The 288,358-nt window shown below is 42.3% G+C and overlaps 4 protein-coding genes across 10 annotated transcripts; 3 read left to right on the top strand and 1 right to left on the bottom strand.

Annotated features, from left to right (window-relative positions):
* Positions 1–64,805: 64,805 nt before the first annotated feature.
* Positions 64,806–130,041, top strand: RAB3GAP2 (RAB3 GTPase activating non-catalytic protein subunit 2). Its single transcript, XM_075925217.1, has 35 exons — positions 64,806–65,020; positions 77,469–77,533; positions 78,350–78,473; positions 80,753–80,834; positions 82,499–82,546; positions 82,691–82,766; positions 82,909–83,010; positions 88,540–88,639; positions 92,715–92,813; positions 94,596–94,744; positions 95,947–96,026; positions 96,139–96,228; positions 96,777–96,916; positions 98,180–98,396; positions 100,129–100,272; positions 100,685–100,767; positions 102,377–102,441; positions 102,804–102,894; positions 107,579–107,706; positions 109,276–109,489; positions 110,889–110,986; positions 112,416–112,521; positions 114,677–114,837; positions 116,538–116,754; positions 117,100–117,273; positions 117,411–117,517; positions 118,850–118,916; positions 120,598–120,668; positions 121,602–121,637; positions 122,278–122,352; positions 122,657–122,875; positions 125,124–125,213; positions 125,318–125,536; positions 126,620–126,778; positions 127,839–130,041. The coding sequence occupies exons 1-35, from the start codon at positions 64,924–64,926 to the stop codon at positions 127,983–127,985; spliced, it is 4,140 nt and encodes a 1,379-aa protein (XP_075781332.1). The 5' UTR covers positions 64,806–64,923; the 3' UTR covers positions 127,986–130,041.
* Positions 130,042–130,191: 150 nt separating this feature from the next.
* Positions 130,192–191,558, bottom strand: IARS2 (isoleucyl-tRNA synthetase 2, mitochondrial). Its single transcript, XM_075925218.1, has 23 exons — positions 191,256–191,558; positions 188,835–188,957; positions 187,201–187,357; positions 180,794–180,942; positions 180,659–180,708; positions 180,461–180,570; positions 180,282–180,372; positions 179,772–179,887; positions 174,836–175,005; positions 172,769–172,859; positions 172,062–172,213; positions 171,256–171,416; positions 164,085–164,175; positions 163,269–163,362; positions 154,337–154,445; positions 152,272–152,374; positions 145,410–145,535; positions 144,528–144,659; positions 142,924–143,030; positions 133,232–133,377; positions 132,794–132,984; positions 131,016–131,160; positions 130,192–130,739 (listed from the first exon to the last, which is right to left on the bottom strand). Exons 1-23 carry the CDS (start codon positions 191,556–191,558, stop codon positions 130,588–130,590), a joined length of 3,069 nt encoding a protein of 1,022 aa, XP_075781333.1. The 3' UTR covers positions 130,192–130,587.
* On the top strand, positions 191,220–212,887 carry BPNT1 (3'(2'), 5'-bisphosphate nucleotidase 1). Of its 4 annotated transcripts, none has more exons than XM_075925219.1 (9): positions 191,220–191,342; positions 201,324–201,451; positions 204,536–204,640; positions 204,964–205,071; positions 205,902–205,950; positions 207,898–207,989; positions 209,911–210,108; positions 210,875–210,980; positions 212,229–212,887. In XM_075925219.1, exons 2-9 carry the CDS (start codon positions 201,332–201,334, stop codon positions 212,375–212,377), a joined length of 927 nt encoding a protein of 308 aa, XP_075781334.1. In that variant the 5' UTR covers positions 191,220–191,342; positions 201,324–201,331; the 3' UTR covers positions 212,378–212,887. The 4 variants fall into 4 exon arrangements, with proteins under 4 accessions (XP_075781334.1, XP_006115635.1, XP_006115636.1 ...); XM_006115573.4 differs by lacking the exon at positions 191,220–191,342 and adding an exon at positions 194,278–194,434; XM_006115574.4 differs by lacking the exon at positions 191,220–191,342 and adding an exon at positions 194,281–194,430.
* A 4,751-nt stretch (positions 212,888–217,638) lies between these two features.
* On the top strand, positions 217,639–282,562 carry EPRS1 (glutamyl-prolyl-tRNA synthetase 1). 4 transcript variants are annotated; one of them, XM_075925213.1, is made up of 34 exons: positions 217,639–217,827; positions 221,910–221,994; positions 226,989–227,088; positions 232,186–232,342; positions 234,410–234,549; positions 235,415–235,509; positions 236,979–237,105; positions 238,005–238,197; positions 239,234–239,405; positions 240,263–240,496; positions 242,733–242,817; positions 243,214–243,273; positions 245,665–245,775; positions 247,419–247,555; positions 251,207–251,414; positions 253,060–253,172; positions 254,935–255,052; positions 255,150–255,530; positions 257,215–257,427; positions 258,152–258,406; positions 259,607–259,840; positions 260,710–260,975; positions 262,153–262,204; positions 263,263–263,472; positions 264,804–264,876; positions 265,785–265,864; positions 266,257–266,358; positions 269,479–269,634; positions 269,748–269,945; positions 275,195–275,368; positions 276,094–276,254; positions 277,916–277,994; positions 280,810–280,874; positions 282,184–282,562. In XM_075925213.1, exons 1-34 carry the CDS (start codon positions 217,785–217,787, stop codon positions 282,332–282,334), a joined length of 5,028 nt encoding a protein of 1,675 aa, XP_075781328.1. In that variant the 5' UTR covers positions 217,639–217,784; the 3' UTR covers positions 282,335–282,562. The 4 variants fall into 4 exon arrangements, with proteins under 4 accessions (XP_075781328.1, XP_075781329.1, XP_075781330.1 ...); XM_075925214.1 differs by lacking the exon at positions 257,215–257,427 and having other exon boundaries at positions 217,640–217,827; XM_075925215.1 differs by lacking the exon at positions 258,152–258,406 and having other exon boundaries at positions 217,640–217,827.
* Positions 282,563–288,358: the final 5,796 nt, after the last annotated feature.

Raw genomic sequence — 288,358 nt, 5'->3', positions numbered from 1 at the left:
TTTACATTGCTGGATTTGTGAGCCCAAGAGGCAAAGAACACTGCCCAACCAACTTGAGTGGGGATGTTTACTCCTGGTTTTGTTATGAACTTTGTGGTGCTTTCCCAAAGCAATGCCATGTTACTTCTCTCTCTTTCATTAAAAGTTTATTTTCTACACTTGGACTCTGTGCTTGTGAGTGGGGAAGCATTGCCTCCCAGAGGCATCCAGGGATGTGTGTGAATTTCCCAGTTTACTGGGTGGGAGCTCAATCCAGTTCTGTGTTGGATGGATGAAAAGGAAACCCTAGATATTGAACCCAGCCCTGGCTGCTGCCGGTGCTACCTGGCAGAAGGGTTACAATGGGAAGACCTAAGGTTTGTTTGATGATGACCAAGGAGTTTTCTTACAAGCCACTCTTTACAAGTACTCCATTTGTAGCATTATATATACTGAAATCCAAATATTGAGCAAAAGAATTCCTGGCAAAATATCAGGAAAACTTTCCAGCATCTGACTAGTCTCCTAACAGAAGAGAAAGAAGTCCAATCTGCTGGAACATTTAAAACTAGATTGAATGTAGCATTAGAAAATACATTCCTGTGGAGAGATGAATAGGGTGACATTATAGGTATGCTTAAACGAATAGCAAGACATTTATCGAGAATGAGAATGCTTTACCAAAAGCAGACTTCCTCGCCCATTCCACGTCAGCTATGCCATTAAATAAAAAGTCAATCTAAGTCTCTATCAAAATGAGTTCACAAGTGGAAAATTGTAATGGAGCAGATTACTGAACAGAGCAGGTCTATAGTATATGAATAGAAATTAATGCTTTAGTTTAAAGGGTAAGAATTAACAAAATGCGCACTTCATACTGTTTGAAGGCCACTTGTAGCTTGTTCAACATACGGCAGCTCATTTTTTGGGCAGGATAGACCAAGGACAGCAGATTCCACAACAATGTTCCACGCTGGCTACCACTTACATTCATGATGCAATTCAGGGTCCTGGTCCTTATCTTTAAAACCCTAACTGGCCTCGAACTGAGCTACCTCTTTGCTTGTTCCAATGCAACTTCTGTAATTGGCAAGGATGTTTCAGCTGACAGTCCCCCGGGATCAGATTTACAGGACAAGGATCAGTGGAGGGACTAGGGTATGATATTTGCTCCCACTGGGGATCAGGACTAACTCTAGACTCTAGGCTCTAGCCTGGAAGTGTTACTGCCTGAGGCTATATCTACACAGCAACATTATTTTAAAATAACTTAGTCCACATCTACACAGCAGATACATGTTGAAATATTCTCAAGCAGGAGGACTTCTTACTCCAACTCCTGTAACTCTCAGAGGCTGCGTCTAGACTGGCATGATTTTCTGCAAATGCTTTTAACGGAAAAGTTTTTCTGTTAAAAGCATTTGTGGAAAAGAGCGTCTAGATTGGCACGGATGCTTTTGCACAAAAGCACTTTTTGCGGAAAAGCGTCCGTGCCATTCTAGACGTAGTTTTGTACAAGAAAGCCCTGATCGCCATTTTCGCCATCGGGGCTTTTTTGCACAAAATGGTTCTCAGCTGTCTACACTGGCCCTCTTGTGCAAAATCATTTGCGCAAGAGGGCTTTTTCCCGAACGGGAGAGTCATTGTATTTGCAGAAGAACACTGACAATCTTACATTAGATCGTCAGTGTTCTTGCGCAAATTCAAAGCAGCCAGTGTAGACAGCTGGCAAGTTTTTCCGCAAAAGCAGTTGCTTTTGCGGAAAAACTTGCCAGTCTAGATGCAGCCTCATTGTATGAGGAGTAAGGGAAGTCAGGGGAAGAGTGCTCTATGTCAAAATAAGTGCTGTGTAGATGCTCCCAATTTCAAAATAAGCTATGCAATTAGCTCAATTTGCATGGCTTATTTCAAGTTAAGCTCTGCTGTGCAGACACACCCTAAGAGTTTTGGAGACTCCAGGAAATGCAGACTCCTGAGGGCTAACACCTGGATGTATTCTCCTGAAGAAAGGGTCTCTAATTATGAAAGTAAAGCGAAACTTTGTTCCCTTTGTAGAACTCTGGAATTTACAATACAACCATAAGACACAGCAAAATAAAGAAAGACTGATGGGGGAGTACAGGGAAACAATGAGATCATATTGATCAGCATTATACACGTGGTATCAGCACAATAGCAGCCTGTTGTACAGTTTCTTGTTTGTTTGTTTGTTTTTTTCTTTTTGTAGGCATCAAGGCAAAGGAAAATTCTGAGGAGGATTTTGTAAACAGATATTGAGGATGATTTGTGGATGTTTATAGGGAATTTCTTTCACCTGTGAGGGACAGCATGAGACCAAGCACAAAGATTTTTGTTTGAAAATTTCATAATTGGGAAATAGATGCAGGCATTTGGGGCTGATTAGAGGCAAGCATCGATTAAACAGTGAAAGAGAGATGTTCTATATTGTAGGAGTACACTGAGAAAGGCCTTGAAAAAAAACACAAGTAGCTTATGCTTGAGTTGATAGAAAAGGGGGAGCCAGTGAAGGGATGCAAAGAGAAGGGTGAGATAGTCAGAATGATGGATTAGCAGAATGAACTTTGCAGCAGCACTAAATGGATACAAGTGAGACAGGACTGAATTTATTAGGGCTAGAGAAGAGGATGTTACAGAAATCAAGATATGAAATGATGAGACATAGGACATGAATGTCAGCTGTGTGGGGGATAGGAAATGTCATATCTTAGAGATGTTCTATGGAATCAGTAAGCAGAGGTATATGAGCCTCGTGTACACTGTGAAATCTCTGCTTTGTGATGTCTGATTCTAGAAATATGGAGGAGGGATTTGGAGACCGATCAGTGAGTGACCATCAATAGGTCAGTGGGTCCACAGCTGTGTGCAGATCCGTTAGCCAAAAACTGTTGCAGAGGTAAGTAGCAGTGACAGTGGCAACTATGTCGGACCTTTAAGTGTAGCCACAGATGCAGAGAAATACAGGGGTACAATATTACCCCTATTTATTGCAGATTCTTCAAGAATCACTAAGATTTTGCTTCTTTAGGTAATTATTTGACAGGCTCTTTCATTTACTTATCAGCAAAATTTGCAAGATTCTTACAAAACACACAATGCACAATACCTTTCCTGAGCCATGCTAATTTCCATGTATCCTCTAAAGATTGATTGCAGTTCGAAGTAATCACAGAGCCATTGAACTTTATTCCTTATATCTAAAAAACTATAGCCTGTTTCATACTTCCACTTGTGCGAGTCACCAACCATACACTTGAATTTTATAGTCAATGCGTCGGTTAAAATAGCATCTACTCCAGCCTCCTTAAGACTGGATATTTACTGCCTTAGAGCTGGCTGTTCCTTGACTCCCCATGGGAAGATAAATATCACAGGGGTAGCCATTTTAGTCTGAATCTGCATAAACAATGAGAAGTCCTGTGGCATCTTATAGACTAACAGATTTATTGGAGCATAAGCTTTCGTGGGCAAAGACCCACTTCATCAGATGCATATAGTGGAAATTCCAGAGGCAGGTATAAATATAGAGGCATATGAAAAGAGTGCTAATCAAGAGTAAGGCTAGAGATAATGAGGTCAATTCAGTCAGGGAGGATGAGGCCTACTTCAAGCAGCTGATGTAGAGGTGTGAACACTATTTCTATTTTTCATTGTGCATATACAGTATTTCAACTACATTACAGGTTAAATAGGCTTCTGTAGGCTAGCCTAGGAAACTAACTACCATTTATAACATTATTTTTTTTTATGGAAAAATGCATTCTGAGTTCTAAACAACCAATTTACAAATGAACTTTTGGAATACAACCCGTTTGTAACTTGGGGTCTTCCTGTATCCTAATAGCGAATACAGAGACTCATCGGGGTTCGTCACACACAGGATGATGTTAAATTTCTGCTTCATGGCTCACTTCTACAGCACTCATGGCCTCAAGGCTGCAGTAATGGATTTGGTTCCATCAGCAAAGAGCAAACATCATCATGGGCATTGTCTGGCATGCCTAGCTTGAAAGTAGGTGCACAACATTATCTACAGCATTAGCTGTGACCAGTGGCCTGAGGGAACTAGAAATCCATTGGATTGATTTTAAAATAAGACCTATCATGGCACATTTCATCAACACTTCAAACAAACACCCTCACTCTACCGTGACAAATGCCTTCTGAGCATCTGAGGACACATCTGAGCATCTGTATGTTTTCCTTTTGGGTGTATGAAATAGTTAACAAAGAACCCATAGATAGAAAGAGTGTCTTTTTTAAACAAAATCCATTTAAGCAGGTACTGGGGAAGGAATATTTAATCTTTTTCACCATTGCTGTATTTATTTACAAAGTCACGGTGTCATATTGACAGTTGCTAGAAAAACAGTCTTTCAGTCTGCTTTAATATGCTTGATAATGTGAGTGTAATACAAGTTAGTATTTTATTTTACAGAACTCTGTGTTAAGGAAGACCACCATATTTCTTTATAATATATTGAGACTGAAATGTACTCTCTTCCCTATCTCCTCCTAACCCTCAAAAAGGCATTTTATGGCTTGGTTTTTACATTAGAGATCCAATCTTGTCTTCCTTAGACGACTGTATGATGACTAGAGAATTAGAGAAATAAGGAAATGATAGGAACATAGCCAATAGACTGAAAGCTGAACTGGGAGAGTAGTGAATTTATACTCAAACTATTAAAACTATTTGTAGGATTGTTTTTATTTGTTTCTTTATTTTGTTACTACTTATATGACTTCAATGACCGAGTAACATTTGAGAAAGGAAGTCCTTGTTGAAATGTTTTCTCTCTCTCTTTCATACACACATGTATGCATGCACACACTTGTCCTTCCTCACACCTTCAATTAAAGTGTGAAAAGTAACAATATGCATTCTCTCAGACCACCACCAAGTCCTCTAGCTAAATCAAGGAAGATCAGAGCTGACATCCCTGACAGTCTGAGGTTGCAAGTAAGCAAGTAAGCAAGCAAGCAAGCAGCATTTTCAGTAAAATCCTTCTAGATCTCCTTTTAATATCATAAAGAGTTTTAAAAAAAAGGAAAGAAGGGACATTTATTCAATTTATAAAAGGCTTTGCATCAGGAAACACTCTGACTCCAAGGCGTGTGTAGTCTTCTACTCCTTGACTGGTTGCTGCATTTTGTTTGCTGCTCATTTAGGAAAGGTAGATCAATAGCATCCTGGAAATGTCTAATTTGATGCCCGTGTTACTCAGATGAACAAGAAATGATGACTCTCTCAAATGGAAACCCATTTGGTTTTATTCTGTATCTTTAAGTGCCAAGATATAATGGTTTACACTTTGACCTTCAATCATTCACATTAGATTTTTTAAATTTATTGATTTATTTTTGTTTGGTGGAAGATCTTTTAAAAGGGACATGGTCAAGCAGTTTAGCCTTGGAATTTAAGGGTTTTCTTTTTGTTTTATTTGTTCATTAGATTTTGGCATGATTATTTTTTTAAGAAGGGCTTGATCCAGCTTAAAATGAATGTTGTCATTATTTTTAATGTAAAGGGACATGACCAACTTAAAACTCATTTCTGTCTGAACATTTTTACCTACTATTGTTACAGGTAACACCCAAGATTAATATAGTTGGAAGAGACTGAAGGACAAAAAGTTCTCAACTTTTTTGGGGACATGTCACATGACTTTTTGTCTAGTCAATTTCACCATATTTCCTGCTGCATAATTAGGCCTTAATTCTGTATCTTGCTCCACTAATACACACCCAAATCCTGCTCTTGTGTGGTGTTCTGCTGACTGAATCCTGTTCCCCTCCTATTCTCAGTGCAGTCACATGAGACAAGGCAGAATTTTCTCTTAACATTTAACTTTTTTTAAGCATCAATTTCCTAATTAGAAGCTGATACTTCAGACTGTGCAATTGGCCTAATTAATGTCCTGATTAACAATCACTTAAGATACACCAGAGATGCAAAATGAATGCATAGGATGTGTGCATTAAGTAACCCTGTTGCATGTTTTATGATGTGCTATTGCTTAAAGACTCCTATGAAATATCTTTCAGTTTAGAAAAGAGAGAGTAGGTCTGAGACCATGATGTTAAATACACAAAGAGAAACTTGAGGTGGCATATTTTAAAAAAGGAGGAAAAGTAAAAGATAAAAATCAATGCTAAAAATTCACTGAGTAAAATCCAAAATAATCAATACAACTTGAACTTTTCAGGAAGCAGGTAGGGCAACCATAAGAACATCTTAAAAGAAAATCAATAACAACAGATTAAGAAACTAACACACTTATTTATAACACTATCATCACAAGCAGGCTACTACTCAGTGATAGATTTGTGGGGGGAAGCCACACAGATTTCCTTCCTCCCGTATAAACTCTGTTCCTTGGCATTAAATGATCAATAATTTCCCAGTTAGGGAATGCAATCTCTCCCACCAAATATGACATTTTTTGACATTTGCATTATTATTTGCTAAACATGTAAGGCATTTCACCTTGACATTTACCTTTGAGATCTTTGAGTAACTTCTCCTTTAGAAAGGATGGTCTTATGTTTAAAACTCTGAATTGGGACTCAAGAAGTTTGGGTTCTATTCCTGACTACCACAGTCTGAGTGTGTAACTGTAATATGGTGTGACTCACCATCCCGGCCCCTCCTTCTGGTCATGCAGGAATTAGCTCAGCCCTAGAGCACCCCCTTCTGGCTGGCGTCTCACCTGCTGTTACCGGCTTGTCTGTTAATGGCTCTGCCATCTTATGTTAGGACCTGAATCCCTGCCAGACCATGATGCTCTTCCCTCAGGGTACTGCCCTGCCACAGTGCCCCCACACTGGGGAAGGGGTGGACAATAATTTTTGATGGGGGGCCACTCCCAAGATTTTGGAAAGTGGTCGAGGGCTTTACTCTTCCATGATATTAATGGAGGAGGTGAAGTGTCTGGGATGGAGGTTGGGTGAAGAAGGGAGTGTGGGGTAAGGGATTGGGGTGCAGGAGGGAGAATAGAGTCTGGGAGGGAGTTGGGATGAAGGAGGTGGTTGTGACCTGGGGCAGAGAACTGGGGTACAGGGTTTTGGTATGTGACCTAGGGTAGGAGGGGATTGTGATCTTAGGAAGAAGACTGGGGTGCCAGATCTAGGAGGGGGTATGGATGCATGTGGAGTGGGGGGTAGAAATGGGGCGGAGCAGAAGGTTGAGGAACGGAAGGGCTAAGGTGCCAGAGGCAGGTTCTCACTAGGGGTATGTCTATACTACCACCCTAGTTCGAACTAGGGTGGTAATGTAGGCAACCGGAGTTGCAAATGAAGCCCGGGATTTGAATTTCCCGGGCTTCATTTGCATAAAGCCGGGCGCCGCCATTTTTAAATGTCCGCTAGTGCGGACTCCATGCCGCGCGGCTACACGCGGCATGGACTAGGTAGTTCGGACTAGGCTTCCTCGTTTCATGAGGAGTAACGGTAGTTCAGACTAGGAAGCCTAGTCCGAACTACCTAGTCCATGCCACGTGTGGACATTTAAAAATGGCGGCGCCCGGCTTTATGCAAATGAAGCCCGGGAAATTCAAATCCCGGGCTTCATTTGCAACTCCGGTTGCCTACATTAACCACCCTAGTTCGAACTAGGGTGGTAGTGTAGACATACCCCAGGAGACTTACCAGCTTGCCTGCCAAGCTAAAGGCAGAGCTTAAAATGTTTCTGCCTGCTCAGCCATGTGCTTGAGTGAGTGAGCAGGAAGGTTGTGCTTTGTGGCTGCCTGATCTTCAAACTGGCAGCTCCCATTGGCCAGTGTCTGTCCAGAAACTGGACAATGGGATTGTGCTGGGGTGGAAGCAGCATCTGAATCTTTCCCCTTCCTCTCCGGACTCAAACCTCCCCACAGCCAGGTTTCTGAGTGGCATGCGGGGCAAGCAAGGGAACCTGGCTGGGGCTCCCCACTGCCTCCGCGGGCCAGATCCGGTGGCTTGGCAGGCCAGATCCAACCCGCAGGCCATATTTTACCCAGACCTGTTCTGGGGTCTTCCCCCTTAAGGATCCTCCTAATTCCCTACACTCACCTTGCCTCAGTGACCCTATTTCCAGTCATGATCTTGCGTCCTACCTCGGGACAAACTTCAATCTGAAATGGCCACTCATCATAGGCAAGGGGGTGTGGACCTGCTGCCTTCTCCAGCCCTGGCTGCCTCCCTGCAGTCCTAGTTTCCCCTCAGGATCCTGTCGCTGGGCTTTAGCCTGGGAATGCTCAAGCCAGGGCTACTCTGGCTCACCCTGCCTTTCCCCAGCACTGCTCTTTCCACGGTTCTTATGCTAACAGGCAGCTATGTCCTTCTCCCTCCAGACAGGGCCAGGCTGAGCCATTTTGGCGCCCTGGGCCCCAGGCATGCGGCGCCGCCCCCGGGGCACACAGCCCTACCTCCGGGTGCACGGCGCATGCGCGGGCTCACCCCCGGGCGCATGGGCGGATGCACGGGGCATGTGCTGCCCAGTCAGCCTGGCCACCGCTGATGGTGCACAGCCCAGGGCTGCCCAGGGTGGGCTGTGCCTGGCCATGCAGGGCCCTGCGGCTGCGGGGGGACGGTGCTGCTGGCCAGTGCTGCAAGGGTTAACACGGCCCCCGCTCTGGGCGGCCACTGCAGCCCCCCGGGAGCCAGGTGCCCCCCGTAGGTTGAGGCCCTGGGCAGCTGCCTGGCTAGCCCACCCCTTAGTCTGGCCCTGCCTCCAGAACTAGAGTGAATGTCTGCTACTCACCTCCTATTTGCTCTTTTCTAGGGCTGTTTTTAACCTTTTCCCCTCCTGGAGCGAGGTGACCACCTTGCTACAGTAATAATGAGCAAAGTACCAAGAGCTGAGTTTTCAAAAGTTGCCTCTATTTTAGGTGTGTCAATTTTTGATTGCCCAACTTGACTCATATTGGGCCAACACCCATAACTCTAACTTCAAGTCAATGAGAGCTTTTTCACCTGTGCAGATTGAGACACAGAAGTCCCACGGTGGGCAACTAGAAATTGAGTCACCCAGAATCAGAGGCCACTTTTGAAAAACTGGCACTGAGTGGCTTCTTATGTCAGTGTTGTCAATTGTAAACTGAGGATGTTAATATTTTCTGAGCACCTGGGGCTGTGAAGAGTCTGAATTCATTGGCCATTTTAAGATGCTCAGATACTGCAATGAGCATTATAAGGAAAAATATAAAATAAATTAAAGCTTAGGTGTTTAAAATTAAATCAGTAGTACCAATGACAATAGTTATGGCAATGGTACTCCATATCCAGAAACGTACTGTGGCACCATACAACCAGAAATGAACTTGGGGGGAAAGGTCCCACATTTAACTGGGATTGAGTCAGCATCCTGCCCAGAAAAAACACACCAAATATAGTATCCTCATGGGGTGAGTGATGATTCCAGCCAAGCAGAAGAACTAAATATTAATATTAGGGGTTTGATTCCAAATTTGTTTATATTAGTTTAAAACTAGTGTATCAGTTTTGAAGTTTGATGAAGTTACTAGGGATGTGAATGGTTAACCAGTTAACTGGTAAGCCTCACACTTATTGGATGAGGCTTACTGGTTATGGTTAGCCAGTGGGAGCTAGAGTAGTCCCCACCCACTGTGGGCAAGGATCTGCTCCAGCCTCGCGGGGCCTGCTGTGGGCAGGGCGCTCCAGTTCATCCAGAGTAGCCCTGTCCATGGCAAGGGGCCACTCCAGCCTCTCTGCGGCTGGAACACGCCCCCTCCCCCTTGTCTCGTCCCCATTTAATTCGTTAACTGGTTAAACTTAACATTTAATCAGTTAATGAATTAAGCAGGATCTTACATGCCTAGGAATTACTAGATTTACAGCACTGTAAATGAAACGAGCCTAGGGAGAACAATCTTCTCCATTTCAGATGCAAGAATGTAGGCGAGAGGTAGTGACTTCTAGGAAAGAGCTTAAATTAGGTTTAATCATCTTAGTGACTTATTATGTGTTTTAGTGAGCCTGATGTCATTCTGGGATATCGTCCAAGACTATTAATAATTATAATGCTACCTTTTGTACATAGGCTAAAACCCTGTCTCCCCTCTGTCCCACCATGCACACAGGGCAGCAGGAAAGAGGGAAGTGTGGAGGTAGAAAATGCACTCTGTACAGGATCCATCACACACTAGGCACTGTGAATGGATATTCATTGAATCTTCACTTGCTTTAATACAAAGGAAGTTTTGAAGATGAGTTAGTGGAGGAGTAGAGGCATGGCTAGTGGTTCCATGTGGACAAATCAATTTGCCAAATTCCCTCTAACTACAGCATCCAGAGAGGCTACTGTCAGTAATGGGCTACAGAGGAACACGGCTCCGTCTTTATAGCCTGCAGTCAGGCAAAAATACACACACACACACACAAACTATAGATTAGATGATTGATAGATAGATACTATATTATATATTTATTTAGAATGAATCATGCAGCTATTTCTGGGAAGGAAGAGTAGCAGCTGGATTGACAGTAGGCCAAAACACACTGCACAATAATGAGTGAAGAAAACTGGACTCTGGGCACACAAGGACAAATATTTGTTTCCATAAATGTATCATGGAATATTTAACATCCATGAAAAGTCAACAGGAAATTGGTTTTAAAGTCTCAACTGAAATTCCCACACATACTAAACTGTACGGACCCTGCCAAAATGTGGAATCTTTTGTTCCAAGAAGTGTGTGCTCTACACTAAACATTTCTTTGAAAAGTTTTAGCTTCAATTTTCATTACATTCCAATTAATTTCTCAAAATCAGGCTTCTCAAGAGCTTCTTCGCAAGCCGAATGCCCCAATAGTGAAACAGCCCAAATCATTAATCACTTCTTAAAATGTAGGTTTAAGTGTTTCAGATTATCAGAGGTTACACGAGTGTAACAAAAGGCAGAATTCAGCCCTAGTGCTTCGGTCAGTAAATCATCCTATCCAATAAGAGCAGTGGTGATCATTCAAGTTGGAAAGAACATTTTTATTCTTCTTTTATCTTTTTCTTCATTCATTTCATTGAATTCAGAGGTTTCTGGACCATCATGGCAGATAAACCTTTGCTTCTGACATTTTTTGTTGTTGCAGTTTGAAAACTTTGCTTACTAGACAGCCAAAGTTTTTGTGGTTTGTAAATGGTAATAGAATATTCAACTGTATAAGTCTGGTCAGCCACTCTATGGCACTGTGTGAAATACCTTATTTAAACTAACCTCAACCCTAACTGGCAAAAAGCACTACAGGTTCTTATGATGAACACATCTGTTATGTTTCTTGTTCAGATGGAAAGTATGTGACCAATCCCTATCTAGTCTGGAAGTATGTGACATGGTGTCAGGAATAAACTCTGAATAGAGATAAAAGGAATAGCAACAAAGGTTGCAAACAGAAGGAACAAAGCAACCAAGGTTGCAGGATCTCAGCAACTTGCAACTCTTCAATGCCCCCAGAGAACTTCAGCTTTGTCAAACGTTCAGAATAGTCAGACTGGAAACGATATTTTGCAAGATTTCTCATTGCTGCCAACCTCAGTAAGAAACTGGACATATTTGGATATCTTCTGTAATTATGCTATGGGGAAGAAGGCAGAGCTTCTCTTTAAATCCTTTGATTTTACTAAAAATAGTTACAGAGATGGCTAGGAAAGGATCCTAGGTGTTTGATGCATACTCTATACTCTATGCATAGAGAAGTGTGGTTTATGAAACATCCTGTTTCCATCAGAATTCAAGAACCATGTGAAAATACTGAATGATTTATACACATTGTGCATACATTGGCTGAAGAAGTGTGATATGGGGAATGAAAAACATGACAATATCAGAGACAGGCTTGTTGTTAGGTCAACAAATAAAAACCTTTAACAGCAGGTACAGCTTGAAGAGAAATTAAACCTTTGCCACAGCTACTCAAATAGCAAAACAGTCTGAAGTGGTGAAACAGCAAAGCCTAGTGAAAACGGAAACACCTCACACTAGCTTAGAAAATCTCACCAGGTACGGAAGTGTTAAAAATCTTTATCATAAAATCTCAGTGGCAAAAAGAGAGAGAGCTCCCAGGCCAAGAGGGTCAATTTGAAGCCTACACACAAGGTATGGAAACAGTCATATTTCAAGAAGCAATGCATGTTCAGCCAGACGCACAAGGTATAATAAATGCATGAAATATGGACATTTTGTAGCTGTTTGATGCCACAGCAGTCAGGGGGTGGACTCAAGATTACAGACTATCAAAAGCCATTGTTTCTGGAATCTATCTCTCATGACAATATAAAGCCTGCATGGAGAATGAAACTCAACATTCTTAGCAAGACTATTGACTTTAAAAACAGGCCACATCATTTAGGTGCTGATGTCACTGTCATCTCAGAAGGGATTTACAATCACCTGCAGCTCCTCCCAGAGCTGAAATCACCTGACACAGCAGTGAATAGCCCTGCAGGTCCTCTGAACCTGTTGCCACAGAAACAACTTACAAAGACAATTGCTTTGCATTTACAGCACATGATCAAAGCCCAACAACATTCTCAGCTGCAATGTAACAGCCATGATGGACCTAGTAAGAAAAGTCGAAGAGCTCAATGGAGGATTTAACGATATTGGAGTTTTGAAAGGAGACCCAGTACTAATCAACTTAAGAGACAATGCTGAACCACACAGTGTACAAACACCTTTGCCAGGGAGACCTTGGAAGATCAACAGATATATGCAAATTCAGAGGACACCAATACCCCCAGTGGATGTGGACTGTTTTTCACAGGTATATAGAAATAATGTTTTAGAAAGACATAACAGATTGCAGGGTTATTGAGAAACTGAAGTGCACTTTAGCTCACTTTACTATTCCAAAACGAGTGATGGACAGACCAGAATTCATTAAAGAGGAATGTAAGTCGTTCTGAATGAAATATGATTTTGATCATATTAGTAGCTGCCCACAGTACCCATTAGCAAATGGAGAGGTTGAGAAGGTTACAAAAATCCTACTTCAGGACGATTCATTCCTTGTTCTTCTGAGTTCCACATCAACACCAAAAGCAGCCACTGAATGTAGTCCAGCACAACTCAGAACTACTGTTCCTACCTGGGAAAATAATGTATTTCCAAAGTGGCAGGAGAAGAAGAGAGTAGATGAACTCGATAAAAAGGGGAGGAGCTTAAAATACTTTACATCAGATGATATTCATAGAGCTGCTGGCTCCAGAACCTGATGACAGTATCCATATCAAATTGGACAGAGAAAAGGATAAAGAACTCCAGCTGTCATAAAGAAAAAGAATTCAGAGCCCAGATCACGTGTGACTGAGACCAACAAAGAAGAATGAAAGGTACTGCTGACACCTACAATTTGTTCCTCTGCCATTTCTAGCAGAGCATTAAAAGATTTGATGATAAACACATCCTGGCTAGGTCTACACTACTGATGCTTTTTGGAAAATGCAATGCAAAATGTGCTCCGCATTTTGCATAGCTTTTTCCAATTTTTTTTTTCAGAAGAGGCTTTTCCGAAATTTGGCTCGCTACACTGGGCCAAATTTTAGAAAATCCCCCTCTTCCACAGAAAAAAGCGCAAGAGCAAACGTGTTCCCTGGATGCAGTGGAGTTTTTCCGGGATGCCTCTGGTATCCCCAAAAAATCCCACAGTGTAGATGTACCCCCTGTGTGTTTCTTGCTCAAAAGGCAGCACTGTACCCAGTCCATATCTGATACAGAAGTACATGACAGAGACAAAATTGTGAGTAGGGCCTGGTCATGGAAGCTAACTTTCTTAGGTATCACCAGGTAACAAGCTGTGGGACAGTCATTCTGTTTTAACTATTGCCTTTTTTAATGCTGAGATAATATTTTCTGTAGCCTTTCTTCACTTTTCCTTTTATTCTTTACATTAGGTCAGGAAATATTTATTCAGAGTATTGAATGTTGGGAAAGAGTTGCAATAAATCTCAGCCTCTAAAGAAACATTCCCTCTGAATACAGATTGAAATCCCAACAGTGGCCATCTACCACTATGAGTCTTTATTCAATGCCACACCTATGAGCATAAATTCTTGACATCAGCAGGAATTTCACATATGGAGTAAAGCCAGGATATGGACTTGTGTGTGCATTTAAATCACTCTTTTCTCTTAATCCAGTATTTGCGTATGGAAACCAACCCTCAATCCATTACTCATTTTTAGACTTATCCCTTGATCAGTCAAGTAAGGTATGTTCTTACAAGGTACTGAGCTACCTCAACTGCTGTGGGCTTCAGTGGGAGCTCAGAGCCCATAGCATCTCACAGCCTCAAAGACAAACCAAAGGAGGGGGAAGTCCTCTTCTGACCAGGGCTAAAACAGCAATATAAATAAGAGTGACTTGCCTTCACTTCGGTTCTTTGGTGATTATTACAATTTATCCCCTTGTTAATCAAGAACAGGTCATTCGGCTCAACTGCAGCACTGCTCAGAATAAGATGCACGTGTTGTCACAAAACTTTTACAAATGTCCTTTTTTTCCTTAAAGATCATGTTTATTTAGAAGGGACTTAGCACTGTGGAATTCAGCCTGAGACAAGTCATTCACCTCCTTTTGGAATCACTTCTGGAGCCGAACCCACAGTTTCAAGACTGCACTTGCACAGAATATGCCTGTAGCATTCTGCAGGTAATGTGGACTCAATAAATGGGAGCTGATTTAAATAAATCCTTTCATCCATGAAGCAAGAGTTAATAATTATATGGAACAAGATAATTACTTACAACAAGATGATGAGCGCTAAAGTTCCTGGGTGGTATGTCATGGGGTAGCCACTGTATTAAAAGAAGAGTGAAATACTTTGCAATTTATTGTATAAAAACACAAACATTAATACTGTTGTTGCTGGTTCAGAAACACACCTTGTTTAATTCAGTGGTTCGCAGCCTTTCCAAACTACTTCCAAAAGTCTGGTTTGTCTCTCAGACCCTCAAGTTTCACCTCACTAAAAAATGACTTGCTCAGACATAAAAATACAAAAGTATCATAGTATATTATTCCTGCAAAATTGCTTACTTTCTCATTTTTACCTTATAATTACAAATCAATTGGAATATAAATATTATACTTGCATTTCAGTGAACAGAGTAGTATAAACAAGTCATCGTCTGTATGAAATTTTGATTTGTACAGACTTTGCTGAGGCTTTTTATGTAGTGTGTTGTAAATTAGATAAATAATTGATGAGTTAAGGTATCTTCTTGAAAACTTCTGCATACCCCCAAGGTACTCCGTGGCTGAGAGCCACTGGTTTGGCCTGTTCAAAACAACACACTTCAGACTTTTAAGTAGGATCCTATACAGATCTCTGAGCCATGTTCTGAACCATCTGCATGAGTAGCTGAGCCAAGGAAGCAGAGCTGGTGTGTTTCCACTGCAGAGGATAGGAGGACTGGAGGCAGGGAGTCCACTCAGGAGGCTCAGCATTGTTGTGAATGCCCTAGAGGTGTGCTCCATCAGTGCAGAGATTAATTTTGATGACAAGGCAAGCAGAAGACATTGGCTGTGTGAAGTCATTAGGCAAACTTCTTTACAGAAAAAAGGTAGCTGGAGACTGCTGCAGCAGTTGCAGACTGGTGCTTTTGATGTCCCTTGATTTGGAAGGGCAGGATACAGTCTGCTTGGTGCAGAACAGATGATGTGGCAATCTGTCTCTAAATTTTGGGCTCCAATTTCAGGGGCGGGGGGAGGCGGTGCTGCTATTTCAAGTTTTGCCCACAGAATCAGCTGTGTCCATCCATATGAATCATCAACATGAGGTGCTTCTTCTCAGAAGAGATTGTGCTAATGTTCAAATCACTGTTGCCTACTCCAAGCTTTTCTGGGTTCACCTTTAGTAAGATTTGAATATGTCCATATGTCAAGAAGAACCCAAGTCTGAAATACCTAGTACAGGTTAAACCTTTCTAGTCTGGCACTCTCTGGTTCGGCAATATCTTTGGTCCAGCATGATCTTAGTTAGCCAGATGTCCACTTTATCATGGGTGTGGCAAAGTTTCCCGTGGTTCCATAAAGTTTGCTTATGACCACCAGTCCTGGTTCTCAGTGTTCTGTGCTGTTATATAGCTCTAATGTATCCCTACATGTCTTCTAAGAGCCTAGCAAGCAGTGAAAGTGTTAGGAATGCTGCTAGACAATATTGAGTCCCATGGCTCAGAAAATTCTCTTGTTAGGCACTGATCAGGTTCCAGGGGTGCTGGACTAGAGAGATTCCACCTGTACTAAGTATTTTAGAGTGGAGTCCCTCTAGACTAGAGTGGGGTGGGGGAAAGGGAGTGACAATATCTCCTACATGCCACCCACTTGTGGCACCAGAATGAGACATCACTTACAGTAAATTGTGCAGATCTATGACTCTCGCTCTCGTTCCTTACATAAGAAATGAAATACCTGAAGTGTCAATATTTTATTTATCGTCTCGTGCACTCTCAAAACTATCGCTCAGATTCTCTGCAGGTCAGTTAGATGTCTCTCCCACAGTTAAACTCAGTCCATATTTTGGAGGGGTTTCTGTGCAACATCTTGAGACTCATTGTTTTCTTTTTAAAATGAAACCTGAGATTGTTTAGAGCAAAACAACAGTTTAAGAGAAGTGCTAGTAATGCTAAAGTAGTAGTAGTAGTAGTGCTAAAGTAGTGTCGTAATGCTGCAAACAAGCTAAATCCGAGTCCTGACTAGATTAAACCACAACACTCTGTTTACTGATGATCTCTCCACAGAACATTAAATTACTGGTTGTTTCAAAACAACCTCTTTCTCCCTCTCCAGAGTCTTCCAAGAAGCCTTTCATAATGACCTTGGCAAGACTTTGTGTAGTGCCTAAGGCACATACCAGCACCTAAACGGGCCTGATCCTGTAGTCCAAACTCAAACAAGGCTGTAGGACCGGGATCAAAAACTCTATTGTTCTGGTTCAGCGATGCACTTGCACATTTCCATTGACTTCAATGGGGCTCTTATTCAGAATTAAGAATGATTAAATGCTTTGCTAGAACAGAGTTTAGGGATTTTACTGGGAAGATTTCAGGATTGGGTCCTGCTGTGCTTCTAAACTGTTTTCTGTATTTGAACTTTTTTCCTGTCACTTTTTCATCTGTCACCCTTGGCAGATTTTAAACTCTCCTCTTGTATTGCCAACCCTGAAATACCCCTAAAACAAACAGTTTCCTATTGTGTATGCCATTTCTTGCAATGAATATCAGATGACTGGTTTATTTAATCTATATTGTTCTTAAGACTCAGCAGTTGGTCTGTTTCAGAACATACTACATTTTATTTGTTTTCCACTCTTTGAGAAACAAGCAAAGTGACAAACTATAAATGACTAATGGGGAAAAAAATGAACAAAAATGTGAATGTTTCTCAAATCCCAGTTGTCCCTAAAGAACAGCTTTATAATGAAGGGTTCCATTTTTCAGGCTTTGCTCAGATACTTGCTAGGAACAGACTGCCAATGGGTTAGCACCTTTCAAGTAAATATTGGGGTCCCAGGAGATGGTGGGAATGAAAACCATGATTGTGAAGCTTGGTCTTTCCTCTTCTCTGTCAGCCAGCCAGCCAGCCTCACAATAGCCTGCTTTTCCCCTACATAATCCCTTTTTGAAATACACCCCCATTCCCGCAAAGGGAGTGATGGGCAGAAGAGCCTATCTCTTCATTATTTAGCTCTCCACTAAGGCCTAATTTCTGACCCACCAGTTTCAGTTCACTGGTTTCCTGTCCCTCCCTTCTCTTACCAGCCATTATCTTAACATTGCTTGTCCTTGAATTCCCAGTAGGCCTTTCCATTTGTGTTAGTACTCACTCTGTCTTCTTTGCACCTCTTCCCATCAGCTTTTATTGTTATAGACTGTGACATTTTATGGACTTTCACTCAAATTTCACAGTCCCAGTCACAATTAGGGCAAAGCTGTAGCCCCAGTTATCACTCCACTACCTTTCTGGCACAGAAAGAGTGACAGGCTAGTAGCTACTGTCTGAGAAAAGAATATTCTGCTAGGAAAGGTTTTCAACTTGCATAACTAGTACAGTATTTCCTGTCATTAAACTACAGGTTAGCTATTGGGACCTATTGCTATTAGGCTAACTGGGCCAAATTTTGCTGTCAGCTATTGTAGAGGTAGTTGGGAGTAACCCTTGTTAAATTGCCCAATATCTTACATTAGAAAAGATTCTTACTACCTCTTTTCACAGACTCTGTGATCCTTATTGTTTGCATCAAGTCTTGGATAACTGACATGGGGAAAGCCACCAGGCTAGAAAAATGCCTTTCCTTGTCCCATACAATTCCATTCAGGTTTTGCTGAGATAGCAACTTTCAATGGTTTCTATTAACTTTCTGTTGTTTGAGTTGTTCAAGGAAATGTTGGTTGCATGCCAAAACAATAATGGAACACAATTATTCTGAAGAGAAGGCTCCTGCTACCATCAAAGCACCCACAGTAGACAACAATGGACTGGGAATTCCAGAGCGCTTCTGGATCAGCAAGTGTGTGGAGAAAGTGGCAGACCAAGTTTCTCCAACCACCCCGTGAACCCAGCACATGGCCCCAGTTGCCCATTGGGGCAGCACGTGGGTCAAGAGTTTCTCCAGCTCTCAGGAAGAAGAACAAGGCCCCAGCAGCCCACCTTCCTAGGATAACAGCCTCCTAGTCAACACAGAGCAGCTTAGAGCTCAATTAGTATAAAACTGTGGTACAATGCAGTACATCCAGGGTTCAAATGCTGTTACTGTGTGATGGGGGTGGGAGATGTTGTTACAGTTGCTTTCCTAACGTGTTTTTTTTTTACTTTGTTTTAAAAAAATAGGACATCCGTTAAAAAAATATGAAAAGAATGATATTCAGATTGCAAAGTCAAGTACTGAAAAGACAGAAAATGCTGGAATTAACATCACCTGTGCAACCTTAATTTAGGCCCCTTGTGCGTTGTTACTGACATGACCAAACAGTACTTTTCCATGGGACCCTGGCCTCATCCAGTTTGCAGGATGACTGCAAAAGAAGTCGAATTAAGGTCGCAAATGCAGCCATAAATCTACCCTTTCCTAACTTTTCAAGTGTTTGACTTTGCAGCCAAAGTAATGTTCTTAGTGTGAAATAAAATAACGAATTCTAGCCCAAATCCTGATTCCAGTGTTATAAATTTCTGCTGAAAGAAATGTCTGATTAAAGGCCTCCACTCCTGGCTTTTGAAGTTTTATAGGGCTAGATTATAGGATTACAATCTAGTTCAAATACAGTGGGACAGTGCATAGCGGCATTGCCTCAGGAGGAGGGCATGAATCAGATAATAACTCTGCCTCACCATGTGATTCCAGCTTCCCTTGTGTTCAGTAGTGGGTGGGAAGGTACACCTAGGCCATTTGCTGGTCCAGATTATTTCCCCTTCTGTGCCAGCTCTGATGTGCACTGGTTCTGGGAAATGTGTGTGTATGGGGGTGGGGAGTGGTGTTGTGTCAAGGTCCCTGGTCTCTTCCTGTTACCTGGGAAGGAAGAGGAGTAATAGTAGTTTACTGTGCTATTCACCATTCCAAATATAAGCTAGTTTGAGACATCTCTCACGTGGTATGTTTCTGCCTCTGAAGATGAGTAAACTTTTAGTATTCGTTTAGTAAATACTCATGATTGTAAACTAAGGCCAGGTCTACACTGGCAGAGAAAAGTCAATGCAAGATATGCAACTGCAGCTATGTGAATTGTGAAGCTGGACTTGACATACCTTGTACCAATTTTCTGGGGTTTGCACCACAGCATGAGGTCAATGGAAGAATCACTTCCATTGACTTCCCTTACTCCTTGCAATAGCAAGGAGTACCAGCACCGATGGGGGCTCTCTCAGTGTTCAATTTAGCAGATCTTTACTAGACCCACTAAATCAAACATCAGAGGATTGATCACCAGTGTTGATCCTCCAGCAAGTGGAGATGTGGCCTAACTCCTCCCCCCCCCCCCCCCCGCAAAAAAACAAACAAACAAACAAAAAAAACCCATCTTTCAGGGAATATTCTGCAATGTTTGCTTGCAATGTACTGTTTCCATATACAGTTGTCAATAGATTCATTTTCTAGGTTATTTATGGAAGGAAACCACATAAGCATACCACAGTCAAAGCAAATTCATTTTAAAATTCAAACCAACAAATACTCATGGAAAGATTTTTAGAATATTCAGTTAGCTCTAGGGGAGAAAATTAGGATCAATTTCCCATGTCTAGTGCAAGTAATCACTTTAGTAGCTAGTTAATACTGCAGATTTCATTAGAAAAGCAGAGCAGGGTAGCAAAGAAAAAAACCCTAAAAAGAATGAAAACACAGACTCTGGCCATTTCCACCATTATGTGATAGACTTCCTGGTGACCATGGCTGAAGTGTTCTTTAAGAGCTCATTTTTCAATGACATAAAACCATGAGTTTACAAATAGTGTCATTCAAGTCATATCCAGTACCTTTTAAAAAGAATGTTTGTATAGTTTTTGAGTTCAGTGAGCCAGATTTCCTTTCCTATTTCTGTTAGAGTTTTAAAGAATTAACAAACACTAGATGTTTAACTTCAGGAGCAAAGGACCAGGAAATCGTACCCACTGTGGACTAACTGCTGATACTGTGCCTACCACGCCCACTGATGTCAGGTGCTTAACAGCCCTTCAGCATTCGGTTCTTCATGTGTAACAGCTTTCATAAGTTTTAAGATGTGTTCTGCTCGGGGGCTACGTCTACACTGGCCCCTCTTCCGGAAGGGGCATGTAAATTTCAGCAGTCGTCGTAGGGAAATCCGCGGGGGATTTAAATATCCCCCGCGGCATTTAAATAAAAATGTCCGCCGCTTTTTTCCGGCTTTTAAAAAAGCCGGAAAAGAGCGTCTAGACTGGCCCCGATCCTCCGGAAAAAGTGCCCTTTTCCGGAGGCTCTTATTCTTACTTTGAAGTACTTTGAAGTAAGAATAAGAGCCTCCGGAAAAGGGCACTTTTTCCGGAGGATCGGGGCCAGTCTAGACGCTCTTTTCCGGCTTTTTTAAAAGCCGGAAAAAAGCGGCGGACATTTTTATTTAAATGCCGCGGGGGATATTTAAATCCCCCGCGGATTTCCCTACGACGACTGCTGAAATTTACATGCCCCTTCCGGAAGAGGGGCCAGTGTAGACGTAGCCAAGGAATATTGGAAACATGTTCAAGGTTATGTGATCATGAGGCTGTGCCCTCCTTTGTCATTCTTTGCATTAGTGATGGGTTTGAGCCACAGAGTTAACATCTGAATCCACATCCAAACATCCTCAGAGTGTAACCAAGTGTGGAGCCTAGATTTTCATATGCCCATCATTTGGCATACATTATGACAATGCACGTATCAAGCCTCACTTTCTACAAACACTGGGAAGAAAATGTACTTTAGGTTTAAGCAACTCTTTAATTATAGATTCCTTCTTCCTGAAGTATTTCATCCCAAGTAGGGGGCAGAAAAAGATAGAGGGAGAATTCACCAATGAAGTTGTCATTCATACCATAAATAAGCTAGGGAAACAGAATCCCTGTGACCCTATAGAATTCTCAGTTAGTCAGACAGCTGTCTGAACTCACCATCTTTTCACACTTCCATATTTTTAACATAAATGAAAAAGAAAGTATTAGATGGCATATGTGGAGCCACTAACTATACATGGGAAGATGCACAGCAAGAAGGATGATACACATACAGAAATACAATGATCTGAATAGAATCCTCATGTGTTAATATATCACGCTCTTCAGATTCAGTGGTGCCTTCAGGAAAGCAGAACATAAGAATTCTGTGTTATGCTGAAGAGTCAGACTCCAGGGATAATGCAGGTAAACCAAAATTATCCAAACATTGGATCAATGGGAAACATTCTGGGCTTATTTTGAACTGAAGGCTGAACTTGCCTAGCTTCAGAAAGTGAAATAAGATAAAGTATATTGTATTTCCTAGTCATACTGTATGTAAGTTGGTGTAACACTGGCAGACCCTGGTCATCTGCGGACAGAACAGAACCTGGAACCTGCAGAGCTTAGTGTATGAGCCTCTACTGCATGAGCTAAAAGCCACCAGCCTATTAGCTAAGTCTATAAAGCAGACTCATGATTCTCTCTGTAAGTGGTCTCACTACACCATACCTAGGTAGTGTGTTCATTACACCGGCAATGCCCTTTGGAGTCTGCAGCTGCCACTGAAGATTTAGTATTTGTTACAGTGTAATCGGTGGCTCTACTGGTCAATGTGATGTCTGATTAAGTAATGGCTAGGAATTCTCCCTGGACTAAAGATACACAGTGACGATAGGAGATAACAGTGCATAACTAGATATCTACATGTAGGTATTTGGTACACATAGAAACAATTTTGTGCCATCTGTAAAATGGGCATAATAATCCTTACCTGCTTCGCGGTACCGGAAGAGATTTAATTAATCTTTGTAAAGTGCTTCAATATCCTTAAAGGAAAGGAGCTAGAGAGATATATAAGTGCTTTGGTTGGACCTACTTCCATTGATGAAAGAGAGAAGTTTTCAAGTTTCACAGACTTGTCGGACATAGCCCTCCCACTCTATTGCACACACTGACATGGCATGGCAAAACAGTTGAATCTTTACATTCTGTGGCACCTTTACACCACATAGGCCTACAGTCTCCTGCTCTTCCAGTAACACAAAGAGCTATACCTACAGCCGACAACCTACTACCAACATAGACACAGATACATCTCCAGGACAGAGGCCTTTTGGAAATACAGAAAATATTCCAACAATGCAGAGTCCTCATTCACAGTGATATACCAACAATCAGGCAGAGAGAGGAAGATACTTATGTCTTCCATTACAATGACAAACATCTATTCTTATTTTTCTTCTTAAGATTACTTGTTCCCAAAGAGTGGACAAACGTAAGTTCTAAAATACGTGTACATGTCAACATTCTCAACACCTGTGTGTGATTACTCCATTGCTAATAAAAATATAAAATCTGCTGACCTGTACAAACCACAAGAGCTCTTTGCTCCCATGCTTTTTATATTTCGTCTAGGAACCTGTAATAATGAATTTACAGACCTAGTAATCACTGTTGGGATTTTCGGCTGAGATACATTTCTTTTCCTGTGGGAGAACATATAAGTAAGCAAACGCATGATATATATAAATGGGGTGGTAGGTGGAAGGCAACTACATTTTGTGTTCCTCCTTAGGATGTATCTACATGGCACCCTAAATTCAAAATAAGATATACAATTTGTGCTATGCAAATTGCGTATCCTATTTAAATTAAATTTTGAAATAGAGTATTTCGAAATTTGGTGCATCTACGCAGTGCCAAATTTCGAAATAATATGATATTTCAAGACATCCCTTAGCCCTCATGAAAGCAAGGTTTCAGGGATGCTAAAATCACGTGTCCACTATTTCAAGACCTCTCTCAAAATAGTGGGTGCATTCAAAAGATGTGGGTTTGGTATTTTGAGATACTTCCGGTATCCCGAAATAGCTCCGCTGTGTAGATGGATCATTAGGGAGCTACAGCTTCTCCTTGTGAACAATTCATCTTGGAGTGCAGCATGTTAGCAGGAGTGAAGCTGGAAAGCAGAGCTTCTGCTTGCCCGATTCTCTTGGGAACATGGTTAAAACTGCATAGGAAATTGCCATAGGTTACCATGTTGGTCTATACGTTAAGAACTGACAACTGAGTTGTTTGGCTCATGTAGGAAGGGCAATTTATTATGGCCCTGCATGAAGAGATAAGTGGACGAGACATTTGGGGAAGACTCCTTTCTCCCTCCCCTCTTGTGCATTCATATGAGGATCTTGCACATTTTGGCCTTCCCTTTGTGGTGTTGTAATGATTGGCAATGCAGACAGCATTTATCATGTGCTAGTTAAGCTGGCCAACTGCATTGCTCTGTTGTGTGGTATGTGCTTGTCAAATATGTTTATAAACATTATTCATATCTTTATGGAAAAAGTGTAAAGTAATACATTTTGATACCAGGGAAGAAAATTGTATATAGAAAGAGTAGAGCTTAAAACCAGGGACTATCTTAGACAGGAAATTGAAAATGAAGTATCTCCATTTGACTGTTGGAGAAAGATGCCTCACTAGGTTATGTCAGTCTCCATTCCCACTGCAAGATTTACTTTGATCTTCCTTTGTTTACATTAGCCTTTGCTACAGTACTCACAAAGAGCCTTCAGTGAATTCTCAAAGTCATGTAGTACACTGTGCTATGCCAAATTTCAAATCAGTACAGTGACAGTATACATTATCTGGAATAACTCTAATACCACCAGAAATAAGTGGTACTATAATTATTCCATTAAAGCACACTCATGAGAGTTAATCCACTCCCAATGTTTATTCAAGCTATCATGGATGGCTTTTTATCTAAACCTCAGAGAGGGTGTAAATTTCATTCTGATTCGAACTACACAGCGTAATAAGGTGTGTACAATAAAAGTGTTTGAACACATGATGGTGGCAAATACATTGACTACAATCAATGTTATAGTTATTCAGGCCTGTTTACATAGTCACATTGTTCTAGGAAACCAAAGAAGTTAGGTGCTGATTCAATATTCTTACAAAATTGTGTATTGAAATGAGATAGCAAAGGAAACTAAATAAATATAATCCTGGTCACCTGTGCAAAATGGTTGAAAATGCTGCTGTTTTGATAGGGTAGGGGTTTAGAACCATTTTGCACAGGTGGAAATGACTCGCTGAGGTGCAAAGTAATGAAAAAATCAGGCCCTAAAAAGCAAATTATCTACCACCTCTCTTTCTGTGCCTCTGTCCCTATGGAGCTCTGATACAGAAAGTCACTAATTCTGCTCCAATGATCTACAAACTTGATCAATTTGACCACAACCAATACAACAACATTCTAAACAAGAAACTAACTGAATAATGTAATAAAGTCTAAAAGTTCTAAGGCTTCCTTACTTAAAAAACACATTGGACCTAGGAATATATCTAGGAAGCATTGTATATAATAATCATGCTTTCAAAATAAATTAAGTGCAATTTGTAATGACAAGTCTTTGACCCTCACCCCTTCCCCCAATGTTTCAAAGGAATATAAGGCTAACTGGGACCCTGAAAGATCATTTAGAACAGTGGTTCTCAACCTTTCCAGACTACTGTACTCCTTTTTTAGAGTCTGATTTGTCTTGTCTACCCCAAGTTCCACCTTCCTTAAAAATGACTTGCTTACAAATAGCGTTGTATTTTTGTATCTGATATTATAGCACACTATTTACTGAAACATTGCTTACTTTCTCATTTTAACTACATAAAATAAATCACTTAATATAAATACTTACATTTCAGTGTATATAGAGCAGTATAAACAAGTCACTATGTGTATGAAATTTCAGTCTGTACTGACCTTGCTAATGCTTATATGTAGCCTGTTATAAAACCAGGCAAATTTCTAGATGAGTTGATGTTTCCCCTGGAAGACTTTTGTGTACCCCCAGGGGTACACCTACTCCAAGTTGAGAACCTCTGATCTAGTCCATACCTTCAGGTTGGGGCAGAACCAAGAATACCTAGCACAACCCTGTTTGTCTAATCTGTTCTTAAAAACTTCAACTTACAGAGCTTCCACAATCTCTCTTGGTAAACTGTTCCAGCCCTTAGCTATCCTTATAGTTAGAGAGTCTTTCCTAATATCTAACCTAAAATTTGCTTGCTATCAATTATACTTAATACTTCTTGTCCTATTTTCAGTGCATATGGAGAATAATTGATCATATTTTTATATCAGCTCTTAATATATTTGAAATCAGCCCTTCCACTCCGTCTTCTTTTCTCAAGACTAAACACTCCAATTTTTAACCTTTTCCCATAGATCAGATTTTCTAAAGACTTTCTCATTTTTCTCACTCTCCTCTGGATTCTTTCTCTTCTATCTATCCAAATCCTTCTTTAAAGTATAGTGCTCAAACTGAACACAGTACTCCAGCTGAAGCTTCACGGTACCCAGTACAGCAGGACAGTTATTTCCAGTATTTTACATACAACACTCCAGTAAATACATCCCAGAATCCTTTTTTAAAACTATGGACACTGTGGCCTCATCTTCAAATTATGATCCAGATGATCCTTTTTAACAGTATCACTGCATAGGCAGTTATTTCTCATTTTGCAGTTGTGCATTTGACTTTTTCCTTTCTATCACTTTGCACTTATCTTTAACTTGTCTTTCTTGAAGTTCATCATATTGATTTCAGACCAATTTGCCAATATAGCAAGGTCCTTTTCAATGCTAATTCTGTCCTCCAAAATAGCTACAACCCCTCTCAGGTTGGTGTCATCTGCAAATTTTATAAGTACTCTCTCAACTTCATTATCCAAGTTATGAATGAAAATACTGAATAGTATGTGACCCAAGCCAGATCTCTTAAGGACACCAAAAGATATTTCCTCCCAGTTTGACAGCACACTACTAATAATTACTCTCAGTACAGTTTTTCAACCAGCTGGGTACTTACCTTATAAAAATTTCCTCTAGACTCTTTTCTTAGTTTGCTAATGAAAATATCATGTGGGACTGAGTCAGAATCTTCCTAAAATAAACATATAACACATCTAGGCTACGTCTAGACTGGCCCCAAATTCCAGAAAAGGGATGCAAAGCAGGTAAGTCAGCATAGGGAAATCCGCGGGGGATTTAAATATCCCCCATGGATTTAAATAAACATGTCCGCCGCTTTTTTTCCGGCTTAGGTAGGAATAAGAGATCCTCCGGAAAAGGGCTTTATTCTGGAGGATCGCGCCAGTCTAGACGCTTTTTTTCTGGCTTTTCCCCAAGCCGGAAAAAAAGCGGCGAACATGTTTATTTAAATCAGCGGGGGATATTTAAATCTCCCGTGGATTTCCCTATGTTGACTTACCTGCTTTGCATCCCTTTTCCGGAATTTGGGGCCAGTCTATACGTAGCCCTACTGTTTCCCTGCTATCCATTAGATCAGTGACCAATAAGTTTGTTTTCTCAGGGCCTGTTCCTCCTCTCATTAAATTTAATTCAAAGAGATTTTTAACAAAGGCTTCAATGGGAGCAGTATCAACTTTTTAGGGCTGGTTCTAAAAATCCTATGGTATGTTTAAACTTCAAGCTTCAAGTTCTGATCAAATTAGTGCACAAAAATAGCAGTAGGGCTGCAGAGACACAAATAATGATAGGGCTAGCTATCCCAAGTATAAGCCTGTGTAAAACACTAGATTACACCTATAGGCAGCTAGCCCCTTCTCTATCACTTGCACCACTACAGGTCTTTTCAGCGTACTTGCTCAGAGCTAGCACATATGTGTCAACTTAAGCTAGAAATTACATCTTCAGTTCAAAGAGCATATCCTTAATATTGGGGAAGTGTCAAAGAAGTTCCAGAAAAGGGGAAAGGGACCAAGAGCCATTGAGAATTCAGGCCTTACTTTAATCTATAGCTTCCTGGGGTAGCCCAGTTAGTCTGTACAGGATAAACTTAAAAAACAACAAATGGTCTGGTAGCACTTTATAGACTAACAAAACTCCGGTCATCTGAAGAAGTGGGCTGTGCCCACAAAAACTCATGACACCATCTATATGTTTTGTTAGTCTATAAATTGCTACCAGACCATTTGCTGTTTTTTAAGTTTTTTCTAATCTATGTAAAACAGTAGCCTGCAGTGGGTCTCCCAGCTCACAAGTGCAAATTAGCAATAGTCTATTACATTTTTGGGAAGCAAATCAACTACTACAGAGAAAGCAAGCAAACCCTAGACACTGTTTATCACCTGTGGAAAAACTCTTTTAGCACAGTACTACAAATGGCAAAGGACTAACCTTTTTAGAAACTGAAGCTGCAAACAAAAGACTGAATGACCCCCGCAAGCTGTGGTCTAAATGGACTAAGTCAGCAAATTCACCAGAAGTGTTCTCTCTAAGCTGCCCTGCAGCACAGCTACACAGGTGATTAATCAGCCACACCCTGTCAGAAACTAAAGGCTCCCTGCAGGGAGTAGACTGTCTGGGCAGACCCAGTCACTTGGGAAGCTGTGCTGCCACTCAGCTTAGAGGGAACATTGTTCACTAGTACTGCTAGGAACTGGATGGACTTATTGTATGTATGTTATTGTATGTATGGGACTGTTTGACCATTTAACATAGGGGTGGGCAAAACTTTTAGAAGGGAGGCCACTTCACCAATTTTTGAAGTGGCCCCGGATCACCCCAAAAGGAGTAGGGTCTTGGGTGTAAAGGGCAGGCCCAGAACATTTCCCATACTCCTCCACTCACAGACCCTGATTGGTCTGGTGGTGGAGGAGCATATGAAGTCTTTACCCCCTACCCCAGGCAACTAGAGGGAACCACCAGCTGTTCTGAACAGTTGGTGATTCCCTCTAGGTGACACACACCCCTGGCAGTGGGAGGAGACTACATGCACTCCCCTTGCCCCCAGGTCAGTCAGGGTCTGGGAGCGTGGGAGTGCATGGAGTCTCTTGCCCCCATCCTGCCAGGGGTGCGTAGTGGCTAGAGCGAACAGCCAGCTGTTTTGAACAGCTGGTGGTTCATTCTAAGTGCCGTATGCCCCTAGCAGAGGGAGGAGACTTTGTGTATTCACCCATCCCAGATCTCAATTGACCTGGGAGTGGGGTAGCAACAGGGTGGCTGCGGGCCAAATCAACTGGCTTGGTGGGCAGGATCTGACCCATGGAAGCTCTCTTCCGCACCCGATTTAACATCTCTCTTCTTGTTCTTTCTTTTTTCTTTAAAATATACCTTTAGGACCTATGTGCTGACTGGGAGCCAGAGAACTGGAGTGCAATAAAGGTGTGGGGGTTTCTTTTTTGGCTTCTTTGTAACAAGTGTGGGAGATCAGAAGCACAGTTAGTAACTGGCAGGCTTCTCAGAGAATGACAGAGTCCTGGGCCACTTTGAGTTTAGAGATCTCAGCCCAGTCCCAGCCCCGGCCCCCAACATATCTAACTTCTCAGAAACAGAATCATAGTAAAACCAAAAGAATATATGAAAATAAACACTTAAGACATTTATTAATAATTAAATCATTATACTGATAGCACGTATATTAAAAATGTAATTTTAATTGTGAGTTTCTACTGCAAGCAAAGCTTTTCATTTTAGCAATGCTTTTCTGGCTTTGTTGTGTGTAAACTTGTTTATGACTGAAGAAAAATCTAATTTACATGCAACATCACTGTTAGTGTTAAGCATTGCAAGCCCATTCAAATGCGTCCATCCCATTGTAGAGTGATGATAGCTCTTAACTTGTTTTAACACATTGAATGTGCATTCACCTGAAGCCACTGAGGTAGGGAGACTGACAGAAATATGTAATGCAATTGTGATATTAGAAAATACAGTCAACAGGCCGAGATTGAATATTTCTTGAAGCAGTTCTTTTGGCTTGCAGTCTGATTTAAAGTTGGTAGAATGTATACATTTCAGGAAGGCAATCTTGTCACAGAGATCTCTTGAAATTTTGTTGTTGTACCTTTGTTGAAACTGTTCAGCCGCTGAATATAGATCTTCATCACTTAGTTCTCTGAACCCCAAAGGAATCCAAAAAGGGTATAAATTTGTCTCAGTGACTCAAATCGACGTTTAAGACCAGACTTGATTAAGTCAATGATAACAAAACAAAAAATAAATTGACTCAATAGTGCCTTTATGCATCATATTGAAATGTTAGGCTGTGATTAGTGGAAGATTCAGATGAAATATCAATACCCTGTGCTAGTGATTTGGACTCAAAGGATTGCATCCTATTGATCATAAATCTTTTGAATATCTTTAAGAAGTCATTCAATGTTATCTCTCTCAACATCTAATGTTGCATTGCATGCTTCAATTACAAGATTAGTTTCTTGGATCATTTTTAGCAGCTTCATCCACATGGACAACATTAAAATGCATTTGGATTTGGATGTATACTTCTGAATTGACTTAAGCTCAGTGTGAACCTGTGCTGTGAGAGCAAGAGATTCAAGCTCACTTAAAGCCTTTTTCACTGAATCCAAATGTTGTGCAACTGGTTTAACACCATCAATTCGTGCTGACCATTCCATTGTCAACATGCCGTGAAGGGAAAAAGGCAGATGCTGCTTCAGAATTTCCCACTTTCAAGGGCTGCTACTGAAGAGGTTGTACAGTTGCTGGATTGTTCCAAAGTATGTGATTGCTTCCTTACATGATGCAGCACCATCAACACTGACAAGATTTAGTGTGTGGTTGCCACAACTGGAGAAAAAACAGTTTGGATTTTGCTGAAGAAGGACTACTTGTACTCCGTTTTGCTTCCCAGCCACATTGGATCCATTGTCATAGGCTTCGCCAATGCAGACTTGTAAATTTTATTTGAAGCCTTCCAGAATTCCTAATACACAACTGGCAATTTTTTTCCAGTTTTTTTCGTGAAATTATTGAACAAATGAATTGTTCTTCAATTGAAACTTTCCAACTTCCTGCAATTTTAACATATCGAACAACCAAGGTAATCTGTTCTTTATGAGAACAGTCTGGAGTTGCATCAATAATAATTGAAAAGTACTTCATGTGTCGTATCTCTTCAAGAATTGTTGTTTGCACAAATGTTCCACACAGCTCAATAAACTTGTTTGTATTTCTAGTATAGATAATGGACTTGCATGCATTTCCTACTCTCTCATGATTCACAAAGACACTTCACGTGGCCTAATAAAAGTGGGTCATGCTTGCTAAGAAGCTCAAGTATACCAAGAAAGTTTCCATTTGTAGGGTCACCAATATGTTGACTGGAACCAAACAAAGCCAATCCCTGTTCAGAAAGAAAAAGAATGACATTCAATATGTGCTCAAGGAGGTTTTTTTCAGTTATCAGCTTCTGAGTTTATTTCACTCAGGAGTAAATTGTCAATTAAACTGTCAGCTAGTGCTGATCTAGTAGTTGATTTCCATTTAACAGTTATCTTTATGCGATACTGAAGTTTCATGTGCGGGTATTTGGTCTTCAACTTCCTCCAACCACTACTGATGCTCCAACTAGATGGATTAGACAGTGCTTACTGATGCATTTGAAGTATTACTGTTAAAAATGAAATGGTACACAGCATAGAGCCTGCTTTTCCATGTTCCAGCAGAGCTTTTCTCTTGTGTAGATTTCTCCATTTGGAAGAGTTTTGTCAGCAGACAAGTAGAAAAAGCATGATTTTCAGCATCTTTCGATTTATTACTTGGAATCTGAAAACAACTAACTTTGAGAAACGACTGCATTTGAGCAACATTGTTCTTATCAAGAAGTCCAATATCAGGTTCTGATGCCACTGTTGTTACACTGTGTCCTGTGCTAGTCATAAGTTCTTGCTCTTGCTGTGCTGCATCTCTGAGGTCCTTATTTTCTGCCTGCAAAGTCTCTAAATTAACTGTAGATTCTGCATATATTGCTACTGTTGGAATTTCTGTGCCTTCATTAATGACCTCCACATTTTGAGGCAGTGGCATTGAGATGTCATTTGTGGGAAGATGTCACTGTCAGTATGTCACTGTCTAATGGCTGAGGCATCTTTTCTATGAGAAATTATGTTACTGGCTTTAAACTCTTAACTGCTGCTTCACTTAACTGCTGCTTTTGCCATCTCTTAGGGTACGTCTAGACTACCGCGTTTTGTCGACGGAAGTTTTGTCGACAGATACTGTCGACAAAACTTCTGTCGACAATTTGCGTCCAGACACATGGAGTTCTGTCGACAAAGCAAGTCGCTTTGTCGACAGAACTCCGTAGTCTGGACGCAACGTTACAGGCAATAACACCTTCTGTCGACAGAAGTCTGTCGACAGAAGGTGTTTTGCCTCGTAAAATGAGGTATACCAGCGTCGACAAAACTGCGGAGTTCTGTCGACGTTATGTCGACAGAACTCCGCGGTAGTGTAGACGCTGGTATTGTTTTGTCGACAAAAGTCCACTTTTTCGACAAAACTAGGTAGTCTAGACACACCCTTACTTGCACCGCTTTCAAATCTTCACTTCATTTCTATAAAGGGATTCTTTTAAAACACAGTAACACACAACAAATTAATTCACTAAAGGCTATTGGTTATACAAATTTTTAATTGTATATATTTTGCAATGAATATTATATAATAACAATTTGGGGGTTATTTACTACAACCCTGATAGCCTTATTTCAAAGTTTTGAAATTTCATCTGCTAACATGTTCCCATTATTAAATTCCTCTAATAACTGGTGCATTATTATGAATATGAACACAAGGCAATTGCCATATTAAAGTTATTAAACAACTAGAATTAAAAGTTTATTATCACAAAAAAGTATTTAAAGGCGAATTTAAAACTGGACGAAGAGGTAGCTTACAGTTGAGCCTGATATGGTTATTGTATATGAAGACACACAAGAAAAAACAGGAATACAAAAGTCCCCTATGCAGAGATAAGCATCTGATTTAAAGGTTAAACTCACCCTCAGACCAAGCAAAATCACTTTACAGTAACAGAATTAATTATGACTTTCAAAACCCCTAAACAATGCAAAGATTAAACAGCGTTTCATAACGTAGAATCACTAATCACAGAAGCTACTCCCGTCTCTAGTCATGCAGATAAAAAAGATGTGACCAAAAATTGGCGAAGGTCCAAGGTCCTATAATGATTTAAATCAATTTTTGCAGGTATATAGAGCTTCTTTTGTTATCTCTGTTATAACTGCAAGGTGTATAGTAAATAGAAATGACTTGGTAGAAAAATGTCAAAATTTGAGGACCATTTATCTCCTGTAGCCTGGGCCAAATTGTCCTCCTGGGCCCCGCTCTGACAGGGCCTGGTAACTGGTTAGGGAGTCTAACTTCAGTGTTACCCACCAGTGTTGGGATTATCATCTCTCCATTTTGCAGCCTGCCCTGCTGTAGGCATTTCCAGTGAGGGCTACCACAGGCACCCCACTCCTTAATCACACAGGCAGCACTCGCAAGACCTTCCATCTAGCCTTTTAGCATATCAATAGGGATCTGATGACGGATGCCCATCTGCCCTGATAGGAAGAAAGCCATCTTTAAAGACTAAAGATAGTGTATGAAAGAAGGCCCATAAAAATATAATCCTTAACGTGACTGTGCCAGCTCTTAAAAGCTATTGTATTTTCACTAGTATCAGCATTTACTATGAATATAACGTTGCAAAAAGCAGATTTGCAGATTAGCAGATAAAACTTCACATATTTTATCCTAACAGCCATTGCATTTAATAACAGATTTGTTCAAACAGAAATGCCACATCTGTTAGTATGAAGAGACACATTAAATATGAACCATCCACATTAGTGCCATGTAAATTTTCATTCGTTCCAGCTGTATAACATTCTGACTACATGTTGATTCAGAAATACTAACTATTTCATGGGGTTTAATGCTTGTTTCTTAAAAGTTGATGTGGTGTTTAACAAATCCCTGTGAATCTGTAAGAGTGCAGCATGTTCTAGTGGTTAGAGGAAAGGCCTTGAAGTCAGGAGACATGGGCTTCATTTCTGCCACTGGACCTGCTTTGATTTAGGACAATTGATGTAACCTTTTTGTGTTCCAATTTCCCATCTGTGAAATGAGATAATAGTGTATTATTGCCTTAGGAAAACATTCTAAGTTCATCAAGCAAATGTTTCTACAGAAATGCAAACTACTATTTTGTAAACAGAAATATTTTTCAGTCTTTTTTAAATTCAGTGAAAACAAATGGGCTAAGTCTACACTGCAGCCTTCTTGCGCAAGAACTGTTTTGCACAAGAGTTCTTGCACAAAAAGGCTTGCGCAAGAACACGTCTACACTGCCATGTGCTTTTGCGCAAGAGTGCCCATGGCAGTATAGACGCTCTCTTGCACAAGAAACCACTGTTGCCTGTCCACACTGCCTTCTTGCGCAAGAGCTCTTATGCAAGAGGGCTTAGTCCTTGTGGGGAGAGGAATAACTCTTGCGCAAGAAGCCCTCTGTTCCAACGCCTTACTGTAAATTTACTTGCACAAGAACATGCGTGCAGTGTAGACGCTCTGCAAGCTTTTGCACAAGAACAGCTGTTCTTGCGCAAAAAGCCTGCAGTATAGACGTAGCCATGTGGTTTTAAAATGTAAACTTTTCTCTTTCACAACACTATGCAAGTGTATAAGAACCTCAAAGACACAAAAAGTCAAACTCGCAAAGCCTGTTTTCATTGTATGGCTAAAAGCACAGGAAAACATAACCATGAAAAGAATGTATCCAGTTTAAAAATAAAAAATCAATTATATTAATAATAGAGGTACAGAACTGAGCTAAGATTAAAAAAACCTCAAGATTTACATTGACTCTGTAATGTATGCTGGTCTGAAGGTAGAAAAGGAGCTGAAGACATTACTGTGGTTGCCACAGAAATCACTCATGTCTATCAGCAAGAAAGAAAAAAGAAACAAGTTGAGAAATGCAGCTGATTTTGCGTGGTTAAAAGATTGTACTCATACTGCATTGTTCTAGGCATAGTCATCAATTCTGGTTATAGAATCAGAATAGTGGCTGAGATAAAGATGCAATACATAAGAAAGGGCCTGTATCAGTGGCAGTCATGGGAAACCACAAAATTAAGATGGGTCCCTAATCCTAAAATTTTAGATCTGGGTGTGAATACCTTGAAAGTTCAGGGTTTGCAGCTTCAGGGGTTTGGCTTTGTTCATTATATAATACAAGCCAGCCACATTCAGATCAAAATCCAAACTCCATTAACATTTACAGTGTCTTGAATTCAGGCTCTTGTTCACCTAAATATCCTTGACCAGTGTGAATCAGCATAGCTGCACTGACTTCCCTGAGAAGCTGACTTAAAATTTTCAAGCAGTATGGTATTATTTTCTCTTTTTATAGATGCAGCTTTTTATTTAGGGCAATTTAATAGGTTTCCAAAATGATTGCCATGTAAACATCAAAAATAAAAAAGTTAGTCCCTACAATACTGAGCTTATCATTTTGTTTAAGAGAAACATTGTGCAGTAATGTACAGTAGTCATCAAATCTCTCAGTTTAACAAGATGTTACTGTATTATTGAGTGAACTAGTTTACATATACCCTTCCCCTCCCCCTCTTCCCGCCACCCAGAATACGTTGTTTCTAGTGATTTCATGAAACTGAGGGCAGGTCTACATTACAAATTTAGAACTTCTGATGAAGATGATCTAAGCCAATGGGAAAGAGCTTCTTCCCCCACCCTCGACATAGCTCTGTCTACACTGATGCTTAGGTCAGCATAACTACATCACTCAGGGTTGAGGATTATTCATACCTCTGAGCAATATAGTTATATTAAAATAATTTTGTAGTATAGACAGGGGTCAGTGCAATTACATAGCACTTACGTCTAAGAACTCCAAAAATGAAGGGATTTACCACAGCCAGCCGAATAACTTGGGCATTGCACAGTTGTGTTACAATCAAAGAAGAAAGGTGGTAGACTCTCCATCAGGCTAGAAAATATGTCCATTATTGAACATCTTCACAATAAAGCCAAATATCACAGCCAAATATTTACATCCCACTGAATGTACCGGGGATGCTATATCAGTCTAGGAAAAGTTTAAAGGACACTATCAAAATACAACTGAGCCCTCTAAATAGGGTGAAATTTAACCTCATGCAGCCAGTCAGCACAAGTTTGACATACCATCCGAGGAGTCACAATTAAGCTTTAATTTCAGAGCCACATGTTCCCTGCATAGATTTTCCCTAATCGTAAATAGGAAGCTAACATTTATAAGCAACAGACTGTAAAGTTATAAGGACTGTATCAGCTCAATGTCCAGCACCATCTGGTGGCAATGTCATTAAGGAAACTGTTCTCTTTGATTACACTGTTTTACTTCATAAAGATGGGTATTTTGAATTTGTATTTCTCTCTCTTGGGGATTGCTGAGCAGAGGTTTCTTGTCATTCTAATTCAGGTGACACTTCACCAAAAGGGCTTGTTCTCCAAAGCTTAACATGTTACTCGGAGGCAAGTATTTACAAAAAAATAGTACCAGGTAACGCTGGGTCCCAAACAGAAAGAGATCAACTGCTCAGCTGGCATCACACCAACCAAAGACATTCTGGGTCACAGGAAAAAAACCACACCCATATATTCAGTGCAGGCATTGCAGTCTTTTCTGACTATCTGTGGTCAGCCTCTAGAAGGAAATTAAAGACTCTCCGGCTCCTTTTGCAATAGTATAGGGAATAATTCTTCCCTTAGGGTACGTCTAAACTACATGCCTCTGTCAGCAGAGGCATGTAGATTTGTTTGTTCAGCAAAGGCAAATGAAGCCGCGATTTAAATGATCGCGGCTTCATTTACGTTTACATGGCTGCCACGCTGAGCCGACAAACAGCTGATCAGCTGTTTGTCGGCTCGCGCGCTAGTCTGGACGTTCCCCCTGTTGACATCAAAGCCCTTTGTCGGCAGCCCCGGTAAACCTCATTCCACGAGGAATAACAGGGCTGCCGACAAAGGGCTTTGATGTCGACAGGGGGAACGTCCAGACTAGCGCACGAGCCGACAAACAGCTGATCAGCTGTTTGTTGGCTCAGCGCGGCAACCATGTAAATGTAAATGAAGCCGCGGTCATTTAAATCGTGGCTTCATTTGCCTTTGCTGATCTGTCTAATCTACATGCCTCTGCCGACAGAGGCATGTAGTCTAGACACAGCCTTAGTGACCTAGCAAACATTCCCCTTCTCAGTGAACGTAGATCTAATTCCTGTTTCTGTGTGTTGGCTCTGACTGCATGTAGAGCGGCTGCTGCATTTTACCCACTTAATGCTATACCTGCATGTATCTCATTGCTTGTAAATCACTTTGAGAAATACACTATTATATCTGAAACCACATTATGGTCTAGTTTAAGTTTATAGAGGACTTTCCACAGCATCACAAATTCAGCACAGAATCTAACTGGGCCAAAAAATGGAAAGACTCAGTTACTGGAAGTTTTGACTCTGGTCTAGTGCTCCGAAGCCCAGTTATTGTAACCCACAAAATCGGTCCAGCGAAAATGCCTTGACTATTTATTTCACATTTATTTGTGTGAATTAAATGCTTGAGAGGTTCTTGATTGACAACCCCCAAGACTAAACTCTTTTTGAGCCAAAAAACAGGCACAGCATGAAAAGCAGCTTCTGCTAATGCTTCTCAATCCTCATTTTAAGGAACCACTTCTTAGAGAAAAACAATATTTTATTTAGTCCTTGAACTCTGCTGAAACGGACAAAGTTTTCAGTTAGTGGCAACTTGTGGTAGCTCCTAGGCGGGGGGAGGAGGGAAGGGGAGATGGGAATGGCTATTTATTCTTAACGTGGTGTCAGATTAGTGCTATAGAAAAAGGATTGATATCAATCACCGAACTCATTTCATACACGCTATTGGATATGGTGATTGAGTTTACATGTGCTGAGGATGTGGCTCATAATTTTTCAGTGATCTTTGTAATTAGTATTTGTAATTTTTGATGTTAATTTGAGTTTTTAAAAAAGTTTTTCTTTAAAAAAAATTGCAACTTACTGAAGTAAGTTTTTAAAAAGTTGTTTCTGGACCTTTCATGTTAAAAACAAACAAACTCAAACTAGTAAGATTTATCTATTAGCTTCCATTCTGCTGTTGTTAATGGTTTATATTTTCTTATGTTCCATAGTCATCAACTAATCAGCAAAGCCTCATCATCACAATATGATCCGATTGATAGAGGTGATGTGCTTCTAACGTGAATTCCCAATCAGTTCTAGCCCACAGAAGCAAGTGGTATTCCTGTAGCAATGCCACTCTAGGCTGGACTCTTGTCATATCCAGAAGTTAAGAAATTCCTACTCAGTATTTAAATTAGGGATATGAATTGGTAGCCAGTTAATTGGTTACCCAGTATCACCCTTACCAGGTGCTGCTTACCGGGTAATAGTTAACTAGTTACCCGGGAGCAGTTTTCTGTCTACAGCCTGCCACGGGCAGAGGTTGCTCCAGCCGCGCCAGGCCTCCCAGGATACTGTTTAGTCGGTTAACTGGTTAAACATTAGGGGTGCGTCTACAAAGCACCCAAAACTCAAAATAAGATACACAATTTGCACTATGCAATTTGCGTAGCTTATTTTGAGCCTATTTTGAAATAGGCTATTTTGAAATAATTTTAAAATAACACACTATTTCGAGCCATTCCTTAGCTTTCATGCAATGAGGTTTACAGGGATAGCGAAATAGCGCACCATATTTTGAAATATTTCAAAATAACAGGCGTGTTTCTAGATGTGGGGTAGCTATTTCGGGATACTGAGATATCCCGAAATATCTCTGCTGTGTAGACGTACCCTAGGTTAACCTAACGTTTAAATGGTTAACTGATTAATCAGTATTTTACATCCCCAATCTGTATGGGCTATTTCCAAGGGAACAAAACCAAAGTCTTGCAGAAAGTAGTGTTGTTATACTTCAGAAAGTATTGTTTTCTGGGTCTGTACTGAACTAGTGGCACAGACAGTGCTATTCTACAAAAGAGTCCCTTTTTTCCTAGGGAAGACAAGGCCTTAGGCCCTCATTAAGAACCATCCTCAATACAGATTCATAGTTGCTTAATCGAAGGGTCCAATTCAAAAACTGAAAGGAAGAGAGGTGAAAGTGGGGTAAGGTGATTTATTGGGCAAGGTGGGGGGAAAGATGATTCTATGGGGAAAAAAACCAAAAATGAAAGAAAAATGTTTTGAAGCAATTCTTAAATGTGGAGAGAAAATGGACTGGGGTGGATGTCAAGGAAGAAGCAGGTACCATACTTGGAAGCCCACTGCAGCAAAAGCAACATCTGCCATTTGGTCACAGTGGCATCTCAAAAGGCAGGATCTGCTGGTTGGTTATGTGTGGGGACATCTCAAAAGGCAGGTGGTATCATGTGACGGGGCGGACAGGTCCCACACTGAAGGGCAGGGGGTAGCCCAGGCCAAGCTGGCTGAGAGGGCCCCGCCCCTCCAGCCCTACGGGGCATGCTCCCAGCAGAGCCTGGGTATAAAAGCAGAGGGAGCTCTGCAGCCAGGGAGGCCACAGGATGAGGGAGTAGCTCAGGCTGGGCGGGTGTTTCTGCAGCAGCTGAGACAAGAGTCGCGGAGGCAGAGCCAGCAGCCGCCAACCCCAGGGACGCAGGAGCGCGCCTGCAACCTCGACTCAGCCCCGGCAAGTACTGACTGGGAGGCGAACGGGCCCCAGGGGAACCAGGGCGTGGCAGGAAGCAGCCCAGGGCAAAGGACTAACAGTGCAGCTCAGCTTGTATTGGCCGATTCCCCGCCGAGTGGACAGGAGCCACAGTCCCTGCCTAAAGAGCCCATGGGCTGTACAGTAATTCCTCATTTAACACTATAGAGATGTTTCAGAAAATGATTGTTAAGTGAAAACGTGTTATGTGGGGTCAATTTTCCCATTGAAAATACTGGAAAAGGTGGGGGTTGTGTTTCAAGCAGTGGTGTCGGTTGGGACCAGGACATAAGGTTGGGGGAGAAAGGGGACTGGGTTACAGCAGGGAGGGGAGGTATTTGGCTCTGGGGAAGTGAAGGAGAGGGGAGGGGGATTGGGTTGGGAGTATGCCCCTGTGACGGGTCTGCTGGGACCCGCATTGTGTCCGGAGGGGGGGGGGGTCACCGGGGAACAGCGCAGCGAGCGGAGAACCTTCCGCCGCTTTGCAGGGAGGCGGGGGAAGCCCCGTGCAGCTGTCGGCAACGGGCCAGCTGGGGAAATCGTGTTATTCCGGGGATGGTCATGTAATTCAAAAAACGTTCCCTAAAAAAAAAAGTGCTATCACAAAAACATGTTAAGCGGGTACGTGTTAAATGAGGAATTACTGTACCTTGTCTGCCCCCGATTTAGACTAATATGGTTCAGAGCTGATGTTTGCTGGCCTAGGATTTGGGATTTGCAATGGTGGTTTAGTGCCATGTTTGTCCCCATCTCAACCAGACTTCCACTGACTGCAGCTGTTTTCAAATATCTGGGTCTATATACATAATTAATAAACAGAACATAGCAGTGAAGTTCTAGCTAAACTCTTTTTTGGGGGTTTAAATGGCTTATTCACATAATTATAACCTTATTTTTCACAGTCAATAAAATCACAGAACAAGTTAAACTCATATTACCATTTAAACTAGAACCTGACAAGCTTCAGGAACAGTAGTCTACTCTGATTACATAAATATCTGCAAATAAAAGAAACTGGTATGATTTAAATGTACGCAGACATCTTTTGTGCAAAGCAAGGTATTTATCATGTCTCCAATTTACAGTTCACTGGATGTTTAAATTAGACAAGCCTGCCAATTGCTAGTAAATGTCACTATGCAGTTATAACTATTCCACTGTATTTTTCAATAAACCAGAATTAAATTTTAAATAAAAAATGGTACATCAGACATGACAGCACAAGATCATTTGAAAAACAGCAATTGTACAATGTTAGTTATCTGCAAATAACAAATATAGCTGGAAATATTTATTAACCAGAAAGATGCCAACAAGTTTTTCTGGGGATTTTATAAAATTGCTTCAATAACAGATGTCTGATTTCTATCAGAAGGGATTAAAGAATAAATAGCAGGTTTGTTCCTCAAACTGTAGCTTAGTGAATCATCGGTAACATGTCAACCTTGACGCAGTGCAATAAACTGACTTATAATGTGAGTTGTTTTTGCCAAATGTGTTTCCCAGATGTCAGAATAAAGGCAATTACAATTGCCTGCAATTACAGTTGTGTCAAGAGTATTGAAAGGTGTATAGTGTGTGAACTAGCTGGGGTTAATTTTTAGCATGTTCATCTAGTGAAGGGGAATAATATGAAGTGGCCTAGGAAAGGAATGTTGTGTTAACCAAGTACCATGGTTTACATAGGGCAGCTGTAACAACTGATACACTGGACATACAGATAAAACTATAAATTAACATATATCCTGCTTGTAATCTCACACAACAGAAAGGAAAACAATTAGGTTAATACCAATCTATTAGCCAAAATGTAGGAATTTTTAAAAATATGGCAATATTTTTACAAAGTACCGTTAAATATTTTCATGTTTTAAAAATCTCTTTCCTACTTGGATATCTGAGAAGTTAAATGTGTTGTTCTCCTAGTTTGTTATTGTAGAACTGCTGAGAATTTTTTTATATAAACAGCTATGAAGTGGTTGGAGATCTCTTTACTTAAAAGAAAATATAAATGATATTGACTTTGCAAACAAATGTCTGTAATGCCACCCACCATCTTTTTTCAGCCCAGATACTATTCAGGACAAAAAAAGTAGATCAATTCTGGGGCCCAGCAACAAATCCAGCTCTTTTGCAACAAACTATGAATGCACAGTTTCACTGGACAATGAGTTTCCTCTGGTGTAAGTCGGAACAATATTTGACTCATAATATTTAATATTAATTATAACCACAATTAACCAATTGCATTTGTGTCATTATATGTGAAACTTATGTGACACTGAAGGATTTAGAACTGAAAATCAATTTTTTTTATAGATACAAAACAAAAAAAGCTGAGTTTAATATTTTACCTCCTCTTCAGATATCGCCAGCAATGACCTACAGGAGACATAATAAAGAGCACAGAGGGTAGCAACATCGGGTATGTCTACAATATAGATACTACAGCAACACAGCTAGAATAGCACAACTGTGACACTACAGCAACACAGCTACAGTAGCACAACTCCTCCATCAACGGAAAGGGTTTTCTGACCATGTAGTTAATCCACCTCTCCTACAAGCCAGAGCTATGTTAACAGAAGGACTCTTCCATTGACTTAGCCACGTCTACGCTGGTGTTAAGTTAACCTAACCAAAGCTCAAAAGGAGCAACATTTTTCACAGCCCTGAGTAACATATATTTTTGTTTTAAGTACAGACCTGGCTTTTGTTTCAAATGGTTGCCAAATGGAGATAACTGAACTGCATCATATTCTAAATAAAGATACTGATGACCAAAACCCACCCACTGAGTTTAAAATACTTGAACTGGAAGAATTAATGGCATTGATCACTGAAAAAAAAATTAAAAAACAAGTGGTCCTATAGCACCAGAGGGCACGTCTACACTAGGAAATTATTTTGAAATAACTATTTTGAAACAGCGTGTCCACACTATGGAGAAGCCTTGAAATTAGTCTGAGGCAGGCTCCGTTAATCTGGACGCACTACCTCAACTCAGAGCCCCAGGAAGCATTGGGGAGTAATTACCTTGAATTACTCTGGGGGGCAGTTACTTCAAAATAGCAGCAGTGGAGCACCCACACTACCACTATTTTGAAATAACTATTTTGAAATAAGCGTTATTCCCCATAGAAACCAGGAGTTATTATTTTGAAATAACCAGACCACTACTTCAAAATAATGGGCTTGGTACTGTGGACACTCCGCTTGATATTTTGAAATAACTCCCTAGTCCAGTGCAGAGAGACTAACAAATATATGTATATAGTATCCTGAGCTTTTGGGGGTACAACCCACTTGAGATGGGGGGTTGACTCATCTGAAGAAATGCGTTGTGCCCACAAAAGCTCAGGATACTATATCTATTGTTACTTTCTAAGGCAGTGGTCCCCAACCTTTTGGGGCTGCCTGGGGACAGGGCTGCGCCCGGGCATGGGGCAGGCGCCGCTCCTGTGCCACATGCCCAGGGGTGGGGCTGGCGCTGCACTCCCGGGGCTGGCGCTGCTTCTGTGCTACACACCCTGGAGCGGGGGCTGCCCATACGCCGTGCGCCCAGGGCCAGAACACCCCATGCGCCGCATGCCCGGGGCCGGCGCCACTCCTGTGCCGCATGCCATGGGGCAGGGATGCCCAAGTGCTGCGCGCCCAGAGCCGGCACAGCCCATGCGCCGCGCGCCTGGGGCTGGTGCCGCCCCTGTGCCATGTGCCCGGGGGCGGGGCCAGCCCAGATCACTCGGCAGGTGCACAGAAATGGCCCAGCGGGTGCCATGGCGCCTGCAGGCACTGTGTTGGGGACGTCTGCTCTAAGGTGCTACAGGACCACTCACTGTTTAAGTTTTTTTAAGTTACACTAACACGGCTACCCCTCCAAGACTGGTCACTGAAGTGAGCGATCAGTGCTAAAGCCACAAAGGTCATGTCTGCACTAGGAAATTATTTCAAAATAATTATTTTTGAAATATTAACTCCAGAAATAATAATTTTGAAATAGCATGGCCACACTGATTGGAGCCTGCCTCAGACTTAGAGCCCCCGGAAGCACTCCAGGGAGGGCACTAAGAGGGCACACACTTCCTGTGACTGCTTCCTCAGGCTAGCTGAGACACATGCTTTCAGGGGTTCCTCTCTATGGTCACGACTCACACACTGCCCCTCCGCTTGCGGGACACCACACAGACACAATATACACTGGTTGCCTTGACAGATGCCATAGCACTAACAACATGGAGCTGGAGCTGCTGCAAAGCATTGCCAGGCTCACAGGGCTCATGCTGCGTCTCATGGAGAAGTTTTTCCAAACTGTCTATGTGCTGCTCCAGCAGAACAACGACCAGTCCGAACTGGAGGACCTCTTTACCCAGGTCTGGCACTCATGCTGCTGCAAATGCCCCTTCATCTCCTGGGCATCATCAAACGCCACTTCTAGCAGAGGGAGACCAGTTCGGACTGGTGAGACTGAATTGTCCTGCAATGGTCGGACAACCAGCAGTGGCTCCAGAACTTCCACAGACCCCCTTCCTGGAGCTCTGTGAGTGGATCGCCCCTTCTCTCAGGTGACAGGACACCAAACTGCAACCCGCCATCCCCTGTGCAGAAGGTCGTCACCATTGCCTTGTGGAAGCTTGCTACGGTGGACATCTATCCATTGGGAACTAGTTCAGCGTGAGGGAAACCTACAGTTCGGGCTGCACTTAGGCAGGTAGCCAAGGCCATCAACAACATGCTGCTATGGAGCAACGTTGACAGCACTGTGGATGGCTTTGCCACTATGGGCTTCCACAACTGCGGTGGCATGGGGTGGGGACCATAGAGAGCATGCACATCCCCATCCTGGCCTCAGCCACATAAACAGGAAGTGGTACTTCTCCATGGTGCTGCAGACCCTCATGGACCACAAGGAACGCTTCACTGGCATCAGTGTTGGCTGGTCAGGGAAGGTGCACGATGCCTGCACCTTCTGGAACTCCTGTCTCTTTCAGAAGACGTCGGCTCTTTTTTCCCGACCGCACCATCAGGGTTGGGGCAGTCAACATGCCCATATGCATCACTGGCGATAGAGCCTACCCCTTGCTCCCCTGGCTCAGGAAGCCCTGCACAGGCAGCCTGGCCCCCACCAAAGAGAACTTCATTGCCAAGCTGAAAAGGTGTGCATTTGGCCATTTAAAGGGGAGGTTCCAGAGTCTCCTCACCTGCCTGGACCTAAGCAACTGCAACAACCCCTTCATGGTGGCAGCTGTGGTGTACTCCACAACATTTGTGAGGGCAAGGGTGGGACCTTCCTGCCAAAGTGGGGGTTGGGAGCGGAGGTTGAACAGCTGGGCAGGGCATACAGCCAGACACCAGTGCCATTCAATGAGCACATCAAGGGGCTGTGCTCATCAGGGAGGCCTTGAGGGGGAGTTTCAGCCAAAGCCACCAGTGAGACTCTCCCCTGTGCCTCTCCACAAGGGCCCCTGCATTTCCTGTCTTCCTATCCTTCCCCACCCTTCCCTTCCAATCTTACCCCACAGAGCAAATAAAGAAAGATTTTTTTTAACCAACAATGTGTTTATTTGGGGGATATAAACCAGGGGAAGGACTGGGGAAATAACCTGGAATGAGGTAAAGGGGGAATAGGGGGACTAAAGGGACACCTCTGAAGTTCTTTTCTAGGCCAAGCTCTGAACTTTCCCAAAGTTTGGCTCTGAGGTTTTGAGTCAAGCTCCTTTCTCATAAAGGCCTAATTCTTTGTCTCTCTTCCTCAGGGTATGTCTAGACTGCATCCCTCTGTTGGCAGAGGGATGCAGATTAGGCAGGTCAATATCCCATGCCTAATTTGAATTAAAATGGCTGCCATGTTTTGCCGACTCAGCACTTTGTCGGCAAAAAGCGGCAGTCTGGAGGGGGCTCTGTTGAGAAAGAAAGCCTTTTTCGACAGCTCCTGTAAACCACCTGCCGCTTTTTGATAAAGGGATATAAATTAGACATATTGAAATTGTAAATGAAGCTGGGATTTGAATTTCCCATGCTTCATTTACATAATGGCGGCTGCGGCTTTTTTTCGAAAAGCCACTGTTTGGAAAAAAAACTCCGCGGTCAAGATGGGGATCTTTCAAAAGAAATAGCCCTTTTCGAAAGATCCTGTAATCGTCATTTTTTGAGGGTTACAGGATCTTTTGAAATTGGCCATTTCTGTAAAAAGATCCCCGTCTTGACCGCATTTTTTTTTTTTTTTTTGAAAAGCGGCTTTTCGGAAGAAAAAAAAAGCCACGGCTGCTATTAAATTTAAATCCTGGCTTCATTTAATTTTGATACGTCTAATTTACATCCCTTTTTCGATAAAGGGATGTAGTTTAGAAGTACCCTTGCAGACTAACTCAGCTACCTCCTGAAGCTTCCTCAGTGAGATCAGCGATAGACTCTTCCTAACCACTTGTATGTTTAGAGGCTAGGTGCAGGAAAGGCCTCTTTTCTAGTCTAGAATTTCCTTTTGTCCAAAGAACTAGTGTGTTGGCCTTCAATATAGTGTATGAGATACACCTTTCTCTACAACTTTCATCCAAAATGGTGATTGGTGGTGTAGTAATTTATGGCGTAGGAGTATACTTCCATATACACTGATAAAGTATGTTATCAATGTTCGGTAGAACATTAAAATTCTGGTGTCAAGATACTACACCAAGGGGAGCATCAGAGATAGGCAGACAGATACTAGAAGTTACTCCTCCAGTTTCCAGAACTTAAGGTCAGAAGGGACCATCAGATCACCTAGTCTGGCCTCCTGTATAACACAGGCCCTTACCTTTGTATTGGCCTCAGTAATTTGCGATTGACTAAAGCATAATTTCTATTTGGTTAAAGTATCTCTTCCAGCAAGGCATCCAGTCTTGATCTGAAGACACCAAGAGATGAAGGGCTAATCAGCCTCACTGTTAAAAAAAAATGGTGCCTTATTCTAACTTGAATTTGTCTGGCTTCAGCTTCTAGTCATATCTTGGTCTGCCTTTCCTCATTATGTTATAGATCCCATTAGTATCAGGTGTTTCCTACCCCTCAAGGCACTTACACACTGTACTCAAGTTTACCTCTCAAACTTATTTTTGATAAACAAAATGAGCTGTTTAAGTCTTTCATTGAAAATCCTTTTCTCCGGTCCTCAGATCATTCTGGAGGCTCTTGACAGCATCCTCTGCAATTTTTCAGCATCTTTTAAAAATACTGAATTTAAAACTGTGCTGATATTGCATGTATCTAATGGTGATTTAATATGCCTTGTAAATAGCTGTGCTAAAATTTAGGATGATCTTTGCTAGTCTCACACATCTTGACATCCGGGTCTCTTGGTTTTAGAAACACAGGAGAAATCTGTGGTCACTATACATGTAGCAGGGATTTTTTTTTAAACAAATTCTTTACACAAAAAGAAGATGAGGCCTTTTGACTTTGATCAACCTCACATGTTTTAGTAATGGATTTCCAGGAGAAAAATTCTGAAACTAGACAAGGGTTGAAGTTTCCTCTGTGACACAACCCACTAATTGGCTGTGCAGACTAAGCCTTTTAAATGTCTTCTCCAAAACAACAGCCATCTCTGAAGTGCAAAATCTCAGCTCTATTTAGTATGGAGGAGACATTTATATATTTTAAATGCTTTCCTTGAAACACTCCCCTACATATCAATTATGCACATTTGCACTCAAAAAACTTACAATAAAGCACAGCTTGTATAATGTAAAAGATTCAGTTTTGCTCAGAAAAAAAGATACAGACTCAGATTCTGATCTCACATGCATAGGTGTAAATCTGGAGTAACTCGCATGAAATTGATGACTCTGGTCCCTTAGTCCAGCAGTTTTGTACTGCTTGCTTCTGTCTCCCACTCAGGTGGTTTGTGGATAGTTCCCTGTAAGGTGAGCATGTGGCAGCTGCACAAAAGCATTAGTGTAGGCTCAACGAATGTATCAATTTTTATAAGCCTCCATGGGCACCAGGTTTGTATAATTGTTGATGGTGCTCAGAGTGGGTACAAGCAGAGCAGGACCCATCCATAGGATGAGTGGAGGCAACTGTCCCAGGCCCCATGCTTCAGAGGAATGGAGGGGGGAGGGGGGGTCCAGGGCAGCCTGGGGGAATTACTGAGGGGCCTGGTTCTGGCAGCAGCAAGTGACCCACCCCCCAGTCCTTCCCACTCCACTGGGTTCTGGTGTTGCTCAGTGTAGGAGGCAGAAAACGGAAAGGGGCAGGGTGGGTACAGAGATAGGGAGGGTGTAGAGCAGGGTGGGAAGTAGTGGGGGTAGGCCGGGGCTTGAAAGTATAAGCTCAAATATTGGTGGAGCCGGGCCCACATTCCTGGATATGGGCACCATGGGCCCATATAATTCTCCGCCTACGTTAGTGTGGAAGCTAAGGGATTTGTATGTAGCCATTTTGAACTTTTGGTTAGCCTAACTCATGCTAACTCTGAGACCTAACTATGCAAGAGCTGTGAGAGATGCTGTTTTCACGTCTCCTCTCTCTTGTGCTTGAGATAAGGATAGAATGCTGACTCTAGTGAAGACCTTGAGATGAGGTGGTGTCTGAAGGGAATTGTTATGGGAAGGAGAATAATTGTTTATTGTTATTATATATAAACAGACAGTATATCTATTGGCTTCTAATTGTTTTGTATTTGACGGATCTGCTTAGCAGCAGCTTCTTCCCTTGCAATATTGCTCGAATAAACTGTCTCTGACTACTTGTTGCTCACAAAGGCAGAGTAAGGCCTGTTTTCTTCTATAGTTAGCTTCATTCCTGAAATGGCTGAATTATTATTGTTGAACCTTTCAGAAAAACTTGAACTGAAGAAGAGATAAAGCATAGAAAAATTCAGTCTGCCCAATTAAAATTTAGCTAAGTTATAAGTAACTGAAAAAGAGGGGGGTGAAGTAGGTATTAGGCAATACATGCTTCACCCGAATTTCCCCCGGAATACTGAAACAGTAGCATGGTGGAACACAGTTCATGCAAGCTCCCAAGTTCTTGCCATGATATCTGCTGCCCCCTAACAGCTATAAGTGAGAATAACATATGCTTGCTCACTAGAATAAACTAGGAAAGACACAAGGGATAAATCCTGTTCTTAGTCAAACAGCTACATATATAACTAGCATTTTTCTTTGCATTTATACAAATATAAATCCAGACTATCTGGCAATAGTATCTTTTATTAAGTGTAGATTACTATTACTGACACTAAAAAAGACAATATGACAGAACAGCAGCTTGTAATTTTTGGTGGTATCAATTTAATTGGTTTAAATGATTAGTAATCCAAAAGAACATTAATTCTGGTTCAATTTTCAATCTCCTACATATGGCCTTCACTAAAAAAAAAAAATCACTTCAGGCAACAGAACTTTTTATTTGATTTTATTCCATCCATCACTTAGCCATGGATTTCTTGGTGGTTAACATACAAAGTTTGTTTGAATTACAGCTGAAGTTGCACTAGTTAAAAAACATAATCAAAACGGCTTACCCTCTCCAGAATCAGTAAAATATTTTAAAGGAAAAATTATGTGTCTTTCATGCTGCAGAACCAATGCTATGCTTCCTTCTAGTCTAGAACTATTCATATTCATTAGAATTCATAAAAGGATAATTAAATTTTCTGAAATTAGTTTGTGAATAACTTTTTGCACTAGTCACCTACTTTGCTGCTACTTCACATGGATGTACAGTATTGTTATGCTAGATTCCTAAAAGGATCATATGATAAACAAAGGTATGTCTGCAAAGCAATACTGGCAGTACCATGTTTACATGCTGCACTGGAAAATAAGCTACATCCACACTCCAATGTACAGAGACACACACGAGTGAAAGGCTCTAGCAGGGGGAGGCAGTGGGACACTATGCTACTAAAAATAGCTGCATGGGTGGAGCGGAGACATTGCCTGGGCCTGCAGAAAGCAGTGTGGGGTATAAAACCTAGGATTCACGCATGTCTTATACACATAAGTAATGCCTCAGTATCTACACTACTATTTATACTCATGCTATTTGAACTCTCCAGGCTGCCTTAAGGAGTGTGGAGTGTAGACATACCCAAAGAATGCAAAAAACCAACTCCTTCTCCATCCCCCACTAAACATATCACATGAAACATGGATTACATATTTCAAAGAATGAAAGAGATCAGGGACATACTAATACCTATAGTAATTCCATCACCCATCAACTCTCAAAGCAAAGATGTTAGTGATCTTGAGCCATTTTTAAGAGTACTATAATCTTATCCACTACATACACTCAACTCTTTGTGGTTGTGGATGCACACACACATTGATCTGAAAGTGAACAGACAACAATTGCCTCCACAGTCTAATTTATTCAGAAATGTTATTTCCCATAGTAAAGCTCATGTTATTTAGGACTTGGAGCCTGTGGGAGAACACTAGTTAAAAAAATGAAGCTGAATGTGACATGTCATCCAACATTCAGTTTAGTTTTAGAAATGGAAGAGCTAACACTAAGGCTGCGTCTAGACTGGCATGATTTTGCAAAAATACTTTTAACGGAAAAGTTTTTCCATTAAAAGTATTTCCGCAAAAGCGTGTCTAGATTGGCACGGATGCTTTTGTGCAAAAAGTGCTTTTGCACAAAAGCATCCGTGGCCAGTCTAGACGCGATTTTGCGCAAGAAAGCCCCGATTGCCATTTTAGCCATCGGGGCTATTTTGCGCTAAACAGTTCTTCCCTGTTTACACTGGCCTTCCTGTGCAAGAGGGCTTTTTCCAGAGCAAGAGCATGAAAGTATTTGTGCAAGAAGCACTTTTGTACATTACAAAGTCAATGCTCTTGCGCAAATTCAAGCGGCCAGTGTAGACAGCTGGCAAGTTTTTGTGCAAAAGCGGCCACTTTTGCGCAAAATCTTGCCAGTCTAGATGCACCCTAATTGAATTAGATACTAGCTAACAGGAACACTTCAAGTCTCTGACAGATCACAGATCAATCTAGCCAATGGGTGGCACTTCAAACTTAAATAAATACCAAAGCTTAAATTTGACAGCAGGTTTGCCTCTTTACTATGAAGATGTAGCTTTTTCCTCCCAGTAGGCACACATCATGCAATTTCTATTGTGCTATATCTGGTACCTAATCTTTAAACCTATAATCCAGATCACCAATATATAGCTACTCCCATGGGGTAGTCCTGGTAACATCAATAGACTCTCCTTTTCTTTGGCTCACTTTGGTCTTCAAAACCTACTCTCTACTCCTCCAAAGTTATATTTAGGCATAAGAAAATCTGATGAAACTCTACTGAATTTATACCAAGTATGAATTCCATCCCTTATCTTAATAGAAATGTGTTCTTCGTGTATGTATAAAGAGACTCATCCATTATCCAAGGTTGAAGGGCTGTGACCACCCACCCTGCCACCTTAGGTGGTGTACATTTTTTGCTGCTGTAGTTCCTAACTTGGGATACTCACAAACAGCATGCAGATCCTAAATTTTCCCAAAATTTGGGTCCTGCATGTGTAGTCCTTTCCAGGACAGTTCATGTAGTTATAAGAGATCATTTCTCAGTAGTTTGCTACTTAAACTGGAGTTACCCTAAGGGTACATCTAAACTACATGGCTCCGTCAACGGAGCCATGTAGATTTGTTTGTTTGGCAAAGGGAAATGAAGCCGCGATTTAAATAATCACGGCTTCATTTAAATTTAAATGGCAGCCGCGCTGAGCCGACAAACAGCTGATCATCCTACGAGGCATAACGGGGAGGTCGATAAAGGGCTTTCAGGTCGGCGTGTGAGCGTCCAGACTAGCGCACTGAGCTCACAAACAGATGATCAGCTGTTTGTCGGCTCAGCGCAGCAGCCATTTAAATTTTCATTTTCATTTCCCTTTGCCGATCAGCCTAATCTACATGGCTCCATCCAGGGAGCCTTGTAGTTTAGACATATCCTACCAGTTCAGTTTAAACACAAGACTGGATTAGTTTGATTAAAAAAGAGTTTTGAGTACAAATATAAAGGTATTGAAGTCAGAAATGGTTACAAGAGAGAAAAAGATAAAATGAATTGACTCCAGTTTTGTAGAAAGTTCAGATACACATTTAGCCTAGATTGGCGTTCTCAGAATTAAGGGGCTCCACTGTTTAAAAACAGCAATTATCATGGATTTTCAGCAGGCACGAAACATCACCCCTGAGACCAGAAGCCAAACACTTTTTCTTGTAAGTTGCACATGAAAAAAATGCTAGTCTCTGAAATTTCAATTTGTTCTGGTGCTGTGAGATACTTGTGTGGAGGAAAGCTGTCCTATGGGAGATAGCTTCTCATTGGAGAAGGTCCAGAGAAGAGCAACAAAAATGGTTAAAGGTTTAGAAAATATAACCTATGAGGAAGATTCAAAGAACTGGGTTTGTTTAATCCGGAAAAGAGAAGAGCGACAGGGGACCTTATAACAGCTTTCAAGTAGCTAAAAGGCTGTTACAAGGAGGAGAAGATAGGACAAGAAGCAATGGTCTTACATTGCAGAAAAGTTTGGACACTAAGAAAAACGTCCTGTCAGCGTGGTAAAACACTGGAATAAATTTCTAGGGAAATTGTGGAATCTCTGTTGTTGGGAGATTTTTAAGAGTAGTTAGACAAACATCTGTCAGGGATTGTCTAGCTGATACTTGGTCCTGCCATGAGTGCAGGGGGCTGAACTTATTGACCTTTGGAGGTTCCTTCCAGTTCTATTATTTTATGTGGATGGACAAAAGCTTATACCTATGGCCCACCCAAATTCATTGTCCATTTTGGTTAATTTCATGATCATAGCATATTAAAAAAGTAATACATTTAATGATTTCCACTATTTATATCTGAAGTGCCACAGTGTTGTAACTGTAGTGGTCTTGACTGAAAAAAAGGAGTTGGGGGGTTGTCACAAGGTTATTGTAGACTGGGAGGTTGTGGTTCTTCTACCCTTACTTCTGTGCTGCTGCCTGCAGAGCTGAGATCTCTGTCAGCAGCACCACTCTCTAGACCTCCAGGTCTGAAGGCAGCAGTGCAGAAGGGTGGCAAAGTATGAAATTACTACCTGTACTTCTGTGTTGCAGCTGGTGGGGTACTGCTTTCAAAGCTGGGTAGCTGGCTAAAAGCTACCCTCGGCAGCTAGCTCTGAAGGCAATGCAGAAATAAAGATGGCAATGCTGCAACATCCCTAAAATAGTCTTGCAACTCTGTTTTGGTCAGGACCCCCACTTTGAGAAACACTAGTCTCCCCCATTAAATATGTTTAGTATAGGGTAGAAGCACACAAAAAATTAGATTTCACAGGGGGAGACCAGATTTCATGGTGCATGATGTGTTTTTCATGGTTGTTAATTTGGCTCTTCTTACATCAGAAGACCTAGACCCTCTGGTCTATATTTTCTTGTTGTGGATGGTTTTCTATCCATGAGCCCAGCCAACACAGCTCTATAAAAAGGGTGAGAAAAATCTTGTGATCATCCCAGACACTACTCCTCCTGTGAGAAATGCGGATAACATTATCCAACATCCAATGGAAGATGACTCCAACAAAATCTTTTTTTATCATTAAGGAATTTCATAGTGTCATCTGCTAACTTGATGGACAAGACCGGGGAACCCAGACTTTTTATTAGAAAAAGGGGACTTTTGTTTGAAATGCAGTAATAAAAGAATAAGTATTTGCATGCAGAGATGTCAAAACATTTTTAAAAAGTGGTAAACATTCTTATTCCTCTTTAACAATAGGGAAATTGAGGCACACATGTTGCATGACTTGCCTAAGGTAATACAGGTTGTACCTCCAAAATCCAGCACACTTTACCACGGATGCTCCCGGACCAGAGAGCCTGGGAGCCTAAGGGTAGGAGGGTCAGCGGTGTGGGGCATCAGAGTCGACAGCCCAGCTGGAGGCAGCATGAGGTTGGGGCCAGAGTTCTGCGGCCGCTCCTGACTGCACGAGGCTGGAGTCCCAGCCTCCCGGCTGTGCGGGGCTGGAGCCCCGCAGCAGGAGCCATAGTCTGCGCTGCCCAGGGAGCCAACAGTACTTAGGCAAGCAGCCCAGCCAGGTGGGGGACGACAAGGCAGGGTTGCCTGCTGGGGCAGCCTACCAGCAGCAGCAGGTGATGAGGTTGGAGGCTGGTGGCAAGAGACCTCTCCTGGTCCAGAAAATTCTCTCTTTTGCGACTGGTCAGCTTCCAAAGATGCCGGATCAGGGAGGTCCAACCAGTATGATACTTAAATTGCAGACTCAGGAATAGAACCTGCCATGTATGCTATCTCCTAGAAAATTCTAAATCCTTACTAGACCATAGAGGCCAAAACTCAGAGCAGGGCAAACAATATTTGAAATTTAAACACAAAAAGCCATCACCCCATTTTTCTGTATAAATATATCCCAAGAGAGATGCTCTAAAGTACGTCCTCACTAATACCCTTGGGTATGTCTACACTACAACGTTAGTTCGAACTAACTTAGTTTGAATTAGTTAATTCGAACTAAGCTAATTCGAACTAACGCGTCTAGAACTAAAAACTAGTTCGAATTAGCGTTTTGCTAATTCGAACTAGCATGTCCACATTGAGTGGACCCTGAACAGGGCTTAAGGATGGCCGGAAGCAGTGCCGGCAGGGCACCAGAGGAGGACTTAGAGCGTGGAGATGCTGTCTCAGGCTAGCCGAGGGCTGCGCTTAAAGGGTCCCGACCCCCACCCCGGACAGACAGTTCTAAGGGGTGCCCTGCTTGCAAAGCAGTCCTGGCTTGGATTGCCCGGAGTACCCACACTGGGCACATCACAGCACTCAGCCATCAGCCCGGCTGCACTTGCCGCAGGCTGCCATCTGGGGAGAGGGGGCAATCGGGGGGCTGCAGGAGAGCTTCCACCCCCAGAAGCCCACAGAGCCAGCCCAGTCCTCCCCATCGGGGGCTCGTACCCCATTCCTCCCTCACCTCCTTCCACTTACCCTTCCCTAGCCCCCCTTCTTATTGATGTACAAATTAAAGATAACGTTTCTTCCAACATTGACTCTGTCTTTATTGAACAAAACTGGGGGAGACTGGGAAAAGGAGGTGGGAGAGGGGAAGAGAAAGGCTGGGAGAGGGGAGGGCAACTAACATGATCAGGGGTTGGGAACAGGTCCCAGATGAAGAGAGGCTACAGAGACTGGGACTGTTCAGCTTAGAAAAGAGGAGATGGAGCGGGGACAGGATAGAGGTCTCTAAAAGCAGGAGTTGGGTGGAGAGGGTGCACACAGAAAAGTTCTTCATTAGTTTCCATAAAGAAGGACTAGAGGACACCAAAGGAAAGGAATGGGTAGCAGGCTTCAAACTAGTAAGAGAAAGTTATTCTTCTTCACAAAGCAAATAGTTAACCTGTGGAACTCCTTGCTGCAGGAGGCTGTGAAGGCTACAACTAGAACAGAGTTTAAAGGGAAGTGAGATCAAGTCATGGAGGTTGGGTCCATGGAGTAGTCTTAGCCAGGGGGTAGGAGTGGTGTCCCTGCCCAAAGTTTGTGGAAGGCTGGAGAGGGATGGCACGAGACAAATGGCTTGGTCACTGTCTTCGGTCCATCCCCTCCAGGGTCCCTAGGGTTGGCCGCTGTCGGCAGACAGGCTACTGGGCTAGATGGACCTTTGGTCTGACCCAGGACGGCCATTGTAAGCTCAGGGCTCAGGGTCGGGGGTCTCAGTGGACCCCCTTGATTTTCATGCACACCTGCTCCTGGGTGGCCAGGCTGGCAGCTCTCCTGCCCTAGACGGCCACTTTCCTGTGCCTAGTGCGGAGATCGTGGACGAGGTCCACGATGTCCGCACTAGCCCAGGAAGGTGCCCGCCTCTTGTGGTCCAGGGCAAGCTCCCGGGAGCCGCCAGCCTGGTCCCGGGAAGAGGGGGTGGGCTGGGGGACATCGGGTGGGTGGCTCTGTGCCGTGCCAGGTGCAGGGTCTGCTGGCTGGGTGCTGGCAGGCTTGCACCTGGCACGGGCACCGTAGCCAGCCCATGCCCCTTTAAGGGGTCCGGGGCTGGGAGGGGGGCATAGAGTTTCCCTGGTGTTGGCCAGAGTAGCCACCAGGGAAACCTGGGGAGGGCTAGCCTCCCACTAGTTCGAATTAAGGAGCTACACACCCCTTAATTCGAACTAGTAAGTTCAAACTAGGCTTAATCCTCGTAATATGAGGTTTTCCTAGTTCGAACTAAGCGCTCCGCTAGTTCGATTCAAATTCGAACTAGCGGAGTGCTAGTGTAGCGGCTATGAATGTTAGTTCGAACTAACGTCCGTTAGTTCGAACTAACATTGTAGTGTAGACATACCCCTTTAGAGCAGCGGTTCCCAACCTTTTCCAGATGGGGATCCATTTTGACAATTCAGGAAGACTTGGTGACTCAAGGCAATTCAAAAATGGGGGGAGAAAGGCGGGCAGAGCCACCTGAGGAGACACTTGGCGATCCTTTTGAAATGTAATGGTGACCCATATTTGGGTCCTGACCGATAGTTTGGGAAACCCTGCTTTAGAGAGATATATAGTATGTTAACAAAACACCTGATGACTAAACAGAACCAGCTACTGGATGAAATAAATTCTCTTCCTCTCCAGGAAATTACCATTATAAATATAACCCTCACGGTTAGATGGATCTTGCTCAAGCCTTCAAAAACAGTCCTGTAACAATAGCCACTGGCTACTGACCCATGCCATATGACAGAGTATAACAGTTTGTAACTCAGATCCATGTCAGATGCCTGAGATCAGAAAAGTACAGACTTATCTTTTCATAACCCTCCTGTGTTTTATTAAATTTACTTGTGAACAGTTGTTCAAACTCAGAATGGCTTCTTAATTTGAAAATCTTTGTGTACATAAACATTTGCATGACCAAGTTTTTGTACACAAAAATGTTTAGGATATAATTTTCCAAATGCTGGAAAAGTAAGCTCCCCGTTCAGAAAAATGAAACTTGTTGTGCCCCATTCTTCCTTCTGGAAGCCTGCCACATAGTGTTACTCATCTCAATATCTTTTCATGCCTCTCTCCGACTAGTGCTTCGCACTCCACCTTCCATGCACACTTCACAGTTTAGGAAATGTTTACTTAGGGAATGATTATTCTGCATCCTTTGACCATATTTGCAAATAAACATGGGGATTGTGTGTGATTAAGATTTACTGTCACTCGCTAGTCATCATTTATTTTCTTCCTTTAAAAAAGTTTTAGTCATCCAACCAGAAAGCAGAAGTGATATTGCATGAATGAAGTGACCAATCACACATTTGAGTTCTTTCAGAACTCTTGGGTGAATACCATCTGGTCCCAGTGACTTGTTACTGTTGAGTTTATCATTATGTTCCAAAACCTCCTCTAATAACAACTCAATCTGGGACAATTCTTCAATACTGACTTTCCCAGAAGGCAGTCTGAACTCATCCTGAGAGAGAGTTAAATTTGCTTCATTGGCATTCAGACTTTCTCTCTTTACAGATCATGAAGGTAGGCAATCTTTTCCCCCATGATGTTTGTATCTCCTGATCATATCCCTGATAGTTCTCTTAGATCTGTGACATCAAAGTCTGACTCTCAGGAATACAGACATTGAAAATGTGCACTTCAAAAACAGCAAGTGATTATTTTGTACATGCTTGATGGCACCTTAGCAAGCTAGTAACAGCACAGCATCTACAGATGTGTCAAGGCTGCTCTTAATGAGGGAATAGCAGACAGAAAAGCTAAGCAAAACTTTTAAACATCTTTTAGTGGGATTCTAAGACAGATGTGCTGAAAACCTACCTACTACTACTGAGATAAATCTTAAATTATTAAACAAATTTGTTTCCAGGTCTTATATTTTGGACACGGCTAATAAGTTATGGGGAAAAGGTGTCCCCACTCCAAACCATGAATGGATCAGTCAGCGGATCCTGGACATCACAGAAAAAAGGATGTTGCTCACTTACATGGGAACAATCAAAAATACCAGTTATCAACTCACAGGGCCAGGGCCCAAAAGGGTTGTGGATCTGCTTCAAGACAAAGTCGATTAGGGATAGTTGCTTAGTGCTTTTTTTCTTAAAAAAAAGGTGCCGGTACTCTTTAAGACCCAACCGACTGTCAGCCATTTTCATTACAGAGGTACCAGTACTCTCTGTTCTTTCCCGGTGAGCTCTGACTGGAGGTGCCGGTACTGTGTACTGGACAGTACCATCACAAAAAAAGCACTTATTACTCTCACTATGTCACTACTATTACAGGCTTAATACTGCCAGATGGTTTCACAGCTACTGCAAAGTAATACGCTAATAAGCATAGCAGAGCAATGTACAAAAAAGTAACAGGTACTTGGAAATGCTTATGCCCCTTCAGTCTGCGGGGAGTCCCTTTCTGGTCACCTTACACCCAGCTGTAGTGGATGTAGCTCCAGCTAGGAGCACCCTTCGAGGTTTAGGTCCCTAGTGAGACACAGTGGGCACAGGACTCCCTACATTAGTTATACTACAGTTGTTTACTAGGTGTGCAAGTATCTGGCTCAATACCATTCTTACCACTCTTATGAGCTGAGACTGAGGTCAGACTTATTTACTGCTTAGTAGTTTCCCAGATCAAGGCATGGGTTAAAGCTGATAAAGCCCAGTTGCTGTTTGGGCTTGCAGGGTCCCAGGCCATGCTAAGCTGGGTACAGCAGGGATGGAAACTTCCATCCCAGGCCTGCTAAGCTGCAGGACCCACATATGACTTATGTGACACCAGTGCTTCATTGTTTTGAGTAACATAGCTTTAAAGCAGAATCGTGAAATATTTTGGGGAAAATAAGGCTCAAATGTTCAAGTTTTGCTTTATCACTAGATGTCCAGAAAAAGATTTTTAAGATAAAATCCTAGCCTCATTGAAGTCAGTTGGAAAAGTCACACTGACTTCAATAGGGCCAGGATTTCTCTGCAGATTTTAAGGCCTGAAGGGGCCATTATGACTATCTAGTCTGACTTATCGCAGAAAATGTACCACTGAGTTTCACCAATTCCTGGCATCAAGACCATAACTTCTGGTTTAGAAAAAAACACCCAATATTGATTTAAATAATTTAAATGATGGAGAATCAATCACATCCCTATGTAAAAAAGAATAGGGGTTTTGTAGCATGTATGAAAAGTTGATATTGAGTCCTCACTCCTCCTTGATCTATAAGAAAGTGTACTGAAGAGTCAAGGGAGCTCCACAAAGAACCTGTTACTATTTATTGCCCTCTCAATCTTTCCAAATACAGTAAAACTCTGGTGGTCAGGCATCCAGTGGTCCGGTACACCTGATGGTCCGGCACCAACTGCAACCCGGAAGTGCTCCGGCAGCTGCTTCAAGTTGTTAGAGTAATTGATTAACTGCGGCTGGATCCACAGCCGACACGCAGTTAATGTAACTTTCCTCTCTACTGCCGGGAGGAGGGGGGCAGGGGAAGGTAGGGGTCGGTGGGAGAGGGGGAGGGGAAGGAGGAGGGGGCGAGGGTGTGCCAAAGCAGCCGCATTCAGGACGTTCTGGTCAGTTACAGTCACTCGGCTGGATCCACAGCCAACACGCAGTTAATGTAATTTTCCTCTCTACTGCCGGGGGGGGGGGCAGGGGAAGGTAGGGGTCGGTGGGAGAAGGGGAGGGGGAGGAGAAGGGGCCGAGGGTGTGCCAAAGCAGCCGCATTCAGGACATTCTGGTCAGTTACAGTCACTCCGGCTGGATTCACAGCCGACACGCGGTTAATGTAACTTTCCTCTCTACTGCGGGGGGCGGGGGGGCGGTGGGAACAGGTAGATCCACAGGTGACAGGCTGCTGCTGAAACTCACAAGAGATCATCTCCCCTCCCTGTCCCTGCTGCTTTTACCAGTAGACCGATAGTCCAGGATCAAAAGATCAAGTGAGTGAGCTTGCGCAAAAAACCAGAGGCAGCAGTTGGACCCAGTGAACTCGAAGGCATTGAGTCAGTCTGCCATTAGCATTGTGACCCACTGGAGAGTGCTGTTTTGACTTTTGAATATTTTTGCCCATCAGAGTGTACATAGTGATGGAGTCAAAAGTGAATGAAGGTGCTAGTAGTAGTGGTAAGAAAACTTTAAAAAAGAAGCATATAACCCTGACACTGAACCAGAAATTAGAAATTATAAAGATGCTAGAAAGAGGCATAAATCGGAACATTATCATGAGTAAATTTAACGTTGGCTCTTCGACAATCTATGACATAAAGAAACAGAAGGATAAATTGCGAGCATTTGTTGCTGAAAGTGAAGCACCTACTAAACGTACTGAGCTACGGCAAACTCTGAAAATGCCTAAGATGGCACAGTTGGATGTAGCTTTGTTTAAGTGGTTTAGTGCAAAGCGTTCTGAAGGTAAGCCCATTACTGGGCCAGTGCTCATAGAAAAAGCAAAACAGTTTCACAGTCAAATGAACATTAGCGAATCATGTGTGTTTTCAGAAGGTTGGTTGCGTAATTTTAAGGATCGGCATGGGATCCGTAAATTAGATATCAGTGGTGAGCAAAAGTCTGCCAATCATGTAGCCGCTGAGGAGTATAGTGCTATTTTTGAGCAGTTGGTGGAGGAACACAGGTTGTCACCTTGTCAAATGTACAATGCTGATGAAACTGGGCTCTTATGGCGTTGTTTGCCAAACTCTACTCTAGTTGGCGGTGGTGAAAAGGCTGCTCATGGCTTCAAAATGAACAAAGACCGCATTACAGTTCTGGTATGCGCAAATGCCTCTGGCACGCATAAACTTAAGCTTCTTGTCATAGGGAAGTACAAAAAACCAAGGGCATTTAAAACTCTTACGAGTTTGCCAGTGATTTATGAGGCACAGGGGAATGCTTGGATGACGTCAGAAATCTTTAAGGACTAGTTTTTTAATCATTTTGTGCTCGCAGTTAAGGAGAATTTTAGAAAGGAGGGTCTACCGGAGAATAGTAAAGCTGTTCTTTTGCTCGATAACTGTCGAGCACATCTGCCCGCTTCAGAGCTTGTAAGTGGAAATATCTTCGCTACATATTTGCCACCAAACATGACGTCTTTGATCCAACCGATGGATCAAGGTTTGTGATACAGAACTTTAAGTGTTTCTACAGGGGGACTTTTGTCCAAAAGTTGATAAACTCAGACTGCAGTGTTTCCGAATTTCAATCTGATTTCAACCTTAAGGACGCTGTGTATGTGGCTGCATTGGCTTGGAAAGACGTAAAGAAGGTTACTATACGAAAATGTTGGAGGAAACTTTGGCCTAGCATCATGTTTTGTGATGATTCTTCTGATGAAGAGGAATTTTGTGGATTTAATGTTAGGCCTAAGCACATTAGTAACATACAAGAAATAATTGAAAACGTCTCTGAGAAGAATGCTGTTGCAAAGCTCTCAGAAAATGACATTGAACAATGGCTTGCCATGGACAAAGATGAACCAGTTGTAGAAATTTTGAGTGATGCTACGATCATTGAAAGTGTTTTGAATCCACAAAAACCTCAAGAAGAAGAAGAGGAAGTGATGGAGAGAGCAAAATATACCTGGCGAGAGGCAACTGAATTTATTTCCAAATTTGTAGCCAATATAATGCAGCTGAAGTGATGAACCTTCATGTTATTCTGAATAACTTTTATGCTAAGAAATCACAGTCCTCTAAGCAAGCTGATCTCAGGGATATGTTTGCAAGGGCACAGAAGACAGTTCAGCCTTTTTCTTCACCACCACCACCAGAGCCTACTGTTGTTGACACTCCCATAGAAGCAGAGGAGGATATTGAAGAGGGGGATGATAACAGGGATGAAGCAGCACTGGTTTCATCGGATGATGAGTAATTGTGCAGCATGGCAAAATAAAGTTACAGATTTAAGTTTCAGGGGTTTGTTAAAGTTTGCATTTTTTAGTGTTTAAGTGAATAATTAACAGACTGTATATATATCAGCAGTGTATATATCCGCACACCCCCACCCCACCGACCCCTACTTTCCCCTGCCCCCCCTCCTCCCGGCAGTAGAGAGAAAAGTTACATTAACTGCGTGTCGGCTGTGGATCCAGCCGGAGTGACTGTAACTGACCAGAACGTCCTGAATGCGGCTGCTTTGGCACACCCTCGCCCCCTCCTCCTCCTCCTCTCTCACCAACCCCTACCTTCCCCTGCCCCCCCCTCCTCCCGGCAGTAGAGAGGAAAGTTACATTAACTGCGTGTCGGCTGTGGATCCAGCCGAGTGACTGTAACTGACCAGAACGTCCTGAATACGGCTGCTTTGGCACACCCTCGCCCCCTCCTCCTTCCCCTCTCCCACCGACCCCTACCTTCCCCTGCCCCCCCCCCTCCCCGGCAGTAGAGAGGAAAGTTACATTAACTGCGTGTCGGCTGTGGATCCAGCCGAGTGACTGTAACTGACCAGAACGTCCTGAATGCGGCTGCTTTGGCACACCCTCGCCCCCTCCTTCTCCCCCACCGACCCCTACCTTCCCCCCCCCCCCCCCCCCCGGCAGTAGAGAGGAAAGTTACATTAACTGCGTGTGGGCTGTGGATCCAGCCGGAGTGACTGTAACTGACCAGAACGTCCTGAATGTGGCTGCCTGCCTGTCACCGCCTCTCCTCTTCCACTGCTCGCAGGCTCTGCCTCCCTGCAGCAGGAGGGAGGGTTTGGCATACCCCTACACCCTCCCCCGCTTCCCCTCCGACGAGACCCGCCCCTGCCAGAGTACCTCCTGATAGTCCGGCATTTCTGATAATCCGGCACCACCTGGGTCCCAAAGGTGCCGGATTATCGGAAGTCTACTGTAATATGAAAGAGGGAATATCACTCTAAGATATTCTAATAGTATTTTAAGATACCATCTATCCCCGTGAACAGAACTAGAGACCACTAGAAAAGACAGCAAGATGATTTGGTGCAGCTGTCAACAATATACTGATGATCCATAAATATAACTGCTATCACTAAGATGTTAGAAACTTTACAGAGTAAGAGCTGCTGGCTCAAGCTCAACCCAGACAAGATGAAAGCGATCACGACTAAAGAGGAAATTCTTTCAAGAACTAGGTGCCACTGTCTCCACATTCTACTGAATGCATACAGGTCCCATTTGTCAGTGATGTGAAACCTCCACGTACTTTCTGATGCCCCGCTAAACTTAGCTGACTAAGTAGCATCCGCATTAAAAATACACTCGACTCCAGATTGCTAGGAAACTTTGCTTCTTCTTCCCAGAGAAGTGCTTAGGCATATTGAGCCATGCATGTCACCCCAGTCTGCATTACAGGCTGCCCCCAACTTGTGACGCGATTGGCTCTGGGGATAGTGTCACAAGTAGGGAGCATTGTAACTCAAGCCTGCATTTATGACAGGCGTCATAAGCCATCGTAAATGCGGGGCCGAGGACATAAGTCGGGCAATTTCGGCCCCTTCCGCACTTACAGAAAAAGTCGTAAGTGTGGGGGATCGTAAATTGGGCCATCGTAAAGCAGGGATCTCTTGTACTGTAATTCTCTGTATCTGAAATTGAACATGAGAACAATTTACAGGTTTCAGTTAATGCAACATTTCAGGTGTACTAGCCTGTTTCCCTCTGGAGCCTGCCAGGAATAGTCCCACCAGTCCTTCTTAGTACATATGGTCCTCGTAGGATTAATTTATTATAGAAGTCCCATGTACACACCCAGGCCCAACACAATAATCCAAAGCTATTCAACACATGGCCCATTTGTTTGCGGCCCACGGTGCAGTTTGGGATCATGCGGGGCTCAACATGCAGCCCATGGGTAGGAGCCAAAACAAAAAAGTAATCAATATACAGGCAGTCCCCGGGTTACATGGATCCGACTTACATCGGATCCCTACTTACAAACGGGGTGAGGCAACCCCACACTAGCTGCTTCCCCCCAGCAGACCAGGGAGACGCGAAGCTAGCGCCCCTCCCCCCACCCCAGCAGACCAGGGAGACGCGGAGCGGCTTTCCTCAGCAGACACCTCAGCTTGAGAATAAAGGACTGAGGGAAGTGAGGTGTGGGAGAATAAAACTGAGCTCCGGAGAAATGTTTGGCTAGAGTTTCCCCTACAATATGTACCAGTTTCGACTTACATACAAATTCAACTTAAGAACAAACCTACAGTCCCTATCTTGTACGTAACCCGGGGACTGCCTGTAATGTTCGTCTATTGATATGCGTTTTAGTAAGTAAATTCGTGAACTGTCATTGCTCATTAAACATGCTGTCATATGGATGGAAATCGGGTAAATATTTCATTTTATTAATATCAGCAGAACTGACTTAAATGAAGCCTGTGTGTTGTGCAGTCTTGCCTTTATCTTTGTATTCATGCCAATCAGTGTGAAAGAAGCTATCTGCATATTTTTGCATGTATACGCAACCACACTTAAGTTGCGGCCCTCGGCATGTGCTGAGAGTATCATTGTGGTTCCTGGGGCTTCCAAAGTTGAGTAGCCCTGCCATAATCCATGAAAGTGCAATTCCAGCATCTCTCAACACATGCTAGCTTTCTACCAGAGCTCTAGCTCTTTGCTTTCAGTTCTCCAGCTCCAAGAGACTGCAGACATCTCCTGTAGCTCTCTTCCTTCAGCTTTCTCTAGACTTGGATTTTGTTAGCTCAGGAAAATCAGCAATTGGCCCCATCCACTGGCTTACACTTAATTCTCCACTTTCAAGGGAGTAGAAAAAGCCCTCTTAAGTTTTCCCCAGAGCCAACCCTCCATTCTCCAGTCCGAACTTTTCTCAACTGACTCTCACCAAGGCTCTTAGTCCTTTCTTTGTATTTTATAGCATCCGGTGTTGCCCTAAAATTGGCTAATCCAGGGTGCTTGTTATGACACTGGGGAATGGGACCTGCTTTATTTACCGAGGCCACCCAGCCATCCTGTGCCACTGTGCTGCTCCTCCATTAGGCCTCTCTCTAGTTCATCTACTTCTTTCCAAGCAGCTTCAAGTGCAAGTTTAAGGCCTTGTTCCTACTTTTCAAAGCAATTACTGGGTCAAGCCCCAGCTTTGCTAAAGGAATGGCAGAAGCAGTTATGTTACCCTGAGGCAACACAGATTATGAAAGCCCAGAGCGAAGAACATGAATGCGGAGGACAAAATGTTCTCAGCTAATGAGCTAACTACCAGGGCAGATTATGGTGGCCAGGGCCCGAATGGCTGTAAGAAATGCTGGAAAACCTTCCTCCTCTAAAAGTCTTTGCAGCACAGGGAGACACGCCTCTCATTGCCCCTCCCTTCATCACCAGTGCCCCATCCTCTCGCCCCCCGCATCACCAGTGCCCCCCCACCCACCACATCACCAGTGCCCCATCCCCCCTCAATGCGCACAAGCAAGCGCCCCTCCCCCCACAGGGTGCGCTTTCAGCGAGCGGCTGGCTCCCGATGGGTGACAGGCGCACAGCGCGGCTGCTGCAGCGCTTTACGGCGTCACCCGGCGACTGCAGAGCCCGGCCCGCACTGCGCGGCGGCGGAACAGCGGTCACTGCGGGCAACGCAGGGAACGAACCCACTCTACGGGAACCCGCACGCGTCCTGCCTCTGCTGTCACTCGGGCCGCCTAGCCCAGAAGGCGGGGCAACCGCCGAAGAGAGCGGCGATCACGTGACGTGCTCCGCGCCGCCCCCTTCTCACCCATGCGCACAGCTCGGCGGCACTCCGGCCGGTGGGCAAGGCGCCGAACACTTCCGGGCTGGGCTGGGCGGTGGGCTCTGCGGAAGGCACCATGTCCTGCGTGCTGCTCCCCTTCTGCCACTTCCAGGACCTGGAGGCGGCCCGGGACTTCCTGTGCCCGCATCTCCGCCAGGGCGGCAAGGAGAGCGGTGAGTGGTCCCGGCCCCTGCCCAGCTCTGTGCCGCCCGGGCCGCTTCCCCCCCCCCCCCGCCACCCCCGCGAGGATGCCCCGGCCCGCGAGCGGCGTGTTCACCTGTGCTGGGGGCGGTCCTTCGCGCGAGGCGGGGCACCGGGCAGCCCCTGGCTGTGGGGACTGTGCCGCCCTCCCTGAGGGGTGACCCCCCTATCACTCGAGTGCGGGTGGTGGGTTTTATTAAAGCCGGGGGGAGCTAGGGAGGGTTGGAAAGCTGAAGGCAAAGGCGCTCCGCGATGAGTGTAGTGAAGGAGCTGAATTGTACACGTCTACAGTGCGGCAGCAGTACTTGGCTTAGCTTCACTTCAGTTACATAGCACAGAGATACCGACCCTCCTCTTAAAACCCCTTCATAATTAAAGTAGTGTTAAACATACAAGCGAAAAGCAGAAACTGATGTTTGGAGAGGTGCTATGCTTCAAATAAAGACTTGAATTTTGCCCTTATGGCAATGTTGTTTGCTATCCTGGTAAATACTTTTTCTGCTTGAACCACTGTTTTTTAAAAAAAAGGTCAGTTGTTTTTCACATATCTGTTTATTCATAAAGTTTTCAAAAATGTTTTAAAATAGCATCCCATATGTTTGCCAGTTTATACTGAAAGAAATAAACATAACCATATGTCAGAAGTTATTGTTTGTGAACTACTGTAATTTCTGGGTTAACAACATCATAGTGCAAATTACAAATCTTAGATTTTTCTCTGCTTCTCTCAAATTTCTAAAACTTTATTTCCAGAGAGCTGTAATTTCACACTTATCTAATTTCTACTTTAAACCCTGGTCTTGCAATTCTTTATGCGTGGATGGAGTGCTATGTCCACACACAACTTTCATTACGGTTCAGAGTGATCACAATAGTGTCTACATGCAACAAATTTTAGGCTCAGAGTCTTAATACTTTGATTCTAATGGGAGCTCTTCCTCAAGAGACAATCTGGTTTTCTCCCATTCAGTGCTTGGAGGATTTTATCTAGTTTGGAGAAAATGCATTTCAAGTAAGGTGATATTTTAAGTTAGTTGGTTTAAACTAAAAAATGTAACTTTATTACCTCACTGTACTGGGTGCTATACAAACAACTAAAAGATGGTCTCTACCCTAAAAAGCATACAGTCAAAGTAGAAGGCAAGAGGCAACAAATGGCTACCGACAGACATGAAATATATGGAAACGACGGGGCGGTATTGGTCAGCATAGCAGACAGTGGTTTTAGTGCAGCAGTGGCTTAACTGTTAAGTTTTTTGTAATCATCTTGGCAAAGGCCACTTTAAAGAAAGAGAGTGAGGTAGCTTCTACAAGAATACAGGTATGAGGACAGTATGGGAGAGGACACAACTGCTTGTTTAAAGAATGAACAAGGTTGATGGAGGCTTGACTGTTGGCAGTAGGAGTTAGTATCTCACCAGTGAATCAGAAAAAGGAGGATAGGGCCTTGAGAGTAAAGACAAGTAACTTACATCTGATGTGCTAAGGAGGGGGCCAGTGAAGGGATGCAAAGAAAGGGGCAGCATTATCAAACAAAAGGTTAGTGAAAAGATCTTTGTAGCTGGATATGTATGAGGCAAGATTGCATTCGTTAGGGCTAGCAAAAAGCATATTGCAGAAATTGAAGTGGTGAAATCCTGGATGAGAGTTTGTGCTATGTGGATGACGAGAAAAGGTCTTGTCTTAGAAATGTATTTCAGAAAAAACCTGAGAGAATAAAAATAGGCTGCATGTGAGAACTTAGAGATCTGAGTCAGAGATGGTGCCCAGGATATGGACTTGAGTGATGGGCTGGCAGGATGTTGGTGTGCTCCATAGTGAGAGAGGAAGTGAGGGAGAAAGTGTATGTGGGGAAGATTCAGAACCATGGATTTTATCCATGTTGAATCTGAGTTCATAGCTAGATATCTCCAAGTAGATGTTAGTGAGTAAGAGATTGAGCCTTTAGTTTGGCCAGGTAAAAGGTCTTCAGTGGAGAAGTGCATCTGTGAATTGTCAGTGTAGAATGATATTTGAGCTTGTATTTGCAGATGAGTTTACTCAGAGGTAAGGTGTAGATCAGTGGTCCCCAACCTTTCTAGGCCCAATATCACTTTCTGAATTTAAGGCCTACCCAAGATCTACCCTACCACTTCCCCAAGGTCTCTCCCTCTCTCCTCCCTCCCCCCCCCCCCAACACTTGCGCTTCCCCACCTTCACTCACTTTTATTGGGCTGGGGCAGAGGGATGCAGGAGGGAGCATGGATGCTGGTTGGAGGGGGGTTTGGGGTGGAGTGGGGCTTTTGAAGAACTGGCTCAGGGAGGAAGGTTAGGATGGGGGTGCAGGGTGCTTGCTTTGGGAGGGGCTCAGGGCTGGAGCAGGGGTACAGGAGGCTCTGCAAAGGGACTAGGAGTTGCAGAGCAGGCTCCCCCAAGGCAACACTGCCAGCAGCTCAAGGTCAGCAGCTCAGCGAGGCCAAGGCAGAGTCCCTGCCTGCTCCAGCACGGTGCTAGAGTGCTGCATGGATTCAGATGTCTGCCAGCAGATAGACATTGGTTATCCACTGATTCATAGGGCTCTACTCCAATGTCCCATGTACAGAATTTTTCCATCCAAATGTGGAATAAACTTTTTATGTGCACCAAGCCAAATGTGAATGTGCACAATGAGTAGAAACAAAAAAATCTAGCTGTGGGCCCTCTGCTAATCAGGTGGGCAGCATTACAGTCTCTCCGGAGTGACTGCACAAGCATATAGCTACAGAGAGCACTGCTCTGCTTCCCGGAAGCTCTGCAGACAAAGGAAAGGAATCTGATGCCACCATTCCCAGGAGTTCTCGCCCTGTGCCAGCAGCTTCTCCTGTCCATGTGGCTGTACTGCCTCCAGCCCTGTGGCCAATGGGGCTGTACTGCCCTGGACAGGAGACATGGCTGGTGGCTGTACGGCCGCACAGACAGGAGGAGCTGCCAGCTTGGGGTCCTGGCTGCTGGGATCAGTGGCATTACGTTCCTCTCCTTTTGCTGCAGTGTCTTTTGGGAGCAGAGCTCTGTGGATCCACAGATATTGATCTCTATCCACGGGAAGATACTTATAGCTGGGTGGGGCTTTACAGAAGGGGCCAGCAAGCGCTGGGAGTGGGGGCTGAGGCAAGTGGCTCTACACGTGGCTCTGTGTGCTGCTCCTCTCTACTAGTACTGCCCCTATCAGCTCCAGTTGGCTACAGTTTCCAGCTCATGGAATCCAACAAAGGACAAGATTTCAAGAATAGGAACGCAGTTGACTGTGAAGTTGACAGGTCTAAGAAGATGAGGCTGGAGCACTTGTTCTGAACTTTCACTTTGAAGGGAGTAATTAGAGACTAGTGAGAGCAGTTCATCAGAGTAGAAGGGGTTAGAAACTGGATTCAAGACGTTCTGAAATTGAAGAGGGACTGGAGGAGAAGACTTAGAAACTGTGATAGTAAACAATCAGTTTAGAGATGAAAGGATGAAAAAGGCTGGGCAATAATTGGAAAGAGAATCTGTTCAAAACTTTGGCTTGTCTAGTAGTTTCTAATTTTATAAAGCTTTTGCTGAAAGCAGTTAAGGTGAAAGAGATTAAAGATGAGATTGGGAGAAAAGTCTGGAAGCTTATATTTGTAACCGGAAAAACAATACTAAAATACAGAAATTGTGTAAAGGAGGCAAAGTATGTTTTGTGCTAGCATCACCAATCAATGAGCTTTGTGCCACTACAATAATACTTTATTGAACTGTCTTATGAGAATTATTACAGTAGGTTGACTTCTCTGGTCGCTCAGATATCCTTTTACATATAATAGATTTGATTACAAAAAATAGCTGTGGACTCAAGCTATCAGGAAGATGAATTTCAAAGAGCTTTATACAGCCAAGCTTCATGATACCATACCTCAGCTTCTCCAGAACATGGTCTCAAAACTCTTATGCACTTCTCTTACTCATGCAACTTGTTTTTACTTCTTGGGTGAAAAATGTAGACAAATTCCATGTCAAGGGACAGAACCATATCATCCAAATCTGAAAGCAGGATTTCAGAAGCTGACAGATGATATGGTGGAATCTCCGGCTTGTCAAAGATAGGCAACATATACCTCTTCATATTTTTATCTTTGAAAAATTACGATCTAAAAAAGAGCAGAGATAGTATTTCTCACTTTTAAAGTTTTTGTTGTGCACTTGAGAGCACTTCATATATAATCCATTTCTATTGGATAATTGATTAATTTATTTTTGTATGGGTTTCTTAGTGTAAGCAGCGGGGGGGGGGGGGACTATATACATTTGCTTGTAAAATCACAAAAACCTGACGATGGCAACAGCTTAAAGTTGATGTCCCTCTTCATTATAGTTGCTATCTGGTCTGTTAGTCTTCCTCTTGCTGTGGCTAACAGGCAATTTCTCCAACCATTGCCTTCAGCCTTCAAAATCTAGTTATGGAGTAGGGCTACTTATATTGGAGCAGTTGGGCAAAATCTTTGTATTTGGTCATGATGAACAGTTGAATAGCAGTTGAGCTCCTGACCATTAAGTTGTTTTCTTGGGACAAGAGTGTATTCTTTAGACTTGATTGTCCACAGTTTTATATCTTATGTGATTATTTATACTTGTGCAAAAAGAGTGTAATTCCTCATTCACAATGGCTAACATAAGACTGGCTATATGGGCTCAAGCCAGTAGTTGATCTAGTCAGTTTCTTATCTTTTGACAGTGGCCAGTTCCAGTTGCTTCAAAGGAAGTAAACAAAATAGGGCACTTTGAATGATCCATCCACCTGTCATCCAGTCCTAACTTCTAGCAGGCAAAAGTTTAGGGATATCCAGTTCATAGTTATGTCCCTTTCCATCTTGGTTATTAGCCAGCTAAACATAAAAACAGCCATACTGGGCCATCTAGCCCAGTATCCTGGGCACACCAAAAGTCTATATAAACCACTATCCTGTCTTCTGACAGTGGCAGGTGCCCCAGAGGGAATGAACAGAAAGCATAACCATCAAGTTATCTATTTCCTGTTGTTCAGTCCCAGCTTTCTGACAAATAGAGGCTACAGACTCCATTCCTGCCCATTCTGGTATGTCTGCAGATTTATGTATAAAAATGCTTACTGCACTGTTGAGGTGGTGTTTTCATACAGCCAAAGAAATATAACTCATAAGATGTCTGGGTGGTCCATCTAATGTTTCTTGTATTAGTACATGCATTTGTTGACTCTGCAGGCCAAGGTAGGATGGCATAGGGGTAGATGGATAAAAGTTCTTAGGTACATAATTTGGGGGTGAATTTCACATAGAAATATAAAGTGGGCCTAATGGAAAAGCTGTGCTTAGCTTCTGTATCTTTGGTAATGGGGAGATGTTATTACAAATGCCTCATGAAGATGGTTTATCTTTTAATGTTTTTTTAAAAAGCCTTTATTGACAGCACAAACTGTGACTTTCCATGTAGAATAGTAATAGAGATGTAGCCTTGTTAGTCTGATCTTGCTGAAACAAAAGAAAGGACTATGCAGCACTTTAAAGACTAACAAGATGAGCTTTCGTGGGCCAGACCTGCTTCCTCAGATCAAGAAGTGGGTCTGGGCCATGAAAGCTCATCACCTAATAAACCATCTTGTTAGTCTTTAAAGTGCTGCATAATCCTGTCTTTTGTGACTTTCCACCTACTCTTGCTTCTCCAGGACTCTGCATTCCCTCTAAATTTCTGCCTAATGAACTGAAAGGTTAGGCTGTGGGTTTCTTGGAGCAATTATTTTGAATCTGAGCCCATAGGTACTGTAGTCATTACTTCTCTCTCTTGATGCTATGGCTTGGAGAAAAATTGAATTGATATAAATCATTCAGAAAATGCTTTTCTCTGTTTCCAAAACTTTCTTGGTGTGGGGGAAGGTGGTAAAAAGCTGGCAGTTGATGGCCTGTTAATTAAGAAGGGCACTGCTCCAGGAGGCATTTATAAAATACAGCTTTTCATTCTTTTCTTCATTTTCCCTCCTCTCCCCCCATCATCCTTTTTTGTTTCTTTTACTGGTAAATAAATGTTTGTCACATAATCTAATAATTACTCATTTTTATCTTTGATTGAGTGATAGTTTGCCTGTAAGCTTTGATCTGTACAAATCTCAATGGAAAAACACCTAGATAGAAAGATTACTGTTGTGTGTTTTGTTTTGTTTTTGCGCGCAATTGTAACTTTTCAAAAAGGGCACGAGTAAAGGTGGATAAAAAATTCTTTGCAGCGTCTTAGATTCAAGAAAGTGCTGAAGCATGTGCTTAAGTAAAATTCTTAAAATTAAACATGTACGTAATTGCTTTTAAGTCAGTGTCTCCACACAGGAAGTGATGACTTTATCTCTGTTGCTGAACCTTAAGGACACATCAGGACTTCACTCAAATGTGCACGCTAGATGTGTACAAAAGAAAACAAAGGCAAAATGTCCCAAGAGAAGGAAGGGAATGATCCAGTGACAGACGTATAATGGTCTTTGTGGAGGCCTGACAAAACTGCCAGTGGGGGAAGAAGTAAAAGAAAAAAAGACAGAAATAAGAGACCCAGAAACTAAAATTCTAACATTTAACCTCAGAGTCCAGAGCTTATTAGCATTAATTTATACATAGAGTACAGTGTATTTTAAAATAAACAGACAACCTGTTAAGCTTCTCAAACTTACTTTTATTTTATAAAAGTGAAGCCTATGCAGGATCCTAGGAATATACTATGTAATTTGTACATTCACAAATTTTAACAGTGCATTGCAAATTAAATAATTTCAGTTGTAAACTCAAATGATGTATGTAACTATTAAGGGCTCAGGAAGCTATGTAGTGTGAATTTTTGGGCCTATGCAAATTAATGGTATTACTTATGTAAGTATTCGGGTGGCCTGATATTAAAAAAGAAAAAAAAGTACACATCTGCAATGTAAAGTTGCTTGAACTTTTCTCTGTAATCTGCTTGCTGACTAGTAGGCAGACTATTGATATTCTTAATGATTGGAGCTGGGTGGCATAAATCTTTATTGTGACTGCCAAGTTCAGGTATCTTTCATATTTCTGAAACCATTTCTTTTCGCTTTCATCGCAGACCTTGGTAACGAGTAGAAAAAATTATTCGCTCTTATAGCATTTAACATATGAATACATCTGGCCACTTCATAACATTTGAAATTTATTTAATACTGCTTCATGCAGCAATCACCATCTTGCAGTCCTTTTTTCTTAAAACTTAACCTGTCTGCCAAGAAAGTACTGTACTATAAAATGCAGGAACGTTCCTGCTTACTAACTTAAAATTGTGGGGTTCCTGACTTTCTTTTTCTTTTGTTTGGTCTCTCTTCTCTCTGTAGATGTATTTTTCTTTTCCCTTTGTTTGCACCCTTTTGTTCTAATTCTCTTTATTTGAAATCATGCTATTTCTTGGCTCCATCCCCCTTGACACTTGAACTGGAGTAGTTATGCCTAGTTTTTTTTGTTTAATTTCTTCCTAATTTTTTCCTCATCCATTATGGTGCAGATTGGGAAAGCTGTGAATAGCAACAGCAAATGCATTAGAATGGTCTGCATTTGTGCGTGGGAAGACCTTATGAATGTGAATCAGTACTGTGTTGTTTTTGCAATATAAAGGAATAGAAATGTAAAGCTTACATTCTGCAGTGTTGGCTTTTAAACACAAGGCTGTCCGGCTAAAGTGAACACTAATAATGAAATACAAATCTTCTCTAGGCCCTAAGCATAGTGGTATTTATTTGGTTTTGAAAACTGTTGTGTATCATTTATCAAGTGTATCTATATTGGGAGTTATAGCTGTTTTGCATCATATTTAATCTGACGACTAGCCATGGTGATGTGGGATTACTGACACGATTAAAAAAAAAAAAAGCTACAACCATCTCCTTTATCCAGCACTGTATGAATCTAATACATTGTTCATTAAAGCACAATTGTATATTATAAACTATAATATTTTAAAAATAGCCCAATATGGGTCACTGGAATAAAAGAATCTGTTAGAAATGCCATATAATCAGTAGTAGAATTGAAGGAGTAGAATATGCAGCAGAATAAATGGAAGCGAAATGTATGTGTATGCATAAATATACATACATTTTTTCTCCCTTGAATATTTTCTACAAAGATTGGAAATACCTAACTATCCTTTATTGTAAAGGAATCTTCTGGCCCTGGCTCTGTGCGGCGCTGGCTCTTTGAAGCATTCTTTTCTCTGCCTCCTTCCCCAGCTGCCTCTTTCTGATAGAGGCAGCAAGGGGACAGGAGGGAAGTGACTAGTGTATTGACTGTTCAATAAGCATTTGCTTATTGGATAGTTGACTGGTTGTTCACATCTGTAATCCATTTATTGCACAATGTTATAATTAATCAGTGTTATCATATATTCATTGTATGTTAATCAGAGTTGATTTGTAGGATAGAAAAGTGATCAGTATTTACAGAAATCAGATAGTAGATATGAGTATGATAAGCTGAAATACAAAAAACTCTTGCTGAAGTGTGCAAGACTTTAGTTTACCTCTTTTAGGAGTAGGAGACAAGAAATGGCGGCATAAATTTCCATCTCTCCTTTCTTTCTGAACTTCTAAACAAAGCTAGTTGTATTTTGTAGATACCTTGTTTATCCAATGTGAGAATTGTTCCTTTAGATCTTTTTGAATTAATATTAAGTAAATAGTTCACATTCTGAAATATAACTAATTCCATCGACATGACAGTAGGCATAATTTCTATGAGGTTAATGATGATGTTGCACTAAAATATTATCAAGATAGGAATTGGCTCTTCATATGTTCTTCTAAAATATGTGCTTAGAATGCATCCTTAAATTCTAAATTGCATCCCAAAGGAAATATTCCCTGTCAAGTTATAAACCCCTTTAAAGTAGAGATATAAGATTGTAGTGATGACAAATCTAATGTTTTTTAATTAAAAATTTACATGGCCCCTAAAGGTGACTTTTCTGCAGTGTGTTACAGGAGAATCCCTGCTTGAGAGAGCACCAAGATTGTCCAGTAAAAATGCAAATATAAATTTCATTTTATTGAGATCTCATCAAAATTAGAAATTAAAATCTAGTGTGGTTTTTTTTTTTCTTCCCAGTCTCTCTCTTTCCCATGGCAAAATGGTGATCACAATGTCAGCTGGAAATTTTTTACTCCTTCTTTCTAATTAATTTAATTTATCTATAAACTGGAAAATTCTCAAACTTGATTAAAAACCAAGATGAGAATCTGACCATTGGAAAACTGTCACGAAGGAGTGCCTAAAATAACTATATATTAATCAAAATTGTGCTGCTGCACTAAAGCAAGCTGAGTCATTCTCTTTTGTAGATGGCAGAGACTTTTTGAATTCTAATAAAGGTGGTTCATCTCTAGGTGCTTTTTATAGTTTAGGCCTGTCCTGGTATAACCGGGTAAAATGGCTTTTCAACAACACTGTTGGGAGGTTTTTTCCTTTTAAAAATATTTATAATGTAATAACAGAATTTAAAAACTGTGCATATGCAAGCATGCTTTTCTTTTTGCTCTTGACATAGTGGGATCTAAGACGGTTTGATTGGCCAGTGTGGAAAAAGGGTCAAACGGAGCTCCAGCAACTGGATGCAGAACATTGTCTATTCCCCAATGGCTAGTCAAACTGTTGAGCTATGTCTACACTAGTGGGTTCTTGCGCAAGTACGGCCGTTCTTGCGCAAGAACCCGCAGAGCATCCACACTGCCCACCCGCTCTTGCACAGGAAATTTACAGTATGGCATGGTAAGAGAGGGCATCTTGTGCAAGAGCTATGCTCTTTCCTAACAGGTGTAAGCTCTTTTGCGCAGGCATTCTTGCCAGGGTAGACATAGCCTCAGAGCCCTGCTTGAATATAGCCAAACTTAAATTCTATTTTGGCATAGTTTTCAAACTTCATGTTAAAAACTATGCCAAAATAGGCGTGTTCTTTTTATTAACGAAAAATAATGGTAAAAGGTAAAATAATGGAGAAAGAAGATCTTTTAATCACAGGACAGAAGCAGCACAAGCGTCATCAATGTAGTTTGCTGCTCTCTTGTAATATGCATCTTTCCTGACCTAAAGAACTTTTAGGGAGAGTTGAGTAAGTTTGATTTTTTTTTTTTTGAGGTCATGTCAGTGGCTACTGATTTGGTGATGCTCATGATGTGAATGTCTGTGAACTAAGAATTCAGGTTTATGTAGGCCAGATGGGCAGTTTTGGTCTTTACTTCTGTTTATTGTTTACCTTGTCAATATTGGAACTAGTGACCTAAAGGTGAGAGTGTTCATATTCCTCCTTTACCAGTCATAGGAGAGATTGCCTCTAATTTTTGTTTGCACATGTGTTTATCTGAAAACAGAGGTTTTATTTCTGTTAAATTTTGATACTTCAGTACAGCCCAGGGTTACAGAGAATTTTATAACTACAAATTAACTTAACACATCATGAGATAGGAGAGTCAGTCATATCCCCATTTTTCAGATGGGCAAGTGGAGGCAGAGAGTGACTTTACAAGATCACACAGTCAGTGACAGAGCTTATGATTGAATTCAGGAATTGTAACTTCCAGGTCCCTGCTCTAACTGCTAAATGGCCCCCTTACGAACACTTTCCCATGAGAAACTTTAAAATTGTAGGTAAGAGCTAGTTTTCTATCAGGGTTCAAATATATAGGAATGATACTGTAAGTCGTACTGGTGGGGAATGGCACTATATGTGAAAGAAATCCTAGTGTCAAATACTGTAAAAAAGAAAAAAACCCACAAAACCTCAAATGAATTATCAGTGGTCCCCGCTATGGTGCCCGCCGGGACATTTATATGCGCCTGCCGAAACATCTGGACTGCCCCCCACTCCCCCGCCCCGGGCGTGCGGCGCATGGGCGGTGCCCCCCCCCCGCCCCGGGCGTGCGGCAGCCATGAAAGGTTGGGGACCGCTGAATTAAACTGTACCATTGAGTCTCTATGGACGGAATTTCCATGCTTGAATAATAAGATTAAAGTAATAGGAACATACTGACCAGCATGGTAATAGTGACTATGAAATGCTCAGAGAGATTAGAGAAATAGAAAAATCAATAATAATAATAATGGATTTCAGCTGTCCCCCTGTTGACTAAATACAAGTCACATAAGGGTGGGATGAAGAAATAAAGTTCGTTGACACTATAAATGACTGCTAGTTTGGAACCTACATGGGGAGAGGCAATTCCTGTATACCACATAGGACTAAATCAAGATCTGGTCCAAGAGGTGAATATAGCTAAAGCATATGCAAAAGTAATCTCATGATGTAATTAAATTGAAGATGTTGGGGGAGGCACCAGTGAAGCCTACCACATCAGCATTTAACTTCAGGAAGGAGAACTGCACAAAAATGAGGAAGCCAGTTACAGGGATTTTAAAAGGAACAGTCACAACTGAAATTTCTGCAAGATGGAAAATATTTAAAACCAGCATAGTACAGGCTTAAATTAAACGTATGACCCAAAATAAAAAAAAGATGATAAAAATGTGCTGCTATGGCTAACTAGTAAAAAAGGCAGAGGCAAAAGGCATCCTTTAAAGTAAAAATGGGAAGTTTAAACCCTGCTAAGGAAAATAGAAAGGCACAAACTCTGGCAAGACAGTAAAAATATAACAAGACAGGTAAAAAAAGAATTTGGAAAGCAACTAGTCAAAAACTAACAGCAAAAAATATTTTAAGAGCATCAGAAGCAGGAAATGTGACAATCACTGCATCTGCTCGATATGCAGGGGCAATTAAAAAAATAACAGAATGCTAGGAGTCATTGTGAAAGAACTAGATTGTAGGACAGAAAATATCATAATATCACTATCTAAATCCATGGTACTCCCACACCTGTGTGAAGTTCTGGCCACCCTGTCTCAGAAGAGGTAAATACAAATTGGAAAAGATATAGGGAGAAGCAAAAAATGATTAGGGGTATAGGACTGCTTTTGTATCAGGAGAGAGAAAAAAAAATGGGGACTTTTCAGCTTGCAGTGGGTCATATCACCAAAGAGGTCTCCTTGCTGTACGTATTGGTTTCCCCATTGTGCTAGAAATTATACTAGGTTGAGTTACTCAAAATTACAGGTGGATTGAGTCTCAACTGGGATTTAGATTCTGATGTTCTCTGCTCCCAGTCCTGCCTTTAGACCACATTTATATCTTGTGTATTTAGAAATACTACTCATGAAATATTAAAAGTAAATATAAATACTACTGTCGTGAAAAATACATCATGTTGCACCTTATATTTCAGGATGCAGGTGTTGGTTGACTTTATTCTTAGCTGCACCAACCGAGCTAGAGGTTTGATAAAATCTGAGATGCTTAGGGGGAAAAACTTTCATCATTATATTTTCCTTGTCTGTGCTGTAAGCTCAAGATTTTTAATCTTTTTATTTAAAATAGATAAATCACCAAACTGGGAAGATGATGGCTGGGGAGCCTGGGATGAAGCAGAAACACAAGAACCCGTAAGTCTATATGTATTCCCTTTATTATTAAGACTTGGCTTTTCTCAATTAAACTTTTTGGAGCTTTTGGTTTTTCAGTTTTAAAAACAAAATTTTTCCTCGGAAAGCACACACGTCGTGGAAAACTTTTGACTAAGCAGAGTTCCTAATTCTTATTTCCATTCCTGGAGAAGTAAGAGCCCTGGTTGTGTTGTGTGTGAAGCAGTACTGTGTAACTGCTTCTCCTACTTTTTGCAGGGTTGTCGTTTGGGCATTGTTTTTTAACTGTAATATTTTTGGGTACACTTGGGACACCTTTTGGTGTTTCTCATATTTGAGTTTGGTTTCTGAAGCCTCATAGTCTATAGAGGGACAGGGAGAGTAGAAGGGAAGGAATTGTTGAGGTGCAATAACCTAAAGGCTAGCAGAATTAATTTTTTTGTGAGGAGATTTGTTTTTCAAATTGTGATGTTGCCTTGGAGAACCATCTTAAAGAGACTGTGTTCATGTTGAAAACTGACCACTCTGTCCTCTCTCTCTTTCTTTCTGTGTCTCAATTGTTTTCTAGTCCATGGTAGTACTTGAACTGGCAAGAGACATGTCTGCAAATAGCCAACTAGTCCTCCTTTCTGTGATGTTTTGTTAATATGCTAAAAGAATTATTGTAAAGTAGATAAACCTGACTTGTGCTGTTCTGCAATTTATATAGTAGATGAACTGGTGCTTGGGCACGGAGCACTAGATCAGTTCTTCGAGCAAGCAAGGCATCTGTGTGGCTTGAAAAACCAACCAACCACCTTGAAAATCACTGCCTACTAATTAACGCTTTGCACACAGGAAGAAGAAGAATCCACTTACAAGACACAGACAAATTACTGGCTTCAAGACTGTGTGTTATCCTTGTCACCAGCAAATGATCTCATGGTAATTGCTCGGGAACAGAAAGCGGTTTTTTTAGTGCGTAAGTATGTAATGTAATTTTATTACATATAGCCCAGTACTTCAGTTAGTGGACAATTGCAGTTCTTATAAATCCCTACTTTCAGGGATTTTTAGTATGCTGGAGTAATTTATGAAATATATGTGATGCATTAACTAAGCACAAGCAGATATGACAGATCTGAAGTTTCAGCCTTCTTGGTTCCTGTTTTTTGCAGGTCTGAGATTTATATAAACACACTATATAAATAGCTTGTTATCTCTAGTTTTGCTTGTAGATATTACCATTATTTGTGCTTTCTGTACAAAATCTGTGCTGTATTAATGTTTTTTAAGACTTTTTGCTTTGACTTAAAAACTATACCTATGTAGCAGAATGCATGCCATTGTCAAAAGTAAAAATATCAGGCGGGTAGCTGTGTTAGTTTGTATATGCAAAAACAGTGATGAGTCTTGTGTCACCTTAAAGTTGAACAGATTTATTTGGCCATAAGCTTTCATGGGCCAAGACCCACTTTGTCATCCACATTGGAGTAGAAACTAGAGGGGCAGGCATAAATATATTAGCATATAAGAAGGGAGCTCCCTTAACAAGGGGAGGACAGTGCTAATGATGCCAATTCAGTTAGGATGGATGTGGCTCACCAATAATAACTTGTAACAAAATCCTGCAGAAACTGCTGCACTCCCCCTGCCCCCCAGCAGACCAGGGAGACGGAGAGCAAAGCGGAGGAGCACGCCCGCAGCGGGACAGCCCAAGCGCGCCCGGTGTGGATGCTCTCTTTCGAAAGAAGCTTACAGTCTAGATGTACCCTAGGTGGCATACAGATGGCATGTGATGTACTATATTGTATCAAGTGCTGTGACTTTTTACTCTTAGGTAATTCTATTTGGAAAATGTGTCTACTTATAGCAGTGGTTCCCAAGCTTTTTAAGCATGAGATCACTTTTTGAATTTAAGTACAATCCAAGATCTAGCTCAAACCCAAATACCCTTGCCCCGCCTCCTTCCCATCCCTTCTCTGAGGCCCTGCCCCTGCTCACTCCATCCTCCCTCCCCATCTTCACTCGCTTTTATCAGGCCGGGTGCAGCGGTTTGGGGTACAGGAGGGGTTCAGGACTGGGGCCAGGGTTTGGAATGTGAGCTCCGGCTGGGCGCAGCTTACCACAGGTGGCTTCTGGGTGGTGGTGCAGGGGGCTAAGACAAGCTCACCCCTACCCTGACCCTGCACCACCCCCAAAGCAGCCAGCAAACTCTCTCCATCCCTGTCCCCCTCTGCTCCGTGGAGAAGGGGTACAGGGTGGAGGGAGGGACACCCTGACATCAGCACTCCCTCTTCTTCTTCCTGTGCCCTGCACAGCAAGCAGGAGGCTCCCAGGGGTGAGGGATACCTCCAAGGCAGAAGCAGCATGGCAGTGCTGAGAGGGGAAGTTGAAGTGCCAGCACTTGATAGCCTCCTGACCAAACCTCTCAGGATCACCTAACAAAGGTTCCAAGATCTACCAGTAGATCCCAATCTACTGACTGGTGACCACTGACTTATAGAAACAATCTGATGTTAGAGAACAATGAAGTCTGTTGTGATTTCCACTGTTACTATTAAGTGGCTAAAGCAATTATGAAAACAAAATGTTTAGAGCTACTCCATTTTCCACTGTTAACTCAGGGCAGGTATAGGTAGGGGGCAATGTCAGCCTAAGGTATGCAACTCCAGCAGTGTGAATAGCACAGGTGAAGTCAACGTACCTTGGATTGAGTTGCTGTGGGGTCTCCGTGGTGTGTGTGTGTGTGTGTGTGTGGGGGGGGGGGTCAATAATAAAGCAATCAATGGTGATTTAGCAATTCATTGGTAGACCCATTGAATTGACTCTGAGGAATCGATCGCCACAGCCCTGATCTCCTGGTAAGCGTAGGCCTGCCCTTAGACTTTGGGTTTTAATTTGTGGGTAACCATCCCAGATAATAGTATTTTGTACTAGCACTGCACTTTTCTTCTGTAGAGCTCACTGTTTGAAGTAAATTTCATTGCTCCAGTGAAGTAGCTTGTCAGTTTTTATTGACTTTTATATAGCCAATTGAGGAGTGTGGTGAGGGTGCATGATGTGCATGAGGTCGCACAGAATTCATGATTTCTGTTTCTCAGATAAGTAGAACATACTGCCTTCTTACGGTGAGAGTTTTTTACACTGGTGAGTGACCTAAATGTACTATATTGAGGAATATTAGATACAGACTAGGCTGTTTTTTGCAAAATAACGTTTTAACATATTATTTATGGATAATGCCTTTTTTAATATCAGCAAAATGGAAATACAGTGACAAAGGGAAGGAGGAAATGCAATATGCTGTTGGTTGGAGTGGCTCTCTGAATGTTGAAGAAGGGTAGGTATTGAGTTATAAGTTTTTGATTATAAATGTCACTTTTTAAACTATTACTAATTAATACTTTGCTCTTTTTTATCTTAAATACACGTTTAAGCCAGTTCACTCCAGCACCGTCTCCTGCTTTTCCCCCTCTCCCCGTTGCTGCCTCTCTCTGATAGAAGCAGCAAGGTTGGGGTGAAGCGACTAGTCAAATGACTATCCGACTAGTTGTTAACATCCCTAGTTCCCAACCTTTTTTTATATCATGGACCAGCAAACCCATTCAGAAACTTTTGGTGGACTGGTAACATTTTATTTACATATTAATATATTCATTATACAAATAATGAATTTGCAAATATGCAGATAAAATGTTATCAGTCTGTCAAAATATGTACCCCAGCCACAGCCCCTAGAGCCACCGCGAACAGCTAGCTTCAGCTCTATGTTCACTACCAGTGATTCACGGCCCGGCACCAGTGTGTGGACCAGCAGTTGGGAATTACTGCTATGGATGATCAAGGTGAAAATTAGCAAGTTTCTCCTTTATTTACCTTCCATGTAACCCAGGGTGGGCAATAATTTTTTTCCAGGGGCCACTTCAAAAATTTGAAGGAAGGGGCAGGGCCAGGATGCTTCTGGACTTCCCCACCAACAGACCATGATTGGTTTGGGGGTGGAGGAACCCCTTTGCCTCTCCTTCCCACTAAGCACCCATGCCTCTGGTGGTGGGAGGAGACGTCCTGTGCTCCCCCGCCCCCAGGCCAATCAGGGCCTGGGAGCAGGGGAGCATGCAAAGCCTCCTCCCACCCTGCCAGGAGCACATGGCATTTCTAAGTGCTGTGCACTCCTGGCAGGCCAGGGGTAGGGTGGAGGGAACTTCGCACGCTCCTCCTGCTCCCAGGCCAGTCAGGGCTTGAGGGCGGTGGAGCATGCTCCTCCTGCCCTGCCAGGACTGTGTGGCACTTCAAAGCATCTCATGCTCCTGGCAGGCTGGAGGAAACTGTGTGCTTTCCCCCGCCCCCAAGCCTTAATTGGCCTGAGGGCAGAGGAGTGGCAGGGCCTCTGCAGGCCAGATCAACCGGCTTGGCCCACGGAGGCACTTTTTCCCACCCCTGATGTAACCCCTACCAACTTTAGCAGCAGTGATCCTATGTGTTTCTGTAAATGTATATTTCTCTTGGACATTTTCTTACTTATTACTTCTAGAACTGATTGATATTTCTGTTCCTGTGGAATTTTTCATTTCTAATATGTTTTACATCCATTGTTCCCTCCACACCATTGGTTAATCTTAAAGATCTTTCTGTGAACTACTATACAGCATAAATAATATGTATTTAAAAAAACACACAGACAGAAATTAGGATTTTTTTTCTTCAGGATCTTGGAATAGAAAATATGTAATTAATAGAAAGACCCAGCAACTTACACTCTCTTTCTCCCTCATTTTTAACCTACAACATAAACTGTGTTTAATTTTACAAATATGATGGAATTAGTATTTTGCATAATATTTTACCTCATTACATCATCAATTTTGAGTTTTAATAAATGTTTTAAAATATTAAATAAAATATATTAATAAATACTGGCAAGATTTGCTGGTAGCATGGAACTAGAGCAGTATGTAATTTTAAATTGCTCAGTATGAAATGCTTAATTTTTTTTTCTGTTTCTAGTGAATGTGTAAGTAGTGCTTTGTGCATTCCACTGGCAAGCCAAAAAAGGTAAGAATAAATTAACTTTTTAGCAATTAAAGCTTCTGCCCTCACATACGTGCATGTTAATCCTTTTAAAGTGAATGGAGTTTGTATATGTATATTTGAGAGAAAAATCTGTTTTTTTCACTTTAATTTGTTTTTATTGGACAGGAGCTCCACAGGTCGTCCTGACTGGACCTGCATCGTGGTTGGTTTTACCTCTGGCTACGTCCGTTTCTACACTGAGGTGACTCTTCTTTCAGCACTGTTCAGCTGCAAAGCACTGATGTATTGATGTGACTTGTAAACCTTTATTTTTGTAGGTTGTACTTCAATTTTTTTTAAGTAAAGGTGAATTAATGAATACTCATTTGTTAATTTTTTCTTAGAATGGAGTCCTACTTCTTGCGCAGCTATTAAATGAAGATCCCGTCCTACAGCTTAAATGCAGAACCTATGAGGTTCCAAGGCATCCTGGAGTCACAGAACAGGTGGAGTAGTAGACTATTTCAAAAGTGAAATAGTACAGTTATAGGATGTGGCATTTTTCTTTACTACATGAATCCACTAATGTGTATTTAGCAGTTTTTGATGCATGAAAGATTTACCTGAGCAGGAGATTAAGGATATGTTATTCTAAAATAAAACATAGTCAGAAAAGCTGCATTTATTTCCACTTACTTTTGAGGTGTATATTTAGCCCAAAAGCTGTGAGTGTCATTGATTACTGAATCATTTGTATGAAAGAGGGCTGCATTTGTTGCCCGTGTTTTCCTTTTATGTACGTAAAATATAATGGTAGTACAAGGGGAAATATGCAGCATGAGAGGCTCCAAGAATTGCACAGTGCTTTCGCACATGACTGAATATTCTTTTATCTCTTAGTAAGATTACTGTGGTAACAGCTAAAAAGTAAAAAATACCTCTAAGGAAAGGAGTTAAGACTATTCTGAAGATAGTCACAGGAATCTAATCATGATGCTGATTCCTGTACAGGGATCTTTGTAGAAATTTGTTCAACTTTGTGGAAAAGCCTGCCATTCTGCACTCTTTGCTAAAATAGAATTTGTCATGCAAAAAACCAGGAAGTATTAGAAAGTTTTTTATCTTTATACTAGTGCTCATCTTTGACAATTCACCATGACATTGTGGGCCCCATTTTTAAATATGAAGGTTTTAACCGAGGTGGCAGGTGCTGACCTATTCACGCTGTGATCAGGGGGCGGAGAAGAGAGTGAGAGCATGGGGGAGGGTGGACTGAGGACACAGGCTTCAGCAGTGTTACTGAGCATGCTTAGTACAAGCCAAGCACCAACTTGGGGAAGGGAAACCAACCCCATCTGCCATTCCCCGCCCCCATATCACCGATTGGTGCAGAGATGCATGTAAATCGGATGGAGACTTCTCTTAGAGGAGAATCCATTGATAGAGATTCTCTAAGCTGAAGTCAGAAAGGGAGGAGGGGAGAGGACAAACCACCGCATATAAAGGAATCCAATGCATCAGGGAAGGGCAGACAGAAAAGCAGCGGCAAATTTCTAAAGTGCTTCTACACAAATGCTAGGAGTCTGACTACTAAGATGGGCGAACTAGAGTACCTCAAATTAAAGGAGGAGATTGACGTAATAGGCATCATTGAAACCTGGTAAAATGAGGAAAATCTGTGGGGGACAATCATACTGGGATATAAAATATATCGAAAGGCTAGAGCAGGCCGGCTGGGTGGCAGAGTGGCACTGTATGTGAAAGATAATGTAGAATCGAATGAAATGAAAATATTAAATGAATCAGCATGTTCAATAGAATTGCTATGGATTGCAATTCCATGCTCCAATAATAAGAAATTAGCAGTAGGGAAATATTACCGACCACCTGACCAGGACAGCGATACTGACATAGAAATGCTGAGGGAGATTAGAGAGGCTACCAAAATAAAGAACTCTATAATAATGGGGGATTTTAATTACCCCCATATTGACTGGATACACGTCACCTCAGGAAGAGAAGCAGAGATAAAATTTCTCAATGGCTTAAATGACTGCTTCTTGGAGCAGCTGGTACAGAAACCCACAAGGGGAGAGGCAATTCTCGATTTAGTCCTGAGTGGAGTGCAGGATCAGGTCCAGGAGATAACGATTGCAGGACCGCTTGGGAATAGTGACCATAATATAATAACATTTAATATTCCTGTGGTGGGAAGAACACCTCAGCAGTCCAGCACTCTGGCATTTAATTTCAAAAAGGGGAATTACGCAAAATTGAGGAGGCTAGTTAAACAGAAATTAAAAGGCACAATGACTAGAGCCAAATCCCTGCAAGCTGCGTGGAAACTTTTTAAAGACGCCATAATAGAGGCCCAACTTAAATGTATACCCCAAATTAAAAAACATAGCAAGAGACCTAAAAAAGAGTCACCGTGGCTTAACCACCATGTAAAAGAAGCAGTGAGGGACAAAAAGGCATCTTTGAAGAAGTGGAAGTCCAGTCCTAGTGAGATAAATAGAAAGGAACATAAACACTGTCAAATCAAGTGTAAAAATGTAATAAGAAAAGCAAAAAAAGATTTTGAAGAACAGCTAGCCAAAAACTCTCAAATAACAAAATGTTTAAGTACATTAGAAGCAGGAAGCCTGCTAAAAAACCTGTGGGTCCCCTAGATGATCGAGCTATAAAAGGAGCAATCAAGGACGATAATGCCATTGCGGATAAACTAAATGATTTCTTTGCTTCAGTCTTCACGGCTGAGGACGTTAGAGATATTCCCAAATCTGCAACGTTCTTTGTGGGTGTTGAATCTGAGGAACTGTCCCAGATTGAAGTGTCATTAGAGGAGGTTTTGGAACAAATAGAAAAACTTAACGTTAACAAATCACCGGGACCGTATGGCATTCGTCCAAGGGTTCTAAAAGAACTCAAATGGGAAATTGCTAAACTATTATCTGTGGTTTGTAACCTATCCTTTAAATTGGCTTTCGTACCTAATTGGAAGGTAGCCAATGTGACACCAATATTTAAAAAGGGCTCTCGAGGCGATCCTGGCAATTACAGACCGGTAAGTTTAACTTCAGTACCAGGCAAATTAGTCGAAACAATAGTAAAGAATAAAATGGTGAGGCACATAGAAGAACATAATTTGTTGGACAAAAGTCAACATGGTTTCTGTAAAGGGAAATCATGTCTTACTAATCTATTAGAGTTCTTTGAAGGGGTTAACAAACATGCAAACAAGGGGGATCTAGTAGATATACTTGGTATATTTATATTTTCAGAAAGCCTTGACAAGGTCCCTCACCAAAGGCTCTTGTGTAAATTACATGGCCATAGGATAAGAGGGAAGGTCCTTTCTTGGATTGAGAACTGGTTAAAAGACAGGAAACGAAGGTTAGGAATAAATGGTAAATTTTCAGAATGGAGAGGGGTAACTGGTGTCCCCCAAGGGTCAGTCCTGGGACCAGTCCTTTTCAACTTATTCATAAATGATCTGGAGAAAGGGGTAAGCAGTGAGGTGGTAAAGTTTGCGGATGATACCAAACTGTTTAGGATAGTCAAGACAGAAGCAGACTGTGAGGGACTCCAAGAAGATCTCACCAAACTGAGTGATTGGGCAACAAAATGGCAAATGAAATTTATTGTGGATAAGTGTAAAGTAATGCACATCGGGGAAAAATAACCCCAACTACACTTACAGTGTGATGAGGGTTAATTTGGCTATCACAAATCAGGAAAGAGATCTTGGAGTTATTGTGGATAGTTCTCTGAAAACTTCCACACAGTGTGCAGCGACGGTCAAAAAGGCAAATAGGATGCTAGGAATGATTAAGAAGGGATAGAAAATAAGACACAGAATATCTTACTGCCCCTGTATAAAACTATGTTATGCCCACATCTTGAATACTGTGTACAGGTGGTCTCCTCACCTCAAAAAAGATATTTTGGCCTTGGAAAGGGTTCAGAAAAGGGCAACTAAAATGATTAGGGGTTTGGAATGGGTCCCATATAAAGAGAGGCTAAAGCGACTGGGACTTTTCAGTTTCGAAAAGAGGAGACTGAGAGGGGATATGATAGAGGTATATAAAATCATGAGTGGTATGGAGAGGGTGAATAAAGGAAAGTTATTTATTAGTTCCCATAATAGAAGAACTAGAGGACACCAAATGAAGTTAATGAGTAGCAGGTTTAAAACTAATAAAAGTTCTTCTTCACATAGCGTGTAGTCAACCTGTGGAACTCCTTGCCAGAGGAGGCTGTGAAGGCTAGGACTATAACAGAGTTTAAAGAGAAGCTAGATAATTTCATGGAGGTTAGGTCCATAAAAGGCTATTAGCCAGGGGATTGAACTGGTGTCTCTGGCCTCTGTTTGTCAGAGGCTGGAGAAGGATGGCAGGAGACAAACTGCTTGATCATTGTCTTTGGTCCACCCTCTCTGGGGCAGCTGGTGCTGGCCACTGTTGGCAGACAGGCTACTGGGCTAGATGGACCTTTGGTCTGACCCAGGACGGCCATTCTTATGTTCTACTGATTCCCAATATTCTGTTAGCTTTTTAGTTTTTAGACTGCCACTGCACATTGAACAGAATTTTTCAGGGATTTCTCCTCAAGGATTCCAAGATCTCCTTCTTGAGTGCTAACAGCTGTTTCAGATCCCATCATTTTTGTATGTATAGTTAGGATTATATTTTTCCATGTCCATTACTTCTCACTTAACACTGAATTCCATCTGCCCTTGTGTTGCTTAGTCACCCAGTTTTGTGAGATCCCTTTGTAACTCTTTGCAGTCAGCTTTGGATTGGTCACTGTTTACCCCATTTTTGAGAACATTTGTAAGTTTAAGAGCAGTTTCTTGTTATCTCTAAGGGTATGTCTTTCATTTCATTCATCTCAAGGCAAAACTTGAATTAAGATATTCAGCTTCAGCTACATCAATTGCATAGCTGAAGTCAAAATAGCTTTTGGTACTGTCTACACAGCAGAAAGTCTTCCTTTGACTTCTCTTACTCCTCATGAAATGAGGGGTACAGGAGTTGAAGTAAAGAAGTCCTCCAGTGTGACAATATTTTGAAATAGTGGCTTGCTGTGTAGATGTGCACTTTGTTATTTTGAAATGATGTCACTTGTTCCGAAATAACACTGCTGTGTAGATGTACCCTAAGATGCTACTGTATTGCTTGTTATTTTTAAGGGTTTGTTTTTTTTTAAGTTTAACAGCAGTGATTCAAAGGCAAATCCCAGCAGAACAACACTCATTCCTATTCTTTCTTTACCCTATCTTTTAAGTGGAGTACCCAGCAATGATTTCATCATGATCTAATGATTCTTCAGTGACTTCGGTGCTCAGCCTCTTGTTAGTCTTAATCACCCTGCCTCCCTTTTTTTTTTTAATAACAGGTTCCCTGCCCCAAAGGCAAAGTTGCAAGTAGCTCAGCTACTGCAGTTGAGACCTGCCTCCTGGAGTCAGGGCATGCAGCTTTAAGCAGATCTCATGTATGAAATCTAGGGGTTCAAAGTGTGTGGGTGTGGGTTACTGTCCCTCCTAGCCCCCTGTAAATGGCAGCCTTGGTTTTAACAAAACATTTAAATCATTGCAGATGGACAGTTAGGTGTATAAAACAGGCTTGAGTGCAAATTTAAACCCTAATCCAGATATAGGATTTGGGCCATAAATCCTTTGATCTTTGCACTCTAAATAAACCCATGATAAGGTGACCATTACAAGCAGCAGCAGCTTGTATGTTCTCTCCTTAAACCCTTAAATTCAGTGAAAGCAGACGTGTAGATAGTACATACAAAATTCAGTTTGTATTTGAATAATTATTAATTGTATGTTGAAATATTGGTTAGTTCTTTAAACAATGTTTTTCTTGCTACATAATATTCCATTATGCAGGGTAGTTAGAAATTTACTATGGAAACACTTGTTGCCATGCACTGTTGTACGAAAGCTTTCATTCAGAAAGAAGAGCAAAATTGGCATGAAGATGGTGAAAGTTATTGTCTCTCTTACCTCATTGTTTTTAATAAAGAATGAAGAACTGAGTATCCTGTATCCAGCAGCAGTTGTGACTATTGATGGTTTCAGCCTTTTTCAGTCCCTTCGTGCTTGTCGTAATCAGGTAGCAAGAGGTACGTCTCAGAGAGAAACTGTCTATTGCTGTGACTTACCACAGTACTTACAGAGGTCTATTACACTGTATGGTAATAGAAAATATATCGTTTTTCAGTTTTTTGGGGCTTACAGTTGTGTGGAAAAATATTTTTGAGAAATGCATTTCCTCAGTTGAGAATACAGGCAGTCCCCGGGTTACATGGGGCTTATAAACGGGGCTTTTCCCGTGTCTTCTGTGGTGAGAAAAGCCTGGTCTGCTGGGGGCGAGGGGGGGCGCACTAGCTGCGCCCCCCCCCCCCCTCTCCCCCCAGCATACCAGGAAGATGCGGGCGGCGGGACCGCCGAGATGCGCCGTGGTCCCGCGTCCTCCGCAGTGAGAAAAGCTTCTCCGCGTCTCCCTGGTCTGCTGGGGGGGCGGGGGGGGGGCGCAGCTAGTGCGCGCCCCCCCCCGCCCCAGCAGACCAGGCTTTTCTCGCCGACGCCTGGGGCAGAGCAGCTGGGGTGCTGCCGGGTTGGTCCAGTAGCGCCGAGGAGCGGCGCTGCGGGACCAACCCGGCAGCGCCCCAGCTGCTCTGCCCCAGGCATTCCCAAGTCAGCCGCTGCTGAAACTGACCAGCGGTTGACTACAGGAAGCCCGAGGCAGAGCTGCTCTGCCTCGGGCTTCCTGTAGTCAGCCGCTGGTCAGTTTCAGCAGCGGCTGACTTGGGAACGCCTGGGGTAGAGCAGCTGGGGTGCTGCCGGGTTGGTCCCCGCAGCACCGAGGTGCGGCACTGCGGGGACCTACCTGGCAGCGCCCCAGCTGCTCTGTCCCAGGTGTCCAGATTCAGCCGCTGTTGAAACTCATCAGCGGCTGATTCCAGGAAGCCCGGGGCAGAGAAACTCTGCCTCGGGCTTCCTGTAGTCAGCCGCTGTTGAGTTTCAACAGCGGCTGAATCTGGACGCCAGTTCCAACTTACATACAAATTCAACTTAGGGACTGTAGATTTGTTCTTATCTTGTACGTAACCTGGGGACTTCCTGTATTGACAGAGAAGATTTGACTTGCTAGGACACAGCCATTGAAGGTGCATCTTACTACCAGTGTCTGCAGGAGTCAACACAATGATCAGTTAGTGATTTTTGGTGTTAGTTGAGTGTTTTCCTTTTGGGAAATGTTTTGAGAAGTGCTGCTGTCATAACAGTGATTCTGCTGTGGGCAGATACTCTTCATGTTGATAATGGTTGATATCCTTACACTTTAAGATAAGAAAAATCCTGAAGGCCTTTTTAGATCTTCCTGAGATGGAAAAATGCTTACTCCTTTCTAAGAGTCCTGCACTTGGGACAGAAGAATCCCAAGCATTGTTACAGGCTTGGGACAAACCAGCTAAGTAGTAGTTCTGCAGACAAGTACCTGGGGGTTACAGTGGATGAGAAGCTGGATATGAGTCAACATTGTGCCCTTGTAGCCAAGAAGGCTAATGGCATATTAGGTTGCATTAAGAGGAGCATTGCCAGCAGATCCAGAGATGTGATTATTCCTCTTTATTTGGCTCTGGTGAGGCCACATCTGGAGTATTGTGTCTAGTTCTGGGCCCCCCACTACAAAAAGGATGTGGACGCATTGGAGAGGGTCCAGCGGAGGGCAACCAAAATGATTAGGGGGCTGGAGCACTTGACCTATGAGGAGAGGCTGAGGGAGTTGGGTCTGTTTAGTCTTCAGAAGCGAAGAGTGAGGGGGGGATTTGATAGCAGCCTTCAACTTCCTGAAGGGAGGTTCCAAAGCGGACAGAGAAAGGCTGTTCTCAGTAGTGACAGAGCTCAGAACAAGGTGCAATGGTCTCAAGTTGTGGTGGGAGAGATCCAGGTTGGATATTAGGAAAAACTATTTCACTAGGAGAGTGGTGAAGCACTGGAATGGGTTACCTAGGGAAGTAGTGGAGTCTCCATCCCTAGAGGTGTTTAAGTCCCAGCTTGAAAAAGCCCTGGCTGGGTTGATATAGTTGGGATTGGTCCTGCCTAGAGCACGGGGCTGGACTTGATGACCTTCTGAGGTCTCTTCTAGCTCTATGGTTCTATGATTCTATCTTTTTGACAACCTGCCCAGGGGATGCTGGCTAATCCATGTGTGCTGCACCTTGGGAAGTGCTCAGTTTCCTGGGGTTAAGGAAGAACCATCAAGTAATGATGTGCAGGTGGAGGAGGGTTTCTCAATGCTTGGGAATGGGCTTAATCAAAAGCTTGCTCAGAGTCCTGATTTTGCTTCTTACTGTGCTCCAACTCTGTTGCCACTTCTCAATCTCTGTTTAGTACCAGGAACCAGTGACAGGGAATGGGCACTTGGCTAGGCCAGGAATAGAGAGGATCCATAATGCAGATATCAGCATGAGAGCATCAGGGATTGTGGGTACAACAGCTCTGTTATGAGCTTAAGGCCAGCACTGAGCTGGGGGGGGAGGGGTTCCTCTGAGGTCTAGCAGAGGAAAGCATTTCCATGCAGGACAAGGAAGACTGAAGGCTCCCATCCCCTCAGGTAAGAACCAAGAGTCAGAACCTGAACAAAATCAGGTGCCAATTCAGGCAGTTGCTTTAATGGCTCCACAGATGCACCTTAAGATCTTTGTGTAGAACTAAACTGAGGACTAGTACTCCTTTTTATATTGTCCAACAGGCCAAAGCATAGGCTCTAATGTTATCTTTAGCTGCTTCCTATCACCAAAGCATGGCCTTTCCATTACAGTCTGAAAAATCATCACTGAGCGTGCTTTAATGCTTGCAATAAAAGCACACCGGTATCTTTCGCATGCTAATCCCTTGTATATGTGTTGTCTTAAATTTGCAAAGAGGTTGAGATGAGAGCATTGCTAGGAACTGAAGTATGACTAAAGCATATTGTCACATTCTGTGAATGTGGATCTTTGTGGGACCTGCTTACTTATGTTTGGCACAGGACTGTCTCCCATAATAACACTCTCTATAAGGAAAGGAGTCAGTATTGTTCTGGAACTGGTACAGAAACTGTTTAATAAAATAATTAATAACTAATTAGACAAATTTGCTCCATGAATTTATTTTGCACTTTACAAATATAGCTGGATGTTGTGAACAAAATTTTGCCTAGCTACGTTTTATAAAGTGTCTTAATTTCAGTAAAATGGGTAAAATGTAGGGATGTCAACATATAGAAGACTACGTGATTAACCGATAAGCCTAGGCTTATTGGTTAATCCTGTCGACTACATGCATTCACCACCCTCCCCTCACCGGGGGAGAATGTAACTGAGGCGGCATCGGGGGATAAGATGGAGCTGGTGCCCATGGGGAGCTGGCTTTTAAGCCTTCTCCCTCCCCCTGAATACTGCGCTGCTGCCTCAAATAGAGAGGCAGTAATGTGGAGATGGAGGGAGGTAGGTGGGAGCTGATATTTGTGAGGAGCTGGTGCTGGAGGGGGAGCCAGCTTAAAGCCATTTTAGCACCGGTTCCACAGAGCCGCCTGCCTCCCCTGCGGCAGTGTGCGGTGGGAGGCAGCAGTCCCTGTCCGTGGGTGCCTGTTGCTGCGGATGGAGCAGCCTCTGTCTGCAGAGTGCCTAGGCTCCCCATGGAGGGACTGCTGCCACCCCATGCAGGCAGCACCAGGGAGCTAGTCTGTACAGGGAGCTGGTTTTTAAACTGGCTCCCCTCGCAGATCTGATAGAGAGTCAGCAGCACGAGGTGGCAAGGGGCTCCCCGGGGTTAAGGCTGGAGTGCACTTACTGGCCTTGCCTTTGGGAATAATTGAATAGTCGTGTAACCACTAAAATCTGATGTGGTTACATGACTATTCAATTACATGCTATCAAACATCCCTAATAAAATGTTGATATTCTAGCTTTGCACAGCATGTCCTTTAATTTATAGAAAAAATCTGACTGGACTTTTATGAAAACCTGAAGGTAAAGTTATTGTATGTAACAACTTATTAATTGCAATATTAAATGATTTTTCTTCAGTGTTCACTGTGTTATAACTGATCATATAAAACATGATAGCATGAGATGATGACACATTTACATATAAGTAATCTAATGATGTAATAGTTTTTTACTTGTCTCAATTTTTATAATAAATTCACAGCCACAGCATCAGGCAATGAGAACATACAACCCCCACCATTAGCCTATAAGAAGTGGGGCTTGCAGGATGTGGACAACATAGTTGACCATGCAAGTGTGGGTAAGCATTACCATTTATCTTCAAACATTCAACAGGATGAGACCTCTTTTGTTAGGGTTGTAAAACTAATGGATTACCATTCATGTTGGATTATTGATCTGTAGTAAGATGTGGATGGAAAAGAATAGAGCTAAGCTGAAGAAGGTTAAAAAATGAGCTTTAGCATCAATAGGTTTTGGTTCTCCCAATAGAAGGGATAAGAAAGAAGAGTGGCTATGTATGGTCTGTCTTCCTCTCCTTTTTGGAAAGGGGAAATCTTAATATTCTATTTAGTTTGTGAGACTTGGGGCAGATACAGTCTCCTTCTCTGTGGTGGATGAAAGGACTGTCTGGCAGGAAGGATGAAGGTCAGTGCAGACCTTGCCTGCAGCATAGGGAACTAAAAGTTCAGATTACTTATTTCCAGAAATGATATAGCAGGCCTCTGTTCTTTTTCACATCTGTGGGTTTCTGGGAATATGGGGATGTTTGCTGGGCCCCAGGCCTCCATCACAGATAGTTGAGGGAGACAGATCAGGCTCTCTACCTGTTTTTGGAGAAAGGAAGGAGAGAGGTGGGCTGTAAGTACCTGAGGGGAAGTAGGGCATCTGAGTATCTAGTGACTGACATGCCTCTAGCCCTCTTTCTATTGCTATGTTTGGAGCGTGGAGGTACAGGTAGGACCTTGCTGGTCTGGCACCCTCGGGACATGACTGGTCCTGAACAAAGGGATTTGCCAGACCAGGGGAGGTCCCTCCTCTCCTGGCGTGCTGCCTCTGGGTTAGGTCTCCAGCCTTCCCATGCTGCTGCCCCAACCCCCTGGGGCTTGATAGATGCTGCTGGTTCTGCTGCTGTTGGTACTGGAGCACCGTAGCCGGAGCTGTGCAGCCAGGGAAGATCTCCACACTTGCCTGGCTTTGGCCAGAGGGCCGAAGCTGGAGCTCTGTGCCCAGGGCCAGAGCTCCCTGGCTGCTGCTGAGGTGGGGGCTGAAGCCAGAACAGGACTGGAGCGGAGCTCCACAGCTGCCATTGGGGCTGGAGCTCTCTGCCATGGTGCTTGTTCATTCCTCCCCGCCCCACACATATACTCTGGGCTCTCAGCTGAGTTGCCGATGCCCCCTGTGATGCTCATGCCCTGCTGCCAGACTTCCCTGTTCTGGGCTTTGTGGTCCAGGAACATCTGTGGTCTGTGCCAGGAAATCCCGGTTAAGGGAGGTACAACTTATATCTGATACCACACTTCATCCCCCACTGCGTGCTGTCTCTGTGGGGAATATTATGATGATCTGGTTAGCCAAGTAGCTTGTCAAGTGCTGCCCTCTTTGATATTTGAACTTCCTTCTCCTGCTGCTGCTGCCATGGGTCTCACTTTTCTGATCAGGAAGAGGAAATGGTCCCCACCATCCCACTCTTCTTTGAAAACAAAAGATAAAAACAGAAATCTTACAAATTAAAACAAATTGCACGCAGATTTTTTTTGATGCATCCGGTGGGTTTGTTTGAAGTAGAAATGGTTGGTTTATTCCAAATCTCAGTATGTGACTTCCTTACTAAAACATGTAATCAGTTTTAGATATCCAATAATACAGTTTTATATATATATATATATATATATATATATATATATATATATATATATATATATATATAGTAAACAAGAACCAGAAGTGAATGAAGTAGGGCCTTGTATTTTGCTAGAATTATGACTGGGTCGGCCAAAGATACGTGAATAGACTTAGAATTCAGGAACCTGAAATGCCCATTTGAATTACATTTACAGGCATTTTTCTTTCTCTCTGTTAGGTATCATGACTCTATCTCCTTTTGATCAAATGAAGACTGCCTCCAATATAGGTGGTTATAATGCTGCTATAAAGAATAGTCCACCTACTATGTCTCAGTACATTACTGTAGGCTCCAATCCTTTCACTGGTTTCTTTTATGCCCTGGAGGTATGTATGTATTATGAAATGGGCAAGATAAAAGAATTTGTTTGTCCCAGGTGGCAGATGAGAGAATTAATATCCTTTTCCATATTAAAAATAAGGCTATTTTTTGGAGGATATTTCATTTACCCCAGTTTTGTGCAGGGTTCCCTCCCCAACCTCCCAAGTTTTCAGAATCGGCTAATATCCTTTTGGGTTGTAATAGCTTCTTCATAAAATGTGCTACAGGTTTCTGCCATCTAGTACTTTTAACTTTTAAAATCTTAAATTTTTTAAAAAAAGAAACTTTTCTTAAAAGATTAATTTTGTTAGTTGAGACTTTCTTCCATTATCTACTCACTCATGGCTTAAGGAAGTTTTAGATCACACATCAGAATCCAATTTTCAAATAATTTTGGTTTCTGGAGGCACTTGGATTTTTTGCCCTGTTGTACTGAAACACTGGGAGTATTTTGTAATCTAATGTCCTCTTACCCTAGTTTGTGCTTTGCTATCTTTGTAACCACAGTGTTAAAATGATATTGCTTGGCCTGGCCCTTTCACAAAATTTTGATGTGTTCTTTATGTACTGATAAAAAAGCATGGCTATATTTATGTTCCTATTTACCTTTTGTATATTTGAACCAAACAGGACAGAGTGCAATCTCATTGTTTAGGTCAACAAGGTGACAAAAAGAGGGCAATATCAGAACATTGTGCAGCTCAGTTTTTGCAAAAAGTTTTTGGAAAATGTAATTATTTTGGTGTCAATAAGGAACTTGGCACCCTAGAATCTGCTAGTGCTCCATGAAGCCTAGTGCTCCTAGGCTGCTGTAGCATAGGACTAGGGTACCAGAGAGTCTCGGAAGGCCTCTGAAAGAGAAAGTGGGGACTTGGAGATATAGAATGACATCTTTTTAGGGACATTGAATTGTGATCTTGCTAAACATCTAGCTCTTTTCCTAGTCCCAGGTCTGTGATGTCTACATAGCTGAGATCTCCTGTAGTTTTCCTATCTCACTGAAAAACCATCACTTGCATGTATTGAGAATAAATGTGGATGATGTCAAAGTTGACATCTTTTTCACATTTGACTGTAATGCATTTTTTTTTTCATTTCTGGAGTTAATGGTTTGTGTTATGTATTTCAACACTTGAGTTCTCATATAGCGATAAGATAAATTAACTATTTTGTTGCTTTCTAACAGCGCTTTTACTTTTTCTTTCAGGGTAGCACGCAGCCATTGTTGTCTCACGTTGCATTAGCAGTTGCTAGTAAACTGACTTCAGCATTCTTTAATGCTGCCAGGTAATGAAATTCAAAATAAAATGTAGCTTTAATTTAGTTTTAACTTGTGTGTCCGAAGTTTTGCATTTCTTGGCATTCTGCTGATCTTTTTTTTTTTTTTTTCTATTGCAAGTGGCTGGCTTGGTTGGAAGAGTAAACATGAAGAAGAAACTGTCCAAAAGCAGAAACCCAAAGTTGAACCTGCTACTCCTTTACCTGTGAGGCAAGTTTAACATCTACACCTCAATTGCTTTGAAGCTCTGTTCCTTCATTGCCTTGAATAGTTTTGAAAGTGGTAATTTTGTGCTAGGTCTATTTGAGTTTGGTTTCAGTTGATATAGCTTAATAAATTAAAAGGATTTAATGAACTCTGTGTAGCTCTCAGCAAACATTTGTTCACCACCTCCCTCCAAAACAAGAGAACAAAAACCTGCTTCATTTGGCAGCATGAGAATCACTGTTAAATAGGTTAAATACTGGAACAGCTGACCTAAAGTTTACAATTTGGGTCATTCAACAGACTTGCATGAGCAATCTTGTAAATACTTTCACTGTACAAAATGCTTTGCATGTAAGGATGTAAAAGTTCCTTACAACGACTCATGGGAAGTATCCTCATTTTACTTCTGTTTTTATTAACAAAAACAAAACACCTACCTTTTTGGCTTCATAGAAAAAAATTTCTCTAATAATGTAAAAGATACTCTTCATAATTCTAAAATAATGTATGTAGTATTTTTAAATATTCATTAATTGAATGTTTGATTTCAGGTTTGGACTTCCAGATTCCCGACGCCATGGTGAAAGCATACGTCTGTCTCCATGTAACACGTTGGCAGCAGTAACTGATGACTTTGGAAGAGTTCTCTTACTGGATGTTACACGGGGACTTGCCGTTCGCATGTGGAAAGGTACGTGTTGGTGTATATTAACAGAGCAATTAGTTTGCTTGGAAATGGTGTCTGTGTTCAGTTTGGCTTAAAATTCTTAGTACAGGTTGAAACCCTCTTAACTGGGATTCTCTGGTTCAGCAACATCCATGGACTGGCACTGAGGTTGCAGGACCAGAGTGTTCCGGTGGAGGGCCCGTGGCACGGATCCCTGTGGGGCGGCAGGGCAGTGGACTGCAGCAGGTCTGCAAGCAAACATTCTCATATTCTTGTTGATGAATTGAGCACAAGTATGTCAGCTGTTTTCAGGGGTCTCCCTGTTGGAGGATGAGGGAACCGTTACTTCCACATCCCTCGAGGCTGCTTAGTTTCCCTGTTTCAGCTACAATAGATAGCATAATGATGTATCCCTGGTGCATTCCTTTCTCCTGGAGTTGGGTTTTATCAGATGCTTCTCTATTAATTCAGATAAACATCTTCACTATTTTGCTTATCTGAGTTACTGACCTTTTCATGTGTAATCTTTAACACCCTTCCATGATCATATATTTGGGGGAGGGGTGGATTTTTTTTGTCTTTACTTTTTTAGTTAACAAACATTTACTAAGTTTTGTTTGCCAAATTTCCCAGCATTTACAGCAAGTTGCTTAAATCTGTTTATAATAAAGGTCGGTGTGAACCACGTTTGCTTGCTCTTAAAGGCCTAGGAGAAAAATGGTAACGTGTTTAATGGCTGAATGTTTTGCATGTGTTTCCTATTGAGGTAAGCACCTCTTAAGGAGATGGTGCAAAGTAAAGTAGGATTTTTGGTTGACTTATTCCACCAACACGTTAGAAACCTCACAATTAAATTATACATGAGTTTTAAAACTTGGTTTGTGTGTTAATTGTAATGTGGCTTTGGAGGTTTTGTTGGTATCACTTGTGTGTGCTCAATACTACATACTACCCTGGTGACATGATAATTTTCATGCTCTGTTCTGGAAGGCATTTGTTTTAAGAGCTTGGTTGTGGGAGGGTAGGGTAGAGGGGGGGAGGAGGAAGGGGAAAAGGGGAAAAATAAGCCCAATTCGAGTAAATGTGAATAAAGTATTTAGGTTGGGAAAAGATGCTTGTATTACTGTAATATAGCATTTAGGTGGTCACAATAAATCTTTTTGGGTGGGCACAATAGCCTTCCAGCCAATACTCAGATAATACAAACTCTGTTCCAGGAGCAGCAGTTTCGTCGTGTTTTTTGTTTGTGTAAACTAATTTACTTACTGTCTATAATTTCTTACAAAGGATATCGTGATGCACAAATTGGTTGGGTTCAGACTGTAGAAGACCTTCATGAAAGAGAAGCTGAAAAGGTGGATTTTTCTCCTTTTGGGAGTACTCGAGGACCAAGCAGGGTGGCTCAATTTCTTGTGATCTATGCTCCAAGAAGAGGAATCCTGGAAGTGTGGAGCACTCAGCAAGGACCCCGGGTTGGAGCCTTCAATGTGGGGAAACACTGTAGGTAAGAAACTCATAGCATTTTGATAAGTTTACAAGTACGTTATGCTAGGGGAGTAGATAAGGCCCGGTCTACACAGGCGGAAAAATTGATGCAAGATACGCAACTCCAGCTATGCAAAATGTGTAGCTGGAGTCGACGTACATTGCATTGATTTTTTTCTGGGACGGTCCCACAGTGGGAGGTTGACAGGAGAAATGCTCCTGTCAGCTTCCCTTAGTCCTTGTGACAGCGACAGTTAGGGGTGCCATAGTCAATGGGGGTGCCCTCAGCGTTCGATTTAGCGGGTCTGTACTGAACCCACTAAATTGAACCCTGGAATATCAGTCGCTGGGGTGTCGATTCTCTGGTAAGTTGGGATAAGGCCTAAGTATGTTGTAGGCATATTTCCGCCTCTCAGGTCAGTCTTGTTCCAATGCTCACAGTGATGAGTATTAATAGACAATTGCACTGAGTACATCTGATACATGCTTGATTACACTTCAGAGTAGTGTTCCCTCTAACATTTTCTATCCTTGGGCGGTTTTAATTTTCTTCTGGGGGGTTGAAATTTCTTATGTGCAACACCAATATTGAGAAAGTAGGGATGTGCGCCTCCCAATACGAACATAAGAACGGCCGTACTGGTCAGACCAAAGGTCCATCTAGCCCAGTAGCCTGTCTGCCGACAGTGGCCAGCACCAGGTGCCCTAGAGAGGGTGGACCGAAGACAATGATCAAGCAATTTGTCTCCTGCCATCCCTCTCCAGCCTCTGACAAACAGAGGCCAAGGACACCATTTTATTCCCTGGTTAATAGCCTTTTATGGACCTAACCTCCATGAAATTATCTAGCTTCTCTTTAAACTCTATTATAGTTTTAACACAAACAAAAAACATTGTGTTATACATAAAATATGTACACGCGCGCGCACATGGAGTCCATAGGTGTGGAAGAAAATATATTAAAACAAGGGATTGTTAAAAGAAGCAATGCTTACAATATTTAATATGAAATCAAATAAAAAAGAAAATTAATTCTACCCTTTTCTATAACCCTTGAAGTACATGTACATCTTTTCTAAAAACTTAAGCTAATAAACACACCAAAATGCATATTATTCACACACAGTTTTAAGATGCTAAACATATGTATGTCAACTAGAAATATTCATGCATGCCTGGCAAATACTAATACAATATTTACTGACACTGGAAAGGAGAGTAAAAGGTCTTCACAGTTTAGGATCCATGCTATAAAAGAACAAGTGAAACAGAGAACTGTAAAAAACAGATAAATTCTCCTGGTTTGAAACTTTCACCTTGTAGAAGCCTCTGAACAAATTACAAATCCTGAAGCCATGTGTTAGACAGATTTATGTTTCAAAGAGCTCGCAAATAAGATTTCATCCTACAAAATAACTAGCATCACACCTAGTACTTGCTGCTTCTGACTTATAAGAACCAGAATTCTACCACATAGCAAAGATCTGGCCTTAAAATGCAATACAATATACCATGTAATAATTAGTAACACGGGATTTTAAAAAATCATTACAAGTTTTATGTATCTCCAACGCGCCCCCCCCCCCCCCCTTATTAATCTTTGCTGGCATTGATCACTAATTACGTGTTCTGATGGTTAAGATTGGTCTTGCTGGACTTTGGCCATATGAAATTCTTCTGTGTGTCTTATACAAAAAAGGCATGTTAGTAATTCCAGTCTTCACTGTTATGGTTATATATGTGTGTTTCAGGTTGCTGTATCCTGGCTATAAAATAATGGGTTTAAACAATATGACGAGTCAAGGTTGGCAGTCTCAGACTTACCAGATCTGTCTTGTTGACCCAGTGTCTGGAAGCATAAAAACTGTTCATGTACCTTTCCATTTAGCGCTAAGGTAAGGTTAGCTGAATTTTATATCATTGTCTACTTCAACTGACTTTTTTTATTGGCAGTCTTAAGATAAGTATGTGAAATTGGTTTTAGTTCCAGAGGGTCAAATTTTGCAATTCGTTCTCATGCTGAATAGTGCATTATTCCATGAGTAGTCCCATACATTGTGTGGAGTAAGGTGTACTCAGTGTGAGTGATGACGGTGGAATTCAGCCCATGGAAAATGAAACTCATGACTATTTTGGATGAGTTAATGCTTGAGTTTTAGACTAACTAGTAATTGCTTTAATGTCATGTCAGAAAGAACAAATGCTTTCACCAATGAAATAATTCAAAAGTAAAAAATATATAAAATTTGCAGAGAACTTTTTCCACTTACTATCTCATTGTGCTTGACATATAATATATTTTTTCAGTGATAAAAAGAGTGAACGAGCAAAGGATATGCATCTAGTGAAGAAGTTAAGTGTTTTACTCAAAGCTAAAACTTCAAATCAAGGTAGGTTTCTTCAAAATGTTTGTAATTTCTTTGTCTTATCAACTGAATCACACACAACGCGATACAGTCCCCGTATCCCTAGAGTACGTGTGAATCATAGATTTACAGGCCCACTGATGGGGTGACGGGGAGGTGCTTCAAAAAGGCCTGGGGCTCCTGTCTGCCAGAGTTCTGGGCCCTTTAAATCCCCACCATGCAACATAGTACACTCCAGGCAACTCTCAAGGGTTGGCTACCTTCAGTCCCGCCCCTTCCATCCGAGGCCCTGCCCCTTTTGGGACTGTGGAGCTGGGTCCCCTCCCCCCACACACACTTTGCCCAAGGGCCCAGCAAGTCTCTTGGTCCCCCTGTACATATAGTCCCATAGATTGTGCCATCTTCATATTCATTAGGTGTAAGTGAATTCATTTGCAAATTGAAAGAACAGCTGCAAACGTACAATTAATATTTTTATTAAAATCAGATTAGAATTTTGCCAGCACAAGCCACATCCACCATTTAAGTCCTACTTGAATTCTTTTTAGAGTTCTTAAAAGGTACATATCCTTCAGGCTTGGCATCTGCATGGGGTAGAGAGGGATTTCACCTTTTGAGCATAGATATCCTTGGTCCTATATAGTTTTTTATTATGAAATAGGAAAATCTAGAATGATACATGTGTCTCTCTGAGAAACACGGTGGTTGAGGTGTAGTCTCTTACTGGACCAAGTTTTGTTATTTCTGATATTACGTCACCCACCTTATCTCTAATATCTGGGACCAACATAACAACAATGACACTGTTCACAGCTGAAACAAAAAACAGGACTATGTAGCACTTTAAAGACTAACAATATGTGTTCTTGATCCTGCTCATCCAGAAATATAATTTATGCTATCATGTGCCGAAAGTGTCCATCTGCTATGTACATTGGACAAACGTCTCAGACACTTCGCCAAAGAATCAATGCCCACAAAACCGATATTAGACAGGATCACAAAGAAAAAACAGTTTCTTGCCATTTCAACCAGAAAGGGCATTGTCTCAACGACTTGATTACCTGCATCCTGCTTCAAAGACCTTTTCATACCAGACTTGAAAGAGAATCCTCTGAACTGTCATTCATGCTTAAATTTGACACTTTACGCCTAGGTCTAAATAAAGACATTAATTATCTTACCCATTACAAAGATAGCTTCCCCAATTATCACCTCTAATATCACCTCACAGACATTTACCTCTTCCCCCCCCTCCCGCATCCCCTTTCTGTTCTGAAATTTGATTTGTCCTTTTCATATGAGTTCATTTTTTTATTGTATCCTTTGGTGTATATATGGTTGTACCAATTTTCTTCCACTATTTGATCTGAGGAAGTGGGTCTGGCCCACGAAAGCTCATCACCTAATAAACCATCTTGTTAGTCTTTAAAGTGCTACATAGTCCTGTTTTTTGTTTCAGCTACACCAGACTAACACGGCTACATTTCTATCACTGCTAACTCCACAGCTTCTCCAATCCTGTCAAACCAAAATGTAAATAAGTGTACATCTTCCTTGTACTGCAGAATCACTTACTTTTCCAAATCCATGTTTGAAAGTATGAATTAATGACTTGATATCTTTGTTACAGACATGATTGAAGCTGAAGCTAAGGAATTAATTCTTGATATTAAATACCCAGCTACAAAAAAACAGGTGAATACTGAGAAAGGGGAGTTTCATTCTGGGAAAGAAATTTCACACAATCAGACTTGGGTATAAAGCCATCGAACGTTTCACAGTTTTCTTAATTCTTTCCATGTTTTCTAATTGATGACATTTAAGGACTTGTTTTACAGAATTGCTGATTTTATTTTTTCTATAACACAACAGATTTCATGTTGATTTGTGACTTTGCTGTAGGATCTATTTGTGCTATAAGGGATAAAACTTTTACAGTACAAAAATGTGTATTAGAAATAATAACTTGTATTATTGGGGGCGGCTTTAAACACTTCAACAGTAATATGAAGCAAAATGAATGGAAACACTGCATTTTGTTATGTTTTTCCTAACAGGCTTTGGAAAGTATATTGGCAAGTGAACGTTTGACGCTCTCCGCTCTCTCAAACATCACTCAGACATTGATGGACACCTTAAAAAACCAGGGTAAGTGAAAACTGATTTTGGAATTATGCAGACACCCATGCAGCTTATCTGTGATGTGGCTTGAAGTGAAACTATTGGTGTGAGGCAGGGGGAATATCTGTCATGGGACTCCACTGCTTCATCAAACTTGGGTTGCTTGGCTTTTCTGTCAGGGTAGAGCAAGAAGGTCCTTTTGTAGACGGATTTTTTTCCTGCCTACATCAGCTTGCTAGTGAGCAGCATCCTCATCAGCACTTGCCAAGTATATATCTGTTATGGAAGAATTACTTCAGTATATATTTGAAATCTGTAATTTGCTGAATGAGTCTATGCATTATGTATATTTTGTAAATGTAGGAAGTAAACTGATTTCATTCACACACACACACACACACACACACACACACACACACACACACATATTTTTTTTTTCTTGTAAATAATTATTTCATGTGTTTCGGCATCTTCACCAAGCCTCTATTTTGTACATATTAGTAAAATAAGCTGGGCTCTGTTCCCACTCCTACCTCCTGCGGTAATCCTGTTGTCAAGGACAGAATTCTCCACAAGATTCCACCTTATGGAGCTCCTTCAGTCTTCTCCCTTCCTTAACAAGGAAATGAGGGTCTGGCCCTTTTTAACCTTTTGAATTCACTTAAGTCTGTCTAATTTCAGAGGTGTGGAATAAAATAGGAGTTTTCCCATTCCTGGGGCCAGGATTTCATCACTGAGTGTTTTCCCTAACTTTGGCCTGTCACGATCAGGGCAAGGTCTGGCTTTAAATAGCTAGTATATCCACTCAAATGTGAAGTCCTAAAAATATAGATTAAGAGAAACTATTTTCATGATTAATTGGAAAATGTGCATCTCCATTTTCATTCGGTATTTGTTGAGACCTCTTTGTTAGATTGTGTTCTTTGTTTTTCCATCTGCACTGTATTCCCTGCTGGCCACAGTACAGAACAAATTTGGCTGAATTTCCTGCCTCCTACTTTCGTTGTGTATCCTCCAATAGTATTGTGGATAGATGGATATTCTGAAACATGGTAGCCTATGTGAATGCTGTTGTTGTGAGGAAAAGGTCATAAGAATGGCAATACTAGGTCAGAGGTCTAATACAAAGGTCTATCTAGTCCAGTATCTTGTCTTCTGACAGTGGCCAATGCCAGGTTTCCCCGAGGGAATGAACAGAACAGGGAATCATCAAGTGATCTATCTGTTGCCTATTCCTAGCTTCTGAGAAACAGAGCCGAAGACACCATTCCTGCCCATCCTGGCTAATAACCATTGATTGACCTATCCTCCATGAATTTATCTAGTTCTTTTTTCAATTCTATTGAAAACCTGATCTTGAAAACATCTTCTGGCAAGGAGTTCTAGAGGTTGACTCTACGCTGAGTGAAGAAATACTTCCTTTGTTTGTTTTAAACCTGCTACCTATTAATTTCATTTGGTGACCCCTAGTTCTTGTGCTATGGGAACAAGTAAATAACTTTTCCTTTTTTACTGTCACCACACCAGTCATATCATAGACCTCTATCATACCCCCTTTAGTCTCCTCTTTTCTAAGCTGCAAAGTCCCTAGTTTTATTAATCTCTCCTCATATGGCACCTAATCCATACCCCTAATCATTTTTGTTGCCTTTTTCTGAACTTTTTCCAGTGTCGAGATACCTTTTTTGAGATGAGGTGACCACATCTGCAGGCAGTATTCAAGATGTGGCTGTACCATGGTTTTATATAGAGGCAATAAGATAGTCTTCGTCGTATTCTCTATCCCTTTTTTAATGATTCTTAACATTCTGTTAGCTTTGTTGACTGCTCCAGCACATAGAGTGAATGTTTTCAGAGAACTGTCAGTGACTCCAAAATCTCTCACTTGAGTGATAACGGCTAAATTAGTCCCCATCATTTTATACCTATAGTTGGTATTATGTGTTTCTATATCAATTACTTTGCATTTATCAACATTAAAATTTATCTGCCATTTTGTTGCCCAGTCACCTAGTTTTGTGAGATCCTTTTGAAGTTCTTCACAGTCTGCTTTGGACTTAACTATCTTGAGCATTTTGGTACCTGTGAATTTTGCCACCTCACTGTTTACTCCTTTCTCCAGATTATTTATAAATATCTGGAATAGGATTGGTCCCAGTATGGACCCAGTGGGGCACCACTAGTTACCTCTCTCCCATTCTGGAAACTGACCATTTATTGCTACCCATTGACTGATAAGCCGTGCACCCTTGCTTTTTGTTTCCAGGATTTTTAATAGCAGAATATCTGAGAAGTGGCTGTACTTTATAAAGAAATGTGTATATTGGGTAATCATTTGAGCATACGTATGGTTTGTTAGAGTCAAATCTGTGTACATAAAAATCTGTTTAGAATCTTTGTTTTATGTCCTGTAATATCAGGTAAATTAATACATTACTAAATGTGATACTGAGTACGTAGCAGGTAGAGCGTATCAAATTTGTTCTTAAGAATTGGTTTCCAGCATACATGGATTAAAAAAGGAGAGAGACAAGGTGGATGAGGTAATATCTTTTATTGGACCAACTAATTTCAAGGTGATGTGAGAAAGTAGATATGTATCAAATGATACGCTATTGTTTTGTTACTGAATCCAAGCAATGGGATTAGTTATCTTTTTCTTCAGTTTACATTTTAGTAGGTAGAAGAAAAACTGAATGTTTGCACATGTTGAGTAATAACTCAGCAGTCTAAAATAGTTATCCCCAACCTTTTTATGCCCAAAATCAAGTCTGGGATTTAAGGGCAACCGAAGATGTATCCTGCCCCTTCTCCAAAGCCCGGCACTGTTCATACCATTCCTCCCTTTCCTTGTTCCTCACTCTTCCCCCATCCTCTCTCTCAGGTGGTTGGGTTCAGGAGGGGGATTGGCATGTATGAGGGGGGCTCAGGGCTCAGACTTGGGGTGCAGGAGGGAGTATGGTGTGCTGGCTCTTAGGGGCAATCAGGATTGAGGTAGGGTTGTGAGGTGCTGGCTCTGGGAGCGGGTTCAGGAGTAGGGTTTGGGATGCAGGGTATAGGGTGTTGTCCCTGGCAGGGGACTCAGGGCTGGGGTTTGGAGTGAAGGAGGGGGTGCTGGTTCTGGGAGGGAATCGGGTTCAGGAGGGGCTGCTGGTTCTGGGAGAGGAATTGGGGCAGGGTAGGAGTGCAGGAGGAGGTTTGGGGGTTGTGGTGTGCTTTCCTGCAGGACAGCTTTTACAGTTCATAGCTCCAGGTCAGCGGTGCAGAGAGGCTGAGGCACTGAGTCATTCTCCTTTGTCCACAAAGTCTACCTAGAGCAGAGTCCTGCAGATCAGTGAACACTGATGTCTATCTGCAGGCAGACATTTCTATCCATGCTGGGCTCGTATGTGCTGCTCCCAGAGGGGGCCAACAAGCCCCTGTATCTGAGACATGTGGTTTTACATGCTGACTCTCTCTGTGAGCGCTGCCCATCAGTTCCACTGTTGGCCACAGTTTCCCTTTCCTACCCAATGGGAGCTGTGGGGAGCAGTGCTTGCAGGCAGGAACAAATCACCGATATTCCTGCCTGCACATCCCCTCCCTCCACATATACACAAGGCCATGTTGGCTGTTCCTGATAATGGGACAGCAGTGTAGAGCTGGGGCAGACAGGTAGTTGGCTGAGTGCTGATTGCAACCAACTGGGAGACTTCCCAGGATCAACCAGTCACTTGCGATCAACCAGTTGGTGACTATTGGTATAGACAGACTCCTGATTGCAGATGTTGGCATCTGTTTTGGATGGTCTTGTAATTGGCTGCTTCTGCACTTGTTTTGAAATTACAGGAACCTTTGTGCAAATTATACTGAGGTGTTGAATTATCAGTTCCTTGTTTCTTCACAAATGTGAGTTACTATATACATTGAAAAACCGCCACCCTTAAATTTGGTTATTTCCATTATGCCTTTCAGCCTGCACAAGAAGTTGAGCTTGAATATATTCTCTAGCTTGATAGAAAAGCAAAAGAAGGCACTTAGTAATAATTTGACTAAAATATTCTTTTGAGAAAGTAGTGCTTTTGTAAATCTAAAGTCTAGGTTGATATCAATTGCATATGGGTTCTCTGGCTGCCATGGTTATGCTAGTTGCTTTCCCCAAACCCTGAAGAATTACAAATATCAAGGGATCTCAATTGCTTTTTGTGAACATGGTTTCCATTTTATCACTGAAAGACAGTAATGCCTATTCTGCTTCCTCAGTTTTAGTCTTGGAAACATTATCTGTAGCTTTTTATTAAAAGATTTACCATATTCACATTATTGGCATCATGACGAGAGAGACCAAAGTTCATGCAGCATTGTAGTTTGCAAGATACATACTTATTTTTAAGAGTAAGTATTGCAGTCTATAGCATCTTTCATTTCCCAGATTTTTACATACTGGAGCATGATAGGGCCAATGCAGTAGCCTTGTGTTCAATATCACATCGCAGCCCTTTTCTTGTTAAAAATAAGCCTGATACCTTTCTTGCTTTTGGTTAAAAAAATCTTCCCTTTAACTTGCCATGGATTAAACATATCATGAGCAACTGTGCATCAAAAATATGGGACTGGAGCAAATGTCATCTAGCTCTTACATAAGAGTTTAATGAAGCAACCAAGAACATTTCACAGCTCCGGTACACACCTTCCTTCAGACTAATGTGCATCTTTATTTCTCTCTCTCCAGAGCTTGTGTGTGTTGATGAAGGGTTGCTCCAATTCTGTGCAAATAAGTTAAAGCTGCTGAATCTTTATGAGTCAGTCAGCAAACTGAATTCTTTGAGCATGCAACCAAGCACTTCACTCTCTCAAAATGTAAGTAATGTCAAAACTTTTTTCTCTGAAAGAAATAACTGTTTGACAATGGATGAAATGGAAAACCATTAGGGCGCTCAAGCATTTAAAATTAATCTGGATTAATTGCAGGATTGAGTTATTCAATAATAGAATAGCATTTATTTAAGTATTTTGAATGTTTTCCACATTTTCAAATACATTAATTTCAGTTAAAACACAGACCACAAAGTGAACACTGCTCACTGTATATTGTTTTTTTACAATATTTTCACTGTAAAAATTAATGGTATTTCAGTTTACCTATACAAATACTGTAGAGCTATCACTTTAACATGAAAGTTGAACTTAACAATGTAGAATTATGTACAAAAAAAGTTCACTCAAAACCAGTGTAAAACTTTAGAGCCTACAAGTCCATTCAGTCATACATCATCTTCAGCCAATCATTTGGACAAACAATTTTGTTTACATTTTATGGGAGATAATGCAACCTACCTCTTGTCACATGAAGCATTCACATGGCACTGTTGTAGTGGACATCACACAATATTTACATGCCATATATGCTAAAAGAAATCATATGTCCCTTCATACTTCAACCACCATTTTAGAGAAGATGCATCCTGCTGATAATGGGTTCTGCTCAGCCTAAACCCGAGCAGACTCATGCACATTCATTTTCATAATTTGACTCATATGCCACCAGCAGAAAGTAGATTTTCTTTTTTTGGTGGTTCAGATTCTGTAGTTTCCTCATCAGAGTGTTGGTTTTCTGAAAGCATGTTGCACTGCTTTTTCCTATTAGATTTTTGGAAGGCACTTCAGATTCTTAAACCTCAGGCTGAATGCTATAGTGTCATTTAGAAATCTCACATTGGTTGGTATTAGTGATTGACTCAAGAAGTAATACTGAGTGGACTTGTAAGCTCTAAAGTTTTACATTATTGTTTTTGAATACAGTTATATAACAAAATCTATATTTGTAAATTGCACTTTCACAAGAGAGATTGCATTACATAACTTGTATGAGGTCAATTGAAAAATACTATTTTTTTTTGTTTTTGTACTGCAAATGTTTGTAATAATACACCTTAAGCACTGTACATTTTCTGTGTTGTAATTGAAATTTCTATATTTGAAAATGTAGAGAAACATCCAAAATATTTAATACATTTGAATTGAATTGTATATTGTTTAACAGTGTAATTAAAACTGATTAAGTGTAAATAATTTGAGTTAATCACATGACTTAACTTCAGTTAAATTGACAGCCCTAAAAACATTTTGAGGGATTGGCAGTGAAGACCGTAGGATGGCAGAACTGGAGGCAAAAACATTTAAAGAAATGCCTGGTTATGGCACAGTTCAGTGATCTCATGTGCTGTACAAATGCTAATTAACTGAGCTTCCTGGCAATGTTGTGTTAGTCACTTGATGTGTGAGACAGAGCCAGGAATAGAACTTGTCTCCTGACTTCAGTCAGACAGCGGAGAGAAATTGGATGTGGGGAATAAATATATTAATGTCCGAATATAAACTTACATAGAGTCGTTATATATTGTAGTTTTTTGTCTTTCTGTTTTTTAGGATTTGGCTAAACTACTCAGGCTGGATGACAGAGAGTTTGCTAGGCTCCAGGCATTATTGGAAAACTACAAGCAAGAGAATACTCAAGCCACCGTTCGATTTGCTGAGGATAAAGATGGCATATTGCCTGTGAAAATGTTCTTGGAGTATTTAGAATATGAAAAGGATATCATCCTAGTAAAAAAACTAGATGAAGGAGAATATGTGGCTTTAGGTAAGAGCTGTTGATGCACTAGTGTTTGTCAGATTAATGCATTATTCTGTTTAGCATAACTTTAAAATCGGTGTGAAAAATTGCTCAAAATATTCACTGGATGGACATTTTTTTGGTCTGATCCATTTATTTATTAGATACTGAAAGAAAAGAGTCTCCCAGTTAGATGAAGGGATATTGGTAGGGTGACAAACTCACACTTTCTCCTTAGCTGCAGGAAACAGGTGTTGGAATTCCCAGCGCTGTGTTGCCTCTCAATCTCCCATACCTTTACTAAGCTGCCTCCTGGAAATGAGGTGGAAAATATTTCTCAGTTGCCCACCTATTTCATTCCCCCCACATCACCCCCACTTGCAAAAGGCACCTCACACTGGCAGATATTAATTTTAGACCCTTCTGTCCAACTATTTGGCATATATGAAACTACTGTATGAGTGAGACAAATGGCTTCTAGTCATGGCCTCAATGAACTTCCTCATGAGAGGAACTGGAGCTGAAGAAATCTAGGGCTGTCTACCTTTGTCTGTGTCAACAGCAAAGGCCCTTTCTAGGGTAGCCTCAAGTTTACTTCAGCTTCCTTCTCTGTCCCCTCTAAAATACTGTACTTAGGTTTTAAAACCAGGTCAGAGTCACTAGGTCTCTTGCTGAGCAGAACCAGGAGTAGACAAACTACCTCAATAACTGAACTGCTATAAGATGGTGATATAAATAATGACAACAAAACAAACATAATGTAAACTTTTTCCTAAGTAGAGCTGTGTTTTCTGCAAGAGCACTCTGGTGCTCCTACTTCCCTCTACCTCCGACACATACAACCCTTTTATATTCCTGAATTGGCACACATAGGACTCAAGATCTGACACCTGAGCAAATCAGCTCTGGTTCTCCATGCCATATCCTAAAACATGCTGCCATGGCATACAGGCATGGATTGGCTGGCAGCTAAATTTACTTTCATACACATTCTACTTTTTAAACTCTTCTGTATATTGTATGGTATGTATAATCTGAACAATCTGTCTTACATTGTTATATAGTGTTTGTCCACACACTCTGCTTGCCTTCCCTTCTTTGTTTTTTTGGGGGAAAAATTAAGAATAAAATAGTCACATAAAGCAGCATTGTTTGGAATATCCCAATTTCTTGCAGTGTATCCTTGACCCTGTTGTCTGTTTATGGATCCGCAGGCTCCCCATCAGTCAAGTCTGTGACCTTTCTTCCTTCCTTTATTCTTTCCTTTCTTCCTTCTTTCCCAGGAAGCTTAAAAATAGTGAGGTATTCCACTGTTTGCTCAAAGCTCCTTTGTCTCAAGCCCAGTAAGTCCTGATCTGTTTGATGAACTGGTCATGTGCATATTGAGTGTTGCTTGTAGTAGATGAAGTTCATGTGTTTATTTTAGGCAGCTTTTTTTTCTGGAAATGTTTGTGTGGAGAGAGTTCTACAGAGGAAATGTGTCATATACTGGAGTCTGCAGGATTTACCCCTCAGCTGTTGTTGGTAAGATACTGATTCGTCATCTGCTTTTTACTCAAAATGTTAAGAAATTTAAACAGGAAAATTTCTCAATGTACAATATTTACCTTTAAGCACTGGGTAGAGCCATTTACACTTAGCATGTTAGTGTTTAACCTTTTGCCCTTTTTCAGGTCCATAAATCCCTTCAATCGTAATGGGATAGTCGAATCATTTTATGTAATAAAATGGTTACAACTCAGGATAAAATAGAGGGGCATTTAAATTCTGTTCCAAAATGTCTGCAGCCTAATTACTATCTAATGTATATATTAGGGAATACATATACGCAGTCTCAAAGACTCATGGCTCTTCTGTTATGAGAAATAATACACTTTCTCCTAGCAACTAAGCAATAAATCCAAGTGCAATACATATTTTTGTGGACTGAGACTTAAGGAAATATTTTTTTATTTTAAACATAGAAAAGGTTTTTATGTACTTAATTTAATAAAACCCTTTTAATTTTAGAAAACAATTTATGATTTGATCAGTGCATTAGCTGGCCCAGCTTAGTGTGGCTTCTGTATGAGAGGTTGAAACTTTCTCTAAACCAGGATTCTCTGATCTGGCAACCAGACCACGGACGTTCCAGGACCAAAGAGTCCTGGTGGAAGGCTGGTGTGTGGGAGCCATGCACTTTGGTAGGGCAGCGGGCTGTCAGCAGTGAGCAACTAACGAGACTTGGAGACCAGCGCACGGCGGTGGGGCTGCTGGGCACACAGGGGACAGGACTTTGGCATATGGTGGTCGGGGCCAGTGACAAAGGGGGAACCAGCCAGGAGGCCAGTGGGAGGGCCAGGAGAAGGGTGGGGGGTAGTGTCCAGAAATGACATCCCTTGGTCTGGCAAAATCCCTCTTCCGGGCCCAGACAGGTCCCAAGGGTGCTGAACCAGGGAGGTCCAACTTCTATATGTGCATGTTTAATTTCAACTATGAATGCTCATTTCTTGCAGCCTATGTTCCTCTCTTATGTTTCATCTCCTAACTCTAGTGCTCTCCTGCTTCAGACTTATGACTTAATCTTTTCTGGTTTAAGAAACTTCTGCTCCCTGCCTTTATTTTGTACTCAATGTAACATGGTACCAATTTTGGTGAAGTTAAGATTGCTTATCTGATTGCTGTTGTCTGTCAGGTTCACGAGAGCAGTTTGTTCCAGAGGATCTTTTTTTGTAATTGATAGATTGCTGAAGTGTGGTACCGTTATACTTAAAAACATTGTCATGTGACTTACTATATGCAGTACACAAATAAACCTTTTGTTGATGTACGATAACTTGGTTCTAGGGATCATACAGTTTCACTCAACCCTAAGGAGTTATGTTGGAGAAAATACAGCCTTTGATGTAATAAGTATACCAAGATTTTAGAGAATTCCCCCCAATCTTTTTCAATATTCCACTTTTTTTTCCAGTCTCTGCTTCTCAGTGTGTGGCTTTCCAAGGAAAAAGATATTCTAGATGAACCACAGTCTATCTGCTGTCTTCACACTATGCTGTCCCTTCTCAGCAAAATGAGAGGTGAAACTCATATTCATAATCTTAAAATAACACCATTGGATAAAACTAGTGTTCATGGCTGTCAGAAATGTGCCATTCTGGCAATCTGTACTGTGTTATATAAAATCATAAATGAAGCACACCTACCTAAAATTGCTTGAGTGCATTCTATAATAATCAAGTTAGACACATTTAAAATTAGAATTCAAGATGGTGTGACTAACGGTTTTCCTTTATAGTGATTGGAAGGTTGGAAATTTTGCCTTGGATCTATAGAAGCACTGAGATTTAAGGAACTATTGTTCCAGTGTCAGTTTGAAGTGATTGATGTCTCTGGAGGGATTTTCTTTTAAAAGTGTACTAGCTGCACCCCCTGCTCACTACACTTGCCAATCCCCCCCTCTTGCAGATGGTAGGCAACCCTGGTTTTCCCCCGGCCGCTGGGGAGGGCTGGGCTGGGCTGCGGCTGTGTCAGCCTGGGCCGGGCTGCGGCTGTGTCAGCCTGGGCCCTTTCTCCCTCTGCTTACCAGCCCAGGCTCCTCTTGTTCCTCTCCCCACTGCCTTGTGCCTACCTGCCAGCCCTGGTCCCTTCTCCTTCTTTCCTCCCCTCCCCCCCCCACCATCCTGGGCCCTTTCTCTCCCCTTACCCCCTGCCACCCAGGATCCTTTCTCTCTCTCCCTACCCCCCCCTCAATTCCGCACCATCCCAGGCCCCTTCTCCCTCCGCTACCACCAGCTGGGGCCCCTTCTCCTTTCTGCTTCCGCCAGCCAGGGTCCCCTCTCGCCCCCTGCCACGCCAGCCCAGGCTGCAGTATGCTCCCAGCCTGGCTCTCCACGTGGCTGCTGGAGAGTGCCAGGTTGGCAATGGGTGGGGCTTGACTCCAGGGATGGGGTTGGGAGCGGGGCTTCAACCCACCCCTGCCCTTGTCTTCCCCTCTTAGTCTGTGTGGTGCAGAGTGACGTGATGATGTGACTGTCATCCCACCGGAAAAATATTTGTGTGTGTGTGTGTGTGTGTGTATGTGTATGTGTATGTGTATGTGTATGTGTATGTGTATGTGTATGTGTATGTGTATGTGTATGTGTATGTGTATGTGTGTATATAGATATAGATATAGATATAGATATAGATATAGATATAGATATAGATATAGATATAGATATAGATATAGATAGGGAGGGAGGGACGGTGTGTAACTCGAAGTGTTCGTAACTCGGATCCCATAGAGTTACATGGCAACCGCACTGTTCATAGCTGTTCGTAACTTGGATCCGCATTTACAACCGTTTTGGTCGTAAGTGGAGGTGGTCGTAACTCAGGGAGCGGCTGTATTTCTTTTAACCATCCCCCTTTTCAAACCATGTACTGTTCACTCTATAGCCACCACCTTGGCTTCTGAGGGAACTTGAGATTCTTCCCCCTCCCCCAAAAAATTCTTGATCCTGGGCCTGTTGGTGGTTTTTGTCCATACTTTTTAGTCCCCTCCTACTCAAGTGTTTCAGCATGCCTTTCTTCAGCACCAGAGCTGCAGCTACAACATCCATTTTGGGAACATTGCTCTGGTAGCATTCACTGACTGCACACCTCTACAACTTCTGTACAGCACCACACGAGAGTTACATTATCCACGAGGATACATTCGAACTGTACAGCAGACCTCAGTGCCTGGTGACTCCCTGTCATATTTGCAAACCCTCAACATGGTGAAATCCTTGTAGTTCACACGCTGCATTTCATTATAAAGACTAATTGAGGTTAGGAGTCTAAAATCCCATATATTTGGTTAACTGGCTTAATGTAATGTAAGGTGCTGCTCTAGTTGGCCTGGAGTGCCCCTCGCCCGCGGCAGGCCCTGTGGGCTGGAGCAGCCCCTTACCCACAGGGGCTCCAGCCCCCATTGGTTAACCAGAACTGGTAAGCCTCACCTGTTAAGAGTGAGGTTTACTAGTTAACTATTCACATCCATAGTTGAGATCTAGAAATTGTGTGTGAAATCTCAAAAGTTATCTTGATGGTTGTTACAGATTAATGGAACTAGTTCAGTGACAAATGCTTTATTTTACCACCTTATGTTTTAATAGTTAAAGGGAAATTCAGCTTCCAAGTCAGATTGTTACTCTGCTGGTTTATCTCGTAACCCAGCCAGTTGATATCTTTCCCCCTTTGTTCCTACAGTTGCGATAGATGAGTCATGGGATTCTCAGTCAGTTTCCCCCTGGTGGCAGCAAATGCGCACAACCTGTATTCAGTCTGAAAATAATGGCGCTGCCTTATTATCAGCACACGTTGGGCACTCTGTAACTGCACAGATCGCTGACACTGTGGCAGAGAAAAAAGTAAGTAAAACTGAAACATTTGCCTCCCTCCAGCAATAACTGTATCAGTCTTGTAATGCTGCTCCCTTATGCGGAAAGAACATTGGGCCATTCCCTCACAAACCAGCACAAACCATGCAGTGCTCTGGAATAGGAGTTAAAGGAACAGATGCTTGGAAACTTGTGTTTGAACTTGCAAATGTACCTGCCCAGGTGTATGACTTGTGTCCCATAATAGTTTCAGATACCTATCTGGAGACACCTAGAATAAGTCAGTTTTGCGGGATCAAGAGAGACACTTAGCTGGAAGCCTGATTGTTTTAAAAACTTAACTTTTAAGTTATTTTGGCTGTATAGCCTGCCAATTTCTGACACTGTAACTATTTTAAAAATAATGTTAAAAAATTAAGTTTAATTTTAAAAAATCAATTTTATTTTAAAAAGTTTGTGATTATCTCAGTCTCCTTCCATAATAGTGTTTGGATTCTTTAAGTGTAAAAAGCATGATCCTCTCTTCTTGTTTGAGAGAGGTCTTTTCAGCAAGAGAAAAAGTTGGCTATACAGGAGAAACCGTGAAATTGACTGAACACAAACTGCTGTCAAATGTCCAAAGGCTGAAATGCACTCCTGCAGAGGTCCAGCGTGAGATTTAGGCATCACTTCAGTTCCAGCTAGATGTGACTTAAGTAGGATATAGGCTTTGTAAATTCCACCTGAAGTCTATTAGAGGATGGGGAAGGGGAGAATAACTTTTTCTGATCTAAAAAACCAACAAATGTTCTGATAGCACTTAACAAAACATGTAGATGGGATCATGAGTTTCTGTGGGCTCAGCCCACTTCTTCAGATGATCCCATCTACATGTTTTGTTAATCTATAAAGTGCTACCAGACCACTTGTTGTTTTTTCCTGTAACAGACTAACTCGGCTACTTCTTGAAGCTTTTTTCTGATCTGTTAGAGTAGTAATTGCCTGTGTCAATTGAAATGGTGGGATAGAAATATTAAACATAAGCATGCTTTTTCTTGTGTCCCAATAATGTTGCTCTAATTCACCCATTGGTGCCATGGATTGTATTTACCCTGCACCCTTTTAATGCCACATACGTATTCTGTCCACTAATCCATCTTTGCCAAGATTTAGACTAATATTTCAAATGCGACCTTAACTGTCTGTCAGCCCCAATTTAAAAACAACAAAAATCTAATAACCACAAATGTTTTATTCTTTTTTCTCCAAAGTGGAATTTTTTTCCAAAAAATACAGCGATCTAAGTTCTAGTGAATAACTGACAGCTTTAGGGTCAAATATGTCATCATGACTCTACAGAGCTAGAAATTGGAACTTTTTGCACCATTGATTGCAGAAGGTATTTGCCGGTTCCTGGGGTTTCCAGTGCAAAACAAAACCTTGCTTGTAGACATGGAAGGCACAAATATACCACTTAACAAATCATGATGTTTTAACATAGAAAAAGATTAGAGCTATCTTTAGGGGAACATATGAAATGAAATGTTTTGGACTTGTGGGTTTAGTGGGAAGTTGCAGTGGTGGAAGTCTGTGTACTGCACATTTTATGTGGATACTTTTACGTGTATATATTTATTTAAGAAACGGTCAGACCTGTGAGCAAATTTGAATAGTGATTTACTTTTATATAACTGTTCATTCTCCACCTACAGCTAGTCTGTAAAAAGCTCACAAATAACCTGTTTTGTTAGTTTTCTCAAACCATGGTAGGTGCTGACACAGATTCCTGGGAAGCACTTTCCCTTGATACTGAATATTGGAAACTTCTTCTGAAACAATTAGAGGATTGTCTGATAATTCAGACACTGTTGCACAGTAAAGTGAGAGCAAGGACAACTAGAATATCATCTCTACAGGCTGAGCCACTCTCCAGACTCTCTGTAAAGAAATTACTTGAAGGAGGGAAAGGTAAACGCACTCTTGCAAAGCACATTTGATTAACTTACTCTCCTAACTCAGGGCAAGATGCTATTACCCTGACTCCAGTGAATGGCATCTTATTTTGGGAGTAGTCCCACTGGGCATGTGTTAATTATGTGTCACTTTTACTGTTTTAAAATAATTTTTCATTTCTTTTCTGGAGACTGCACTGTAGAGTTCTAACTACGTACCTGATTGAGATCTTGTAATTGACAGACTTACACCATTAATGGTTTCTTCCCTTGTCATCTATGTTTTAGATCCAAGTTTACTTCTACTAACTTGTAGCTGGCAAACGTTGACTGTGCCATATACTTTCCTTTTGCATCCTAGGAGGTATCGCTGACAGTGTAGCAAAATGGGTTTTCAAACAAGACTTCAGTCCCATGATACTAAAGCTGGCACAAGGGAAAGGAGAGACAGAAAGTACAGAGGAACCTGTAGAAATTGACAAGAATGTTTCCCTTGAGAAACCAGGAGCAGAGACAGGCCTGGGAACAATCTTAGGTACAATCACAAAATAACCCAGTTTCAAACTTGAATTTCTTCAGAGGGGACTGTGGTGTTTGAATTGTTTTGTTAATTAGTAGAAATTGTGAATAGAATGAAAAAAATTATCTGTAACTTTCTCAATTGTGTTTTAGAGTTGTTGCATTTAGCATACCAGCAGTTTCCTTGTAGTCTTGAATTGGACATACTACACACGCATTGTTGTTGGGAATATGTAGTGCAATGGAATAAAGATCCAGAGGTAACGTAATCTAAATATTTCATATAGTTAGGGATGCTTTACTTGTGTATAATTTACTAATTGAAGCCAAACTTTAAAAAAGGGAAATTATTAATAATAACAATAATAATAATAAAAAGACTGTGATAGATGGGAAGCACAAATCTGAATAAGGAAGAAAAGAGAATCTTAAATGCGAAGAGTATGAGATACCATCCACCAAGACATGAAGATCTGTTCATGTCAGACAAAAAGACAGTGTCAGTCTTACTGGGAAAAAATGAAGTTCTTCAGATGTCATTATTTCTGGTTTGAAATATTGGACAGCTCACAAATACAAAACACTGATCTGGTTAGAATTACTTTAGTGCACTATTTTCCCTCAGCTTTCAGTGTATGATAAAGAAGACTGTGCCTTTAAGAAATTTCTTTAAAAGGGAATGGAAATAATACTTTCATACAATCGGGCCTTCTTTCATGTGGGTGAATAGCAATGGGTGCCTGATGTATGGTTTTCAAAAGTGGCGAGGAGTCCTGTGGCACCTTATAGACTAACTGAAGTGTAGGAGCATAAGCTTTCGTGGGCAAAGACCCACTTCGTCAGATGCAAGTGGGTCTTTGCCCACGAAAGCTTATGCTCCTACACTTCAGTTAGTCTATAAGGTGCCACAGGACTCCTCGCCGCTTTTGCATATTCAGACTAACACGGCTACCCCTCTGATACTTGACACCATCCAAGATTTTCAAAAGGCTATCCAGCAACTATTAAGAACTGTGGAGGCTGGAAATTGGTAGCCACATGCTTTTATTCCCCACTCTCAACTTCACTAGTGTTTGTAACCATTCCCTTAAATTCTGATTGTGGGAGGGTTCTGATCATCCAGGGTTCAGCACCTCCTAGACTCAGGAAATCTGTGCTATAGGGCACCTCACTGCAGAGTAAAGCTTCATCTTTCTCTGATTTTTTTTAAAGATGTACCAAAAATAAGACAGACAATGGTGAAGTGCTTTCTAAACACAATTTTATTTTTATCTGCAAGGTAAACCATCAATAGCAAGAAATGTCCTCAGCATCTAAACTAAAACACACTCCGGAAAATCACCTTAGAATCAAAAAGTGTTCAGTGACACTAGCTTAGTTGGCATTGATGTGTATGGGCATTTGCATGATGGTAAGAGAGGAAATTAAAATAATCTTCTAAGAAAAGAAACCCTAAAATATTCTTTAACTAGAAAATTAGTGTCTTGAAAACAATCTGTATTAACTTTTTTTAAGCATTCGCAATTTGTATTTGAGTTGCCATTCAGTAATGTGTTTGGCTTTTTTTTATTCTTCTTTCCCCTTTATAAAAGGAAGCACGTTTTCTTACTAGATCTATAGACCACCTCAGATGCATTGTTAATGCCCACATACAGCATGGTAAGTACAATACTATTGTTAAAAAATATCTTTGATAAAATTTCAGGAGAGTAAAATAAAACAGACATAGAAAAGTATAGTTGGCTGTGCTGGTCACACACCTCTGCCTAAATCAAGGACCTAAAAACCAAGTCCTTCTTTGACATAACGTGATTTGGTCATGTCCACACGCATTTGCTAAATTGTTGAAAACCAGCTGAAGTGGACTCATGGTCAAACACATACATATAGAATGAGAGAAATACACCCTCCAGCAAACTAGTCCAATTCCATTAATCACACAGGGCCTGTCCTTAATATTGGGTTTACTCTTTATCATAGAGCATAGTCCTGTTCTAGGACACTTCACTGCTTTTAAGCACAATACAGTATATGACTAAAGCTGTGGTTCTCGAAGTTCAGTCTGCAGTCCACTACTGCCTTGTAGGTAGGCCGCAGGCTCTGGGCTCGCCCCCCTGCAGCGGTGAGCTCGCGCTGCTGATCCAGCATTGCCGCCTCCTGAGTGACTAGAGTGCCAGTGCTGGCTTCCTGTTTTGAGTGTGTGTTTGTAGGACGAGCCTTGTGGGCCAGATCTGGCTTGCAGGGGAAGGAAGCGGCTCTGTGCGTTGCTGCTCCTCCCTGCCTCATGCTGCGGGAACAGCAGCACAAGGAACTGCTTGCCTGGAGTCTTTCCCCACTGCTCCTATTGGCCAGAATCACGGCCAATGGGAGTGGTGGGATGTGCGGAGGTGGGTAAGCACCCCTCATATCCAGACCTCTCAGCTTCATCGCCCTCGCTCACATAGCCTCCTACTGAGACCCAGCAACCCCCACCCTACCCTCAACCTGCTCTTCCATCCAACCTCCCAAGCAAATGCCTACCCATAGCCTATTCCTGCACTTTGCACTCCCATCCTGCTCCCTGGCAGCCCATTTCACATACTCCCTTTGGCCCCACTCCAGAGTCTAGGGGAACCTAAAAATAGCCCTGGGGTGCCAGTTGTTTATGCCCCCTTATGTTATAGCTTCATATTTATGCTCCAGTAGCTTAATATGAATAATGTAGTATTTAAAGTATTTAGAGATAAGCAAAGCCATTTTGTCACCATGAGTGGTTTGCTGGTGGTCCATAGAAAGCTTTGTGTGGGCCAAAAAGTTTGAAAACTACTGAACTAAAGCATTAGTGATAAACTATTACACGCTGGTCAGCGCCGGACTTGCTACATATGTCTAAGTGTTCCTTTAACCACAGTGCACATTTTTAATGCATTAACCATAGATGTAATGTCTCTCTCTGGGCACCAAAGCAATCCTGTACTTCTGAAATTGAAACTAGGATCTTATCCTGGTTGCTTTATAATTAGACTGATTTGACATCTGCCTCCCTTTGCAAGCTCCTTTTCTTGATTCTCCACTACTAAAGGGAACTTCCGGGCCCACGCATCTCTGTGTTTTGAACTATTGTGCTTTGGCATCGGATGCTGTCTCAAGGGAATGCAAATCTGTACAGCAAAGTCTGATTTATCCTTTTGTTGGAGACAGATTAACTTATGTCTCGAAGTACTGTTTCATCTGTTGTGTTGTACCATTAATTTTTAAAACAGTCTTCTCTCTTCTGCAATAACTTTCACTGTATGGGTTTACATTAACCCTGTTTTTGATGTTCCATTCGGATGGAGTTTAATTTCTGTAATTGTTTTAGGTATTGCTCTAATGATGTGGAATACATTTTTAGTAAAAAGGCTCTCTGCTGCTACGTACTTAATGGACAAGGTAAGCATGCTATCATGGCTGTTCATTTTAAGTTCGGTTCTTATTGATTTTATTTTTTATTTGCAGAGAAATTAAGCTGTCAGGTGTTTAAAACATTGGTTTTTGTGTTTGTGGAACATAATCAATTTGATTGTAGAGAGAAACTATGCTGTTTGGGTGGTTTCATAATATTTTTTAAAAGCGTATAGTGGGAAATGATTACTTTTAAAAATATAACATTTGTTTAATCTTTTGGAATAATCTCTTACTGTAAGTTTTAATAAGCAGTTGAAGTTGGCAGATATTTCCACACATCAGTGCTGAGTGTACACTTAATCTTTTTCTCACTTGACACTAGTTTGAAAATACTCGATTGGTGAATTCTAAAAAGTTCCCTTTGGCAATAAAATGCAAGTCTTAAAAACCCCTACCAATTATTTTCATTTAAGGAACATAAATGTTCCATTCTCACATTATCTATCCAGTACATTTTATTGACCTGGTAACTAATAAATTAGCTTAATAGATAATACAAGAATCCTATTTTTTCTATGCATTGCTGTACCTGCACTTGATGTTTTTTTTACCAGGAAACCTTCATTAAGACCATGCAGGAGAAAGTTATTTAAACATCTTGAAAATAACGTACATGTTCACTCTCATTTATTTGCCATCTAAAAAAATCAGACAGTGTGGAAAACTTCATCCTGCAAGGAAGTTCATGCCAAAAAGCTTTGCTTGTTAAAAATATACAATATACAAAATAGCTGAGAAGCAGTTTTTACTATAGCCTGTATCCAGTCAGTTTTTAATTAAGATATACAGTATATTGTATTGAGATGTGCAGTAAATATTTTCTGTTGTATAAGGAAAATAAGTTACTAACATTAAGTCAATATTTAAACAAATAGAATGTTCATATGTCACTTACAGTGGAAATTCGTTCTATAACAGGTTGGAAAAGCTCCAAAGGACAGATTATGCAGACGGGCAAGTAATACTATTTATCTAAAGATGACAAGGAATTTAGAAATACAATTACATTTTGTTTCAATGGTCATTAAATCTGTTTTTCATGGTTTTAATATGACAATGCATAAAGGGATCTTGGTAGGAGAAATTAAAATAAATATTGATTAATTTTAGCCAGTTTGATAAATCAAAGTTGAAAGGTCTAGTAAAAAACTAGTAAAAATGTTATAGAAAATGAACTTGAGACTGAAATTTCCCTGGCTAACATTTTGTTGATATAAGTTTATCAGCTGTGTACAAGGGATAATAGTGTGTTTGTTTTTGAGGAATATAGCTACTTGCTAGAACAATGCAGTAAGTGGAGAGAATAAGCAACTTTTATAATCAAGACTTTTTCCAGATGTTGCAAAGCTTTTTTGAAGTTCTCAGATGCTACTTTTGTCTGTTATATCCAAATATTTGTGTTACAACTATTTGGCCTTAAACATAATGACATGATGAAACTTCAATAAGTGATGGTGCTTGCAAAATCTTCCCCCTCAGAAATGTGAACAGTGCTGTTAGAGACCCTCCGAGATTATTGGTTGCAATTAAAATGTTTTCAAGTGCATCCAAGTAAAATCATACTGAAGAGATTTATTCTGTCTTTGTTTAATAGGATGTAGGTATGGGTGATGCTGCAATGACATCTTTTGTTGGCTCATGTTCAGATCTTCTTCAAACCTTAATGGAGGTAAGAGATCTTTGATTTAAAAAAATACATACATAAGAATGGTTCTAGTAGTAAGTTTTTGCCATGAAAATGGAAGGCAACACTGATAATATAGAAACTTTCAGGACTTCATTAGTCAATATGTGGGGGTTTTTTCTATTGAACGTGGGACTGTTGTCCTTTTTTAAAAAAAAAAACTTTTGCAGGAGAAATTGTGCTTTGTAATGTAACTCCTGTTTTTTTGATCTTACTGATCAGTAGCATAACCTTTTTTTTTTTTTTTTTTTTTTTAATAAACACTAATTGCTCTGCATTGCTGTCCTAGGCTGATGTTAGTAGTGATGAAATGCAAGCTCCAGTTTTGGACACAGAAGATGCCTGGGTGTCAGCTGAAGGACCAATCTCAATAGTAGAACTAGCCCTGGATCAGAAACACATCCACTACCCACTTGTCGAACACCAGTCAGTGTTGTGTACTATATTATATGCAATCATGAGGTTTTCTCTGAAAAGTGTGAAACCTCTCTCGCTATTTGACAGTAAGGTAGGTCTTTTTAAAGGTGTTATGAATACATATATTATAATGAAATGCTGTTCTTGATGCTGCTAGTTGACAAGCATGCATTTTTTATCATTAATAGCTAATTCAACACAGTATATGGATTGATGTCATGTCAAAGATAATTGTCACCAATATTTAGTAAAGTAGAAATGTGCTTACTCCTGAATAGTGGTTGAGAAGTGTCAGTCAGCTCCCTCCTTTAGTCTGTTATAGCATGTTCAAAAGCTTCAGAGGGGTAGCTGAGGTAGTTACAAGATCTGTTGTTTTTTAAGTTTTTCCTGTTCTAGCATGGTGAGAGAGCTATAAAATCATTTGAGAGCTATAAAAGCTCAGAGAAATTATGAATAGACTATGATAATGAAATACAAGATTTGTCACACCCTGCATCAATTATTCCTGAAGATTAATGCCATACTTCTTTCTCTGGAATGGACAAATAGCTATCGCCTTAACAGTAAGAAGAAACCGATTAAAAATAAATAAGCTTCAGAGGGGTAGCCAAATTAGACTGTAACTAGAAAAACTTAAACAACAAATAGTCTAGTAGTACCTTGAAGACTAACAAAACATGTAGATAGTGGTATGAGTTTTTGTGGGCATAACCCAATTCTTCAGATGACACATCTGGAAAAACTGGGTTGTGCCCATGAGAGCTCATGATACCATCTACATGCTTTTTAGTCTCTAAGGTGCTGCACATCTATTTGTTTTTTTGTTTTTTTTAAATAGTTGATATATTTAAAATGGAATCTGTTGTTGCTCCCAAAGTCCTAAAACTGATGCAGAGAAAATGTTATATATTTGAGCTGCTTTCCTTTCAGATGAGGTGCATGCACTTCGTGAATTTTAGACATAAAGGGCTGGTGTAGACTATTGTAAACCTATCCTCCTGGGAAGCAGTTCTGTGCAGAAGTGTCATATTACATATTTCTCCTTAAAGCTGCTTTTATAAAAAATATCTCAAAACAAAATACCTTTTTATTTGTATTTTGCTATTGATTTTTGTCTACATGTAGTCCGCATTCAGCACTTTGTACCTTGCATGCATGCTTATGTACCATTGACTGTCAGTAAAGGGTGTGTGTTACCTCTTTTTTAGGGGGGAGGTGTTACATAAAGCACCTTTCTCCTTCTCTCAAAAATCTCTCTAACTCTGCAAATCAAATCATTTTCCAGAATAGAGTAAAAAAAAGTGCTTCTTTGCCTTTGTTTATGGTTGTCACGGTCCCTTGCCTTTTATCTTTGTCTCAGTCTCTGAAGGTTCCCCAGTGTTCTATAAGCTGCATGCGAGAACTTCTTGAAAGATCCTTAGGGAATCTTGGCTGACGGTTGATAATACTTGAGTATATAAATATTTCAGATGCCACTAACAGGGCAAATCTTCCAAACCCTTTATGTATTTCTTCTTGTTGGTGTATAGAAGTGCACACCTGAACTGCCAGCATTCGTGTTTAACATGTGCCTTTTTGCACCAGCTTCAGTATCTAACATAAGAGTGGAGCAGGACAACTCTGCATGTTTAAGTATTGAATGTCACCCTTCCAGTACCAGGTGATGAAAGAAGGCCCCCTTCAGTACAGTATTATTCCGAACATAGATGCCTTTACTTCCTTTTAGCAAGGCTGTGTGTTTTCTTGTCTGTTCAGCATGGCAGTACACAGGACAATGGTTAATGTCAACCTATTTTATTACTGTGCATGCAATTTAAGGGCCACTCAGTGAGCCTTGAAACTTAAAAACAAACACACAGGCTTCCACATACATTACTTTTTAAAAGACTGTGTGAAATACCTCCTACCACAGTCATAGTTGACATGTCAGTCTACAATAGCACTTACGGTCTGAAACCAATGCTAGTGGCTTTAAAAACCCTTTATTTCCTTATATAATTATAGCTCCATTTGGTTAATTGTAACAGACTGAGAACCCTTACTATTGAAATTAATAGCCTAACCTTTAAGTTTGAATGCCAGCTGAAGTAATTAAAAAAAAACAACCCTTAGAAACATTAGTAAAACACGCGATTACTTAAGCAAATGTTTGTTTCATAGCTGTTCAGTAATTTAAAATACTACATTTCTCTTTGGGATTGGACACTAAGATGCAATAACATTTAATTGGGGGAAAGTATTTAGTATCCCTTCAAGTGCTTGATCAAAATGGATCTTACTTTGAGTGAGGAGGACAGGAAAAAGGAATACAGTATGGGTTTTTTTTGTTCTCAATTTAGGGCAAAAATGCATTTTTCAAAGACCTGACTTCAATTCAATTGCTGCCCAGCGGAGATATGGATCCAAATATATTATCCATACGCCAACAAGTGAGTTTAAATCCTTTCCACTGACACAAGCAAAGTATAGACCATTAGAGGAGTTTCTGGTAAAATTAAACTGCTGCTAATTCATTTTGGTGTTTGCTTCCAAGTTCCTAATGAAAGCTGTGAGTGCAGTGGTACAAGTACAAAGCTCAGCACAAAAAGCCAGGCATCTCCCAGAAGAGGCATCATTTCCTTCTGAAAAAGACAAGGATTGGCCTGCTTTGGCTATGGATTTGGCTCAGCACCTTCAGGTCAATGAGGATGTGATCAAAAGGCATTATGTATGTGAACTGTATAATTATGGAATGGATCATCTTGGAGAAGAGGTAATGAAAGATGAAAGTGCATCAGCAGCTGAGTTGCTCTGCCTTATGATTTTGATTAACTAGGTCTTTCTGATTACTATTTTCCCTATGTTTTACGAACAGCTTTTCCTTGGCTTGTGCTCCTCCAGCAACAGAAAACATAACCACATTCTAACACTTAGTTGGAGGGGGTGGGGTGTGAAGAATTTACCCCTTGCTGTGATGGGATTAGCATTGCAGAATAAAACTAACCCTAGTAAATCATTGCTAGTTGTCTAGTTGAACTAAGCTCTGAGGTTTGAGACAAGAATTGATCTTTGTCAACAGTTAAAAATGTAGCAGTTCAAAGTACTCCACTTCCTTAACTCAAACTTTAGTGTCAAATTTACTTAGACAAGTTGTCACAGAAAAACAGTTTGAAAATTCATTACTCTGTACATTCATTAAATCTTTGTACTGTGTTTAGGATGGAGATACTTCTGTTCTGTGGTCCCAATAATCGGAGAGAGAGTGGAATTTCTAGTTGGTGCTTCTTAGAGTCAGCGTAGTGTCTTAACAGAAACACAGCCTCTGAACTATCAATATCTGGAATTGCCAAACTGCATGTTGCTTAGTTTTTGCTTTCATTAGATGGAAGAAACAAACATGCAAAGGTGACACTGAATAAGTAAATGATTTTTAAAGAGCCTGGAAAATAAAATTCAGGTGTCTGTAATAATATGCCTGCACATACATCACTAGAGCTCTAATCAGATTTCATTAGGGCAAGTCGAAAAAGGCTTTTTCTTCATCTAGCATTAGACACAGTTTTTCATGCAAAGGGGATGTGAACTCACATTTCAAGAACTGTAAGAGAATCCTATTGAGCCTTAAAGACTCACTGCATCTACAGTGTAGGACTTGGCCAAAACTGTGGCTTTATTCTACAACTCTGTCAATAGCCAACCAATAATAGCCCAGTTTCAAATTCCTTCATTTGTTGGGTGGTTTGTCCTTGTATGTACTGAAGGGAAGGGCTGAAGCAAGATAAGAGTTTCTAAAATAAGTAATATCTAATCTTGTACACTTTTACGATGAGTTTTTTTGCTATATGCTTATTCCCAGGCCATTCTTCAAGTACATGACAAAGAAGTGCTTGCATCACAGCTGCTTGTGCTGACAGGACAGAGACTGGCCTATGCTTTACTACACACACAAACGAAAGAAGGCATGGAGCTGCTGGCCAGGCTTCCTCCAACCCTGTGTACCTGGCTTAAAGCTATGGTAAGTTCAGCCTGAGAAAACACATTTAGCAGAAGGCTTCCGCTTGGTCAAAGATTTTTATTTAAAAATGATCATTTTTAGTAATGCTCTGGTGTAAAGTAGAAGTGCAGGCTTACCTGACTTTATTTCTTGGTAACAGGAGTAAGACAGCTCAGCATGATCAACTATCTGGTCATCTCTACTCCACTATAAAATTTCTAATGTTAGATCTGTATAAGTCTAGACATATCAGAAAATTAGCATGCCTTTTTCCGATGGGCCAAATTTCAGAAATTTGGAAGATCCCTTCTTCCTTGTGGAAGGAGGAAGACAGGGCTTCTGAAAAAGCATGTCTGTGCCCAAAAAAAGAAAGCAGCAAAGCAGCTGTGTTCCCTGGATGCTATAGAGTTCTTCCAGGATACCTCTGGTATCCTGGAAAAAACCTGTAGTGTAGACATGGCCTAAAAAGCCACCCTGTTCGAGGTTGCATATACTCAAACGCTTCAGAGGGTTAGGGGACTGAATTGTTCAAGTAAGTGTAAAACATTGCAAATTTGCTGCTCATGAGAACAAGAGGTGTGGGAGCACGCATGTTTCTTTCTAAAAGATTAAACAATGTATTTGTACTTTTATGGCTGGTCACTGTGCCTTGGAAAACATGACATAATACAGTGAAGCAGTTCCCGGGATTTAAAACACACGTATAATTGTTGGCAATATGTTCAAACAGCTTCTATTTGATCTTCCTTGGAGAAGACTATGTGCTAAATCTGTGAAACTAACTATTAAATAAGCTTGTGGAATGAATCATCTTTCAGAACCACCAAATCTGGTTTTCTGCTGTGCATGGGTGAGTGCCGTTGTCACAATGCAATCTGAGAAGCATTACTAACAGTATATCAGTGCTGTGGAGGAAAGACTTAAGTCTTCCTGAACAGCCTTTCCTGTGTGAGTGCTTCTGTAAGTTTGGAGGTACACATTTGTACTTATAAGCAAACTTCCTTGCAGCAAAAAGAATCACAGGGTTTTCTATACGCTTTCCTTCTACTACTACTCTTAACGATTTAAAAATCTTTTGTAGGACCCTCACGATCTTCAAAACAGAGAAGTGCCCATTGCAACAACAGCGAAACTAGTGAACAAAGTAATAGAGCATTTACCAGAAAACCATGGGCAATACAGCCTTGCTTTGCATCTGATAGAGGCTGTAGAAGCAATCTCTTCTTGACAATGTACATACTAAACACTTCTGCTGCAAAATGAGGTCATGCATGATTTTATACACTAAGGGTCACCTTTATAAAAGGAATTCATGTGGCTTTTGTAAAATAAACTTAATTCAGAAACAACTGCTTTTACAATGGAGTCCATCTAAGTTCCATACTATTGTGCATAATATACGAGGAGCTAGTAATCTTTGTACATCTGTCAACTTGTGTTCCACTATTTATTTCTAGTTCAAGCACCTGTGCTCCATTTTAGATGGTTATATTTAACAGCAATTTTATTCCACATTTACATGTGAGATTCTATATTTCATACTCTGAAGAAACATTACATGTATTTTCCATTTATGCTTGATTTTTGAACAAGCAGCAGTTGCGTAAATCTATCATGTAAAGAAAAATATTAGGCTATCATGTCTTGTTTTACTCCATCAAAGAGATCTTCATTCTGCAGGGTCCCTAATACTTAACCTTCAGGGGAGCCAGTGCTGATGCAGAAGTTCTCTTCCTGTAACAGCTGTATAGGAAGCAGGACAAAATAGCTTTGTATTTTCACACAAACAGCATCCTTAATGGGGATGAAATGAGAGAGGAACCTCCCCCATCAAAGTTCAACTCTTAGAGAAGAATACACTTAAAATGATCAGTGTTGAAACAAACCTCTCTGTATATCTGTGGCTGCATGCCCCACACAAGATTGGCACATAAGTTTCCTAGTGCAGCTGTTATGGAAATCCTGGTGAAGTTAGGACTGCAGGAGCAAGCTTCTGGACTTCTTACCAGAAAAATCATGTAAAACTGATGTATTAATAGAGCAATGCCATGGGATAATGCATCCTGTGGGGAGCACGAGTGTGTTATACATTAAAATCACATTGTTAAAATGCGAGGGAACTTCTAGAATACACCTGCAGGGTCTACACAGACTAATAAATGTGCATTATTGCCCATGTTGAGCTGAAGATCTGTAATACAGAAGGCTTGAGCTTTATAAAATCGTGTGTGTTCTACATAGGACAGTGCCAACGGATAGCTATATTTTGCAGCCAGAATCTCTTAAGTATTGGGTGATATTTAAGCCATCAGAAGCAGACCATTTTATCATACTGCAGTTAAGTATCCATGTTGTACTCGGCTGTATGTTTCCTGTGAAAGTTAGAACTGGAAGAATAATGGTCACCAATCCCATTCTTGTCTTGAGCCTGTACAAGTTATAATGGAAACACCTAGCTGACTCTTGCAACTTGCACTTATCTGCAATTGTTAACTATACACACAAAGCTCATAAATCTACCTTTTTTAGATAAGTTTTTGGTGATAATAGGATATAGGATTCAGCAACCCACTTCAGTAATGATTATCTTCTCTGAGTTATTCCCTGCTGACAGCAGCAAACTATAAATTTTCACAGGAGCTAGGACTGTCACACCACAAGAAGGGTTTATTTGAAATAAACTATCTGTCTGAGGTTTGCTTATTCAGTATTCTTAGCTATGAACTTACAGAAATCAGTGTGCAATGCTACATCACTTTTTGTAATATGGAAGGTTTTTTAAAACAATTCCATTTTGCATTCAAAAGAATGTTACTACAATTATTTTATACCTACTATTGCTCTGAGATTATGGCTACCATGAAAGCAAATAACTAATCTGCCAATGTTATGTTTCACAACACTAACATGTTACATATAGGCAAGAGACAGATGGATGTTTGAGATGTTACAGGTTACTCCAGGCCTTGTTGTCTAATGCCTTGTCTAGAATGCACTTCAACATGCTGTAGATAGTAATGGATTTTGAGGGCCTACTGTCCACTATGAAACCTGCTTTAGCTAACACATTTAGGGCTGTTTCTTGTATCCATTAAATTCCTTTATGCTACCAGCACAGCATAAAGGAACTTAGTGTAATTGAGAATCAAGGCCAAAGAGGTTATATGAAACACTTTACACCAAACCTGTAATGTATTGTAAGTAATAAGATTATGTATATACTGCTATTTTCTGTCACTTGCTGTGGATCTGTGTAAATCAAATAAACTTAGGATTTGATTCTAGTTTTTTTTTCCATTCATTGGCATGCAGACCAGAGTCATGATGTATAGTTTTTTCAGCATACATAAATGGTTTAGCTGAACTACATACAGTCACAGTTTAGACTGTACTATCAACCAGTATTAACAACTTAATGCTAGTGATCCTCTCTTCTACAATGCACATAGAAGTTGTATCTTTTCCGAAAACAGATTGCACTTACCTTAGACTAACTGACATTGAGAGATGCTTATAGCCCAAGACTGTTCAAAGAACAGCACTCTGGTTTGAAGAACAGCTTTTATTAAGTGTAAAGTTGATATAAACAAGCATTTTGAAAGTTTTTTCCACTACTGTAGTTCTGCTCAGATTAAGGCATAAAATGCATTGCCCAAGACCAGCTATAGCTTTCTTCAGCATACATTGAGTTTTCTTTTAATTCTGCAGTTATTTTGTAGTTGGGGTTCCATTTGGTTAATGAAGCATTGAATTTGCCATCTTTACATATTTTACAGCTCAAGTGGAAATATCTACATATTTGTCCAGCTCTTGTCTTGCTGCTTTAACCTTTAAGCACTCCATTTCCCAGCAATGACTTCTGTGCAGCGCGGACACAGTGAGAGCAGAGAATCAGCAGTGTACTTCCTACAACGAAGGCATTTTGCTTTAGCAGCTGGAAGCACTATAACTTTATAAGATGACTCTTCACGAATATCGCCACCTGTCAAAGAAAATATTACTGTATGATGTACGCAGCCTCCCTCTAACTGTATTTAGGGGTTTATAATTTCTCTATTCCCTTCTATAAAACAAAAGCTAAACCCCATGACGAAACTTTGACTAGAATCCTAAATGCAGGTGAAAGACCAAGAAAAACTGCAGTGTGCATCCTGGGGCTGATATTGCTCAGCTTTTGGTAATAGAAACAATCTCGGGTAAATTTCTACACAGCAAATATGGCTGACGCTGTTTTGTTCCGTTAGTCCCATTTTCTTACCTTCTAAGTTGATCAAAAACGTCCCTTTAATGATCTTTTCATCAGTGGCCATTTCTATAGGTAGTTCAGACAGTAGAGTTGTTTGTGAAGCCATCATGATTTCATTTAACTGAGAGACACTGGAAGATTCCTCAGACTGCAGGGCCTAGAAAGAACAATTTGCTTTTTGAACTTAAATAGCTTAAGCTTTTGCAACAAATGCACGTAACAACGCAGCCAGGGGTTTGCACACATTATTAAGAGGCTCTGCAAGCCTGCTGACTTAGGACCAGAGTTGAGCAGTTAGATGCACGACATGTTGACAGCAAGAGTCATGTCTCCAGCTGCTGGAGTCAGTCCTACTGCCAGCAATACCATGACTATATTCTGACAGCTCCCACAGTGAGGACAGGGGCATAAAACAAGCTTCCAAAAGGGTTACCGGACTGATATCCCCGGAAACATCTCACCGGTATCATTTCAAACTTCAAAGCACCTGCCTCAATGCCTTGGGCCCTAGCACAGGTGAAGCCTTTGCATTTTAAAGGCTCAGTTTCAGGCATAGTAGTAATTCCCAGGTCTGACAACAAAGTGGCTGGGGATGGAAGGTGGACAGGCAAAGGGACAGTTACAACAGGCCCTTTAAATTGCCACCAGAATGCGGCACCCTCTGTGTGGTTCCTAGGGAGGGGGGTGCACCACACTCTGGGTAAGCTGCTTTCAGGAGCACGGAGCCTAGCCCCTCCCAATCCACCTTGCCTGCGGAGGCTGGTGGCTTCTTAGTGACACATTCATTAGCAACTAGATTGCAACAATCACCAAGTTGTTTCGTATAGGCTTGGCGCTGACTTAGGCACTCAGTGGACCAAGGAATTAGAAGGTCCAAAATTCCATAATCTATTCTTCCTGTATCATCTCCTCCTGTACTGAGCTGGAAGCCAATAGGGAAGCGTGAGGCCCAGAGAGATGCCCACCTCGTACCTGCAGGGCGCAATGCTGAAGGAACTCTGAGGTTGCCTACCAGATCAAACCCCCACACAACAGCTGAGGTGATAGCAGTGGAAATGGAGTGCTACCTTCACCCCTACTTTTACCCAACAGCCAGTGCTAAGAGCAGCCATCTGGGACAGGAGATCACCCAGGTGCCAGGCAAGTACCCTCACCCCAGGCTAGTGCGCAGCTGTTTCATTGTGTGTGAAATACATGAACATTTGCTGAGCAAGACAAAATGATGCTATAGCCATGGTGTCCAACATGCTAACCACATGTGGCTAGTTGGCTTGAACAACATGGCTGTTTGGCTGGTTGAGTGGGGCTAGTTGGCTGTAGCATAAGCTACTAAAGCAGCTGCTACTACAGAACTAGGTGGACACCACTGTCTTAGAGCATTCACTCAACTTGAGCCTCTCAAATTGCTGCTCCAAGGCAGAGGGAAGATTGGGAGCCAGGTATCCCACATCCCAGGTGAGTGCGCTAACAAGGGAGGGAACCTAGGCACCTGACTCCAGGAGAGGGCTTCCCACTGCAAATCCCAAATGATGATTGGCATCTAATTCCTCCTGCGAGTGGGGCTTAGGCTTGTGGTCTTCGGAGCCACCTCACTCTCCTGTACATTGTACAAAGTGCCTAGACTCCTGTCTTGGGGCTATGGATTCCACTAGATCTCAGGGCACCTCCTTGCTAAGCACTGCATCCCTGACTAGCAGTCTCTTGCAGAGGTCTAGCCCTAAGTGCTCAAGTAGCTTAGAAGAAGTTATTTTTTCTAGTACAATAACTGGGAGGACGTTTTTTGTTTTTACCTCCATTAACTCAAAGAGCAGCCCAGGCTCAATTACAATGACCACCTCATGCTCCAAAGCATTCTTGCCAGCAATGGATCCAAGGAAAGAATCTCTCATCGCACATGCAGCCTCTACCACTTCTTCTAGGCCAGGTTTCTTCCACACTGAGCTTGTGGTAATCCAGCCGGAACGAAACACACACTCTGATTCTTGAAACAAAATTAAACATGTTTAATGCATCGGTGTTTTTGTGGTCTCTGCTGCCTTACCATAAATCTCTGCCTCTAATTTCTTTACATATTGCATATAAATAAAGGAACGTTGGGACCTTTTATCTGCAAGGATAAAAACCACAGATTTTCTTAAAAATGCAAACTTGTCAATAGTTACTGTTTGAGTACAAGTCCTATGAAATGTTAGTGTCTGGATTTTGTGGCAGAGTTGTATATGCGTTACCTTTCTTGTATGGGAGATACTGGAAAACCTCCTCTGCCAGATGAGGAAGGATTGGAGCAAATGATCGCACCACTACATCCAAAGCCTCTGCTAAGGCTGTTTGACATGAACGACGTTTAGGATCTTTTTCTTCTTCACAGTAAAGCCTGTAAGTCACAAGAGGTGAGAGTTTGTGACATTGCTTGCAGAAAGGAAAAAGAGTTCAGCCAGATAAACAAGACATGGAATTTTAAACAGTAAGTGGCGAGATTTTCACAAGAGATGAAGATGTTGGGTGGTTGGCATCTCGCCACTTAATTTAGGTAAAATGTGCTTCCTTGACAAGTTTGGCTCCTATTCTTCTTCTATGAGAAAACAATTTGGCAATTACATTCAACAGACATGAATGTCTACTAACACTGGAGATATTAAACTTACTTTCCTCTCAAAGCACCAGGCTGCATTTTACTGAAAGGGAATGAGATCCTTGTATAATATGTAAAGCACTTTGGTATCTATTCCTAGGGAAGACCTAAAATGAAAGGTGATTATGCTATTCTCATTTAAGGGGACCTGTTCTGCATCTTCCACTAAGCACTTACCTCTGTGCTCCTCTCCTTTTAAATGGAACATGATTGGCTTTTACTTGCCATAATTTAGAAAGAGAGCAGCACACTGGTGTGGCCAGATATGCAACTGCATCTTCTATAGCTCAGAGCCACATACCCGTTTGTACGGTCACACCCCTTTGGAGAACTGAGTGGGTTTCATAACAATTTTGGTGGAATCTTTGTTGACTACACCCATCAGTATGCTGGTATTGTCCTTCGTTCATTTTAAGAAACTAATGAGGGCAACTATTGCTCCCCCAGCACTAATACTAAATAGGTTTTATGTAGGTTTTTCAATATCGACTTAAGGGCCTAACTTTAAGCCATCGTTTATTTTTTTAAATATATTTTTTAAAATGTAAGTTACTGTGTCCTGCTTTTACAAAAGTTATGGGTTTCAAAGGACTGTTTAAAGAGGTTTCCTGTCACTACCTTGCCTTTTTAACTAGCTTTCGTAGCCAAAAGTTGTGTGTGTGTATAGAAGCAGTGACCCCTCAAAGGGCTTCAGTGTTTTGAGTCCCCAGGAGAGAGAGTCTATACCCAGCCTGAACTAGCATAAAAAGTCTGAGAGAAAAAACTCCCACACAAAGAAAAAAATATTTTGGAGAAATCTGAGATTAAGGATCAGGAAGTATGACACCCCTGGAAAACCTGGGACAGATGTAGCAAAAGCGACTACTGGAAAATCTGGAGCTTTTCAGTTCTTGCACAATACTAGCTTGCCCTCCAACCACTTTTTTTTTTTTTTAAAACAAAACCTATTATCATAGTTCCCTCTACAGTGCACGGCTGCCCACAAACAATTCTAGGCCCAGCCGCCTCCTTTCCTACTGGAAGGTATGTTGTGTGGTGGTGGGTTCCTGGCTCAATTAAATGCATGCCAGGCTGTGTGGTGGGTGCCTGCCCCCGTGTGCTCCAGCTGGAACCAGGGCACAGTGAGCCCCAGTTCTAGCTCCTGTGGACACCATGTGGCCTGGCTGCATAGGGGCAACTGCCTCAGTATTAGGTAGGTCACAGACACTATAACACATTTAAAAACACCACTTATGAGCTTATTTCTCCTTCTATTTAAAAAATAAAATAAAATTGCAGTCGAGCTTGGCAATGAACCCTGAAGTAGAAGACATTTTAAAGTACTTTTATTAATGAAAGTTGCATAGACTAAGTTATTTAGGAAGGCAACGTTAAATGTGAGAAAACTACATCAAGTTTCCCCTACGTACCAAGCATAAACCGTGGTTCTGTCCAAAAGATGGACACAAGAAAGGAAAATACTGGCACCAGTCTATGTATGTTATTATAGTGCCCAGTGGCTGGTAGGTCAGATTTAATTGAGGAGGAAGCTAAACTGGGAGAAGGGTCTGGGAGAGGGCTATATACAGAGGAAGTTGGCTACTTAAAATTGTGAAGAATTTTTTTTTTTACTTCATAGTAAACATTTAAAGTCATGCACCTTGTTAATTATCCCTTGGTTTAGTATTCTTTCTTCCATAGCATTTAAAAATATATAAGATAAATGTTAACTTAGGGGGCCATGGTGACACATCCAATCGAGCTCATATGACCTCAATATTGGTGCACAAGACAAAAATCACTCTGCTCTTGGATGGAAAATCTTGAGGGAACACTGCCTGGTATGTCTGATTCTGAACCCATAAGTTCTCCAACTAACAAGAGAGTATTAGTAAAGAAAAAGAAATGGTTACTTACCTCATAACTGTCGTTTTTTGAGATGTGTTGCTCATGTCCATTCCAGTTAGGTGTGTGTGTGCCGCGCGCATGTATCCCTTAGCAGTATCCATTGGGCCAACCAGGGAGCCCCCTGGAGTGGTGCTGCAATACTGGGGTATATATATACCCTTGATGGTCCTCCACCCCCTCAATTCCTTCTTGCCGGAATCCTCTGATGAAGGGGAGGTAGATGGGGTTTGGAATGGACATGAGCACCACATCGCGAAGAACAGTTACGAGGTAAGTAACTATTTCTTCTTCTGAATGCTTGCTCATGTCCATTCCAGTTAGGTGACCCCCTAGGAGTACTACTGGAGGCAGGGTTGGAGACTAATCTGTAATGGACTGCAACACAGCCCTACCAAAGGCAGCGTTGTCTCTGGCCTGCTGCACAATTGCATAATGGCTTGTGGATGTATGTATAGAGGACCATGTGGCTGTTCTGCAGATATTTAGAATAGGCACCGGTGCAACAAAGGCCATCGACAAGGCCTGCATTCTTGTGGAGTGGGCCGTAGGCAGGGATGCTGGCCAATTAGCACGGTTATAACAGGCTCTAATGCAGGATGTGATCCAAGAGGGGACAAACTGTGCTGACATCAGGCGGCCCTTCATCCTCTCAACTATGGAAATAAAGTGTTGTGGTGACCTACGAAACTCTCTCATCCTATCTATGTAAAAGGCTAAAGTTCTCCTAATGTTTAGAGTGCAGGGATCGCTCTTTGAACACTGAGTGTGGTTTTGGGAAGAAAACTGGGAGGCAGATATCCTGGGACATGTGGAAGTGGGAAACTACCTTTGGGAGAAAGCAGGGGTGGAGGTGGAGTCTCACCCTATTATTGAAGAAAACCATATATGGAGGCTCAGACATGAGGGCCCTCAGCTCCAAAACTCTCCTGGACAATGTAATGGCCACTAAAAAAAGCTACCTTCCATGAAAAGTGTTTTAGAGAGCAAGTAGCTAAGGGCTCAAACAGGACTCATTAGCCTCGTTAGAACCAGGTTATGGTCCCAGTGGGGTAAGGGCTGACAAACATGGGGACTGGGCAGGCTGTACCCACTTGAGGAATCGCATATGCACATACTATCCTGCTCCCTTTTCCTGGGTGGAACGCTGCAATAGCTGCTAGGTGAACCCACAAGGATGATGTGAAAAGGCCCTGTTGCCTAAGTTGTAAGAGGTAGTCCAGAACGATAAGGATGGGGACGTCCAAAGGGGCCACACTCACCTACAAGGCCCACAGACAAAAGCACCTCCACTTTGCCATGTACATGGCCCTAGTGGATGGCTTCCTATTCTCCAATAGGACCCTTCTCTCAGGATCAAAATAGAGGTGTTCAGCCTCTGCTAACCACTAAAGTGTCACACTGCAAGGTGGAGGGATGAGAGGTTCAGGTGGTATAACACCCTCCACTCCCCCCCCACCTCCCCCTGGGGCCTGATTAATTAGGTCTGGTACTAATAGCCGCACCACTGGTTCTTCTACTGCTATGTTCAGGAGCGTGGGGAACCAGTGCTGGGAGGCCACACCAGTGCTACCATGATCACTGAAGCCTTGAACCTCCTGATCCTGAGTATTCAGGAGAATGGTCTGGCCTGCTTTCAGACCAGATGTCCTCCAGACTCCAAAGACTCGAGGGCTGCACTAAAGTCTTTGGGCATCCATATCCCTAGACCCACTCTGAGACCTTTCCAGCAAAGCCACAGGCCCGAGCAGGGTAGAAGGAAGGGTAGGAATAACAACAACAACAGAAGGAATAGGCTCAAGAGATCATGGTCAGACTCAAAAAGGGATTCCGGCCTGCCTCATATCAAGCAACCTAAGCCCTAATTTTGAAGTTACGCTTGAAAACAGAGTCCCAGTCTCCACAATAATTCCTTCCTTTGAGTGCCATCTATCCCATTCCTGCCATGCCTGGACCTGGATTACTTCAGATTGTTGGGTGCTGGGCATGGTGGAGAGCGGATAGGCTGTCATGATTATGAGGGTTAGCCAGCAGCCTGGGGATTAAGGGGTTTACTACACCTAGCCAGGTGGAGTGACCAATAGGAATGTAGGTGGGACTTTTCAACTGGGACAAAGGAATTTGGTTTTTTGTCCTTTCTCCTTTTTTTTTGTCTCTGGGAGTTCTCTGCAGATACAGAGAGGGACAAGCATGTCTCTCTCTCTCCAAGACACCATTCTTCATTTTCTGTAAGTAGGGTAAAGTTTAGGTAGTTTCGTTAGGTTTTATTGTTTTATGGATTGGGTATGGGATCTGAGATCTGGCACTGTTTAAAAGATGTTTTGGCTTTTCTTTGTAACTAAGTTCTAGGCCCATGGAGTTTCTCCATGAGTATATTTTGTTACCTCCCTATCTAGTCATTATGTTTGCAACAGGAATATTGTTGTAATAATAAAAGTTCTTTCTTTTCTTTTTATTAACCTGGCAGTGGTTAATTGTGTGCCTTGATTTTTATTTTAGGGGTAAGATTTCCCAAATGATCTTTTCCCTGATTTCTTTATCAACATTTGGGTGGTGGCAGCGGAAGTTTTATTCCCAAGATCTAGTTTTTTAAGATTTTGGGGGAATTTTTATACCAAAGCCTGGTAGATAAGGCTTTGGGGTACACTTGCTGACCCCCACTTCTGCATTTATCATGCTAGAGTGGGGAAGGAGCCATGACATATGCCATGCCCTTCCTTTCCTCACCTCCCTCCCATCGCCCTTCCCCATCCCTCTTTAGGGACCCCTCTCAAGCACCAGTTGAGACAAGAGGTGTCATTACTCTTACATCTGGGGATGGTAGAACCCGTTCCAGAGGAGTTCAAGGGGAGAGGGTTTTATTCCCAGTATTTCCTCATTCCGAAGTCCAAGGGAGGTCTTTGACCCTTTCTGGACCTCAGCATTCATAAAGAAAATGAGGTTCAGAATGGTCATCCTCGCTTACATGATTTCTTCCTTAGAGAAAGGAGACTGGTATGCTGCCCTCGATTTGAAGGATGCGTACTTCCACATCTTGGTGATCCCTGCTTACAGGAGAGTCCTGTGATTGACCATGGGACCGGATCATTTTCAGTTCTCAGTCCTCCAATTTGGCCTCTCTACAGCACCTCTGGTCTTCAGCAAATGCATGGCAGCCATAGCAGCCTTCCTAAGGAGGTGCAGGATACAGGTGTTTCCCTACCTGGGCGATTGGTTAATTAGGGGTTCATCCAGGGACCAGGTCCTACAGCACATAGATCTTGTGAAGGGTCTGTTCCACAGGCTGGATCTTCTCATAAATAAGGAAAAATCCACCCTCAACCTCAATCAAGTAACAGACTTCATGGGGGCCATGTGGACTCCACTACAGCGAGGGCCTCTCTCCCCAAGGCCAGGTTCATGGCTATGAGGGCTGTAATCGAGGGACTCAAGGCTTCACCTCACACAATGGCAAGGAACTGCATGAGACTGCAGGGACACATGGCAGCCTGTACCTATGTGGTACAACGTGCCAGGCTGCAACTCCAGCCTCTGCAAGAGTGACTGGCGACATTGTACAATCTGGCACGTGCCTCACTAGATGCAGTAATCACAGTCCTGGGGGATGTCCTTCGCTCCCTCGACTGGTGGCTGCAGGAGCTGATAGTCTGCGAGGGCGTTCCATTCATCAGACAGAGCCTGTCAGTGCAGCTGGTCATGGATGCATCAGACACGGATTGGGGCATCCATCTTTTGACTCTCAAGACACAAGGTATGTGGTCTCTCTCAGACACTTCCTTTGTATAATTGTCAGGGAGCTCAGGGCAGTCATTCTGGCCTGTGTTTCTATAGCATCCGAGACACAAGGTTATCTTGGTGCTGACAGACAACATAATGGCAATGTACTATATCAACAAACGGGGCAGTGCCCGTTCTTCTTCCCTGTGCCAGGAAGCCCTACTTCTCTGGGATTTCTGCATTGCCCATGATACCCATCTGGAGGCAGCATACCTTCCAGGAATCAAAATGTCTTAGACAGACTCAGCAGGTTGTTCAGGGCCCACGAATGATCCATCAGGAAGGACATTCTGGGAGACGACTTCCAGAGGTGGGGTTATTCCCATCTGGATGTTTGCTTCCCAGGAGAACAGCAAATGCCCAAGCTAATGCTCTTATCTGGGTCAGGGTTCTCAAGGGGACACTCTGCAAGTGCAGTAGCCTCAGCAACTCCTATACATGTTTCTCCTGAACAGGAGATCCTTAAGTATGTTCTCTGCACCTCAGGTGGTATGCCTGACACCTGAAGCCATGCACTACAACTCATGATCGCCCCGGAGCCATTGTATGTGCTGCCAAGTCCACAGCATCCAAGGACGCTTGCAGCGCTGTGCATGAGACCACCTTTCCCTCTTTGGATAAAGCCCCGAACTCCTGCTGAACTTCTGTGGAAGAAATTTGTCCATAGCGGACCATGTATTATATGCGTACCTACTTAGCATCATTTGCTTATTAGCAATGTGCAGCTGCAGCCCTCCTGTGGCACAGGTCTTCCTTCCTACTGAGCGAATCCAGCTTCTTCAGGTCCTTGCTCTTTGGCGTAGGCCCAGGGAGATCCTGCCTCTCTTTTTGTCCAGTTACCAAGGAGCCTGGGGCAGGACGGGCATACAGGTGCCCACCTGAAAAACAAAATAACATCTCTCCACTCCTGTCTGGGTGGGAGGTATAGGGGCCAATGTCTGCCACAGAGTTTTTGTGATTTTGGCCAGAGTATTATTGAGGGGTAATGCAATTCTGGCTGGTGCATCTGCCATTAATATATCTATCACAGGTTCTGAGTCCTCCTGGACCTCCTCCACTTACACCCCTAGGTTGGCTGCAAGCTAGCTGAGTAACTCCTGATGCGCCCTGACATCCCACAGCCAGCATGGAGAGCGCAGGGCCCACAGCCAGCATGGAGAGCGCAGGGTCAGCCAGGGCTTCGTCTGGGGACGAGGAAGAATACACCCTGACCAACATTTGCTCATAGTGCCTCCATGCTTTAAGGTGGTGGTGCCACAGAAGGTGGAGCCTGGGTGAGGTTACCCTCACTCTCACCGGTGGCCTCACCATGTTCTTATGGGTGGACAGTTCAGCATTCAATGTTGGGGCCCTTGGCAGCAGAGGGCATGCCCCTAGACCTATGGCTGCCATTGTGGGAGTCATGTCTGACCCCCCCCCCCCCCGCCGGGCTTTGGTGCTGGGAGCAGTGCCGCCGTTGGGATCTATACCAGGAGGCTCCGGAGCGAACAGACACCACCTCTGATGAGTAGTCCGAGGCAGACCACGGCAGTGCTGAGGATGGTGCTGGTGTGCAACATGGCTGCCTATGCTGGGCCATGGTTGTCGGTTTCCCTCTGTGGGGCGGTGCCGGTGGTGGCATTGAGAGCACAGGTGCTGCTGGGTTCAGCAGGTATGCTACTTGCACCAGTGTCGTTGGACTCAGTACCACAGGCTCCAGCGGTCAAGATGTGGCACTCACTGCCCTTTGTGCCAGGGCAGGCCCTGGTGCAGGTTTATTGTCAGTGTCAGGATTGGCCCTGGATGTCTTGATGAAGTCTGCGGGGTAGGCTCCAATGCCGTAATAGCTCCAGTGCAGCTCCTGGTGCCAGACCCAGGGTCGCCATGAGCTCAATGACAGTAAAAAATTTCAGGAGTCAATAGCTGCAAGACCACCTCTATCACTATGTCCGGCACCAGACTCTCTCTGCACATCAAGCTCAACCAGTGCCTGGTTGGTGTGGGAGCATCCAGGCACAGGGTTGCAGCCGAGTGCCCTTCCAAATGGCGCACTTGGTGGCTGTGCTTTGAAGGGGATTTGTCCTTGTGTAGGCTCTTCTTCCTCAGCACCGGAGACTGACATCAGTGCCTCAGAGCCGAGGTCATCATTAGCGCCTTAGTGTGTCTCGGTGCTGATGAAGGTTCATGCACCGAAGCCAGCACACTCTGCACCATCAGTACTGGGACCGGTGCCACCGGTTGTAGAGCAGACTCCATTAGAATGAGCTTCAATCTGAAATCACATTCCTGCTTAGTTCTTTCTTGAAGCGCTTGCTAATTTGCCAACTGTCTGAGCGATGGCCCTCCCCTATACACAGGACTCATGCAGGTCATAGGTTTTGAGCACTTAACACACAGCTTGAATCTGTGTGACCCAGGCATCCCCTCCCCATGAGGGGAGAGAAAAAGGGAGAAAACTCCCCTGAAAACAACTAACTACTATTAACTATTTACACTAACAAAGAACTTCAACTAATACAAACATTAAATACAAAGAGCTGAGGGTCAGACTACCAGCGTAGTCAAGTGCTCCAGCTACCGTCACGGGCGGTAAGAAGGAACTGAGGGGCTGGAGGGCCAGCAGGAGTATATATGGACTGATAGAGCGGCGTCAGTCTAGGGAACTCCCTGTCTGGCCCAATGGATACTGTTAAGGGAAAAGAGTTCCAGGATCTGTGCATACAGCATGCGTACACCTAACTCGAATGGACATGAGCAAGCACTCAAAAGAAGAACTAAGCAATTCAACTAAGAGTGCGCAGCACAGAAGGCCTACTGGGACTAAATTTATATGATCTAGTAACCCCTCCAGTTACAATTGGAAGGAAAAAGGAATTGCTGGAATACAGATCTTGAGAAGATGGTTCATCTGGAGCCTATAAATCATGCTCTAATGTTTTTTTTGCCATACGCATTCATTGTCAGGGTAGCATGGGATGGAGATATCATACTTTATATTTTAAAAATGTGCATCTGTATGTCCGTGAGTCCATTTGTTCAAGAACTCCTCCTAAATAGTAAGAACTAGGAATATCAAATTTGATATGCAGCTTCACCTTATAACTTAAAGCAAGTTAAGGATTTGGTTGTGCCAGGACAATAGGATGTGCCTAGAATTTGATTGTTTCTCATAAAACTGAAAGGGAAGGGTCTGGCAGGTGGAACAGTTATACCACAGAATGACCATGGGGGGCAGCAAGCAGCCAGAAATGGGGACCAGGACAGCTATAACCCCACTTGGCCAGCAGGGGTGGAGAAAGGGACAGCTATCTACTATAGTAGACAGAGTTTCAAAGACTTTGTCCCTCCATAGCCCAGATGGGGGATCCCGTCTCAGCTATGCCAGCGGCAGCAGTCATACACAGGTGCATCTCTCCTGACCCCATACTGTACCCCTTATCTCTACCCACACCCAGAACAATTATTTAAATGAAGAAAAACAGAAGTTCTCTCAATTAAGAACCTGAGCAATGCCAGGTAAACTGTCTAGTACTTCAATATTTATACCATCTCCCTTATGAGAATTCCACCACCAGTCTCAAATCAGGTTATTTAAAACATAATAAAAAGCAAAAAGTCGACTTAGTGAAGGCAGTAATTAACACCTACCTGTCTTTGATTATGCTGAAGTAAAAGTTAGACAAATCTCTAGTGTGGAATGCTTGCAACAAACGAATAACTTTGCTATAATCATATTCTTTGTACGCTTCTGTAACCTGGGGAACAGAGTGAAGAGAGAGATGACAGCAGCACATCCAGTTAAAATCACATGAGATACAAATTTGAGGCATGAGGAGCCTGGGAACATTTTCTTTTTTAAGAAGGTAGAGAACATAGGAAATGCTGAATATGAGAAAAGTCAGGTGCCAGAGAGAACATCTTTCTGGAATCTTCTGAGGAAAAACCCCCTGAATTAAGACAGTGAGCTTGTAACAACAAGAATTGAGAAATCATTTGAAGAGACAGAATGAAATACCCCTTTCTAAGGGATGGCAAAGACAAATACAATCTAAAGAAATCCTGACATCACACTTTTTACTACCTGGTAAAAAAAGATTAAGGAAAGAAAACCTAAAAAAGCATGGTAGGTATCACAACTACAATTCTACAAAATATTTACAGTACTCCCCTCTAAGCTTAGCAATTAGGAAACAGTCCTCTGATTTTTCATAACATGAGTGTTCAAAATGCATTTCTTGCTCAATTTTCCTAAACGTGTTTGGTAAGCTAGGTCCTGAACTTGCTGAAATTCTACCTGGTTCATCTAACCAGCTCTGAGAAGGTATGTTTACCCTCTCACTGCTTATTCACTATTGAAGCATCAAAGCATCTAATTAATTTGTCCCACTTAAGATCCTGAAGGAAAAAGTTGTATTTGATTTATATTTATAAAGTGAACATTTCATAACCTGAAAATTTCATAGGTGACTGAAAGTCAAGAAATTCTACTTATAGCTACTCCAATCTTGAATGTAAACATTGCATTTGGAGCATCAAAAGGAACATGTTAGCTACACAAGTCACATACCCAGACGTGCTCTGAATTACACTGAACTAAATTTAACAAAAGGCAAAAAGCATTAGCTGTAAGCTGCAAACCATCCTCTAACTGAACCAAAAGTTAACCTGTGCACTTTGGACTCATATTTACGTTTTTTAAACCTTTCAAAAAGCTTTAATTTTCCTAGAAGTAGGCCACACCAGGGATCACCTTCAGGGTCCCATTCTGCCCTTCAATACATAGTCTTTACTCCCCTTTACATTAGTGGAAGTTGCATGCATGTGCCAGAGAGTAAATTTAGACTTTAGTTTTTCAAAATAACCTATATTTGAATGACAAAATGAAGATTCAACCTCTTTTAAATTCATATAACAAACATTTTTACAAACTATCTCTGTGTACTATATAATATAAATGGCATGCCAAATGCAGCCCAGAGTTACTTTTTTCCTTGCCAAAAACTAGCATTTATAATGGAAAGGATTCAGTTTTAAATACAGTCTGAGACAGTTATTTCTTTATCACAAATGTAAGGCGGATCTTCATTTTGCTCCACTATTGGAAAAGCGCATATTTAATTTTTTTTCTTTAAAATAACTCAAACACACTTAAGCATTTTTCCCAGAGACATTATAGTCCCAATTTATAATTAATCACCAACAACCTCTCTTGTATAATAAGTACACAGTTGATTAACACAATTCACCCTCACCTTATTAGCATAGTCCTGTAGCAAGTGTAGCATGTATTGGTCTACGACATACATCTCTGAAATGGGGATGGAATCAGTGTCTGGATTGAAGCCAGCAATGTTTCCCAACATGAAGCGTAGCGTATTCCGAAGCTAGCAATAAACCATTGAGAGTTGTTAAATTAAACAGTTTCATCTGAGTGAAGAGTAAACAAGACATACAAGAGACTTCCATTCTGTCAATTTAAATTTAAATACAGGTTGAATCTCTACTCCGGCAACACCCATGGTCCGGCATGTTTTTAGTTAGCTGGATGTCCACTTATCAGAGGGGTGGCTAAGTTTCGGTGCCATACAATTTGTTTACAGCCACCAATCCTGGCTCCTAGTGGTCTGTGCTGTTGTGTAGCTCTAATTGACCTCTAAATATCTTCTCAGAGCCCAGTAAGCAGTGGAAGTGATGGTAATGCTGCTAGACAATATTGACCTCGCATGGTCTGGCACCTGTCAGGTCCCAGGAGTGCCAGACTAGAGAGATTCAACCTGTACTAGAAAAAGCTTTACCATTTTTCTGATTATTTCAAATCATTACAAAATAGAGTTCCTGGACCACAAGGATGATACCAGAAGAGTTTTGAACAAACAGGTTATATACCAACTGCAGTAGCCAAAAACAGGCAAGCTAAAGAACATTTTTATTATCCATAAAACACATTGCTATTTCATCAGCACATGACAAAGGTCAGCAATAATATTCATGTGCTTAGGAAAAAACAGCCTTCATTTTCAGCCAAAAGAAAAGCTCAAATGCACTCCACTGAGAAAAATTTCAAAGCCACAACTGATTCTACTCTGTAAATATGAAACCAAATGTCATATATATGCATTATATTCATTTCTCACCTTGTTTATATCATCTTTTGCAGCACTAAGTACAGCTGGTCCAATCAGAACCTCGGTAAAAACATTTGATTCTGCCACCCACCAGCGAAGGACGTCAGCGCCATAGGGAGGCTCCTTAGTGTGGTCCTGTTCATCGACAAAAAGGCAAAGCTCGTTTCAGTGCTACTTGTTTGCAGTTGAAGACACTGCAACCACATTTTAAAGTCAGGTCAGCAACATCATGTTTGCATCTGTGCCCAAAAAAACCTGTCTGCAAATAATTCTAACTAAAATGTACACTCTGAAATTGAGACTCCCATCCTTCGTTTTGACTCTCTCTCTTGTTACAGCATTACAATAATTAAATAATACAAGCCCACAGCAGTCATAGCCTCCTTCCACCTCTCCTCACAAGATCTATCAAAGGCATGCAGCTAGCTTCAGCTCCAGCTTGGCACCAGTAGGAGCTGATCCAGCCCGCCCCCACCTTTTCTACAATCACACTGAGTGAAGCATACCATACCAAAATCCTAGCCCCATGCATTTGGAGAGGGTTGTGAAAAAGACAAACCATTTTCTCTTCCCTCCCCATAGCAGGAGACAAATCAGGTGAATGGAGAACCAGTATACAAGTATAGAAAGAATTGAACAGAGATGGGGCTCAAATTCTCTACTGGCTTATGTACTGAATTCCCACCCACTCCGTCAACTGACAGCAGCACTCACAAACATCACTTGCCCCCCCTCTCCAGTTCTCTCATGGAAGGGAAATCGTCCCTGACTTAAAGCTACCAACACAGCTGTACTGTGATTTTAATTATTTTCTTTCTTCAGTATAAGGACGTGCCTATCAATCAATACACAATCTAATTAATAGCTGACAAGCAGCTTTACTATACCAGTGGTTCCCAATCTTTTTTATACTGGGGACTGGCAAACCCATGCACAAACTTGTGGCAGACCAGCAACATTTGTGTATTCATTATGCAAATAAATATTTCCTGTTTGCCAAAATATGTACCGCTGCCCTCTCATACACTCCAATCCTGACTCCTGCGGCCCCCCATATTTTTTTTATTCAGCCTCAGCAGTCGCTCGCCGGACAGAGCAGATCCCAGCCCCCCGCGATGTAGGAGGTTCCATCCTCCTCCTCTGCACAGCATGTTTTGTCCCCCTCCTCCCTGCAGCAGGTCCCAGCCTCCCAGCAGGCCTCAGCCTCACCTACCAAGCAGCTGCGGCAGGCCCCAGTCCCCCTCCTCTCTCCTGAGCAGGCCCCAGCCACCCCCACCACATGGCTGCAGCAGGGCCCAGCAACTCACCACAAGGCCACAGCGCAGGCCCTGGCTGCTAGAACAGGACTCGGCAACTCACCACGCAGCTGTGGCCTCACCCCCTGCCCAGTACAGCCTCACTCAAGTCACCTCCCAATGACTTCATAAATATCTGCCTCAATTACCTTTGGTAAATAAAATGACCAATCATTCATTCATTTTCTGATATAGCTGTAAAACTAACCTGAAAAGTTTTCAAAATAAATCCCCGTTTAAAAAATGCATAGTGTGTACCTTCTAAAAAATGAAATCTACATCTATAACTGAGTTGTGAAGAATATGTATTAAGGTTATGATAACCAACAAGAGTGCACTTTGATGATTAAATCGAGCCTTCCCAACTAGTGATTTAAATCAATTTGATTTAAATAAAATCCATCCTGGTCATGGCATGGTTTGCATACTGTTGTAATGCAAAGATCTCTCCGTGCAGTACACATCTAGTTCAGCTTCAAAAAAAAAAATTGAAAGCCACTTTATAATACCATAAAATATCAAGTATAATGCGCACCTATGCATAATGCGCACCTACCTTTTAAACGTCAGAACCCCTGAATAAACTGAACTCTTATCTATAGTGCGCACCCCGACTTTGCCGTATTTTGTCTTGCCTTTCTGTATTGCCAGGTAATCACGCGAGCACATGAGTATATAGTGCGCAGTATTCCATATTCTCTTTGGAATGCCATGAGTTGTCGGCGATCTTACACAACCACTGAAAAACTGAAAGTTGTTAGCTATGCTGAAGCTCATGGCAACAGAGCTGCCAGCCATGAGTTTGATAATATAGCAGTCTAACATTCGGTTTTGGAGACGGCAGAAAGAATGCCGGCAAGCGCTGCCTAGGATGAAGATGGCTGAGTGAGATAAAAGCGTTGCATATCCTGAGTTGGAGGCCAAGCTGGTTGAATGGATTGCTGAGCGTAGACAGCAAGGCGGTGGTGTTAGCATTGCGGAAGTTAGAATGAAGGCTTTGACCATTGCCAAAACGTGCGCTAACACAGCCGGGTTTAAAGCTTCATATGGCTGGGGCGATCAGTTCATGAATCGCCATGGCCTATCGGTCCGACACAAACAACAATCGCACAGAAGCTACCAATGGACTCAGACACCAAGTTACTGCAGTTCTAAAAGTTTATCATAAAGCTACAGAAGTAGCATTGCTACGACCTTTCATTAATTGGTAACGCAGATCAGACACCATAACATTTCAATAATCCCTACGACAGAACGCTTGAACTGAAAGGTACCAAGACAGTCTTCATTGCTACCACAGGCCATGAAAAGTCTAGGTTTACCATAATGCTTGCTTGCAGGGCCGACGAAATGAAGCTGCCTCCTTATATTGTGTTCAAGCACAAGACAATGCCAAGGAATGTAATCTTCCCGAACACTGTTCATGTGCGTGTTCACCCTAAAGGCTGGATTGATGAAGCTTTAATGCTTGATTGGCTACAGACAGTTTGGGCGAAGCTGCCAGGTAGACTTATGAAAAAGCGGACTCTAATAGTTTTGGATGCATTTCGGTGTCATCGTATGCCATCTGTCAAGAAAAGGACTTCAGCAGGACAAAACAGACTTGGCAATTATTCCTGGTGGAATGACCAAAACGTTACAGCCGCTTGATGTGACAGTTAACAAGCCAATGAAAGATGCACTATGCAGGAAATGGAACACCTGGAAGGTGCACATACATTTACTGCAGGTGGACGTATGCGAAACCAATGCTGCAAGATGTTACCCAGTGGATAGCGGATGTCTGGCATGAACTTGATCCCGCTATGATAAGGAAGGGGTTTCTGAAATGCAGCATCTCTAATGCTATGGATGGCAGCAAGGATGATGTCCTGTGGATGGAACCGAGCGACGATGAATTGGCCTAGGGCGAATTACTGGTATGCGAAGATGACAATGATTTGTATTACCTGGATGAAGATGTCGAGGACATGAAGTGGATGAGAAGTGGATGAGGCTTTTTTTAAACAACTAACAATATCATCCAAAGCCCAAGATTTGGTGGTGATGGGGGACTTCAACTATCCAGTATATGTTGGGAAAATAACACAGCGGGGCATAGACTATCCAATAAGTTCTTGGACTGCATTGGAGACAACTTTTTATTTCAGAAGGTTGAAAAAGCTACTAGGAGGGAAGCTGTTCTAGATTTCATCCTAACAAATAGGGAGGAACTAGTTGAGAATTTAAAAGTGGAAGGCAGCCTTGGGTGAAAGTGATCATGAAATCATAGAGTTCACAATTCTAAGGAAGGGTAGAAGGGAGAACAGCAAAATAGAGACAATGGATTTCAGGAAGGCGGATTTTGGTAAGCTCAGAGAGCTGATAGGTAAGGTCCCATGGGAATCAAGACTGAGGGGAAAAACAACTGAGGAGAGTTGGCAGTTTTTCAAAGGGACATTGTTAAGGGCCCAAAAGCAAGCTATTCTTCTGCATCGGAAAGATAGAAAATATGGCAAAAGACCGCCTTGGCTTACCCACAAGATCTTGCATGATCTAAAAATAAAAAAGGAGTCATATAAAAAATGGAAAGTAGGACAAATTACAAAGAATGAATATAGGCAAACAACACAGGAATGCAGGGGCAAGATTAGAAAGGCAGAGGCACAAAATGAGCTCAAACTAGCTATGGGAATAAAGGGAAACAAGACGACTTTTTATAAATACATTAGAAGCAAGAGGAAGACTAAGGACAGGGTAGGCCCACTGGTCAGTGAGGAGGAAGAAACGGTAACAGGAAACTTGGAAATGGCAGAGATGCTTAATGACTTCTTTATTTCGGTCTTCACCGAGAAATCTGAAGGAATGTCTAACATAGTGAATGCTAGTGGGAAGGGGGGAGGTTTAGAAGATAAAATAAAAAAAGAACAAGTTAAAAATCACCTAGAAAAGTTAGATGCCTGCAAGTCACCAGGGCCTGATGAAATGCATCCTAGAATACTCAAGGAGCTGATAGAGGAGGTATCTGAGCCTCTAGCTATCATCTTTGGAAAATCATGGGAGACAGGAGAGATTCCAGAAGACTGGAAAAGGGCAAATATAGTGCCCATTTATAAAAAGGGAAATAAGAACAACCCAGGAAACTACAGACCAGTTAGTTTAACTTCTGTGCCAGGGAAGATAATGGAGCAAGTATTTAAGGAAATCATCTGTAAACACTTGGAAGGTGGCAAGGTGATAGGGAATAGCCAGCATGGATTTCTAAAGAACAAATCATGTCAAACCAATCTGATAGCTTTCTTTGATAGGCTAACGAGTCTTGTGGATAAGGGAGAAGCAGTGGATGTGGAATACCTAGACTTTAGTAAGGTGTTTGATACAGTGTCTCATGATACTCTTATCAATAAACTAGGCAAATACAACTTAGATGAGACTACTATGAGGTGGGTGCATAACTGGCTGGATAACCGTACTCAATGGTTAATGGTTCACAATCCTTCTGGAAAGGTATGTGGAGGCAGGAAAAGGGAATAAGAGAATTTGTGTGCAGCCATCTTAGTCTTGTTAACAAGAGAGCAAGAGTCAGGCTAAGTCTGTGGCCTGACAACGCGAGATCTGTAATTAGACACTGCCTTCGCCTCTCGCCTCCATACGGAGATAAGGATAGAATGCTGACTCTGGTAGGGACCTTGAGATGAGGAGCATCTGGGTGGAACTAAATAACTGTTAGCCATTGGTGTTTGTAATGGGAAGGAGACTAATTGTTATTGTTATTATATTTAATAGACAGTATATAAACTACTTCATAATTGCTTGTATTCGAAGATCTGCCTCGGTGAGGGGGGGGGGGGGGGGACTTCCCCCCCTGTCCGAACCAGTTTTTCCCTTGCTGCAGCTCGTAATAAAACTGCCTCTGGCTACTTGTTGCTTACAAACTCAGAGTGAGGACAATGTTTTCTTCCACAGGTATAACAAGTGGAGTTCCGCAGGGGTCTGATTTGGGACCGGCTCCGTTCAATATCTTCATCAACGATTTAGATATTGGCATAGAAAGTACACTTATTAAGTTTGCAGATGATACCAAGCTGGGAGGAGTTGCGACAAATTTTTCCAAAATGAACTGGACAAATTGGAGAAATGGTCTGGGGTAAACAGGATGAAGTTTAATGAAGACAAATACAAAGTGCTCCACTTAGGAAGGAACAATCAGTTTCAAACATACAGAATGGGAAGCGATTGTCTAGGAAGGAGTACAGCAGAAAGGGATCTAGGGGTTATAGTGGACCACAAGCTGAATATGAGTCAGCAGTGTGATGCTGTTGCAAAAAAAAAAAGCAAACATATTCTGGGATGCATTAACAGGTGTGTTATGAGCAAGACACAAGAAGTTAGTCTTCTGCTCTACTCTGTGCTCGTTAGGCCTCAGTTGGAGTAGTGTGTCCAGTTCTGGGCACCGCATTTCAAGAGGGATGTGGAGAGATTGGAGAGGGTCCAGAGAAGAGCAACAAGAATCATTAAAGGTCTAGAGAACATGACCTATAAAGGAAGGGTGAAAGAACTGGATTTGTTTAGTTTAGAAAAGAGAAGATTGAGGGGGACTTGATAGCCATTTTCAAGTATCTAAAAGGGTGTCATAAGGAGGAGGGAGAAAACTTGTTCATCTTGGCCTCTGAGGATAGAACAAGAAGCAATGCACTTAAACTGCAGCAAGGGAGGTTTAGGTTGGACATTAGGAAAAAGTTCCTAACTGTCAGGGTAGTTAAACACTGGAATAAATTGCCCAGGGAGGTTGTGGAATCCCCATCTCTGGAGATATTTAAGAGTAGGTGAGATAAATGTCTATCAGGGATGGTCTAGACAGTATTTGGTCCTGCCATGGGGGCAGGGGACTGGATTCAATGACCTCTCGAGGTCCCTTCCAGTCCTAGTATTCTATGATTCTATGAGGACTATACCCAGGAAGATATTGCTCAACTGTTCGAGGAAGATTCTAACAAAAGCGAATTTGAGGGCTTCAAAGATGAGTATGATCAATTAACACACTGGTATTTGCTTGTTTGCGCTGCAGTGTTGATTTAATTTGTTTAACTTACCTTTTTGAAACTGTGTATATAGTTGCTTGTTGAGGCTAATAAAAATCAACTTAACCTCTGGTGTCCTGTGATTAATTAATTGCCGTGGAACCGCCAAATGAAAACTAAAAAAAAACCCTCCTATGGATAATGTGCACCCTGACTTTAACGCTAAAAAAACCCCGAGGGAAAAGTGCGCAGTAAACTCTCTCAATAGCTTAGAACTGAACTATATCTTCAGTGTAATTGTTACAATCCCTTCCCATTCCCTATCACTACAGAATGGATTTAGTCAATAAAATAAACCTCAAATGTACTACAGCTTAAAACACTTCAAAGCTGAAGTGAAACAATTCATGGGTTTTAATTTCAGTTCAATGGAATTTAAATACATCTTCATTATATAGCAACTTTCCAATATTCTGCCATAAAGCAGCTTCACAGGGAAAAGTTATACAACAACATGACTGCAATACTTGGACTTACAAAAAAAAAATCCATGACACAATGTGTGTCATGACTTACTTGGCCTCCATTGATTACTATGTCAGGATCAACCACATTGCCAATAGATTTAGACATCTTCTCTCCTTTTTCACCCAGAGTAAATCCATGAACCACAAGAGTCCTAAGGAAAACAAAACAAAAAACAAACCAATACTACTGAAAAATAAATTCAGCCTTGTGATTTATATCTTTCTAGTGTGGCAGTCTTGTCTTCCCAGAAGTATATTCTAACCAAGAAATTTTCGATCCAAGATAGAATCTATTGAATATTGAAACTTATTTCTAGAGAAGAGCAGAAATACATCCCCAACAGTCTTCCTAGTTGAACAAAACCACCAATTGTAGATTAAATCTAAAACCAAGGGTAAAAATCTTGGTTTCACTGAAGTCAATGGTAATTTACCTTATATATAAGGAACACATGCACATACAATATATGTTTTATACAATTCATTTTGCCATATGACCAACCCAGACATTTACATTCAGTACACACACATTTGCTCATATAAATTATTTATTAAAATCCAAGTAGTATTATGTATGCATCCTTACTGAACGTGTTACTTTTTCAGTAAACTGCATAATCAATTCAGTAATCCAAATTACTGCATCTATTCACTGTTCTCTGTGCACCCAGAGGAGCTAAAAACAAAACAAAATCTTAGGTTGATTATTTTTACTAGGCCTATCAATTAATAAAGGCTGTACCTCTGCAAACTAGCATTCTGTGTGTCTAGCAACATCCGTGGTCTGGCTCCTGGACCAGCGGGCCTGAGAGCCTAAAGGCAGGAGGGCCAGCCGGGACTGAGGAAGACAGGGTCGGCATCTCAGCTGAAGGCAGCCCAGGGCTGAAGCCCTATGGCAGATTTTGGGAATGCAGTGTGGGGAGGAAGCCCTGGTAGCAGCACAGGGCCGGAGTCCTTTGGCAGCATCTAGAAGCATGGGGCCAGAGCCCCGCAGCAGCCCCCGGGGATAGAGGACAGCCCACAAAAAATAAGGCTGGAGCCCACAAAATATAAGGCTGCAGCTCTGTGACAGGAGATGGAGTCTGTGACACCCAGGGGAACTGGAAGCAGGCAATAGTCTTGGGGGCTGGAGGCAGGAGACCTCCCTTCATCCAGCAAATTCTCATGTTTGGGACTGGTCAGGTCCCGATAGTGCCGGACCAAGGAGGTCCAACTTGTAACAGTTAATTCCAGTGTAACTCAAAACAAACTGTAACTCAATTAAAAAAATTAATCACAACTAATTATGATTTTAATTGCACTGTTAAAAAATAACAGAATACCAATGTACGTTTATTATAAATATTTGGATGCTTTTCTACATTCTCAAATATATTGTGATTTCAATTACAACACAGAAAACAAAGTGTGTACAATAGTCACTTTGATTACAAATACTTGGACTGTAAAAAAGAAACAACTCTATAGTGTATCCTCGATCAAGAAAGTGAAACTTACAAGTACAGACTTTATGTAACTGCACTAAAAAATTAAAAAATGTAAAACATTAGAGCCATAAGTCCTATCAGTTTTACTTCTTGTTCAGCCAACATGTCAAGCAAGTTCGTTTACATTGATGAACTGAACTGAGAAATACTATTTCTTTTACCTTTTTTAATCCAAGTATTTGTAATCAAGTATTCAAGTATTTGTGAACACTGTACAATTTATTCCGTGTTGTAACTGAAATCAACATTTTTTTTTAAATGTAGAAAACATCCAAAAATATTATTATAAACAGTGTTCTAGTATTGTTTAGCAGGAGGGATGTAAAAATCCATTAAAGCAGTTAACTGGTTAAATAGTTAAAATGGTATCATTTCACTGGTTAGCCATGGAGGGCTGATGCAGACTGTCTGGGTCCTGCCAGCCAGGCCTGCCACATTGCGGGCGGGAGGTGCTCTGGCCAAGCCTGCTATGGCTGGGATTCTGTCAGCCTGGCTCAGAGCATTACGGGCGGGGGCTGCTCCAGCCAGGATAGTTAATTCATTAACGGGTAAGCATGCCAGTAAGTCTAACCATACTATCATTACATAAAAGCTCAATAAATTGCCTTGTTTCAGACCAACACTTACTTATAAGGTGCTTTTTTTCTTGTTGCCACACTAGTTAAGAGAGAGGACTGAAACCAGCCTCCCAATTGGTCTTTTCCTTCCAAGTATAAATCTGCTTTTTGATCTGCACCTTAAAACAAAAATATCTTGTCAACGGATTTAAAAAAACAAACATACATACATCAGTTTATATTAGATTACTAAATTCTTATGGTAGGCTTATGGTAAAAAGGAAGTGCTGTAGTAGATGTACAGGCAGTCCCCGACTTACGTCGGATCCGCAGTTACGAACGGGGCTGCCCCAGAGTACACGGACTGCGGGACCTCGCGGTCCTGCCGCCCGTGTACTCTGGGGCTTTGCTCTGCGTCTCCCTGGTCTGCAGACCAGGAAGACGCAGAGCAAAGCCGCGGAGGGGCTCGGGCAGCGAGGCACCCCAGGCGCGCCTGGACTGCCCCACCGCTGGCTTCCCCGCGCTTTGCAAAGCCGCAGGGGGGAGGGGGGGGACTCGGGCAGCGAGGCACCCCAGGCGCGCCTGGACTGCCCCGCCGGCTTCCCCGTGCTTTGCAAAGCCGCGGGGGGAAGGAGGGGCTCGGGCAGCGAGGCACCCCAGGCGCGCCTGGACTACCCCGCCGCCGCCGGCTTCCCCGCGCTTTGCAAAGCCGCGGGGGGGCTCGGGCAGCGGGGCACCCCAGGCGCGCCTGGGCTGCTCCGCTGCCGGCGTCCTCAGAGGCGCTCCCCGTCTCCAGCAGACCAGGGAGACGGGGAGCAAAGCCGCGGAGGACCCAGGCAGCGGGACCGCGGTGCATCTCGGTCCGCCGCCCGAGTCTTCCTGGTCTGCTGGGGTGGGGAGGGCGCAGCTAGTACGCCCCCCGCCCCCCCAGCAGACTAGGCTTTTCTCCGGATGCCTATGGCAGAGCAGCTGGGGTGCTGCCGGTTGGTCCCGCAGCGCCGCTCTGGGCGCTACTGGTGCAACCCAGCAGCACCCCAGCTGCTCTGGTCCTGATTCAGCCGCTGCTGGTCACTTTCAGCAGCGGCTGAATCAGGACACCTGGGGCAGAGCAGATGGGGTGCTGCTGGGTTGCTCCAGTAGTGCCGAGGAGCGGCGCTACTGGAGCAACCCAGCAGCACCCCAGCTGCTCTGCCCCAGGCGTCCCCAAGTCAGCTTCTGCTGAAACTGACCAGCGCTGACTACAGGAAGCCTGAGGCAGAGTTGCTCTGCCCCAGGCTTCCTGGAATCAGCTGCTGATCAGTTTCAGCAGCAGCTGACTTGGGGACGCTTGGGGTTCTTAAGTTGATTCTGTATGTAAGTCAGAACTGGCAGTCAGTTTCAGCAGCGGCTGAATCTGGACGCCAGTTCCGACTTACATACAGATTCAACTTAAGAACAAACCTACAGTCCCTATCTTGTACGTAACCCGGGGACTGCCTGTATCAGTAAGTGGTTATAGAACATCATGCTTCTGTTCTATTAAAGAACTAGTTTATTTACTATTGTAAGGAAAATAAGCAATACAAGTTATCAAACTAAAATCCCCAACTACTCAAGCACCTCACACACAAAATAACAGGTCATTAAATGCTGAGACTCATTCATCTCTGAGAATTTATATGCAACCTGCAAGCTTACTTTTTGACATGAGCCTCTGACAAAATATTACTAAAATATGAAAATACAGGGTAATATAATATAGCCTATTTTGCACTCATATTTTATATCAGGACCTCAAGGATCTTTACACATATTAATGAATGATAAAACTGCAAGTTTCAATAAAATAATGAACAAACTGATCCACAGCTTGGTATGCAACTGTTGTTGCAAACAGTACAATTCATGGGTACCCAAAAGTCTCTAGAGGGAGGGAGGTGGGTGTGAATTGGTGGTTATTACACAATCTCACATTCAGAATTTTTTCGTGATTTTAGCCAAAAATTTTCCTGTAATGGGGTTCATTCAATAGTTTCTTTCATCCTCCCCCCAGAGACAATTCCTCTCTTTTTCCCTGGTGTTTATAGCCTTTATCTATTTGTTTAGCGTAATGGAAGTTTCGATATTCAGATCCATCCTGCAATAAAAAAAGTTCAACATTGCAAAGGTCAAGGACATTCAGCCATTGCTAAGTATAAGACTCATGGGTGGAGTTTATGTTTTTTCTATCATTAATTTATTCTTTTAAGAAAAATCAATAAAGATCCAGTTAGAAAGCACAATAAAATATTAATCTTTGCACAAGAGATGGCAAAATACATGTAAAGACTAAATAAGTACAATAATAATTATAGGGAGTAAGCAGAAAACAGTAATAACTTTGACATCTATTATTGATGTTCCATAGACTATTTTTCTCTGCCAAGTCAACTAGAAAATTTCAATTCTTGCAATGAAGGGCAAATAAAGAAAAGACATTTTAATAAGGGGCATCTAAATGACTGAAGAACCTAAACAAACCATCTACAAATATTCAGAGTTGGTCTTTGTTGTCTGATAGAAAGCAGATATAATGGTATGCTTGCAAAGACTGCATGCCCTGGTGAATATACTTCATATTTTTTATGAATTCTTCATTATGTGTCTATAGAAATAGCAGTACTCTGAGCCTCAATTTCAGATCAATTAAATAATTTATAATCTATTAGAGGATTTACCCAGCGTTGCTCAGGTCCTTAATTGAAATAATTTGTATATTTCTTCATTTAAATCATTGCTTTGGAGTGGGGCTGGAGATGAGGGTTTCAGTATGCTGGCTGCCATGGGGAGACAGGACAACCCAGCCATGTCTCACTGCAGCAGTTTGGGGCCACGTGAGAGCCTGTCCATGGCCACTGTGGCTCCAGCAGGCACAGCCAGGAGAGAGGTGCATGTCCCCTGACAGGGGGACAGACAGACATACAACGTCTCTGAAATTTTATACACACACACACACACACACACACACACACACACACGGGTTGCCAGGTGTCCAGTATTCACCCGGACTGTCCAGTATTTTTGCCTCCTGTCCAGGAAAAAAAAATTCAGAGAATACGGGACACCTAAAATATCCGGTATTTTCTGATTTTTTTTTCCACTTGCCAGGAGGCGAAGATGCTGGGCACTTGGCAACCCTACCAACACTCAGCACCTGGCCTCCCCGCCCCTTGCCCCAACCCTCATGCTTACCTGGCTGGCCTAGTGGAGTTATAGCTGTCCCGGTCCCCATCTTTGGCCTCAGCTGTCACCGCCCCTCATAGCCATTATACAGTATAATTGTCCCTGCTAGTAGACCCCTTCCTTTCTATTTTATGAGAAGCAATCCCATTCCAGGCACATCTCATCATCCTGGCACAAGCAAACCATTACCTTAGCTTTAAACCATAAGAAGAAACAACACACCAGATGTAACAGTCCTCACTCTTACCATTTAGGAGGAGTTCTTGAACAGACACAGAGACAGACACAAACAAACTCTTTCAAATGTACAGTAGATTGTCTAAATCTATTGGGTAGTTCTCATCCCAATTGTAATGAAAAACAGTAAAATAGTAGCGATTTTCAGTCAACTTTAATTAGAACAGACTGTAAATTTGTTAGCTGTGCACAAAATCATCTGACAGTCCAGAGAGTTTTCAGCTGTTTTTCAAATTAAAACTCTAGGGCAGGGGTGGCCAATCCACAGCTCTTTGATTAAGGAAATACTGTTCCTGCTGCTTCTGAGCCGCGTGCCCAGACTGCTCATGGCCGGCTGCTGTGCACACACGCCCAGCGCCTGGAGGGAAAAATGTGTGACAGTGGTGGCAGCTCTGGGACCCAGGCATTAGGTTCGGGTGGGGGGCGGGGGGGAGGAGGGCTAGGAGTGCCTGGCTCTGCGGGAGGGAATTGGGTTCGAGTGGGGGTGGGAAGGGGGGACTGGGAATGCCTGACTCTGGGGGAGAGGTAGGGCACTGGGTTAGAGCAGTGGGATGGGGGACTGAAGCAAGTTCAACTCAAAGTCTTTATGGATGCAGAGTAAGGCAGCCAACACAGATGTCATGTTTAAATTCCAGGGCAAAAAAAAAAAAAGAATCAGCATGTATCTGGTTTACACTGTGATTCTTTAAAGAAACTTCAAAGGCTATTGTTTGCCAGACTGAAGCAATTATTCTGAGAAATGAGTCTCTCCCTTATTGTTTTTGAACCTCTCATATTTGCAGTCTGGGACGGATCTGAATTTTTAGAATGGTAAAAAAAGCCATAATCTTTATAAGTAAAAAAAATGAGGAAACCATACCAGAGATCAATAAGCTGGTGTGAAACAGGCACTTCAAAATGTGCTAATTTACTTCTCAGTTCAGTTTAATTTAAAAAAAACTCACAGGACATAATAAAGCAGTAGTGTTAAATTTAAAATACATGGTAGGAATGCTTTTAAGTGAGAGAATATTACTGTATATTTAAAGGGTTTTTTTTTTTTATTTGATGTTTGGTCCTTGTCAAGTTCTCTGAAGATCTACGGACTAGCCGTGGATTTTTTAAGTGACTAGTGACTTATTGGCTTTTGTCCGAAATATCCTGTAATGTTATTTTTATCACTACATTTTGTGTACTATATTTATGTATCTTTCTATATATAGATATATACAAATAAATATATAATACGTGAATACGTGGCTCTTTGCACTCTGTCCACCACTATTTTGGCTCTTGGTCTCTAACTGGTTGACCACCCCTGCTATAAGGCACTTATGATCCCTTTTAGTAGGGATTTCAAGATTCTAGATCTTTGATCTTACAGACTTTAGCCTTTAGATTAAAATGTATTGCACTTAATGCCAACAACAATTAACCAAGTTTTATTTTAAATCTTTTGCTCAGCACAAAAAGTTTAAAAAGCACAGATAGGCATGCTGTAAAATAATCACATTCATTCAGTTAAACATTAACAAGGGAGATAAAGAAAGAATTGAAAGTTAAATTATTCCATTGTACTGGGGTTAGGGGTATGATCCAAGCCTATAGAAGACAACTAGACTCTTTTCCATTGACTTCATCAGGCTCTATCACGAGACCATGAAAACCTATGGATGTGCTTAAATAGTGCAACTGAATTCAACATATTTAAATAAATTATATACTTAATCTGAAACATAGGTGCAAAGAGTCATGCTGTTGTCAGGTGCAAAGAAAATCTCAATGAAAAATGAGCAAGTAAATTAGTCAATGTCAGCTATCTTTGCAGATGTACTCTATCCTGCATTTTTTCTGCTCAGTGGGGATGAAACATAAGTTTACACAAGTCCTTTGTGGAAACAGGTTCTTAGGATATAAATGGTGTTAAAAGTATATTCTACAGTTAAAATATCAGCAATACCAAATCCTTTTTCAATGCTATGATCATCAACAGAGATTTATATATGACTGGGAAAAGGTTCTTACATTATATTTATTAAAATGGACTTGTTAATTGAAGGGCCAATGCAGATGCTTTGTCAAGAGTACCAAAGGAGACCTGAGTATGATCAGACGGTTAAATTAGATCTTGTGCTACAACACAGCAGCAGAAAAAGGGGATGTTATTTTCCATTGCACGTGCAGAAGCATCACATCCCAAAGGAAGAGGGCTACAGTTCTGATTTTACATTAGTGGCATTGCCGAAATGCCACATAATTGTGGGCATATTTTTGCTATTGGAAGAAAGATCCTAATGAGGCTTTCCAGAAAACAAATGGTGGACGTGAAATGAAACCCATGGCCTTCCACTGGACGATGGCAGGCAATGGCTGCTTCCCGGTGGACTTGCAACAAGCTAATTAGGTCCAGATTACCTGAGGGATAGAATATAATCTAAAATGACAAGAATTTGAGCTGATTCTCATGATTTTTGATGAAGACTTTTCTGCTGTGATTGGGGGTAGTTAGAATGGCCTTTGAAAATGAACATTCCTGGGCTGATGCCTATCCAAATACCAGGCCATGAGATGAAGATGAAATGGGTTGGGATGTCTGGCCCTGCCATTCTTCTGAGTTACCAGATTTGGAGAGAGATGGATTTTGATGGGAGGATAGAATGACATTCTAAGGAAATCCAGAAACTGAAACTATCTTGGCCAATTGATGGCAATGAGGATGATCTAAGCCCTGTCATGGCATATTTTCTGCACAGGTAGCAGGGGGCTGGGCAGGACTGAATGGGTGAAACACAATGCAATGTGAGCTGGACTGACTGTTCTTTGTTCTAGTAAGTTTGTATGTTTCCTGTCCCCCTAAGGAGTCAAAATATCCTCTGCAGTGTGACTGTTCATGTGGGTTCCTCATCTCATGAGGGATGCATCTGTGACAGTGGTCACATCAGGTGTGGGTGTACGGTGTTAGTCTCTAAGGTGATGCGGGACTATTCATTGCTTTTTTTTCTTTTTTTTCCCCCCCTTTGGCAATGTATTCCAGTGCTTAATCATTCTGACAGGAATGTTCTCTGAATGTCCCACCTCAGCCACCCTGGCTGCAATTTAAATTCATTACTTCTTGTCCTACCATCAGAGGTTAAAGAGACCAATATTTCTTTCGTGTTAAGAGACCATGTGACTTTCTCCAGAGAAAGCATTACTGATGCCAATGTGACCATGAAGAGAACTGAAATGTACTCAATTTACTTACCTTATTTCAATGACACCTAATACACAGAACCAAAGATTAACTGATGAGTTTTTAAAAGGTTAAGATTTTTAAATATGAGTGCTAGAACACAACAGTTTTAACAGGTTGTCAGAAAAAAAAAATCTATAGGAGATCTATACTTTCATTAAAAGAAATCAAGTTAGTTCACTAACCACTCTGCATGTAGAAAGACAGCACAAACCACAAACTGCTCTCCCTAGAGGACGTGAATGATATGAGTAGAAAAAGAAGAATTTTTTCCACCAAAACCAAATGTGATTTCACACAGCTGTGTGATTAAGTGGCATTAAGAAGTGATGTTCCCTACAAGTAGAAAAGTCCTTCTGAACACTGATGGCAAGACAATGGAACACAGACTAGTAATAATAATTTACTAGATTTACCTATTTAACAGAAACATTCCTCTCTGCTTTGCCAAATCCCCAACCAGTTCCTCTCCATCCAGCTTCCACTCTCCACCCCACCAAATTTTTATAAATATTCATGGCAGAGGTTTTTTTCTAATTTCAGAAGTTCCTAGCCCATTTTGGATACTCCTCAAACTTCAGGTCTACGATCATGAAACGACAGCATGCCGAGTAAAGATAGTTCAGCTACCTTTACAGTGTATTTCCTTACTTTAAATTATGGTACTTTTACTGACTGCTATTTGTCTGGAATTTACACACCCTTAAGTTACCAATATGTACTTTTAATCTTAGTTTTTTGTCTCAGATAGTAGAAAAAGCTGGCACACAATGTCCACCCTATTTGGAGTAATGTTCTAATAAATGCACAGTCACTATATTCTTTCCATTTCTTTTGATAAATGTGAATAGCTAATGCTACTATGAGGACTATTAGAGCAACACAATAACAGCACAAAATAAAAAGCATCCTGTAGATAATTTTACTGAACTCACTGTGTAACAACTGTGCCTTTAATTCATGGTTATTCCTCAAGGATGTGTTTAGGAATGCAAATAGCTCTAGTATAGTCACTTTTCTCAAATCAACTTGTTTAAAAATATGAACTTTAATGTATACAAGTGTCTTTAGAAAATACACTGTTTACTGATGATACCGTTGCCTTACTGCGTTGCTAGGAAATAAAATCTCTAATGCCAACAAGTTTTACAATTCAACAAGATTGCTATCACACAACTGTATACTCCTGGTTTAAAGTTCAACAAACAATTCACTGTACCAACTTATTACACAGAAATGGCACCTGATTTAGGAGTCTCCACTGGATAAATCAAGTACTTCAAAAATTTTAAAAATATTGTTCCTTTGTTTTCTTTAGATTGCCTAAGTAATTGCAACTTTTATTGTATTATATTCCAAGCATGGCCTCTCAGGCACTAAACATGTGAGCTTTTACAATGTCAAAAATTAACCTAAGAAAACTGAAAGACTGATCTACTCAACATTTAGGCTACATCTAGACTGCAAACCTCTTTCAAAAGAGCTTTTTCAAAAGATATTTTCGAAAAAGAGTGTCTAGATTACAACCAGTACTTTCGAAAAAGCTAGCCACTTTTTCGAAAGAGAGCACCCAGGCAGTCTGGATGCTCTCTTTCGAAAAAGCACAGTTTGTATTACATAATGCCTTTTTTCGGAAGAGCACTTTCAAAAAAAGGCATTCTTCCTCGTAAAACGAGTTTTTCTGTGGTTGAAAAAATTGCCGCATTCTTTCAATTTACTTTAGAAGAACATGGCAGCAGTCTAGACACAAGGGAAGTTTTTTCAAAAAAAGGCCACTTTTTTCAAAAAAAACCCTGTAGTCTAGAAACATCCTAAGTGTTTGCATTAGGAAATGCAGTAGAAAGGCACAGCAAATTGCTCTTGCTACACATAATGATCAGAAGGTACAACTTCTGCACTGATGTACATTGCTATAAATGTGTAATTATAATTAACATTTTCAGCAGTAACTCTAGTCTTAGGTCTTATAACTATGAAAGACAAAGAGTCACTATACATCAACACAAACTTTAAAATGTGTTAATTCAAAATAAATTGAGATCTGTCTTCCAGTTACGAAGTGAACTGCTTTCATAACCAGAACAGGCAATTTTTAATTTGTGCATCTTTAACTTAAAAGGTTCTTCACATGCCAAAATGACCAGTGGTAATTTATTAAAAAACCTATTGCAAATGAGTTTGCAAACATCAAATCCTATTCTTAAAAAGCTTTGCAATTAATGACCTCATCCAAATTAGCCACTGGATTACACCAACTCAACTCCACTGACTTCAGTGGTGTCGTGCACAAAAAGTAGTGCTTCTGGTCCACCAAATATTTAAAAAGAATACTCAGTATTTATCAGTGCCATACCTTCCAACACATGAGCCCAGGAAGTTCCACTATCAAACCAGATATCCAGGACATCCTGTCCCTGTACATAATCCAGTACATTGTGGCTACCAACCTAATGAAATAACAGTTAAATAGTATTAATAAGAGAAAATAAACATTTTGCGCCTTTAACTGGAAGAAGGTTGAGTGTCTCCAAAATAGAAATAACCAAAGCAGATTTTGGTTTTGGTCCACCAATTTTGCAGAAGATGCACATTTTGCAAGAGGTTATTTACAAAATTATACACAATGGTTACTTTTCAGAAGACAAATGACCCTCTCTCTCCTCCCTTCTCACCCCTCCCCTCCCAAAAATGTCAGAAACCACTGTTTCTGCACTGCACACTGGACATATACTTCACACGTGCACAGTGCTGGAAGATTAGGGCCATAAACACAACACAAACAGTAGCAAGTATTACAGAAAAATTAGCCTTAGCCAGAAGAAATGATTACATTTTAAGCCTGTGTATTAACTGTTCCCTCAGTTACCTGCTCAATGATCATTGGAACTGCAAAATTTCTGGCATCAATCTGATATACAACATTGAAACATAGCACAGTACAATGCACAGTCTCAATGTGCACTCTTAACATTTTGTAACAAATAAAAAGTCATAAGGATCATAGAAATATCTGAGGGTTTAATATTGCTGCCCAGCATTGTAGCCACCAAGTGCCTTCTACGTAAAATCAACAGCATTAGCTGTCTTGCCCTTACTGTGTTAGGAGAGATCTAACCCTCTCCATCTCTCTTGCAATTTCTACCCTATATGTTAACACTCAGAAAGTTACCTTTTTTGGCAGAAGCTGTTCAACAGGAAGCTTCCACCATGCATCACTTCCATGCTGCTCCACTATTTTAATAACATTCTCAATGATTTCACTGTGTAAGAAGGAAACTGATTAGCAGAGTTCAATCAAGGAGCAGCTATACATTCCTTAAAGCAGGGAGGGGAACCTCAGGCTCAGGGGGCTGGATGTGGCCCCCCAGCTTACCTGGATCTGGCCCCCGAGGCTCAGGGCTCCTCCCCTACCAGCACTGGGGAGCCCGTGCTGGTACTCCAGCCCCACGCTACCACACACTGCAGGGCTGGAGTGGTTGAGCACCACCAGGCTAAATGACCCAAATTCGAAGACATATTAGAAAAGCATATAAATGGTACTTAGGGGGCCATTCCTTATGCTAGCTAACAAAGCCTTGTTAAATAGACCAGAGCTTTGAAAGACAAACCTATATTGTTAGAGAAATGGAAGAAGTTAGTGATTGTATTGATCTGTGTTTACCTATATCTTGTTAGAGGTTTGTTGGGGGAGGGGTACCAGTTTTGTTCCCCATCATTTTGTTTTACTCTCTGAGGCCTTGTTAGCCCCCCCTATCACGATCCCATGTCTGAAAATGGTGGGAAAAGAAAAGGAGGGAAAAGTAGGGTCACCTGACCTAATCTGCCTAACAACTACAGGCTTATAAAGGATGTTAACCTTTCCCTCAGGGCTCTCTGCACAACTCTGCGGTGCTGGAGTGACTAATTCTCATGGAAGAATTTGAACAAACTCTATATGGACTGCCTATTTTGGACCATCACCCGATGAACTGATTCGGCAAAGAATTTTTTGCAATTCAGCAACTCACCATCTCTACTATGAAACTGACCTAAGAACTTTATTCATATCTGTATGTACAGTTATAGTTATTAAGACCTGGTATGTGTATTTGAGAAAATCTTAAACATTCATTGACCTAGTGTGAGTAATGTTCCTGACCCTTTTGGATCTTGGTAGATCTCCACCCTGGACTAGGAAGGTGCCTGCCTTCTCTGGGCCCTGGCAGGCTCCTGGGAGCTGGCAGACTGCTCCTGGGGAACAGTGGAGGGCTGCCTGCCAGTGGCTTGCTGGCTCAAGTTTTGGGGCCACTGGGTCAGGGACAGTGACTGCTGGCTCTGGGCTAGCAGCCTTGGAGCTGGCACAGGCACTGTGGCCAGAGTCTACCCCTTTAAGGGCTCCGGGAAGGAGGGAGAGTAGTGTTCGTGGTTGAGGCTGGAGTGGCCACCAGGGTACCCTGGGAAAGCTGGAGGACCCCTATTTTGAATAAATGTCTGCACAGCACTTCTTTCAAAATAGCTATTTCCAATCTGGTGTTATTCCTCGTGGAATGAGGTTTACCCAAATCGAAATAAGTGCTCCACTATTTCGAATTAATTTCGAAATAGCGGTTTGGCTGTGTAAACACTAGTAAAGTTATTCTGAAATAACGGCTGTTATTTCAAAATAGCTTTGCTGTGTAGATATACCCTAATTTCTTTATGAATACTTTTACAAAGACATCATGGATCGGCCTAACCTTTTATCAACCATAATGTTATACAAAATAAAGCCATATGGTTAATTTATAAACATCAGTAGGAAGTTATTTTAGAGTGTAAATCTGCCTGAATCTGATGTGAATTAACAGATAATTTTCTCTTCTGCAATATAGAAGCAGCAGATAATTTCTCAGATTCTCATGGTTACATTATACACTTAATTATACAAAATAAAAGTAATCAAATATTGACAGTTTACTAATAATTAGCCAGTATTCCCAGGTTTTGTGCAATTTTGAAATAAGCTAACTGTAATGGTTCAGCAATTTAAAATTATTTCCATCTCATTTAATAAAGCATTTTAAAGAAATAGTTGTACACAATATCTAAGATGCCAAGAATGTAGCTTCTGCCTCCCTGTAAGAATTTAAAAGCTACTTCTCTGAACTTTCCCCAAGATTCTCATGAATAAGTTTTCTTCCTATTACCTTTGCACGTTTAGAACATGTATTATATGCATATTTTAAAAACCTAAGGTGAAATTCTCTCTACCTACTATACTTATGTAAAGAGCCTATGAAAAAACAGCTCTCACCTAATTACTTATCACTCTACAATCTATATGCTTCCATGCAAGCACAATAATTCATAGAGTAAGCAATAAACCCCATTGTTAAACTTTGCCTTATAGTCATAGGGCATATCTAAAAGAACTTGCATTACGTGTCACTTGCTAAGTCTCTAACAGTGAAAACCGATGAGGTAATTCATGCTACCATGACACCAACCAATCATTTTGAACTCTGATATTACTTGTACTGATTGCTTATTTAGGGCGTCATCAGAAATTAAGCGGCACTAAGATGATTCCCAGCAGAAGAAAAAAACGTTCCTGGTGTTTGCTAATCCTCTTTCTTTTTGTATAACAATGGAGTACAAGGTAGATTCTCTTTTTACACAGGTATCAGTTCTTTGACAAACAGGACTTCAGAAGAGATGAGGTAAGTTGCTAATGTTCTGAACTTAATGAAATGTGTTTTCAATAAAGTTCAATTTAATCAAATTATTTTCTTACAATTTTAGATCTATTTATACAAGCATTATGTGACTGGATTTTCTACGTAACATTTAAGTGATTACATTCCTAATTTATAATAAAATCAGGAAAAGGGGAGAACATTTCTTGGAAACTGTAATAGTCCAATATATCAATTAATGCCAAATATTCAGATAACTGCGACTTACTTTACTAATTCATTACCTATTAAAGTTATCACTTCATATTTGTTACTTGACGTGAGCTACTATTCTCAATCTTAGCTTTTAATTTCCTGAATTTATTTTTAAAAAGTCAATATAGTCCCTAGGATATTGTTACTTTTTCAATAAATCTAGGAAAATTTCATTAAAATATTTACTTGAAAACCTAATGTTGGAGAGTGGCAGTAGCATAAATCAGATAAACTATTTAGTTTGTTAAATTATTTTGTGCACTTATTTAAATTTTACACAAACACGCTTTACGCACATCTATCTTTACTGCCCACATTCTCATAATGACTATTTGGAAAACCGCACTTATTCAATAACCTCTCTCACACAGAAAGTAAAAATTTGCCATTTTACTGAAACTTGTGAACTCACAACTTAAATATCCTGAGGAGATAGAAATACTTTCTTGTGGCATTTAGATCATGTTTAATGTTGCAAGACTGCTTGTTGCTATAAGCTCAAAATGCCTGCAATGGCACACGTGAATGAGAGTAAGAAAGCAGATTCTTAGAGAAAAGAAACGTTAAGTGTAACTTATTCAAAATTAGAACTAGCTGTTTTTAAAATCGGAAGTAACAGCATAATTGCAATTAAAAAAAACTTGTCTTAAGGCATGTAAACTACATCCTTCAAAATGAGAATGGTGCGGATTTTAAAATGGCAAGTTCATGGGCATACCCATTCTTGCACGGGAAGATATATCTGGTTTATTTTAAGACAATTACTATTTAAAGTTAAGTATGGGAAATCATTCAAGACTAACCAGCAGTGTTATCAGATGTAACAGCAACTCCATGTGGACTACACCAACTTCCAGTGGAGATGCTGTTACTTTTGATATCTACTGATAGAACGTGGAGCAGCCACACACATTTATACAGCACTGGAGTTAAAAATATAAGTGCAATTTTGAATCATTCATGTATATATGTCTGTATATTTAGAAGATAGTAGAAGCTTCACGTACCATATCATGTTACATACTGTAATGTCTGAGAACAAACTACAATAAAATACGTAGGACTGCTGTATATTTTATTAAGATACGGTATATAGGAAAATGACCTATGAATTGATAGACTGTGACTTTTAAATTTGTCTGTCAGTTCTGTAGGCCAATTTTCTGTATGCCTTAACTGCTTTGGAACCAGAAGACTGCTATGGCTAACTTAGAGAAAATTTGCCTCTGGATGTACTGTGAAATATTTTGAAGAACAAACTATAATACTTATTTACATGTTAATGTTCGTTATTTATATAAAAGTGTTTTAAAAATGAAACAGATGTTATGGCAGCCAGAGAGAATAAATCTAACTTTCAATCAGATAGTACATGAGTCTTTTCTGTATTTCCTCTTCAGTCTCATGTGCTGTATTGACCTTTACCCACCTCCATGTTGCTTTTTGACATTCATGAATAATGGGCTGATATCAACTTACACAAAGATGGAACGGCTGATCTACCGCAGTATTTTCTCTGTAAAAATGCCCCAACAATACCACTGCTCACACAATTCCAGCAACGTGTCAAAGTTAAAAGGTTTACAAAGCACACATTTTGGCTTATGTTCTTTGCCTTTAATATAGCTATAACTAAAGGAGAATTCACTATCTTCAAATATGTTCCCTATTGCCCAGCTAAATGTATGCACTCACTCCTATTTGTGTATTTATGGTATTTAGCTATAATTTCAGAGAAAAATATTGCTTAGTGCACATTTTCGTAGCTTGTCCGACTGCCAAGTTGTGCTACACAGGTTTTTTGTCATTCACATAATACTAAATTATCTATTTTTCACACAATTCTTGAATACTAAAATGCAAAGCATACTTAAAAAGGCTTCTTTCTACATAGACTATAATGGCTCCATACTTTACTGGGTAAATATATATTAAGTCTTTTGATAAATACTTTTTTAACTAGATGAATGACTTCCACATGTTAAGAGATTATCTTAACCCATTATATAAAGTCTTTATACATTTCTCTACAAGAGTATTTTGGCATTATTTGCATGCTGTTAACAAAAAACAGACAGAGGAAGTGAACAAAAACAACTGCGTGGCATGCACCACACACATTGACTAGGTTTGCATAACATCATAGAATTGGAAGACACCTGAAAAAGTGATCTAGTCCAGTCTCTTGCACATGGCAGAAGTAAGTATTATTTAGACCAGTGGTTCCCAACTTTTTTTTTATATTGCGGACCGGTAAACCCATTCACAAACGTTTGGCAGACCACTAACATTTTATTTGCATATCCACCATCAGACCGCCCTGTGCCAGCCTCCTGTTTGGGCCATACTTTAATGCTCAGCATTGGTGAGGCCTCCGATCGAGTATTACATTCCATTTTGGGCATTATCTTTAAGATATGGAGAAACTGAAGACCATCCAGAGAAGAGCAACAAAAATGATAAAAGATTTAGAGCAGTTTTTCTTAAACTTTTTAAGACTGAGGAACACCAAACAATCAATATATATATATATATATATATATATATATATATTTTAATGAGGAACACCAAGGATTTTTTTGTTGAGAGAAGGGGGGGAAAAAAAGCTTGCCCCTTGAACACCAGACAACAGCTTTACACTTTTACTGACAACAACAATATTCACTCACTGCCCTATAAAGCCTTCTAAACTTCTGCCTTTTTGATTGAGTAAATTACATTTCCCTAGTTTACTCATATTGGTGGAAATTATAAATTCAATACCTTATCAAGCATGGGTTAATGTCAAGCAGCTGACTGACAGCTGCCATAACAACCACGCCAGCATTAGGGGCACTGAGGGCCTTACCCTGCCCCCCAATTCACAGTGGATCTCTTACTGCTTAATGTTTTGTCCTTCAATAGTTCTAGTCCCTGGCTCTGTTATTTTTTTTTTACACAGAATACTGAAGGGAAGGGCCTGTCTGTTCTAGAGGGTGGAAGGTGCTGGCCCTCCTCAGCTGTCCTGGGTAAAAAGCGAGAGCTAGAGACAGCGGTGCAAAGACCCGGTCGGGGTGGCAGCTTTAGGGCAGTTCTCTCCCCTAGCAGGCAGGATCCCCAGACCAGCAGCGGAGAGCCGGCCCTGCAGCTAGCCCTGCAACGCTCCTCCCCTTTGGCAAGGGACGCAACTGAGGCGCGGAGCTTTCCCACGTGGTTGCAAGCAAGGCGCAGAAGCACATGAGGAACCTAAGTAGCCCTGCCACATTTCCTGCCGTGTCATCACTTGCTTGCCTCTTCCGCCCTTCACGCGCAAGCACAGGAGGAGGAACGCAGGTAGCCCCGCCTCATTTCCAGCCACCTCACCACTCGCTCATCTCTTCGCACCACCCGCTGCGTCTCAGCAGCTCTCCCGGCCATTTTTTTTCTTCAAATGGCCACGGCACACCTGTGAGCGCTCCACAGAACACCAGTGGTCCATGGAACACAGTTTAAGAAACAAGGATTTAAAGCAACCTGATCTAAGGAAAGATTTAAAAACCACGTTGGGGGCCACTGCCCTAACTTTATGGTAACAAACATCAAATAGGGTTCTCTGAAAAAATAAAATGGTCTCCAATTTAACTCTGAAATAGGTAGGATTTTTTGTTTGGTTTGGGGGTTTTTTAATTCAGCACCTGATTTCGACATCCCATTTTTTACTTCTCATTTCATGGCCATACATAAACTCTTCAATTTCAGAAATTTTTATTATAATTCAATAGGTACGTTCATAATTCCAAGATTATAGTTATAATCTATTAAAGCTACAGCATGCATTAGCTGTTCTTTATATTCAATATTAACGTATAACATCAGCTCTACTGAGAGCCTATTAAATCACAGACGACTATCACAGAGGATCATTAGCTGACTGCCAGTTAATAGTATGAAACAGATCTAGACTATTGTAATTAAATCACATTCAGTAATACGTCATTGTTCCCTCTTTTTCCATTAAAAATAACAATTTAAAATTAACTATGCAAAACTACAAATTTTGCAGTCAGGAACCAAAACAGATTTTCTTGCCCTTCAACTATTTGTAGTTTTAATATTTTATATTGGTTGAATCTCTCTAACTTGGGACTTGACCAGTGCTGAACCAGAGAATTTGCTGGACCAAGGGAGGTCAATATTACCTAGCAGTATTACCAACATTTCCACTGTTTACTGGGTTCTTAGTAGACACTTGGGGCTAAATTAGAGGTAAATAACAGCACAGAAAACTGAGACTCAGGACTGGTGGCTGTAAACAAACTTTATGGGACCACAGGAAACTTAGTCACACCCATGATAGGTGGACATCTAGCTAACTAAAATCATGCTGGACTACAGAGGTTGCCAGGGTAGAAAGGTTCAACCTTTATTAGTGCAAGCCAGGTCTCTTATTTTTTATTTGAATTAAATAGATACCTGTTTATTAGGGATTCTCCTGTTGTCTTATGGTAGAATACTGGAATTGGGACACCCCAACTCTTCTGTCTTGAGATGCACCAATATGTCCTTCTATCCAGCATTTCTAGCATTCTATTCACTGCTGATGCAGGAATAAATTTCACTTTTTTTAACAATTCCTATGAAATAACCAGAACTAGTATTATTTAAGGTTGGAGCACATTCCAAATTTAACAAAAGGATACTATTTATTTTCTCAGGGCACAAAGAGCTACTGGCATGAATCCTCACATATTGATATAAGCTCCAAGGTATTATCTCACTGATGTCATCACCATCACTCACTTTATTTTCTGCTTAAATCTACCTATCTGAATTACTTACATTAAAGATTGTGAGGTGCTTGGTAGCACGAGTCATGTATTTATCCTCACAAGCCTTCTATTACGCCCATTTTACAAAGGGAGACTTGAGACCCAGAGAAGTTAAGTGATTGCAAAGGTCATACAGGAAGTCTGGGGTTAAAAGGAAGTATTGAACCCAGCTCTCCCAACCACTGGAACCTTCCTTTTTCAGAGGCTTAAATGGAAAATAGCATAAGTGCACAATTAATCTAAAGTTGGTGGTAAATAAATTAAACTGTAACTGTTGATAATTTCTAAACTAATTGTTACTGTGATTGCTATCAGCATCAAAGTGTTTGTAAACACGAAGGGAAAAAGCATACATTTGCAATAGAATCTATACGCTAGGCAAAGACCCAATGTGATAACAATGGCCTTTACACTCCTTCACACAGCAAACTATGGAACAAAGTCTGGTACCTGGGCTGTAGCCTTGATATCTGCCGTGTTTACAAACCACTGTTTGCTTGCACGAATAATCACTGGTTTTTTAGTCCTCCAATCATATGGGTAGCTATGTACACATTTCTCCTCTTTTAATAAATTCTTTGCTGCTTGAAGCATCTGAATAACTAATGAGAATGAGAATTAAGAATTAGAAGTAATAAGAAATCAGATGAGCACAACACTGCTAATACTACTATAACTCCACTTTTTTCCTTTCCTCAAAGTCCTATTCCCATCCTCCTGATTCAGGTTGAACCTCACTAGTCTGGCACTCTCTGGTCCAGTAAAATCCATGGTCTGGCATGATTTTAGTTAGCCAGATGTCCACTTACCCTGGGTGTGACCAAATTTCTCATAGTCTCCAAGTTTGTTTACAGCCACCAGTCCTGGGTCTCAGTGTTCTGTGCTGTTATTTAGCTCTAATTTACCCCTAAATGTCTTCTCAGAGCCCAGTAAGCAGTGAAAGGGTTGGTAAAGCTGCTAAACAATACTGGTCTCCCTTCAAATTCTCTGGTTCGGCACCAGTCAGGTCCCGAGGATGCTGGACTAGAGAGATTCAATCTGTAATTGGAAGTGCCAGTATTTCATCTACTCTAAGATCTATTTGGTTTACACGAACCTTTAAAATATGACAGACTAAGCTTCAGAGAATAATGACTAATTGAACACAAGACACTAACCAGCTTCATTTCCTTCTTCCAATACAGCCTTGTTGTGAAGCTCAGGACCTGCAGCTTCTGTAAAACATCCATCTTCATCTACCAGGCAATCCTAAAAGCAAGAATATTCTTAAGCAACGTCAAAATATTAAGGGACCTTTTGCTTTTTGAAACTCTGAAATTATGAACTAAGAATGCACTGTAATACACCACACATCTGAGGCAGGCTGAGAAATAAGATGTCACTTTTAACATTCAAGCTAATTATGATGTAATTATCCCAAAGTTTGCCAACATGCCACTAAGCCTAAATCCTCATACAGGATGAACTCCACTGAGTTTGTGAGGATACAGGATTCATATTACTACATTAAGGGTACATCTAAACTGCACGCTAATTTTGAAATAAACTATAGTTATTCTGAAATAGCTTATTTTGAAATAGCACGTCTACTTTAGGGAAGTCTGCCTCGGACTAATTTTGAGGCTTCTCTGAAGTGTAGAAGTGCTATCTCTGTTTAGCACCCCAGGAGGCACTGGGGAGGAATAACTTAGAATGGCTCTGGTGAGGGGCTATTTCGAAATAGAAGAAGTGGAGCATCTACACACACTTTATTTCAAAATAGCTATTTCGGAATAGGTGTTATTCCTCGTAGAATGAGGCTTACCGATTTTGGAATAAGCCATCCGTTACTTCAAAATAACGGAATGGCTGCATAGACACTTGCATTGTGAGTTTGAAATAATGCTAGTTATCTCGAAATAATGGTGCAGTGTAGACACACCCTGAATACTATTCCACTTAATTCTTAACTGATAGAAAAACTACAGACAGAACAGAAGTTTTTCCCACTAGGGATGTAAAATCCTATTTAACTGGTTAAACATATTTGTTTGTTTACTTGGTTAACTGGGTGGTGGGGGGGTGGGCGGAAGAAGGAGGGGAAGACTGTGAGGTGCCACGGCCTGCTGTGGACAGACGCTCTGGCCTGCCTGGAGCAGCCTCCTAACCACGGTGGGCGGAGAGATGCTCCTGCCTTCACAGGTTAACCTTTCACATTCCTAATTCCCACATTAGAAATTTAGCCCTGGTGTTACAAGAAGAGAGGGGAGGCTTTTTTGGCAACAAGCTTCAAAACCTCTCACTTTTATATTTAAACCAAATCACATCACCTTCCACAGAACAGTATCCCATAACATTATGCAGAAGCATTATTTCAGAACTGACTAGGAGTAAACAGCACCATCTAAACTACTATTAACACTACTACAGACTGCATCATCCAGGGAACAGGGTGCTCAACTATAAAAGACACAGATGAGTCCTATTTCCACTGCTGCCACTAGTGCGATGTATGTGCAATGGCAAATTACTTGGTCACTCTTTGCCTTGGTAAAACAAAGCACTGAGATGAATTTAAACAAATACTATTGTCACCATCTTCTAGATTTTCCTTGGGCATCTCTCCTCTAAATACTAATTCCTTCATTCAAAAGCTGATCAAATTACACTTTGATGATCTGACAGCAAGAAAAGAGACAAGCCAACAGAAATCTAGAATACCACAAGGAAACATTTACATATTATAGAACTATCATTATTTGGCTAGTAAGCTACTTTTTCTTTTAAGCAATTCCCATAAAAGAGGATTGTTTCTTTACTAACGCTTTTTACATTTATATAGCATCTTTGTTCCTCTCAAAGAATCTCTCAAAGGCCTCAAAGCTTCCTAAGATACTAAAAACAATAATTATCTATTTTTCCTGACGGCTTGGCAAACTGAGGCACAAAAAGTTGCAAAAGTACTATTCCATTTCATTGCTATACTGCCAAGTTCATGCAACAATTGGCTCTAAAGTGGACCCATTTTTCCTATGTATGTTTTTATAATCCAAGCCTTTGCTCTTCCAAAGCCAATTCTGTTTACAGCAGGTCTCCAAATTAATCAGTGCTATTCATAGTTACAGGCAGGCATCAGAACAATTTTAAATGTTATGCAAAATATGTAAGTTTGTGACATTTACATTTTGGTGTGGGATCAAACACATACAGATTAAAAGCAAGGGGAAAAAAACAAATGAAAGTACCATGGGCAACTGGTGGTGGGAAGCTACACTGTAATCCTCCATACCATGAGCTGGGGCTGTGTGAACTAAACCTGTTCCTTTTGTCATTGTCACATGATTTGCTGGCAAGAAAGGGGAGACTCTGCCAGGAATCGTGGGATGAGCACAAGAACCATTTTCCAAATCAACACCTGAAGCAAAAAGAAATGGGATAGTCAACAATTTAAAAGTCCAGACTGTGTCTTGCAAAGTTTGTAATTATTTTTGATTTATGACTATTGATAAACAAAAACACAAATATCCATACCAATACAGTTTTCCATATCCACCCTCCAGATGACTATGCTTCCCTGTTTCTCCATTGCCACCACTCGTATACAGGTGCACCCCATGCTTCCAGAAGAATTTTTTTTCCTGAGCCAGGCAATGCTACTCTAGAAGTAGTTGAGCAATATAAGGCATTCCTAACCTATAGGCACTAGGGATGTTAAATTTCGTTTAATAAACTAATCGACTACTTGATGGATTTTCTATTGACTAGTCGATAAGCAGGGGAGCCACAGTGGGGTTACCCAACAGGCTCTTGATACATTTAAAAGGCTAAAGTGGAGGAGGGACCCAGCGCGAGCCAGGACAGCTGCTCTGCGGCTCGCGCCAGGTCTCCCCCCTGCTGTGCTTCTGATTTTTAAATGTATTAAGGTTCAGGAGGCTCTTAATACATTTAAAACGCAGAGGTGCAGCATCCAGGACTGGTGCGAGTCAGCAATCAGTTGATTCCTAGCTCACACCCATTCCGCGCTACTTCCGTGCCTCCCCTGCTCCCCGCGCAGATGGTGCTGAGGGAGGGGCAGGGGGAATTGACTTTTAAGGCAGCTGCTCCCAAGAGAGGCAGCAAGGGGAGGGGAAGCAACTAGTCGAGGGACTAGTCAACTAGCCAATAAGCTTTTGCTTATCAGATAGTTGACTAGTCGCTTACATTCCCAATTGGCACTAAGTGCATTCCTATCTGCTGCTGTTTTAGGTCTAGTTTTCTGAAGACAAGAGACCTGAAATCTATCCACAGCTTTGCTTCTAACTTTCCATTTCACCATGAGCACATGACTTTATTATATATACACACTGTATCTTTACGACATTCTAAAACAAAGATACTTAAACACTAGGCAACTAATCATTTTATAGTACAATAACTCCTTGCTTTAATGTTGTAGTTATGTTTTTGAAAAATATGACTAAGAGAAATGATGTGAAGAGAATCCAATTTCCCCATAGGACTTAGTGTAAATGGGGAGGGGGTGGTTAAGAGCCACAATTTTTTTTCCCACTAAATTAAAGACATTATATACATATACAGTAAACATTTTTGTGCTTACACAGTTACGTGCACTATGGGCTCTGCAGTATAACTTAGCTTTATACTGCACCACACAAAAGGAAGCCTACTCCCCAGGAATAGGGCCACCAACCCCTGGTGACCTGGCTCTCGGGAAGGAGGCTTTGTTGCTGCAGCCAAGCCACTTCCCTGAGAGCTGGCTGAGTTTAACAGATACTTATCGGTTCATGGTATCAGCTTACTGTATTGGTTAAACAGTTAATTGATCAAACTAACATTCCTCATATACAGTATAATTCTTTAATAAGTTCTAATCAGAGGATTGTCTGGGGACTTGCTTATAAGCAGCAATTCTCAAACAGAGGGTCAGGACGCCAAAGTGGGACACAATCCCATTTTAATGGGGTCATCAGGACTGGTGATAGATTTACTGGGGCCCAAGGTGGAAGCCCAAATCCTACCATCTAACACTGAAGCCAGAGTCCAACTGATCAGGGCCAAAACTGAGGCCCAAGGGCTTCAGCCCTGAGAGGTAGAGCTCAGATTACACGCCCCTACCTCCCCTCCCCCCCCGGAGGATAAAGACATTAGGCTTTGGCTCTCCCTTCCTGTGGTGGTGGGCCTTGGTCGGGCTCAAGCTTTGGTCCCCATCCCCATTTGCGCAGCCTTCCTCCTTCACCTCCTGCCCAAGGCTATTAGCTGTTTCAGGATCTTCAAGAGGCCCTGGGGAGGGAGGCTCCACACTGTGTCCTTGCTCCTTCCTCCCTTCCCCACTGAGCCTCCTGAACCCTGCAAAATATCTGATTGCTACAGGCGGGGGGCACAGGGAGGGAGAGAGGAGTTGCTGATCTGCAAGCTCCACCAATGGGGGGAGGGGGAGAGGAGAATGAAGGGGAGTTAATGGGGGGCTGCCAGTCCACCCTGGTTGCAAATATTATGCAATTTTAAACGAGTACGTCGTCTAATAGATCAGGGATCTAACAATGAAGTGTTAACCAAGAAAAAGAGTTACTGTACAATGACATTAGATATCTAACACCTCCCTGCAAACAAGGCAATAAATCAAACAACTCCCTTTCCCCCCAGTACAAGACCTTACTGCCTCCCTCCCTCCCTAGAAGCCTATATTCAGAACTAAGATGAACAGTAGGTCTTGATAGTAAGCAAATCTGGGCTATTTCAGACTGTGGAGAAAAGAAGAAGGAGAAATAGGTTTTCAAATTGGGACGTCTGTCAATTGTGCTTCATTTCAGTCACTACCAGTGACTTAAGCAGATAAAGCCAGGAAAGAAGACATCTCATATTACTTTGTTGATACCAGAGAATGAAATTATTAGATGCTGCCACACCATTCCTCCTATTGCAGGTTCCATTAATCACTGAGAACAGGGCATACAAAGAAATTCCTCACTCCCTCAAGAAAGGCACTCTGCCAGCTCTAATCACAGGCAGTAAGGATAGGTCCATGGATAAAAATTCCAACTGACACCTCCAATCCCAACTCATATTTCAAATCACAAGTGTGGACAATTGCACAGCCAGCAATCACCTAGGATTGTTCAACCATCCTTATGGTGATCAGGAATTCCTGAACTTACTCAGAACACTCAACTAGTTGGAGGTTAACAACATAGAACACTATCAGCCTTGTGCCTCGAATGCCTCCAAAGGGAGGGATTTCAAGAGCTCAAGTGAGGATTTTGCAGTGAAGTAGGCAATCTGTACACCGATACCAGACCCATGTTAACTTCATTTGGGATGCTCATACAAGATAGACAGTACATTTGAACCAATTTTGGGTTATGAATCCACCTGAACTTTAGGACGGACTCAAAACAGCCCTTCCAAGGTAAACTGTATTTCTAGTCCACTTCTCATGTGCTATGCTGTATATCTATATATTTTAGAAATATCTGACTATCTGTGAGTCTGTTTGTTCAAAAATTTCTCCTAAATGGTAAGCGCTAGGACCACCAAATTTGGTAGGCAGCTTCCTCTTATCCTAACTTAAAGTAAGGTCAGCGTTTGGTTGCGCCAAGCAAATGGGAAGTGCCAGGAACAGGACTGTTTTCTATAACATGGAAAGGGAGGGGACAGAGAGAGGAGGGATGTGAAAAGGAAAAGCACAAAAAGGAGGGATGCGATACTAAGAGTGGCCACTGGTGGCAGCAAGTCCATGGGCGTGAGCTATGTGCAGAGTGGTCACTGAGGGCAGCCGCACTACCAAGAGTGGCCAAAAAGGCTGGGGCTCCACCATCTTGCCTGCCACCGGATCACTTAAGTCTGTGGTCGCCAACCAGTAGATCGCAATCTACCGGTAGATCTCAGGGGCTCTAAGAGTAGCTCTTGAGCCCTCTCTGAACTGCGCACCTGCGCAGTACACATTTACATTAGATTTCCTCATTTGAGGAGCAGCTACTCACCGAGCAACAACACAGGTCAGTAGCTGCAAGGAATGGTGGGAACTGGGAGGTCGGGAGGGCTGAAACACCCCAGCCAACTGACTGTGGCTTTCAGCTGAAAGAGGCTGCCCCACGCTCTAGCTGATCAGCGGCTTCTCCTCTGCACCTGCCCATGTGGAGCTTGGTGCACCCTGGCTGAGCGCCATGGCCAGCTGGCCGGGCAGCCACTTCTCTTCCCTCCAGCCCGGCTGCCCTGCACTCAGCCCAGGGAGGCTGCGTCTAGCTCCAGCTGTGGGCAGGCGCAGAGGGGAAGCCGCCCGATCAGCTGGAGCACGGTTCAGCCTCCTCTGGGCTGAAGGCCACAGCCAGCTGGCCAGGCAGCTTCTTCTCTGCACCAGCCCACATGGAGCGTGGTGCACCCTGGCTGAGCACCACTTCCAAATGTTGAAAAACCTTTAAAAAAAAGCAGCAGTATAAGGATTGGGAATAGCAAGTGATAGAGAGGAGGAGAATAGAGAGGGCGGGGCTTCAAGGAAGGGGCGGGGCGGTAGATCTTGGCTTGGTCTGTCATTTAAAAAGTGATCTTGGGTGTAAAAAGGTTGGAGACCACTGACTTAAGTAGCCCCCTTGCCCCAAGCTCCTTCCCACTCTTGGCCCTTGGGGAGGGTGAGAGGCCCTGGTGACTGGGAGAGACAGAAGGTCCCTGGCAGCTGAAAAAAGGCCCCATCATCTGGGGCAGGGGAGCCCTGCCAGATGGGAACCCCCCACCCTAAACCCCTCCTCAGTCCCAGCCTCCTGCCCTGCCCCTCCAACACCTCTAAGACCCTGCCCTGACTCCTGGACTTCCAACACCACCAGTCCCCTGCTCTAAAGACCCAGATAACACCAGGTAAGTCTTCTAGTTCTATATATAATTATCCTCCAACTTCCTATTTACATTTTACAAATGGGGAAGCTTCTGTCAAGCAATTTGGAGCAATTAAATTCTGTCAATTTAATTTATGGTGAAAATTAGTACCAACAAGTCATTATGCTGAATATTTTATATATTTTAATTACTGTTCTTCATATTATTTTTTAGCTAAAATTACTATAAATACATGTGCAAAGTGTAGCTAATGAAACACAAAGTTATTCTACTTGGATTCTCTACTTTCGTATCAATATTTTAACAAACATATTACTCTACAAATTAACATTCAAAGTATATTGAAGCTCTTACCTTTACACATTGAAATAACTTCAAATTGTGTGTCCAAGATGGCAGCTGTAGACTCTACTCTATTTGCAGCTAGAACGTACCATTCACCAGTGTTGGCACATTTTACAATGGAATAGCTACAAAACATATATATTAAATAACCAAAAAATCAATATTAGCAAACGTGTCAAAGCACTAACTTTACTTTTTTAAATGTTTTAGACATTTGCTGCTTTTTAAACCATCTGAAAATGTGATTTTTACTACAAAAATCCTGTTACTGTTTCGCTCCAAATGATTTCAATAGAATGAATACAAGTGCAAAGTAGAAACAACATAAGAACAATTAATTTTTTTAAAAGATGGGAAAAAGTCTGAAATTGAGTAACACAAAAAAATAAAAATGCCATTAAATAAGTCTGAGATGCCTCCTACTTCAGCCTTGCTATTAAAAGCACTGCACTGTAACTGCTAATAAATAATGATATTAGTGGAAGCAGATTGATAAAGTTGAATAAGTTAAATACATACTCTGAATCCGGCATATAACAAATAGCTTGATTGGCAGGAATAGTCCATGGCTGCGTAGTCCAGATTAGCAAACTGACAGTTGGAGATCCAGCTATAGAAGCAAATTAAAAACTATGTTAATTGTCATAAAAACCAAAGATGTCACAGTTTTAACAAGAACTACATATTATAAATCATACCTATCACAGAGGCCAGTTTAGGAGGCGATTTCAACAAGGGGAATTTGATATAAACTGAACGACTGACATGCTGCTGATTGTATTCAAGTTCAGCTTCAGCCAAGGCTGTGCTGGGTGAAGATCAAAAATAGGTTAAACCACATGAACATGTATTTCTCTCTTCTTATTTTATAGATAAAATGGTAAGTTGATTCTTACTTTGCTGAAGGAGACCAAAATACCGGTTTATAGTCCTGATAAATGTAACCCTAAAGAGGAAAAGCATGAAGTTAACTGGATCAGAACTACATTGTAACTTAAATAAGGACTTGGTTAAATGGCACACTAGCATACCTTGTCATACATTTTGTGGAAGACACTCAGTTGTTTTGCCTCATACTTCCCATCAAATGTGTGGTAGCAATTAGTCCAATCTGCCATTATCCCCCAACGAATGAAGGCAGATTTCTGTTTCTCAATTGCCCTTTCTGCAAATTCTTTTGCTAAAAAGAAACAATTGTTTTTAAAACATTGTTCTTTTAAAATCTGCGTGATCACTTTAATTAATTTTAAGAATTGCTAATGGCTTACTTGCTAGTGAATGATTAACCTCTGCTGGGAACAAAGTATTATACAACTATTATAAATTACAAAATATAAAACTATACCAACTAATGTATATAACAGTAAATTTTAGAAGCCTCAAACTGCTTTACTCGCATGAGTAGTCCCATCAAAGTGAAAGCCAAACACCACTAGGGAGTTTGTTTGTTTGTTTTTTCCAAGTAAGCCATTCATTTTTACAGAACTTAAATTAATTTTAAAAAGGGGAAAGAATTCCAACCCAGATGGTTATGAAGTTCCAACCTACCAAGTGTAAAAGGAATGAAAACTGACCAACCGCTACAGTGCTTCTATCTGATGCTATTCTGGGGTTTGCAATGCAGCAAGCAGCTACCTGAAGTTAAGACAAGTTGGTTTAATTGCTGCTATTCATAACTAGAGCTGGTTAAACTATTCACTGCAAATAGCTTTTCAAATTATTTTTTATTTTTTTCCTTTGTATAAGTTTTCACTGTTCCTTCCCCCTCATTATTTGATAAGCTCTATTCAGAACTCTGAAGGCTGCAGAGATGTGGTCTGAATCACTAATATCATGATCCACCCTACTAGAAGACATTATGAGCTGCAGAGGGTGGAGCAGGAGCAGTGGGAGAGGAAGTGACACAAGTAGGCTGAGATGATGACAATAATAAAAAAATATAGGAAGGCTGGGGCAGAGAGCCTGCCCCCTGACAGCAATCACAAAAAGGTCTGAAAAGGACAGATCATCCTCTTATGCCAGAATCTACAATGGGAAAAAGTTTAAAACACATGAAACTTCCCCTGACAAGAGCTAATAAGAAAAATACAGGCTCCAGTATGTTTCTGGATGAAAAGAGTCATTGCATTAATGTTTGGCTGAGGTCAAAAGAACAGCTTCTGAACATCGATGGGGCTCCATCTACTACCAACGAGTAGCCAAAGTTTGACATGAAAAGTGTAATATAAGGGGGTTTGTGCTCTCCTCAGTGGAACAATCATGAACAAGAGTTGTAGGACAATGCTCAACATACACATATAGGAATTACTTTATTTTTACCCTAAAATACAGCCCCATCTGGAGTAAATACATGGTAGCTAACCAAGATGCAAATCAAGCACCATATAAATGCAAAGAAAAGCTATACACTTTTGTAAATAAAAACCATCTCCCCATGTACCATATTATTTAAAAAAAATCTTACTTTAATATACCAGTGCCATCAGATCACCACAATCAACATTGGTTTGAATATTATGCTTTTTCCCCCAATTTAAATTACAAACCAACTTTAAATGAAATGCAATTTCATTGAATGTGTTCCTTAAAATCATCTGAATGCTTATTATACCCAAATACACCTAGAAATAACTCCCACCCCACAAAAAGTTAGAGACAGGAGTTAAGCTCAAAGCAAGTGAATGATGCATCATGTTTTCTATAAATGCTTTGACAGTGCATATTGACTGCTGTTTGCAAGAGACGTGAAGCTACATCAGTATATAAGCTGCATAGTCTAATGGCACATATACTAAAATTGCAAGTCATTCCACTGCATGACAAAGCTGTTACCAATAAACACACATACATTATCAGAACACTTTCCATCTAATCCATAATAAACTCTCAGAAGGCACCACCTACACTGTTTTCCAATATTATACATGATGAAGGGTTTAAAAAAAAAGTTCACAGATTCCAGAGCCAGAAGGTAACATTGTAATCTAGTCTGACCTTCTGTATAGCACAGGCTATAGACCAGGGGTTCTCAACCTGGAGTATGCGTACCTCCAGGGGGTACGAGAAGCTTGTCAAGGGGGTACAGGGAATATTTAGTAAATAACTAGATTATTCTAATTGAAATATTCGAAAAGTAGTAGTGTTAGTGAAAAAAACTTGTGGATTCTAGAGTCTAGAATTTATTTTCTTTCATATTGAATAGGGGGTATGGGAAGGTTTACTAAAAGCCAATGGGATATGGGGACCAAAAAAGGTTGGGAACCCCTCCTATAGACCAAGGATGGGCAACCAAGAACAGCGAGTAGACCACATGAGTGGCCTTCAGTGTGCCACAGCATCCCATGGCCCACTGGGGTTCTACCTGCAGCTCCACAAACCCCCCTTGTCTGCTCCCATCCCCTATGCACCTCTCACACCAAGGCACTGGGAGCCCTGAACTTCTTACTTCAAAGAAGTTGGTAGGGAGGGGGAGAAGTATCATGAATTGCCTGATTTGTGCTCAATCTCCGCTCCTCCTCCTCCCTCCCAAAACTTGAACAGTTGCAGACAGCTGCCAACTACACTGGCAGTTCCAGACTGGATATGGACACCTTGCAACCAAGTACCCAAAGAGACAGACATCCCTGCCTCTCTACACTGTGCAGAGCTACATCTCCCCAACTTAAAATCTAAGGACTCCACCCCAATCCTTTGTTTTAAGTTGGGGAGATGCAGCTCTGCACAGTGCAGACAGGTGCAGATTGGGGGAGGGGGTGAAGTCTGTGTCTCTTTGGGTACTGGGTTGCTAGATGTCCACATCCAGTCTGGAACTGCCGGTGTAGCTGGCAGCTGTTCACAGCTGAGACGGGGTGAAAGTGAACATGAGGACCTGTGCAGTGTTGGGCTAAAAGGACAGTGGAACACCACCATGGCAGTGTTGCTGAACCCCACCAGCATGGCTGCTGATGGGGGATGGGGAAGAACAAAAGGGGCACAACTCAAATTACGGATGTTAGGGTGTAAACAACTAACTGTTTAACAAGCGGATGCTTATTGGCCAATAGTGTTGGTTACACTCAACCTCCTGGGCAGCAGGGCAGTGAAGCCTCCTCCCTGGGAGAAGGGCAAGCAAAGGCTGCCTGCTCCACTCCCAGAGAGGTGGCTTCACTGCCACAATGAAGCCTCCTCCGTAGGAGCTGGGCCAGCAGGGGCTGGCAGTCACACCACAAGGAGGCAGCTTCACAGTGGGCTCTGCAGTATAAAGCTTTGCAGTGCATGTAACTGTGTAACCACTTAGATTTTCACTGGTTACATGGTTACCCTATTACATGATTTTTTAACATCCCTAGTTTTAATGTCAGATGTGCGCAGGCTGGTATTGGTGGACAGTTCTTACCGCTGCACTGTACAGGCCCATGCTAGGGATGTAAGCGACTAGTCGAGTAAGCTGGTTCCTCCCAGCACCATCTCCATGGTGGGGGACAGGAGAGGCAGAGGCTAGAAGCGGGACTGGGCACGAGCCGGGAATCAGTTGTCCTGACTTGCACCCGGTCCTCCACCCTGGCTGCGGCTCTGCAGTTTCCCGCCTTAGCAACTAATCAAGTGGTTGCTGGAAATTCCATCCACAACTCCATTAGCAAACACAATTTAACATCCCTAGACTGTACCACCCCCGCCCTCTTTCATCTCTGCAGTGTGCATGTGTGAAGTGGAAGTTAAATGGGGGTTGGGGGAAGAAGTTGATAAAACTGAAATAATGCGGGTTCACCACAACTTGGCTGAGCTCTGGCTGCTCAGATCAGACTGTACTGTACCCTTCATTTCTCTATGTTAACCTAAAAACCTATGGGCTACGTCTAGATTACATCCCTTTTTCGTAAAAAGGGATGTAAATTAGATGTATCGCAATTGCTAATGAAGCAGGGATTTAAATCTCCCCCACTTCATTAGCATAAAAATGGCTGCCGCTTTTTTCCCCCCGCACGGAGCGTTGCCAACAAAAAGCGCCAGTCTAGACGCTGATCTTGCGGAAATAAAGATCTATTCAGAGAAGGATAAGGGATCTTTCGGAAAAGGCTTTATTTTCCGCAAGATCAGTATCTAGACTGGTGCTTTTTTTTGATAAAGCTCAGTGCGGAAAAAAAGCGGCAGCCATTTTTATGCTAATGAAGCGGGGGAGATTTAAATCCCCGCTTCATTAGCAATTGTGATACGTCTAATTTACATCCCTTTTACAAAAAAGGGATGTAGTCTAGACGTAGCCATGCTGTGATACATTTGACTAATAAACCCTTTGTTTTGACAGCACTGTATGAATGGTGCTGCAGTTGCTTGCAGAGATATATTGATTCACAGAGAACACACAAATCCCCTTGGGAGTCTTCCTCAGTAGGACTCATTGAACGAAGTTCGCGGTCTGAAGCAGGAGTACTGATGGCTGAAAGGTTCAGCCTAAGGAGTTGGTGAAGTTGTGGGGCTTACCCCAGAGGAATAGTGAGATCCCTAAAGACACCGGACTCCTGGAGACTGTTCCAGAACCGGAGCTGTAAACTCAGTCTAGTGGATCTATGACAGCATCCCAGGATTACATTAGATCTTTTAGTCACAGCACCACAATAGGAGCTCATGGGCAGCTGATTATCCATCACAACCCTAAAATCTTTTCTCGAGTTACTGCTTCCTAAGTGGAGTCTCCCATCCTCTAGGCATGGACTACATTCTTTGCTCTTAGATGTATAGTTGTAGCAATATTCAAATGCATATTGTTTGCTTGCTCCTAGTTTACCAAGCAATCCAGCCTCTTCGTTATTTATCACTTCCCAAATTTGGTGTCATCTGCAAACTATAAAATTATCAATGATATATTTTCCTCCAGATTATTAATAAAAATGTCAGGGTCAAGAATCAATCTGAGCTACCTCACTGGAAAAACACCTACTCGATGACAATCACACATTACTCAAAAACATGAGAGAATACTTCAAAAACATTAGAGGGAAAACTAATCTTATTTTCAAAGAGTTTTTTAAGTTCAGGAACTCGGCATACAACACCAGTAAAAACTGGATACAATACAGGCAGTCCCCGAGTTACGCGGATCCGACTTATGTCGGATCCGCAGTTACGAACGGGGCCGTTCCTCTCTCTGGTCTCCAGCAGACCAGGGAGAGGAAGCAAAGCGGCGGAACACGTGGGCAGCGGACAGGGCTGTCTGCTGCCCACGCGCTCCGAGGCTTGGCTCTGCTTTGCTTTGCTTTGCCCCCCTGTCCCCCCCCCGTCCCCCTGGTCTGCAGACCAGGGGGACGGGGGGGGGGGGGGGCGGAAAGCAGAGCCAAGCCGCGGAGTGCCCGGCCAGCTGACAGCCCAGACGCGTCTGGGCTGTCAGCTGATCGCGCGTTCCGCGGCTTGGCTCTGCTTTGCCCCCCCCCCCCATCCCCCTGGTCTGCAGACCAGGGGGACGGGGGAGCAAAGCAGAGCAAAGCCACGGAGCCCGAGGGCAGCAGGACAGCCATGGCGCGTCTGGGCTGTCCCGCTGCCCCCGTGCTCCGTGGCCTTGCTCCGGACACCTGTGGTACAGCAGCTGGGGCGCTGCCAGTTGGTCCCGTAGCGCCGCTCTGGGCGCTACGGGACCAACCGGGCAGCACCCCAGCTGTTCTGCCCCAGGCGTCCTGATTCAGCCACTGCTGGTCAGATTCAGCAGTGGCTGAATCAGGATGCCTGGGGCAGAGCAGCTTGGGTGCTGCTGGGTTGGTCCAGTAGCGCCGAGGAGCGGCGGCGCTACTGGACCAACCCAGGAGCACCCCAGCTGCTCTGCCCCAGGCGTCCCCAAGTCAGCCGCTGCTGAAACTGACCAGTGGCTGACTACAGGAAGCCCCTGCCCCTGGCTTCCTGGAATCAGCCGCTGATCAGTTTCAGCAGCAGCTGACTTGGGGATGCCTGGGGTTCTTAAGTTGAATCTGTATGTAAGTCAGAACTGGCGTCCAGATTCAGCCGCTGTTGAAACTGATCAGTTTCAGCAGCGGCTGAATCTGGACGCCAGTTCCGACTTACATACAGATTCAACTTAAGAACAAACCTACAGTCCCTATCTTGTACGTAACCCGGGGACTGCCTGTAATTTCATGTTGCAGAACTGAACTACACTAGAATCCAGATGTCTATGTCATTTACTTCCCTCTTTCCATCTATGGTTATTTCGAATTTATACTGGGTTCATGCAAACTTGTATTTTGATGAATCCACTTTACAAAGGTCACCCTCCTTATAAGCTTAGATTTTGTAGGTCAAGTATTATCTTATAACCAAGATGTTCCTAACAAATTCCAGTGTACCAAAACTAAAATTAAAACAGATGAAAGACAGCAAAATAATATTCCACTAAAGATTCAAAAACAACTTATATAAATACAATATTTAAGTCACAAATGTTTCTAGGAAAATTTTGCAAAGGACAGTTTACCTTGACGTCTAATCTCCAATGGTGAAAGATTCTGAGCTTCTTTTAATTCTGACAATGCTTTCAATTCTATGGGTAACCCATGACAATCCCAGCCTGGCACATAGTGCACTTTATAACCTCTCATCATATAGAACCGATTAGTGATGTCTTTCAATATCTGGAAAAATGTTAGGTCAAATGTTATTTTTGATATAACTGTTACTACCATCCTCATATTCCCATACATATTAGCATGACTCAGCTGTATGTTACTTCGTATCATACTGATTTTGATAAACTCTGAAAAACCTCAACCACAATCAACTATGTTAAAGATTAAGTTTCAGTATTCACATTTATGTTTCTTACTGTACTTTGACAGAACATCATAAGAACCTCTTGATCAATAGCAACCAGATTTTGTACAACTGAAAGCCACAGTTTGCATTATGCAGGCGCCTGAGGGCTCCACCTACGTATAACAAAGTGGAATTATTTTATTATGGGAATATACAGGCAGTCCCCGAGTTACGCGGATCCGACTTATGTCGGATCCGCACTTACGAACGGGGCTCTCTTGCCTCGGAGCTCGCAGGCAGCGGGACCGCCCAGAGCGCAGCGGTCCCGCCACCTCGAACTCTGGGGCGAGAAAAGCTGCTCTGGGTGCCCCTGGTCTGCTGGGGACCGTCTCCAGCAGACCAGGGACACCTGGAGCAAAGCCGGGAGGCGGAGGGGTCCCGCGCCTCCCCGGCTTTGCCAGAGCAAAGCCTCAGAGGTGCGGCACCCTGCCGCTGCTGCGGCTTTGCTCCCCGTGTCCCTGGTCTGCTGGGGGTGGGGAGGGAGGGGCGAAGCTAGTGGACCCCTTCCCCCCCCAGCAGACCAGGAAGACGTGGAGCAAAGCCCCGGGCCTGTGGTAGAGCAGGTGGGGTGCTGCCGGTTGGTCCCGCAGCACCGCTCCTTGGCGCTACTGGACCAACCCGGCAGCACCCCAGCTGCTCTGCCCCAGGAGTCCTGATTCAGCCGCTGCTGATCAGTTTCAGCAGCGGCTGACTTTGGGACCCCTGGGGCAGAGCCGCTGGGGTGCTGCTGTGTTGGTCCAGTAGCGCCGAGAAGCAGCGGCGCTACTGGACCAACCCAGCAGCAACCCAGCTGCTCTGCCCCAGGCGGCCCCAAGTCAGCCGCTGCTGAAACTGACCAGTGGCTGACTACAGGAAGCCCCTGCCCCAGGCTTCCTGGAATCAGCCGCTGATCAGTTTCAGCAGCAGCTGACTTGGGGATGCCTGGGGTTCTTAAGTTGAATCTGTATGTAAGTCAGAACTGGCATCCAGATTCAGCCGCCGTTGAAACTGATCAGTCTGGACGCCAGTTCCGACTTACATACAGATTCAACTTAAGAACAAACCTACAGTCCCTATCTTGTATGTAACCCGGGGACTGCCTGTACTTCACTATGCACATAATACTGAAGCTCTGCATCTAGCAGATTGCAGGGCTGAAGTAGAAATTGGATTGTTAGTGTAAAAGCTTACCCATTAAATAGGAATGAAGGGCCTTATCCTATAAAGTAGTGAACATCCAACTTCAATGTGAATTGAGAGTGCCCAGCACCTTACAGAAGGCATGTAATACCTTGTACGTACTACTTTTATACAGACCTTATTTAATGCATGACCAACATGCGGGTCTCCATTGGCATACGGTGGACCATCATGAAGGCAAAATTCATTCTTTGTTTTCCTTTGCCTTTGCCATGAATATAGTTCTGAAAAGCCACATTTCTGTACAGACAACATGACAATTAGTAATATGTTTGTGTTTTAGTAGTTCAAAACAAGTTTTCATTTTAACATCATTCCAAAAGGCAAAACATTAAGAGGCTGAATTGCTCCAACTCCTTAAGCGAAGACTTTCTTCTCAGAATTTTTAACACTTTGTAAATTATTTACCACTCTCCATTACTAAGTTAACAATGTTGTCCTTATTTTCTAAAATAGATCATTTATTTGGCCAGATTTGTTCTTGGAATAACTGAAATAAAAATAATACCTGGATCTAGGGCTGTCAAGTGATTAACCACAATTAATTTTTTTAGTCACAAATAATCATGCACTTAAACAATATTAGAATTATATACATATTTTGTACGTTTTTCACATTTTCAAATATATTGATTGCAGTTACACAATACAAAGTGTACAGTTCTCACTCTAGTTTTTTATTATAGATATTTGCACTGTAAAAATAAAATAGTATTTTTTAACTCACTTAATACAAGAACTGCAGTGCAATCACTATAATAAAATTTGAACCTACAAATGTAGAATTATGTATAAAAATAACTGCATTCAAAAATCAAGCAATGTAAAACTTTAGAACCTACAAAAGCTCACTCAGTCCTATTTCTTGTTCAGACAATTGCTCAGACAAACAATTGTTTTATATTTTCAGGAAAGAACGTTGTTGTCTTCTGGTTTACAATGTCACCAGAAGTGAGAACAGGCATTCGCAGAACACTGTTGTAGCCTGCATCACTAGATATTTAAGTGTCAGATGTGCTAAAGACTCATATGTCCCCTCATGTTTCAACCACCATTCTTGAGGATATGCATCCATGCTGATGATGAGTTCAGTTCAATAATGATCCAAAGTCGCACAGACCAATGTACATTCATTTTCATCATCTCCATGAAATGCCACCAGCAGAAGGCTGATTTTTAAGTTTTGCGGTTCGGGTTCTGTAGTTTATGCACTAGAGTTTTGCTCTTTTAAGATTTCGGAAAGCAGGCTCCATACTCCATCTCTCTGAGTTTTGAAGACACTTCAGATTCTTACATCTTGGGTCAAGTGCTATAGCCAGGACTTGACAAACGGCGGCGAAACCTACTCGTCAGCCCCGCACTGCGCATGTGCAAGACCCGCATTGCGTATGCGTACACCGCCGGTGAACAGGGTGACCGGCTGAAATCTACTCAACTTTGGCGAGTAGATTCAGTGATTTGTCGAGCCCTGGCTATAGCCATCTTTAGAAATCTCACATTGCTACCTTCTTTGTGTTTTGTCAAATCTGCAGTGAAAGTGTTCTTAAAACAAACACATGCTAGGTCATCATCTGAATCTGCTATAACACGAAATATATGGCAGAATGCAGGTAAAACACCAAGCAGGAGATTGGTGACCAAAGAATGAAGGGACATATCAATTAACAGTATACTCAGCTGCTTTGGAAACTCGTAGTGTCAGACGCCCTCAGGTGGTTGAGGGATATCTACCTGGAATACATCACTGGACATTGGCAACACCAGGAGTGATATGCTGGAGTGCCAATGAGAAACACAGTCAGGAGAATATTGTATTGCATTTTCTAATAGACAAAGTACCCTATATTTTGAATTACTGATGGACAATCTACATTCACTGATATATTTGATTTTCACAACCAACTCTCTGTATAACTTTTCATGAGTGATGTATTCAAATACTTGGATATTAATATTGTATCTGCACTGTCACATTTATTCACCTACATTTGGGTTACTGCTGATTGGAGCTATAGGTAAATATAGCCACAGCGGCCCACCATCGACTAACCCTGGTGAACCATTTTATTGCCCACTCCTGGCCTGGGGCCTGTGCCCTGCATAGAAACTATGTGGCTTTCTGCCATGAACACCAATTAGTCTAATACACCCTGCTTGGCGGGACTCCCTAAAATCTACTTTCCCCTCCGGGGCACTCCAAGCCCTTGGGTGAGAACTTCTGCCTTAAACCACTGGCAGTTTGGCACCGCCTTGTTTTGCCATTGACCCTGTCGGGATAGCGCGGCACTAGTGGACAATCCCAAACTCTTCTTCTAACAGGGCCCCCAAGTGCACGGGGGGGGGGGGGGGGGGGGAGATAGTGACACAGGCCACTCCCACTCCGGGCTCCGCCAGACAAGCTCACTGAAAGCGGCCGCGCGAAGAAAGCGCAACGCTAATCCCCCTGCCCCGAACTCCAGCGGGTGTGTCTGTCTCCACGCGGCGGGACGGTGCCAAGCAGGAAAGCTGCGCCCGAGCCCCGCCCCCTGCGCGCGGTACCTGCTGTATCTCCACCTCGGCCTCGGGCTGCAGCCGGCCCGGCAGCTGGGCGGGGAAGCGGCTGCGGGGCAGCAGCACCGTCTCCCGGTACTTGGAGTCTGCGCGGCTCTCCGAGCTCGGCTGCCCGCTGTTGGCCCCGGAGGCTGCCGAGCGCGCCGGGACGCGGGACCTGACGAACGAAGGCGCCCTCCGCGCCCACCACATTCTCACGGCCTCCCCGGCTCTCTCGCCGCGTGCTCCGGCGGCGCTTCCGGCTCGGCGACGGAGGGCGGCGAGGGCATGACGGGCCGCGAGGAGGGACATGCCTCTGTGAAAAGCGTTTCTCTCGCTCCTATAGAGGGAGGGTTGGAATGTTGGACGCCCCCCGGGCGGTGCGGACTATTTTGCACGCGCAACATCCATGCGCGGCCTCTGGAGGGCGGGGTTTGCATGGGATTGCCCTACCGCTAGCGTATGCAAAAAGTGCACAGGACCCATTCCGCTGCCAGCTCCCAGTGTTCCCCCGCCAAAACCAAACAAAGCCGCTGGGAGCAGTAGCTGCTCCCGGAAGCGCCCTGGCCATAGATGGGTGCGATACCCAGACCAGGAGCAGTGCACGTCAGCTGAGTTCCTTACAGATCTGCCCTTAATGATATTTGGAAGCATAGGGGGAGGTCTAGGTTGGATATTAGGAAAAAACTATTTCACTAGGAGGATGGGGAAGCACTGGGATGGGTTACCTGGGGAGGTGGTGGACTCTCCATCCCTAGAGGTTTTTAAGTCTTGGCTTGACAAAGCCCTGGCTGGGTTGATTTAGTAGGGGTTGGGCCTGCTTTGGGCAGGGGGGGCTGGTCTTGGTGACTTCCTGAGGTCTCTTCCAGCTCTAGGATTCATAAGATGAACTCAAGGTTCTGGCTAGTGAAGATGGATTTGGGTTTGGGATGAGGATTGGCGGCCTGGGTAGGGCAGACACCTAACATTTGCAGGAGTTTGCTCTCAGAGAAATGTTCTCTGCTAAACCTGTTTACTTGCAAAGTTTTTTTTCTTCTTTCTTAATGGATCACATGTAAACCTTACCTTTTCAAAAGTGGTCACAAGAAATCCTTTCGAAACATGCTTGCACTGTCAGAGCTGTGAAGCTTGGTCAATTCTATGGCCCAATAACACCAGCTCTTCAGATGTTAAAATTGTCCTGTAAGGCAGTGGTTCTTAACCTGGGGTGCACGCAGGGTGCGAGATGCCCTTTCTGGAGGTGTGAGAGATGCCAGATTTTTATGATATATCTTAGGTTTAAAGAACTAACCTACTTCAACAATTTTTAATATGGGGTGTGAGAACTTATTTTGAGAACCGAAGGGGTGCAGGCTGCAGTAAGGTTAAGAACCACTGCTATAAGGAATTGTGTAAATTACAGTGGGAGGGATGCTAGTGGAATCCACACATTTGGTGTTTGCTACAGCAGCATCCACACAATCCCTAGTTCCAGCCCCACTGCTTATAGGTTATAACTAGAACTACAACATTTTATATTACAGGCAGTCCCCGACTTACGCGGATCCGACTTATGTCGGATCCGCACTTACGAACGGAGCTTTCTCGCCCCGGAAGTCGGGGCGAGAAAGCCCCGTTCGTAAGCTGCTCCGGTGCCCCTGGTCTGCTGGAGACCGTCTCCAGCAGACCAGGGGCACCGGGCGGGTTCCCGCGCTTCTGAGGCTTTGCCAGAGCAAAGCCTCAGAAGCGCGGGAACCGCTGCTGCTGCCCCTTGAGACCCGGTGCCTGTGGTCTGCTGAGGACGGTCCCCAGCAGACCACAGGCACCCGGACTGAAGCCGCAGCCGCGGGGGGTCCCGCGCCTCTGAGGCTTTGCCAGAGCAAAGCCTCAGAGGCGCGGGGAACCACCGCTGCTACCGCTCCAGTCTGGGTGCCTGTGGTCTGCTGGGGACGGTCCCCAGCAGACCACAGGCACCCGGACTGGAGCGGCAGCCGCGGGGGGGTCCCGCGCCTCTGAGGCTTTGCCAGAGCAAAGCCTCAGAGGCGCGGGGAACCGCCGCTGCTGCCGCTTTGACTGAAGCGGCAGCAGCGGCGGTTCCCCGCGCCTCTGAGGCTTTGCTCTGGCAAAGCCTCAGAGGCGCGGGACCCCCCCGCGGCTGCCGCTCCAGTCCGGGTGCCTGTGGTCTGCTGGGGACCGTCCCCAGCAGACCACAGGCACCCAGACTGGAGCGGTAGCAGCGGTGGTTCCCCGCGCCTCTGAGGCTTTGCTCTGGCAAAGCCTCAGAGGCGCGGGACCCCCCGCGGCTGCGGCTTCAGTCCGGGTGCCTGTGGTCTGCTGGGGACCGTCCCCAGCAGACCACAGGCACCCAGACTGAAGCCGCAGCCGTGGCGGGGTCCCTCGCCTCTGAGGCTTTGCCAGAGCAAAGCCTCAGAGGCGCGGCACCCCGCTGCCGCTGCGGCTCTGCTCCCCGTGTCCCTGGTCTGCTGGGGGGGGGGGCGCAGCTAGTGAGCTCCCCCCCCAAGCAGACCAGGCTTTTGTTTTGGACTCTAGGGCAGAGCAGCTGGGGCGCTACAGATTGGTCCTGCAGCGCCCGTGGGCACTACTGGACCAACCCGGCAGCACCCCAGCTGCTCTGCCCCAGGTCCTGATTCAGCCGCTGCTGGTCAGTTTCAGCAGCGGCTGAATCAGGACGTCTGGGGCAGAGCAGATGGGGTGCTGCTGGGTTGGTCCAGTAGCACCCCAGCTGCTCTGCCCCAGGCGTCCCCAAGTCAGCTTCTGCTGAAACTGACCAGCGCTGACTACAGGAAGCCCCAGGCAGAGTTGCTCTGCCCCGGGCTTCCTGGAATCAGCTGCTGATCAGTTTCAGCAGCAGCTGACTTGGGGACGCCTGGGGTTCTTAAGTTGATTCTGTATGTAAGTCAGAACTGGCGGTCAGTTTCAGCAGTGTCTGAATCTGGACGCCAGTTCCGACTTACATACAGATTCAACTTAAGAACAAACCTACAGTCCCTATCTTGTACGTAACCCGGGGACTGCCTGTATATGGCAAAACAGCGTTGCAAAAGGTGAACTTTAGGACCCAGAGGATTTTGGAGGAGTAGGAGGGTTATTGGTGAAGAGGAAGGAGGGGACAGTACTGTACAATACTGCGGAGAGGAAGTAGTCCCCTTGCATTGCTGTTCCTTTTGTTGCTTACAGTTGAATGGCAGGTATTTTATTATTTATCCGGATTCTCTGTTTTCTTGATGTCCGTATCATATGTGTAAACATGTGTAAATTATAAAGCTGGAGGAAAATGGGGATGGGTTTTTAGTCTCCATTGAAATTTCCAGGACTAGGAGGGATTTCTGGTGGGATGAAAAGAAGGAAAATTTTGCTTGATAGAGATATTTTAATTAACTGAGTTGTCACGTGTCTTGTTACTTTAAGTGGTTCTCCCTATTTTGATTTTGTTTGCTAAAATAATCATAGAAGTTAAAACTAGTCAATGCACACAAGTGTGAGATTTTGAATCAAGGATCCCATCTCTAAAAGTACAAGGAAGAAAATAATTTGGTGGCTAATTTCAGTTGCTTTATTAGTATGAGGGGAGAAAGAAATGATTTTAAGGAGAGAGTTCCTCACTGTTTAAAAATAAGAGTAAAACTGTTAGCTTAATTAAAAGTGGTTAAAAAACTAAAATAATATTTTTAAAAACTCAGCCTAAGATATTTTCCTCTTTCATCTCTTCACACTGACTTGTTATTGTAGAACTGCTCTTGAACTGCCGCTGTTGTTTTTTTTAAATATAATTTTAAATAGGATGGGGGGAAATTAAGGAATTGATTTTGATAGTAGAGAAGCAAACCAGCTATACATTACATAGATTATGGAAGCATAAAAGGAAAAAAAACCCCTTTCATGTTATGGGTGTACTACTTTTCGCAATGTCTCCTTACACAAGTGCAGCTTATTGCTTAATTGGAGCAAAGCTGAAACGGATATTGCCGACAACAAGGAAGAAGGTAAGGAAGAAAGTGAACCAGCCACACCAAACAAAAAAGTAAGGTTTTTGTTTTTCCCTATATAACACAACCAATTATTTTAACAGATACAAGAATGAGATACATCTGAGCAGTATAGTAGGTTTATCACCCAGAAAATATATCTGCAGATTTTTTTTAATAAATTACAAAATTAGGCCCTGATATTGCAGACACACTATTATTCAATGGGACTACTCACAAGAGTAAACTTAAACATGTGAATAGGTGTGTCTAGACTTTGGGCTTTATGCACTAGGGATGTTAAAATGCAAATATTCTACTAATCGAGTAGTCAACAGAATTTTTATCGTCTACTTGATTAGTCGTTAGGGGAAGGCAGCTGGCTCAATCTCAGCTCGTGTTGAGGCCAAACCCCACTGCAGCTCTGTAATTTAAAATGCTGTAGGAGCTGGGCTGCTTGCCCCCAGCTCCTACTTCATTTAAAATTGCAGAGCTGTAGCGTGGTTTGGTCCTGGTGCAAGTTGGGACTGAGCTGGGTTACCTGCCCAGCTGGCTGCGCCCCTTATCTGAGGGGGAGGGTGGATTCCCACTTCCCTCTAGATTCCCCCGTGAAGCAGCAGCAAGGGTGGGGGGGTCAGACAGCACCGCAGATACAGTGCTGGGGGAGAACTAGCTCCTGTTTCCCCCGGCTGCCTCTGATATTATGCACATGTGTGCCTCCACCAAATCAGCTGAAGTTGCAGTTCCACAGTGAGAGCCTTTGGCCTGGTCTGCAGAGGCAAATACACACACATAATTAAAAATACATTTTATATGAATTCAGTTAAACCAGGGCAAATCTTAAAGTGACGTGAACATCTCTGTTAATCCTGGCACATGTTGGTTTATCTTGTGTCAGTGAATTTATGGGTTCACATTAAATTGATATCAATGGTTTTGAGTGTTTGAGCAGAGTTGGTCTCAGGGTATGTGGGACAAGGTGGGTAAGGTAATATCTTTTACTGGACCAACTTCTTGTCCTCTCCACTATCAACTTTTGGGATTCAGAGTTCCCCCTCCGATCTGGAAAGGATCACCAAGCTGTCACAGCTAAATAAAAGGTGGGATAGATTGTTAAGCAAGAGATGTTAACTTGTGTTGGGAAGTCCAATTAAAATGAAGTAGGCAATTAATTCTCTAGCAGTTGTAGGACAAAGTAGGGTAGTAAGTGACAAAGGGCTAGTCTACACTAGAAGCACTACAGTGACAAAGCTGCATCACTGTAGCATGTCTGGTGAAGTCACTTTATGGCGAGAGGAGAGAACTCTTCCAACGGCATGATAAAACCACCTTCATGAGAGCTGGTAGCTATGTTTCTGGGAGAAGCTCTCCTGCTGACATAGTGCAACAGTGCTGTCCACACCGGTACTTAAGACTGCGTCACTTATGTCACTGAAGAGGAATGGCTTATTCACACCTCAGAGAGACATAAGTTATACCAGTGTAAGTGGTAGTATACTCTAAGGATGTTAAGATGCAGGTAATCATGTAACTAATAAAATTACACTAATCGTGTAACTGATAATTTTTATCAACTACAAAATTAGTCATTAAGGGAAGGCTTTCTCTGCCCTGGCTTGCACCAGGTTCAGGAGCTACGCCTGGTGCAGCTCTGCTGCATGCCTAGTTCCTACTACATTTAAACTGCAGAGCCGCAGCAGGGGCAGCCCCCGGACCTGGTGCAAGATGGGACTGAGCCAGGCTTGCTCATGGGGACTCCCGCAGACTGGGGCTGCTGCCGAAGCACTCTCTGCCCTCTGTCAACCCAGGCTGCTGAAGACAGGGGATGCTTCACACACAGCAGCTGGGGAGGCAGCCTCTGTCTGCAGCCACCCCAGGCTGTCATGGGCAGAGGCTGCATCGCAGCAACTTCCCCTGCCTTCTTCCCTCCGTTCCCCCCCGCTCACACTGCTGTCTCTAATAGAAGCAGCAGCATGGGGGGGAGAGAGGGGACAGGAACAGGCGACACCATGGAGATGGTGCTATGGAGAACTGGCTTTTAAGCTGGCTCCCCCCAGCACTGGCTCCTGCTCTGATACAGAGGTGGGGGAAGGGAGGTGGAGGGGAATGAGTATCTAATTACTCGACTTACATTCCTAGTATGTACAAGCCCAGCGTGTTGTAATGAGCCATAAAACAAGTGTCTCTGTTAAGACCATGGGTTTTAGTGTCCAGCAGAGTTATGAGTTCTAGTTCCCCGGCTCATTTTTTTTGAAGGTATGAAGGTTTCATTTGAAGGTGAGGACTAAGAGTTTATATATGGAGTGATCATTTTGTGAAAAGTGTCCACCTACTGATAATTGTGGTTTTTGTCTTATCATTTTTCTGTGTGCGTTAATTTGAGGGTACATCGATTATCTGGTTTACATCTTCAGCACTTTAAAAAGGCAACCCAGTGGCTTAGTAGTGATGCTTTGTAGTCTCGTGTTTAGATCTTTGTTTGACATGCCAAACTTGGTCTCCCAACCCCCCTCCATAGCCTCTCATCCCCCCCACCTCCTTTCCCAGGCACAACCAGCCCTGCTTCCTCCCTAGCTCCCCCATCCTCCTCCCCAGCCTCTTCCCCCTCCCATGTTACTGGAGGCTGGAGGGGGGGGCCTTTCCCCTGGCCTCTCAGCGCCTCCCTCCCCGGCCTCCAGTCGAGGGCTAGGGCTGAGCCAGGGGGTGGCAGCAGCAGCTCCTTGCTGCACTGGGAGCCCAGTACCCAGCAGGGAACTGGTGGGGCCACTGCATACCTGGAGCTCCAGCCTGGAACCCCTAAGATTAGCGCACCAGCGCCAGCTTCTTGAGGGGGAGCTGAGAAAACCATGAGGCTCCACGCTGGAGGCAGCTTGCATAGAAGTGCGCACGCTGCTGTGGGAAATGCTGGCTCCCCCCCCCCCCACATCAGCACGTGCATTCTCCACAAGCCTCCTCCAGGGTGGAGCCTCAGGGTTTTCTCTTCTCCCTACTCCCCCGCAGGAAGCCAGTGCTGGCATATTAATCTTGTGGGGAGGAAGGGTTCCAGGCTGGAACTTCAGGCACATGGTGGCCGCACCGCACCTGGCCCAAGCAGCCGGAGATTGCTGTTCCCTGCTGGGTCCCAGAGCATCAGGGCTCCAAGCGCAATGAGGAGCCACTGCTGCCACTCCTTGGCCCTTCTTCAGAAGAGCTGGGGGCCAGCAGGGAGCCCAAGGCGCCTCTCCCTCCCAAAGGAGGAAAGAGAACCCTGAGCCATGGCCACCTCTTCCCCTTCTGGGGACTCTGTTGAGACTCATTCCTGCAGGAAAAACTTTCTTTAATCTATAGAGAGATAGGGATGTAAGTGACTAGTCGACTAGCTGACCGGGTACTCGAGTCACTAATTGAGTTTTCCCCCCCTTGCTGCCTCTGTGGGGGAGGGGGGGACTTCTGCCTGGTGGTGCCCAGAGACCCTCTGGCACTGCATGCCCCCCCAGCCCTCTTTCTATCCTCCATGTGGGTCCTCAGCCCCTCCCCTGACTCCTCACGGACTCCCATCTCCCCTTCTCAGTCTGGCATCCCAAAGGAACCCCTGCTCTCTGCCCCTCCCTCCAGCCTCTTTCTTTGCCAGTCCCTGAATAGTGTCTGAGGCAAGATTTGCTGCTTGCTCTGTATCAGAGACAGCAAGGGGAGGGGGGAGCAGGAGCCAGTATTGGGGGGAGTGGGAGAAGCGGTCTTAAAAGATTGTTCCCCCCAGCATTGTCTCCATGGGGGCAGGGGAGGCAGAGGTGCAGCGGGGAACCCAGGTTGAATGGGGACTCGTAGGGTATGTCTGCACTACAGTGCTATTTTGGGATACTGGAGGTATCCCAAAATAGCTATCCCACATCTTTTGAATGCGTCCACTATTTTGAAATATAGTGGACACGCTATTTTGCCATCCCTGTATACCTCGTTCGACGAGGAGTAAGGGATGGCTTGAAATAGCACTTTATTTCGAAATTTGGCTTTGTGTAGACTAGGGATGTTAAATATTGGTTAATTGAATAGTTGTGTAACCTCTATATCGGTTACTCGACTATTCTATAGTCCCTGTGGTTGGACCCGGCAGCCAGCGACGAGCCAGCCTGCCACTGAGGAGTCCCCTGCCACTCCATGCAGCTGCCTCTGATGCCCCACACTGCAGCCTCTGATACAGAACTGAGCAGGGCTGCCTTCCTGGCTCCTAATACACTTAAAATGCAGAGACGCAGTGTGGGTAGGTCCTGGACCACAGTGCACGCCAGGACTGAGCCAGGCTGCTTGCCAGCCTGATAAAAAATTTACTGGCAAAGGATGGGGAGAAAATGCGTGTAGTCTATAGCATTAACCTATAAGCTTTTGCTGATCGGTTAATCAACTAGACTATTACATCCCTAGTGTAAACCGTGCCAAATTTCAAAATAGCCTATTTCAAATAGACTCGAAATAAGCTACGCAATTTGTATAGCGTAAATTGTGTAGCTTATTTCGAGTTTCAGGTGCTGTGTGGATGCACCCATACAGTCCCTGCTCGCACCAGGTCTGAATGCTGGGCCTCACTTTTTAAATGTAGCAAGAGCTCCGAGGTGGGAGGGGAGGCTCTTGCTACATTTAAAAGGCAGAAGCGCAGCTGAGATTAATTGAGTAGTTGATGGAAAATCCATCCACTATTCAATTAGCTGATTAGTTGAAATTTAACATCCCTAATTAAAAATGCTCCAGAATACTATTTTCAAATTGTTTATTAGGTAAATGACCTTCATGTAGATGAATACATAAAGAGGAAAGTTTAACAAAACGTGTTTTTGATAAATTTGAAAATGATTTATTAAACAAAGTAAGTATTTATCATCTGTAGTTAATGATATTGAATTGATTATTTCTGTCACAATGTCCTTCAAGACTTCAGAACTGACAGTTCTCATCTTCTCACATCTAGTTTTTATTCATAAACTGGAAGAGGAAAATACACTTTTCCTACTTATCCATTTCCAGTTGGTGTCTTAACTTTAGTTCTACAACTAGTTAATTCAAACTACTTGAATAAACTGAAGTAAAGAAAATATTCTCTTTCCATCTGCAGAAAAGGCTACTGCTGATTGAAAGCTGGTTTAGTGATTCAACAGACTCTGGTTTCAAGTGCTTAGCTGGTCGTATCCATTAGTTTAGTGTTTTGACTTTTAAAGATTTGGAAGCAAATCTGTGCCACTTACTATTTTTATGTATTTTAAATTATTGATTAATAAATTTAATCTTTAATATAGATTGTTCAAATTTAGTTATTAAATACATTTTAAATGTATTTAAATTAAAAATCTGTTTTTAAAAGATGATTTTTTCCCCACCCTCTTTGGCAAGACGATGCGATTATTGTAAATGTTTTTTCAGTCAAAAGATTGCAAAGCACTTTATTGATTAATTAAATCTCACAATGCCCCTATGATGTAATTAAGTATTATTGTTCACATGATAATGGATAGGGAAAATGGCACATAGACGCATTAAGTGATTTAATCAAGTTCAACAGGAAATCAATAAATGATCCGGGAATGGAAGTCAGGAATTCTAATTCCTATTTTTCCTGTGCTTTAACTACAAGAGCATGCCTGATAGCTTTCAAGACAGAAGAAAAAGATAGTATGTCATTTGGGCATTAATCTGGGGAATTTATATGACTCTAGGTTTCAAAACAAGAATTGCTAGATTAGTGTTATCAGTAAAGTTTCAGATTATATGGGGTTCTTGGGATAGAGGTTCTTTTTCTGTTTCTATATGGTAATTTATTAAAATCCATAAAAATCCATGCACTAGAAACCTGGCATTACTAGCAGTTTCTGCTCAGGATACACCAAGATTTAGCCAGCCCAGAAAGTGAGAAGTGTTTTTTTGCATCCATGTTAGGGGTGTTAAATTTAGATGATTGGGCTAATCAAATAGTCGATGCAATTTGCATTGATTATTCTATTAATTTATAAGATTTTATTTTTATATAAATAACATTCCAAACTCTACTACTGGAATAATTTAGTCTTCCATGGGCTTCTTATTCTTCTCTTGAATGTTAGTATATGAAAATTGTGAATTCACAAGATCACTTTTTTATTCTCTTCAGCATTAACTATGGCTTCTTCTCCAACTGTGTTGATGCGCCTAGTGGCCTCTGCATATTCTGTTGCGCACAGAGCTGGAACAATAGTGAGAAATGTGATGGCTGGTGGAGACCTGGACATAGTGGAGAAGGTACTTGTTTTGCTTCATACTGATTTCATGTCTGCTAAGAACACTGAGTTAGAAACAGCCCCAGGAGTTCTTTCGGAAGATCAAACAGCTTCAGCACAATGGGGATGCTGCGGAGAGAGAGGGGAGTGCTGCAACAGACTGATAAAATCCTGGCTTACTTTACTAAATTAGGTTTAATATCTTTGGGGATCATTGTATTAAAAATTCAATTGTGTACGTCAGTGGTTCTAGGGATGTTAAATTGTGGTTGTCTGACTAATTGTGTTAGTCGATAAGGACTGCTGTGCAGAGCCACAGCAGGGGTAGCTCCAGAAGCCAGCTCGAGCCGGGACTGAGCAGTCCTGGCTCGTGCTGGCTCTGGGAGCCACCCACACTACAGCTCTGATTTTAAATGTAATAAGAACTTCCAGGCTCTTGCTACATTTAAAATGCAGAGGCGCGGCACACTGGACCAGAGTGAGCTGGGACTGCTTGGTCCTGGCTCACACTAAGTCCAGCAGCCTCTGTTTGCAGTGGCATGACTGGCCATGGGCAGGGGCTGCTTCATCAGCAGCCCCTGACCCTGAGCAGCCTCTGTGCACAGCCAGCCTGGGCCACCGCAAATAGGGGCTGCTACCGGAGCAGCTTCTGCCCACGGTGAGCCTCAGCCTGCTGCAGGCAGAGGCTGCTTCGTAGCAGCCTTCCCTATACCCTCCCACTGCGTCTGATAGAGGCAACTGGAGGGGCAGGTGGCACCGCAGAGCCTTTTAAGCCTGCTCCCCCCAGCACCAGCTCCTGTTTCCTCCTCCCCCCTTGCTGTCTCTAATAGAGACAGCAGAGGGGGAGGAGTAGTCGATATTCTAGTTGACTACCCGATAAACTTATGCTTATTGGGTAGTCGACTAGTTGCTGCGGACTAGCAAACAGCGGCTGTGAGTTGGTTCCTGCTGTGGGGCTGAGCCCAGCCCTGGCTTTCCAAACTCCAGTCCAAAGCAGCTGGGTCCTAGCGAGCAACCTGCCATACTGCAGCCCCTACACCTGGGGGCACTCCTGCCCCTGGGCTCGAGCAGTGTCCTCCACATCAAGGCAGCATCATGCAGAGAAGCCAACGCAGAGGTAGGTGCAGGGAGAACAATCTCGGAAAGAGGAGAAGGGGGGTTTCTGGGCAGACCGGGCCTTGTTCTAGAGTCCCGCTGAGCCAATTACCAAAGCATGGCAATGGCCTAGCAGAGTGCCCTGGCCTGGCAGCCAGTGGTTTGCAGCCCAGCACCAATCCGAGAATTGGCAGTTTTGAAGTGCTGCTCTAGTGCCTGTTAGAACATTTAGAGAAATGTCTGCAAGAAGATACAGCAGCTTGGCAATTGCTGTCAGTTGGGTAACATTCTAGGAGACCATGAATCTTTGGAAAGAGAGCTGATTATTGCAATTTACATGAAATGCTGTAATATTTTTTGTAACTGGCAGAAAATACCATGAGGAAGAAGAGAGAAGATTAGGGCCAAGCGAAAAGCTTGAGCATTCCCAAGCTGCAGCTCAGGGCTGCTTCTAGGCCAGTGGTTCCCAACCTTTTTTGTGCCACGGACTAGCAAACCCATTCACAACCTCTTGGTGAACCAGTAACATTTTATTTGCATATCTGAATATTCGTTAAGCACGGCAGTAGAGGATCCTCTTTATAAAATGTTTACACCTTTTTATTTGACTGATTATTTATGCTAATCACAATATAAATCCAGAGCTTGGTAATGCTGTCATACGATCATCTTATTCCTGGTATGATGTGATTAAATATTTGTATTGTAATTCAGTTATTATGACTCCTTGCATATTGTGCATTTTAAACCTAAGAAACAGAACTATCCATCAGAAGTAGGCCCTTGTTAAAGGACTTTTCTTTTCTTTTTTTTTGATCTGTAAATGTCATTACCTCCCTTATTGCTACTCATCTATCTTACTTTTTTCTTTTGTGAACAAATAGGATATGTTCATGAGGCATAGATCGGTTGGCAAAGGCTTTCCCAGCTGACCGATCCTTATTTAGACTGCCGCGCTGTGCCGGATCAGTTGATCATCGGCTTTAAGAAACTTGACATCCAGGAAAATGACACAAAAATACATTTGAGACCAGCACACTCACTTTATTGTGGTTGAAAAATGTTATTTCTGAGTGTGCCATTAATCAAATCAATTGTAATTAGCGCACAGCTGGAATAACAGCCATCTTCTCTGAAACTCCTGCCTCTTCTACTCTATCTTTTCAGTAGCATGACAAAACATTTTTCTCCCTTATTTATGTCTCTTAATTTCTTTCTTCTTCTATTCTTTTTATTTTATTTGATAAAAGAACTACAGGTGGACCCAGCTGGTTCCCCACCCTCAGGACCTGACCAGTCCCAAAGGAGGAAGTTTGCCAGGCCAAGGGAGATCAGCCCCTCTGCTGACATAGTCCAGGCTCCTTCGGGATCTGTCAGCAAATCTCACTGGGCTCTCAGCTCTCTGGCCAGCCCTTGACCTGCTGGGGCTCCACTGCCTCAGGGCCGCCATACTCAGCTGCCCCGGGGCAGCGGGGGCTCTGCCAGGACTCAGCTACTCTGGGTGTGCTAGAGGTCCATGGCCAGCCACAGGGATGCCGGTATTCCACAGACCCAAGGCTACCCCTGGATGCCAGCACTCTGTTGCCCCAGTCCAGGGCTCTCTGGTCCAGCAACTTCCATGGTCCTGCTGGACCACGGATGTTGCCAGACCAAAGAGTCCTGGACCAGAGAGGTTCAACCTGTACTTGGTTCAGTGAAGTGTGGTATATGTGTATGAATGTCATCATACAAAATAAGGTTGTTTTGTGCTGAATCCAGTGAGAAGATACAGCACATGCAGCATTGGAATCCGCTTCTTCATGCTGCTCTACCAATGTACTTCACTCCTGAGACAGATGTTGAGAGAGTGAACTCCATCTCCGGGACCTATTGGCGTGCTTGGTGTTTCTCTTGAAATGGTTAATTGGGATGGTGATTTCTGTGACATGGATCCTTGTCCTCTAGTAAGTGAGAATCAATGATCAGTGCCATACAGACCACTCTGTTTTAAATTTCTTTCTATCCCTTGCAGTGTGGACCCAGTGATTTGCAGACCAAAGCTGACCGATTGGTACAAATGAGCATTTGCTCTTCACTGGCACGGAAATTCCCCCGAGTGACAATCATAGGAGAAGAGGTGAGAACACATGTTCTCTTTAATTTTTGTCTTCCCTCCCATTTCCCTTTCCCTTAGCGTTAGCCTCCTCAGGTGACCTGCACCAAATCCAGTGATAGGAAGGCAAATCCCACTCCCACTCTGGCAACAAGGCCAAGTTAACCTGAGATAAAGGCAAAGGCTGGCATGTGGCTAAGCCCTGGGGAATGGCTGTATCATTTTTCTCTGCTGTATTTCCAATGTTAGGGATGGAAACATATTTTGGAGCTGCGAAGTGCTCTCTGGAACACAGTGCTCTCTGGCTGTTGCCTGTTTTTGTTAGTGTCTTTGTGTCCTTTTGTCAGGACCTGCCCTCTCAGGATGTCGATGAGGAGTTGATTGAGGATGGTCAGTGTGAGGAAATACTGAAGAAAGCTTTTCCACCACAATACAATTCCATTAAAGAGGAAGAGGTAATAGAAATGTTACGCTTACTCTCTTGTATCCCTTTATAGCTTTTTAATCTTATCTAAGAAATAGCCATGAAATTTTGATGATGAAATTTTGATGCTGTCAGCTTGTTTTGGTTTAAGTAAAAATACTTGTTTTTTAAAATTAAAGATGCCAAAGTGACAGCCCTAAAAATGGAAGCCCTCTAATTATCTACAGAATAGATGTGGTTTGGGCAGCAGAATTGCAGGTTTCTCGGTAATGTTCCATGAATGTGTCTCAGAGGGACCACCTAGAGTAATGGGAGGACACTTTAGTTTTCATGCTCACTGAATTTTTGTATGCAGTGCCATTGTAGCCAGGTTGGTTTCAGGATATTGCAGAGGCAAGGTGGGCAAGATAATATCTTTTATTAGACAACTTCTCTGGGGGAGAGAGACAAGTTTCAAGTTTACACAAAGGTCTCATTCAATCCTTGGTATTGCTACTAAAATTACAAGCAATACTGCTAATTGATGCATGTTGTAGTATGCTGCTGATAGGTTTTTAATGTGGACATCTTTCCATACAAAATGGACTGAGCTCACCAAATCCACTTTACATAGCCTGTGAAATAGCTGGTGAAAAGTTTAACATCACTTTACAAATCGCCTGATCTGTCCTGCCCTATATATAATAAATATTTATGAACATTCACGTCATTCTTTTTGTTCTTTAAGTGAAAGATTTCATAACAATTCTGAGATTTTTACTCCTCAGTGCTTCTAACTAGCATAATTATACCAATAGTTTAATTTCTGCGGTCTGTTTCTCCTCTTGTGTTATGTGCTTTTTTTTTTTTTCCTGCTTGTAGCTTGTTGTCTGGGTTGATCCTCTGGATGGGACCAAAGAATACACAGAAGGTTTGTTTGTCTTTTGCTTATTTGTACTGATTTGAAAAATTATTTCAGTTTAATAAAAATAACATGAAAATTTCTAGAACATTCTAGAAGCTTATCAAGCTGTGCAGAATCCATCAGAATAGATAATGTTGACTGTTGGCAAGAAGTCTGGAGAACCACTGAACTAGAAAAGAATGGGTAGCAAAGTCATTGAGAGAGGTCCGTCTCACATCAGAATTTTTTGGCTAGGTGGGGCATGTAAGATGGATCAAAATGTATGTATTACAAGTGAGGAATAGGCAGGATTTCTAAAAAAAAATTAGAAATAAAATGTCTGTTAGCTTTGTTGGGCAAAGAAGGATTTGTCACTAAATGGTTTCCCTAGCACTGTTTTTGGGGTTCTCATGGCCACATAAACAATTTGAGATCTGTTCTCCTTGCTCATGACATTTCCAGAAATCCTCACTGGAATTATGCCATTTGTTCTATATTTTCTACCAAATGCTCTGTAGGTGTTACAGACTCTGGTGTGCAGAGCCAAGTAAAGTAGAGTTACTAGAAAGTTTTCACCTAACGTCACTTTAGTCTCTGAAACTGTCTTCCTTAATAGGAAGTTTGTATAAGATTTTTAAATAGTTGTTAGGACTCCTGTAATCCCATTTCATAACCTGTATAGGATTTTATTCATGTCAGGATACACTTTAAATACTGAGTGGCTTCCACTACCGTTGACTTCCATGGGAGTTGAAGGTTATTCGACATTTCATAGGATTAGACCTTTGGGTTTTTTTTCTTTCTTTTTTTTTTTTCCTTTTATGTATGCTTGTTTGGGATTTGTCTTAATGGCTTTCAGTAATAGCAATCTTTTAATATCCGGTACATTCTCTCTCTCTAGTTTTTATTTGCCAAGGGGAGGATCAATGAACTAGAGATGGGAAAGATCTAAATTTCTTTGATCCCACAATATTTGTGTTCCTATCTTTCAAAATACATGCATGTTACTACTGTATTTACAGCATTATTTAAAAACCACATAATTACTTCTGTCATGGAAGTAAACTTTTTTTTGTTGACTATTGGGGGTCCAATCCTACAAGCATTTATTAGGCTTACCTGAAAAAATCTGTAAAGCTACAGCAGACAGCTCAATGGTTTGAGCATTGGCCTGGTACAACCAGGGTTGTGAGTTGAATCCTCGAGGCAGCCATTTAGGGATCTGGGGCAAGTTTGTCAGGGATGGTACTTGGTCCTGCCGCAAGGGCAGGGGACTAGACTTGATGACTTCTCAAGGTCCCTTCGAGTTCTATGACACTATACTATTATCCTCCTGTTCCAGCTTCTTGAACTATTTGGGATAGGAAATTTGTTTTGTATTGTTTTTTAATTGTGGGTCAGGATAACACCTGGCACAATGAACAGTACTGCTTACTATATGTTGCCATTAGGCTCCCAGGCTCTCTGGTCCAGGACCATCTGTGGTCTTACCAGACCACAGATGTTGTCAGACCAGAGAGTGCTGGTTTTCAGAGGTGCAACCTGTACCAAATACTTGCCAATTCAGCACAGTGGTTTATGTTGGTGTCATTTAAATAAGTATTATGTAGTGATATAATTTTTTTTCTGACCAGAAACCTCTTTATATTAAATATGCTCATTCACTCAAATTGTCAACAGTGATTAGTGATTTTTGGATGCCTTACGTTTTGGACATCCAATCTGACACAACATAACAGGGTCTTATTATTCAGAGATACTCAGAGTGTGAAATTGTCTCAAGCTGGGCAACTAAAAATTAGGCATCCACAGTATCTAGTCACTTCTGATAATCTTGGCTATTATTAACATTTTCAAGTAATTGAACAAAGATAGAGGATTGTGGGTTTGCATGAGGTCTGGGGGTTTTATGGTGGGGGAAGGGGTTTCGTACTCTCATTTTCAAGCATAACAACATTTATTACTTCTTCACAGGTCTCCTTGATCATGTAACAGTCCTTATTGGAATTGCTTATGAAGGTAAAGCAATAGCAGGAGTTATTAACCAGCCCTTCTACAATTATGAGGTAATCAGTGTATTGATTTTGCTTGAGAACACTAAATGATCTGCAACTGTCACTTCGAAGATATGTTTCTAGTTCACATACTTTCTGCTTAGCCATCCCACTGGTTTCAGATGGGTGTGTACACAGCACTGTTCAGCTATGCCTCCACTCCCACTCCCGATTCTGTTGCAGCAGTGCTCCTATTTATACTCCTAGTAGCTCAATGAGAGCTATTGTGACTATGTGTACTTGATCTGGGGAACCACACCCCTAATGTATAGTATAGACTTAACCATAGTTAGTGACAACTGAGTTACAGTGTTACAGAACCCAGTCCCAGACTTCCCATTCCCCAAAATGGGGCACCACACCCTGCAGACAGTTCCTCTGGAAGGGAATTAAGAGTATTAATCGTAACACGAGAACAGCAAAATTCAGGAAGACTCCAAGGTCTCAGACTGGGAGCTGATTAGGATTGAGCATAACGAAGAAAAGGTCATACATAGTTGGTATAGTACAGTGATTCTCAAACTTTTTTTTTTTTATAAAGTACACCTTTTAAAAAAAATTATAAGTACCCCCAATACTTACAGTTTTCAGACACACACACATTTTTTCTACCATTGCAGCACATTTGTTTAAATAACTTAATCATAGCTGGGAGGCTGATGAAATTTTTGGGTGTAAAAAGTACAAAAATAATAAAGCGCTGTAAATAGGGTTGCCAGAATGGTTTAACAAAAAAATACCAAAACCCGCCCCCGCACTGCCAAAAAAAAAAAAAAAATCGGGAAAAAACTCTGTTGGGGGGAGGGGGGGGGAAAGGCGGGGAGAGACCAAAGTTGTTAAGCAAAAAAACCAAAAAAAGACACTGTGCTTTTAAATGGCCCCGTGCTCCTCACTCCCCCGCCCCCGCCAGACACAGCAGGGGAAAATTGTCCCTGTTGGACTTCCGTCCGAGGGAAACAGAAAATACCAGACATTTCACACGTCCTGTATTTTCTGTTTTTTTTTACCAGGTGGGGGACCTGAATAACGGACAGTCCGGGCGAAAACTGGACACCTGGCAACCCTAGCTGTAAAACTTAAAACAAAGATTCAGTTTTCTCCAAATTTCAGTTGTGTTGACATTTACCCCCCCCCGCCCCCAGTCTTCTCTTGAGTACCCCTATGGGTACTCGTACCACTGGTTGAGAAATACTGGAATAGTACACTGAAATGATGATGAAAGTACTTTTCAGTTCTATAATATCTGATGCAAGGATTTCAAAGAGATTTTACTGACATTAACTCATTATTACAAAACCCTTTGAGGTAGGTAAGGAAAAATTATTCCCCGTTTCACAGATGGGGAAACTAAAGCACAGAGAATTACCCAAGCTAAATAACTTTCCTAAGGTGACACAGCATGTTATTCAGTTAGCTGGAAATAGAATCCAGGAATCCTTACTCCTTACCCTATGCTTCAGTTATGAAGAACTCCCTTCTTTTCCGTTGCCACAATTTACACTCTTACTTAATCCCAGGTAAACAGTGGGACGGGATTCTGTAAAAAGCAAAAAAAGGATCCAATATTGAAATAAAATGTCTCCAGCTATTCCATTGGGTTCATATATTTAAAAAAATAAGTATTATATGCTGTGGTAACTGTAAGCCAGGGGTTCCCAACCTGGGGTACGTGTTCCCAACCAGGGGTTCCCAGGGAGTACGAGAAGCTTCTCAAGGGGGTACAGGGAATATTTGGTAAATAACTAGATTATCCTACTTGAAATATTCCAAAAGTAGTAGTGTTAGTGAAAAAAGTTGTAGATTATAGAGTCTAGAATTTATTTCCTTTTATATTGAATGGGGGTATGGGGGTACTAAAAGCCAAGGGGCTACGGGGACTGAAAAAGGTTGGGAACCCCTGCTGTAAGCCTTGGATTTTGCACCTTTTGTGTAGGCTGGAGCAGATGCCGTGCTGGGTAGGACAATCTGGGGTGTCCTAGGCTTGGGTGCCTTTGGATTTCAGCTGAAAGAAGTGCCAGCTGGGAAACATATCATCACTACTACCCGTTCACACAGCAGTAAGCTGGTAAATGACTGCATTAGTGCAATGCACCCTGATAGTGTGGTAAGAGTTGGAGGTGCAGGAAATAAGGTATGACAATCCATTATATTTCTTTTACTTGTGATATGATATGACACCTTTGTAAAGAGAACAAAGAATTTGGAGACAAATGCCATCCTTACCTCTATGGGGACGAAGGGACCCCTGGCAATAGGGATGTTAAGTTGCGAGTACTGTAATTGACTATTTGATTAGTCGATAGGGCGCCTATCCCTTTAAAGGCGAAAGCGCTGCATGGAGCCTGGGGGTCAGCTGGGGACTTCACTGCTGACCCTGAGTTCTGTGTGGCGCTGCTACTTTGAAATGCCACGGGGAGCCCAGACTCAGGCTCCACACGGCATTTCAAAGCGACAGCACCACACAAAGTCCAGGGTCAGCAGGGGAGTCTCCAGCTGACTCCTGGGCGCCACGCGGTGCTGCCGCTTTGAAACGCTGTGTGCAGCCTGGGGACACCCCAGCTGGTCCCAGGCTTTATGCAGCGTTTCAAAGCAGCAGCGTGGTGTGGAGCCCAAGGTCTGGCCCGAGGCTTCATGCAGTGCTGCTGCTTTGAAGTACCCCCTATTACTCCCCACCTTTCTGCCTCATTCTGATAGTGACTAGGCAATTAACCTATTGACTATCCGATAAGCATTTTTGCTTATTGGATAGTCGACTAGTCCTTCACATCCTCTTTCTGGTGAGGATATACGCGTGTATGCAGTGCTAAACTGACCCCGTCCTACTCCCATTGAGCCTGTGTTCTATCTTTTGTGTGCCTGGGTCATGTGAAATGAATGTCATTCTTCATATGTAATAGATCATTCAACTTATAGAAGGCAAGGCTTCAGCTTATGTGTTTGCTAGTCCTGGGTGCAAGAAGTGGGATACATGTGCTCCTGAGGCTGTTTTACATGCTGTGGGAGGTGAGTTAACAATGATATTCATAACTCTTTCTTGAGAGAAGCTGAAATAACAGTAGATTTTTCTAATGTCTGTGTGCAAATGGTAGGTAGTGATATCTTTTCATAGGACCAATGTGCCATTATGCACATTTTGGGCAGATAACTTCTTGGTCTACAAGCATGTGTATAGATATTAAAAAAACAAAACAAAACATGCATTGTTAAACACTGAAGGCCTGATCCAAAGCCCTTTGAAATCAGTGGAATGACTCAGATTGACTACAGTGGACTTCGGCTCAAGCCCTGGATTTGCCTGTAGAAGGCATTATAATCTGTCTTGTCTGCTTTTATTTAAAAAACTCTTCTTTTTAAAACATATCAGTTTTACTTCTACTATATTCCAGCCAACAGCTTCCTCTGCTGCTTTATTGTTTTCCTGTATAATAAGGTCTTCTCCCAGTTATTCATGTATTGTCTATATATGTTTACTGTGTGTATGGAGAGCATCTTACAATTCTTCAAAAACAACAGAACAATTGGCCAAATCCTGAAGGATTTGGCTCTAAATTTGAATCAGTCCAGAGGGTAACCCAGTGAAATCACTACCCACCAAATAGCACAAAGCCACTCTGCCTTAGTGAAAATATAATTTATAAAAAAGCTAAATGGAATAAATATACATTAACTTTAGATCACTGTTGTTCAACCTTTTCTGTTTTCCATCTTAATGTGTAAGAGGTTTCTACTAGCCCTTAAGATCAAGTATAATATTGATTTAATACAATCTCCTGAGATTGTATCTTGCCATTGTAAGTATAAAAGACTTGATCTTTTACATCTGGAACAACTATGATTCAAAAAGGAAAAGGTGTTCTATTTCAGTAGAATTCAATGCTTTGCTTAAATCCGTGGTCCCCATCACGGTGCCCGCCAGGTGCTCAGGGCTGGTCTGGCCCCGGGCACATGGCGCGCGGCGCTTGGCGGGGGGAGCGCCGGCCCCGGGCGCGCGGCGTTTGCTGCGGGGAGGGGGAGCGCTGGCCCGGCCCCGGGCGCGCGGCGCTTGCGGGGGGGAAGGGGAGCGCCGGCCCCGGGCGCGCGGCGCTTGCGGGGGGGGGGGGGGAGCGCCGGCCCTGGGCATGCGGCTATGGGGGGGCCCGGGCGCCCGGCGGGCGAACGGCCACGCCCCCTGGCACCTGACAACCTGAAAAGGTTGGGGACCACTGGCTTAAATGAACTGGGATGAGTAACACATTCGTATATTTCTTGCAGGCAAGTTGTCTGATATCCATGGAAATCCTTTGAATTATAACAAGGAGGTGAAACACATGAATTCAGCAGGGGTCCTTGCCACGTTGAGAAATTTTGACTACTATGCCAGTCGTGTTCCTGAAAGTGTTAAACAAGCCCTTGTGCCTTAAAGGAGAAACCTAGCTTCCTCGTGGCTATGAAAAAATGTTAACATAATTTTTCAACCTGGCAAATGAGCTTAAATATGTGTTTTATTAAATCTGAACCTAGATTGTCTGATATTATGCAACATTGTAATTTGTGCACAGAATGTCTAGGTACATTGGTAAATCTGATTGGTTAGGGGAAGAATACCTACAATTTTACCAGGTAACAGATGACAGTTTATCAATACACAGTAGATGTTTTTCCATTGCTTTAAAAGTAAGGAACCCAAGGACAGTTCTTTTCATGTGAATAGATTTTTATGAAATTATACTGTGTACATGTATATCACATAATGTCACAGTTCAAGTCTATATCCTTAACTTAATTCGGGGCACAAAACCATAGCCTGAATTTACTCAACATCTTTTCTTATACATAGGCAGCAATAATTACTTTACTTTTATATAGTCAGTAAATAACTGGCTTTGGTGGGTCCAACTACTTATAATAAAGTTATTGTTGTTGATTCTTAAGCATAGCATGCTTCCTTTTGTAATTAGCAGGTTTTGACACTTTGCAACATTTTTAAGCATGTGGAAACTCCTTTTATTCCTGGTGCTTGTCTTATTTCTCTCTGGTTTCAAATGAGGGTTTCTGTAGTAGATTAGGTTTGTAGGGGTTTCTGTAGTAGATTAGGTTTGTAGGTTGTAGTAGATTAGGTTTGTAGTACTGAAGCAGTTTCTTTGCTACAGAAGTTAACTCTTCACACTTGAGTGCAACTTAATTTCAACTGTATATTTGATAGTTCTGGGATTTTGCAGCTGTTTCTATAGTTAGGAGAACTAAGATCTTTGCATTTCACTCTAACTCTAGAGGGTTCATATGAGTATTCATTCCTAGTCATAAATCTGTATGCAGCTTTTAAAAGTTCAGTGGCTACAGAGTCAATGTTGGCTCCTGTCTTTAGCAAAGACCCATGCTCATCAACAGCAAGATGTCCTACTGGTGCCTCCAGAAGACAGTGCTGCACAAGAGCTCTCCCAGCCCCAAAATGTACAGCAGTTTTTAAATTGACATAACCTCAGAACCTCCTTTTTCAATGTATCTGGTACAACCATCTGATTCTTATACTCATCACCAATCATCATTCTCATTTAGAATTAAACTGGCCTTAATCCAGTTGCAATTGATTAAATAAACTAAACTGATTTAAGGCCACTTTAATCCTGAATGGACTGGCCATATGAATTTAACTAATTGACTTTAAATTCACACTTTTATTTAATTTGGATTAATTTTCTTGAGTGTACCCTTGTAGAGAGACCCTAAAATACTTCATTAGATATGATACAGGCTATTTTGTGAGGACCTTTATCTGCCCTTGATCAACACTTTTTTTCTGTTACTGGGATGCTTGCAAAGTTGCAGCTAATGCAGGGAAGTTCAGAAGCTTTAAAAGGAAAGAGGTTTGATGAAACCAGACCTGAGTCTGGGGAAATAAACTGTTGAATCCCCCCCCCCCCCCCCCATGAGGCTGAAGAAACTGTAGAGTTGGGAAAAAGCTTGTTTTGATTTAAATGACATTTACACAGTGAATGCTATTTTATTTAAAACTCAAGAAGTTGTTTTATTCAACTTAGAAGAGTTTGGATAGAACCCACCTCACCATCAGTGTGCCCTTTATCCCACCTTCTGGCAGGTCAGCCTGTGTATTGGCTATCTCTCTGCTGCCAGGGTGGGCAGGTGGACTTGAACACACCACCCTGCTCTCTCCTGGTTGTGCACCCTGTCCCATGGGCCACACTGGGACCTGTCCCACCTTCAGGGCATCCTTTATCCCTCCTCTGTCTGGGTGAGCAGAACTTGAACACACCTCCCCCTGACAAATGCCCTAAGCTATGCAGGAACCTGCCCCACCATCTCACCTTCAGCACACTCTTTATCCCATGTCTTGCCTGGGTTAGCTGGACTTGAACTAGCCATACTACCCTGCTTAGGCAAACACCCTATCCCCTAGGCCATGCCAGAAGTCAACCCCACTAACGCACTCTTGATTCTGCCTCTGCCTGCATGGGGTACCCCAGCCCCAGGGCCAGCTTTAGGAAGAGCGGGACCCAATTCGAACAATTTCAATGGGGCCCCACAGCAATTGTGGCTGAGCAAAAAAAAAAAAAAAAAAGCCACACAGCACAAAAACCGCGCACACACACACCCTCCCATGGCACAGGAAAACCCTGCAGTAAACTCACACCTCCTGTAACTCAGGCAGCTGACGCACTCCTCCTCCGGGGCCAGCAGATATGTATAATTTTTGGTGATGCCCCGTTAGCCACGCACCGCTGACCCCCATTAGCCAGGCCTCTGGAGGTAACACGCTCGGGGCAAGATGGACACATGACCAGAAGTAAAAGGTGTCATGTCACCCCTGTAGAAGGACTTTTCCCACCATCCTCCTACCAACAGGGATTAGTTTGGCCCCCACCAACCCCCCCTCATGCAACTATCCTACAATTGCATTAACCTAATGTGTGTGACATTAACTCGGGGGCAGAGACACTGGGGGAAGTGTTCCCTCTAAGGTTATGTCTACACTCACGGCTTCTTAAGTAAGTACGGCCATTCTTGCGCAAGAACCCACAGAGCAGCCACACTGCCTGCCTGCTCTTGCACAAGGAAATTTACAGTATGGCATGGTAAGAGAGGGCATCTTGCGCAAGAGCTACGCTCTTTTCTAACAGGTGTAAGCTCTCTTGCGCAAGAGGACAGTGTGGATGCTCGGCAGGGATTTCTTGTGCAAAAAACCCCTATGGCTAAAATGACCGTCGGAGCTTTCTTGCTCAAGAGAGCATCCACGCTGCCATGGATGCTCTTACGCAAAAGCACAGCTCGCACATGGCAGTGTGGACATGTTCTTATGCAAGACTTCTTGCACAAGAACCCTTGCGCAAGATGTTCCTGCACAAGAAGCCACCAGTGTAGACATAGCCTAAGAGTTTCCTTCCATGAATGGATTTGTGTTTTGCACCTGTACTGAGTTCATGTGGCTTGTTTGGATGTGCCACTGTGGCACCCAAGTTATTAATAAATGTTATAAACCTTTACCTTTTCTCTGCTGCCATGTCTCCTCCCCTTGCTCCATCAGCTCCCCTGTTGCCTGCTGCCCCCCAACTCCTCACCCTCCTCTGCTGTCCTGATTCCTGCCCTTCTCACTGCCCTCAGCCCTCCTGTGACCTGCCCCCCTCCACCAGCCCTTCTCTCCCCCCATGCCCACTCCTCCAGTAGCCCCACTCTGATCATGTGACCTACCCCTCCTCATCCCCTCTTCCAACACCTCCCTCTACACACCTGCCCTGCCTCTCTCCACTGGTGCTGGTCCTTCCCGTACAGGTTTCTGCCCTTCTGCTTCACCCCAGAATACCCTGGCACCTGCACCTTTCCTTAGCCCTGCACCCTCCTGGTGCCTCCTGCTTCCCTCACTACCCCTGCCCCCTTTGCCCTCTTTTTCCCTGATGCCCACCACCTCATCACTCTCTGCCCCATTCCTCTCCTGCCCCTCTGTGCCCTCACATATGGCTTGCTCCACCCCCACCTTTCTCATGCCCACCCCTTCTTTGAAGCCTTCTCCCAGCACCTCCCTCTCCCCCTTCTAGTCCCCAATGCCCTTCCCTTCTTCTCTCCTCTCCCAGCATCACTCTGTCCCCCCTCCCACTGACACCTCCCCTCCTGCCCTTTTCCTCATTGTCTGCACTTGGCCCCCTGGCATTTGTCTCTCCTCTACCCTGTCTCTTGGTGCCTTCTCTCTTTTTTCCCTCTCTTCACAAGCCCCTTCCTCTCTTCTCTTCCCCTCCCCATAAGCCCTTTCCTGTCACTTCACCCCTCCCCCATCTGCACAAGCCCGTTCTCGTTCCCCCTAGTTTTCCCCCTCCCCTACCTTCTGCCTTCCACTTTGCAGTGCCCGAGTCTGCGCTCAGGCCCCAGACTTCAACCCTGGAATGAGGCCACGCGATGGAACGTGCCTCCGAGGAGTTTTAAAGTCCCAGGCCGTACCCCACGTCACGCTCACCTGCAAACGCTGTGCATGGCAGCAGCGCACGCCGCACTGAGAGCAGCACACGGCAGGGACGGGACAGGACCAAGGGGGATGCTCTGGGAGGGGGTGGAAAAACGTGCGGGGGGGGGTCTGAGGCCCGCTCCAGGCAGAGACCCAGCTCCACATATTGCTGGAGCAGGGCCCTCGGCTCTGAATATTCACTCACCGCCCCTGGTGCCCAGCACACATCCAGGTTCACAGCACACGGTCCCATTCGGGGGAATCTGCCTAAGGGAGGTCCTGCCTAGTCCCTATGACATGCCAGGACCTGCCCCACCACCTCACCTTCAGAGCACCCCTTCATCCTGCCTTTTCCCAGAGCAGTTTGTGTATTGGCTATCGCTCTGCTCCCAGAGGGGGTAAGGCAGGACTAGAAGCTGCCAGCCGCCGGTGAACACCCTAGGGCACAGCAGAACCACCCCACTTTCAGTGTGCCCTTTATCCCACCTCTATCTGGGTTAGCAAGACTTGAACCCTCCCCTCCCCAGGAGAGCGCCCTATCCCACAGAACACCCCCCCCCCCTCCCGGCTTCAGGGCACCCTTTATCCCGCCTTCCGCCTGCGCATTGCGCAGCGCTTAGCTGCCAGAACGGGACTACAACTCTCCGCGCTGCTCTCCCCAGGCGCTGGGTCCCACACCTCCCCTTCAGGGCGCCCGGCGGCGAGCGGGGAGAGCCGGGCTGGCGCTCCCCAGGCGAGGGGACTTGGCAACCGCAGCGAGCAGGCGGCACCTTTTAGTTTGTGTTTAACTAACCCCCTCGTTTGTGTGGGGTTCCCCTTTGTGAAATGAAATGCCCCAGTGCGGGGCCCCCGGGGTGTTTCCCCGCCACGGGGATGCGACATTTGATTCCATCATGATTATACTCCCGCCCCGGACAGCTCAGGCCAGGTCCCAGCTGTGGCCAGAGGCCTCCCGCGCGCTGGGTCCCAGCATGCTGCTCTGGGCGTGCACATGGCCAGGCGTAGCCATGGCAACCGACGCTCATAGCTACCCCTGCAGCGCGCCCGCCGCGCCACTCTGCACCCTAGTCTAGCCAAAGCTGGACGCGCAGCGCCGCTCCCTGGGGCCGAGGAGTAGCGCAGAACCCACGCGCCCGGAGAACCAGTTTCCGAGGGCAGCTTATGGCTGTAACACCAAACGGGACGCGTGGGGAAGGCCCGGCTGCCCGGCCCCGGAAGTGACGAAGGAGGCGGTGCCCAGCCCCGTGGCAGCAGCTCCCGCGGGATTCGGGCGGCTCGGGGTAGGGGCGGAGCCGTCTCAGCCTCCCTGAGCAGCAGTTCGAGCTGCCCCCTCCCTCACTTCCTTTCTGGCTGGCCAGGGAGCCGGTGGCAGCGTGGCCATGGCGCTGAGCCTGACAGTGAACGCGGAGCTTCCCCCGCTCGGTAAGCGCGGCCCGGGCCCAGCCTCGCTGCCCACGGGGCGGAGGCTGCCATGTTGCATCATGCGGCGTCGCGCGCCGGCCGGCTCCTCCAAGTGCGCCGCCGCCTGGCCCCGCGGGGGGGGGAGGCGGACAGCCGGGCTGACAGGGAGCGGACAGACTGACCCTTTGCAGGTCTCTGCGGAGCTTGGCAGCTCCTGGGCCCCATGGGGCTCGGCCCCTTTCCTCCTCCGCGGCCTCCTTCGTCCTGCCCTGACTGCGCCCCGGTGCGGGGTTGTCGCGGGCGGGACTGACCCGGGACCGGGGGGAGAGGGGTAAAAGGGAGGCGCCGAGCGGGTCATTTCGATGTCTCCTTGGCACACGGAGCCGCGTCCTTCGGCCAAAGTTGCCCCTTCGTTCAGGGGCTCGGCCGTGCCTTATTCGGGACATGGTGCTGAAGCGGGTTGTGCTCTGTCATTGGGGGACTCCGCACCCTCAGTGGATCTTGTTCCCTGCTTGCGGGAAAAGTGACTGAAATACTACTACTACTACTACCAGCTTTGGGGAGCGACACGTCATCTGCGTGGCTTGCAGGGTCTAATCTTGTAGTAAGAGAAAACTGGGTGTAGCAGACAGCGATCTGAGAAAGATCTGGAGCTGATTATAGATTGAATTATGATCTTTTTCAAATGTGGCGTCCTAATGGTAAATGGAGAAAGACAGACTAAATGCACACACAGCAATAATCAGCTAGGGAGATGCTCCCTCATTTTTGCTGATGTATTTTATCTCTGACTTGCAACAACCTGGCTAATGTGCTAACCTCTCTTCTGGTGGTTTCTGTTCAATAGTCTGCTGGCTCTATAGCTGCTTTTAATATTTAATGGAAATATTGGTGCATTTAGTGAATTAAAGGTTATATTTATACTTGGTTTTCTTAAGTTGCTTAACATGTTGTAAACCAAAGTCTTGAAGTGGCTTCAGTAAATTTTTAATTTGATTGCTAGTTGTTTTATACACAGATGCCTTTTTATGTATACAAATAATCGTATGTGCAGAAGTAGAGACTGCTTTTGCAAAATTCCTTGCTTTTTTGCTGCCTGTGTATAGTAGTGGTGTAGCTATGTTGATCCAAGGATATAGAGACACAAGGTGGATGAGGTAATATCTTTTATTGGATCAACTTCTGTTCGTGAGAGACACAAATTTTCTTTCTTACACAGTGCTATTTTTCAGGTCTGGTAGATGTACTCAGCAATCTGTTCCAGCCTGTTTTAGCCGTAACACTAATAACTTTTCTCAGACCAAAAGAGCCCTTGTGCAAGCGTGAAAGCTTCTCTTACTTGCCAACATAGGTTGGTGCAGGAAAAGATACTACCTCATTCACCTTGTCTCCCTAGTGACTGTTCACTTCAAGATCCAATTCAATATTGCATGGTACATTATCTTTGCTGCTCCAATTATCTCGTATGGCTCATCTTGCTATGGCTGCTTTGTCTCGATACGCAGTCTTACCATTGTGATGCAAGAAACTTCTCCACAACTCCTGCTGTCTGGGAACAGCCTTTCATACTTCTACGCTGATATTCTCTATCTCATTGCAAATCACCTCTGAAGATGTGCGTTCTTGCCTTATCGCTGTTATTCTTCGTGCTTTTTGTAAATTGTAATTATTCAACTCTGAAAAATGTTTTCGGATGCATTTTTTTATTAGATGATTAAAAATATTTATTGCTGCATATTTACGCAAAATCCGGCAGAATAAAATGGTTGAGAGACTTTTCACTATACTAAACGTTTTCTAATAATGTCTGAAGAGAAGGGCAGAGTCATCTACTAGATAGCCCTCTTCTGCAGTGCTCTAAGTTCTTATTCCTGGCTCTGTCTCGTTCCTTGGGCATGCCACATCGCCTCTCTGAGCTTCCGTTTCCTCATATGCAAAATGGGGATAATGATACTGATTTTATTTGTAAAGCACGTTGAGAGATGCTGATTAGAAAGTAGTGATTTTTCTACACATGTCTATGAACCACAATGGGTTCAAGAGCTGTGCATAAGATCTCAAAAGAGGTCTGCCTATCACTTGAAATACTTTAGGGGTCTCCAAATGTAAAAGGTTGAAATGATTGCTCTACAGAGTTGGGTGATGGTGATATTATTATTATTATTTATTAAGGACATCATGCAAAATTATAATTAGTTGGGGACTTATTTTGTATTTGACAGTTACTACTGAGTTGTACTTTGAGTATGGATTTTAGATTACAGGATTCTCACTAGGAAATTAGATCAGTGTAACTATGCTACGTTGGTCTATGAAAAATCCATTCCCAAGAGTGATTAAATTAAATTGACCTAACTTTGTTTAGACAGCTCTAGGTACTGTCTCAGGGAAGTGGAATATGTACGCTGTTGGGGAGAACTAGGGATGTTAGCGTACAATTGAATACTTGTATAACTCAATTTTTTTATGCAGTTACACGCCTATTTGATAATCCCTGGAGGCAGGGCCTGCAGCTAAGGCACTCCCAGTGAACTCCCTGCCACACTGCACTGCTGCCTCTGTATCAGAAGTAGCAGCGTGGGGTGGCATGCAGTAGTGGATCCATGAGGGGAGCCGGTTTAAAAATCGGCTCCCTGTACAGACTGGCTCCCATCTACTGCCCTGCACTGCTGCCTCTGTATCGGAGGCAGCAGCAGCCTAGGGATGAAAGCGACTAGTTGACTATCCAGTAAGCATGAGTTTATCGGCTAGTCAACTAGTGATGTGATGAGTCACTTCTCCTACTCCCCTCTGCTGCCTCCTATCAGAAAGAGTCAGCAAGGGTGGGGGGAGCTGGTGCTGGGGGGAGCTAGCTTAAAAACTGGTTCCCCCCAGCACTGTCTCCGCTGGGGGCAGGGGTGATAGAGGCACAGCGGGAAATGGTGCGAGCGGAGACGGAAGAAGTCTCCACTTGTGCCACTTCTGCTGCAGTTCTGTTTTTGAAATGTAGAAGAGCCCCAGCAGGCAGCAAGTAGCAATGAGGGCGGGGAATGCTTATAGTCAACAGGATTAACCAATAAGCCCAGGCTTATTGTTTAATTGTGTAGTCTAGACACTGACATCCTTAAGGAGAACCCCTCCCATTGGTGTAGGTATTGTGTAAGCTGAAGTGCTACTGTGTTGCTGCAGTGTTTTAAATATAGACCCTATGGTGTGGATACAATTGAAACACAGTGAACATTACAAATATAATACTTATTTAAGGGAAAACTTTTCCTACTTATTCATAGTTTATGAACTATGAAACGTGCTAACTATTAATGTAATTTGTTAATTACACAATTCAGCACATACGTAATGTTTTAATCTTCAAAGCATTGTGCAAGCATTAATTCTTGCCTCTCGCACAAAGATGCTGCAAGTAATAGTACCTCATTTTTATAGATGGAAAACTGAGATGAGAGTCAAGTGTCAAACTTATTGCCAAAGGAGGAGTCTGACACTTGGTATCAGAGCTCGGGCATTTCTTGCTCCTAGTGCTGTTTTGAGGCCAATTTATTAATACTATCCTTTGTAACTTAAAATATAGGCTACAGTTAGCTTTTTAACTGCAAAAATCTATTGTGAAAAAGTAGAGTGCATAACCTGCAAGCTGTAATGGGCTTTACAGGGTAAGGCTTTGATCCTGTAATTGGATCTGTACAGGCAGCTCCTTGAGCATGTGTAGGGGCCTGTTGATGTCACACAAGGGTAACTTGGTCAGAGAGGAAACTCCAAGGGCCTCATCTCTTGAGGGGTCAGGATCTTAGTACATTGATAGTACATTGTGTGGGATGTACTCTAGTTTGGGATGAGTAAACAGTACCTTGGGAAGCAAAATAATGTTAAAACCAGCCCCTTCTGAGATCATTGCCGATTACTGGAAGCTTCCTCCCTAGAGCATAAGGATTGCCAGCCAAAAGAAGCTACCCGCTTAAAGACTAGAATGTCAATCCCACACCTTTCAGTCTGAAGGCACCATTAAGACAAATGCTGTGTGTGAATAAAAATGCAATTGTAATCTAATAAATATTCTTCACTTAGGAAGAAGATCAGGCTTATTTTCTTTTCTCCTTTTTTTTTAGGAGCTTTGCTGACTGTAGAGCACGTGAAAAATGATGTCAAAATTTCAGTTGAAGAAGGCAAAGAGACCATGCTCCGGGTATCTGAGTAAGTGATTTTGCATCTCTGCCATCAGCATTGGGTCAGCACTTTTTGAAATTGACTTAATGTTTTGCAGGGCGAGAAGATGAGCCATACTGAATTTATCATTTCATTGTATATTTTTGCAGCAGTTTCAATTCTTACATTTTTAATAGTTTCCCCACCCACTAGTCTTTCTACTAGAAGGTGAAAACATTTAAAGAAAGGTTGAGAAACATCTCCTGTTTTAAATATTTAGCCTGTCTAGTTCCTTATAGAGTGCCCATTTCAATATTATCTAAGCATTCACTTCTTTTATGTACTGTAATATCACAAGATGGCAATCAGTGTGAGACTAGTATACACAAATGTGTACACAGGATGCGCATGTGTGTATGTGCATGTAATGTTATGTAAAAGATTTTATTGTCTGGGTTAATCACATGAAAATAGAATGCAGGACTATGTAGCACTTTAAAGACTAACAAGATGGTTTATTAGATGATGAGCTTTCGTGGGCCAGACCCACTTCCTCAGATCAAAATCAAAGCTCATCATCTAATAAACCATCTTGTTAGTCTTTAAAGTGCTACATTGTCCTGCATTTTGCTTCAGCTACCCCAGACTAACACGGCTACATTTCTATCACTATGAAAATAGAAGTCGCTGTGTCATCCCTCAAAAAGTGTCAATTAATTTTATAGCATGTTATGCCATATCTTGTTTAGGCCACATCTGCTAAAATGAATGCATCCTTCCCCTTCTAAACCATATGACATATCTTCTGTTTTTTTGGGGTAACAGGAAAATACAATTCTGACAAGTTCTAAATATTTTCAGATTAGTTTCCGTTAAATTGTAGAGGTTTTTTTTTTAAAGACTTAATAACTTGTGATCTTCCAAGGATAAAAACATAGGGCTATATGCCCTACAGGCACAACTCCATTGACTTAATTCGAGCTGCACCATCTTGTCTGTACATCATTGATATCAGACAATTCTTCCTGTAGAAATCTTGGGCATGCATGTCTCCCGTGGAACAAACATGATTCTGGTGTTACAAGTTAACATGATATTAGACTTTAAAATGGTCACTAGTCCAGAGCTTACTATGCTAAATATAATTTTGTCCCTCCCTCCACCAGACCTTCCACCCCCCTACAGTCCTCCCTCAAGCCAAAATCCTCTTCTGCACCCATACTTCTTACCAGACCCTGTATCCAATCCCTGCCCTAGGTCACAATCCCCCTCCTTCACCCAAACTCCCTCTCAGATCCCATACCTTTTCCTGCACTCCAGTCCCTTACCTCAAGCTCCATTCTGTATCTAATCTCCATCTCAGACCCCACAGCCTCTCCATAGAAAAGTGTGGCCCGTGACCACTTACTAAAATCTTGGCATGACCGCTCCCCACCATCAAAAATCAAAATGTGCAGATAGGCAAAGTAAGAATAATTCTACTTGAAAACATGTGTTAGATTTAAGAATATTTACTTTGTCAACATTGTCTTAATATACAATTTGTTATTTTAAAGAGTATAAAGCTTTAGCTTTTAGAATTTAATTATTAAATAACTACTATTATTAAATAATTAGTCTGATTTCCCCCCCCCCCCATAATTTCTTGCAGCTGCAAAAATTAATTAAATGGAAACAGAAAAATTACTCAACTCGTAATTTTTAACAATTGTGAATATTTAAATTGATACCCATTTTAAAAATCACTAAAATTGTGCAAAAATACACTTTGCCAAGACTTGTTATGGTTGCTATTTCCTATTAAACCTTGATGATTTTGTGTAATCTCAGATTCTGCACATAGGTAGCAAAATGTAGTCAATCTACCAAGTGAATTTTTGTTTAATAGTAATCTTTGACAGGGAGAGACTGATATTGTTGCATTCCCTCAGCACATGATGGTTTGAAACTTTCTGTAGAAATGACCTGTAATTCTTTGGAACAATGTTGCAAATCCTATTCAACCACCTCCCGGACCCAAAAGATTTTTGGTTTTGTTGCTGTCAGTTCATGTCACTTTTCATAGAATTCCTTCCTATAGCTTTCGCTAATAACATCCGCGTAGCTGTGGTCTTTATGCTATTTATAGGTTGACACTTTCAGCATCTTTTGGCAACCACTTAGAATAATCAAAATTTTTGGTTTCTTTTTTTCTTCAATAGAAGGGAAACAAAAGAGATCTGTCCCAGAAATGGGGAAGGATGTATTCATAGTTTTCTAAAATAATTTAAAAAATTACTTGAAAATTTTGCAACCATAGTCAGGAAGCTGCTGAATATAAGCCATGTCAGGATTATTTCCCCATTTCTGTTTACTAGTCTTACTAATTAAAGTAGGTTGTTGAAAGCAATAATGGTATTTTCTGCTGCTTTGCATTTCAGGCAGGCTTGCTTTTAGGGAAAGCATATTGTGAATAAATATGTACTTGTCAATCTCGGTTGAAAAGTTCTGTTTAAGAAACGGACTCCAGCATGATATAGCAATCTGATTTGTTGCACATTTATAGATGCTATAATATGTCTTTGATTTTGATAATGCACCTATTGATCTTTCATGTCCTGGAGTCTAGAAGTTTTGGAGGGGAGAGTTACCAAACGTTGAATTCACATATTTCATTGTCAGTTTCAATACTATAAACATGGGACTGAACAGAGGAGTAACTTGATTTAAAGGCTTGTTACTGTAGTTAATAAATCAAGAAGCTCTCCAGATCATATGTAAATATTTGAATATTTTTGTGGCTGTCTGTTGGCAGCTATCAGATTGATTAACTGCCATATATGTGTAGTACGGATATAAGCGCCATGCTTCATGGGCCTCATAACTCCACCACTGTCAGGCTTATTTGATAGTTAAGGTGACTCAGTGTAGACATTAGATTGCTTACTTGGACTAGTGGCTTGTCATTCTTATCAAGTTTGTGGCTCCATGCTGGCCCCATGAAATTGGTAACAAAGCCAGGGTCACAGTTCAGACTGTCACTTTGGGGTGGGTGGAGGGCTCCAGCTAGAGCAGGGGTGAGGAAACTTTTTTGGCTTGGGGGCCACTGACCCACAGAAAAATCAGTCTGGGTCACGCACAAGTGAGAAGCAAAAAAAACCAAAAAACCACCCCCTTCCCCAAAACAAACCTTCACTGACGTGGCACCTGACTGAAGAAGAAGAAAAAGAAAAAAACACTCTTCATGTTCCTCTTGCACACCAGAGCCATGGGGGCGCCCAGGCTAGTAGATTTTGTATGCTGCAGCCCTGCAGGGAGGCAGTGGGGGACTGGAGTGCCATCATGTGCTCCCCAGTGCTAGGGGGGAGCCTCTGGGGCCAGATTCCTGGACCTTAGGTTCCAACTCCAAGTTAGAACCTTATTGCTTTCTGGGCTTCCCACTGTAAGTCAGGGAAGCACCTGGGCAGTAATCTGACATACTTAAAATTCTTCATCCATACCAAATGTTACTGAGTCAGCAATGTGCACACAATAGGTAATTAAAGCATTGATAACCAATAAAATAAAGCATTTAAGTTTTTCCTGTGTCGCTTAATACACATTTGATGATGAAAAGGACTGTGGACTATTGGAAAAGATTATTATTCTCCCCTAAGAAGCATAATAATTATCAGTGTGCAGAGCTGCTTTGTGAATATTAATGAAAATATTCTTTAAAATCTAAATGTTAGTTTTGAAGCAAGACGTTCTAAAAACTGGACAGTGGGGAAGGTCCAATGACTGAGAGTGGTGGGGATAAACCATTGAAACAAATGTGCCTGTCAGATAAAGAGTTTCCAAGTAGTGCCATCAGTAGGAGGATACTAGCATTATCTACATTGGGATTTCAAAAGAGCTAGTGTCACTGTGTTTAAAGACAGCCACAGACCTATTGTGTGATCTTGGGCAATTCACGTCATGATTTTGTCCCTTTTTGCTATTTAGGTTGTAATTGTGGGAAGAAATTTCTCCAGCTGTGTGTGTACACAGCACCTAGTGCTGTGATGCCGCAGTTCAGTTAGGATGTCTAGTCCCTGCTGTAATATAAATAAAACAAAACCAGAGCTTATACAATTCTGCTCCTATTAGGGTAGCATGTGGCAATGTTGTGCCAGTCCAACATTTGAACATCAAATTCCACCACAATGTACTTGTTAGCTGATGAGGAAAATGGAATAAAAAGAGAGAGACAGTAAAGGGTGTTCGTCAGGAAAGAATCTTCATAAACATAGCAGAAGCAAACAAGCAAAATGAGTAACAGGCAAGCCTGGGCAGGGACCTCACAAGCGTGGGCATACCTCACAAGCTCTTCTTTTCTCTCCAGCAGCCCTTTTTACAGTATTTATCTTTGCACAGGTGTTCAGGGAGGGGACTTGACAAAATTATATTTGATTTAACCCCCTAAGTGCTGAAGGCTAGGCAGTACCTCTGCACTCTGATTATATTTTGGGAGGGGAGAGGTGCAAGAGAGAAAAATGTTACTGGGTATTTAGTTGTGAGTTGAAGTAAATTATTTTTTCCCTTTCTCTCCCTCCACTTCCCAATAAAATGTTCGTGTTTTAATGGTTTACCTAATGGTTTATAGTGTGACCAGCTGGAAGGGGGGTATGAGACATGTTGCATCGTCATTGATAGGTGTCTTACGCCAGGTAGACCTGGAAGGTTGGCTTAAGGTTTGCAACTCAAGCTAAGTAGAGTACATATTTGGCTTACCTTAACCTGAGCTTGGAGGCATCACCAATTTGCTCCCATCGACTTCGCTTACTTTTCATGGCTACAGAGAATACAAGTGCCAGCTGGAGCTTCCCTCAGTGTCTATACTAGACTCACTAAATCAAATGCCAGAACATCTATCTCCGGTGCAACAAGTGAAGATGTGCCATATTGTTCTGGTAGCTGTATGCCCACTACTTCACCTAGAAACGTGTTGATGTTCATACAGCCTCTTTTATGTGTAATTTGTGTAATTACACTCCATTTGCTAGTAATAAGTTACTTCATCTTTAATTTTCTGTTTTTTATAGCCATGTTGTGTTCACTGATGTGAATTCAATAGTTCGCTATCTGGGTAGAGTTGCCACTTCTGCAGGGCTATATGGCTCTAATCTTCTGGAGCACACTGAGGTGAGAAACAACTATTCATATTTGATTTTTTTCATATTGGTTACATTTATGCTCATTTGAGGATTTGCCATGGGTTTTGCCCACAATAGCTCATAAGTAATATATATTATATAATGTATAAAAAAAATTGTTAGTCTCTAAGGTGCTACAGGACTATACTTTTTTAAAAGTTAGTCTAACATGGCTACCCTTCTAAGACATGTGTAGCCTTTGAATGATATACCATTTTTCTCTTGAGGGTCTGGCTATCTGAGGTGTTGAAGCTATGTTATTGTGAAACTGCCTCTGACTATATGAATCCATGCAGCTGAACGTGGGAGAATTGTTCACGACTACTCCTAAATACACTGATCTCTGGTAGAGCGTACATTTCTTTCTTTCCATCTCTTCAGTTTTGATTGTCATTTCCTTTGTGTACCATTTGTTTTTCTAACAGAGCTGTTTGTGGCCTCCATCAGAACAGCACAAATAAAAAAATATTCCTGTGTAGCGATCTCACCAAGTCTTATCTTGACCAGTTACCACATTTTCTCTCTTGCCTCATGGAGTTCTAGGATGAAATTTTCACATGATTCCCAGTCTGTGCACTGTAGCCAGGCAGGCTGCATTGTGATCTGAAAATTTGAATGGACATTTCCGAAGTTGGAAGTCCCTCCCATGGAGTCCTACATTTTCTAAAAATTAAAGCTAGAGATGACCCTAATGTTTCTGTTCATTTATATGAACAAAATGAAGTTATTACAGTTATCACTTGGTATGATGTAGAATGAAGAGGAAGTTTTCCTGGCTTTAGTCTAGACTAGCTGTATGTTGAATTTCCTGAGATTTATAGTTGTAATAGAATTATTTTGGCTGAGTAGGGTAATGAGGGGTTTAACAGCCACCCTTACAATATTCCTCTAAGCCGTTGCAGGTCAATCTTCAATCCTGGAAACTGCCGTCTTTTCATGTAAGGCTACATCTAGACATAAACCAGTATTTTTGAAAGAGAGCTGCTTTTTCGAAAGAGAGCACCCAGACAGTCTCTTTCGAAAAAGCACTGTTTGCATTCAATAACGCCTTTTTTCGAAAGAGCACTTTCGAAAAAAGGCATTATTCCTCATAAAATGAGGTTTTCTGCAGTCGAAAAAACAGCAATGTTCTTTCAATTTAATTTCAAAATAACACGGCAGCAGTCTAGATGCAGGTGAAGCTTTTTTTGAGGGGGGAAAAAAAAGGGCCACTTTTTTCAAAAAATCCCTGTAGTCTAGATACACCCTAAGAGAAAAGTGCTGCTTTATGTCGCTTATGACTGTGTAGTGATTTATAGGTCTTTGTGGTTAAATTTACTTCCTAACCCAAATTAGAACTTGAGCCAAGAATATGTGCAAGTGTTCAGAAGTATATTTGCAAGGTCAGTAACTTTGGGAATTTAAATATATTTTCTCAGCTATCAGTTTTCCCAAAACTAAAACTGAGCTTTGAGAAATGTTAAAACAGCTGCCTTTATAAGGGGAATATTTTAGAACGTAACTGGAAATGAGAGTTGAATTTTTATAGTTCTGTGACATCTGTGCCTGCCACGTTGGCTTGACTGTTGGAATAATTCCTACTGAAGTGTACACATGGAATACATTTAGGAGGATTTTAAGAGATACTTTGCAACTGCGGTTTCAAGTTTGTATGCTAGAGCCAGATCCTCAGCTGATATAAGTGGGCCTGGCTCCACTGAAGTCTATATGGTTGTCCACTTACACCAATTGAGGATCTAGCCCTTACAGCTTAAAACAGAAAAATGAGTAGTCCTATTGCACCCTATAGACTAACCAAAATAGAATCATTAGTTTTCATGGGTGAAACCTACTTCATCAGATGAATTGGAGTGGAAATAACAGAAACCAAGAGATACAAAGTTGGGCACCTTCATATCTTTCTCAGAATAAACTTTTTATGGGGCATATGAAGGGGAGGAGGTTAGGAATACTGTGGGGGAAAAAATAATTGGAAAAACAGACAGGGAAGAGGGTGGTGCATATGGTCACTAAGTTAGTATATATTTAGCCAGGAAGAAAAATGGAATCAAATGGAAGAAGAATATTGTCCCTTAACAGATTCACTAGTTTTATTGCATTAGTACAGTACAGGAAGTCCCCGGGTTACATCAATCCGACTTACATCGGATCCCTAGTTATGGGGGGGAGGGGGGCGCAGCTAGTGCGGGGTGCCTGGAGGCTGCAGCCTGGCGCAGGACCCAGTGTTTAATGGCAGAGGCGGATTCCCCTTTAAATCTCCCCGCCTGTCCCCCCCAAGTCTCCCTCTTACCACGATGCACCGGGCGTGCCGGGCTCCCTCAGCTCCGCCTGAATGGAAATGCCGCCGCCGGGGCACAGCTAGTGCGGGGTGCCTCCCCCCAGCAGACCAGGGAGACACGGAGCTAGAGCCCCCCCCCCCAGCAGACCAGGGAGATGCGGACCAGCTTTTCTCGCTGCGGAGGACGCGGGCGGCGGGACCAACCCGGCAGCCCCCCCAGCTGCTCTGCCCCGGGCTTCCTGGAATCAACCGCTGGTCAGTTTCAGCAGCGGCTGAATCGGAGACGCCTGAGGCAGAGCTGGGGCGCTGCCGGGTTGGTCCTGCCGCCCGCGTCCTCCGCGGCGAGAAAAGCTGCTCCGCGTCTCCCTGGTCTGCTGGGGGGAAGTGCCCCGCACTAGCTGCGCCCTGGCGGCAGCATTTCCATTCAGGCGGCGCTGAGGGAGCCCGGCGCGCCCGGTGCATTGTTGGACTCAGCTGAGAGTCCTGATTGCGGGAGGATGCGGAGGGAGGGCGAGGAGCAAGCGGGTTAGAGGGAGACCTGGGGCGGGTGGCTGGCGGGGAGATTTAAAGGGGAATCCGCCTCCACTGTTAAACACCCGGCCCTGCGCTAGGCTGTTGCCTCCGGGCGCTGCAGCGGCCGGTTGGGGCGCATGGGGCACAGTTGGGCCCCAGCCCCAGAGACGGGCCGCGGGGAGGGCAGGGGAAGGGGATGCGAAGCGCCGCCGGGGCCACTTTAAAAAACTCCCTGCGCTGAGGCCGACTTACATCCAAATTCAACTTAGCATACCAGTTCCAACTTGCATACAAATTGAACTTAAGAACAAACCTACAGTCCCAATTTTGTACGTTATCTGGGGACTTCCTGTATATGAAGAATTTGATTTCTTCTTAATTGTTTAAGTATCAGCAGAAGTCTTTGAAGCTAATTTAAAAGTGGCCTTTTGTAAGATGTAATCTAAAAGCATGGAAGTTATTACCTATTTTGGACCAAGGCAAAATCTCAGACTGCTGGACTTCCGTGGGCAGATTTTTATCCCAGAGACCAGGTTCTATCCATTGCACTTCTGTAAATCTGAAGTAACTCTGTAGTAGTCAATGGAGATACTCCAGTCTAAATCCAAGCTGATGGTAGGCATTGTCTTTAAGCATATAATACTCTTCTCCGTGAACTGTGTGTGTATCAGTATTGTTCACAATGTTAACAATGCCTGAATCAACAGTGAAATAAGAGTTTCTTCTTTTCGTGTTCTGACAGGGTAGATAAGCACTGGAACAAACTGCCTAGGCAGGCTGTAGGATCTTCAGCATTGGAGGTTTTAAGAATAAAGCCCTGTCAGGAATGCTCTTGCTGTTGTTACTCATGGGGTGTAGTGGGGTGGAGACCTCTCCCACTACTGGAAGGGAGAAAATGCCCCTCCGGAAGCCATTTAGGGTGCAGCCTAGCCCCGCGCAGTCACCTGACTGGAAGGCAAGGGGCAGGGCTAGGACTATAAAAAGCCGGGCTGAGAGCTCAGTCAGGGCCCACTCTCTGAGGGAGACAGAGGCCTGTCCAGAGCTCCTGGCTAGAGAGGCTGAGACCTGGCCTGGGCCTCTCACAGCTAGGAGCTCTGGACAGGCCTCTGTCTCCCTCAGAGGCTGGGCCCTGACTGAGCTCTCAGCCAGGCTTTTTATAGTCCTAGCCCCACCCCTTGCCTTCCGGTCAGGTGACTGGGCGGGGCTAAGCTGCGTCCAAAATGGCTTCCGGAGGGGCATTTTCTCCCTTCTGGTAGTGGGGGAGGTCTCCACCCCACTACATGGGGGAATTCTGTGTCAAAAAATTTAAATTCTACGCATAATATTTTAAAATTCTGCATATTTTATTTGTCGAAGTAACTCAACACAATCACACCATTTCAATTATTTTGGCAATTTATTTCAAAATATTTGTTAACAAGTATGTCTGTAATGATGCGAACAAAATATTCAGGAAATGTTTTTGACAAATAGATTCCTAATTCGGCATACTAATACAGAACTTTGAGTAATAATTTGTTTAAATTACAAAACAAATGTATTTCCTGCACCCCTCAGACAGTGCAAAGACTTGGGGGAGTTGGGGTAACACAGAAGCTGAGCTATAGGAGAGTAATAGTTGGGAAGGAGCATGGGGAGTAAACCTAGCGAGGTTCTTGGGTGTGGGTCAGAGATGTATAGAACAGGTATTTTTGAGTGGACAGAGATCTTTTGGGAGTTGGAGAGCCTTCCCTGTGCAGATCCTGACTGACCATTAGCTTCTCCCAATCACTCAGCCACACATCGTATCGTATCCTATCCCCATATGACACTGTATCTCCACTCTCATTCAGCCTCCATTCAAGTTTGTCTCTCCCCTCTTCCCCCCCCCCCTCCAGCTCTAATGAACCCCAGCCGTGTGTGCCCTGCTCTGTCATCCCTCGGTCCAATATTCTGTGCCTCCTCACCTCTGCTGGTGAGCCTATCATCTCTGTTCAGGTGCTGCCAAAGAGCTGTTCTAGGAAATGTCCTTTCTGCAGAGGAAGGAAAAGTTGTGGAATGCATGAATTCTATGTGTGCACAGTGGCATAGAATTCCCCCCAGAATATATTCTGTAGTCCTGCCTTTAGTGCAAAGGACTGGACCAAATGATCTCTCAAGGTCCTTTCCAGTCCTCCACTTACAACTTTATTTAATAATACTACCAACTTTCTCATAAAACTTGGATGTAGTTTTTGACCAGCAAAAATGTTATAACTTTCAAGACTTAGTGTGTGTATTAAATGTGATGTTAACTATTTTGTTGTTTAAAATTAGATTGACCATTGGTTGGAATTCAGTGCGACAAAGCTATATACCTCTGCTCAGTTCGCTTCAGCAGTCCTTGAGCTTAATCACTGTCTGTCTCTGAGGACCTACTTGGTTGGAAATTCCCTGAGTCTGGCAGATTTGTGTGTCTGGGCTGTACTAAAAGGTAGATTATACTTTTGTTCTCCCAAGTTTGCAAATGCGATAGTGTTAAAACCTTTTTCCTTTTAGTCTTTAATTTCTGCAAGTACGTTTAATAGACATTTGTAAGAATATGTGGTAGTAATAAGGTTTGTGACATAACTGATGTAGAAATATAAATCATTAAAGCACAATTTTATAATTGGATGTCACTAAGATTTCTGTTAAAATATCAACTTTTCATCCCCCCCCACCCGTAACAGGGTTGTGACTCACTGTTCCAGCATCTTTTGCTGGTTACTTGTGGAATCAGCTCTTCAGCCTCTCAGCGCCTCCTGCTGGCCAGTGTCTTATTCTGTATTTGTCTCCTTCACTCTTGAGTCCTTACCTCCAAAGGTACCCTGATCCTCTACAGGCACCTTGCCTCAGTGTCCCACTGCTGGTTGTCATCTATCTCCTGCCTTGGGGCAAACTCCAGTCTGAAATGGCCACTCATTGACAAGGGATTTGGACATGCTGTCCTGGCTGCCTCCCTGCAGCCCTAGTAGTACCCTCAGGCCTTGAGAGCAACACCTCACTTTAGGAGTTAGCCTGCCTAGAGCACCCCAGTTCAACCTGCTTTTCACCAGCATTACTGTCTCAGGAATCTCCTGTTGCTTCCCTGGCAGCCAGGTCCCTTCTGCTCCACAGCTGGAGCAAGAGTGTTCTCCTCCTCCCCAGGAGTCCTTATTTATACAGCCCTCGTCATCTGCAGCCCCACATGTGTCTGCCTACTATTCTGCCTCCCTAGACTGATTTTTAGCCCTTGTAGGGCCAGTGTGATGGACTGCCCCACACTACCTCAAATGTGAAAATATATTCTAGGCTAAAATGTTCCATCTGTGGTTCTAACCATAGTATAAATTGCTACTCAATTATTGTACAGAAATGCTTAATTAGACTACTTTATTATTAGAAGGAACAATCTAATTTTGCTTGGTTTGGGCTGTTAAAAGCTTCGTTTCATAAATTAAGTTACAGGTGAATCTTTTTTTTCATTGAAAATCTGCAGTAACTTTGACAGTTGTCTGTTAGGTATCTAAAATTTGATGTAATAACTGACTGACTTGGATTCAGGCCAAAGTCTTCATGGAATTTAAATAATCAAGTTTACACAGTATGCTACCATCTTGCAGTCTCTTTTTAAAGCTCCAGCTCTTTGACCCAAAGTTTGAAATTAAATTTTTTTTCCCTTTGATGACAATCAAAAATTCCCACATTTACTAAGATGGATGCTGTGTCTTGGGTCATAACATAATTAAGTGGTTGAGTTAAACATCACTCAAAGTGAGTAGCCTGAATAACTGTAGCAACATTACTAAGATTGCCAATGTTAAAACCTATTTTCTACAAATATCAACCAAATTAAATCTTGCTTTGATTGCCTAACTTCAATATCCAGTTGGAGAATGGAAGCTGCTACGGTTCTTTTTGACAATTTAGCTTTAAAAAACAACAACAACAAAAAAGCCTGTTGTGTGCAAGAAGCATGGCCATATAGCCAATGGCTTCAGTTTTATTAATTTTCTCTAATACAGAGATGAGTTGCATACAGAGAGGTACACATCCTTTTTTTAATCTAGAGACATTAGGAAATATGCAGAGCCTTCCAAAGTAAGGAGATGGTTTTCACCCATTTTCTCTACGATAAAGAAGATTCATTTTTCACAACTGATTGAAATTTAAAAATGGTGAAGCCTATTTTTAATCCACACTGTTATCTGTTAAAATGAGTGTTTCCTTTACTAGAAGTTAGGGATGTAAGATACCATTTAATTAGCTAACCAGTTAAACATTATGGGACAGGCAGGGGTTGTTCCGGTGGGGCTGTAGACCCCTCCCTTTAGTGCACTGGGGCTAGGCCTGCCACAGTTGGGGTTGCTCTGGTCAGGCTGGAGTACCTCTCCATCCATAGCTCGTTCCACGAGGCTAGAGCAGTCCCCTGCCTACAGTGGACCAGAGCCTACCAATTAACCATTAACATACCTACTAGAAGTTTAGCTATTCTAACTACAGGGGTACAATTTTAAAAACAAAATTTGTTTCCCAACAGGCAGTAGTGCATGGCAGAAACAGTTGCAGCAAAATAAAGCTCCAGTCCATGCAAAGCGTTGGTATGACTTTCTTGAGGCACAGTGTGCCTTTCAGTCAGTGGGTACCAAGTGGGCTGCAGCCGCATCAAAAACGAAAGTGGTAAGCCTTGTTCTGATTATAGGTGAAGGTCGATGTCGATGTTTTGTGTTTGAACCTACTACAGTGAAAGTTTGTATCTTCTAATAGCTCAGTTTAGATTTTATGCTAATTGGAATTAAAGGTTTTAAAAATCCTTATAAACAATTACTTTATAAATTTCATCCCCAAATGTTTATGGATATTGATAAATGTGGGTCAGCTCTAGAAAAGTAATTGTGTAGAAAAGGCATCTATTACTCAGAGGGGCTCCCTACTGGGGATGTGAAAGTGTAACCGTTTACATGGTTAACCTATGAGCTTGGGCTTGACAGTTACATGCAGCTCCCTGCCCTCGTCCCCGGTGCTGCTCCCTCTGTATCAAAGGGAACAGCATGGGGAGGCAAGCGGGAGCCGGTTCCTCCTCCTCCCCGCCCCAGGCATGTCAACTTGTTACTTCTTTTCAGCATCCATACTCCCTATTTGTATTCAGAGTTCCATCTGCTTACTTTAGTGGGGGTTTTTTTGCTTGTTTATTTCTGTTACCACTGTAAAGCCATCTATAGTAGAATGAGATCAAAAGAATTGTTAATCACATTCAATTTTGGAGGCAGTGGGAGTTCAAAGATAATTTCTGCAAGACAAGTTTTATGCACAGTTTTTTACTTGTAGTGAGGAACAGAAACAGAAAATCCATCTGGACTTTTCAATCCCAGGTCAAGTTTGCTGATCTCACCTAACTTTGAAACTGAGCGAGTATAATATGAAAGTCATCTGAGCCAGGGACTCAGTGTTGCCATTTTACAGCCTCCTTTCAGAGGAGAACCCTGTTTTAAGAGTTTGTATCCTAGAGCTTGTGTAAGTTATTTTAATGTCATCAATTTTTAAGGCAACAGAAAAGAAACAAGATGTTGGGAAATTTGTGGAACTCCCGGGTGCAGAAATGGGAAAGGTCGTTGTTCGGTTTCCTCCCGAGGCCAGTGGGTAAGATGACCTATTTTTAGAAATGTTTTGTGTGTTTAATGACATTCCTTTCAAAAACTGTAAGTCAGGAGAGGGATTGTATTTTATCTTGGAAATATGAGGCATCTTGTTGCACCCTAGAGACTACCAGACTTAATGTCTAAGGTGCAATAAGACTCCTTATTGTTTTTACAATTACAAGACTAACATGGCTACCCCTCTGAGACTATCTTGGAAATAGTTACTGGATTAGTGTGTTTTATAATCTGCATTTTAACAGATGAATTGAAGAGCCTCTCCTGCCCTGATGATGATTATGTATAGTTGGTTTAGTCAGTGATGAACAATGTCTTAGAAGTGATTTCTAGAGCAAAAGAGAATTTTCCAAGTCACTTACAGATATTTTGTAAAATGTTTTCATTAGCAAAGGTAGAAAGTTACCAAAGCTGTCCCCTACTTACAACCTCACCACATAAATAGTAGTAAAAAGAGAACTAAAAGTACCCTCACCAACTTGAAAATGTTTTTTCAAGAGAGAAGGATTTGATAAAGCTTAAAATTGTTCTTAAGACTTCTTTCAGTTGTTGCAGTACTGTTTTTCGTTATGTTAATCAGATATGAATCATGTTCTTAGGGTACTACAGGTTGAACCTCTCTAGTCTGGAATCCTGGGGATTTGATCAGTGTTGAACCAGAGAATATGCCGAACCGTGGGAGATCAATATTGTCTAGCAGCATTACCAACACTTCTGCTGCTTACTGGGCTCTTAGAAGACATTTAGGGATAAATTAGAGCTAAATAACAGCACAGAACACTGAGACCCAGGCTGTAAACAAACTTGGCCACACCCATGAAAATTGGACATCTGGCTAATTAAAATCGTGCTGAACCTTGGATGTTGCCGGATCAGAGAGTGACAGACTAGAGGTTCATGGTATGCCTGAGAGTAACAAAGTAGTTTGGCATGTGTAAACTTATGGAAAAAGGAAATAATTTGTAGAAGTAACAGTTGATACATTCTTGTGGATTTGGGTTTATCAGAGTTTTTGGATACTGTCTGTATGATGGAATTCATTAATCCAACTGAATTCCCCTATGTTCTAACAGTTACTCAGTGCAAGTGTTTCAGAGAGTTATGAGCTCTTTAAAAAGCCAATTTTAATAAGATTAGTTTATTCAAGTTATAATAAAATTCAGTGTAGACTAATGATAAAACATGGTTTGTAATGTTTCAAAGAGTAATTATAGCCATATCATCAGGTGAATTATAAAGTCCTAGCTTTTAGAGAAATAATGTAATAAAATACAGATGCTATTAGATTGCTTTAAGTATTCATTGTTTCAATAAATATAAAATAGCTTTTGGTGGTTTATTAGTTTTAAGTCTCTGTTTCCACTTTATCCTTCACCCAACTGTATCCTGCAAAATAAATGAATAAATGAAACTCCTGTATGTCAAAATTGTGCTCTAAAATATCTTTATTTTTAGGTACTTACATATTGGTCATGCAAAAGCTGCTCTGCTGAATCAGCATTACCAAGTTAACTTTAAAGGAAAACTCATCATGAGGTTTGATGACACAAATCCTGAAAAAGAAAAAGAAGACTTTGAAAAGGTACAGTAAGACAACCATAGAAGCCATTTATTGGAGAAATCAATTCAAAAGCAGTGGGCAAGCTTGCTACTTCCTGGGTGGCTCTGATAACAGTAGTGTTTAACTTTTTCATTACAACTCTTCCAAGCCACCATTTCTTGTTTGCCTTTTAAAACCAAAAAGCTTTCAGTCAAGTAGCCTAGTTCTTCTATAACTTCCCCATTCTTTCTTGCCGCTCCCCTAGTGTTTATAATCTGCATTAAATGCAAAAATCTCCATGTAAATTTGTTGGCAGTAGTTTATAGACTATACTGTTTTATTTGACCTAATCACAAATTGCAATCATCATACCACTTTAAAACTTTTAAATACTACTGGCTTCAGTGGCAATAACTTTTCTGTAATAACAATCCCAAATCCACACTAGAAAACTTCTTAGGTGTCCTATATAGTTGAAGCAGTCTAAATCTTTTATTGACTCTTGCTGCCACCTTTTCACTGTTCATGGCAGCCACGAGGTGGAAGAAAGGAAGGCATCTGTTTTGTTTTCCTGCCACTTTCAGTGAAAGGATTCATCATTATACAGGAGGTTTTTGAGGCTTTCATCATTCTCTCTCTTTAATAAATGTAAAACACAGCTAACTTGTTGCAGTTTTTGCTTTGCTTTTCTTGTTCCACCCTCCCCTGGAGGAGCTGATCTCATTCTTTTGCCTTATAGCAATCACTGCTATGTCTCCCTTTCGTAACTTCAGTACTGGGAATTAATGATGAATGGATCCAGTTGACTTTCATGTGTGGTATTGTGTGTTAATGATTCTTACTGCATCTGTCTGCAAATGGAGACTTTTATAATTCAGAAGAAACTTGCCATAGTTTAAAAAGCTCTGTATTTATGAATATTACAGCATAGCTTTTTGCAGGTTATTCTGGAAGACGTTGCGATGTTGCACATCAAACCAGATCAATTTACATATACCTCAGATCACTTTGAAACTATAATGAAATATGCTGAGAAGCTTATTCAAGAAGGGAAAGCATATGTGGATGATACTCCTGCAGAACAAATGAAAATGGAGCGTGAGCAGAGAATAGAATCCAAACACAGAAATAACTGTAAGATACTTTCTCTCCTCCTGGTCCTGTTGTTTTTGTCTACAGAATAGCATCTTGTTTTGTTCTGCTGTTAATATCCTACCTATTTTCAGTTTAGTTTAATATTATACTGTGACTAGTTAACAAGCCAGTAGGAACAGTCAAGTCCTCAGAGCCCTGCCAGACTAAGACTCAACAAGCTTGTTGCATATTGTTTTGTTACATCTCATTCTCATCACTAAGCGTGTCAGGAAAGCTGTACTGTTTGATATTGGATCTAAACACATCCAGCAATAATTTGCATGTTTGTAACAAAATGGTACAGGTTGAACCTCTTAAATCCGGGACTCTCTGGTCTAGTAACATCTGTGGTCTGGCAGGACCAGAGAGCCCTGGCACCTGGAAATGTGAGCCAGTCATGGAGTCCAGTGGAGGGGGAGCCCTGCCATCAGACCAGTGAGTCCTAGCCAGGCAGGGCAGCTGTGGAGCCCCGCCCCCAGAGCCCTGGCTGGGCGGGGCAGCAGTGGGATGGGTGAGCCCTGTTTCCGTAGAGCCCAGTCCCAGCGCAGCAACAGCAAGGCTGTCACGGAGCCCCCTCTCGGGAGTCCTGATGGGGTGCAGCAGCAGTAAGTCTGGCGGCAGCCAGTGAGCTCTATTCCTTAGAAGCCCTGGGTGGGACAGAAGCAGAGTAGCTGTGGAGCCCTATCCCCAAGAAGCCTCATCCGGGTTGGGCAGAAAGGAGGTCATGGCAACTGGGGAGCTCCATTCCTGGAGAGCCCCAGCCTTCTGGCGGAGGTGTTCCAAACCTAAGCCCTGCAGCTACAGTGTTGGAGCCCAGTGGCTGTGTGTGGGGCTGGAGCGGAGCCAGCCGGAGGGAGGGGCAGTATCCTGGGAGGCCAGTGGCAGGGGACATCCCCTGATCTGGCAAATTCCCTTATTCAGGACTGTTCAGGTCCCAAGGGAGCTGGACCAGGGAGGTCCAACCTGTACTGGAGTCTGATTAGAAATATCTTAGGTCACCTAAAGGTTTTTTTGTTTTTGTTTTGTTTTTTGGTAGCTGTTGAGAAGAATTTACAGATGTGGGAAGACATGAAAAAGGGAACAGAATATGGACAAACATGTTGTCTACGAGCAAAAATAGACATGAATAGTAACAATGGGTGCATGAGGGATCCAACGCTTTATCGTTGCAAAAACCAACCACACCCACGCACTGCAAGTAATTACAAGTATGTGCCTTTTCTAATAATAATGTTCTATGCTATGGTGCTTTTTTAACTACCTGAGACTTGCTTGTATTTTCTCAACCCGAATGTGTTGTAGATTTCCTTGTAGAAACTACTAAACTTCTTGAGAAGGTTTTTAAAACCTGAGCTGTGGCCAGTATTTCATACCAGTACCCATTGATGAAAACTCTGACAGGTCACTATTGTCATGTATATAAGCTGGGCTGTTTAAAAAAAATTCTTTCCACAAGCAACAAGTACCACTTTCCTTAATACCTTGGCAAACCATTTTGCCTGCCTACATTACAGGCAGCCAAACAATTGGATTTTGCTCTCACTTTACATTGAGAGATTTACAACCTTTTTAAAGTTAAACTCTAGAGTGAAGTGGTGTCTTTGACCAGCTTAGCTGAGTGGCAACTTTGCATTCATAGCCACTCTTCTTTTCATGCAATATGAAAGAGTTACTGCTTGTGCATTGAACTAAGACTATTTGCAGAACATTATAATTTTGTCCTTTGCTTGCAATGTCTGTTTCCACCCACTGTTACAAGAATCAACAGATGGGGAAATGTTAATTTTGCTACGGATGTTGACTTTGTCCCTTAGTTGAAATTAACTTAAAACAGAGGCATGATGTGCACACTTGCAATTGGCAGATCACTGTCTCTGTTGTAATCTCTGGTCACTGAAGCTTAAACTATGGTCTGAACATGAACTCTCTTTGATATGTATTGGTACAAGATGTGGGGGGAAGAGTGTTGGTATTTACAATTTTTTGTCTTTTGTTTTTTGAAATACTGAGGGATTGAATGTGTATGTGTATTCTTCTGGTTGATTAAGATTTTCTTTCTCTTTAGTGTTTATCCTACATATGACTTTGCCTGCCCCATTGTTGATAGTATTGAAGGTGTCACACATGCGTTAAGAACAACGGAATACCATGACAGAGATGAACAGTTTTACTGGTTCATTGACGCTTTAGGCATAAGGAAGCCATACATCTGGGAGTACAGCCGTCTAAACCTCAACAACACTGTGCTGTCTAAAAGAAAGCTCACTTGGTTTGTCAATGAAGGGCTGGTAGATGGATGGTATGTTTGTTTTTCTGCTATGGTAGCTATTGTATGTAATCACACATGTATGCTATTCATAAGGGAAATAATAGAATATATGCATCCTGTTTTCTTTAGTTAAAGAAATACTAAGTTTTTCATCTATTGTCTGCTAAGTCTCTACTTAGTTTTCATGGCACTTAAATGCCAAGTAAAGTGTCTTATAAATACCTACAGCAGATTTCTTCTTTTTTTCAGTCTTCTATGAAATAAGCAAAATGGGAGAAGGAGGGAATTACGCTGGATTTACTTTAACCATTAAGCTTGTGTGTCCAGGCTAAGACAGTGTTTTCTTACATTTGGAGAAAGTAACAGTATTGCCTTACTCTCCTTCAGTTTGTTCTTCTATAAAATTTGTGCACTTTTTTTCTACCTCTGTAAAAGCACTCAAGTCCAAATTTTCAAAAATAAGTGCCTATAGTTGCTCTTTTCAGTAAACTCAGATATTAAAATCCCCTCACTGAGTAAATGTTGAGCACCTTTGATTTCAGTGGGAGCCAGAGAATCTTCCAAACTTGTTTATTTTAGAGAAAAGACAAATAAGAGAATGGGACATAGTAAATGTGTAATGAATGGTATAAAAAAGGTAGATGGGGAACTTTTATTCCCATTTTTCCCATAGAAGTTAAAGACAAGTATTCAGTGGACAGGAAAGATAGCAGAACTGAAAATTCATAGAAGAAAATACTTTCAGACCATATATGATTAGACTGGATCTTGTTGCCACAAGATATCTTTGAGCCCCAGAGAATAGCAGGGTGGAAAAAAGAATGTAGTATTTATGTGGATAATGAGTATATGTAAATTGAATAGTACATATTAAAAAAAAAAAAACCTAGCTTTGACGGGAATAAGCCCTCCATCTGTAATGCATAAATGGTTAGGTGATAGATTACCTCCTAATGATGGAAAGAGGATGCTTTTTTTTTTTTTTCCCCCCTGGAGGTAGCAGAGAGGTCAAGTAATCCCATAACTGCCTGCAGAAGAGTTATGTCCTAGGAAGCATCTGATGGCTGGCCATTATCGGAGACTGGACAGTTGACTACATAACGATTTGTTGCTTGAGTTTGGCAGTTTCTGTGTTTGTATTAACTTGTATATAAAAAGGGATATAGGAGTGCAAAATATTAGTTTGCTAATTAATTATTAAGACTTCAGTACCAGATGGGTTGGTTCTGTAGTATCTTGTGTCCTTCCATGCTTAGCTCTGTTCAGACCTACATGTTTGAACTTAGAAAATTGGGTGACAACAACAAAAGGATCTTAGCACACAGATTGAGCTGTTGCACGGCAATGTATTAGTGTCTCTCTGAAGTTGATCACAGATTCTGGAGAATAAGGTCAGAAAGAGTTCATGTTTTTGGTGTTGAACTGGTGCAGAGATGTTTGAATCTGCAGAGAGCCTGAGCAGTATCTGAGATCTGAACCCCTCCCCCCTTCATGTTGATGAGGTGTTAACTTAAATGCCTAGTGAGGATTACTTTAAAATCTGAACGTCGACTAGTTCATTCCTTATGTAACAGAAGGGGAAGTGGAGTTGGGAGTATGAGGAGAATCACAGATCTGCACAACTCAATATTAGTTTGTTTACTTTTGATGCCACGAGTGAGTGAACTTTAGGAGATACCACCATTATTCCCCCTCCCATCAAGTTCAAAGAACTTAATAGAGTCCACAGTCATATTTAAGTCACATTGAGAGGGAGACACACAAAAGGAAGTCCATTGGAGCTCAGAGCATTTTGAACATCTGCACAATATACTGTGAGCAGTGTTTCATTTTCTCAAGTCACTTGGGAAGAACTTACTTTATGGGTAGAGCTTATAATACTACCATCTCTTTCCTCCTATATCTTATTTAAGTTTCAGATCAGGAGGAAAGGTGGAAGCTCCAGTATTTGGCATAGGAGAAGCCAAAGAATCCTTTTGGAGCAAAAGGGAAGAGAGGTGGCAGGATAGTTAGTATATCTTACTCTTCATGTAGTACCAACTTGTGATGGGGACACGTAACTGGTACCTTTTCAGTTCATAGACAGAAGTTTAGTCTCCTGAGCTGTCAGGTAGCCTTTTTGACCCAGTACTAAATTCACACAAGCAAAATAATAAAGTTGGGTTTATCCCAGTATTAAAAACCATTACTTCATCTCCTAAACAGAATTTAGTGTACAAGAATAGATATTGAATGAACCTCTCAACCTTTTTCCTCTTTATGCCAGGGATGACCCAAGATTTCCCACTGTGCGTGGTGTGCTAAGAAGAGGCATGACGGTTGAAGGATTAAAACAGTTTATTGCTGCACAGGTGAGGGTTGCGTTTCCATTTTCCCTCTTATTCTTTGAGTTTTAAAGTTGTAAACTGAAAGCTCATCATATTTAGTGGAAGCATTTATGCCACTCTGCCATGGCTTTCTCCTTTTGAAAACTCATTCCTGTCATGGCTTAGTTTCAAGTTCTGCTTTACTTATGCTTGTGTAAAATTTTATGGGTCTACAATACTTTGAGCCTCCCATTGATATCAGTGAAAGTTTAGATTGGGATTGTGGCAACAATGGGTCCCTAATGTTTATTTTATAAGATGAGGATTGAGCTGAAAAATGCATATTGTTGTTTTTGATAAATATGCTTAGAATTGAGAAGATTGAGATTCTATAGACATTAAGAATAATATTCAAGATAATTTGTTAATTTTGCCTTCTAGGGCTCCTCCAGATCTGTTGTGAACATGGAATGGGATAAAATTTGGTCATTTAACAAAAAGGTATACACTTGTATTAGTTTGATAATGTTTTCTTCTCCTTCTTGATATCCTCTCCTTGGTTTATGTAGTGAATCCCACTGTTCGTTGGAGTGCTCATCGTAAAGTGTAGCAATTTTTAAATATATTGCATCATCTGGCACATTTTCAGGAAAATGGAATGTCTCCTCTGTCTAACATAGTCTAGCACTAATCATATTGACTTGCCAAACCAATATTGAGTTGTTTTACTTAGAACTATGCAGTAAGGTAATGATACTTTTTGTTAACCTATTAAATGAAAACTCTGCATTTCATTTTTCTGCTTTCAAGCTGCGAGCTATCAAGAAGGTATTACTTACTGCTTCTTTTGCCTTAGTATATGGCTTACGGTACATAAGCCGTTGTTATGCAGCATCGTAGCACAATCACATTTACTTACATAATAAGAGCTGCACAAATCCATTTAAAATGCATTATTCCTGTTTTTAAAATGTTGCCCAGTTCTGTTTTGACTGACTTGTCAAAGTAGTTGAAAACTCTATTCCAGTCAGTTCTTGTTGATTTTTCCTTTCTGGTGCGAAGGTATAGAGAGCTTTTTTTGTATTCCTTGTGCCTGAAAATATATAAAATAGCTCTTTTTGATATTCCTTAACTGAGTGTCAAATAAGGAATACTGCATCTTAATATGGTTAGTTGCTTCTTGGCAGTGAATGCTTGGACACTATAATAAGGCGAATCATTAGAATGCTGACCGTATAACTTGTGTGAATGCCTGTAAGTCTTGCATTGGGAGTCCTGCTGCTTGGTTTTGCTAAAGCCTTACTTATTCATTTAAGTAGTATTTGCTTGTCTGGCATGTGTCTTATGTCCCTTATTACTACTTGTATTTGCTATATAAAGGATTATCAATTGGTTCTTTCTGTTGCTGCATAAATACTAATAACTTTTTGAGTAGTGCATTTTAAAAAAAATATGGGGGAATTGATAATGCATTTAAAACCACTTTTAAATCGTGTGTTTTGAAACTCCTGCTTTTTCAGTAGCACCATGTTTATGAGCCAAATTCTGTTGCCCTCTACCTGTGAATATATTGGAGTTAATAATAAAAGCAAGTGCAGAAATTGTTCCTGTACATTTCCCACTCTGATTTAAAAGATCTCTGCAGGCTCTTATTATGCCGTTACATTGTACAGATTGTCATCTAGGGAAGTATCATACTAAATTATTAAAACAAAGGTCATGGTAATAATGATAAAAATAAATCATAACCTTAATTGTCAAAGTATGTATTTTAGTTATTAAATCAAGAGCATATAAAGGCACCTAGCTGTTGAAGTGCTTTAACAAGCCATTTCCTGTTACAGCTATCTGAAACACCTGAAGGACTTAGTTTCCCATATGTTCTGAATGTCTGATAAATGTATGACTTCTGAATCAAAAGCACACTCATACTTGCTAGTGCTGAGCAATTTGGGTATGAAATTGACAAATTGCTAGTTAGCTATGCGTTCCTGGTTCAGTGAAAGCATAAACAAAAGTATTTACTTGGACTTACTCATTTTAGCACCCAGCTCGCCTGCCAATTAGTCTATCACTGTTTCCTGGTAGCCTTTCACTACCCCTTGTGTGTACTGTACTATTCATCTCCAGATGTTTGATGGAAATAAGTTGAGAGATTCAAGAGGCTCAGTGAAACGTTGTGCTAGGGGAGTGACTTCATAAAAGCATATGAGGGGAGGCTGTGGTGGTAACTAGTTTGGCAAGAAGACACTAAAGTGGGGAATTCCTGAGTTCAGTAATATGGTATTGCCTTATTATAGTGATCTAATGCTGCTGTATTTAAAATGGTGTTTCTTAATATTTAAACTCAACTGATACTCCTTATACAGGCAAAGCTATCTCTGAGCTCAATAGAATTTTGTCTGAGAAATGAACATAAGACCATAGTCTGTGCTAACCGAAATATGGCATCCAATGAGTTCTTAAAATGGATTTATCTAGCAAGAAAATGGTCCAGCAGGAACATTTGGTACAGTTACATGTAGAGTGTAACTACACCAAAATGGCTTTTATAGTCTTTCTTCCCCAGTGAAACATTGATTTGAAGCATATTTCTAGTACGATAGTACTGGAATTGCAGCTTCTGTTTGCTGTCAACAGCTTTATCTGTTCAAATATATTAATTTTGGTGGAAGACCTAAAAAATTGCTAAGATTGTACACTTTTGATTGTTTGTTTTCTTGTTTGTCTTACTTTCATGACTTTTGATGAAAGAAGCATTAAATGGCAAACGAGTGCAGTAACATAAAGAATACCACTTCATAGTCCTGTTTATTCATTATACTTTTTCATATAATCTTCTACTGTGATAAGATCCAATGGTCATGATTATTTTCTTTCTATTTCCTGTAGGTCATAGATCCAGTGGCTCCTCGGTATACCGCTTTACTGAAGGATGAGGTGGTCATTGTGAACATTCCTGAAGCCCTAGAGGAAATGAAAGAAGTGGCCAAGCACCCTAAGGTTGTTCATGTAGTTGTTGGCTTTTAATAACCACTGTATTGTTCTGATTCTAACCATAAGTTGGAGCCGCTAAGAACAAGGAGGGAGTGTCTGGTGTTAAAATTTAGCACTAAAAGTATGAAATCAAGCCAGGAACTTTGAAAAGCACAGAGATGTCATGCATTGTAAAGCTAAATGGGACCATTGATATGACTTCCTGTATAATTCTCTAAATTAACTAACTTCTGTTTTTAATTAGATCATATCTTCCAAGGAAAAAAATCCGTTTTCATATAAACATTGCTAATGGTGTGATTTAGTGTCCATCAGGGATGGTCTAGAATCCTAAACCCATTTTGCTTGTGACCAGAGATGGATCCAGATGCCAGGAGAAGGGAAATTGTGCATTACTGCATTTCACCACCTCCTCATCTATCCTGCAGACTGCATGTCTTGGGAAAGGAATGAATAAAATACTTTTGCTGACAGTATTGCAAAATCCAAACTCTAAAACAAAACAAAAATCATAGGTCCCAAAATATCAGAGTGGTTTAAAAATCAGGTGATTCTTCCCCCCTCCCCTCCCCCCAGGACTAAATTGCATTTGAATTCTATTTGACTTCTGAGCTTTCAGGGGGCTGGAGGCATTTTCAAGATTTTTCTCTGCAATCCCACAGTGTAGCAAGCAGCAGGCACAGCTCCCTTTAGTATTAATAAAAACCAAGATTCCCCTAAAATCACACAACTTGGGAGCTGGAGATTTAAGAAAAGTATGAAGTGTCTCGCTCACTTTTATCCCTCCTTTTGCACTATGAAGAGAACTTTTCCCTTTTCTAGTTGTGATGATTCTCTTTAAGTGGATGATATATATATTATTTTTTCTGTAAACATTCATATAGAGCAGGGGTGGGCAAAAGAGCCTCCATGGGCCAGAACTGGCAGAGGCCCTGCTGCTCCCCTGCCTCAGGCCAGTTAAAGCCTGGTGGCGAGGAAGTGCATGAAGCTTGCTCCCGCCCTGTGAGCAGCACGTAGCGCACTGCTCACAGGGCAGGATGAGATGTCATGCGCTCCCCTGCCCCCAAGTCCTCATTGGCCTGGGGGCGAGGAGCTGTGCAAAGTTTCCTCCACCCTCCCCTGCCGCCCTACGAGAAGCACACGGCGCTTCAAAATGCTATATGCTTGTGCAGGGCAGGAGCAGGGTGAGGGAAGCTTCACACAGCTCCCATCACCCGCAGGCCAATCACGAGTTGGGAGCGGGGGAGTGTTTGATATCTCCCGCCCTGCTAGCAGTGCGTGGCACTTCGAAGTGCTACATAATCCTCGCAGGGTGGGGGTAGGGCAGGAGGAGGATTTGCGCACTCCTCCTACCCCCAGGCCAATCAGGCCCTGGAGGTGGAGGAGTGTGAAGCTTCTTCCTGACCTGCTAGGGGCATAGGTGCCTAGTGGGAAGGGGGGGCAAAGGGGCTCCCCCACCTCCAGACCAGTTCTGGCCCCGCCCTTCCAGGGTGGCCCCGGAGCCACTTAAACATTTTTTAAAGTGCCCTCGGCCAAAAATTATTGCCCACCTCCAATGTAGAGTAATGTGTCATTATAGACTCACCTCTGTTAGCTAAGCTTATTCAACTTGTATGACAACCAAATTTTTAAATTTTCTCAATACACAGAATACAGATGTTGGTTTGAAGCCTGTGTGGTACAGCTCCAAAGTGCTGATTGAGGGTGCAGATGCAGACACTTTCACCGAGGGAGAGATGGTTACATTCATAAATTGGGGCAACGTTATCATCACTAAAATACACAGGTAACAAGTGTAAGGTAATTCCAAGTTCTGAGGTTTTTGCACCTCAGCTTTTCATTGACAAGAATAGACTTTTTGCATCTTGAAATATTAAAAGATCGCATGGATAATCATCTTTAAATAGATCACACAAATGGCTGTTTAATAGAGTACGGGATCTGAAATCAACAGAGTCCATTTTATGGCATAAAAGTTCTTCAGTTTACTGAAGTACTTCTGCTGATCTTACTGTCTGTTTTTTCCCTGTCAGATGATGATGTTGTTGTTGTTGCAGACTGAGAAACAAAATTTAAATTACAACTGTTGCAAAAAAAAGTGAAATTGAAAGTCTAACTAAATCCAAAATCATTGTGCTGAAAGAGTAGAACGTTGGAAGGCTTATGGAAATGTGTAAGACCTTTTTCTGTGCCTTGTACAACATTTTGTTGTTTAGTGTTTCCATTGTTTGATCTTATTAAAAATAACAAGACGTCCATTAGAGGAGGTTGAGGTGTCACTAGAGATTTTGGAACAAATTGATAAATTAAACAGTAATAAGTCCCCAGGGCCAGATGGTATTTAACCTAGAGTTCTGAAGGAACTCAGATGTGAAACTGCAGAACTACTAACTGCAGTATGTAATCTGTTTAAATTAGCTTCTGCACCAAATGACTGGAAGATAGCTAATGAACACCAGTTTTTTAAAAGGACTCCAGAGCTGATCCTGCAATTACAGGCTGGTAAGCCTGACTTCAGTACTGGGCAAACCATTTGAAACTATAGTAAAGAACGTATTGTCAGACACACATAGGTGAACATAATTTGTTGGGGAAGCGTCAGCATGGTTTTTAAGGTGATCAACAAACACGTGGGCAAGGAGGCTCCAGCAGAAATAGCATATTTAAGTTTTCAGAAAGATTTTGAGGTTTCTTACTAAAGTCTTTTAAGCTAAGTAAGCTGTCATGGGTAAGGGGAAAGGTCCTTTCATGGATTGGTTATTGGTTAAAAGATAGGAAGCAAAGGGTAGGTATAAATTGGTAGTTTTCAGACTAGAGAGATGTATAAACAGTGGTGTGTCTCAGGGGTCTGTTCTTTGGCTGGCCCTATTCAACATATTCATGAATGATCGGTAAACGGGTAAACAGTGAGGTGGCAACATTTCAGATAGTTAAATCCCTGGCAGACTAGGAAGAACTACAAAAGGATCTCATAATATTATGTGATTGGGCAACAAAATGGCGTGTGAAATTTAATGTTGATAAATGCAAAGTAATGCACACTGGAAAACATAATCCCAACAACATGTGCAAAATGATGGGGACTAAATTCGCTGTTACCACTCAAGAGATCTTGGAGTCATTGTTTATAGTTCCCTGAAAAAATCCACTCGGTGTGTAGCAGCTGTCAAAAAAGCTAACGTTCGGAATCATGAAGAAAGGGATAGAGAATAAGACAGAAAATATCATATTGCCTCTGTATAAATCCTTGAATATTGCATGGAGGTTGCCCCACCTCAAAAAATGTATTGGAACGGAAAAAGATTCAGAAAAGGGCAAAATTATTAGGATTATGGAATGGATTCTGTATGAGGATAGATTTAATAAAACAGATTTTTCAGCTTGAAAAAGACTAAGGGGACACATGATTGAGATCTATAAAATCATGACAGGTGTGGAAAGTCAATAAGGAAGTGCTACTTACTCCTCCTAACTCAAGAATGAGGAGTCACCAAACTAAATTAATAGGCAACAGGTTTAAAATAACAGAAGAAAATATTTTTTCACGCAGTGCATAGTCAACCTGAAGAACTCGTTGCCAGAGGATGTTGTGAAGCCCAAGACTACAACAGGGTTCATATAAGAATTAGATAAATTCATGGAAGAGAGGTCCCGGTGTGGTTTTTAGCCAGGATGGGCAGGGATGATGTCCCTGCCTTCTGTTTGCCGAAGCTGGGAATGAGCATCAGGGAACAGATTACTTGGTTACCTGTTCTGTGCGTGCGTGTGCGCGCGCGCTCTCTCTCTCGCTCTCTGTCTCTCTCTCTGGAGCACCTGGCTCTAGATGGACCTTTGGGCTATGTAGCTATTCCGCATCTTCTGAGTGCAGCCATTCATTCTAAATATAATGAGCTCCCTGATCCAACGTCCCTGTAAACCTCATTCCCCGAGGAGTAAGGGACATTTTGGAATAGCAATTTATTTCAAAATAAATGCAGTGTAGATCATGCCAAATTTCAAAATAAGCTATTTCAAAATTGACTCGAAATAAGCTATGCGATTTGCATAGTTTATTTCGAGCTATGGATATGTAGTGTGGACCCACCCTTGATCTGACACAGTCCGCCTGTTCTTATATTCAGAAGTCCCTGTGATGTAGTGTTTTTCCCCAAAACTTTGAATGCTTCTACATAGTGTCTCTCTATATAGCATAGAGAAGTATTGAAAAGCATCCTAAGGCTTTGCTTGATGGCAACAATATACTGATCATAGACATAAATCTAAAGTACATTTATCACTGACTTCATTTACATATCCCTTCACAGCAAAGTACTGCTTCAGAAGTTACCAGAGTAATTAAATTGCTATGTTTTTCATATATCTGAGGGGTAGCCGTGTTAGTCTAAATCTGCAAAAACGGTGAGGAGTCCTGTGGCACCTTATAGACTAACCCAAGTGTTGGAGCATAAGCTTTCGTGGGCAAAGACCCACTTCGTCCGATGCATGTTAACATGAAAGCTTATGCTCCAACACTTGGGTTAGTCTATAAGGTGCCACAGGACTCCTCGCCCCTATGTTTTTCATGTAAATCCTAATCTGATCCAAAATATTTTACTTGAAATAAAAGTGAGTTGGGGTTGGGGAACAGATTAGCTTTCTGATTATGGCCTGTAGTGACAGAAGAGCGTTCTGTCCTATCGTTTAATGTGGCTCTCAGTTTTTTTTTAATCAAGAGAGCCCTTCAGAGTTATGTGAATAGTGCAGATTGATCTCTAACAATGAGAGTATCTCCCTTTTCCTCTGAACCTAAATCTCTCTCTATATATAAAAGAAATTTTTCCTGCAGGCCAACGGAGTGATGTTTTCACATGACAACTGTCTAAAGGAACACGCCCTACCCGGAAGCTGGGAGACCACGGCCTGTGTGGCCCCAGCTCTCCTCTGGCAGGCAGGGGAGAGGCTCGGGCTGGATGGGGGGTGGGGCGGGGGGGGTGAGCAGGAGAGTGTATGGTGAGAGGTCAGGGCTGGCTACTGCCCCTCCCTGGCGGCTGGGGGAAGAGCCAGGCCTACCTACCTCCAAAGACGGGGTGTTGGCAAGTGTAGCAAGATCTGGGCAAAGCCTCCTAGTAGCTTTTTTTAAATAAGTTGAAATGTACAATGACTTTCAGTTAATCAGACACATTTGACTACTAGTATGGCTTTTTTTTAAAAAAACAAAAACAAACAAAAAAAGACCTTGTAGAAGAATCTGTGCAAGTTTCCCTGGAGAGTTCTGGTGGCTAGTGAGTAACAGAACTCCATGCTAGAAAATATCATCGAAGACTATTTTTGATGCGTGATCTTTTTTATCAGTTATTTCCATATTATTGATATTTTCTTTTCTCAAGAGAAACTCAAATATATGCCAGAATTGCCGTGTAAAAATGTTTGTCGTATTTTTTCTATTTTTTTTCTGTAGAAACTCAAGTAAAAAAATTGTGTCCATTGACGCCAAGCTGAACATGGAGAACAAGGACTACAAAAAAACCACTAAGATCACTTGGCTTGCAGAGACTGCACATGAACCTCTCATTCCAACTGTCTGTGTTAACTATAACCATCTAATCACCAAACCTGTTTTAGGTAAAGATGAAGATTTCAAACAATATGTCAACCGAAATAGCAAGGTAACTCATTTATTCCCCTCTTCATTTACAAAACTTTCACTTTTTCTCCTTACCATTCTCAGCAGTTATATTTTAAGGTGTTAGGCTCTCTTTTCCCAAATGTGCAAATTGCATTTCAAAGCAGTTTGAGAAGTTCACACTTAAATTCAACTCCTTCAATCTACTAAAAATGTAGGTCTACTGTTCTTTGCCACAAATATGTCTGTAGGGTCAGATGTTCAGTGAAAGTATATCCATTTGTTATCTGAGGGGCTGGCTCCTGGCTGGCATTTAGATATTGATGAAGAATCTTTACATGAAGTTCTAGAAACTGCAACCTGGTAGATTGGTGTGTTTAACAGAGTTTCATTGTCTAGTACAGTGGATTTCAATCTTTTTCATTTGCAGACCTCTCAAATTTTGAATGGACCCTTGGAGATCTTAGGCATAGTCTGGACACCCAGAGGTTGAAAACCACTGGTCTAATAAGTAGAATAAAACACTCCAATTGAAGTTGTATAGTTTTTAGGAAGACTTTGCTACTTTGGCTGTTTTGATAAAACTCATTACATATGACTTTTGTTAGAGTCTTTGTAATTGTATTCACTAGATTTTGTGTCTTACTATCTCTATATAAGACACTTTAATCCAATTGCGTAACCTGTGGCCTGCAGACCTCATGTGGCCCATCAGGATTCTGTGTGGCCTGAGACACATAATGTTTACCGTTCTGCGTGCGCATGGTTGCTGATTTCCATCCTTGTAGGTTTTTTCCTTATGGTATTACTAAGGTGACATGCAAGTAAAGCAAAGGCACTTAAGTGAGGTGCCTGCTGATTGTAACAACATTAACTGTGAGAGCTGTGTGTTCCCTTTGAATCCAATCAAAACACTAATACAGCTCGAATCAGCACTTTCTGGAAATTCTAGGTTCATAAGTGCAGTTAGCAAAACCTACCGTATCCCAGAAAATTGCCTTGGTTGTGACAGTATTGTAGCCCAATGAGATGGAGGGCCACTTATGTGACCCACTCTCTAGGCTAGATTGCCCATCACTGTTTTAAACTGTGGCATTATTTTGTGGAGTTTCTTGTAGTCATTCTCGCTATTCCAATCCTATGCCCCGAAATGATACTATTAGATCTAGACTAAGGCTCTTAGGAAGAGAGGGAATGCATAGACAATCAGAGCTGGGTCTGTGGTGGCTGGAGCAGAATAGCAATGTGTAAAGGAATGTTTTGTTCACTCATTCATTTGAGTTGTACATTATTGAATTTCTATTTGTGTTCTCCTGCTTCGGGGTGGGAAAAATATATTCTAGTAATTGTTCCTATTAATTTTGCTATCTGAAGTTAACTAGTTCTTGTGACTTTTTTTTTTTTTTTTTTTTTTTAATACCACAAAGCTCATACGTTCACTTTCTCTGTATAATTTATAGGGATTTATCACCTTGTGTGTGACTCTTTAGCCCTCTGGTATTGACGGTTTGGGACGCTCTCTCACATTAACTGAGAGCACCTTATCTATTGGCATTGGGATTAATTGACGTTTCAGCAGTTGCGAACTTGGAACATCTCTGGAATCCTTCATTGCAGATATAATAATTCTTAACGTTATTTTAAACCTTGTTCATAAGTGGTTTTAATTAGCTTTTTAACTGTTACAGCAAGAAGAACTGATGTTAGGTGATCCTTGCCTTAAGGAGTTGAAAAAAGGAGACATTGTACAACTTCAGAGACGCGGATTCTTTATTTGTGATCAGCCTTATGAACCATTTAGGTAAGCAGCTGTAAATAAGCCTTAACATTTGCCGTTATAGATCTCTAACATCTGTTATGCATTTTTGTTTAACGCGGATGGAAACCAGTGGAATCTGGTAACCCTGCACTTGGACAACGCTAAACAAAATGTCTTGTGGGCCATACATAGAATCCCAGTGAGCCACAAGGCCTGTGGGCCACAAGTTGCCCATCACTGCCCTAGGTGGTTTGTGGATTGTATGTTCGTAAGCCTTCATATAGATGTCATACAGTCATCCAGGTGTCACTTTCTAAAAGCACAAGGAAGATCTGAAATAGTAAGGGAGTCACATTTTCCTTGTATTTGCTATGAATATATAAATAAGAATCCAGAGATGGACTAAAATAGATGATTACCTGATTAGGGTAAAGCATGTTTATACCTAACACTGAAACACGGAATATTTTTTCACACATCTGTGTGTATATGTATATTAGCTGTAGAATATGCATGATGGAAACTTTAAAGGCATTTAGAATGCACTGTAAAAAATCCAGATGGTGCAATGGTGATTTTACCATCTGGATTTTTATGCAGAAGAGATTGGAAAGTTGCATTTTGCTGCTATTTCAACTAAATGAGATGAGAATTAGATTCTTGAAGAGAGGGTAGCTGTAAGATGGAGAAATTGCATGAAATAAACATTCAGTTCACTATACTGATCTATCCAGAATGTGAACTGACAACGTGAAACACTTCAGTACAGGCAGTCCCCGGGTTACGTACAAGATAGGGACTGTAGGTTTGTTCTTAAGTTGAATCTGTATGTAAGTCGGAACTTACATACACTGCTGAAACTGACCGCCAGTTCTGACTTACATACAAATTCAACTTAAGAACCCCAAGCGTCCCCAAGTCAGCTGCTGCTGAAACTGATCAGCGGCTGATTCCAGGAAGCCTGGGGCAGAGCAGCTGGGGTGCTGCTGGGTTGCTCCAGTAGCACCGCTCCTCGGCACTGACCAGCAGCGGCTGAAACTGACCAGCAGCGGCTGAATCAGGATGCCTGGGGCAGAGCAGATGGGGTGCTGCCGGGTTGGTCCAGTAGTGCCCAGAGCAGCGCTGCGGGACCAACCGGCAGCGCCCCAGCTGCTCTGCCCCAGGGTCCACAACAAAAGCCTGGTCTGCTGGGGGGGGGGGCACACTAGCTGCGCCCCACCTCCCCCCAGCAGACCAGGGACACCGGGAGCAAAGCCGCAGCGGCAGCAGAGTGCCGCGCCTCTGAGGCTTTGTCCCTAGTCTGCTGGGGACTGTCTCCAGCAAACCAGGAGCACCGGGAGCAAAGCCGCAGCCGCGGCGCGGTCCCGCACCTCTGAAGCTTTGCCAGAGCAAAGCCTCAGAAGCGCGGGAACCCGCCACTGCTGCGGCTTTTCTCCCGGTGCTCCTGGTCTGCTGGAGACGGTCCCCAGCAGACCAGAGGCACGGGGAGCAGCTTTTCTTGCCCCAGAGGTAGAGGTGGCGGGACCGCTGCCTGCGAGCTCCGGGGCGAGAGAGCCCCATTCGTACGTGCGGATCCGACATAAGTCGGATCCGCGTAAGTCAGGGACTGCCTATAGTTGCAAATAATAGGAATGCCATTTTTTTGCAGTGGAGTTAGGTAATGAATGGGAAGTGGTTTTGAATATGTATCTTTTCTGTTTTTTCTCCAAGTGTTTGGTAGGCATGCTGTTTTTATTCTTTCCTGTTGGTGCAGTGGCCTGATAGCAATTGTGTATGAAACATTTAGTTTTTAATCTTTCTTCAGCCCATATAGCTGTAAAGAATCCCCATGCATTTTGATTTATATTCCTGATGGACATACAAAGGAAATGCCAACATCTGGCTCAAAAGAGAAGACGAAGGCAGAAACTGCCAAGAAAGAGGTAACTAAGCCTTTCCTAAAAGCCTCTCATCAATAACATTACTATTAAAATGAAAAATAAAAAAGGAAACACTGAGAATCTGCTTCTCTTTTCAAAGGCTAGCTCTGCTTCAAAGGGAAAGTCTGCTCCACTTGTTGCCAATACCAGCAGCCCTGCCTCTGCTGCATCTGAAGACCCCCTGGTCTTTTACAACAGAGTGGTGGCTCAGGGAGATGTGGTTCGTGATTTGAAAGCTAAAAAGGCTTCAAAGGAAGATATTGATGCAGCTGTGAAACAGTTATTGGCCTTGAAGGTGGACTACAAGGAGAAGACAGGCCAAGAGTATAAACCTGGAAATCCTCCAGCAGCAGCTGTAGCAGTATCAAATGTTTCTTCTGTGTCCGAGACCTCCAGCATTCTGGAGAGCAAAGATCTTTATGATAAAGTAGCTGAGCAAGGGGAGGTGGTCAGAAAACTGAAAGCTGAGAAGGCATCTAAGGTATGTGTTTTAAAAACCTAATTAAGACAATGGTATATCATGAATATTTGTATAGTTTAATGTGCTCTCCATGATGTAAGGTAACCTATGTTTTTCCTCCCTTGTTTTTAAGTTCACTTGGGCGGGGTTCCTCTAGGACAGAAATGGGAAACCTTAAGGCCTGGGGGCTGGATGCAGGCCCTGGCTTGCCTGGATCTGGTCCCCCAACGCTTGGGGCTCCCACCTCTATTGGGAAGCCTGTGCTGGCACTCCAGTCCACTGCCCCCGGCTGTCCCCCATGGGGCTGGAGCACACAAAATCTACTAGCCTGGGCTCCCCTAGGCTCTGTTGTGCAAAGGGAATGTAAGGAGTATCTTTTTCCTCCTCAATTGAGGGCCACATCAGAGACGGGTTTGGGGTGTTTTTTTGCTTCTCATTTGTGTGTGGCCCTCGACTGATTTTTTTTTTTTCTGTCTGTCAGCAGACATCATACAAAAAAAGGTTTCCCACTGCTGCTCTAGGATCTCCCTTCAAGGTTGGTCTCCAAGCAGCACTAGTATGATTAATTCTGTGCCAGTAACATTTATGAAGAATATTAATTAGGTTCCTTAGATATGAGCAAACTGTTACATTTGTGTTCTTCTCAAACTGACCCAAATAAGTCTTCCCATCCAAATCATATACAAAAAGTCCGGTCCCTGGCAAAAGTGGGGTGGGCGTGGGAGTGTTGGTGGGTGTGAGAGAGAGAGAGAGGTGATAGAATTAGGTCAACCATTTGGAATCTAACACTTGAAGGTGTTTCCATGCTTAAAATTGTTCATAAAGAAATAAATGTAAAAATTGTCAAATGCTTTCTGATATTACAACTGCAGTTTTGGGTGAGTATATGGAACTATTTTGAACAAAACAGCAAAGCAGGTCACTAAAAGACATGTATCTACCTAGCATGGTACTGTATTTAGTGGTACTGGTATTGTATTTCTAGTAGGTGTTTATTTGCCTACCACAGTGGAGTCCTGGTCCATGACTGGGTTTCCTAAGTTCTACAACACAAATAAATAATATTGAGGGTTTACTTTCAAAGGTAAATGTTTTCTTCACCATGATTTGAGCAGATCTGCTGAACTAATTGTTATAAATAACCTATGAATATACAGTACTCAAGGCTTTGTAAACTTGGTGTATTACTTTTTATAAAAAATGACACATCAGCTCAGTGCAACTTACCTTATTCTTTCTGGCTGCGTCTAGACTGGCATGATTTTGCACAAAAGCAGTTGCTTTTGTGCAAAATCTTGCTGCCTGTCTACACTGGCCGTGAATATTGCGCAAGAATACTGACTTTGTAATGTCCAAAATCAGTGGTTCTTGTGCAAATACTCTGACGCACCCGCTCAGGGATAAGCCCTCTTGTGCAAGTATTCTTGCTCAAGAGGGCCACTGTAGACAGCAAAGTTAATTTCTTGCTCAAGAAAACCCGATGGCTAAAATGGCCATCAAAGCTTTCTTGCGCAAGAGAGCATCTACACTGGCACGGATGCTTTTGCACAAAAGCACATGCCAGTACAGATGCTCTCTTGCGCAAATACTTTTAGCAGACAAACTTTTCCATTAAAAGTATTTGTGCAAAATCGTGCCTGTCTAGACGCAGCCTCTGTCTTTTTTTACAACTTTTTCCTTTTCTCCCCTTCTCTTCCTGCTTCAGGATCAGATAAGTGCTGCTGTGAAAGTGCTTCTAAATCTAAAAGCAGACTATAAACAACAGACAGGCCAGGAATATCAACCTGGAAACTCACCTACTCTGCTCATTCCTTCTCCTCCTGTTCCTACTTGTCCAATAGACAGCAAATTTTTATACAGTAAAGTAGCTGAACAAGGCGAAGTGGTTCGTAGACTTAAATCAGAGAAAGCATCAAAGGTATAATGACACTGAATATTAAAAGGTTTCTTAATGGAAAGAGAGAGGCTTTGTGAAATTTGCTTCTGTTCCCATTAGCTTCTGTGTTTTCATTATTGTATTTTTTAAATTTCAAAATTTCAATTAGGTTTTCTTTAAATCTCCTACATTTTATTTGGCTTCATAATAGTCGTGTGCTAGTGTATGAGAACAGGAAAGGGAAGCTGAATTAACTACAAAACGTAGATGTAAATGATGAAAAGCAAGCTGTGGCTTTAAAACTAATCTAGAGTGGGGTGAGTAACAAATGTTTTAATGATTTTTTTGACAATCCCCCTTTAATCATTTTCAATTCATAATCTTACCTATTTGGTCCCCCAATCCAGCAATGCACTGAACTTGACTGCAGTGCTGTCCCTGTGGCCAGGATGACTTCATTCAGCCGTGGATGGTGTATGATTGAGCACTTCGTAATTTTACTTTTTTTGCTAGATCTGCTACAATAAGTCACACACCAAATTGCCATTTGTGCCAAATCCTACTTCCCTTATTAGTGACTTGTTTGCTCCTGGGATCTGCTTGTGAGTGAGGCAAACAGGATTGGGCCGTAAGATAGTGTGTTACAGCAATTGTCGTAGTGCTACTCTAGTTAAGATTGTGGTATCTTTCACTGTACTCTTTCAGTTGATGCAACTGTATTATGTTTCTGTCTTTACATACATTGTTTATTCTCTTCTTGCTTCAGGATCAGATAGATGCTGCTGTAAAAGTGCTTTTAACACTGAAGGCAGAATATAAACAAAAGACAGGTCAAGAATACAAACCGGGAAATCCACCTGCTGCTCCTCCTTTTACATGCTCTTCTGCTGCTACTCTTCCTTCTCCTACACCCTGCAATAATTTGACATCATCTAGCACAATTGATAGCAAAACTCTTTATGATAACATAGCTGAACAAGGGGAGGTGGTTCGCAAACTCAAAGCAGAGAAAGCTTCAAAGGTATAATAGTGGTAAATATAGAGTTTCTTCAGTTTTAACTTTTCCACATTTTGCCACTGGATGGAAGTTTTCCAGCAAGTAACCCTGAAGTAATTCTCTTGAACTGTTCTGCATCTGACAGTTAAGCCACCAATTCTGTCTGTATTCAATCCAGTGAAGTATTCTTGCATCTCAGAAAAGGTTTGGGTGTTTGACTGCTGAGACATGCAGTTCTGAATTCTTCTCTTACCATCACACTCCCACCATAAGTGAAAAGTCAGACTGGCGTGTAGGCTGAAGAATCTGTACAACTAGGATAGAAATTGAGCACGGCAGAACCACTGCTCATTTTAAAACAGTATTGTAGCATGGTGTGGAAGAACAAAAGTGCACATTAGTCCAAACTACCAAAGTAACGAGGCTTTCCCCAGGCACAGAAAATCTGTTTTCTTGACTCATAGCGCCAAAAAGGAGTAAGAGAGAAATTCATCTGCTCTCAGAAGCCACCGGACTCTCTAAATGCCTTTCTTGATGTTGTATTTCCTCTTCAAGGAGGAAAGGCTTTTTCACATTCTTCAGTACAGGCAGTCCCTGGGTTACATGGATCCGACTTACGTCGGATCCCTACTTACAAACGGGATGAGGCAACCCCGCACTAGCTGCTTCCCCCCAGCAGACCAGGGAGACACAAAGCTAAGCCCCCCCCCCCCCCCAGCAGACCGGCTTTTCTCAGCAGACACCTCAGCTTGAGAATAAAGGACTGAGGGAAGTGAGATGTGGGAGAATAAAACTGAGCTCTGGAGAAATGTTTGGCTAGAGTTTCCCCTACAATATGTACCAGTTTCGACTTACATACAAATTCAACTTAAGAACAAACCTACAGTCCCTATCTTGTACGTAACCCGGGGACTGCCTGTATTCTGCTGTTGTAATCTTTGTTAATAAAATTGCAGTTAACAAGATGATCAAAGAGTTCCATTCTGCTTCAATCCTGGTAGCATTCAACACTGTGTGATGGCTGTTCTTTTCATTTTCTAACTACCACACACATTGTGCGTGTGGCCAGATACAGATTGGACATCTCCCGTGTTCTGCTGCCTGCCCAGCTTTTTATTTGCTACCTTTTCTTAGTTAAAGAGAAGATTTTTCTTAACTGACGTTTGAATCCACCTGTTGTGTGACTGTTGAATCTTTTTTTTTTTTTTTTTGCCTTCTACGTAGGATAAAGTAGATGAATCAGTGAAACTCCTCCTTTCTCTGAAAGCAGCATATAAAGAAAAGACTGGGCAGGACTACAAGCCAGGATATCTGCCAGCAGCTCAGATATCTGCTTCATCCCCCACAACAAGCACAGAAATCAGTGGCCCAGACACACCTGAAGCTAAAGTTCTGTTTAACAAAGTGGCGTGTCAAGGAGAAGAGGTCCGTAAACTAAAAGCAGGAAAAGCAGAAAAGGTAAACTTTTTTTTAAAAATGCACAACTTAGTTAAAAATAACTTCAACTAAGATGTCTTCTAAGGTTAGGGCAGGGCTAGTATTATGTGCATGGGAAGCAGGGGCTGGGAGTGCAAGTGAGTGAGTCTCTGTGCCACCTTCACTTGCTATTTGGCACACTTGGCATAGAGGGGCAGCACTTCAAGATGTTTCGGAGGAGGTAGATGTGAGGCAAGCTGCGTCCTCTTGGGCAGAGCCGAATGTAGTGATCTACCAGCTTAGTAGATTGTATCTATTGTTCTTAGAGAGGCAGGTAAAGGAGCCTTATTGTAACTGACAGTGTAATCTTACGGGTGGTTTGGTGATTAGTAACAGTTTAAATTTTTGCATTGAGAAATTTCCTATCAAAATATGGTCTATGAACTGTTTACTGCTGACCTCTCTGGAGATGGTCAGTAGCCAATATAAATTATGAGTTGTGATTTTTCTCAGCTCTCGCTTGCTCTTCAGTTGTTTATAATATTCTGAGATATGGTTACATGTATTTGTTGACTATAACTAGAAATGAAGGGTCAAACCTAGCTACATTACAAAGAAGGTTTGGGAGTTTCTTTCTAGAGCTCCCTACTCCCATTCTCCATCCATTGTATTGTTTAAATCAATTACCAATCTAATTGAAACTGTTGTGATTTATATTGTGTTATTTTCACCAATTAAATATGTAGAATTTTTTTTTGGGGGGGGGGGGGGCAGACTTGCCCCAGGAATAGATGTAGCATGTGTGTAGATATAGGTAGATATAAGAACTGTAGATGCATTTATTCCTGTAATTCATATTGCTTTCTCTTGATTTTGTTCTTTTCTTCCATGGGTATGGCTTCAAACCAAAGGATAAAGTAGATGCAGCAGTGCAGGAATTACTTCAACTGAAAGCACAGTACAAATCTCTAGCTGGAATAGACTATAAACCTGTCTCTGCCACTGGTGCTGAGGATAAAGACAAGAAAAAAAAAGAGAAGGAGAACAAGTCTGAAAAGCAGAATAAACAGCAGAAACAAAGTGATAGTCAGAAAAAAGACTATCCGAAAGACCAAGGTGGTAATGGCCTTCCCTCAGATGGTCCAGGAGAAGGTCAAGGGCCTAAGAAACAGACCAGGTAAAGAAATTAACAATCCATGTGCATGCAATTTAAATTGGGAGTGCTGAATAGAGCTAAATTAAGAACAATATTTTAACTTTTTAATATCAGTTGGTAGTGTGGGAATATATACAAAAGAAACAGTGCCACATTCTATTAAGTTTTTATGTTCACTTATAATTTATAGTTAATATAAAGGGTAAAATCCTTGTACTGTACATTGCATACTACAAAGTAAGCATAATACAGGTTTTGTTTTCATTACAAATATTACATGTAATAGGCAGATGGTGATGAATCAGAGAAACTATGCAAAAAAAACAGGATTTTGCAGTCTTGGGCTTATGAAGAGCTGAGCATCTCATACATGATCTGTTGCCGTTGGCACTGCTAGGACTTGGTAGAGCTCAGCTTCTTGGAAGATCTTGCTGCTGTTGTTAGTGTGCTTTGTTTTATTTGAAGGTATTAAGATTAATCTTTATTTGAAATAAAACTATTTTTTTCCTGAGGTGAAAAGCCTTCAGAAAGCAACCGAATAAGTTATCATAACTTCACAAAACTCTCCAACCAAACAATAGCATTTCTGAAGATATGACATGGGTCTCAAACAAACAAACTTGAGTGCCTGGTTCAGCCTCATGGTCTTAATCAGGCTTTTATTTGGAAGTTTTAATTTTACAGCCTGATGCATTGAGGAGTATAACTGTGCCATAACTGCGGCGAGGAGTCCTGTGGCACCTTATAGACTAACTGAAGTGTTGGAGTGTAAGCTTCCGTGGGCAAAGACCCACTTCAGTAAGTCTTTGCCCACGAAAGCTTACGCTCCAACGCTTCAGTTAGTCTATAAGGTGCCACAGGACTCCTCGCCGCTTTTGCAGATTTAGACTAACACGGCTACCCCTCTGATACTTGTGCCATAACAGGTATCTTACACAGGAAAAGTTGAGATATTTGTATGAATAATGCTCCTCTTGTCCTGTTTAGAAAGAATGAGCAGGGTTGGGTTGAAGGGATGTGAGGGGGGAGAGGGTATTTGCAGATCACTGAAGAAAATATGCCTTAACATTTAAAAGATTTTAAATTACATTAAAAGAGCCTCTTCTCCCCCCAAACACTCTTTTGCATGTAGCTTTAAGGCTATCTTATCATGACAGTGACCTAAACTATAGGGGTCTCTTCTTTTCAAATTCCATAGGCTAGGTCTAGAAGCTAAAAAAGAAGAAAATCTTGCTGATTGGTTTTCTCAGGTAAGTGTGTGTCACTTAAACTTAAGGAGCTGTTTTGCATCACGTATTCCACTAAAAAAATAATTTTTAGCCACTCCCCTTTTAAAACTTTAAAAAAAAAAAAAATTCTGTTCCATAAGTTTCCCTTCAGCATTTTTCCTTAATTCCTGCGCATCTGTTTCCAAGTGCTGAATAAACTCATGAAGCTACCTAAAATATAATGGCCACCTGATTTAAAAAGCGGGGGAAAACCTTATTAAATACATTCTTGTAGTGAAACAATAAGGATTTTGGTAAGGATTTGATAGATTTTAGTCAGCAAGCTCAGTTTAGCTGATGGTTTGTAACCAAAAGTTACCATCTTTTATGACTGATTAATGTGAAATGAGTTTACTTCAGGTACTGTATTAAGGTCAGTCCTCACAGGGCAGGGATTTAAGGGACATGAGTAAGGTATGTAGCGAAGCTACAGTATGGATCTCTGGATAGACTGTCTCCGTCACTGGCAAACTGGCACATTTCACCAATACTAACAATTGTCACGATTAATGAATAATGTGTGTAATGGCTTTTGGTGGTGAGCTAAAATCACTGTGATAATGGCCTATGCTTGATTTTTCTTAAGGTGAGGCAGAAGAATAATCATCTGCATTCCCTTGTTGAGACCCCTTGTGTTTCCCACCTTATTATTCACCTTCAGCATCCTGCATCCACGTTCTGTCTCTTTGGATAAAGATTTGTATCCAAAATCCTTTCAGAACCAATCATTCTCCCTCAGTAATTGGTCACCATAGAGGTGATCTGTAAGTGATGCCAGAAGATACGCACTTGTCACTGTAGTATCTGAGCCTTGATATTTTCTGTCCCAACCTTTCCATTTCTTGGGAAGAAATTGTTAAATGTAATTTATTAAATCTTTGCTTACAAAGCTGTCTTTTTGCCCTTTTTTGTTTTAAATTCTAGCCATTTTATAAAATGCTGAACGATTAACTTATTGTGAACTGGGATGTAATTAGGCTTGAAATATTGTAGTGCTTTTTTGTGCAAGTGAAACTTTTAATATCTTAACTTTTTGACAGGTGATCACAAAATCAGAGATGATTGAATACTACGATGTGAGTGGTTGCTATATTCTTCGTCCTTGGTCTTTTTTCATCTGGGAATCCATCAAGGAGTTCTTCGATGGTGAGATCAAGAAACTTGGTGTAGAAAACTGCTACTTTCCCATGTTTGTGTCTCAGGCAGCACTGGAGAAAGAGAAGACTCATATTGCTGACTTTGCCCCTGAGGTACACTTCAGAATTCTCTTAGCTGTAGTCTCTGAGCGAGGTTAATTTTGAAAAGAAACAGTTTAGCTAAAAACTATGGACAGGGTGCAGATAAATGATGTATTGTAGGCAGATATTTTTGTAAGCAGCTTATACTGCTGTTCCTCTTACTCCTGTAGGCAGTGATGTCAAATATAAAACAGTTAACCATTTATAAACGCTTCTTTGATGGTTTTTGGAGACAGCTTAGAGGTGTGCTTTCCATTAGGAAGAAGAGGTGGAAAGGCATCTCTGTAGGAGTCTGTCTATATTCTTGTTGGATTGATTATTTCAGTACTACTTTGATTACATTATATTGTGTAATTAATGAAGGCTGTAGGGACAGAAGTGAGCAATAATTTTTTTATGGGAGGCCACTCCAAGAATTTGATAAGTGTCCCAGGGCTGCACTTTTCCCTGTTAATGGAGGAGGTGCAGTGTCTGGGATGGAGGTTGGGTGCAGAAGGGAGCTTGAGGTAAGGGATTAGGGTGCAGGAGAGGGCGTGGGATCTGGAAAGAAGTTTAGGTGAAGGAGGGAGTTGTGACCTGGTGCAGGAAGGTTTGTAGGGTCTGAGAGCGGGAAAAGATTCTGACCTGGAGGAGCAGCGTAGGAGGGGGTGAAAGCTCTGGGGGTTGTCACCTGAAGGAGTGGTGCAGGGTTTTGGGTTGTGACTGTGTGAGTGGGGGATTGGGTAAAAGATCTGGGAAGGGTTTGTAACCTGGAGGAAGGGTGTGAGGTGGTGCGGGGCCTGGGAGTGGGGTATGGGTGCAGAAGCGTGGGTTCAGAGGATTTGGGTTACATCTGATAAGGATGTATGGCGGGGGGGCAGAGAGTTGGGGGAAGAAACAGGCTGGAGTGCCAGAGGCAAGCTCTGTCCAAGAGGCACTTACCTAGTCAGTTCTCGGCAGCAGCCCAGCTGACTCCTCAGCCAGGGTTCCTGACTTTCATGCTCCTGCATCAGCTGCAGAAGTCACATGTGCTGCTTAAAGCTGTGAGCCGAGGGAGAGGGGAGACAGGCAGCTCCCATTGGCCAGAAACCAGCCAACAGGAGCTGCAAGAATGGCAAAGGGAGACTGCATGAAACCTCTCTGCCCTCCCTCCAGCTCACAGCATTCAGAGAGCTGCTCTGAGCAGTGTGCAGGGCAGGTAAAGAGCCTGATGGAGTCTCCCATGGGTTAGATCTGGTGTCTTGGTGGGTTGCATCCAGCCCGTGGGCCATATTTTGCCCACCCCTGTTGTAGGGCATCTAGAATTTTGATTTAACTCTAAATAAATCAGATTGAAGCAAACTTAATTTTTTTTAAATGTCTAGGTTGCTTGGGTTACAAAATCTGGTAAAACAGAGCTAGCTGAGCCAATTGCTGTACGTCCTACAAGTGAAACAGGTAAGAAACTAACTTGTAAGTGATCAGAAATTTCAGAATGGGTAACTGGTACAGCAGTTTTGATACCAGTAGACGATCTAGTGCTATGGTGTCCAACCATTTCTGAAGCTAGCCACTCGAGTGGCCACTGCTATAGCCAACTAGCCATATGCAACCAGTCAAATAGCCCCATGTGGATAGTGGCTAGTGTGTTGGACACCATGTGGTGTAGTGCATAGGGATGCTATTGTGGGAGACTGGAAAAATCTTACAGGAATAAATTTTTTTTTTTCATTGAAACTTGAAAAGTTTCTAAATTTTTTCCTATAAACTATCTATAAGAAGTTTTATTAACACATAAATTGTAAATTATTTAAAATTGTTTTAGTACTTCAGAAAGCTCTTTGACTATGTTTTCCTTTAGTATTTTGGAGTTTGAACACGAAGAAAAGTTTTTATTCTATTTTTCTTCAAGAAGTGTCATTTTCATTGTGTTTGTATTTCTACCTTATGAACCTTTTTTCATTAGTATTCAGATTTTCAAGTGTGCTATCATGAAATTCTTAATTAGCTGATCATGTGTATGAATCTAGATGCATCTAAATGTTCTAGTCTTAAAGGAAGACTGTAATTTCATAATAAGTAATCTTATGTAGACAGGTTTCCCTTTTGCCTTCATAAAGAGACACTAACATAGGTGTTATCCACTTTACCTAAAGAGTTGGAGCGAAGCTAAAATATTCAGTCCATCCTCGCTCACCCTGTTTCCACTTCAGAATTTCTCTTTAGTGGGACAGATGATGTGAAAGTGAAAAATGAAGCAGTGTCTCTCTTATGCTTATGATGTTTAACAAAGTATATATGTTATAGTTTAGATGCATATTCCTCAGATCATAAAAAACTTATGACCTGGCTTTTTTCTTTTGCAGTAATGTATCCTGCCTATGCAAAGTGGGTGCAGTCACATAGAGATCTTCCTATCAAGCTTAATCAGTGGTGCAATGTAGTGGTAGGTACACTTTCTGCTTAGACTACCATTTTATTTTTTTTAAAGTGAAGCACATCACAATGAATTTGATACACTTAAAATGTTTTGGGACAATCGTTCCATACAGTAACTTTCAAAGTACAAACTATTTTCATTATGTAATGTATTGTGGTATATGGGCATAGATACATGCATTATTAATTAAATAAAATGTTAGTTTAAAAGGCACTTCTTGTTTAACTATGCTCAACTCTTATTTTAAAAAAATTCAAACTTTTTTGAATCCCAAAATGTGGGATTTGCATTGTGGCACACAAGTGAAAAATTGAGTTTTGATCCGAGCCAATCTAAGTAGCTCATGGTAATAATACTGAATTTGAATGTTTTTATTAAAAAATTCCTTTTCTTGGCAGCGTTGGGAGTTCAAACATCCTCAGCCTTTCCTGCGTACTCGTGAGTTCCTTTGGCAGGAAGGACACACAGCATTTGCTACATATGAAGAAGCAGCAGAGGAGGTACAAACCACTAATGTTTTTAACTATTACAGATCTTTGCTTTCAGAAAGTGACCGATCTCCTTAACAGTACAGTACTGAGAGAGAAATGGCTGAGGTAAGTTAACCAGTGTAGTTGCGAAAGGGGTGTAGTTTCCTACAAGAGGAAAATTAGTATCCTATTTGTTTCTCCTCCACTGTGACATCATTGGGGACTGGATGGATTTCTTATGCTTATATCCCTGATTTGCCCCTTCTGTAGAGCTTCCTTTTGATCAGTAACTCTGCAGATGTCCTCCCAGGCTTCTTTTGCAAGCTTTATCTGGAAGCCCTTACCCTTTGACATTATTAAAGCTCCTGCTCTTGGACAGAACTCACAGCAAGTCCTACTATTGCTTTCAGAATGATGAAAACAGACCTTTTCTACCCAACATATACTGTTCCCATGGTTGCTGGCCTGAAGTCCTAGCTTTGTTTGAGCATAGGCAAAACAACAAACAATGTCCATGTGAGAGCTGAACATTGACTCTCTTAAGTTTGGGGTTAATCTCACTGTCTGACAGTGTAATATCAAATTTCAATCTTTATCTTAACTTTGTTAGGGTCACATTCATCATGCTGTCTAGCTCTTGAGCAGTTCCGAGCAGCTCCAAGCAGCTATGATTTGCTGGCCAGTTAAGTTGGTTTTACAGCTGCTTTGTGTCGCTTAAATCAGGGGTGGGGAACCTTTTTTGAGTCAGGGGGTCGTTGACCCACAGAAAATTCCATTGGAGGCCCACACACAAGTGAGAAGCAGAAATAAAAATCCTTCAGGAGGAAGACACTACACGCACGCATGCCTAGGGTGGCCCAAGCTAGTAGGTTTGTGTGTTCCAGCTCCACAGGGGGAGAGTGGGGGGAGCAGGGGCGGGGCTAGAGCGCTAGCATGGGCTCCCCAATGCTAGGGGGCTTGCCCTGAGCCTCAGGTGCCAGATCCAGGCAAGGCGGAAGCCACATCCAGCCCCCAGGCCTGAGGTTCTCCACCCCTGGCATAAATGATGCAGGAGGAGTCAAAGTGAATGTGTAACTGATTAGTGGGGGAGAGCATAGAGAAGAATGGATGTGCATAGACTTGAAGAGAAATGTGTTTGGAGAAGGGGGCATGGCGCTAGGTAGAGTGGCATTACATGAAAGGAGATCTTGAGGGCGGGTCTGTCCCTGAATTGTAGCATCTTTTGCATTTATCTCCGCCCCTTGGGAGTGTTACCGCAATGAACAGTGGCACCAGTATAGCACTGCTATAAGGAATCTTTCAAACAGTAATGCCCAGTGACACGATCACTCACCTCCATTTGGAATCCAAGGTACATAATCAGGCACGTGGGAAAGGTGGAGAGCAAGGGAGGCAGAACCACAGTGGTCCCAGAGCTGGCGCAAGCTGGGACTCATCTTTCTTGGCTGGCGCCAGATCTGGAAGCTACCCTGGCTGTGGCTCTGCATTTTACTACATTTAAAATGCAGAGTTGCAGAGAAGTCCTGGCTCGTGCTGGCTCCAGGAGCTATTTCTGCTGTGTGTCTGCAGTTTTTAAATGTTGTAAGAGTTGGGCTGCCTGTGTACCCGGCTCCTACTACATATAAACTGCAGAGCTGCAGTGAGGGTAGTTTCTGTACCTCGTATCAGCCAGAAAAGAGCATCTTCCCTTATCAACTAATTGTGTAGTCAATACAAATTGTATCGACTACATTATTATCCAATTACCCATTTCTGAACATCCATAGTATGGTAACTTTTCAAAGCTGTATTAAGCCAATGTTCAATTGTAAACTTTAGAAACAACAACTGTAATGTTATGTTCAGTTACAAGCATTTCAGAATTATGAACAACTTCCATTCCCAAGATGTTCTTCACTCTGAAGTTCTACTGTATTTTAATCAGTTTTAATATAAATTAAGCTAGTAGAAATTTACTGGCTAAGCACTAAACCAGCTTTCAAAAGCAGTAGCTTCAACTGTTCAGTTCAAGGGTTTGTTCTTTCAAAGTTCTGTGCATAAAAATTAGGCAATGTGAGACTTGGATCTACTAGCTACAGAATCTTGAAGGACTTGGTGACCAGAAACAATAAATTCATGTCACTAAATATAGATAATATCTTTCTTTGTTTTAATCAGTTATCCATTGATAAACTTTCTTATCCAGCAAATTTAAGGTAACTTTATTTAATAAAAAAACCTTTAAATGCTGTTTAGCACATTTTTAATCAACTTTGAATTTCCACTCAAATTGACTTTGACACAAACGACAAAATTAATCTAGTACAAAGTTGGGTAATGTAATTTCTTTAATATATATTTTATACTGTATGCGCCTGGTTAGCAAAAAATGGTATAAAATGTAGTATGAATGCTATATATAGTTGTAAATCAGTATGTTTTAATGGTTATCCACCTTTAGAAAAGTAACTAAAAAAATACAAACCCAAAATAACTAAAATTGATTATTTTAATTCACATTTCCTGCTTGATGATTTAAGCCATGATTAAAATGGTCGATTTTAAAATCAATCCTTGCTGGCCTGTACAAATTTATTTTTTTGTTCAAGTTTAAAACTTCTTGAGAGGTCATGCACACGATAACTACCTGGAAAATATGAAGGATCTGTGAAGTGTGAGCATTCTGTGTCACTCTTTTTCATGTACTGTTTTGTAAAGGACCAATTTATAACCCCTAAACTAATTAATAGATTCACTTTTCAATCTTCAAAATACATTGCATGTTCAAAGAGGTAGTGCTGCACTTTTAGGGATGACATGGCATATCTTCAAATATAGCAAAAGATTTGAATCCTGGTTTGGATTTCTGTTTTGCACACACTCTTAAATGGTATCTAACTGACATTTAGATGATTCATAAGTGAGAGAGTAATGACCCTGTTTGTTTTATCTAATGGTTTCTAGGCTTAAATATTTGTATTACAGAAAACATTTGCAAAACTTCAAAATGATTTAAAAAATATAATTGCTCTCTAGTTTGGTTTGAAGATGTAGGATTTTAATATTTTTATGCAATTGTAGGCCAGTCACAACATTCTGCAATATTTTGGACTTAAAAGAATAACTCAGTAAATCCAAATCACTGAAGTAACTTTAAGATTTTAACCATAGGTATTGCAGATTCTTGACCTGTATGCTCGGGTGTATGAGGACCTCCTGGCAATACCTGTTGTGAAAGGAAGAAAAACTGAAAAAGAGAAGTTTGCAGGTGGAGACTATACAACCACTGTGGAAGCATTTGTATCTGCCAGTGGAAGAGCTATCCAGGTATATATGTATTGTGTTTTTTTCACTATTTCTGAAAGCAAAGAATGTTACTACCATTCTTAGCAGTCTGTGTAAATGTCTGTTGAACAGAGACTTTTGTGTGTGTGTTTCAGGGAGCAACATCGCACCATTTGGGGCAGAATTTTTCAAAAATGTTTGAGATTGTGTTTGAAGATCCCAAGATACCAGGAGAAAAACAGTTTGCATATCAAAACTCCTGGGGCATTTCAACTCGGACCATTGGTGTAATGACATTGATCCATGGCGATAATATGGGCTTGGTTCTACCACCTAGGGTAGCTTGTGTTCAGGTGTGTAAAACAATTGGTTCACATGGCATAACTTGACCATAGTCAAATTACCTCACACTTTTTTTCTTTTCCTGTTTTGCACTAGGATTAAATGAATATTTCCTTTTGGGTGCTTGATGAAGGAAAAACATTTTAATATAGGGGTACTGAAAACAATGCTTGCTTGTAGAGCATTTTTTATATAGTCAGTGAGAATTCTCAAGTTGGTTCTTATTGAATTATATCACCTGTGACAGACAAACTATATCCTCCAAATGCCCTATCTACCCAAAATTAGATTTTGTAATACTTGGCGAAAATTTTCTTAAATGAGGTTTTGAAAGACATTAACTGGATTTAGTACTACCACACTTTTTCCCTTAAACTTTCCACATCCTTAAACTCAACACTTTTAGGTTTCTTCTTCGAGTGGTTGCTCATGTCCATTCGAAGTAGGTGTGCGCACCACGTGCACCACGTCTTCCGGAGCGTTTTCCCTACCGGTACCCGTAGCGCCGGCAGGGTGCCCCCTGGAGTGGTGCCGCCATGGCGGGGCATAAGTACCCCTGCCGGCGCTGCCCCACCTCAGTTCCTTCTTACCGCCGTGTCGGTCGTTGGAGCGTCTCTCTCTCTCTCTCTCGTTCGTTCGTTCGTTGTTGGTTCCCGTTTCTCACATTGTAAATAGTTGTGTAGTTAGACAGTTAGGTTTTTTGTTCCTTCCCCCCTTGGGGGTAAGGAATGCCAGGGCCGCAAGGCTTCAAGGCGTGCACTGACTGCGGGAAGCTTATGCCCAGGGGCTACCCACACGACAGCTGCCTTAAGTGTCTGGGTGAGGCTCATTTGGCAATTGCCTGCAAAATCTGCAAGTCTTTCAAGCCTCGTATAAGGAAAGAAAGAGTTTCCTGCTTGAAGCTTCTCCTCATGGAGACGGCGCTTCAACCGGCACCGCCGGACCAGCCTTGGTGCACAGCGCACTGGCCTCCACGCACGAGGCCACACACCGGCACCGGGCATAGACGTCAAGATCCCGGCACCGGTCTCACTCTCCACCATCTAAGAAGGTGAAGTAGTCCCGGGGCAGGTCTCCGTCTAAGAAGTCGACGTCGGCTGGACACCGCACTGGCAGTTCATCCGTGCGTGTTTCCCCTCCGGTGCACCGTCAGCACCTAGGGGGTCTAGTGAGCCCTGGTCGCCTGCCCTCTCATCGCCCGTCTACACTGGACACCTTTGAAGCGGCGCAGGACCTAATAAGTCTTACAACCTCCCCGCCATCGTCGGTTGCCTCGGACGGGTCGAGGTCGCCCCTAGTGCAAGCTCGGAGGGCACCGCCGTCGCCCATGCATGGCCAGGGTCGGCATGCTACAGTGGCTTATGCTTCGGGACCAACCCCGGTGGGGTCGGCTCCCACTACTACTACGGCACCCTTCACGACGCCGAATCGTCATTCTCAGGAAATGTCGAGCCATGGCAGGTCGTTGCTCTCCAAGTTGCCAGAGCATCACTTGGCCGTACCGGTGCCATGCCCTCATGGCCATGTGGCCTTCCAGGAGTCTGCATCAGTCTCCGTGCCGTCATCGGCACCGGCATCGACCCAGTGGTCTACCCTGGTACCGGGCCTAGGCACCCCGGTACCATCTCAGTCGGGCACGTCTCAGTCCGGCACGAGCCTGAGCACCTTGGTGCCGTACCTGCTGGCCACACAATCGGCACCGGGCCTGAGCACCCCAGTGCTGCAGCTTCAGTCAGCGCAGCCGGCACCGGGCCTAGGCACCCCGGTGCTGCAGCTGCATGCGACGCACCTGGCACCGGGCCTAGGCACCCCGGTGCCGCAACTCCAGGCATCGCAACCGACACCGAGCCTGAGCACCTCGGTGCCGCAGTTACTGGCGATGCACTCGGCACCGGGCCTAGGCACCCCGGTGCCACAAACAGTGCAGCCGGCACCGAGCCTGAGCACCTCGGTGCCACAAATGATGTCGCAAACGGCACCAGGCTTGGGTACCCCCGTGCTGCAGTTTGATGGGGCAGCCGGCACCGGACCTGGGCACCCTGGCGCCACACTTGACTGCTGCAGCGAACTCCGCTGAAGCAGTCATCGGGTCTGGGTCTCCCGGTGCCACAGTTATCAGCGGCCCTTACGGCACCGGGCATGGGTCCCCCAGTACCTCAGACGGCACGTCATCGCCGCGCCCACGCGGGCAAGCCGGAGTCGATGGCCAAGTTTGCACCGCAGTCCTCGTCGCCCCCCCCCCCCCCCCCTTTGGCCTGAGTCTGATTACTCCTCGGATTCGGACGCGGTGTCAGTGCGGTCAGGGTCTTCGGGAGCTTCCTCGACCCACAGGTCCAGGTCCAGATCCAGGCACCGGAGGGACCACAACCAGCAGATGTGGCCCCCTCATCCGCAGTGGCCTTTTTGGACTCCCTGAGCCTATCATCAGTGGCAGGGACAACCACCACTATCTATGGGATCGGAGGCTTCGGGGCACCGTTCCCACCCCTCTGCGTCCCTGTCTAGGGTGCCCTCCTCCCCCCTTTTAGTGCCGCAACAAGATCCTGTGGCACCACAGCCACTGGTACCGGAGACAGGCCCTCCGGAAGCTCAAACCGTCCAACCGGCTCCGCAGTTGGTCACGACCCCTCCCCTGTTGATTCAGGAGTCGTCGTTGTCATCCTGCCCCGATGAGGCACTGGCAGACCAGCGCCCGGGCTACCATCAATGGGTGCCAGAGCACATCAGGACCTCTGCGGCGCATGGCTTCCTACCTGGCTGTCCCGGTTGAGCCCATAATTGAGGATACTGATCCAATGGTAGACATCCTCACTGAGGACACCCCTGCGCGCTTCGCTCCACCGCTCAATAAAATGGTTTCAAAAATTACTAATGCCCTGTGGCAAACGCCAGCAACTCTGACTCTTACCCAAAAAGGGGTAGAAAGGCGTTATTTCGTCCCGCAGTCGGGTCACGAATTTCTTGACTCCCAGCCCATCCCGGGATCATCGGTCGTACAGGCTGCGGCCTAAAAAGAAAGGCTTCCCCAGCCCGGGCCTTCGCCGAAGGCAAGGGAGCCTAAGAAGCTGGACCTATTGGGCCACAAGGTCTATGCTATGGGTGCTCTGCAGCTCCGTATCGCAAACCAACAGGCGATGCTGAGCAGGTATGCTTTCAACACCTGGCAGGCGGTCGAAAAATTTAGGGACCGACTCCCGATGGAGGACCGCCAGGAGTTTGCAGCTATGGCCTCCGAGGGTAAAGTCATTACTCAAACTGTCCTCCAAGCGGCTTTGGACACCGTGGACTCGGCAGCCCACACCATGGCGACGGGTGTCGTTATGCGCTGTGGAGCGTGGCTCCACGTCTCGGGGATTCCCTCGGACGTACAGCATACCATACAGGACTTGCCCTTTGAAGGGAAGGCCTTGTTTTCGGAGCACACAGACTCCAGGCTCCATACCCTAAAGGACACTAGGTCAACTTTGAAGTCCTTAGGCATACATACGCCAGCCACGCAGCGGCGACAACTGCCGTATAGGCAGCAGGGTAGAGCGCAGCCCCAGGTCCCCTGTGGGGATTTCTGGAGGCGCCACTCCCGGGCCTCCGGTGGAGGTGCCGGGGCGGCAGCACGCCCTCAAGGGCCTAGGGATTGACGTCGTCGCCCCAGGTCAGATTCCCAGAGGGCAGGCCCCCACGGCCCTTCCAATCAGGGCAAGCCTCAATTTTGACAGGGTGTTCGAGAGTCCCGTACCAGTCAGCCACCCTGGCCCCCCGTTTGGGGCCCGGCTTTCCCGTTTTGCCCAGGCATGGGCCCGAATAACATAGAATGCATGGGTCCTGAACATTGTACGTACGGGCTATTCTATCCCGTTCCTGGGCCCACCGCCTTCAAAACCCCCTACCCTGTCCCTAATAAGGGACACCCCTCACGAACACATCCTATTTCAAGAAGTGGGGGCACTCCTCGAAAAAGGAGCAATAGAAAGGGTTCCCCCGCATCTGCGGGGCAAGGGGTTTTACTCCCGTTATTTTGTTGTCCCAAAACCAAAGGGGGGAGTTCGGCCTATCCTGGACCTCCGATACTTAGACAAGGCGGTGGTAAAATACAAGTTCAGAATGGTGACTTTAGCCTCGGTCATCCCAGTGCTACAAATGGGCGACTGGTACGCGACTCTCGATCTAAGGGACGCCTACCTCCATGTGGCTATCAGGCCCGGTCACAGGAGGTTCCTCTGGTTTATGGTGGGCCGTTATCATTTTCAGTTCACGGTACTCCCCTTTGGGTTATGTACTGCACCAAGGGTATTCACAAAATGTATGGCTGTGGTTGCCGCCTTTCTGTGCAATCGAGGGGTACACGTCTTCCCGTACCTCGACGATTGGTTAATCCGAGGTCGCTTGTACGAGCAGGTAGAAGCTCACGTATCACTCATAAGAGCTCTCTTCCTAAGGTTAGGGCTCATGATAAATGTCGAGAAGTCATCCCTGACCCCCTCCCAGAGCATAGAGTTTGTGGGAGCCCTCCTCGATGCGAAGGTGGCAAGAGCGTTCCTGCCCCACAGCAGGTTCCTCTCCATAGTGGAGCTGATTTCAGAACTAACCCGGTTCCCCATCACGACCCCTCGGGTCTGCTCCAGGCTCCTGGGACATATGGTGGCATGCACTTACACGGTGCGACATGCAAGGATGAGGATGAGACCTCTCCAGGCGTGGTTGGCGAAGGCTTTCTGCCAGTCCAAGGGTCTATGGGACTCCATAGTATCAGTGCCCCCGGACATTCTGGACTCCCTACTCTGGTGGACCCAGGAATCCATGGTGCGCAGTGGGTTCCCTTCAACGCTCCTCCCCCCTCACTGACGCTAGTCACCGATGCGTCCGACCTGGGATGGGGTGCACACCTAGGGTGCCACAGAACTCAGGGCCTCTGGTCCCCTTCTGAACGGTCCCTGCACATCAACGTCCGGGAACTGTGGGTGGTGAGGAGGGACTGCGAAGCATTCCTACCGAGGCTGGGGTACTTATGCCCCGCCATGGCGGCGCCACTCCAGGGGGCGCCCCGCCGGTGCTACGGGTACCGCTAGGGAAAACGCTCCGGAAGACGTGGTGCACATGGCGCGCACACCTACTTCGAATGGACATGAGCAACACATCTCGAAGAACAACAGTTACTGGTAAGTAACCGTTCTTTTATATTCTTTTTGGTATGGTACGTTCCAGTAATTGGGAACAACTTTTTCCATTACTATATTTTTTTCTTTTTACTTGCATCATGTCACAGGTGGTGGTAATTCCTTGTGGCATCACAAATACACTTTCTGAAGTGGACAAAGAGGCACTGATGAAGAAATGTAATGAATATCTTAAAAGGCTGCTCCAAGTCAATGTCCGTGCGCGTGCTGACTTAAGAGACAACTACTCACCTGGTTGGAAGTTCAATCACTGGGAGCTTAAGGTAAGTCTTTTCAGTGCACCTTAATGTACGTTCACGTGGACTATTTTGTAGTCTCTACAGGTCATTATTTTCTCTCTAGTCTAGTAAAAATAGTCAGTTGTTGATTTAGCATGAATTGATATAACTATTGGTGACGTGTGTTTTGAAATTTCATAAAAGCTTAATTGAAGAAAAAAGGCAGTTCTAAGACAGCAGATTCTCATCTAGAAAAAATAACTACCTTGGACAAGAGATGTCTTCAATTTTAGAACACATTTATGTGTTTAGCACAGTTTCTAAATAAATATTTTACGTCCAAGAGATGTGCAAAAGATTGGGCAGCTTTTCCATTGAACTCTCTGTAGGTAGCCATGTATTATTTACATGTATAGTGTCATCTGGAAAGAATCATCCAAACCAAAGAAAACTATTTCTGTTTCAAACACCATCAGAGGAATATAAAATTGGTATAATTCAAGATAATAAAAACTAGGCAGTAGAAATTACAAAGGTATAATTGAGAATTAATAGTTTTAGGCTTGCCCCAATCCTGAATGTTTCAAGTAGTAAGGCAGCAAAACAATTATCTGATTAATCATCTGAGTGAGACAAAGAGAAATAAAAATTGTGTAACGTGAATCCATACGGAAAAAAGCATCTTAGTAGATGAAACTGTACTCTTTTCAAAAGATCTGACTAGTTCTGCAGTTTTCATTAACTAAGTATTGCATTATTTTTGCTTATAGGGTGTTCCTATTAGGCTTGAAGTGGGACCACGCGATATGAAGAACTGTCAGTTTGTAGCTGTCAGAAGAGACACAGGAGAGAAGATGACATTTGCTGAACACGAGGCAGAGGATAAACTGACACACATTTTGGAGGAAATCCATGCTAACCTTTACAATAGGTTAGTCTAAAAGGAATAAATCATATGGCATCTGAGACAGATGCAACTTAATTTAACTGTAGAAGAGATTTTTTTCTCAATTAGATTTACCTATGGAGGAAAGTCAACCCTAACCATAGACAAGTCTTCTCTGTGCTATTTCATTTTTCAGTCTGAGAAGCTCATTCTGAGTCAGTCACAAAAACTTTCCCAAATGTTCTGTGAAATGGGTGGTCAACATATGAAAATTCATGCAAGTTCAGATCTTCAAGTTATGATTAATCCAGTATTCATATGGTACTGACATCTAAACATAAGCCTCCAATATTTTTCTGATGTGGGGCGCTATGCACGGGTGTAGTACTGGAAGGTTTTTAGAATCTCTTAATCGCAGAATTTTATGATGATGTTGGTGCTTACGTGTAGCTCTATGATAACATTTTCAAAAGCATCCAGTTCCCCTTTCAAAAGACTGATAGGCACCTACATCCTGTTGAATTTCACTTTGGAACGTGTTGCTATTCACTCGTTTGGAAATCTTATTGTAGCTATTATGTATGGCAAATCTGTGCAACAAGGTGATACATACGAATACAATTTTCATATTTTTGAGGCCTGGGTATGTGAGAGGTACAGAGTTGTAAACCTGGTAAAGGCAGGTGTGGTTTTCCAATTCAAAGACATTATAAGGTCATATTTGATATAAACCTGTCTATCTTTGGAGTATCAATTGACTAAGAAATTTAAATGTCACGAAACTATCTAACCAAAAGAGGTAAATGAGATTTGATTACTACTATAGTTAGGTTTAGCTTTCATGCATTATTACAGTACCCTCCCCTCAATTACAGCTGTCTTAACAAGGAAATCAACTTAATGGGGCATCTCTGAGATGACCCGGTGGTTGTGATTAGCTTTTCTGTGACTTCATCTCTTACCAGTTCCACTAGAGTTTTTAGTCCCTCCATATCAAGATACAAGACTGTACATTTTCAAGTACATAAAAGGTTGTTACAAGGAGGAGGGAGAAAAATTGTTCTTAATCTCTGAGGTTAGGACAAGAAGCAATGGGCTTACATTTCAGCAAGGTAGGTTTAGGCTGGACATAAGGAAAAACTTACTGTCTGGTTACATAAGCACTGGAATAAATTGCCTAGGGAGGTTGTAGAATCTCCATCATTTGTCTGTTTTGCTCTTTGAAAAATCTTCAAATGCCTGTCAGGGACGGTCTTGATAAAATTTAGTCCTTCGTGAGTGCAGGGAACTGTACTAGATAACCTTTTGAGGTCCCTTGCAGGCCTATGATTCTGTGGTATGTTTCCTTGCCTGTTGGCTAATATTTTGTTTTTTCCACACCAGCTGTCCAGGCTGAGCATATTTCAGCTGTCCTTGCTGTACTCACTGAGATGGTAACCTCAGTTCTGTTGCAATACAAATAGTAGTACTATCTTCCAACCAATCTGGGCATGTCTAATAATGTGATGGTATTGCAGCAACCTGTAAATAAAGGTATCTTTAATTCATCAGAATGTCTTCTGTTGAGAACAAAAGTCATGATTAGGAAGATTCTACCATCTTTGTGCTTTTTCTTTTCTAATTTGGTGTTCTATGACTTGGCACAGTTGGTTCTCTTGGTAACTTGGTAACACACATGTCTATCTTCACTTCTTTTCTTGTCTTAGAGCTTTTGAAGACCTAAAAAATTCTATGGTGGTGGCCAATACTATGGAAGACTTTCAAAAAGAACTTGAGTCAGGAAAGGTAAGGAGATACTTACACAGATGTTAGTACATTCAGTCTTTAAACATTGTTAAAACATTTTCCTATCCATTATTGGCCTGCTAGGGAGTAGATGCATTCACAGCCAAATAAATGCATTTACTATTTGAATCAAACTTGTTTTCACATGCGAAACTTTACACTTAGAAGTTGGCAACAAACTAACTTTCTCAAATACAGCAGTAATTGGTTACCATCTCCTCTACTAAAGCACAGTTTTGGTATCATTTTCTACAGTATTAATATTAAAAACATTATAGTCAGGCATGAGAGGTGACAAGACCACTGAAGGCAACTTTACATACCTGTTATCAAACTGCAACATTTATTTTAAATGAGTGTTCTGCTTTTTCAGCAGGAAATGACTGTAGCAGATCTTAATACAAATATATTTTATTCACATTAAGATAAGATGCTATAATTATTCCACTACAAATAGTAAAATAAATTCAGAAATAATTACATTCTGAGTCCAAAGTACTTACCACTTATGTCAAAGAGAACTGGCTGTTCTGACTTCCTCAAACTATTGAGTGCCTTGACTGGTGCTGGGCATCAAGAAGTTAAGATCGGTAATGTAATAAGACTGAGTTATATTACATTCTCAGGTAAGAGCATTAGCAAATTTATGAAAAAAAATTGATGGAGCAAGTGACATCTAGAGGAGAGATTAAGACTCTGTTTTTAATGTTTTTAATGTTTAAGAAATCTTTTTTGTTCTTCCTCTGAGGTGGATCTTGAACTGCCATTGATTGATTTAAGGAGATCCCACTCTTGAAGTTTTCTATTACTCAGATCCCGCAGCATGTGAAATCATTTGAATAAATGTTCTTGTCATTTAGTTAATGACTAAGAATCCCTATTGATACAAGACTGTTAACTGAGAGATCTCTATATATATTGAAAAAAAGGTTTTCCCAACATGTGACAGAATGACATCATCAGGCTCTCCAGCCGCAAAAGCGGCCAGAGGGGGTTGGCAAGCGTAGCAAGCAGGGGCCACAGCACCCTACTAATATAAAAGAAAAAATATTTAAAAAGTGGAGTGCCAAGTTGGCTCTACTTCTTAATGCCCACTCTCTTGCTGAACCTGTCCTTTCAGGGTTAGGTAGGTACTGGGCCAGTGGGATTTATATTAAATAGAAAAGAAAAAACTTACTCGTGTGTTACTGCCATCCACCCTTCCTATTTATTCTGTTTTCCTGTAATTTGTCATACACGCTTATTTGCACATTGTCTTAAATTAGATTGTACTTTCTTCATAGAGGAGACTGATTCTGTCTATGCAGCAAATAGGGACATGACCTTGACTGAGAGATGTTTTTTCACAAAATAATGGTGTTTTTTAAAAAATCTGATTTTTGCCATCACTTCAGAAGCTAAATATAGGTCAGGTTATTTTGGATGATAGATTTGTGTTCAGCCTCCTGATTTTGAAGTAACATTTCACATATGCAAATCCTTTCCAAAACCCGCTTACATTTCACTTATGCAAAACCTACCTGATGCTAGTTATAATAGCCTTTTTGTATTTGTCCCACAAATATTCATAATGATTTTGCTATATATTGATGCAATATCAATTTTTGCTTTTAAAAATGTCCATCTCCCCCAGTGCCTATAGGATAAAGGAGAAAGATGAAAAAACGGGCTAAACTCAGGCAATTGATGACAGAGACTGTAGTGTAGTCATAGCCTTAGTTACAAAATAAGCTCAGGAAAAAAAGGTGCAAAAAATAAAAATGCAGTTTAAATCAAATACATAAAATATAGCTGTATTATAAGCAAATTGTCATTGATTAAGGGTTCTCTAGGATCTCCTTGCATTTACTTCCACCTCAGAGCCTCAAATCACAATGACTTCTATGAAGATATCTGGGCAGAGAGCACTGTGAGAAATGACTAACCTAGCAAGTTCTGCAGCTGGGCTAGTACTTAGTCATAAATTTCAAATTTGTAAATAAAACATTATAAAGTAGTTGTACTTTGATATGGAAAATAAACAGTGTAGTGAAAGTTTATTTGGAAAAGAGAATGTTCCATCTCTGAAGTTATAATCTGTGTAACTAGATCTAAAGAATAAAAGTTTGAGGCACTTCATCTCATGAATGTTTGTGTCCATTTGTGTATACAATTGTACAAAGCAAGTAATACAAATATGAAAGTAATACGTTTTAATGGGAGGCCTCTTCTTATAATCTCTTAATTAAGACCTTGCTATGTTGCATTGACCATACAAGATTTCCCAAGCTAATTTCCCATATGCCATGCCTACCTGTGTTTGGGATGTTTATTCCTTTTAGATTATAAAATCTTTGAGATGTGGATTTCTTTGCTTGTGTGCCCTAATAAATAATAATTACATAGGAAATTTAATGAAGATGCATGAATGATCTTCAACAGCACTTAAACAAAACTCATATTTAGCAAGCTACAAAAATTAACACAAGCACAGAATAGTAGGCACTAGCATTAGACATCTACTAGTCCCTCCTCCAAGAGCTTTTAGACTGCAGGTAAACTATTCTGCTTTATCAAAAGTCAGACTTTCAGACGAACTTTCTACTTTCCAGCTCTCCCTTAGGCATGATTGTGCAGCCAGATTTTGTTCCACTTCAACTATTCCCGCTGAGCTACACTGAAAATTATTCCTGTTGTAGGTGCTGAATATTGTCAGAAATCTGGTTTTAAAGTCTAAGGTGTTAGATGTATAATGGTAGGGTTTGGGGGTGTCTCAAAGTAAAAGAATAGAATGTGTTACACTATATATATTTTGCCTTTTTTTTTTTTTTTTAAGATTGTGCAAATTCCTTTTTGTGGAGAAATGGAGTGCGAGGACTGGATTAAGAAAACTACTGCCAGGTAACTGTGTTACTGTCGAATTGAAGAGCACTTGCCCAGTTTGAAAGTTAAATGTATTTGAGTATAAAACAACATGAAAGTAATGTTTCCTTAGAGCAATAAGAGTCAGACATCAGAGGTTCAGGAGACAAATTACTGATTGGCTTTACCCAAAAGAGCCACAGTAATATGAATTCATGGTTTCATTTACTGTATTACTAGATTAGCAGATATACCTGGCATGGCCCAGGTCCTTCAGGGCAGGAGGCTGGCGGTGGGGGGTGCAGTACTTAGGGCCCCTTGGGAGTGCAGGAGGCTAGGGGTATGCAAGAGTGAGGGGTGGAGGAAGGGCTCAGGATGGGAGGTACCATTCAGCACAGGCCTTTTCTCTTCCTGCCATGGCCACTAGGGGCTCTTTTCTCTCTCTCTCCTCTTGCACCTCCCCTCCCAGTGCTGAGCCAGTGCCTGGGAGGGGGGAAAATGTTTGGGGCATGGTGGGCTACTTGGTATGCTGGCAGGCAAGATGGTGAAGCACCAGTCCTGCTGGCTACTCCCTTGGTGACACAGCTGCCCCAGTGGACACAAGGCTGGATAGCTCTCCCCTGTGCCCCTCTGTCCCAAGTGGACACTCTCATATTGTATCTATCTTGCTTTAAGTTAGGAGAAGCTGCCTACCAAATTTGGTGGTGCTAGCTCTTATCGTTTAGGAGGGGTTCTAGAACAAAGGGAGTAGATTTCAGCCGCACACCCTGTTCACACGCGACATGTGCAATGCGGCTCTTGCGCATGCGCAGTACAGGGCTGGCAAGCGATTTTCACCGCCATTTGTCAAGCTGTGTGTGTGTGTGTGTGTGTGTGTGTGTGTGTGTGTGTGTATCCGTGTATCCCACACAATATGACAAACATTTAGTGATTATTCTCACAGAAAAATGACTGACCAAGTATTGTTGTATGAACTCTTAATTGGTTAGAAAGTAAGAATGACTATACTGGGTCAGACCAGAGATCCATCTAACCCAGTGTCCTGTCCTTTGGTAGTAGCCAACACCCGGTGCTTCAGAGGGAATGAACAAAACAGGTAATCATCAGGTGATCCATCCCCTCTTGCCCATACCTAGCTTCTGGCAAACAGAGCCACTTGAGACTTGCAAGCCTCAGTCTGAATCTCATTTTTTCAGAGACCCTCTGCATAGGATTCTCACTCTTAAGTAGCAGGGCGCTACTTCCTTAGCCACAGAGCTTCTAGCCTAATGAAGTACTCATTGTGCATGAGATTTCTTTTTTGTAAATCCCTTGGGATTCATGAATATTAAATTTGTTTCTATTTCAGGGATCAAGACCTTGAGCCTGGTGCCCCATCTATGGGAGCAAAAAGTCTCTGCATCCCCTTCAAGCCTCTCTGCGAGCTGCAGCATGGAGCAGAATGTGTCTGCGGCAACAACCCTGCCAAGTTCTACACCCTCTTCGGTCGTAGTTACTAAATTACGAGTAAAAGCACCTTGTTCCTTATCTTTGAGCTCAACTTTTTTTAACAAGACTGAAATCTCCCCAGAACTTATCAGTTTCGACACTTTTTAAATAAATCAGAAAAACAAAGCCATAAGAAAGCATATCCCCTTCCCCCCCCCAGTTGTCAGTCTTAGACTAGCAGTAATGCACAGACTTTTCTGTAAACATCTCTAATAATAAATATGTATTGTGAGCTATAATATGGTGTTCTGTTTGTGTTTGGTGAAAGATTTGGGTTTTCTTTGCTTGCTTTCTCCTTGTTTGTGTGTGGGAGGAGGAATGTTCTCTTATATACAAATCATAGTTTTTTTGTGGGAAAACCTAAAGTGTTGTAGATGATGTAACTAAACCAAGGTAATGATTAAACTATTCTGCACCAAGTGTTGGCACATATTAAAAGTGATATAGAAATAACTGGGAGCTAGGAATTCTAAACTATGGGTTACCATTAACTTACCAGGTGTCTGGCTTTGAACAAGATGCTTAATTACTGTTCCTCAGTCAAACTAGAGATGATGTTTACTTGTCTCATTGGGATTGCAGGGGTTAATGAATGTTAACCCTTGCAAAGTGCTTTAAAAATGCAATGGTAGGGTGATAATTGCATTATTTTGTTATTTTAATATTTTGGCCAGTTTTTCAAATAACCTGTTTTTACCTCCATTCCTCTCTCCAAAATAGAAGTCATTTGAAGCAGCGAGGGAGTAACATGGGTCAGAAAAGCACCAAAATCAGTGTAACAGGCTGAAGCCTCACCTCTGTAGCATGTTGCTGTGGGGATCATAAAGACCCCTTCTCTGGTCTTACAGAGGAATGGAAGGAGCCAGCAAGATACTCCTGCTCTGACCAACTTCTGAGTGAAAATCAACTTGGCATTGACTGCTTCTCGCACCAGTTTCCCTTGCTCTGATTAAATCAGATTGGGGGGAGGAGGAGAATTAGCCACGGGTAACATGGCTCATGAGAAGCAGGTGTAGAAAGTGGCTAGAAGTGCAGTTCAGATGGCACAGATTCAGTGCATTTTTCTGGATCCTGGGCTTCCAAACTTAGCATCCTGCAGGGAGAATCAGCAAACTTAAACATGGAGTTTTGATCCTTAGATAAGCTTGTCTCCTGCATGTGTTTCCTGGATTGCACTTTGATTGAGGTTACATGGATCCAAAATGTAGTCTTTCCAGTCAGAGAGCCTGAGTGCTATACAGCAGCTTTTTTATGAGACACAAGCTATGCTTTTTTACTGTTAGTTTAACCTAGGATCCACTGCTGTTCCTTTCATGCTATTTCAAATAAGGAAAATATCTCTTTTGACTATATCTGACAAGTTCTAGCTCAAGAGAACTTGTGCTGATAAAATTCTGAAATCAAGCCCCATGGTTTTGTTTTTGGCAGAAGTGTAGCAATCAGACGGTGATGGCTTTTGCTGCTTCAGGCATCAGTGGGTTATGAATACTTAAACTTCAAAAAGGATTGTCCAGAAATATGTGCATACTGGAACTAATTGTCAAGGAAATAGAGTAATTGCAATGTCAGATCAAATCAGTGGTACATCTAGTGGTTTCAGGGCAAGGTGTATGTGGACAGTTATTGAATAATCTCAGAACAAAGCTTCCTAATTCCTATCAGTGGTTGTCTTCCTGCCTTAAAGTGTTTGCCTCGATCCCAATTCCAGAATCCATCCCCCTCTCTCTGTTTAGAAAAACCCACTCTTCTGCCATAACTGTGGGTGTTCTGTATTGAATCATTTTGAATTGACCTATGCAACAAATGATAGCTATGTTGTTCTTGCAGGAATCTACCATTAGACATTCTTTTAATTGCTATTCTGCCCAGAAGCTCTAATTGGGAAGCCCCCACTATTATACGTATGAACCTGGTGCCTGCCACATTATAAAGCTTTAATTATTTGTTTTAAAACTTGCCATTTGATTATGATACTGCACTCCCAACTAACTGGGCGTTTAAATCAAACTCAGAATACTACATTATACATCCATTAATGACTTGTCTGAGTAGCCCTATACCTGCTTTCAACTATTCTCTCCTCTGTGGTGGAGTTTAGAAGACAGACTGAGGTCCTGCCAGTTTTTTGCACAGCATGGAAATAAAGCACCTAAGAGCAGAATATAAAATTGAAATACATGATATTAATGGGGGAGAGCAGAAGATACTATTTTTTAAAATTTTTTAGAAAGGAAGAGGTTCAGGGATCACCTCAGACCACAATATATGACCGTACTTCCTGGCAAACAAAAACTATTCACAATGCATAGAATTTTTTGGCTGAGAATGAAAATAATTTTGAGTGGGGTGTGTGTGTGTGGGTGGTGGTTTTGTTGTTGGTGGTTTTTTGGGGTTTTTTTGTGCAACTGGATCAAGATAGCATAGAAATATAGAAGAATTATTCCTCCTGACACCCGAGATAATCTGGGCATAAATCTCCTTTATGTCCAATTTATGCTGGTAAACTAATTGTTTACCTTGTTTGACTGATTGCTGTGGAGATGCTAGTATTATCTCTGCTATTCATGTTTAAGTTTTTTGTACATTAGATGCCCTGGCAAATTGATTTTTTTCTAATCCTCCCATCAGTTTATCGGGGAAGTTTTTCCCAACGTCCAACCTAAACTTCCCTTGCTGCAATTTAAGGCCATTGCTTCTTGTCCTAACTGTCAGGGTGGTTAAACACTGGAATACATTTCCTAGGGAGATTGTGGAATCTCCATCACTGAAAATATTTAAGAGCAGGTTGGTTAGATACCTATCAGGGATGATCTGACAGTGCTTGGTCCTGCTGTGATGGTAGGGGACTGGACTCTGACCTCTTGAGGTCCCTTCCAGTTCTAGGGTTCTATGAAGTCTACTTAGAAAAAATAGTCTCTTGTTATTTAGGCAACTTTTCCAGAAAACCAAATGCAGAAAAGAATGGTTGTTAGAGGTTATGATTGGCAGAGAGAGGAGCACCATCTATTTCTGCATCTGCCACTGATTTGCAGTACAATGGTGAGTGACTTAGCTTTTCTATACCTGGATGAGAATAATATAACGCCTATATTTGGAAAGGACTTGGAAAGAGGTAAGATTTTCAGATTTTCCTAGATGTGATAGCTGATGAAATCCTTCATCAAGTAGTTGCTGAACCAACAAGGGGGGATGCTATTTTAGATTTGGTTTTGGTGAGTAGCGAGGACCTCATAGATTAAATGGTTGTAGGGGACAACCTTGGCTCGAGTGATCATGAGCTAATTCAGTTCAAATTAAATGGAAAGATAAACAAAAATAAATCTGAGACTAGGGTTTTTGATTTCAAAAGGGCTAACTTTAATAAATTAAGGAAATTAGTTAGGGAAGTGGATTGGACTAAAGAATTTATGGATCTAAAAGTGGAGGAGGCCTGGGATTATTTTAAGTTAAAGTTGCAGAAGCTGTCAGAAGCCTGTATCCCAAGAAAAGGGAAAAAAATTTATAGGCAGGTGTGTTAGACCAAGCTGGATGAGCAAGCATCTCAGAGAGGTGATTAAGAAAAAGCAGAAAGCATATAAGAAGTGGAAAATGGGAGGGATCAGTAAAGAAAGCTACCTTATTGAGGTTAGAGCATGTAGGGACAAAGTGAGAGAGGCTAAAAGTCAGGTAGAGTTGGACCTTGCAAAGGGAATTAAAACCAATAGTAAAAGGTTTTATAGTCATATAAATAGGAAAAAAAAAAAAGTAGGACCACTAATTACTAAGGATGGAGTGGAGGTTAAGGATAATCTAGGAATGGCCCAATATCTAAACAAATACTTTGCTTCAGTCTTTAATGAGGCTAATGAAGAGCTTGTGGATAACGGTAATATAACAAATGGGACTAAAGATGTGGAGGTAGATATTACCATATCTGAGGTAAAAGCCAAACTTGAACAGCTTAATGGGAGTAAATCGGGGGGCCCAGATAATCTTCATCCAAGAATATTAAAGGAACTGGCATATGAACTTGCAAGTCCTTTAGCAAAATTTTTTAATAAATCTCTAAACTCAGGGGTTGTGCCACTTGACTGGAGAATTGCTAATATAGTTCCTATTTTTAAGAAAGGGGGAAAAAAAGTGACCCGGGTAACTATAGGCCTGTTAGTTTGACATCTGTAGTATGCAAGGTCTTGGAAAAATTTTTGAAGGAGAAAGTAGTTAGAGACATTGAGGCTAATGGCAGTTGGGACAAATACAACATGGTTTTACAAAAGGTAGATCGTGCCAAACCAATCTGATCTCCTTTTTTGAGAAAGTAACAGATGTTTTAGATAAAGGAAATGCAGTGGATCTAATCTACCTCGACTTTAGTAAGGCATTTGATACAGTACCACATGAGGAATTACTGGTTAAATTGGAAAAGATAGGGATTAACATGAAAGTTGAGAGGTGGATAAGCAACTGGTTAAAGGGGAGACTACAGCGGGTTATATTGAAAGGTTGAACTGTCAGGTTGGAGGAAGGTTACTAGCGGAGTTCCTCAGGGATCAGTTTTGGGGCCAATTTTATTTAATGTTTTTATTGCTGACCTTGGCACCAAAAGTGGAAGTGTCCTGATAAAATTTGCGGATGACACAAAGTTGGGAGCTATTGCCAATTCAGAAAAGGATCAGGATATCATACAGGAAGATCTGGATGATCTTGTAAATTGGAGTGATAGCAATAGGATGAAATTTAATAGTGAGAAGTGTAAGGTTATGCATTTAGGGATTAATAACAAGAATTTTAGTTATAAACGGGGGACACACGAGTTGGAAGTAATGGAGGAGGAGAAGGACCTTGGAGTCCTGGTTGATTATAGGATGACTATGAGCAGCCATTGTGACATGGCCGTGAAAAAGGCTAATACGGTCTTGGGATGTATTAGGCGAGGTATTTCCAGTAGAGATAAGGAGGTGTTAGTGCCATTTATACAAGGCATTGGTGAGACCCCATTTGGAATACTGTGTGCAGTTCTGGTCTCCCATGTTTAAGAAGGATGAATTCAAACTGGAACAGGTACAAAGAAGGGCCACTAGGATGATCCGAGGAATGGAAAACCTGTCTTATGAAAGGAGACTTAAGGAGCTTGGCTTGTTTACCTTAACCAAAAGAAGGCTGAGGGGGGACATGATTGCTCTCTTTAAATATATTAGAGGGATAAATACCAGGGAGGGAGAGGAATTATTTAAGTTTAATACCAATGTGGACACAAGAACAAATGGATATAAGCTAGCTAGTAGGAAGTTTAGACTTGAGATTAGACAAAGGTTTCTAACCATTAGAGGAGTGAAGTTCTGGAACAGCCTTCTAAGGGAAGTAGTGGGGGCAAAAGATCTATCTGGTTTCAAGATTAAACTAGATGGGTTTATGAAGGGGATGGTTTGATGAGATAACATGATCTTGGTAACTAATTGACCATTCATTATCAGTGGGAAATAGGTCAATGGAGGGATGATAGGAGTTGTTATAGAGAACTTTCTGGGTGTCTGGCTGGTGAGTCTTGCCCACATGCTCAGGGTTTAGCTGATCGCCATATTTGGGGTCGGGAAGGAATTTCCTCCAGGGTAGATTGGCAGAGACCCTGGAGGTTTTTCGCCTTCCTCTGTAGCATGGGGTACAGATCACAGCTGGAGGATTCTCTGCATCTTGGGGTCTTCAAAGTATTTGAAGGCTTCAATATCTGAGATATAGGTGAGAGGATTATTCTAGGAGGGGTGGGTGAGATTCTGTGGCCTGTACTGTGCAGGGGGTCAGACTAGATGATCATAATGGTCCCTTCTGACCTTAAAATCTATGAGTCTCTAAGTTTCTCTTCAGTAATTTGGGAATCTTTCTTGTGAATTGTACCTCACAAATACCAATCCCATGAAAGGAACGGATGATGGAAATATGTGGTAAATGGGTTATTCTCCTAGCAATAGATCCAAAATCTTGGCACAGCACTTGGGTTGTGTCTGGAGTCCAACCTACCCTGGTTGTTTAATGATGTCCCCACTTTCCTCTTGCTGAGC

Source organism: Pelodiscus sinensis, chromosome 3 (assembly GCF_049634645.1).
Source record: "Pelodiscus sinensis isolate JC-2024 chromosome 3, ASM4963464v1, whole genome shotgun sequence".
Lineage (NCBI taxonomy): Eukaryota > Metazoa > Chordata > Testudines > Trionychidae > Pelodiscus > Pelodiscus sinensis.
Note: the sequence above shows the minus strand (reverse complement) of the source record. Positions and strands in the feature narration are given on the sequence as shown.

Excerpts from the sequence above, each read along its gene's own strand:
- IARS2 (XM_075925218.1), bottom strand. The coding sequence starts at position 191,558 with ATGTCCCTCCTCGCGGCCCGTCATGCCCTCGCCGCCCTCCGTCGCCGA. Across the intron at positions 175,006-179,771 it reads AGTTATTTCAATGTGTAAAG|GTGTTGATTTGGAAAATGGT; the intron begins GTAAGAGCTTCA and ends TTTTTGCTTCAG. Across the intron at positions 143,031-144,527 it reads TACAGGACTATGCTAATAAG|GTTACAGAAGCGTACAAAGA; the intron begins GTGAGGGTGAAT and ends TCTGTTCCCCAG.
- RAB3GAP2 (XM_075925217.1), top strand. The coding sequence starts at position 64,924 with ATGTCCTGCGTGCTGCTCCCCTTCTGCCACTTCCAGGACCTGGAGGCG. Across the intron at positions 78,474-80,752 it reads GAAAGCGGTTTTTTTAGTGC|CAAAATGGAAATACAGTGAC; the intron begins GTAAGTATGTAA and ends TTTTAATATCAG. Across the intron at positions 82,547-82,690 it reads CCACTGGCAAGCCAAAAAAG|GAGCTCCACAGGTCGTCCTG; the intron begins GTAAGAATAAAT and ends TTTATTGGACAG.
- BPNT1 (XM_006115573.4), top strand. Across the intron at positions 205,072-205,901 it reads ATTCCATTAAAGAGGAAGAG|CTTGTTGTCTGGGTTGATCC; the intron begins GTAATAGAAATG and ends TCCTGCTTGTAG. Across the intron at positions 210,981-212,228 it reads TGTTTTACATGCTGTGGGAG|GCAAGTTGTCTGATATCCAT; the intron begins GTGAGTTAACAA and ends TATTTCTTGCAG.
- EPRS1 (XM_075925213.1), top strand. The coding sequence starts at position 217,785 with ATGGCGCTGAGCCTGACAGTGAACGCGGAGCTTCCCCCGCTCG. Across the intron at positions 251,415-253,059 it reads ATGTCAACCGAAATAGCAAG|CAAGAAGAACTGATGTTAGG; the intron begins GTAACTCATTTA and ends TAACTGTTACAG. Across the intron at positions 264,877-265,784 it reads ACGTCCTACAAGTGAAACAG|TAATGTATCCTGCCTATGCA; the intron begins GTAAGAAACTAA and ends TTTCTTTTGCAG.